The 267,460-nt window shown below is 60.2% G+C and overlaps 17 protein-coding genes and 7 long non-coding RNA genes across 70 annotated transcripts in view; 14 read left to right on the top strand and 10 right to left on the bottom strand.

The window, feature by feature from the left end:
• LOC132508372 (plectin-like) overlaps positions 1-33,429 on the top strand; it is a 34,424-nt gene extending 995 nt beyond the window's left edge. Inside the window, 31 exon segments of the mRNA XM_060128541.1 lie at positions 10,467-10,528; positions 10,954-11,043; positions 11,829-11,906; positions 11,989-12,081; positions 13,099-13,265; positions 13,881-13,996; positions 14,074-14,180; positions 14,256-14,375; positions 14,454-14,549; positions 14,763-14,890; positions 15,146-15,239; positions 15,717-15,871; positions 15,957-16,227; positions 16,303-16,380; positions 16,483-16,644; positions 16,799-16,903; positions 17,024-17,119; positions 17,371-17,496; positions 18,591-18,743; positions 18,829-18,983; positions 19,066-19,192; positions 19,279-19,462; positions 19,547-19,704; positions 19,847-20,025; positions 20,361-20,499; positions 20,601-20,957; positions 21,040-21,123; positions 21,287-21,391; positions 21,484-21,582; positions 22,563-25,943; positions 26,046-33,429. Coding sequence (XP_059984524.1) covers positions 10,467-10,528; positions 10,954-11,043; positions 11,829-11,906; positions 11,989-12,081; positions 13,099-13,265; positions 13,881-13,996; positions 14,074-14,180; positions 14,256-14,375; positions 14,454-14,549; positions 14,763-14,890; positions 15,146-15,239; positions 15,717-15,871; positions 15,957-16,227; positions 16,303-16,380; positions 16,483-16,644; positions 16,799-16,903; positions 17,024-17,119; positions 17,371-17,496; positions 18,591-18,743; positions 18,829-18,983; positions 19,066-19,192; positions 19,279-19,462; positions 19,547-19,704; positions 19,847-20,025; positions 20,361-20,499; positions 20,601-20,957; positions 21,040-21,123; positions 21,287-21,391; positions 21,484-21,582; positions 22,563-25,943; positions 26,046-32,264 — 13,484 coding nt within the window. The 3' untranslated portion in view covers positions 32,265-33,429.
• A 13,763-nt stretch (positions 33,430-47,192) lies between these two features.
• On the bottom strand, positions 47,193-51,612 carry LOC132508273 (uncharacterized). The gene is made up of 3 exons (XR_009536503.1): positions 51,414-51,612; positions 49,397-49,481; positions 47,193-47,702 (listed from the first exon to the last, which is right to left on the bottom strand). It is a non-coding gene; the product is annotated as an uncharacterized LOC132508273 (long non-coding RNA).
• A 9,131-nt stretch (positions 51,613-60,743) lies between these two features.
• NRBP2 (nuclear receptor binding protein 2) lies at positions 60,744-68,266 on the top strand. Its single transcript, XM_060128419.1, is given in 19 exon segments — positions 60,744-61,177; positions 61,673-61,795; positions 61,864-61,965; positions 62,063-62,152; positions 62,302-62,342; positions 62,437-62,531; positions 62,681-62,704; positions 62,777-62,860; positions 62,932-62,987; positions 63,084-63,179; positions 64,239-64,371; positions 64,488-64,590; positions 64,709-64,759; positions 64,842-64,977; positions 65,921-65,974; positions 66,064-66,127; positions 66,235-66,295; positions 66,381-66,477; positions 66,480-68,266. Coding segments are annotated over 19 exon segments (1,704 nt in total). The 5' UTR covers positions 60,744-61,054; the 3' UTR covers positions 66,651-68,266.
• A 3,513-nt stretch (positions 68,267-71,779) lies between these two features.
• On the top strand, positions 71,780-84,082 carry PUF60 (poly(U) binding splicing factor 60). Of its 6 annotated transcripts, none has more exons than XM_060128422.1 (12): positions 71,780-71,924; positions 76,353-76,457; positions 78,676-78,771; positions 78,886-78,975; positions 79,846-79,896; positions 81,921-82,082; positions 82,155-82,247; positions 82,394-82,607; positions 82,686-82,876; positions 83,003-83,138; positions 83,334-83,569; positions 83,656-84,082. In XM_060128422.1, exons 1-12 carry the CDS (start codon positions 71,901-71,903, stop codon positions 83,953-83,955), a joined length of 1,698 nt encoding a protein of 565 aa, XP_059984405.1. In that variant the 5' UTR covers positions 71,780-71,900; the 3' UTR covers positions 83,956-84,082. The 6 variants fall into 6 exon arrangements, with proteins under 6 accessions (XP_059984405.1, XP_059984407.1, XP_059984409.1 ...); XM_060128423.1 differs by having other exon boundaries at positions 71,886-71,924; positions 76,356-76,457; XM_060128424.1 differs by lacking the exon at positions 79,846-79,896 and having other exon boundaries at positions 71,781-71,924.
• LOC132508322 (uncharacterized) lies at positions 76,574-78,975 on the bottom strand. Its single transcript, XR_009536524.1, has 3 exons — positions 78,351-78,975; positions 77,526-77,745; positions 76,574-77,118 (listed from the first exon to the last, which is right to left on the bottom strand). It is a non-coding gene; the product is annotated as an uncharacterized LOC132508322 (long non-coding RNA).
• Positions 84,083-85,064: 982 nt separating the features above from the next.
• On the top strand, positions 85,065-106,609 carry SCRIB (scribble planar cell polarity protein). 16 transcript variants are annotated; one of them, XM_060127639.1, is made up of 38 exons: positions 85,067-85,280; positions 86,496-86,613; positions 86,722-86,800; positions 86,891-86,980; positions 87,082-87,138; positions 87,241-87,304; positions 87,396-87,470; positions 87,540-87,684; positions 88,087-88,205; positions 88,419-88,618; positions 88,725-88,891; positions 88,967-89,097; positions 89,191-89,325; positions 90,184-90,351; positions 90,843-91,244; positions 91,970-92,032; positions 92,548-92,637; positions 93,077-93,154; positions 94,022-94,345; positions 94,436-94,516; positions 94,600-94,854; positions 95,158-95,268; positions 95,368-95,661; positions 95,765-95,944; positions 102,010-102,120; positions 102,200-102,247; positions 102,409-102,483; positions 103,591-103,653; positions 104,219-104,302; positions 104,432-104,539; positions 104,627-104,786; positions 104,875-105,019; positions 105,114-105,299; positions 105,417-105,559; positions 105,637-105,674; positions 105,799-105,873; positions 106,113-106,164; positions 106,243-106,609. In XM_060127639.1, exons 1-38 carry the CDS (start codon positions 85,122-85,124, stop codon positions 106,386-106,388), a joined length of 5,019 nt encoding a protein of 1,672 aa, XP_059983622.1. In that variant the 5' UTR covers positions 85,067-85,121; the 3' UTR covers positions 106,389-106,609. The 16 variants fall into 16 exon arrangements, with proteins under 16 accessions (XP_059983631.1, XP_059983619.1, XP_059983624.1 ...); XM_060127636.1 differs by having other exon boundaries at positions 85,066-85,280; positions 94,436-94,495; positions 106,113-106,609; XM_060127641.1 differs by having other exon boundaries at positions 85,066-85,280; positions 95,464-95,661; positions 106,113-106,609.
• IQANK1 (IQ motif and ankyrin repeat containing 1) lies at positions 105,978-119,695 on the bottom strand. The gene is given in 13 exon segments (XM_060127752.1): positions 105,978-107,127; positions 107,199-107,324; positions 107,405-107,498; positions 107,590-107,698; positions 107,831-107,910; positions 108,136-108,280; positions 116,395-116,520; positions 116,592-116,661; positions 116,663-116,757; positions 116,825-116,927; positions 116,929-117,038; positions 117,593-117,726; positions 119,677-119,695. Coding segments are annotated over 13 exon segments (1,479 nt in total). The 3' UTR covers positions 105,978-106,859.
• Positions 119,696-127,867: 8,172 nt separating this feature from the next.
• On the bottom strand, positions 127,868-132,785 carry LOC132507897 (uncharacterized). 3 transcript variants are annotated; one of them, XR_009536359.1, is made up of 3 exons: positions 132,505-132,785; positions 129,199-129,840; positions 127,868-128,582 (listed from the first exon to the last, which is right to left on the bottom strand). It is a non-coding gene; the product is annotated as an uncharacterized LOC132507897 (long non-coding RNA). The 3 variants fall into 3 exon arrangements; XR_009536357.1 differs by having other exon boundaries at positions 127,869-128,567; XR_009536358.1 differs by having other exon boundaries at positions 127,870-128,505.
• A 1,654-nt stretch (positions 132,786-134,439) lies between these two features.
• On the top strand, positions 134,440-148,197 carry FAM83H (family with sequence similarity 83 member H). 6 transcript variants are annotated; one of them, XM_060127656.1, is made up of 6 exons: positions 137,955-138,074; positions 141,243-141,401; positions 141,839-142,300; positions 143,254-143,418; positions 143,504-143,628; positions 143,854-148,197. In XM_060127656.1, exons 3-6 carry the CDS (start codon positions 141,854-141,856, stop codon positions 146,597-146,599), a joined length of 3,483 nt encoding a protein of 1,160 aa, XP_059983639.1. In that variant the 5' UTR covers positions 137,955-138,074; positions 141,243-141,401; positions 141,839-141,853; the 3' UTR covers positions 146,600-148,197. The 6 variants fall into 6 exon arrangements, with proteins under 6 accessions (XP_059983634.1, XP_059983638.1, XP_059983639.1 ...); XM_060127651.1 differs by lacking the exons at positions 137,955-138,074; positions 141,243-141,401 and adding an exon at positions 134,440-134,593; XM_060127655.1 differs by lacking the exon at positions 141,243-141,401 and having other exon boundaries at positions 137,954-138,074.
• LOC132507898 (uncharacterized) lies at positions 135,045-136,456 on the bottom strand. Its single transcript, XR_009536360.1, has 3 exons — positions 136,392-136,456; positions 136,004-136,090; positions 135,045-135,300 (listed from the first exon to the last, which is right to left on the bottom strand). It is a non-coding gene; the product is annotated as an uncharacterized LOC132507898 (long non-coding RNA).
• Positions 148,198-149,837: 1,640 nt separating the features above from the next.
• Positions 149,838-165,442, bottom strand: MAPK15 (mitogen-activated protein kinase 15). The gene is given in 19 exon segments (XM_060127751.1): positions 149,838-150,100; positions 150,214-150,350; positions 150,439-150,572; positions 150,687-150,864; positions 150,989-151,094; positions 151,212-151,349; positions 151,629-151,686; positions 152,422-152,468; positions 152,470-152,559; positions 152,745-152,775; positions 152,778-152,907; positions 153,011-153,141; positions 154,031-154,121; positions 154,228-154,257; positions 154,557-154,655; positions 155,850-156,027; positions 162,933-163,095; positions 163,245-163,296; positions 165,347-165,442. Coding segments are annotated over 19 exon segments (2,064 nt in total). The 3' UTR covers positions 149,838-149,925.
• CCDC166 (coiled-coil domain containing 166) lies at positions 164,757-171,769 on the top strand. The gene is made up of 3 exons (XM_060127431.1): positions 164,757-165,881; positions 165,973-166,939; positions 167,107-171,769. The coding sequence occupies exons 1-2, from the start codon at positions 165,441-165,443 to the stop codon at positions 166,867-166,869; spliced, it is 1,338 nt and encodes a 445-aa protein (XP_059983414.1). The 5' UTR covers positions 164,757-165,440; the 3' UTR covers positions 166,870-166,939; positions 167,107-171,769.
• On the bottom strand, positions 169,538-179,234 carry LOC132507797 (uncharacterized). 7 transcript variants are annotated; one of them, XR_009536317.1, is made up of 5 exons: positions 178,947-179,234; positions 175,015-175,097; positions 173,765-174,379; positions 170,577-173,298; positions 169,538-169,871 (listed from the first exon to the last, which is right to left on the bottom strand). It is a non-coding gene; the product is annotated as an uncharacterized LOC132507797 (long non-coding RNA). The 7 variants fall into 7 exon arrangements; XR_009536315.1 differs by having other exon boundaries at positions 173,765-175,097; XR_009536320.1 differs by lacking the exon at positions 178,947-179,234 and having other exon boundaries at positions 173,765-173,839; positions 174,283-177,418.
• Positions 179,235-182,222: 2,988 nt separating this feature from the next.
• Positions 182,223-193,891, bottom strand: ZNF623 (zinc finger protein 623). 2 transcript variants are annotated; one of them, XM_060127544.1, is made up of 3 exons: positions 193,765-193,891; positions 185,051-186,364; positions 182,223-184,354 (listed from the first exon to the last, which is right to left on the bottom strand). In XM_060127544.1, exons 2-3 carry the CDS (start codon positions 186,275-186,277, stop codon positions 184,205-184,207), a joined length of 1,377 nt encoding a protein of 458 aa, XP_059983527.1. In that variant the 5' UTR covers positions 186,278-186,364; positions 193,765-193,891; the 3' UTR covers positions 182,223-184,204. The 2 variants fall into 2 exon arrangements, with proteins under 2 accessions (XP_059983527.1, XP_059983526.1); XM_060127543.1 differs by having other exon boundaries at positions 184,215-186,364.
• A 6,637-nt stretch (positions 193,892-200,528) lies between these two features.
• On the top strand, positions 200,529-211,554 carry LOC132507918 (uncharacterized). Its single transcript, XR_009536363.1, has 3 exons — positions 200,529-200,949; positions 208,227-209,244; positions 211,052-211,554. It is a non-coding gene; the product is annotated as an uncharacterized LOC132507918 (long non-coding RNA).
• An 865-nt stretch (positions 211,555-212,419) lies between these two features.
• On the top strand, positions 212,420-218,378 carry GFUS (GDP-L-fucose synthase). 10 transcript variants are annotated; one of them, XM_060127697.1, is made up of 11 exons: positions 212,545-212,933; positions 213,951-214,107; positions 214,423-214,537; positions 215,624-215,752; positions 215,826-215,899; positions 216,098-216,231; positions 216,350-216,483; positions 216,779-216,845; positions 217,004-217,083; positions 217,294-217,393; positions 217,568-217,773. In XM_060127697.1, exons 2-11 carry the CDS (start codon positions 213,962-213,964, stop codon positions 217,621-217,623), a joined length of 1,035 nt encoding a protein of 344 aa, XP_059983680.1. In that variant the 5' UTR covers positions 212,545-212,933; positions 213,951-213,961; the 3' UTR covers positions 217,624-217,773. The 10 variants fall into 10 exon arrangements, with proteins under 10 accessions (XP_059983672.1, XP_059983675.1, XP_059983673.1 ...); XM_060127699.1 differs by having other exon boundaries at positions 212,550-212,933; positions 216,350-216,414; XM_060127689.1 differs by lacking the exon at positions 216,779-216,845 and having other exon boundaries at positions 212,420-212,933; positions 216,350-216,414; positions 217,568-218,377.
• A 1,952-nt stretch (positions 218,379-220,330) lies between these two features.
• PYCR3 (pyrroline-5-carboxylate reductase 3) lies at positions 220,331-225,220 on the top strand. The gene is made up of 6 exons (XM_060128062.1): positions 220,331-220,468; positions 222,003-222,067; positions 222,528-222,707; positions 223,032-223,244; positions 223,573-223,665; positions 223,859-225,220. Exons 1-6 carry the CDS (start codon positions 220,369-220,371, stop codon positions 224,039-224,041), a joined length of 834 nt encoding a protein of 277 aa, XP_059984045.1. The 5' UTR covers positions 220,331-220,368; the 3' UTR covers positions 224,042-225,220.
• Positions 225,221-225,296: 76 nt separating this feature from the next.
• TIGD5 (tigger transposable element derived 5) lies at positions 225,297-230,281 on the bottom strand. The gene has a single exon (XM_060127866.1). The coding sequence runs from the start codon at positions 230,279-230,281 to the stop codon at positions 228,353-228,355; it is 1,929 nt and encodes a 642-aa protein (XP_059983849.1). The 3' UTR covers positions 225,297-228,352.
• Positions 230,282-230,666: 385 nt separating this feature from the next.
• On the top strand, positions 230,667-245,200 carry EEF1D (eukaryotic translation elongation factor 1 delta). 2 transcript variants are annotated; one of them, XM_060128470.1, is made up of 9 exons: positions 234,481-234,495; positions 236,925-238,005; positions 239,867-239,987; positions 240,385-240,456; positions 243,988-244,087; positions 244,166-244,266; positions 244,421-244,639; positions 244,782-244,976; positions 245,105-245,200. In XM_060128470.1, coding segments are annotated over exons 1-9 (1,929 nt in total). In that variant the 5' UTR covers positions 234,481-234,494; the 3' UTR covers positions 245,144-245,200. The 2 variants fall into 2 exon arrangements, with proteins under 2 accessions (XP_059984454.1, XP_059984453.1); XM_060128471.1 differs by lacking the exons at positions 234,481-234,495; positions 236,925-238,005 and adding an exon at positions 230,667-230,817.
• On the top strand, positions 230,844-234,495 carry LOC132508340 (uncharacterized). The gene is made up of 2 exons (XM_060128472.1): positions 230,844-234,328; positions 234,481-234,495. The coding sequence occupies exon 1, from the start codon at positions 233,242-233,244 to the stop codon at positions 234,259-234,261; it is 1,020 nt and encodes a 339-aa protein (XP_059984455.1). The 5' UTR covers positions 230,844-233,241; the 3' UTR covers positions 234,262-234,328; positions 234,481-234,495.
• A 1,116-nt stretch (positions 245,201-246,316) lies between the features above and the next one.
• On the top strand, positions 246,317-249,648 carry NAPRT (nicotinate phosphoribosyltransferase). 3 transcript variants are annotated; one of them, XM_060127949.1, is made up of 13 exons: positions 246,317-246,594; positions 246,684-246,811; positions 246,891-246,973; positions 247,228-247,358; positions 247,466-247,581; positions 247,841-248,037; positions 248,113-248,253; positions 248,547-248,631; positions 248,719-248,799; positions 248,894-248,996; positions 249,097-249,236; positions 249,339-249,446; positions 249,534-249,648. In XM_060127949.1, the coding sequence occupies exons 1-13, from the start codon at positions 246,369-246,371 to the stop codon at positions 249,618-249,620; spliced, it is 1,626 nt and encodes a 541-aa protein (XP_059983932.1). In that variant the 5' UTR covers positions 246,317-246,368; the 3' UTR covers positions 249,621-249,648. The 3 variants fall into 3 exon arrangements, with proteins under 3 accessions (XP_059983932.1, XP_059983933.1, XP_059983931.1); XM_060127948.1 differs by having other exon boundaries at positions 246,318-246,594; positions 249,082-249,236; XM_060127950.1 differs by lacking the exon at positions 248,719-248,799 and having other exon boundaries at positions 249,082-249,236.
• Positions 249,649-251,428: 1,780 nt separating this feature from the next.
• Positions 251,429-256,981, top strand: MROH6 (maestro heat like repeat family member 6). Its single transcript, XM_060127982.1, is given in 16 exon segments — positions 251,429-251,722; positions 251,876-252,028; positions 252,198-252,352; positions 252,937-253,054; positions 253,240-253,424; positions 253,513-253,606; positions 253,608-253,651; positions 253,766-253,880; positions 253,990-254,133; positions 254,205-254,378; positions 254,551-254,718; positions 254,970-255,089; positions 255,346-255,448; positions 255,560-255,625; positions 255,760-255,816; positions 255,819-256,981. Coding segments are annotated over 16 exon segments (2,130 nt in total). The 5' UTR covers positions 251,429-251,470; the 3' UTR covers positions 256,001-256,981.
• A 2,745-nt stretch (positions 256,982-259,726) lies between these two features.
• Positions 259,727-265,832, bottom strand: GSDMD (gasdermin D). Its single transcript, XM_060127981.1, has 12 exons — positions 265,682-265,832; positions 264,373-264,466; positions 263,075-263,334; positions 262,699-262,891; positions 261,865-262,033; positions 261,647-261,749; positions 261,352-261,405; positions 260,989-261,084; positions 260,689-260,864; positions 260,402-260,543; positions 260,233-260,306; positions 259,727-260,102 (listed from the first exon to the last, which is right to left on the bottom strand). The coding sequence occupies exons 1-12, from the start codon at positions 265,698-265,700 to the stop codon at positions 259,863-259,865; spliced, it is 1,620 nt and encodes a 539-aa protein (XP_059983964.1). The 5' UTR covers positions 265,701-265,832; the 3' UTR covers positions 259,727-259,862.
• LOC132508101 (uncharacterized) lies at positions 260,365-261,429 on the top strand. The gene is made up of 3 exons (XR_009536428.1): positions 260,365-260,549; positions 260,818-260,892; positions 261,337-261,429. It is a non-coding gene; the product is annotated as an uncharacterized LOC132508101 (long non-coding RNA).
• Positions 265,833-267,460: the final 1,628 nt, after the last annotated feature.

Genomic DNA, 267,460 nt, shown 5'->3' with positions numbered 1-267,460 from the left:
GACTGGCAGGACCAGCTGTTAACACAGCCCTGGCCGCACCCTCAGCCCTCTCCCCAGCGTTGCCCTTGTCCTATGCCCTGCTCGCCCCCCCCCGCATCCCCCCTCCCCCCCCCCCCCCCCCCCCCCCGCCCAGCGACTTGTCGGCCCTGAGGCCCTCTCAGCAGGAGGTGGGGGCATGCAGAGGAGGTGCTGGGATGGGACAGCGGTGTAGCTTCTCTCCAACAGTGTGGGTGACTCCCTGACCTTTCTGAGCCTTGAGTTTGTCCGGTTGGGGTGGCACCTGCCCCCATGGTTGTGTGGCACAGACGTGAAACTGTGACTGGCCGTTTGGTCGGCTTGGGGTTGGTGATGGCCTAGACGGGCAGCCCTGGGTTGGGGCGAGAAGAGCAGACCCTAGGTAGGAACATCTGCCGCGGGGCCTGAGGCCAAGGCATGGCGGGTGCAGGGCCCAGCCTGGAGTCTAGGCAGATCCTTCCCAGCGGGAGCCAGGTCTCAGAGGATGGGACAGGTCCTCTCGTCCCAGAGGTGGCCAGCAAGCCCTTGCTGTGTCCCTGCTCTGTGGCATCCCTCTGTCCCTAAGCACCTGTGCTGCAGGACCCAGATGGGCAGAGGGTCCCGTGCAGCTCGAGGCTCACACATGCGCTTCTGGAGCTCATTGGCCTTGGCGTTGAGGTGGGGCAGCCCGCACCTGCTTCCGTCTCTGTGTCTCACTACCTGGGGAGGAACTTGGTTTCTGAGGGGTTGGCAGGGGGCCTGGGGTGAGGCTAGCAGGGTGGGTAGGAGTTTGCCAGGTAAATGAGCGTGGTCTGGGGACCCAGGCGCAGGCCCAGGTGCTGAGCGGAAGCGCCGGCCCTGGCCTGGTCTGGGTTGGACCCGCAAACTCGGGCCTAGGTGTGGGAGCCCATCTGGGAGGATCAGGGAGGCTGTGGGCAGAGGGGCAGCCTCGGGCTCACCACACGGCCTCTCCAGCTCCTGTCAATGGGGTGACAGTGACACCCACAAAGAGTCAGTAGTGACCAAGCACCCGGTGGCCGGCTCTCGGCCTGAGCCTTCTCCCCCAACCTTCGCCTCGCTGCTGCCCCTACCCTGCTCAGTGGCTGGTGGACAAGCCTTCTCCCCCTTCTTGGGTCGGGGGTGTGGTGAGCGCAAGCCCCTCCCCCCTTCGCTCCTTCCTTCCTTGTCTGTGGCCTGGCTGGGCTGGGCATGGTGGCTGGGCGGGCAGTTGGCCGTGGGCCAGGAGGGGAGACTGGGTGTGGCTGCAGTGGGCAGAGCGGGGGTGGGGGGGACCCCGCAGCCCTGACGGAGGTGACTCAGTCTTCCCTTCCCGGCCGCAGTCGCCGGTGGCAGCTCAGAGTTTCCAACAGGAAATGAGCTCCAGCTCCAGGATGAGTCAGGGCCGGCGGGTGTGGGCTCCCCTTCCCCTTGGTCCCTCAGGCCTAGCACAGGATCTGAGTGCCACTCTGGGTACAGGAGGACACCTAGGGTGCCTTGGGTGCTGGGTGTGGCACAGGCTACATCCAGGTCTGCAGGGGTTGTGACGCTCCACACGCTGGCTAGGAAGGTTCTGATGACATTTAGAACCATCGACTTCCCAGGGTTTTAAAAATTATCAAGTGATGAGCCACACAGCCGCCTCCTTCCTCACAGCCTCGCCCCCCAGTCAGCTTGCAGAAGGACCAGGTCAACAGCCCCTGGGGCCAGCCGCCCTGCCTACCAGAGTGGCCTTGGTCAGGTGGGCTGCCTGTGCACGTCCAGCCCCGGCTGGGGAGTGACGGACGCTGCAGGGCAGTCAGCTGTGCCTGCCGCGCCACGGTCCCCACCGTGAGGCCACCCGCCCACCTGTGCCCTGCTGGTCTGCTCCTCCGAGTGGGAAGGTGTCCACTCGCTTGTTCAGCCACTTACCAGCCAGACCCACGCCGAGTCCCGGCCCGGGAGCCCCCAGCGTCTGGGGATGGGCTGGATGCAGAGCTAGCAGGGAGGGCCCCTGTGTGGAGTGACAAGGACCACGCTTGGCCAAGAGCCGCCTGGCAGGAGGAGGGACAGAGGGAGGCCAGGTGGCGGGAGGGCGAGGAATTTGGGGTTGCTTTGTGTGATAGAAAACTCGTGGAATGGGTTTTTATATATGAATTTCATTTATGTTTCAAGTGGTAATGCTCGGCGTGGCTTAAAATTCAGAGTGAACTGAAACTTCTGTAGAGAAGAGGTACCATCCGAACGCTCTCAGCACCTGTGCTGCTCCGACAGCGTCTTACATGGCAGACGCAGGTGGCCTTCGGGGTCTTGCTTCTCCTGACCCCGCTGTGCACCTGGCTCTCCCACGCGGCTTGTCCCCCACGCAGGGGACACAGAGTCAGCGCACAGAGCTGCCGTGCTCCTTTTCACGGCGCGTGGCGCCCCAGCCCGCCTTCCGTGAGTCTGGGCTGTCTTCAGAGAAATCTGCAGAACTCTGGCAGGTTTTCTAAGCAGGGCGCGCGGGGCACGATTAGATTCGTCTTCTACTGGGTTCTGCGGTGGCTGGGCAGGCCAGCGCCCGGGGAGGGGAGGAGCGCAGAGGCTGGGACTCAGTGAAGAGATGTCACCTTTGTCAGGGCTGGAGGCCGTGGTGGCTGCACCTGAGCTGGTCGTGGGGGATATGGCGGGGAGGGGTCCAGGAGGGGCCGGGGAGGCGCAGGCTGGTGGGGCCTGTGCAGCAAGGGGGAGGCTGCGGGGTGGGCCGGGGTGGGCCGGGCAGGCACCGGAGGGAGACCGGTCCTCTGGCCCCGCCTGAGGGCTCAGGGGCTGCAGGCAGGCTGGTCCGACCTGTTGATCCGCTGAGCTTCGGCTCTGCTGGGCTTGCTGACTAAGGGGTGGCCGTGAGGAGGAGCCACGGCTCCCAGGGCTCCAGCGAGCCTGCCCTCCGCCTCCCATCCTTTCCCTCCTTCCTGCCTCTCTTCCTTTCCTCTCTACCGGTCGGCAGCCATGGACAGGTTCAGCATGGAGGAGCTGATTCAGCTGGGCCAAGGTAGGGCAGGGCTGGGCGGGGGCTGCAGGCCTTTGGGAGGGAGGGATCCAGGCCTCTCCCCTCCAGCCTGTGGCCGGGCCCTGGAGGGGCAGGACTCGGGACTCGGGACTCGGGGATGGGCACGGCTCCCTCTCAGAGGTGCCCGGGCGTGTGTGGTGTGGGATGGAGGCTCTGGGAGCTGCAGGCCGTGCCCCAGGTCCCTGGCGGGGGGCGGGGGGTGCTGCCCGCCACCCTCGAGCGAGGGACACCCTTGCCTCTGGGAGCGGTTCTCCCCCGGCTGTTGACTCCTCTGAGGAGCCCAGTCCCGTCCCAGCCTCCAGAGCTGGCTGCTGCAGGCCAGTTTCCTTCAGAAGTGAGTTTCTGAGGCACGGGGTTGATGGGCAGGAGGCTTGGGTGGCCTGGTCCTCCACCCCTTCACCCCTCCGGTACTCTTATCGTTGCCCCTGGCCTCCCCATATGGACCAGGGGGCCTCTATCCCGGCGGCCAGAAGCCAAGTGTGGTTTGCCGTGCTTTGCTACAGGCTGACCACGCACTCCAGGCAGACCGCCGGGGCTGACATCACAGCCTTGTGTGACCGAGGGTGAGCCCCTCATCCTTTCTGTGCCTTGGTTTCCTCATCTGTACGATGCAGTAATACACGGGGCTTACTCCGTAGCTTTCTCTGAGGATTGGAATAGAATGGTGCTGGACACAGGGGAAGCGCTACAAAATGGGGTACCAACCCCAGTGCTCTGTCTGCTCGGGCCTGAGGGGTCCAGGCTGCTGGGAGGAGCGGGGAAGGACCATGACCGCCATGTCCTGTTTCCTGAGCGCACTGAGGCCTGGGTCAGTCCAGGATGTCATGTGGGCCGGTACCTCGGCCCCAAGCGTTCTGCAGACCCGCCGCTGATGGGGTCTGGGTGGGGTCAGCGTAGACACTGGGACTGTCCTGGGGTGGGGAGGCACGGCCCGAGCTGGGGGGCGGGTGCTCACGTGGCCCAGCCTGATTTGACCTGAGATGTCACCTTGGGGAGGCCGTCCCGTCCCTCTGGGCCAGGTGTTGCGTCCTGTGCAGGGGGGTGGGGGGAGCCCTTGCCTGTGTGGCCTTTCCGAGTGCTCCCCCACTGCTGTCCCTGCCCCAGGAGGCCGGCAGGGCGGGGTGTGCCCCATTCAAGGGGGACGTGAGCCCCCGAGGCCCACATGCCGCTGCTCGGCCTGTTCCAGGAGGCTTCTTATTATTAGAATCACCCGTGGGAGCCTGGGGGGAGCGTCGGGTGGTGGGGTGGTGCCGCCCAGTCAGCCTGGGCTCCAGCGAAGCTCTGGGCCCAGGTGCCCTCGCTCTGCACGTCATGTTCTAAGTCTGGACACATGACGGGCCTCGCTGGGCCTCCTTGGATATTTATATCCCCCGGGCCCCCTGCCCACCCCTCCCCTCCCCCACGGACACAGGCACTGCTGCTGTCAGCGGCACCACTGCCACTGCCGGGCTCACTGTTCCCTCCGAGGGGCCTGTGACCCTCCCCACACCCATTCCCAGTCGGACCCGTGGGCTCCCGCCACTGTCCCCAATGAAGATTGTGCCGGGTAGGTGGGGCAGCCTTCGAAAGCCCGGCTGGGGCCGCGGGTGGGAGGCTCTGTCCTTACCTCTGTGCACGGTCTGCTCTCCAGGCCGGCACCTGGGCCCCTCCCCCGCACCCTGTCTGTTGTCCTGTGGCGGGTAGGGGCGTGTGTCGGGGCTCTGGCCGCTTGTCTTTGAGGGTGGTTAGGTCAGCTGCCAGGCTGGGAGGCCAGCGAGGGCTGGGGTGCTGGCAGCTGTCACCAGAGGGTACCCTTGGAGGCAGAGTGGGGTGCTCGGGCACCACGGTCGCCCTCCTGGTGGGGGTGGGGGCAGGACTGTGCTGAGGCCGCCCAGGGCCCAGGCTGTGGGGGGGCTGCCGCTCGGCCTGGCTTCCCCGTAGGCCCCTCCTCCTGGCGGGTGTGGCCGAGGGTGGGCAGGGGTTAAGGCTCCCGCTAACCTTGAGCGTGACAGCGTGATAGCTGCGCTGGGACAGCTGAGCCGGCGCCGCCGTGGGAGGGTGGGGAGCGCGGAGCGGCCGGGAGGGGGGGAGAGGGGGGCTGGCGGGAGCACAGTTGGTGCGGCGGCAGCGGCAGCAGCGCCAGGGCCGGTCTCTGGGCGCCTGGCGGACGGTGGTAGGGCGGTCCTGCAGGGGGCGGTCCCTGGTCCCGGGCGCCCCCCGCCGTCCTGTCCGCTCGGGGAAGGGAGGGGGCTGCCCGGCCTCGAGCAGCCCTTCCGAAGGGCGATTCCGCCTGCTCTGCTCTCCAGAGCCATGGAGCCGTCGGGCAGTCTGTTCCCTTCCCTGGTGGTCGTGGGCCACGTTGTCACCCTGGCCGCTGTGTGGCACTGGCACAGGGGGCGCCGGCGGGCGCAGGATGAGCAAGGTAAGCCCGCTGGTGGCTACTGCCCGGGCTGCTGTCACCAGCCGCCACCCCGTCGGGAGGCTGAGGCGGGGCGGGCAAGGGGCCGCCTCCCCCCCGCCCCTGCGTTTCCCTACGCCCTCCCCTTCCGTCCCGGGGGAGCAGCTCTGGCGCGTGCTCAGAAGCGGTGTTGCCCCGCCTCCTACCCTGCTTCTCTGGGCAGGGCCGGGGCTCTGTGGCTTCATCAGCCTGGAGCCCCCTGCTGGGAGGGGGGGCTCCGGACATGTGGGGAGTGGGTGGCAGGAGCAGTGCAGGAGCATCCAGTCCGGAAGGGAGGTCCCTCCCTAGCAGTCAGGGACAGGGTGAGCCCAGGTGACTGTGCACAGAAACCAGCTGGCAGGTACAGGCCGGGCGTCCTGGGGCAGGTCTTGGGAGAGCTCCTGCCCAGGACTGAGGTGGGGATGGGCGTGGGCGGAGCCTCCCCGCCCCTGCGCAGAGGTGAGGCAGGGCCAGGGCCTAGGAACGCCTGGGACCGGCAGCCAGGCTGTGCTCTGCCCGCCCCCTGCTCCAGGTCACCCGCTCTGGGCTGTAGCCCTTGGCAGCAGCGGCGTGCAGCCCAGGAGGGTGGGGCCTCCACTCAAGCGAATGAGCTGGGGGGCGGGGGCATGGGGACTGGGGTTCTGGCCAGAGGGACTGCCTCCCTGGGGACCTGCCGGTCCGCACTGGGCATAGCCTGGAGTGTGGAGGCTTGCCCTCAGTGGGGGTGGCCAGAGCTGGCCCCTGACAGGGATGCTGGGCCCGCTGGGCCCTAGGTCTGAGTCCGGATGGGCCTTCTAGGCGTGGCTTTGGGGGCTGGAGAGCAGCTGGTGACTCAGCTGCAGGGACGGTCAATAAAAACCGCTCGGGCCAGGACTTCTTTGCTGCGGGTTGGTCCTCCCTCCCTCAGCCTGCTGCTGTGCCCTGTCCCCACGTGGGGAAGGGGCTCCCCTTCGGCCACTGTCCTAGCCTGCTCCCCGTCCCTGCTGCCCTTGGTGCCCCTCCTGCTCTGTTCCCGGCTGTCTCAGCCCCTGCTCCCCGCACTGCCCCCAGCCTCTCCCTCGAATCCGGCAGGGAGCGTCGTCCACGGGAGCGGTTATCTTAGGGAGTTCCCAGGCCTCTTTGTCTTCGAGGGCAGCCTCCCCCTGCCCCCAGTCCTCCAGGCCTAGCCGGGTCCTCTCCCTCCACGTAGGGGCGCGGCTTCCAGGCTCACATTGGGCGGGGCGCCCGCCGGGGGCAGGTTCTCGGCGTCTGGCCCGCCGCCGCGGCTGGGGAGGGTGTGGAGAGAAGAGCTGGCGGCCCCGGCCTCACGGGTGGGCTGGGAAGCAGACGCTGCACTGTCCTGTGTGCTGTCCCCAGGGCGCCCAAGCTCATGGCTGCGCCCGGCACACGGGGGGCGGGAGTCGCTCTTGCCACGCAGAAGGAGGTTGTGCTGGAACGGCCGTGCTGGCTGGATGGGGGCTGCGAGCAGGCCCGCAGGGGCTACCTCTACGGGCAGCTGTGCTGCGTAGGTGGGTGCATGCGGCTGGAGGGTGGTGGTGCAGGGGGGTCACCTGCCTCTGTCTCCTTGTCATCTCCGCCGGGTGCTGCCCCGCCCAAGTGCAGCCCCACCCGCAGGCTCGGTTCCGGAAACACCTGGGGAGGAAGGCGGAGTGAGGTCCCCTCTGCCCCTTTGTTCCCTCTGGAGAAGGGGGAGGGGGAGGTGGGCGGGGCGGCTTGGGCCTGGGCCTCGGCTTCTGGGCACCAGGCAGTTGGCAGTCGGCCGCGTGAGGGGAGAGGGAGGAGCTGGGGGCGGGGCTGCAGGCCCTCGGCCTCCCGCCTCTCCTGGGCCGAGGTACCCTTCTCCGTCTGCAAGCTTCCTGTCCCAGGGGCGGCTCCACTAATCGTGGCGGGCTTCCAGCCTTAGTTTCCATATCTGTAGGAGGGGGCATCGATACTCTTCAGAGGGCAGGGGCAGCTCTAGGGGACGCTGGGCTGGTGGACAGGACAGGGGTCAGGCAGATGTGCAGGCGCACCAGTGCTGGGGAATGCCCTGGGGAGGGCCGGCTGAGATGTGCTGCAGCCTGGCCTGTGGGGAGTCAGGCGGGGCAGGGCCGGCCTGGGAGGGGTTGTCTCTGGGTTTGAGGGCCCGAATAGGATGGACAGGGGAGGGAGCATCTACAGCTAGGAGCGAGGGGCTAGTAGGCAGGGCTGGAGGGAGGGGCTGTGGAGGGGGGAGAGGACGAGCTCTGAGACCCTGGGGGGAGCTCAGAGGCAAGAGGGCGTCCAGGGGGGCCGGGCGCTGGAGCCAGGCTTGGGAGGAGGAGGTGGAACCCCATCCCAGACGGTGAAACAGCATCCTTGGAGGCCCCTCGGTGGCAGAGAGAAATCTGGAGAAGGAGCTGGGGCTGGGGCCTGGGCTGGGGGCTCACCAAGTCCAGTGGGTCCTGCTTGTCCTGGATTCCCTGCTCCAGCTCCTGGCTCATTCCCAGGGGCCTCGTGTGTGTGCCCCTCCCCAGAATGACACCCCTACCCCTGCAGGCAGAGACCTCACCTCCCTGTTACAGCTGGACTAGCCCCGAGCCTGCATACAGCAGGCGCTCGGTACAGGCTTTATGAACTTCTGCTGGGATGAGCGGCTGCGTTTCTGCAGGATCCAAACCCGGGGAGGGGCAGTGGGTGTTAGACCTTCTCGGTGACCCTGTCCTGGGAGCGCTGGCCAGTGTGGGGTCAGATTTGGGACTCTGGAGCGCCTCTGGAGGGTGAAGAGCTGATGTCCGTGGGGCCTCTCCAGGCCCTGCACAGAGGCTGCGGGGTGTGTAGAGCAGATGCAGAGTCTGGGCTTGGGGCCTGAGGGGCCTCTCCGAGGTCGGGAGGGATGTGGCATTCGGCAGAGCCCCTAGGGCCGGGGTGGGGTGTAAGCAGCGCCACCTGGCTGGGGCACCCCCTCCCCCGTGGGCTTTGGGCGCCCTCCTGTGGCTGCAGAAGGGCAAGCGGGGATGGGGGGGTGAGGTTTCCCCGGAGCAGAGGCCAGAGGCCGGAGGTGCTGTGGGCATGGGCGGCAGCGCTGACGGCTGCATCACATCACATCTGACTGGAAAATTCTGTGATGGGGCGGTGCATTCTTTCCTGCGGTGGTCGGGCAGCCTGGGCAGTCCCCACGCTTCCAGGGGAAGCTGTGTGCGAGACCAGAGGGAGCAGGCCAGGCGGCACCCGGTGCCCTTTGTCCTCCCACCTTCACAGCCCAAATAGCTGTTATCTGTGCGCCCCACCCGTCCTGCCCCCACTGCCCCCAGGTGCGGCTTCCTTTCCTGTGAGTCACCGTGCGGGGGAGGGGGGCCTCCCCATCCCTGACTCACTGGCTGCCGCCCCCCCCCCCCGCCCCGTGCTCCCCTCTGGCCCCAGACCTCCCCTCCCCACCGTGGGGCAGAGTTCCTGCGGCTCAGGGCTGGGCAGTCCTGCTGGGTGAGTCAGCGCTCGGCTATGTGCCCCCTCCCGCCCTGCTGTGTGCTCTGCCTTCCTATGGGGCACTGCTCCAGGACGTGCCTGGTGGGCAGCTCGGGGAGGGCCCGCCTGGCACTGGACCATAGTGGCCCTGAAGCCAGGGGCACAGTGGAGCCTGGCTCCCACCCCACAGAGAGCATGTAGGTCTATGAGAAGGGATGATTTAGGGGGGCTGCAAGGAAAGGATGCGCGCTTGCCCCCCCCAAGCCAGGTGTCACTCAGCTTGGGGGTCCCTCCTTAGAGCCCCTCTAGCAGGTAGTGTGGGCAGGCACAGGGGTAGCCCTGGGCTCGGCAGCCCTGAGCCGGTGCTTGCCCAAGAGGTGTGACCCGTGGGCTCCCTGGGCCCAGCGGCACTCAGGTACCCTCCCTGTGGGGGGACCCTCCTTCGGAGTGGCCATGAGGAAGGCGTGTGGTTCCCTGTGGTTCCGGCGAGGTGCCAGGTCCCCTTGTACCCCCGGGTCCCGCCAGGGGCTGCAGCGGGCTGGGTGGGTGAGGAAACCCCTGGGTTTCCTGTTTCTGTCGGGCTGTGGGTGTGGCCATGGGGGAGGGGTCATCTTCCTCCTTCCCGCAGGGACACTCCCTCTCTGGGGGTTGTGCAGGGTGGGGTGGGGCTCCAGGGGCGGGGACAGCAGTTGGGGAGTACTGCGGGCCGGGCGTGGCCCCACCGACTGGGCTCTGAGCTGAGCTGAGCTGAGCCACTGAGCGAGCACCTTCGCCGCTGTGTGCCGCACACCAGAGCACAGCACCTGGGGACTGAGGGACCGAGCACCGAAGGGGTGGGCGCGGCATCATGTCTCAGAACTGGCTCCAAGTGCCCGAGCCCAAGGGCCTGGGTCACAAGAGAACCAGCTCGGAGGACAACCTCTACCTGGCTGTGCTCAGGGCTTCAGAGGGCAAGAAAGGTAGCGGGCACTCCTCGCTCGGCAGGGCAGGCGTGGGGCAGGAAGGGCCCAGTTCCTGCCGTGGGAAACGTGGCACTGGGTGGGGTGGGGCCCAGACTCTGAGGGTCTGAATTTGGGGGACAGACTGAGGTGGCTGGCGCCACGGGGAGCGTGCTGTGTCCTGGCCCAGGTGCAGAGCTGCCGGGGTCGGGGGGCCAGCCACCCGTGCCCAGCACAGAGAGGCCGGCAGTGGCCTGTGGGCCTCGGGTGTCGGGCAGTGTGGGGGGGGACAGCTCGCTGTGTGCCGGGAAAGGCCCACTGCCCCGTGGGGAGGAGAGCTTCACCCTCGCCGCATCCCTGCCCAGCCCAGGGCCCTGGGGGGCAGCCTGTGGGGGGGGGGCAGGCCGGGACCTGTGTGCCGTGGCTCCAGGCCCCCCCAGCTCCAGCGGGAGACGGTGAGGAGACCCAGCGGTGGGCCCCGTGTGCCCGGCCCTCCCCACCTGTCCAGGGCTCAGGAGGGCGGCGTCGGGCAGGGGCAGGGAGGCTGGGTTGCCTTGTGAGGCTGAGGCCCCCTTCAGGCGCCAGCCGCTGTTATCTGCGTGGTGGTCGCCTCCTGGGGGCTCGCAGGGCTCCTCCCAGGCCCCAGGTAACCTGGCCCTGTCTCTCCCAGATGAGCGGGACCGTGTGCAGAAGAAAACCTTCACCAAGTGGGTCAACAAGCACCTCATCAAGGTTGGTGGCATGCGCACACGTGGGTGTGTGCAGAAGCGCCCACGTTGCGTGCGCGTGTCGCAGGGGCTGAGGAGACTGCGGGTGGGGGTGAAGGAGCGTGCCCCTGGCCCTCCAGCCCGAACAAGGGCCCGCACGCCTCCTGCCACCCAGCCGCTCGGGGCCATCCCTCTCTGCCCTGGGAACTCACCTCCCACCTCTGAAACCTGTCCTTTTCTGTCTGCTTCCTCCCCTCGCTCGCTCCTGCCTCCTGTCTCTGTCCCCCTCCTCCTTCTCTCCGTTTCTCCTGGTCTCTCTGTGTAGCACTGGAGGGCACAGGTAGGTGCCTCCTCGGGGGTGGGTGTCTTCTGTGGGCCCCTGCCTCATGCCCTCTGGGCCTGTTGGTGGTTCTGGGGACCTGCGGCCAGCCCAGTCCTCTGTCCCTGCAGGCACAGAGGCACATCAGTGACCTGTACGAAGACCTCCGTGATGGCCACAACCTCATCTCCCTCCTGGAGGTGCTCTCAGGGGACAGCCTGGTACGTGCGCCCAACCGCCCGCCCCCTCCGAGGCCCCGCCTGCGTTCCCTCCTGGGGTCTTTCCCCGTGCCCTCTCCGTGTCCAGCCTGGCCTCACCCCCCACTGCGCCTCCTGGTCCGGAGTGTCGGGCCTGGCCCGGGAGCGGCCCGCGGCGCACAGCCCTGCTGCCCTCCGTGCTGGAGCCTTGACACCGTAACCTCACGCTCTGCTCTGCTTTGGTTTCTCTGCTGCTTGGACTCTGAACTTTGATCTCTGCCCTTTACCCTTTGCCCTGCTCTGGCCGGGCAGCCAAGAGAGCGGGACGTAATCAGGAGCTCGCGCCTGGTGAGTGGTTGTGCCCGCTGGCCACGGCGGCACGTGGGCTCCCTGAGACCAGGAGCCCAGCTCACCCAGGGCCGATGGCACTTGGGCTGGCAAACGGCCCTGCATCCAGCTGCCTGCCATCGTGCCTGCCGCACTGCCTGGGCCAGGGCTGCCACCACCCGGCAGGAGGACCCCTCCCCCAAAGCCACCGCCCTCCCCCCGTGGCTTCCTGGCTATTGTCTCCTCCCCTCCCCCTCCTTCCTTCCCGCAGCCTGGTCCCTGCTGGGCCTGGCCCCTGGGCCAGCGGCCCCCCCTTCCCAGCTGGGGCGGGTGGACCCGGGTCAGGGAAGGGCTGCTGCCCCGCTGGGGAAGACCCTCACTATAGATGCCTTGGGGGTTCTGAGGGCGGGCAGACGCCGCAGCCATAGGACGGGCTGTGACCGGGCCCTGGGGCCGCTGACCGGCCCTGCTTCCCCTCCCAGCCGCGGGAGAAGGGCAGGATGCGCTTCCACAAGCTGCAGAACGTGCAGATCGCCCTGGACTACCTCCGACACCGCCAGGTAATGCCGCCCACCTGGCCGCGGGCCCCAGCCCCCTTCTCCGGCCCGCTCGGGGGCACGACTGAGGGCAGCTTGCTCGCAGGTGAAGCTGGTGAACATCAGGAACGATGACATTGCCGACGGCAACCCCAAGCTGACCCTCGGCCTGATCTGGACCATCATCCTGCACTTCCAGGTAGCATGGCCGCCCGCTGACCCTCTGCCGCCCCCGGAGTCTCCGGCGGGGCTGGCCTGGCACCCGGCTAGGCGTGCGGCCTGGGAGCTGGGGCCCTCAGCATCCTGGCACTTGGAGCCTTCCCGCCAGCCCGTGCCGCTGCCCTGTGCTAGCTCCGTGGCCTCAAGGCCCAGGCCTCTCTCCAAGGCCTGCCTATCCCGTGCCCTCTGGCCCTGACTGGGCAGGGCCCGCAGAGCCTCCCTGCAGAGGAATGCATTCTCTACTCTTGGTGTGGCCTCCTGCCCCAGGGAAGGTTCTAGAGAAGCACCCCACTGCACGGGCTGACTCACCCACTGCCTGCCCGGCCCGCACAGGAAGCCGCAAATCTGAGAGCTGGGCAGGCAGAGCCTGGCTGGCACAGCAGCGGAGTCACACAGGCGGGCAGGCCGACAGACAGATAACTAGGGCCAGGCAGGCGGGGGAGCAGACAGGCTGGCAGACCCAGGCCTGAAGGATTGGACGAGTGCAGGGCCCGGGCATTGCAGTGGCCGCGCATGCTCAGTCCCCGGGACATAACCCTGGCCTGCAGCCAGGGAGGCCCTGCCCCGCCCCCTGCCCCGCCCCCTGCCCCTCGTGACAGCCTTTTCTTGGCCTGGGACTTCTGGGTGAGCTCCATGCGCCCACCATCCACCAACTCTGATCCATGCCTGCCTTGCGGGGTGCGGGGTGTGCCCCAGGAGGAGAGAGCCCAGGGCACCCACCCTGTGGCGATGGCAGGGGCCTTGCGGGGTGCGGGGTGTGCCCCAGGAGGAGGGAGCCCAGGGCACCCACCCTGTGGCGACGGCAGGGGCTGGGGGCCTGCCATTCTGTGGCAGCCGCTGCCTAGAGTGGCCTCGGCTTGTGACACTGAGGTGTGGCGGGTCCCTGCGGCCCCAGCCTGCCTCAGCTGGCCTGGCAGCTCCCGTGCACCCTGACCGGGCGCCGGGCAGGTCGGTGGCCGTGGCTGAGCTCCCGTCTCCTGCCCGCTGTGTGGGGCAGATCTCGGACATCCAGGTGAGCGGGCAGTCGGAGGACATGACAGCCAAGGAGAAGCTGCTGCTGTGGTCCCAGCGCATGATAGAGGGCTTCCAGGGCCTGCGCTGTGACAACTTCACCTCCAGCTGGCGAGATGGCCGCCTCTTCAACGCCATTATCCATCGGCACAAGTACGCGGCCCGGGGCAGGGAGGGCACTGTGGGTCGGGGGCATCCCTGCAGCCCCTCAGCTGGGCAACTTCAAACGAGTGGGGGCCAGGAGGCGTCTGCCGCCCACGGGGACCTGCCGCCCACAGGGACAGGCACCAGCGCCAGCCCGCCTCCCTGGGAGGGTGCAGGCGAGTAGGCCCAGCCTTACGCACGCACTTCCCGCCTCCTCCCGGGACCTTCCTGAGGCCGTGCCGGCTTCGAGGCCAGAGGACAGCAGCCTGCTGGTTTTCAGAGCCATGAGCGCTGGCCCCACGTGGACACCCCAGAAGGGGCCTGTGTGGGGTTGGCCCTGCGGGGGGCCCAGGCTGACCGGCACCCCACCCTGTGCCTGTGCCCACTGTAGGCCCCTTGAGCTCCTGGGGCCAGGGCCCAATGTGTGCAGCACCTGCAGGTGGGCTACCTGGGTGGGTGGGACTGGACGCTAGTGGGGTGGGGGTGTTTTTCAGGATGAGCGTGTGCTGGGGGTTCTGTGTCTCTGGGGGCCTGAGGAGGGCATGTCTGTGCGCTGACCTGCCCGGTGGGCCTCGCTGCCCCTGTGTTCCCGCCTGCCTGCCCCACCCGCCCCTTTGCCCACAGGCCTACGCTCATCGACATGAACAAGGTGTATCGTCAGACCAACCTGGAGAACCTGGACCAGGCCTTCTCTGTGGCAGAGCGGGACCTGGGGGTGACAAGGCTCCTGGACCCTGAGGGTACGTGCCGCGGCCCCCGCCTCACTCTCTCCTCCCCTGCCGCTCGCTGAGGCCCCTCTGACTCTCTTCCCCTGCAGATGTGGACGTCCCTCAGCCCGACGAGAAGTCCATCATCACCTACGTCTCATCCTTGTACGATGCCATGCCCCGGGTGCCCGACGTGCAGGACGGGGTGAAGGCTAATGTGAGTGCCGGCCGGCAGGCCCGGGGCGGGCAGGGGATAGGCGGGCCCCTGACGGCCCGTCGCCCCCCTCCCCAGGAGCTGCAGCTGCGCTGGCAGGAGTACCGCGAGCTGGTGCTGCTGGTGCTGCAGTGGATCCGGGCACACACGGCTAGCTTCGAGGAGCGCCGCTTCCCCTCCAGCTTTGAAGAAATCGAGGTGGGTTTCTCTGCTTAGCTGGGGTCCTGTGCCCGCTGTGGAGCCCCAGGTTTGGCTGCTGACACCTCTTGTCCCCAGATCCTGTGGTGCCAGTTCTTGAAGTTTAAGGAGACGGAGCTTCCAGCCAAGGAGGCGGACAAGAACCGGTGCAAGGGCATCTACCAGTCCTTGGAGGTGAGGGGGGTCCTGGAGGGAGGGGAGCGGGGGGCATTCTGGAGGTGAGTGAAGCTGCCCAGGAGCCCGGGGCCTGTGGGGTCCCCTCCAGCAGGCTTGGCCCGGCCTTACCACAGAGCTGGGACCAGGGCTGTTTCAGGTCGGGTGGGCCGGGGGCCCGGGTGACCCCCAAGCCTCTGCTGGCCCAGGCCTGAGCTAGGCCCCTGCCCACAGGGGGCGGTGCAAGCGGGCCAGCTCAAGATGCCCCCCGGCTACCACCCGCTGGATGTGGAGAAGGAGTGGGGCAAGCTGCACGTGGCCATCCTGGAGAGGGAGAAGCAGCTCCGCAGCGAGTTTGAGAGGTGGGCGGGCGCTGGGGTGGACGGGGCAGCTGGGCGGCGGGTGGGGCCCTGTGGTGGCAGGGAAGCCACCCCGAGGGTGAGTCACTGCCCGGGGAGGAAATGCCCCCTCCCCGAGGCTGGGAAACCCACACTGAGCTGTGGGCCGCAGGCAGGCTGGCGGGTAGGCCGGGAGCAGGAGGGGAGCTGTGCTCTGCGGCGGGGAGCCTGGTGGCCAACGCCACTTACTGGGGGTCCCGTGGCTGCTCTGGGCCGCAGACTAGAGCGTCTTCAGCGTGTCGTGAGCAAACTACAGATGGAGGCCGGGTTGTGTGAAGAGCAGCTGAACCAGGCCGACGCCCTGCTGCAGTCGGTGAGGGGCGGGCACGAGGGTGGGCCTGGGCGGGGAGGCTTGGGGGAGGGAGGCGGGCCCTGAGCGCTCCTCCCTCTGGGTGTGGAGCAGACTCTGACCGCTAGCTTCGGGCAGAGTTGGCTCCTGGGCACCAGGCCCGCCCTGAGCTGCTGCCCAGACCCGTGGGGCCCAGAGAGGCAGGACTGTGTGGGCCTGGACAGGGGCTCTCTTGGGGAGAACTTTCCAGGGGTGGGAGCTGGAGGACAAGACCACGAACCGTCCGGCTTCTGGGCCCTAGTGGAGGCCTTTGGACCCGGTCCTGGGTCCCCCAGAGAGGTGGGGGCTGCGGGTTTCACCAGAAACATCAGAAGAATGTGCCGTGGTGGACGGGGAGGAAAGGGAAAGGATGGGGGTGGGCCTGGAGGCAGCGGGGGAGCCCCATGCAGGCAGGCGGGTGGCGGGGTGGCCAGGCTGTGAGTCAGGACGACCACCTTGCAGGATGTCCGGCTGCTGGCCTCAGGCAAGGCCCCGCAGCGGGTGGGCGAGCTGGAGCGGGACCTGGACAAGGCGGACAGCATGATCCGGACGCTGTTCAACGACGTGCAGACTCTCAAGGATGGGCGGCACCCGCAGGGCGAGCAGATGTACCGCAGGTGGGCCAGGCCCCCCCCCACCCCCAGGGCCTGGGGAGGGCACCCCGCTTCCGCTGACCCCTCCTGACCCCTGCCCCGCCCACAGGGTGTACCGCCTGCATGAGCGTCTGGTGGCCGTCCGCACCGAGTACAACCTGCGTCTGCGGAGCACGCCGAGGCACCCGGAGCTCGAGGACTCCACCCTGCGCTACCTGCAGGACCTGCTGGCCTGGGTGGAGGAGAACCAGCGCCGGCTGGACAGTGCTGAGTGGGGCGTGGACCTGCCCAGCGTGGAGGCGCAGCTGGGCAGCCACCGAGGCCTGCACCAGTCGGTCGAGGAGTTCCGGACCAAGATCGAGCGGGCGCGCACTGACGAGGTGAGTGGGGGCCGGGCGGTGGGCGCGGGCCAGGTCCTGGCCGCCGCAGGCCTCACCTCTCCTCACCTCCCACAGGGCCAGCTCTCCCCGGCCACCCGGGGCGCCTACCGAGACTGCCTGGGCCGGCTGGACCTGCAGTACACCAGGCTGCTCGTGAGTGGCGGCCGGCTGGGAGCCGCGGTGGGGGGGTGGGAGGGGGCGGGGGGGTGGGAGGGGGGCGCGGGGCTGACACATTCCCCGCCTGCCTGCTCACAGAGCTCCTCCAAGGCCCGCCTCCGGTCCCTGGAGAGCCTGCATGGCTTTGTGGCCGCCGCCACCAAGGAGCTCATGTGGCTGAGTGACAGGGAGGAGGAGGAGGTGGGCTTCGACTGGAGCGACCGCAACACCAACATGGCCGCCAAGAAGGAGGGCTACTCGGTGAGGCAGGTGGCCAGCCTCCGGGCCCTCCCCTCCCACGACTGCCCTCCCCAGTGCGGGTCCGGCTCCAGACCCCGGGTGGTGCTTGGCGGGAGACGGGTGGACCCCGACGCGGCCCTGGCACCGCCCCTGAGAGCCCTTGCCTCCATGTCAGGCCCTGATGCACGAACTAGAGCTGAAGGAAAAGAAAATCAAAGAGATCCAGGGCACCGGCGACCGCCTGCTTCGGGAAGACCACCCTGCCCGGCCCACGGTGGAGGTGGGGTGGGGATGCAGGGACCCCCCCCGGGCCCCCCTGGTGTGGTGGGGCAGGGCTGGGGGGATCCCCCCGGGCCTCTGTGCGGGGCAGGGCCCGACGGGGCCACGTGCTGTGCTGCAGTCCTTCCAGGCGGCCCTGCAGACCCAGTGGAGCTGGATGCTACAGCTGTGCTGTTGTATCGAGGCGCACCTAAAGGACAACACCGCCTACTTCCAGGTGAGAACTGGGCTCCCCAACCCCTGGCTCCGCTGCAGTGACCTCGAGGAGCCCCTCGGCCACCGCTGCGGATCTGGGGCCCCTCCCCATGTCCGTGCGGACGTGGATAATCGACCCCGCCCACTGTCCCACGGACCTCGCGTCAGAATCCTCCCCGGCTGTTGGGCCCAGCCCCTCCGGCCCGTGCTGGGGCAGCTTTGGCCGGGGGCTCTCGGCTGTTGGCCTAGCGTTGCCCATTTCTGCCGCCGCAGTTCTTCTCGGACGTGCGGGAGGCTGAGGAGCAGCTGCGGAAACTGCAGGAGACGCTGCGCAGGAAGTATACCTGTGACCGTTCTATCACCGTCACTCGGCTCGAGGACCTGCTGCAGGACGCCCAGGTGAGCCGACCACCCGGGCCCCCGCCGAGCCCAGGGCCGTGCAGCCTGGCAAGAGACAGACGCTGAGGCCCGGCCTCTTGGCCTGTGGGGCTGGAGGGGCACAGGCAGTGGCAGGCGTCGAGGTGGCAGGGTCCAGGGCCAGGGGGGCACAGGGAGAGGCTGGCCCGGTGTCTGGGCTGCATCGATGCTCTGGGAAGGTCCCTCTGGAGGCGGAGCGTGGTGACTAGAGGTGCCAGCAGGGGTCAGGAGGCACGATAGGGGCTGGAGGTCAGCACAGTGGGGCGGGGGTATGGGTGAACCGAGAGCTTAGCGGCAGGGTCCTGGCCTGGGGGCAGGTGGCTGGCCAGAGCTGGTACGAGCCTCCCCCACCCACACAGCCCCTGAAGGGAGTAGAGGCCTGAGTCAGCTGCTCTGTTGCCAGCCACGTCACCACGGGCAGGTCCATCAGCATCTCGGGCCTGACAGTCTGGGGCAGGCGCAGTCGGGAGGGCTGAGGAGGACACAGAGGCAGCTGAGTGTGCTGCTCAGGTGCCCTGGGGCAGGGAGTGATGGAGGAGAGAGGAAGCTGGCAGGCCCTGCCGCCTGGAGCTCCTGTGGTCAGGAGTGGGGGGCAGCAAAGCCTGGGGTCCAGGAGGCCCCCTCAGTGGCAGCATCGGCCCAGGAGGGGGCGGGAGAGGTGCAGGCAGCTTCCGCGTGGACCCTGACCTGCAGCCTTGGACGGTCCTCCATCCCTCGGAGTGGCTGGATGGGAGGAGGTGGGCGACCTTCCACAGCAGGACAGGGGAGGGCAGAGGGGAGAGGACGCTGTGGGGCCCTCCCCTGAAGGACGCCACATGTGACGGGGGCTGGGGAAGCCCTTCGGTCCTAACTGGGAAGGAAGGAGTGTCGGTGGGACCGGGCGCCTGTCCTGGCTGAGTGCCGAGCCCCACAGCATTCTGGGGGCAGTTGGAAGGACGTGGGATCTCAGGGCGTAGCGGGGGTCCAGGGGTGCTCCTGCATTTCCCGGGGTGGGCACGTGGGTCCTCACAGACCCCCGTCTGGGTGCTCGGTGTCTGACGCCGGGTGATGGTCTCTGAGCTGCCCCTCCTCTGCAGGACGAGAAGGAACAGCTAAACGAGTACAGGGGGCACCTCTCGGGCCTGGCCAAGCGGGCCAAGGCCATCGTGCAGCTAAAGGCCCGCAACCCAGCACACCCCGTGCGGGGCCGCGTGCCGCTGCTGGCCGTGTGCGACTACAAGCAGGTGGAGGTGAGGGCTTGGCCGGGCAGGGTGGGCCGGGCAGGGTGGGCATGGGTGTGGGTGGGGCCACGCTGCGATGCTCTGACTGCCTCAGGTGACCGTGCACAAGGGTGACGAGTGCCAGATGGTAGGCCCTGCGCAGCCATTCTACTGGAAGGTGCTCAGCAGCTCCGGCAGCGAGGCCACCGTGCCCTCCGTGTGCTTTCTTGTGCCCCCGCCCAACCAGGAGGCCCAGGAGGCCGTCGCCAGGTGCGTGGCCCTGGGTGTGCAGCTGGAGAGGGTGGTGCCGGGCGGGTCCCCGGACACCCCTGACTGTGCCCCTGACTGGCAGGCTGGAGGCCCAGCACCAGGCCTCGGCTGCGTTGCGGCACCAGCTGCACGCGGAAATGAAGAGCCTTCTGGCCTGGCAGAGCCTCAGCCGCGACATGCAGCTCATCCGCTCCTGGTCCCTGGCCACGGTACGACCGCCCCGCTGGGCACTGTGGGTGGTGCCGGGCGGCAGGGGTCTTCCTGCGGCCGTGCTCAGCCCTCGTGCCGTCCGCAGTTCCGCACGCTGAAACCAGAGGAGCAGCGCCAGGCCCTGCGAAGCCTGGAGCTGCACTACCAGGCCTTCCTGCGGGACAGCCAGGACGCCGGTGGCTTCGGGCCTGAGGACCGGCTGCAGGCTGAGCGCGAGTACGGCTCCTGCAGCCGCCACTACCAGCAGCTGCTGCAGAGCCTGGAGCAGGGTAGGCGGGTGCCGCCGGGGCGGGGGTGGGGGGTGGCGGCGGAGGGCGTGGCTGGGGCAGCCTGTGAGCTGGACATGTCCGCAGGCGAGCAGGAGTCGTCCCTCTGTCAGCGCTGCATCTCAGAGCTCAAGGACATCCGGCTGCAGCTGGAGGCCTGCGAGACGCGCACCGTGCACCGCCTGCGGCTGCCGCTGGACAAGGAGCCCGCGCGGGAGTGCGCTCAGCGCATCACCGAGCAGCAGGCAGGCCCCGCCCACCCCCCCACCCCACCCCACCCCCACCCCGTGCTGCACCCCACCCCCTGCTGCACCCCACCCCAGCCTTGCACGCGTGCCGTGTGCTGGGCGTGTGGGCTCAGCTCGCCTCCTGCTCCGTCTCTCGTAGAAAGCACAGGCTGAGGTGGAGGGGCTGGGCAAGGGGGTTGCCCGGCTCTCTGCCGAGGCCGAGAAGGTTCTGGCCCTGCCCGAGCCGTCACCCGCTGCCCCCACTCTGCGTTCAGAGCTGGAGCTGACCCTGGGCAAGTTGGAGCAGGTCCGCAGCCTGTCCGCCATTTACCTGGAGAAGTGAGTGCACCTGACGGCCGCCGGGGGGCTGTGACCGAAGGGGCGTCTTGGGGAGTGTATGGACTGGCGGGGCAACGGTGCCAACGAGGTGGGGTCCGCTGCGGGGTCTGGCCACGGGATGGCCGGGTGGACCAGGGTGGGGGTCGCAGAGGTGGCTGGAGGGTTCAGTCCTGGTGTGCCTTGCAGGCAGGGCTTCCTGATGACTGGATGTGGGGTGAGAGGGGGTGAGGGGCTATTAGAGGAGGACTTAGGGCCCCCCACCCGCGGGAGGGTCACTGGTGTGGAAGGTGTGTGGGCTACACCCCAGCCCCGCTCTGAGCCCCGCTCTCCCACAGGCTCAAGACCATCAGCCTGGTGATCCGCAGCACGCAGGGGGCCGAGGAGGTGCTCAGGGCCCACGAGCAGCAGCTCAAGGAGGCCCAGGCCGTGCCCGCCACCCTCCCAGAGCTCGAGGCCACCAAGGCTGCGCTGAAGGTACCGCCACAGGCCCGCGCCCTGCCGTGAGGGCCCAGAGACGCCGGGGCCAGTGGCAGGGGCCTCGGGCTGAAACGGCACCCTCTTCTCTGACCCAACAGAAGCTTCGGGCCCAGGCGGAGGCGCAGCAGCCTGTGTTCGATGCCCTGCGGGACGAGCTGCGGGGGGCGCAGGAGGTGGGCGAGCGGCTGCAACAGCGACACGGCGAGCGGGACGTGGAGGTGGAGCGCTGGCGTGAGCGGGTCGCCCTGCTTCTGGAGCGCTGGCAGGCCGTGCTGGCCCAGACCGACGTGCGGCAGCGCGAGCTCGAGCAGCTGGGCCGCCAGCTGCGTTACTACCGCGAGAGCGCGGACCCGCTGGGCGCCTGGCTGCAGGACGCCAAGCAGAGGCAGGAGCAGATCCAGGCCATGCCACTGGCCGACAGCCAGGCCGTGCGAGAGCAGCTGCGGCAGGAGAAGGTAGGTGGGCCCCGGCCGGGCCGGCGGGAGCGGGGCGGGGGCGTGGTGCGCCCTCTGGCTGCTGACCACCCTGCTCTCCCAGGCGCTGCTGGAGGATATCGAGCGCCACGGGGAGAAGGTGGAGGAGTGCCAGAGGTTCGCGAAGCAGTACATCAATGCCATCAAGGTGAGGCCTTTGCAGCCTCGTGTCCCGGGGGAGACGTGCAGGTGGTGGGCCTGGGACCTCAGGGGGGCCCCCCAGGCCAGGCCGTGCTGGGCAAAGCCTGTGGGCACGTTCAGGGGCAGGGTGGGGAGGGCAGAGCTGGCGGCCAACCAGCGTGTCCCTGCAGGACTATGAGCTTCAGCTGGTCACGTACAAGGCACAGCTGGAGCCGGTGGCCTCACCAGCCAAGAAGCCCAAGGTCCAGTCGGGGGCCGAGAGCGTCATCCAGGAGGTGAGGCTGAGGGGCAGGGCTGGTGGGTGGGCTGAGCCTGAGTCAGCAGGGGCAGGGCTGACTCTGGGTGCCTCCTCCCTCCCGCCCCCCAGTACGTGGACCTGCGTACCCGCTACAGTGAGCTGAGCACGCTCACAAGCCAGTACATCAAGTTCATCGGTGAGACTCTGCGGCGTATGGAGGAGGAGGAGGTATGACCCGCCGGGGTGGGAAGGCCATCCTGCTGCCCACCTTGCCCCAGATGTGGCCCCTAGGAGCCCGCCTGAGCTCTCCCCACGCCCCCCCGCCCAGCTCCCCGCAGCACGGCCTGTCCCCAGGCTCGCCTGACGTGCGGCCCAGCCCACCTTGGCCCGACGCCGCACTGCCCTCCCTGTGGCGGCTGCTGTGGCGGCTGGCATCTTCTCTTTCTCTTCTGTGTTGGCGCTTGCCCCCACCAGGCGTCCCACCGGCTCTCGTGTGTGTGCCTCCTCGGGACTCTGCATCGGGCTCTTTGCTTGGCCACTTGCTCTGCAAGAACCTTGGGCTGTTGGGTCATGGGGGCTGGGGAGGGGTGCCCCGAGGTGCTTGGGTGAGGAAGGGTACCTTCCCCGCCTTGTTCCTCCTGCCTCCTGGGTGACCCCTCCGTCTGGCCTACCTGCAGCTTCCTCTCTGCTCAGAACCGCAGGCTATCGAGTCCCCCTTCCGAACTGGCTCAGATCTGCGCTGATGTCCCACGCTGGCCACCCTGCCCCGCCGGGTCAGGGAGAGGGGCCCCGTGGCCAGAGCCAGGCCGCCGGGCATTCAGCGGTGCTCAGGCAGGGCTGTATGGCGGGCGCGGCTCCCAGGCCCTGTGAGCCCCCTGCTTTGCTTGCTCTCTCTCTCTCTCTCTCTCTCTCTCCCCCCGGCCCCTGTCTGTGTGTCTCTGTCGCCTGTCTGCGGGAAGAGGGGAGAACATCTGGGTCTCCTATCCCCAGGCTGGTGAGCACTGTGGAGCCAGGTTGCGCTCGCTGCCCCAAGTGCCCTGGGTGGGTGCACGCAGCCTCCCTCGGCTGGGCCGGGACCTCTGTCCCCTCCCAACCCCTGCACCGCGCTGTCAGGGTGAGCTGTGGTGGCACCGTGTCGTGTGCTGGGAGCACCTGCTCCGTGCTCACTCCTCTCTCTGGTTTTCTCCCTCTCTCTGCTGCGGCCGCAGAGGCTGGCTGAGCAGCAGCGGGCAGAGGAGCGGGAGCGATTGGCCGAGGTGGAGGCCGCGCTGGAGAAGCAGCGGCAGCTGGCCGAGGCGCACGCACAGGCGAAAGCGCTGGCAGAGCGCGAGGCCCAGGAGCTCCAGCGGCGCATGCAGGAGGAGGTGGCACGCCGGGAGGAGGTGGCAGTGGATGCGCAGCAGCAGAAGCGCAGCATCCAGGAGGAGCTGCAGCACCTGCGGCAGAGCTCGGAGGCGGAGATCCAGGCCAAGGCCCGGCAGGTGGAGGCGGCCGAGCGCAGCCGGCTGCGGATCGAAGAGGAAATCCGCGTGGTGCGCCTCCAGCTGGAGGCCACCGAGCGCCAGCGCGGCGGGGCAGAGGGTGAGCTGCAGGCACTGCGTGCGCGGGCAGAAGAGGCCGAGGCGCAGAAGCGGCAGGCCCAGGAGGAGGCGGAGCGCCTGCGGCGGCAGGTGCAAGACGAGACCCAGCGCAAGCGGCAGGCGGAGGCCGAGCTGGCCCTGCGTGTGCAGGCGGAGGCTGAGGCGGCTCGCGAGAAGCAGCGGGCCCTGCAGGCGCTGGACGAGCTGCGGCTGCAGGCAGAGGAGGCGGAGCGGCGCCTGCGGCAGGCAGAGGCAGAGCGGGCACGCCAAGTGCAGGTGGCCCTGGAGACGGCGCAGCGCAGCGCCGAGGCAGAGCTGCAGAGCGAGCACGCCTCCTTCGCCGAGAAGACGGCGCAGCTGGAGCGCACCCTCAAGGAAGAGCACGTGGCCGTGGTGCAGCTGCGGGAGGAGGCCACGCGGCGGGCACAGCAGCAGGCCGAGGCCGAGCGCGCCCGCGCGGAGGCTGAGCGGGAGCTGGAGCGCTGGCAGCTGAAGGCCAACGAGGCGCTGCGGATGCGGCTGCAGGCGGAGGAGGTGGCGCAGCAGAAGAGCCTGGCACAGGCCGAGGCGGAGAAGCAGAAGGAGGAGGCGGAGCGGGAGGCGCGGCGGCGCGGCAAGGCAGAGGAGCAGGCCGTGCGGCAGCGCGAGCTGGCCGAGCAGGAGCTGGAGAAGCAGCGGCAGCTGGCGGAGGGCACCGCGCAGCAGCGCCTGGCGGCGGAGCAGGAGCTGATCCGGCTGCGGGCCGAGACGGAGCAGGGGGAGCAGCAGCGGCAGCTGCTAGAGGAGGAGCTGGCGCGGCTGCAGCGGGAGGCGGCCGCGGCCACGCAGAAGCGCCGGGAGCTGGAGGCCGAGCTGGCCAAAGTGCGGGCTGAGATGGAGGTGCTGCTGGCCAGCAAGGCGCGGGCCGAGGAGGAGTCACGCTCCACCAGCGAGAAGTCCAAGCAGAGGCTGGAAGCCGAGGCCGGCCGGTTCCGCGAGCTGGCGGAGGAGGCCGCCCGCCTGCGCGCCCTGGCGGAGGAGGCCAAGCGGCAGCGGCAGCTGGCGGAGGAGGATGCTGTGCGGCAGCGGGCGGAGGCAGAACGGGTGCTGGCCGAGAAGCTGGCCGCCATCAGCGAGGCCACACGGCTCAAGACGGAGGCGGAGATCGCGCTCAAGGAGAAGGAGGCGGAGAACGAGCGCCTGCGGCGGCTGGCAGAAGACGAGGCTTTCCAGCGGCGGCTTCTGGAGGAGCAGGCGGCCCAGCACAAGGCCGACATCGAGGAGCGGCTGGCGCAGCTGCGCAAGGCGTCGGAGAGCGAGCTGGAGCGGCAGAAGGGGCTGGTGGAGGACACGCTGAGGCAGCGGCGGCAGGTGGAGGAGGAGATCCTGGCGCTCAAGGGGAGCTTTGAGAAGGCGGCCGCCGGCAAGGCGGAGCTGGAGCTGGAGCTGGGGCGGATCCGTGGCAACGCCGAGGACACGCTGCGCAGCAAGGAGCAGGCGGAGCAGGAGGCGGCCCGGCAGCGGCAGCTGGCGGCAGAGGAGGAGCGGCGGCGCCGCGAGGCCGAGGAGCGTGTGCAGAAGAGCCTGGCGGCCGAGGAAGAGGCCGCGCGGCAACGGAAGGCCGCGCTGGAGGAGGTGGAGCGGCTCAAGGCCAAGGTGGAGGAGGCGCGGCGCCTGCGTGAGCGAGCAGAGCAGGAGTCGGCTCGGCAGCTGCAGCTGGCCCAGGAGGCCGCCCAGAAGCGGCTGCAGGCGGAGGAAAAGGCGCACGCGTTCGCAGTGCGGCAGAAGGAGCAGGAGCTGCAGCAGACGCTCCAGCAGGAGCAGAGCATGCTGGAGCGTCTGCGCAGTGAGGCCGAGGCGGCCCGGAGGGCGGCAGAGGAGGCGGAGGCGGCGCGGGAGCGGGCCGAGCACGAGGCGGCGCAGTCCCGGCGGCAAGTGGAGGAGGCGGAGCGGCTGAAGCAGTCGGCGGAGGCACAGGCTCAGGCGCAGGCGCAGGCGCAGGCTGCCGCGGAGAAGCTGCGCAAGGAAGCCGAGCAGGAGGCGGCGCGGCGGGCGCAGGCAGAGCAGGCGGCCCTGCGGCAGAAGCAGGCGGCCGACGCCGAGATGGAGAAGCACAAGCAGTTTGCTGAGCAGGCGCTGCGGCAGAAGGCGCAGGTAGAACAGGAGCTGACGGCTCTGCGGCTGCAGCTGGAGGAGACCGACCACCAGAAGAGCATCCTGGACGAGGAGCTGCAGCGACTGAAGGCGGAGGTGACGGAGGCGGCCCGCCAGCGCGGCCAGGTGGAGGAAGAGCTGTTCTCGCTGCGCGTGCAGATGGAGGAGCTGGGCAAGCTCAAGGCCCGCATCGAGGCGGAGAACCGCGCGCTCGTTCTGCGCGACAAGGACAACACGCAGCGCCTCCTGCAGGAGGAGGCGGAGAAGATGAAGCAGGTGGCGGAGGAGGCTGCGCGGCTGAGCGTGGCGGCCCAGGAGGCGGCGCGGCTGCGGCAGCTGGCGGAGGAGGACCTGGTTCAGCAGCGGGCCCTGGCAGAGAAGATGCTCAAGGAGAAGATGCAGGCGGTGCAGGAGGCCACGCGGCTCAAGGCGGAGGCAGAGCTGCTGCAGCAGCAGAAGGAGCTTGCCCAAGAGCAGGCCCGGCGGCTGCAGGAGGACAAGGAACAGATGGCGCAGCAGCTGGTACAGGAGACGCAGGGCTTCCAGAAGACTCTGGAGACAGAGCGGCAGCGGCAGCTGGAGATGAGTGCCGAGGCGGAGCGGCTCAGGCTGCGCGTGGCCGAGATGAGCCGGGCTCAGGCCCGTGCGGAGGAGGACGCCCAGCGCTTCCGGAAGCAGGCGGAGGAGATAGGCGACAGGCTGTACCGCACGGAGCTCGCCACGCAGGAGAAGGTGACGCTGGTGCAGACGCTCGAGACCCAGCGGCAACAAAGTGACCAGGATGCCGAGCGCCTGCGGGAGGCCATCGCGGAGCTGGAGCGCGAGAAGGACAAGCTCAAGCAGGAGGCGCAGCTGCTGCAGCTCAAGTCTGAGGAGGTATCTCCCTGCGCGTGGGCAGGGATCTGGGGCGGGGTCTGCTCTCGGGCAGGTGCTCCCGGGGGCCCGCATGGCCCTGACCGCCCCCTTCCCCCTTCGCAGATGCAGATGGTGCGGCAGGAGCAGCTGCTTCAGGAGACCCAGGCCCTGCAGCAGAGCTTCCTCTCCGAGAAGGACAGCCTGCTGCAGCGGGAGCACCTCATCGAGCAGGAGAAGGCCAAGCTGGAGCAGCTCTTCCAGGACGAGGTGGCCAAGGCGCAGCAGCTGCGTGAGGAGCAGCAGCGGCAGCAGCAGCAGCTGCAGCAGGAGAAGGAGCAGCTGGCGGCCAGCATGGAGGAGGCCCGGCGGCGGCAGCGTGAGGCCGAGGAGGAGGTGCGGCGCAAGCAAGAGGAGCTGCGGTGCCTGGAGCTGCAGCGGCACGAGCAGGAGAAGCTGCTGGCGGAGGAGAACCAGAGGCTGCGTGAGCGGCTGCAGCACCTGGAGGAGGAGCGCCGGGCTGCACTGGCCCACCCGGGGGAGGTCGCTGCCTCTCAGGCCGCGGCCGCCAGAGCCCTGCCCAATGGCCAGGACGCAGCCGACGGCCCGGCCACCGTGGCAGAGCCTGAGCACGCCTTTGACGGCCTGCGGCAGAAGGTGCCGGCCCAGCGGCTGCAGGAGGTGGGCATCCTGAGCGCAGAGGAGCTCCAGCGGCTGGCACAGGGCCGCAGCACGGTGGCTGAGCTCGCTCAGCGGGAGGATGTGCGCCACTACCTGCAGGGCCGCAGCAGCGTCGCCGGCTTGCTGCTGAAGCCTGCCGATGAGAAGCTGACCATCTACGCGGCCCTGAGGAGGCAGCTGCTGAGCCCGGGCACAGCCCTCATCCTGCTTGAGGCCCAGGCGGCCTCGGGCTTCCTACTGGACCCCGTGCGGAACAGGCGGCTGGCCGTCAACGAGGCCGTGAAGGAGGGCGTCGTGGGCCCTGAGCTGCATCACAAGCTGCTGTCGGCCGAGCGCGCCGTCACTGGCTACAAGGACCCCTACACCGGGGAGCAGATCTCCCTCTTCCAGGCCATGAAGAAGGATCTCATCGTCCGGGAGCACGGCATCCGCCTGCTGGAGGCCCAGATCGCCACGGGCGGCATCATCGACCCCGTGCACAGCCACCGCCTGCCCGTGGACGTGGCCTACCAGCGCGGCTACTTCGACGAGGAGATGAACCGCGTCCTGCAGGACCCCAGCGACGACACCAAGGGCTTCTTCGACCCCAACACGCACGAGAACCTCACTTACCTGCAGCTGCTGGAGCGCTGCGTGGAGGACCCCGAGACGGGCCTGCGGCTCCTGCCGCTCACGGACCAGGCTGCCAAGGGTGGTGAGCTGGTCTACACCGACTCGGAGGCCCGGGACGTGTTTGAGAAGGCCACCGTGTCCGCTCCGTTCGGCAAGTTCCAGGGCAGGACGGTGACCATCTGGGAGCTCATAAACTCCGAGTACTTCACGGCCGAGCAGCGACGGGACCTGCTGCGGCAGTTCCGCACGGGCAAGGTCACCGTGGAGAAGATTATCAGGATCGTCATCACCGTGGTCGAGGAGCACGAACAGAAGGGCCAGCTCTGCTTCGAGGGCCTGCGTGCCCTGGTCCCTGCTGCGGAGCTCCTCGAGAGCAGGGTCATTGACCGTGAGCTCTTCCGCCAGCTGCAGCGGGGCGAGCGCTCCGTGCAGGAGGTAGCCGAGGTGGAGGCCGTGCGGCGGGCCCTGCGGGGCTCCGGCGTCATCGCGGGTGTGTGGCTAGAGGAGGCAGGGCAGAAGCTGAGCATCTACGAGGCCCTGAGGAAAGATCTGCTGCAGCCAGAGGCAGCTGTGGCCCTGCTGGAGGCCCAGGCCGGCACCGGGCACATCATCGACCCCACCACCAGCGCACGGCTGACTGTGGACGAGGCAGTGCGCGCCGGCCTCGTGGGGCCCGAGCTACACGAGAAGCTGCTGTCGGCCGAGAAGGCTGTGACAGGCTACAAGGACCCGTACTCAGGGCAGAGCGTGTCCCTGTTCCAGGCCCTGAAGAAGGGTCTCATCCCCAGGGAGCAGGGCCTGCGTCTGCTGGACGCCCAGCTGTCCACAGGTGGCATCGTGGACCCCAGCAAGAGCCACCGTGTGCCCCTGGACGTCGCCTGTGCTCGGGGCTACCTGGATAAGGAGACCAGCACCGCCCTTTCAGCACCCGAGGACAACGCCAAGACCTACTACGAACCCCGTACGTGGCAGCCCGTCACCTACAGCCACCTCCAGCAGCAGTGCCGCCCCGACCAGCTGACGGGGCTGAGCCTGCTGCCGCTCTCGGAGGAGGCTGCCCGGGCCCGGCAGCAGGAGCTCTACTCCGAGCTCCAGGCCCATGAGGCCTTCCAGAAGGCCACTGTTGAGGTCCCCGTGGGCAGCTTCCAGGGCAGGACGGTGACAGTGTGGGAGCTCATCAACTCCGAGTACTTCACGGCCGAGCAGCGGCAGGAGCTGCTGCGCCAGTTCCGCACGGGCAAGGTCACCGTGGAGAAGGTCATCAAGATCCTCATCACCATCGTGGAGGAAGTGGAGACCGTACGGCGGGAGAGGCTCTCTTTCAGTGGCCTCCGAGCCCCTGTGCCGGCCAGCGAGCTCCTGGCCGCCGGGGTCCTCAACAGCACCCAGTATGAGCAGCTCAAGGACGGCAAGACGTCGGTCAAGGACCTCTCGGAGCTGGACTCGGTGCGGGCACTCCTCCAGGGGAGCGGCTGCCTTGCTGGCGTCTACCTGGAGGACTCCAAAGAGAAGGTGACCATCTACGAGGCCATGCGGCGCGGCCTGCTCAGGCCCAGCACCGCCACCCTCCTGCTTGAGGCCCAGGCAGCCACTGGCTTTCTGGTGGACCCTGTGCGGAACCAGCGTCTGTACGTGCACGAGGCCGTGAAGGCCGGTGTCGTGGGCCCTGAGCTGCACGAGAAGCTGCTGTCGGCTGAGAAGGCCGTGACGGGCTACAAGGATCCCTACTCAGGCAGCACCATCTCTCTCTTCCAGGCCACGAAGAAGGGCCTGGTCCTCAGGGAGCACGGCATCCGCCTGCTGGAGGCCCAGATCGCCACGGGCGGCATCATCGACCCCGTGCACAGCCACCGCCTGCCCGTGGACGTGGCCTACCAGCGCGGCTACTTCGACGAGGAGATGAACCGCGTCCTGCAGGACCCCAGTGACGACACCAAGGGCTTCTTCGACCCCAACACGCACGAGAACCTCACTTACCTGCAGCTGCTGGAGCGCTGCGTGGAGGACCCCGAGACGGGCCTGCGGCTCCTGCCGCTGAGAGGGGCAGAGAAAGCAGAGGTGGTGGAGACCACGCGGGTGTACACCGAGGAGGAGACCCGGAGGGCCTTCGAGGAGACACAGATCAACATCCCTGGGAGCGGCAGCCACAGTGGCTCCACCATGTCCCTGTGGGAGGTGATGCAGTCGGACCTGATCCCCCAGGAGCAGCGGGCCCAGCTGATGGCCGACTTCCAGGCCGGCCGCGTGACCAAGGAGCGTATGATCATCATCATCATCGAGATCATCGAGAAAACCGAGATAGTCCGCTCACAGAACCTGGCTTCCTTCGACCACGTCGGCCGCCGCATCACCGCCGAGAACCTGTACGAGGCCCGGGTCATCTCCCGCGAGTCCTACAGCCTGCTCCGGGAGGGCGCCAGGAGCCTCCGCGAGGTGCTGGAGGCCGAGTCCGCCTGGCACTACCTCTACGGCACGGGCTGTGTGGCCGGCATCTACCGGCCCAGCTCCAGGCAGACGCTGACCATCTACCAGGCCCTCAAGAAGGGGCAGCTGAGTGCCGAGGTGGCCCGCCAGCTACTAGAGGCACAAGCCGCCACGGGCTTCCTGCTGGACCCGGTGAAGGGCGAGCGGCTGGCCGTGGATGAGGCCGTGCGGAAGGGCCTGGTGGGCCCCGAGCTGCACGACCGGCTGCTGTCGGCTGAGCGGGCTGTGACCGGCTACCGTGACCCCTACACGGAGCAGACCATCTCGCTCTTCCAGGCCATGAAGAAGGACCTGATCCCCACTGAGGAGGCCCTGCGGCTGCTGGACGCTCAGCTGGCCACGGGCGGCATCATCGACCCGCGTCTAGGCTTCCACCTCCCGCTGGAGGTGGCCTACCAGCGCGGCTACCTCGACAAGGACACGCACGACCGGCTGTCAGAGCCCAGCGAGGTGCGCAGCTACGTGGACCCCTCCACGGACGAGCGCCTCAGCTACACGCAGCTGCTCCGGCGGTGCCGCCGCGACGAGGCCAGCGGCCAGCTCCTCCTGCCGCTCGCGGACGCCCGCAAGCTGACCTTCCGCGGCCTGCGCAAGCAGATCACGGTGGAGGAGCTGGTGCGCTCGCAGGTCATGGATGAGGCCACGGCGCTGCGGCTGCAGGAGGGCCTGGCCTCCGTCGAGGAGGTCTCCAAGGACCTGCAGAAGTTCCTCGAGGGTACCAGCAGCATCGCCGGCGTCCTCGTCGACGCCACCAGGGAGCGGCTGTCGGTGTACCAGGCCATGAAGAAGGGCATCATCCGCCCCGGCACGGCCTTCGAGCTCCTGGAGGCGCAGGCGGCCACCGGCTACGTCATCGACCCCATCAAGGGGCTCAAGCTAACCGTGGAGGAGGCCGTGCGCGTGGGCATCGTGGGTCCCGAGTTTAAGGACAAGCTGCTGTCGGCCGAGCGTGCCGTCACCGGCTACAAGGACCCCTACTCCGGGAAGCTCATCTCCCTCTTCCAGGCCATGAAGAAGGGTCTGATCCTGAAGGACCACGGCATCCGGCTGCTGGAGGCCCAGATCGCCACGGGCGGCATCATCGACCCCGAGGAGAGCCACCGCCTGCCCGTGGACGTGGCCTACCAGCGCGGCCTCTTTGACGAGGAGATGAATGAGATCCTGACCGACCCCTCGGACGACACCAAGGGCTTCTTTGACCCCAACACGGAGGAGAACCTCACCTACCTGCAGCTGATGGAGCGCTGCGTCACTGACCCCCAGACGGGGCTGCGGCTCCTGCCGCTGAAGGAGAAGAAGCGGGAGCGGAAGACATCCTCTAAGTCCTCGGTGCGCAAGCGGCGTGTGGTCATCGTGGACCCGGAGACGGGCAAGGAGATGTCGGTGTACGAGGCCTACCGCAAGGGCCTTATCGACCACCAGACCTACCTGGAGCTGTCCGAGCAGGAGTGCGAGTGGGAGGAGATCACCATCTCCTCATCGGACGGCGTGGTCAAGTCCATGATCATCGACCGCCGCTCGGGCCGCCAGTACGACATCGATGAGGCCATCGCCAAGAGCCTCATCGACCGCTCGGCGCTGGACCAGTACCGCGCCGGCACGCTCTCCATCGCCGAGTTCGCCGACATGCTCTCAGGCAACGCCGGCGGCTTCCGCTCACGCTCGTCCTCCGTGGGGTCCTCCTCTTCCTACCCTATCAGCCCCGCTGTCTCCAGGACCCAGCTGGCCTCCTGGTCCGACCCCACCGAGGAGACGGGCCCCGTGGCTGGCATCCTGGACACGGAGACGCTGGAGAAGGTGTCTATCACAGAGGCCATGCACCGCAACCTGGTGGACAACATCACCGGGCAGCGTTTGCTGGAAGCGCAGGCCTGCACTGGGGGCATCATCGACCCCAGCACCGGCGAGCGCTTCCCCGTCACCGACGCCGTCAACAAGGGCCTGGTGGACAAGATCATGGTGGACCGCATCAACCTGGCCCAGAAGGCCTTCTGCGGCTTCGAGGACCCACGCACCAAGACCAAGATGTCGGCCGCCCAGGCCCTGAAGAAGGGCTGGCTCTACTACGAGGCAGGCCAGCGCTTCCTGGAGGTGCAGTACCTGACGGGTGGCCTCATCGAGCCCGACACGCCAGGCCGCGTGGCCCTGGACGAGGCCCTGCAGCGCGGCACCGTGGATGCCCGCACCGCCCAGAAGCTGCGCGACGTTAGCGCCTACTCCAAGTACCTCACCTGCCCCAAGACCAAACTCAAGATCTCCTACAAGGACGCGCTGGACCGCAGCATGGTGGAGGAGGGCACGGGCCTGCGGCTGCTGGAGGCTGCCGCCCAGTCCAGCAAGGGCTACTACAGCCCCTACAGCATCAGCGGCTCCGGCTCCGCGGCCGGCTCGCGCTCCAGCTCGCGCACCGGCTCCCGGGCTGGCTCCCGTCGCGGCAGCTTTGACGCCACCGGCTCGGGCTTCTCCATGACCTTCTCTTCCTCGTCCTACTCGTCCTCGGGCTATGGCCGCCGCTACGCCTCAGGGCCCGCGCCCTCCGCGGGGGGCCCCGAGTCAGCGGCAGCCTGACCCCTTCCTGCACCCCGCCTCCCGCTCTGCATGTGGCCAGGCTCCCCGCCCAGGTGCTGGGGTCTTTAATGTTTCAAGGTGTCTTCCTCCCAAGCGGTGCCTAAAATTTAACCAAAAAGTACAGACTAACACGCTAACGTGCATCTGTTGTCCAGACAGCCTGTCTCTTGGGGGCCGGGGCCAGGCCAGCCCCACGGACCACCTCGCGCCCCCCCCACCCCCCACCCCAGGTCTCCCCGCTTCTCTCTACCTGCCACTCACCGCAGCCAGGTGCCTTGGAGGGTCCAGAGCTGGGCCCCCAACTCAGCCCTCTCATCTCCCCAGGGGGGTTCCATCTGGGCGAGGTTCCCCCAGCCCTGTAGGCCGGCCCCCCCCACCCCCAGCCACCTGCTCGGGCAGCAGGCATCGGCCCCGCCAGTAGCAGGGCCCTCAGCGCCAGCGTTTTCTCCTGTTTCCGGGACTGACCTGCTTGCTCAGTGGGCCTTGCTGGGGAGGGAGGGAGGGAGTCCTGGGTCAGCCATCTCTTCTAGGCTGCCCAGGGAAGCCCCTTCCCCATGGGAAGATGAGGGTCCAGTCTGCAGACCCAGCTGGCCCGGGCCAGGCCCCAGCCTGTTCCCGGCTCCATTCCCAGCCCCCAACCTGTGCCCGAGACCCCACGCCTCTGGCTTCAGCCTTCCAGCCTCAGCTCCCTAGTAAGTGCCTTCTGTGTCCCCCTTCGCACCCCAGGCCCCAAGGACCCAGACCTGGGGTGGGAGACAGACCCTCCTGGTGAAAGGCTCACCACTGCCCAGCTCTTGGGCGTGCCGGCCGGGAATGACTGGGCTTCTGCAGGCCTCTTGCCCTCCGTGGGCCCACTGTCCCCTGGAACCTGTGGAACCCCACCCTGGGTGCTGCCTGCCTGCCTGCCTCTCCCAGGGCTCCTCAATCCCTGTGTTGGGCCTGGGGACAAGGCAGCCCAGCCCGGTGCCACCAGTCCCGTCCCATCCAGCCCCGCGCCCTGGTGGCTTCCGCCCCCGCCTCTGCTCTCCGACTGAGCTTTGCACGTCCCACTAACCCAGGTAGGTGGCGGGTGGAGGCCCAGGCTTCGGCTGCCTCTGAGGACAGAACACTAACCTGACCACGGCGGGCCTGCGGCGCTCGCCCAAATAAAAGCAATTCCAACTTTCCCGCGGGTCCTGTCTCACTTTTTGTCCTGAGGTCAGCTTGTGTGTTGGGCTAAGGGGGTGCTGCGGCCCCAGGCTCTGAGCTTGGCCACTGTGTCCTGGCCTGGGGCAGAAGAACCGGGTCTCGTGAAGACGCTGGCCGGGGGCTGCACCCCTCAGAGAAACCCAGGCTGAGTGACCCAGAGCATAGGGCGAGGTGGAGGCCGGGCCTGCTGGGGCCTGCTCAGCCCAGGTGGTGACCTGTCCCTCGGCCCAGCCCCCCAGGCTGGGTTTGTGATTGGCGCTTACGTCTGAGACGGGGGTCTTACGTGCCCTTCGGTCGGTCGTTGATTGTGTGGAAGAGGCAGCGTGACCCCTGGGTAAGTTGGTCCGTGTCGGCCAAGGGTAACCCTCCAGAGAAGGGTGCAGTCACGAGCCTGAGCGGCGGCGGTGGAGGAGGGTGAGTGGGGCAAGCCACCCGGTGAGCCACTGGCTCTGAGGCCATGAGGCCCTGACCCATGCCATCTCCCTGCTTTGCCCCAGGGGGTGGCCCCTCATCCTTGGGGGTCTAAAGTCCTGGTTACCCAGCCCTTGTCGGGCTTTGCTCTCTTGCCCACTTGCAGTTAAACCTGGGCGTGGAAGTACCAAGATGCCCGGGGCAGCAGCCCTGCCTCCATGGGTGGTCAGGGTCCTCCTGGCCAGGACGGTGCCCACCTGGCCTGCTGGTCTACAGCAACGAGCAGCCGCCTGGCCAGGTGGTAGCCGTGGCTGTGAATTGAGTGGGACACTCCCGCCACGCCCCGGGTGGCCATGTTTTCCTTTGCCGACCAGGACCGCGAGGGTCTCACAGCCTGAAGTTGCGGGGACGAGAAGCACCTGCACCGCGGCGGGTCCCGGAGCCTGTTGGGGCTGGGCCGCTTCTGCTTCCACTCCTGGGTTCCCAGACCCGGTGGGCCGCCTTCTGGGGTCATTGACTCAAGGTCACGCCCACATCCGGAAGGACGGTGCTGCAGTCCCTCAGGGTGTCAGCTACTTCCTTACGAGGCCGTCCAACATTCTGCCAGGCCAGCAGCTTCCTGTAGGCCTGGAGCCCTGCGGTACCCCCGTGCCGGAAGAGGGGTCTGAGGTCCAAGGTGATGTTTTGCAGGAACCCGCAGGTAGGCTGAGAGGCAAAGGCAGCCGAGCTGAAGTGGTCAGTGTCCCTCTTGCTGGGTGGCCTCGGGCCAGGCTGGGAGGGGGTGTGTCGCCAGCCTGTGCTTGCTGGGCCGGCGCGGTTGTGAGCCCGGCACCCATTGGGCAAGTCCTGCGGTCCGTGGGCGGCTCAGTGGCTCCTCACGCCGCTCCCAGCAGACGTCAGCACGTGATGCAAGACCTCACTCCCGTGGCCGCCAGCACCTCGTTCCCGTCCTCCACCCCTGGTGCTCTCAGGCCCTGACCAGCCGGCCCGGCCGTTCCTCCTGGCCACCCGGGAGCCGCTGTCTTCTCCGCTCCGGGGGTCGCCCAGTGCACTGCAGAGGCTCCAGCCAGGGGTTTCCCCAGCCACTGTTGGCAGCCCCGAGTGGGGCTGTGCCTGCGTGCGGCCCGACACACCACACGTGCCATGGTGCACCCGGCCAGGCCTCCTCCTCCGTGCCCTCGTGGGGACCCTCTGCAAGGCTGTGGTCTGGCAGTAGTGGGGGAAGTGGTGGTGCGGGCCACCTGCTCATTGTAGCCCTCTGGCTCTGCGTGAGCCAGGGCCTGGCGTCCACTCCCCCTTACCCTAAGCCCTCGCCCAGCCCGCCAACTGGGTGTCGGTGGGTCTCAGGGCACCAGCTCCAGACGGGTGGTGGTCGCACCGTCACCCACGTCCTGTGGTCAGATGTGCAGCCCCCCAGCCCCAGGAGCACTCTAGGAACAGCTCTGTGGGGTCCGCACGTGCTCTGTCCTCACTTCAGAGCTGGGGCTCTCCTTTGGGGCCTCGCCGGAGACCCCACATCATGTTCTTGCTGCCAGGGCTGCCGCAACAAATACCACAGGATAGGGGCTTTTAAATGACAGAAATGTACTTCTTCTCAGTTCTGGAAGCCGAAGTCTGCGATCAGCTTGTCAGCAGGGAGGGATGGGAATTCCCTGGCGGTCCAGTGGTTAGGACTCCGCACTCTCGCTGCTGAGGGCCCGGGTTCGATCCCTGGTCGGGGAACTAAGATCCCACAAGCAGCGCAGCGCAACCAGAAAAAAAAAAAAAAACAGGCAGCAGGGCTGGTTCCTCCTGAGGCCTCTCTCCTTGGCACGTGGATGGCCGACTTCTCTCAGTCCTCATGGGGCCGTCCTCTGTGTGTGTCTATGTCTCGACCTTCTCTTCTTGTGAGGACACCTGTCGGATTGGGTTGGGGCCACCCTCATGACCTCATGTACCTTGATCACCTCTTTAAAGATGCCATCTCCAGACACAGTCCCCTCCTGAGGTCCAGGAATCAGCCCTGCAGCACGTGGATTCGGGGCACACGGTTTGGGCCACGCCCCCGCCATGGTACCTGTGCCCTCCCCCTGCCCATACGCGGCACGTTTCACCACATATGCTCTGAGCACCAGTCCTGCTCTAGGTGCTGGGACTGACAACGTCCACCGCCGCCAGAGGTGAGCCGTGGGCGTCCAACCCCAAACCCTGCTGTGGAAGATGCTTCCGGGACCACGCCCGGCACCACCTGTCTCAGATCAGTTCTCCAGAAGCAGAGCCCACGACGGCGGTCCAGGTGCACCTGGTTTACGGGGGCTGTGCTCTCGGGAGAGGGTGTGAGAAAAGCAGTGGGCGAAGGTGTGGCTTCGGCGAACCCCACCACGCGTGGCCTGATCCGTGGGTGTCACAGGACTGTGAGTTTCACCTCAGAGAGCTGTTTCTCCAGCGACAAGGGGTCTAGGCTGATATCCCCCCTCCAGCCGTGGACTACGGGCTGCCCTGGGTGGGGGCAGGCGGCTCCCAGGCACCTGTTAGCCAGGCAGCTCTGTCGTCCAAGGGCACCTCTCGCTAAGGGCGCTGGTGTGAGTCCACAGCAGCTGGGGGATGGGCACACCCACCCCCCAAGATGGGCTCTGAGTGGATCACCAAGTGCACCTGCTTAAACAACGACACCTTCACAGCGGCAGCAGCATGACAGACCCAGACACCCCGGAAAACCCTCCCACTGTAAATCTCCCACTGTAAACCAATACCTTGTCAGGTACCTGAGGTCACAAGAAAGAAAAGGAAACCCTCAGGGGTGAAAAATGAAGCAGAACTTCAGCGTGGGGGCTGACACTTCCCTGAGGGGTCTGCTGACCCTAGAAACCCCAAACCTCGGGCTGCCGCAGATCCTCAGGGGCAAGAACGAGGGCCTGGGCCGCACAGGCAGGTGCTACACGACGCCTGTGTCCCCAGTGGGCTCTGCGTAGTGAGCACGTGCGCTCGCGACACCCCAGCACGGGCAGATGCTGACGGAAGGAACCTCCCTGGGTGCAAAAAAAAGTCTCCACTGGACATTTGTCACCTCAGGTCTTCTGCCTGTACGTTCTGGGGAAGCCCACGTGGAGAAACTCAGCCCGCGTGGCCCCAGGTGGGCTGTGGCTGTGCCTGACCTGAGCGAACACAACCTTCTCTGGGGATCTTGCCCGCAAGGCCTCACGGGATTCCCAGAGATAAAACCCAGTCTTTCAAACACGATCTCACAATTCCAAATTACAAGGCAAATGAAACCAAACCATTATGAGTAAGTCAGCATAAACAAAAGCAGAATTAGAACCCAAGGGACTTAGGACATTGGATTATTCAATAAAGAATATATAGTAAGTTTGCTGAAAATGGTTATGAAGTGAAAGAATTTGCAATATGAGAAATGAGACTCCATCTAAAAAGCTCAAGAAGATTGTGAAGGAACTTAGTTGAACTTCTAGGAATAAACCATATAATAATGTTGAAACCTCAGTGGATTGATTCAGCAGTGGGTTAGACGCAGTTGAAGAAGAGTAAATTGGAAGATAGATCCGAAAAAGTTACTCAGAATTCATTCCAGAGACACAGGGAAATATGAAAGAGGTTAACAGACAGCATATAACACAATACTCTAACATCGGTCTAACTGTAGTTCTAGAAGATCCTGAAGGAAATAGGGAGATAATTTTTGAAGAAATTATAGCTGATAATTATTTTCCAAAATGATGAAAAGCATGGGTCATTATATCCAAGAAGCACAATAAAATCCAGTCGTGGCAAATGAAGTATCCATATCAAAACACACTGTAGCAAAATCATAGAAAACCAAAGACAAAGAGAAAAAATTTTATTTTATTATTATTATTTTTTTTGGCTGCACTGCTTGGCTTTCGGGATCTTAGTTCCTCGACCAGCGACTGAACTCGGGCCACAGCGGCGAAAGCACAGAGTCCTAACCACTGGACCACCAAGGAAGTCCCTGAGAAAAAATTTTAAAGCCGTCAGAGAGAAAAAACAGATTACCCACAAAAGGATGACATTTAAACTCATTAGCAAAAGTGAAATCTTCTTAAAGTGTGGGCCATGCACCCTGGATCTTTTGGAAACGCAGGATCCTGGGGCCCTGCCACAGGTCCACCAGTCACAATCTGCATTATAACAAATAAGCACATTAATGCCATTTAAAAATAAACTTTAAATTGTAGAATAGTTCAAGAGTTACAGAAAAATAGTGACGATAATACAGAAAGTTCCCATATACCCCATACTCAGTTTCTCCTATTAACATCTTATAGTAATATGGTACATATGTCACAATTAGTGAACCAATATCTTACTGTCAATTAAAATCTGTATTTTAGTCATATATTCTTCTTCTTATTTTTTACCTAATGTTCTTTTCATGTTACAGGATCTCATCCTGGACACCGTATTACATTTCGTCATCATATTACCTACCTTAGGCTCCTCTTGGCTAAGATGGTTTCTCAAAACTTTGCTTTTGCTGACCTTGACAGTTTTGAGGAGGACAGGTGAGGTATTTTCCCACATTAATGCTTGAGAAGCACTAAGCTAAATTTGTGTCAAGCTTTACCACTTAAGAAATAAGGTGAATAAAGATGTCCACTTTTCCCACATCTGTTGAGCATTGTATTTGAGATTCTAGCCAGGGCAATAAAGCAAGAAAATGAAATAAAAGTCAGCAAGATTGGTAAAGAAGAAGTAAAACTCTCTTTATTTGCAGATGACGTGATTTTCTATATAGAAAATCTTAAGGATCTACTAAAAAAACTATGAAACCCAATAAACAAGTTCAGCAAGTTTGTGGGATACAAGATCAGTATACAAAAACCAATTATATTTCTATACATTTGTAATGAACAATTTGAAAATTAAAAAAAGAATTCCATTTAAATAGTATCAGAAAGAATAAACTTGGGAATAAAGTTAGCAAAAGATATGCAAAACTTATATTCTGAAAATTACAAAGCATTGTTAAAAAAAATTAAAGAACTAAATAAATGGAAAGGCATCTCATGTTCATGGATTGGAAGACTTAATATTGTTCAGATAGCAGTACTCCTCAAATTGATCTACAAAATAAATTCCTATAAAAATTCCAGCTACATTCTTTGCAGAAGTTGACAAGTCAATCCTAAAATTCACATGGATATTAAGGAATTCAGAATAGTCGAAACAATCTTGAAAAAAAAAAAAGAACAATATTGGATGAATCACACTTCCCAATTTCAAAATTTACCTCAAAGCTACAATAATCAAAACAATGTGATGTTGGTATGACGATAGACATATAATTGGATGAAATAGAACTGAGAGTCCAAAACTAAGCCGATATATCTACGGTCAATTGATCTTTGACAAGGATACCAAGCCCATTCAACAGGGAAAAGAATAGTTTTCTCAGTAAATGGTGCTGGGAAAACTGGATACCCATATGCCAAAGAATTAAATTAGACCCCTACCTCACACTGTACACATAAATTAAATCAAAATGGATCAAACGCCTAAATGCAAGAGTTTTAGAAGAAAACATAGACGTAAATGTTCATGACCTTGGATTAGGCAATAATTTTTGTTTGTTTGGTTTTGTTTTCTTTTGTTTTCGGCCATGCCGCACGGCATGCAGGATCTTAGTTCCCCAACCAGGGATCAAAACTGTGCCCCCTGCAGTGGAAACATGGAGTCTTAACCACTGGACCACCAGGGAAGTCCCCTAGGCAATAATTTTTTGATATGACACCAAAAGCACAAATGATCCATGGAAACAATAGATAAATTTGACTCCATCAAAATTTAAAACTTTTACACATCAAAGGACACCATCAAGAAACTGAAAAAAAAACCTCAGTGTGGGAGAAAATATTTAGATATCTCATATAATCTGAGAAGGGCCTTGTATCCAGAATACATAAAGAACACCGACAACTCAATAATAAAAAGACAAAAACCCAATTTTAAAATGGGCAAAGGAGCTCAACAGATATTTCTCCAAAGAGGTTTACACATGGCCAAAAAGCATATGAAAAGATGCTTAATGTCATGAGCCATCAGGGAAATGTAAATCAAAACTACGATAAGGCACCACTTCCCAGCCAGTAGGATGGCTATGATAAAAAAAAAAAAAAAAAAGACAAATAGCAACAGGAGAGGGTGTGGGGCAGTTGGGACCCTTATACCTTGTGAAAATGGAAAATGCTGCAAGAGCTTTGAAAATCACCAGTTTCTGTCAGTTTCTCAAGAGTTAAACATAAAGTTACCATATGACTGGGCAGTCCCACTCCTAGATATCTACCCAAGATAAGTGAAACATATGTCCACACAAAAACTTGTACACAAGTGTTCACAGCAGCATTACTCATAATAGCCAAAAAGTAGACATATGTCCAATGTCCAACAAGTGATGATGGGTAAATAAAAGGTAGTACATCCATACAATGGAATGTTAGCTAACATAATAGGAGTGGACACTAATGCCTGCTACAGCAATGCTGCATCAGTAGATGAACCTTGAATGGACACTAATACATGCTACAATGCCACATCAATAGAGGAACCTTGAATGGACACTAATACATGCTACAGCAATGCCGCATCAATAGAGGAACCTTGAAAACGTTATGCTAAGTGAAAGAAGCCAGTTATAAGAGACCATCTATTGTATGAATCCATTTATGAGAAATGTCCAGAATAGGTACATCTATAAGGACAGAAAGTAGAGTAGTGGCTATCTAGGGCTGGGGAGAGGGATTGGTAGGAAGTAGGGAGTGACTGTTAATGGGTACAGGATTCCTTTGGGGGGTGATGAAAATGTTCTAAAACTGACGGTGGTTTCACAAGTCTGTGAATGTGCTAAAAACCATCGAATCATACACTTTCAAGGGGCGAGTTGTATAGTATGTGAATTGCATCTCAATAAAGCTGTCCTTTTAAAAAAGAAATCATTTCCAGTGGCTGGGGGGGAGGAAGAAGAGTGTTTATGGGTGTGGGGTTTCCGCTTGGAGGAATGAAAAAGTTCTGCAAGTAGATGGTGGGGATGGTTGCACCACGTTGTGAATGTACTTAATGCCACTGATTGTACACTTACAATAGTTAAAATGATAAATTTTATGTTAGGTGTATTTTACTACAAGTTTTTTAAAGATTTAAAAACTAATAGGTGAAATAACATTCTTTTAAAGACAAAATCTATGATGATATAAAACCAAGAGATTCTCACCAAAGAAACTCCTAAAAGTTACATCAGGAAAAAAGAAAATTACCTTAGAAAGATCGTCTGACATGGAAGAAGAGGGGGAGCAAATAAAATGGCAAATATGCGACTTTGTCTAAACCAGTTGTTTTCAAATCTTTCAAAGTTGTCTCAGGACAACTTTACAGTCTTAAAAATTACTGAGGGGCTTCCCTGGTGGTGCAGTGGTTGAGAGTCCGCCTGCCGATGCAGGGGACACGGGTTCGTGCCCCGGTCCGGGAAGATCCCACATGCCGCGGAGCGGCTGGGCCCGTGAGCCATGGCCGCTGAGCCTGCGCGTCCGGAGCCTGTGCTCCGCACCGGGAGAGGCCACAGCAGTGAGAGGCCCGCGTACCGCAAAAAAAAAAAAAAAAAAATTACTGAGAACCACAAGAGTTTTGATGATGTGGGTCCTATCTATCAATACTTACCATATTAGAAATAAAAACTGAGAAAAAGCTAAAAACAATAAGCCTGTCACCTATGAACATAAACAACATTTTAAATAAAATATAACAGTATTTTCTATGTGACCTCCTGGGATTGTTCTAATTCTTCTGAGTGTTCTTTCCCCAGCCGTTTCTCACACAAGTGCACTGATCGGGACTCAGCTGAATACTCGAGGCTGATTTTTATCATAAGAAAGCCGGAGAGGCTCTGCTACTATTAGGCAAAGTAGATTTTAGAGTAAAGGATATTGCCAGGGATAAAGAGGCTTATATCATAGTGGCAAAGCAGTCAATGCATCAGGTGGACATAACAATCCAATTTTTATGCACCTAATAACAGTGCTTCAAAATACACAACGCCAAAAGTAACAGAAATGCAACAGGAAATTGACAAATCCACTCCCTCAATAACTGATAGGACAAATAGACATAAAGTCAGTAAGATTATAGAAATCTTGAATAGCACTACAACCAACCTGACCTAATTAACATTTAGAATACTCCACCCAACAATAGCAGAATACATTCTTTTAAGTGCACACATAACATTTACTAATATAGACCATATACTGGGCCATAAAATAAATCTTAACAACTTTAAAATGATCCAGGCATTAAAAAGTGTGCTGTCTGACACAGTGGAATTAGATCAATGGCAAAAAAGTATCTGGAAAATCCCCAACTGTTTGGAAACTAGATAATAAGCTTCTAGATAGTTCATGGGTCAAAGAAGTCAAAAGGGAAATTAGGGAGTATTTCAAACTGAATAAAAATTAGAATACAGCATGTCAAAAGTTGAGAGATACAGCTAAAACAGTACTTAGAAATGTATAGCATTAAACTACAAAGCTACAGTAATTAAAACAGTATGGTACTGGCACAAAAACAGAAGTATAGACCAGTGGAACAGGATAGAAAGCCCAGAGATAAACCCACGCACCTATGGTCAATTAATATATGACAAAGGAGGTGAGAATATACAGTGAATATACAATGGAGAAAAGACAGTCTCTTCAATAAACAGTGCTGGGAAAACTGGACAGCTAATGAAACTAGAACCTCCCTAGGGACTTCCCTGGCAGTCCAGTGGTTAAGACTCCGTGCTCCCAGTGCAGGGAGCATGAGTTCAATCCCTGGTCAGGGACCTAAGATCCTGCATGCTGCATGGCCAAAAAGCAAACAAACAAAAACTCCGAGAAACAACAACAACAAAACTCCCTGACACCATACACAAAAATAAACTCAAAATGGATCAAAGACCTAAATGGAAGGCCAACACTATAAACTCTTAGAGGAAAACATAGGCAGAATGCTCTGACATAAATCACAGCAATATCTTTTTTGATCCACCTCCCAGAGAAATGAAAAATGTTTAAAAAACAAAAACAAAAGCAAATGGGACCTAATCAAACGTAAAAGCTTCTGCACAAAAGAGGAAACCATAAACAAAACAGAAAACCCACAGAATGGGAGAAAATATCTGCAAACAAAGCAGCTGACAAGGCATTCATCTCCAAAACAGCTCACGCAGCTCTGTGTCAAAACAGCGAACAGCTCAATCCAAAAAATGGGCAGAAGATCTAAACCGACGTTTCTCCAAATAAGACATACATTTGGCCAACAAATACATGAAAAGATGCTCCACGTCACTAATTATCAGACAAATGCAAATCAAAACTACAATGAGGGGGCTTCCCTGGTGGTGCGGTGGTTGAGAGTCCGCCTGCCGATGCAGGGGACACGGGTTCATGCCCCGGTCCGGGAGGATCCCACATGCCGCGGAGCGGCTGGGCCCGTGAGCCATGGCCACTGACCCTGCGCGTCCGGAGCCTGTGCTCCGCAACGGGAGAGGCCACAGCAGTGAGAGGCCCGCGTACCGCAAAAAAAAAAAAAAGAAAAAGAAAAAAAAAAAGAAAGAAAGAACCCAGACAACAAAAGAGCACACATTGTTTGATCCCATTTATATAAAGTTCTGGGCAACGCACAGTAACCTAGAGTGATGGCAAGCAGCTCATTGGATGCCTGGGGCTGAGCGGTTGGAGGGGGTCGAGGAGACTCAGGAGGGCCTGGGGAACCCATCTGCCAAAACCTACTTAAAATCAACCCTGTGATCTGGCTTTTTCACAAATAGGTCTCTACAGTGAGAAATCTCACACGTGCCCAAGGAGACGTGGCCAATTTGCGGCATTCTTGGACAGAAGGTAAAGTTGGAAGTAAACCACTATCGATGAAAAATTAATCAGTTGATCTGAGAAAGAAATGGAAAATTTTATTTGAGCCAAATTTGAGGATTATAACCCAGAAAGAACATCTCAGAAAGCTCTGAGAAACTGTTCCCTGGTTAGACGTCAAGACACAGTTTATATAAGTTTTTTGAGACAGCACATCAAATGATGTATTATTGGCAGTTTACACAATCCAGGTCTAAGCGTCATCCTGGTGGGTCATGTGCCCCCTACAGGATGGAGGAGGAATGTTACCTTTTAGGGAGCTGTCTTGTTGATGCTGGGAGAATGTTGCTTTTTACGGTTGAGCAGGTATTTCTGCCTCTGGGGAGTTCCGGTCGGTGAGTAATGCAGATACTTGATTCATGGTGGGGGGAGAGGGGGCCAAAGGGCAGAGACTTTTTGTTTAAAAGTTTCTTGTCTTGCCATAAAATATGTTTTATTTCACAGCACGTAACCCAAGTTACTTCCAACGGGTGAGATATTCATGTACTGTGACAAGTAGAGGTTAAAATGAGAAAGAAACGGTGGATTTAAAATTGTATCAGACATCAGTAGCATGTAAGGTAGAGCACACCTGGTTAAAACACTTTAATGCCTTAGCATTTTTCAGGACGAGGAGGTGGATTTTGATTGATTCCGCACTTTGTTAAATATTCATGTCAAAATTGACCCTTAAAGGAGTGGAAATGCAGTGTGTCTGTGGTCGGGAGTCCTGACATGAAGCAGGGGAGGTGAGGCGTGTGTAACAAAGGGACCTTTTACAAAGATGTGGGCGGGAAGGCCACCGGCTGGGGCCTGCGTGGCCTCAGGCCGATCTGGGCTGGGAACTGCTGAGCCTGCTGTTGACTGAAAAGAGCGCACAATGGAAAAGCTGAGAAGCATGTTTTCTCTGGCAGACAAAACCGAGGACTTGCGCCCGGAGGACAGCCTCTCAGATGGCTCTGAGGTTCTGCTCCAAAGAGGTCAGGGAGGGGCCGAGATACACGGCAGTTTCAGCAACAAAGATCAGGTAGTCGGAACATCAAAAGATTACTGTTCATTAAAGAAACCCAGACGTCTCAAGTGAAGGAATTTAGCGCTCTTCTATGTATGGGAAGATGCAGGAGTCCGGCTCACGGAAACTCCTTTGACCTGCACCTCGGCTACCTGGGGACCTGCACCTCGGCTACCTGGGGCTGTATCCTGTGCTTTCTTATCCTGAGTCTCCTCAGGACGCACCGTGGCAGGGTGTGGGTCGCTGCAACATCTGTTTACTGATGTGTGACGGGATACTCTTCACCCACACTGCTACGGCAGAACGGGTTTCTCTTTCCCCTGTTTCTAAGGGGTCTGTCTGCTGTTTACTAGCCTGGCTCTGCAAGGTCCCTGGGTGACCACGTAATACTACAGATTTTATTGTCAAAACAGCTGACCCCAGTCAGGGAGCACAGGGGTGCCCAGAAGCTCTGGAAACCCAGTGATTGTCACACTCGTGCTGCCAGCAGGCACCTCCTGGTCAGGCTGCTGGGCCCTCTCCAGTCTAGGAATGGACTGAGATGCAGCCAGACGGGGCCAGAGCCCCTGGCACATATGGGGGGGTCCATCCTTCAGGGACTGAGGCAGTGCTGCCCCCTGGCATGAAGCTGAGCCTGTGGGTCCAGGTTGAGCCCTTTGGGGACCACGCACGCTGCTGGCAGAGGGCCTGGCATGAGGCAGGGGAGGCAAAAATTAACTTAAGACCTAAAACTATAAAACACTTAGAATAAATCATCGAATAAAAGAATGCATGACTCAGCGGCCATGGCTCACGGGCCCAGCCGCTCCGCGGCACGTGGGATCTTCCCGGATCGGGGCATGAACCCGTGTCCCCTGCATCGGCAGGCGGACTCTCAACCACTGCGCCACCAGGGAAGCCCAAGAATGCATGACTTTTGATTTGGCAGTGACTTCTTAGGTATGACACCAAAGGCACAGGCAACAAAAGAAGAAAAAAGACAAATAAGACGTTATGAAAATTTGAAAATTTTGTTTATCCAAAGACACTGTCCTCAGAGTAAAAAGGCAACCCGCAGAATGGGAGAAAACATTTGCAAATCATATACCTGATTATTATTCAGAATTTATAGAGAATTCCTAAAACTCAACAACTACAAAACAAACAACCCAATTCAATAATGGGCAAAGGACTTGAATAGACATTTCTCCAAAGAAGACATTCAAATGGCCACTAAGTGCACAAAAATGTGCTCAACACCACTAATCGTTAGGGAAATGCAAATCAAAACTACAGCGAGATACCTCCTCACATCCGTCTGCACGGCTACTATGAGAAAACCAGAAAATAACAAGTGCTGGTGAGGGTGTGGAGTAATGGAACCCTTGTGCCCTGTTGGTGCGAATGTAAAATGGTACAACTGCTGCGGAAACAGTATGGAGGGTCCTCAAAAAGTTAAAAATATAATCACCACGTGATCCAGCAATTCCACTTCCAGGTGTATACACAAAACAATTGAAAGCAAGGACTCGAATAGATATTTGTACACCCATGTTCAATGCAGCATTATTCAGAATAGCTAAAACATGGGAGCAGCCCAAGTGTCCACGGATGGATGTGTCAATAAGCAAACTGTGGTCTGTACATACGATGGGACATTATTCAGCCTTAAAGAGGAAGGCAGTTATGACATGTGCTACCACCATGGATGAAACTGGACGACAAACTGCTCAGTGAGGTCAGCCAGTCTCAAAAAGACAAGACTGCAGGATTCCACTCATATGAGGCACCTGGAGTCGTCAAAATTATAGAGACAGAAAGTAGAAGGGTGGTGCCAGGGCTGGGGGCAGGGGGACAGTTGTGCTTCCATGGGTACTGTTTCTGTTTACAAGATGAAGGGTTATGGTCACGAATGCACCTAATGCCACTGAACTGTACTCTTCAAGAAATGGCTCAGGTGATAACTTTTACGGCATGTGTATTCTACCTCAATAGCAAAAAAAGGAAAGAAGGGAATAATTGTGAAAAATTGGAAGCGACTTAAGTATCCAAGATTTGGAGAATTATTAAATTGAAAAAAAAAAAGAATCAAGCATTTATCCTGCTTTTGCTACACAGACAGGGACACTGGGTAACCAAACAGTAGGAGACAGGAGTTTCTTTCTGCAGAGACGCTCCAGCCAGTGAGCACGGACGGGTAGCAGGTGGGAACGTCTGCATGGGACACAGTTGCCACCCTGAGACTCCTGACGGAAGCCAGACCACGAGCAGACCTGCCAGAATCCCAGCTGCTTTCACCCGTGTCCCACCCTGACACATTTCAGAGCCGGGGGGTTCCCAGGGGGCACCACGGGGCCGTGAGTGCTGGACAAGGGCCCTGCAAAGAGGGGAGTGGGCTGACGGGTTGGGGTCTTGAGTGCCCACTCCCCCCCCCAGGGGCAGCCACACCCTGAGCGACCACGGCCAAGGTGAAAAGGAGGGCAGAGGCTGGGAAATGCGCCTCCCCCCACCATCCTGGGGAGGACAGGGGCTTCTCCGATGGCCTGACCTGAGGCCACTGGACAGAGACGGTGCAAACACGGGTTTGCCCTGACCCTCTCTGGGCCGGCGGCGCTTGCCACCCTCGGACAGCCTTCGCGGCCCGCCAGGGAACCAGGGCGTGGCGGGGTCTACGTCTGGGTGCTCGTTTCACGCCCGCCGCCTGGTCCTCCACGGTCCGACTCTTTCTTTCTTCACGATTGGTCCAGGCCAGGCAGCAGGAGCGGGGAGACTTACGGGCTCCCTGACCGCGAGAACACCCGCTCTAAGGAGGCACCGGCACCTTCCTGATTCAGAGGAGTGCCTCTCATTTCCACTGTAACGCATCTCGGTTATGGCTTCACGGCCTCCAACAATTGGTGGCAAAAGTGGATATTTATTCTGAGAGTTCTCCAGCAGGTGGCAGCAAAGGGTCTGTTCGAACAAAAAGTCGTATTTTACTCCAGCTTCCTGTTTTTTAATCTTTCTCTTTCAGTTACCATCCTATATTACTTAAAATGTATATATATTGGGGCTTCCCTGGTGGCGCAGTGGTTGAGAGTCCGCCTGCCGATGCAGGGGACACGGGTTCGTGCCCCGGTTCGGGAAGATCCCACGTGCCGCGGAGCGGCTGGTCCCGTGAGCCATGGCCGCTGGGCCTGCAGGTCCAGAGCCTGTGCTCTGCAACGGGAGAGGCCACAGCAGTGAGAGGCCCGCGTACCACAAAAAAAAAAAAAATATATATATATATATAGACATATAGTTTAAAGTATACGGCAAAGTGTTTCAGTTATACAAATATTTACAATTTACCCCAGCTTTCTGACAGAGAAAGGGAGTGTGGTGTTTGGTCTGGGAGGCTCCACACCAACTCCTGAGGAAGAAACAGTCCAGTCGCTGAAGGGGCTGATGCTCTGACGTCGTCCAGAACAACGCGTGCTTCTCAACACGCAGGGGCTCCTCAGCTAGAGAACTGACCAGCAAGCGTCTTCAAGGAAATCCCCCACTGGGAACATCAAACACGGGACGCTGGTCCTGAAACCTGTCCGCCGCGCATACAGATTTCTAATCTCCAAACAGCAGGCACAGGTAGGACGTTTTTGGAAACTTATTAAACATGTATTCTTCCAAAAGGTGACATTTAACAAAATGTAGAGCCTGTTTTTTTTTTGGCGGTACGCGGGCCTCTCAATGTCGCGGCCTCTCCCGTTGCGGCGCACAGGCTCCGGACGCGCAGGCTCAGCGGCCATGGCTCACGGGCCCAGCCGCTCCGCGGCATGTGGGATCTTCCCAGACCGGGGCTCGAACCCGCGTCCCCTGCATCGGCAGGCGGACTCTCAACCACTGCGCCACCAGGGAAGTCCCAGAGCCTGGTTTCTTTATAATATATGACACTCAAAAGATTATGTATTTTGCTTTGATCTCAACCTCTTTTGGCATGAAAAAAATGAACTGATGAGTGAGGATGGGGACAAAGCATTTATCCACAATCCTAGTAAACGTGAAAATGTGATTTGCACATCAGTAATAATAGCGAGTGTGCAAAGTTTTTTTAGAGTTTGAAAAAGATAACCTATGCCATGGAATAGACATTATATGAAAAAAAAATTTAGGCCGTGTACTGTGATTGACTGATCACACACAGGCCTCTTCCCTTTAATGGCAAGAGAATATTCCCAAGAATTAGACATTCTCCACAAAAATAGCAGTTGGACATCTACGTGGGGTAGATGTAACTAAAAGCCACTCAGTACACATACAGATAAGTGAGTGTGAAGTGCTAAACACACTGCTTCCCAAACACGGCGATGAACACGGATGCTAACAAGTCCATCTGCAGGGACGTGGCTTCTTTTAGTCCCGCCCCATCCCACCACCCACACAGACATTTGTTGACCCCGAGCTTCGTACAACACCCTCAGGTGGTCATGGCCATCTAGCCATCCTATCTGAGGTTTCATTCAAGATTTCCCCTGCACACTGTTCGATTAAAGCTCGTTTATTGATTTAGGGTGATGTGAAGATAAAATGTTCCTGTGTAAATATCGCTAGAAAGAGAACGGAGTGATACACATGTTCTATGAAGTTCAGGTTTTAAACCCCAAGTTATCCAATGGCAGAAATGTTACCTTGTAGGTGATCTCTGGGCTGTGCCTGTAGTAGGTTCAGCTTTGGGCGAGGCGCTGTCTAGGGGTCAGAAGAGCATCCGAACAACTGCACACGTGAGATAAAGTCAATAGTTTTCACTTGGCAGAAATCATAGGAACCTGTCATAGCACGATGCCAGATCACTTATGAGGAAAGCAATCATCAGCGTCAAATTGTGGTACTCATTATTCAGAGTGGGGTCCCCAAGCCCCAGGCCGCGGACTGGTAGCAGGCAAGCGAGTGACGCTTCATCTGCCGCTCCCCACCGCTCGCATTACCTCCTGAACCATCCTTCCCCCTCCATCCCCGCATCATGGAAAAACTGTCTTCCACAAAACTGGTCCCTCGTGTGCCGTAAAGTTGGGGACCGCTGATTTAGAGGATGAACTACAAAACTGAATGACTAAAATCATGACAGGTGGGATAAGTGTGATGGTTCTGAATGAGGGGCTGTGTGGTCACGAGTACTGTTCACCAGCGCTACTCCATCCAGTGCACAGGAGGACGGCATTGCCACCCCTCGTGGTCAGGGGGACCATATGACCAGTGCTGGCCGGTGGGGTATGAGAGGAAGTGGCACGTGGCCCCTTCACACCAGAGCATTTAGCTGCCAGTATAAGACCTTCCCAAGTTCTCACTCCTTAAGCCAGGAGGACCAGTGATATTCCAGATTATGGTAATTTCATCAGCCTGGATCCTGACGTGAAGGTGGCAGAGCGGAGCCTCAGCCAGCCCCTGACGTGCAACATGAGTGAGGGTAAGCTTTCAGAAAGGAAAGACGAAGCAACGCAAGTATCCACCAGCAGATGAGCGCATAAAGCACATTGGGTAAATACACACAATGGAATACGGGGCAGCCTTTAAAAAGAACGAAATCCTGATGTCTGACACAGCCCGGATGAAGTTTAAAGCCACTACGCTATGTAAAGTAAGCTGGACACAAGAGGACAAACACGGCACGATGCCACTTATATGCGGTCCCCAGAGTGGTTATTCATAGAACAGTGGTAACCAGAGCTCCAAGGACGGCAGCAGCTCTGGCTGACCAGGGACAGCCCAAGGGCCTCGGGAGCAGGACGGGCATCGAGGCTTGCCCCCCGGGAGGGTTCCTGGAAGATCTGAGCTGGAGGCCACCACAGGGGGCTACAGCCACAGCGAGAGGAGCCGGAGGGATGAGGACCAGTGGGCACGGCTGGGGCAGGGACGGCACAGGCAGGCGTGCTACCCACCCCTGGGCACAGAGAGACCCAGGCCTGGGCAGCCTCACATCTCCTTCCCACAGCGAGGAGCTGGCCCACACCTGGGTTTCGTGGCCTGGCAGCAGTGCTGCCTGCAGTGACCCGACCCCACGGAGAAGAGGCTCCGGGCTGCACTCCCGGCCACGAGCCACAGCCAGCTCGGCACGTTGCCCAGCGGGACCTCATGGACGGCGTCCTGGCGTTTGGTGAGCAGAGACGGGGCGAAGGCAGCTGGCCTGCCATGCCTTGGGCGGGGGGGCAGGGGCCCAGGCTGGAGCTCACTACTCTGTCAGGTCAGGCCTCTCCAGTGGCCAGCAGCGGCCATATAGCATAGCCAGGGTGGGGTACGCAGACAGCGACAAGGACACAGGCGGCCAAAGGTTGGCCCAGGGTCCAGGAAGCCTTGGTGAGCAGGCGTGAGCGTGGGCCTGGGTGGGAGTGAGGACAGAGCCACGGGAGCCCACGCTGGCCCCTCTGCCCTGGAGGCCCGGCCCCCAGCCCGGTGCCCGCGCAGGTGGCGCAAGGTGCTCTCACGCTACGGTCGGAGGTGGCTGGGTGGCCCCGGATGCGTATCTGGTCGAGAACGACCCGGAAAGAAGTGAGGCCTGGGGACGGGGAAAGACTGAGTCCTCAGGGCCGGGAATGGGGACAGAGGAGGACAGGCCTTGGGTCCTGACCCTGGGGGGCAAGGGGCACCTGCTCCACCCCATCCATCTGGGATCTCTGGGCAGCAAAGGGGAGGACCAGCCAGAAGACCCACGAGTGGCTCCTGTCCTGGGCTGTGGCCCCGGCCTGCCAGGCTCTGGCCCTTCTTCCTCAGCTGCTCCAGGAGTCCCCGGCCCCGGAAGGTGGGCGCTGGGACTGGCGTCTGAGAAGGGGCCCAGGTCCTCCTGCTGGACAGAACGCCTGCTCCGATCCCAGGTGGAGGTGCTGAACCCATGGGGCAAGGCCTGGTCATCCCTTCCAGACAGACTGGAAGCCTGCTGGGGACAGAGACCCCATCTCTTCCACGGTCAAGGCAGGGAAGCCACTCGGTCATGGAGGTAGCCTCTGAGGACAGCCTGGCCCGGTAGCCCCAGGACGAAGCAGCAGCGCAAGCCGCCGGCCCCGAGGTGGGAGCGAGGCCTGGACGACGAAGGGCACTGGACAAGAGGGGCCCCTGGGTCGAGGTCAACGCCTGCACCAGCGGCCCCATGGGCCCCCTCGGGCGATAAAATCACGTTTGTAAAGCGAAACTCTGCGGCGCGGCGGGCGGGGCCGCATTTACCTTGCAAACCGTTCAGAGGCCGTCAGGGCGGCGCGGACGCACCCTGCTCCCTGCGGCCGCCCGCGTTCCTTCGCGGTGACTCCGGGGGAGCTGACGAAAGGGGCTGGGTAGGAGCGAGAGGACCCTGCTCCTCGGCAGCCGCCCTCCTCCCCGCCTAGGGGTGTTCACAGACCGTGGCGGCCGAGGGGAGCGCGCGGGGGCGTCGACCCAGCCCCGCGTGGGCTTCCCGGTCCCGCGCCCCTCCCGGCTTCAGGGCGCCCGCACACATCGGAAGCACCTCGTGCCGCCCCGGGGAGGGGCCTGAGCGGGTTTAAACCGGGAGGCGCCGGTCGCAGGCACAGCAGCGAACAGAGGGACTGCGTACGGAGTCCTGCGAGCACCGTCCGGGCAGGTGGGACAGCCAGGCCGGCCCGGGCGGGGCGGCCGCCGAGCGAAGCCGAGACACCTACGGGGGCCCTCGGCCCGGGGCCTGCAGAGGCTGGGGCGGGCGCGACGCGACCGGAGGTGGCCCGGGGTTCTGGGCTCCGCTCCTGGCAAGCGGGGCTCTGAGGCCCGGTTCCCTCCCAACTAGCCCTGGTGCGCGGGAGTCCTGGCAGTCGCCCCCGAGCCTGGTTCCCCGCACGGGCGCGGGAGACGTAGCAGGGTCCTCGCCCGCCCAGGGGTTTCCGGGCAGGACTGGTGCGCGCCTGGGTGGGGCCGTGCAGGTCTGATTCCTTCCTGCCCCGCCCCCTGCCTTGCAGCTGGAGCCGGTCCGAGCGCCCAGGGCGCGAGGCAATTAGGCTGACAAATTGAGAGGGTGGGATGGCTCCTGGCCCGTTGCTGGGGTGAGGCAGGCCAGTGCTTACCGATGGAGGCAGCTACTTGCCGTCGGGGGTGGATGGGCACCAGGGACCCCTGCGTGGGACCATCTCGAGACCCTTAGGAGGTAGAGGCGGGAGGGGCTCTGCCATGGGTTCCAGCCTCCGTGACTCTGCTCTCTCCCTGACCCGCCCATCGTGCCGAGTTTCCGCATGGCCACTGATCTCTGCAGTCTGCACCCAGTGCAGGTGGGTGGGATCTTTCTGACGCTGCTCAAAGTGGGCCAAAGGCCAACCAAGGTCACTGTCTCCATGTGTGAGCCTGAGGCAGCCTGGCCATCCGGTTCTGTTGTGATTTGGCTTAGATGGACAGCCAGAGAGGCCCCTCCGCAACCCCCAGCCCAGCCTGGCGTGTGCGCGCTGCCCTTCAGGGTACTGATAGGTGACGCCCCCTCCCAGGGATGTGGACCCACCCTCCTCAGGAATTGCCCTCCCACCTCTTGTCCCCTTGGGCCACCTGAAGTGGGGCTGCTCCCAGGAAGCCACAGGAGGGGCCTCCTGTCAGAGTCCCTTTCCAGTCCTGGGAAATCCGTTCGGCCCCTCCCCCAGCCACGAGGCCACCCTCCCCTCTAGCCACGTGCCGTTGCCACTTCTGCTGGTAACCGCCTCTCTGGGACGCCTGTCTTTTGGCTTCTGTGCGATTGGGCTCTTCTGTGTCTCCCAGCCTTGAAGCTGCTTTGTCTCCCACTCCCCAGGCCCTGGACACCCCTCACATGCCCTGGTCTGTCTCTCCCGAGCTCCAGACCTCTCTGTCCAGCTGCTTCCCCACTTCAGACTCAAGGCACCCACTCCCAGGCCCCTCTTCACGTCCTGCCTGGTCAGGGACCAGGGAGGCTCGTACCAGGCCCAAGGTCGCTGCTGACCAAACGGGCCATGGCCCAGCCACGGTTACCCAGCTGCGTCAGGCAGAGCCGCGGGCACAGGGCCTCCCCCAGCCCCTCAGGCCCTCCCCCACAATGCCCTCAGGGCCCCAGCACCCTCCCTCCCACGAATCCCTGCTGTCAGGAAACTTGAGCTTCCCGCGCAGGAGTCTGTCCTGCTCCTCTGGTTTTCCTTGCTGGGCTCCCGGCGGGACAACACAGCCTGTAGCACACCCCCCCCCCACTGGCTGCTCCTGACCCCGTGGCCCAGAAAGCCCTCCCGCCTTGGCTGGGTAGCGAAGTACCTTTTTTCTTTCCCACCCTGGTCCCCTGCCCGACTTCAGATGGTCAGCTCACTGCTCCAGCCACCCCGGGGGCCCTGTTACCTGAGGCTTCCTCTGCTCACACACCCTCTGAAGGCCGTCCTGGAACGAGGCGCACCATACAAAGGAAGCAGGCTGGTCACTGGGCAGGTGGGCAGCACAGCACGCGTCCAGGTCAGCTCGTGGAAGCAGAGCCTGACACGTTTCAGGGAGTGGCCTCGGGAAGGCTCCTGGGGAAGGAGGGGAGGAAGCAGATGGCAGGGAGACAAGCTGGCTGGTGGTGCAGAGTCTCAGCCACCCCTAGAAGGAGGTCAGGGCGGCCTCAGCCACCCCTAGAAGGAGGTCAGGGCAGCCTTGCGTCCACCACGGTCACACCGAGTCCTGGAACCCCGCTCAGGCGTCCAGCTGGTCACTCGAACAAAGCCTTTTGTGTTCTTTCCCAAGGCCTGGATCTTTTTTTTTTTTTTGCGGTACGCGGGCCTCTCACTGTCGCGGCCTCTCCCGTTGTGGAGCACAGGCTCCGGACGCGCAGGCTCAGCGGCCATGGCTCACGGGCCCAGCCGCTCCGCGGCATGTGGGATCTTCCCGGACCAGGGCACGAACCCGCGTCCCCTGCTCGGCAGGCGGACTCTCAACCACTGCGCCACCAGGGAAGCCCAAGGCCTGGATCTCAACAACGCTCCTCTCTCCCCACCCCATGTCCTCTTCCCACCTTCTCAAAGGCATGATGGTGTGCCCTGCGCGCCCACACTGCATGGCCTGCTCGCTTCGGGAGAGCTGAACAAGTGCCGTGCCTCCTGGAACCTGGCGGGGGGGCGGGGGCGGGGGCGGGGCGGGTGAGCACCAAGCCACCGCCTCCACGTCTGCCCGGGCCTGGCACGCACTCCGAGACCCAGCGGCAGACCGGCTGCAGGCGCCACCGGGGCTCTGGGCCCAACATCCGGGCAGGGAAAGGGGGCAACAGGATTTTGCCCAGGGGTCTCAGCAGACACAGAGGAGCACCTCTTGGGCCCAGCTATGGGGAGAGCGGGGCCGTGGGGGGATTTAGGGTTCAGGCTCTGCAGAGCGGGTGACGGAGAGCTGCTCACAGCCAGCACTTCTGGGGGCACCATGGAACTTGAGGCCCCTTGCGAGACCGCTGGGCATAGGTGTCCAGGAGGCAGCTGGACACGCGGTTCCGCGACCCCAGGACAGGCTGGGCTCCAGCTGCGGTCAGGGGAGCTCTCCGGCTGAACGGGGAAATGTCACCAGGGAGGAGGGCCCCCCATGTCCCGTGCCCCAGAGGTCGGGAGGTCAAATCGAAAATGCATTTGTGGGGTTTGGCAGTTTGGAGTCTGAGGTTACCTCAGCAAGAGCTGCGGAGCGGGGGCGAGGGCGCGTGGGGCTGAGCCTTCTCCCGAGACCCCGTGTGAGGCTTTGGGGAGCTGCGGGAGGCGAGGACAGTGTGGACCAGGACCGGGGACTGCAGGTGTGGTTCTGTGGAAGCAGGACGTGGACTGGCTCCTGGGGCCGGGAGGGAACAATTACCGCAGCCCGGGAGGCTTCAAACAACAGCACCTTATTCTTCCACAGTTGAGGGGCCAGGATCTGGAATCAGTGCTTCTGGCGTTTGGTGGCAATGCTGGGTTTGGGGCCTGAAGCTGCTCGCCTCCAGTCTGCTTCTGTGGGCTGGGCATCGTCCCCGTCTGTCTTCCTGTGAGGACACAGTCGTGTTGGAATAAGGACCTCTCTACACCAGTGTGACCTCACCTTAACCTTAACTTAATTACATCTGCAAAGACCCTATTTCCAGAGGCCATGGCCCGGAGGACATGGGGCCAGGGTGGGCAGAGGGGGACACAGCCGGGCTGAGGTGAGACACTTGGGACAGAGGGCAGGGACCTGGCTGAAGCCCGGTGGGGAGCCAGGAGGGAGCAGAGGCCAGGGCAGCAGTGGGTTAAGGTGGGGAAGGATTTGGAGGGGTCACTGGGAAGGGGGAGGGAGAAGCACACGAATACATGGAGACCACCCGAGGGCAGGGCAGGGACTGGTCATCGCTGGGTATTGAGGCCAACGGCGGGTGGAGGCCGAGCCTCTGCACCAGGACCCTGGGGGGAGGGGGACGAGGGTGCGGAGTTGAGATGGAGGCCAGAGGATGGCCTATAGGAGAAAACAGAGCCCGCACCCCCCAAGGCTACTGTGGGGTCCCTGTGCTCACACGGTCCCCTCCTGGGAGCCGCAGGGCAAGGGGAGGGACCGAAGCTGGATGTGACACGCCTCCCTCAGGAGGGCCGGCTGCCCTGGAGGTGGGTCCAGAGAGCAGGGTTGACCTCCTGACCGTGTCTGCCCTCCCACCCACCTGGGCTGTCTCGGGTCCCTCACAGCCTTTCCATCCCCACAGGGAGCAGACGGTGGGCCCTGGCTGAGCAAGTTCTGTGCGATGAACTGCCACGTCTCTCCTCTCAACCTCCTGGTCACCAATGGCACTGAGACGGCTGTCGTCCCTGAGACCGTGAAGGCCGTGCTGGGCACCGGCACCCCATCCGGGCCCCAGGCCAGGAGCCTCGCCGGCGTGTACGTGGAGGCCTCGGGCCAGGCCCAGCGTCTCTACGCTGTCATGAAGCAGGGTCTCCTGCCCTTTGGGCTCGAGCTGGCTCTGCTGGAGGCCCAGGCGGCCCCGGGCAGGGCCAGCTGCTCCTCGTGTCTGAGGCCCTGCAGCAGGGCCTGGTGGGCCTGGAGCGGAAGGAGAAGCCGCTGGCCGCCGAGCACGCGGTCACTGGGTACCCTGACCCTCTGGGGGTGGGGAGCTGGCCCTCTTCCAGGCCATAGGGAAGGAGGTTGCGGACAGGGCACTGGGGTGGAGCTGGCTGGAGGCCCAGGAGGCCACGGGGGGCCTGGTGGACCCCATCCAGGGCATGCGTGTGGCCCCTGAGCTGGCCTGCCAGCAAAGCCTCCTGGACCAGGAGACGTGGTGTGGGCTGTTGGAGCTTGGGCCCAGCTCAAGTGCCCCAGGCTTCCTGGACCCCGACACGCCGGAGCGGCTGCCGTACCGGGAGCTGGTAGGCAGGTGTGTGCAGGCCCCCAGCACGGGGCTGGGCCTGCTGCTCCTCAAGATCACTTTTCGTACGCTGAGTGGGGCACCGAGCTTGGCCAGGCCGCTGGAGGTGGGGGTCCTGGACGTGGAGACGGCCCAGGCCTGCGGGAGGGCAGGCTGGCGGTGCCGGATGTGGGTGCACGCACCGAGGTGCAGCGCCACCCGCAGGGCACCGGCGGTGTGGCAGGGCTCGTCCTGCTGCCTGCAGGGCACAAGAGCTTCCAGGCCTCGGCCGAGCACCTGCTCCCCACGGGCGCCACGCTTCCGGTCCGGGAGGCTCAGGACGCCACCCGCATGCTGGTGGACCCAGCCACCGGCCGGCAGCTGTGGCCAGATGAGGCGGTCAGGGCAGGCCTGTTTGGACCAGAGCTCCACAGGCAGCTCCTGGCAGCAGAGCAGGTGGTGACGGGGTATCGTGGCCCCTTCAGTGGCATCCGAATGCCCCTATTCCAGGCCATGACGAGGGAGCTGGTGGACAGGCCTCCGCTGCTGAGGCTCTTGGTTGCCCAGCTGGCTACAGGCAGGCTAGGGTGTCCTGCCCGCAGGCTCCGGCTGCCCTGGGAGGCCACCCTGCACTTAGGCTGCCTGGACAAAGAGCTCAGCAGCATCTCTCGCAGGCGGCTGGCTTCTCGGACCCCGGCATGCAGGAGAGCCTCAGCTGTGGGCAGCTGCTGGCCCACTGTGTCACCGACCCAGAGACGGGGCTGGCCTTCCTGCCCATCTCAGTGGGGAGCCCTGGAGCGGAGCCACAGGGGCCCCCGTTCACTGAGCACAGCACCTGGCAGACCTTGAGAGCTGCCGTGGCCACCGTCTCCATGGGCAAGTTCCAGGGCCGGCCCATGTCGCTCTCCGAGGCAGTCCCCGTGGAGCAGAGGGTGACGCTGACCCAGCAGCACAAGGATGGGGCCCTCTTGGTGGAGGAGCTGGTGGCTGCGCTGAGGGCCACCCACGAGCAGGCTGCAGCCACTGCCGGGACCACCTTGGCTGGGTGAGGATGCCCGTGACTCCAGGAGAGCTTCTGAGAGTGGAGATCATCAACCAGGGCATGTACGAGCAGCTGGAACGAGGCCGGACCATGGGCAGCCTGGCCTCGTGCAGAGGTACTTGCGAGGCACCGGCTGCATCGCCGGCTTGCTGTGCCCGGCTCCCAGGAGCCCCTCGGCATCCACGAGACTTGTAGGAAGGGGCTTCTCAGGCCCGGCACAGCCCTCACCCTCCTGGAGACGTGAGCAGCCAGTGGCTTCATCAGAAGAAGAAAACAAGGGGTATTCGGTGGAGGAGGCACTGAGGGCTGGCATCATGGGCCCGACGTGTTCGCGAGGCTGCTGTCGGCTGAGCGCGCTGTCACCGGCTACACCGACCCCTACACCGGGGAGCAGATCTCCCTCTTCCAGGCCATGAAGAAGGACCTCATCGTCCGGAGCACGGCATCTGCCTGCTGGAGGCCCAGATCGCCACGAGCAGCGTCATCGACCCCGTGCATAGCCGCCGCCTGCCCGTGGACGTGGCCTACCGGCGCGGCTACTTCGACGAGGGGATGAACCGCGTCCTGCAGGACCCCAGCGACGACACCAAGGGCTTCTTCGACCGCAACACGCACGAGAACTTCACCCACGTGCAGCTGCTCCAGAGGGCTACTCCTGACCCAGAAACAGGCCTCTTGTTTCTTCTCTGTCTGGAAAGTGAGTGGGTATTCTTTCTAATTGGTTGTTTTTTTCAACCCTGAAAAATATATGACATTTTAAAACATCCCTTAGCATGCCAGTACCTGTGTGCAATGTGCTCAGCTTGCGTGCGCGGCGACGTTCTACTCTCTTCCGTCCTTTTTTGCTTATGGTTCCTCATTGCATTAAAGGAAAGACATTGTCCTGTATGATTTTTTTCTCTTCACCCTTGGTGTTATCAGGTGTGAATTTTCAATTAGAATTTCACAAGTGGCCATTTCTGATAGACTCTGATGCAGTTAGAGTGAAGGACTTTCCTTTGTTTCCCTGGCCTATCACACTGAAGTGTATGCATCAATTTGTTATATTTCCATTTTAATTAAATCCGTTCCTTTCAGTTATCGATTTTTCTCCTGTTCGTTGAGTAAACCATTCCCCATCAATTTCTCGCAGTAATAAGTGCCTTTGGGTCTCAATTTGGGGTCGACCTGCTATTATTTTCCATCCTATGGCTGTGCTTTGAGGGGGCAGGGGCTGGTTCTGTCCCCTGGTGCAGCTCTCCCAGTTGGTATGACCCCCTTGGTTTGCGTCACCAGCTTTGTTCTGGAGGTATGGCCTTTACAACAACGTACAAAGAATTGTTAGTATGTCAGCAAAGCTTTTTTCTTTGAGTTCAGTTTTTTGAAGGTTCATCCACAGAACTCTATCCTTATTGTAGATATGAGGTTAATCACAGGAGAGAAGCACTGACAACCTACGGTGGCATACAGTCATATCCAGAATGGTCTCTGCTTACACTGCAGTTCAGGTGTCAGACTCGGATGAGCCTGGAACTTCAGACACTCATTGCACAGTGTCTGGTTGGGGCAGGTGACAGAGGACCAAGTCTTGCTGGTCCCTCCTTTGCGACACAGCGCGTTCTGAGCAGTGTGAGTGATGGTTTCACAGGATCACCTGAGGGGGGTGGAGTGGGGAGTGCGGGGGCTATGCTGGTCCACCAGGATGACGGCGGTGGAGTTATGTCTATGCAGAAGGTTGGGAGGAAGAGAGGTGTGCAGGGGACTCTGAGAGACCAACAGGCTGAAGGCCTTTGAGCCCGGGGGGGGGGGTCAGGGTTGTGGTTGACGTTTGGGAGAAGGCACACGCGTGTCCACTACTTCTCTCTCCAGAAGGACATAGTGAGGGAGGGGGAGGACTCAGCAGGTGTGAGCGGGAGACTATTGAAAGGTAGTGGGGGTTTGGGATAAAGGGGGTTTTAGACAAGAATTCTAAAGCACATCCCCTGTTGACATGGCCTCTGGGGTCAGGGCTCCCTTCTGATGGCTCCACTGTTCCAGAAAAGCCATCAGCAGAAAGCGGAGAGAGGGCCATCTGGGAATGTGGGAAGGTGGGTGTGGACATGAAAGGGAAACACCGAATTGCAGGCCAGTGGGAGGTCTGTGGTCACTAATTAAAGTCCACCTGCTTGCGTAGTTTTGTCTCCTTCGGGGACCCTCCCACGTGTTCCTTAGGGGATGGGGGACGTGCCGGGAGAGCTGGCCTCCCCGTCGCGCATTCCTGCCCTTCCCCCAGACCCTCGCGGTGATCCCCGGGCTGAGCGGGCTGCGCCCGGCCCGCTCCACGCTGGGTTCACCCCAAGGTGGGCGCCCGGGGACTGGGCCGGGTTTCAGGATGTGTGTGGCAGGCGTGTGATGGGGAACCGGTGCAGGAAGTACCAGCGGCTCCCAGAGCTGGGCAGGGCCGGTCGGCGCAGGCCTCCGCGCGCCCGGGGAGGCCCCGACGGACCCGGCTCCGGGCCGCCACGGAAACCCCTGCGCCCGGGCCGCTCGCCTCAAGCTGGTGCCGGGGCAGCCGAGTGCAGCGAGTCCCGGGAGGAGCCTGTTGGGGACCAGGCAGCTCCACCGGGAGGGGGCCTCGGGAGGGGGCCTCGGGAGGGGCCCTAGACGGGGCGGGCGGGGCCTCTGACGGGGCGGGGTCCGCGAGGCGGGGCCTTCGTGGATGTGGGCGGGGATAGTGGGCGGGGCCTCGGCCGGGGTGGGTCCCCACGCGCTGGGCCCCTGGGCGGGGGACAGGTGGGGTCTCCGCTGGGCGCCGCAAGGGCTCTGCCTTCCACGGGGAATCTCCGCTCGGGCTCCGGCCAGGAGAGGCGGCTCCGGTGGGGCAGGCGGGCTCCACCCCCGGGCCGGCCGCGCGCCCGCGCCTCCCAGTTCCCGGAGCCCGAGTAGGGACTCGAGGTGGTGGCGGCGGCGGCTCCGCTCCCAGCTGGGCGTCTGGGCGCGGGGCCAGGACGGGAGGGGAGCGGCGGCGGCGCTGGGCGGCGGATAGCGCGGAGGGCGGCGGCCTGGACCCGCCGAGCCATGGCGGCCCCGGAGCCGGTGCCGAGGCGGGGCCGGGAGCGGGAGCGGGAGGACGAGAGTGAGGACGAGAGCGACATCCTGGAAGAGAGCCCGTGCGGCCGCTGGCAGAAGCGGCGGGAGCAGGTGGGCACGGCAGGGAGGGGCGGGTCGCCGCCCACCTCCGGCGGAGGGGCCCTTGAGACCACGCGGGGCCGTGCGGACTCTCGGGAAGCCAGAGGCCCGAAACCTCTCCGAAGCGTCGCGCAGGCGGCCCCCTTCTTGACGGGCCCTTGCACTCCTTTAGCCTGGCGCCCACGCCCTGGTGAGGAACCCCCGATTCTCTAAGTCTCCTCCCGAGACCACCTCCCCATGCCTCTGGGACCAGCTGTTAGTGCTCTGGGGACCAGCCTCAAAAACACCCGGAACATGCCCCAGATCCCCTCAGCACAGCCCCAGGATCCCCTCAGCACAGCCCCAGGATACCAAGCTTCTGCTCCTGGGTGCTCAGCTTCCCCCCAGAGCAGGCCAGCGCCTGCCTCACATACTCGGGCTGCTGGAAGGGAGGTGAGCGGAGACCTAGCCCGCACCCTTTTCCTCCCCCACGCACCAGCTCACTCGTGCCCCCCGCCCCCCCACCAGGTGAACCAGGGGAACATGCCCGGCGTCCAGAGCACCTTCCTGGCCATGGACACGGAGGAGGGGGTGGAGGTGGTGTGGAACGAGCTGCACTTCGCTGACAGGAAGGCCTTTTCGGCCCACGAGGTAAGGCCTGCTGCCCTCACCCCCAACGCCCAGCCCCCCCCAGCCTGGTGACCGCCCCCCCTTCCCAGGAGAAGATCCAGCTCATGTTTGAGCAGCTGGCGCTGGTGGACCACCCCAACATTGTCAAGCTGCACAAGTACTGGCTGGACGCCTCGGAGGCCCGAGCACGGGTGAGCCCTGGGCACACCACGGGGAGGGGGGCACCAGTGGGTGGGGCGGCCGCGGGCACCCACCGTTGGTGGAGCCCGTGAGCCTGCCGCCTCGCAGGTCATCTTCATCACGGAGTACGTGTCATCGGGCAGCCTCAAGCAGTTCCTCAAAAAGACCAAGAAGAACCACAAGGCCATGAACGCCAGGGTACAGGGAGCGGGCTGGGTCAGCGTCAGGGCCAGGGTGGGGTCGGGGGTGCGCTGGGCGGCCCTGGGCACAGGAGCGGGGTTGGGCCGGGGCACCTCAGGCCCAGCTGCCTTTCCTGCGCTCACCCCACGGAGTCCGTCCGCCGCCAGGCCTGGAAGCGCTGGTGCACGCAGATCCTGTCGGCGCTCAGGTGAGGGCCTGGGCTTGCCCGAGCACCTGCCCCTGGCGCCCCCGCCCCCCTGGCACCCCTGACCCAGCTCCCCCTGCTCTCCCCTCCTCCCCAGCTTTCTGCACGCCTGCAGTCCCCCCATCATCCACGGGAACCTGACCAGCGACACCATCTTCATACAGCACAACGGCCTCATCAAGATCGGCTCTGGTGCTGGCGGAGCGGGGCTGGGCGGGGGCGGGGGGCGGGGCTGGGCGGGGGCGGGGGGCGGGGCTGGGGGACCTGTCTGGAACGGGGCGGACGATGCCCACTGCCCCATCACGTTGACGCCTGCTTTCTCCCCGCGGTGACCGGCGCAGTGTGGCACCGGATCTTCTCCAATGGTGCGTGGGGACCCTGGGGGGACGGAGCGTGGGGGAGAGGCCCGGTCTGCTCATCCCGCGCGCTCTCCGCAGCGCTCCCAGACGATCTTCGAAGCCCCATCCGTGTTGAGCGGGAGGAACCTCGTAACCTGCACTTCTTCCCGCCAGAGTACGGAGGTGAGTCTGAGGGGGTCCCCCCTCACCCCCGGCATCCGCCTTACCTGCCCTGATCTGCTCTCCCCTTTCAGAAGTTGCCGATGGCACTGCCGTGGACATCTTCTCTTTTGGGATGTGTGCGCTGGAGGTACTAACCCCGTGGTCTCTGGGCCCCTCCCAGCTAACTCCCCCCATCCCACCTGTGCTGTCCCTTCCCCATGCCTGACCTTGCCCTGCCCCCCAGATGGCTGTGCTGGAGATCCAGGCCAACGGGGACACCCGGGTCACAGAGGAGGCCATCGCTCGCGCCAGGCATTCTCTGAGTGACCCCAACATGCGGGTAAGCAGCTGGCCCTGCCCCTACCGGCTGGCTCTCAGTGTTCCAAGGAGGGCCGGTGCGGTGCTTCGGGCAGGCCTGGAGGTGCAGCAGGTCTGGGCCAGGCCCGCTGCGTGAGCCTCCACCCCCCCTCCCCCGCAAGGAGGGCCTTACTGGGCGTGCGTGTTGAGTTGCAGACGTGAAGGCTCTGACGGCACGCTCTAAGCACAGAGAGACCGGAGAGATACTTCCTGTGTGGGCACAATTTTTATGCCCGTTTTATAGATAAAGGAACAGGTTCAGAGAGGCTTTAGAGCGAGTGGTGGAGCCGGTGTTTGCATCCAGGTCTGCCTGGTTCCACATCCCCGCCTGTAAGCCTTCAGGAGACCAGTTAGAAAGGACGTGGTCCTAGCCTGTGTTGGGGGCAAGGTGGGTGGGGAGCCGGCAAAGGGATTGCGGACGGACAGAAGCTGCAGCCACAGCCTCTCTGGCCAGAGTCTGGCGACTGTCTGGCTTCACCGCGTGACCTCTGGGGATGGGGGAGGGAAGTGACGGGGCCTGGACAGGACTGACGAGGAGGTGGAGCCAGGATGGACCCGAGAGCCAGTGGAGGGCACGGATGTGGGGCAGGGCAGGGACACTTCAAGGTCATCTCCGGAATCAGGCCTGACCTGAGGCAACCGGAAGAGGGGCAGGCTGTAGGTAGGCGGGCTCAGGCTAGGCTGCACTGGCCTCGAGGGCCTGCGCTGATCTTTCAGCACTCTGCCCAGCCCCAGGGCTGCGAGGCGGGGCTGGGGTCCTCCCTGAGCAGCGCGGCTTCACCTGTGAATTGGGGATGACAGTGTCAACCCGGCACGATTTTTGTGAGGGGTGCTGGAAGTAGAGCACGGGCAGTTCTGGGCCCGGGGGCAGACTCGACTGTCCTGTTGGAAGAATCAGGTCCTGGCCTGGCTGCTAACGGGATTCCTCTACTCTCTGCACGTTGCTCCATGAAGGCTCCCACGGGGTTGGGAGGCTTCTCCTCACACAGTGGGGCCAGAGTGGAGGGGCTCCACCGACTGCAGCCCCTTCTCCACACCCCAGGAGTTCATCCTCTCCTGCCTGGCCCGGGACCCTGCCCGCCGGCCCTCCGCTCACAGCCTCCTCTTCCACCGTGTGCTGTTTGAGGTGCACTCGCTGAAGCTCCTGGCCGCTCACTGCTTCATCCAGCACCAGTGTGAGGGGCAGGCCAGCCTGGGGGTGGGCCAGGGCCTGGGGTCGGGATGCAGAAGGAGGCCCCGCAGGACCTCGTGCTTCAGGGCCCACTGCCCTGTGTGCTCCCACCGCCCGCAGACCTCATGCCTGAGAACGTGGTGGAGGAAAAGACCAAGGCAACGGACCCGCACACGGTCCTGGCAGAGATCCCCCGGCCGCCCCGGCCCCCGTTGCAGTGGCGGTGAGCAGCCTGCAGCCCAGAGGCCTCCCCTCTCCTCCCGGCCACGCCCCCCCAGCCCTGCCCCGCCCCCCGCCCCCGCAGGACCGCCACCCTCATGTTCTCCTCACACCCATACCAGGTACTCAGAGGTCTCCTGCTTGGAGCTTGACAAGTTCCTGGAGGATGTCAGGTGAGGGCTGGAGTGAGGCTGGGGAGTGGGTAACTGTCAGGCCTGAGCCCTCAGCTGCCACCACCCCGCACTGTGTCCCTAGAAATGGGATCTACCCACTGATGAACTTCGCTGCTGCTCGGCCCCTGGGGCTGCCCCGTGTGCTGGCCCCACCCCCCGAGGAAGTCCCAAAGGCCAAGACCCCGACGCCAGAACCCTTTGACTCAGAGACCAGAAAGGTGAGACTCCAGCCTCCACAGGCCTGCCCACCGCCCAGACGGGTGCCCGTATCAGGGGTTTCAAGTCCCCCAGCCCGGCTCTCCTCCAGGCTGCCAGGAGAGACCAGGTTCTGGCTGACCTCTTTGTGGGGTTTGGGGGGCAGTCGTACAAGCTGGGATACCCCCTTTCCCAGAGGCTCCAGGGGAAGACCCCTGCAGGCCCCTGTCCCATACACGCTGCCTCTCGGATCCCACCTCCTTGGCTTGCTGATTCGCTGACATCTGTGACCTGGTGTTTCTGCCAAGGCCCCCAGGCCCTGTGTTTCCCCCGTCCCCTCCTCCTGCTAGGCTCCCCCCTGGCCAGGGGCCTCCCCGGCCACCCTCTCCCTTTCCTTGTCCACACCCACTGGGCTCCAGAGCCTCTGGCTTTGGCCTTGGGTGTGTCTCCATGGTTACCTCCCTGATCTGGGCCCCCTCTGTTCCCCACTGGCCTGCTGCACCAACCCCCAGCCTGGCCGCCTTCCCCCGGCTTTCCAGCCAGAATTCGTGTTCTAATAGCCACAGCTGGGGGTCCTCAGCGCACGCCCCCGCCCCCGCCCCTGGCCCGGCACTCTGAGGCTTGGTGTTGCTGGCATCCTGTGCTTCTGCTGTCATATCCCTGCGCACCTCGCTCCTCCCCCACCCCCTTCCCACAGCTCGCTCTTTCTTCAGGTGTTCTCCTCACCTGTGAAAACTCCTATTCATCCTTCGGTACCCAGCTTCAATATCTACTCTGGAAGTTTCCCTCAACTCGCCAGGCTCCTAGCAGTGAGATGTGCTTCCTAGGCTCCCCTTGGAGACCCTCCTCATTTCCGGTCTTTACGACCCCTTTGTGTCTGGGCCCCTTTGACACAGCATCTGCTCTTGCTGCCCAGTTGCTGAGTTCCAGCCTTCGTGGGTGACCTTGGCCTCCCCCTTCCCCCAGGTGATCCAGATGCAGTGTAACCTGGAGAGAAGCGAGGACCAGGCGCGCTGGCATGTGAGGGGGGGGCGCCACCCACAGAGGCGCGGGAGCGCGGGAGGGGCGGGGCCGACTCCCGAGCCCACCTTGCCCTCCCGCCTCCCCAGCTCACTCTGCTCCTGGTGCTGGAGGACAGGCTGCACCGGCAGCTCACCTACGACCTGCTCCCAAGTAGGCCGCCCGGCGGGACCCTGGGCGGTGGCGGGGCGGGGGTGGGGGGGGCGGGCACGGCGGGCGGCGCTGCGGCCTCACGCCCGGTCCTCACGCCCCTGCTGCAGCCGACAGTGCCCAGGACCTGGCCGCCGAGCTGGTGCACTATGGCTTCGTCCACGAGGTGAGGTGCGCAGCCGGGTACGGCCAGCCTGGGAGGGCCGCAGGGTGGGCCGCGCCCCACCATCGCCCATGCCTCCCTCCTGCCCTGCAGGACGATCGGCCGAAGCTGGCCGCCTTCCTGGACAGCACCTTCCTCAAGTACCGCGGAGCTCAGCCGTGACCTTGATCCCACCTCAGCGCTCCAGCTCCCCAGCTCCCCAGCTCCCCAGCTCCCCGGAACCAGACCTGGTGGCTCCCGTGGGGAAGCTCGGCATTGGCCCCCGGCGTCTGGGTGGGGGACCAGGGGCCCCCTCTGCCTGTGTGCCTGCTAGTGAGGAACCTCCCCCTTCCACAGCTCCCAGCAACCCTGCAGTGGGGCTGAGGGTGGTGGGGCAGGCCCGTCAGGGGTGAGGGAGCCAGGGCTGGGGCTGGGGGGCTGGTTAGCCCCACATGTCCTTAGGATCAGGATGCCCCCATCGGCCAGCTTCCACAACTCAGCATCCCTCCCGTACCCTTCATTTCCACCCCCGACGCCGTCTGGTCACGAGAGGCTGCCCTGCAGGGAAACGCGGCACAGTGCTGGGGGGCTGAGGGGTGGGGGTCGGCCCTGGACAGATGTGTGCCCAGGGAAGCGCTCCATTCCAAGTTGCTACCGCAGAGCCACACGAGGAACCGGAATCGCCGCCTTAAGCCCATGGTAAAGCACCTGCAGGTGTCAGGCGTGGTGCTGGGCACTGGGCAGGGCCACGGCCCTGCAGCTCCATGTGGCTCTCACACCCCACCCCCCGGCCAGTGCAGACCCTCCAAAGGGCTATTTTCTGTCCTTGTTCCCTGGTCTCGAGTGGTCAGGGTCAGGCACCCCCCGTGCTCCTCCCAAGCTCACCACTCCTCCTGCTACCTCTCTTACCTCCGCCTGTGGCAGGCAGCTGCCTTCCTGGGTCCTAAGGCTACCAGCCCAGCTCCCTGTCTCCCCCACCCCTACCATCCATAACCCTAGCTTCCATTCACTTGGACCACCTCCCTTCATTTTCAGATGTAGTTGATCACTCTTAAAGATTTTAAAGTGCATGTATAAACTGAGCACATTCGGGTTTCTAAGCATTTCAAATGTCAAACAAGAAAAGCTCACCACCGTGTTAGTTCTCTGTTGCTGCTGTCAGGGTTTACCACGAACTCAGTGGCTGAAACCAGCCCACTTAGATAGTTCTGTAGCTCAGAAGTCTGGGACAGATCCCACCAGACCAAAATCAAGGTGTTAGGAAGACTGCGTGTCTTTCTGGAGGTTCTAGGGCAGAACCCATTTCCTGCTCCTTCAGGTTGCCAGGTGCGCTGGGCACAGGGCAGGGATTCATTTCCTCGCAGTGATGGGGCCGAGGTCCCCACTTCTTTGCCTGCTGTAAACTGAAGGCCACTCTTAGCTTCTAGAGGCAGCCACCTCCATTGGCTCACGGCCCCGTCCTCTGTCTTCAAAGTCGGCAACATCGGGTGGAGTCTGTCTCATGAAACTGTGTGTCTGGTTTTCTGCACCAGGAAGGTTTCGTGTGGCTAGGTTGAGTCCGCCCGGATAATCCAGGATGATCTCCTCATCTCAAGGTCCTTAATCTTAATCACATGTGCAAAATACCTTTCACCAAGTAAAGTAATATTCACAGGTTCTGGGGGTTGGGACACTGACATCTTTGCAAGGGGCAGGGGGCGGGTGTCATTATCCCACCTACCACATCACCCTAGCCAAAACCCTAAACCAAAACACCTTACCAAGATGTATCAAATGAAATAAATGCACCAATACGGTGAATCTCAAGTTATCTTAAACATTCCAATACTCCTTACAAAATTATTCAAGTTCTCACACCTTTCAATTTAAAATTACATTCTAAAATAACTTACACATCTAGTTGGAAACGCTGATGCTGTCTGATTCTGCGTCATCTTAAAACAGTTTGAGTGTCCAATGCATAACAGATTGTACCAGTGATTAAACTGAACTCAAAAGGATCAATACTATCATTGCTTCGTTCAATGCCTATGTTGATGTTTTCATTTTAACTTTTATCTTTTCGAAGTTATATACACATTATTTTAAAAGTGGAATTTTCTTAGGCCAATAATAAATAAATAATAAATACTGTCTCTAACCCTGACCCTTTCCAAATTCAACTCTCTTAGCTGTTTCTTCAGGCATTTAAAATGCATGTTTCACAAAATCGCACACATGCTTTTACTGTGTTTTTATTGGTTTTTAACATCACATGTCACCTGCCGGTGTCCTCTGGGGGGAAGGGGGTCACTGGCCTCAACCCCCTGACCCAGCGTCATCCCAGCGTGATGGGTAGTATTACCGCTTCATTCCCACAGGTCTCAGCACAGAACAAGGTGTCCTAGGATTATATTTGCTTTCTTGCACAACTTTTTGTTTCCCCTGGAGTTAATCATTGCCTTTTGGGGGGCTTAGTTTTCTACACGTCTCATTAATTGCTCCCTAGATTCTCCCGCAGAAGTGCGAACCTACTCTCAGTCTTCAGATTTGTTGCATAGCTGGCTGCTGCGTCATCTTTTCCTGGAGCCCCCAGCCTGCCCACTCTCTGCCCCAGGCTACTTGTTCTTGGGTTTGTGACCCAGCTGTCAGCATGGGCTGCGCCTTCACCAGCACCTCCCTCCTCTTGTCTCTGGAACCCATGCTTTCTTCTTCCTTCATTCACCCTCTGTTTGAGGAGGAACATCCTGAGCGAGGATGCGTGCAGGGTCACGGAGTCGTTCCTGTTTGCCCTCACTACTCTCTCATCTGCTTGTTCGTGCAGCTAGGGACAGTGTTGGGCTGGTGGAAGATTACTTCTTGCCAGGACTGTCATTTTCTTCCAGTCCCAAGAACTCCCATGCCTGTCTGAGTTCTGACCCTTTGTGATTTATTCTCTCTCTCTCTCTGGTTCTTCTCTTTACCCAAGTACTTTGGAAATTCTCAACGACGTGTCCTGATGTAGACCTGCTCTTTCTTTTATTTTAATTTTTAATTGAAGCATAGTTGATTTACAATGTTGTGTTAATTCCTGCTGTACAGCAATTTCCATTACGGTTTATCAAGTATATTGAATATAGTTCTCTGTGCTATACAGTAGGACCTTGTTGTTTTGTTTTTTAAATATTTATTCATTCATTTATTTGGTTGCACCCGGTGTTAGCTGCAGCTCGAGGGCTCCTTACTTGTGGCATGCGAACTCTTAGTTGCAGCATGCATGCGGGCTCTAGCTCCCTGACCAGGGATCGAACCTGGGCCCCCTGCATTGGGAGCGCAGAGCCTTACCCACTGTGCCACCAGGGAAGTCCCTGGACCTTGTTGTTTATGACCTCTTTCATCTATTGTCCAGAGATCCCAACCCTTCAGTTCTAGGAAGCTTTCTTTGCTTTTGTGGTGATTTCTCCCCTCTCCTTTTCTGGAATGCTTACTTAGATGTTGGACTTGTTTTTTGACAGGTACAATATGTGCTGGTTAAGGGCATAGGCTCTGGAGCCATTCTGCTGCTTCCTGCTGTGTGACAGTGGTCTGTGACTCCACTCTCTCACCAGTAAAGATGGGGATAATAATGGTCCACACTTCATGGGGTGGTTGTGAGATCGCACAAGTTAACTGTGAAAAGTAACGAGAACAGTGCCCAGCACACAAGCACTCTGAAAGCAGCAATGCCAGATTTTCACAGGGGAAGCTGCCAGCAGGGGGTGGTGCTTTTGCCCCCCACAATGGAGGTGGCAAGTCCCAGCCGATCCCCCCCTTTATCCACCCCCTCTGTTGTGGAGGCCTCTAAGGCGCCCGGCCAGCTCTAGCACTGGGGAGCGCCGACAAGTGTGACAATGGCTCCATTGTCTGCTTTCCAGCTATATGGTTTTGTTGTCATACATTCTGGAAAATTACAGCTTTATCTTTCAACCTTTCTGTTTAACTGTTCGTTTTCCTCTCATGCTTTCCATTTATAAGTGCTCTTTCTCGTTTGCTGAATGTTCTTTCTTTCCAGCCTCTTGTTCATGTTTTCAGACGCAACAGCCTCTCTAATATCTTTGAGGATACGGTTTTAGCTTTCCTTTTTTCCTCCTTCTTCTGCTCGCTTTATTGGCTGTGTTCCTTCTGAGTCCCTCTTCCTTTTGCTTTTTTGTTTTTTCCTCTCCCTCAGCTGTCTGGTGATCCTGGGTTGCCCAGTTGCATTTAATCTTAGTGGCTGGGGCCTATTGCCTGGTGAGCTTTGAGATCAAGGATGGAGCCAGGCCATTCTCCTGACCACCTCCCAACTGCCAGGCTTTTCTTCTGTGTTGGGAGCTACTGCAGAGATGAGCTCTTCTCTCTGAGGATTGTGGGTGCCACATGCTTGGGGCCGGACTCGGAGCCAGGGGTGGAGGTGGCAGAAAGGCGGGAATCTCACGTATTCCCCCACTTTCAGAACAGGACCCTGCCCCCGATGGCCAACCCAACCGAGAGCGCCTCTGCTGGAGCTCACCTCCCAGCCACTGCCGGTAGGGGCTGAGCCCTGGAGTCTCTTCCTTTTCACAGTCGCACTTGCGTGAACGATCTCCTGGACCCCGACCTCCAAGATGCGAAAGCAGCTGCCGCTGTCCACCTTTCTTCAGCTCCACAACATTCCACCCCTTTGTCTTCATGGGTTGCTTCCTTTATAAAAATCCTTTTCCTATCATTTTAGAGGGAAGGGAGATGAGGCAAATATTGTTGGGTTTAACCAGGGGTGTCTGTATTTCATGTCAAACTCTCCCAGGATGGAGAAGAGACCTGCCTAGTTGGGGAAGACACCTTGCTGCCTCAGGCAGGCTGAAGTTGCTAAGCTGACAACTTCAGGGCCTGAGCCTCACGGAATGAGGGTCTTGGGACTGGGTGGGCATGCAGCAAACGTCCAGGGCAGTTCAACACCAGGGATGGACACCTGGAGCCTTTAAAAAACAGTTCAGAACTAAGGGGACTCTGAGTGCATACCCTTCCCACGGGATTGGTTCAGAAGCCTGTCTCTTGGGTTGCACTTCTACCGACTGTATGTCAGTGACTCTACGACGCCATCAGTGCGAAAGATGCACTGTTTTATGGATCAGTAGGAAAGAGAAAATGCGACCATTAGGTGACAGCACACCATGCATTGGTAGGCGCATTCGGAGATATTATGATGCAAAGACGCATCTCGAAATCTGAGTCCGAAATACAGCGATTCTTTGTCACTGCTTTTAACCGCAGCCCTGGAGAGGATCGGGCCGTCTGTGACCTGCCTCGGGTTTTCCTGCAAAGCAGGCAGAAAACCGAGCAGAGGCCGGAGGGCGGCACGGGACGAAGCGAGGGGTGGGACTGGGACGCACGGAGGCCGGCGGAGGGCGGGGCTGGCGGCGAGCGGAGGCCGGGCGGCAGCGCGCGCGCCCCCGACACCCCCTGGCCCCGCCCCTTCTACCCGCCCCTCCCGGAGCGTTAACTGTTTCTCCCCTCACCGGAAGCGCGCTCCTTTTTCCTTCCACGTCGCCGGGGGGGAAAAGGCCTTAATCGCGAGAGTTCCGTCCTCTTGAGAGTTTCTCCGCCGGCACCCAGATCGCGCGAGACCGCGGGAGGAGCCGAAGCGTGCGGCGCGCGCGCGGCGGCCGCGACGGGCGCAAGATGGCGACGGCGACCATAGCTCTAGTAAGTGAGCACCCCGTGACCGCGGGCCGCCGCTCAGATGGCCGGGAGCGGGTTGTCGGCCCGGCCAGGGCGCCGAGGGTCCCCTGGGGATGTGGCGATCGCTCCGGGGCCCCGCGCGAGCTCCCGCGTCCTTTGGTCGCGCGAGGCGGGGGCGGGGCGGGCGCGAGGCGGGGGCCGGCCTGCGGCCGCAGCTTCCGGCCCGCAGATTGCAGCTTCCGGGGGCCGGCGCGGGAGGGCCTGGCACGGTGGGGACCCGGGACGCAGTTGGGGGCCGTGCCGCGCCCCGAGGCGGGTCCCTTCGCGGTGAGGCCGGTCGGGCCCCGGCGGCGGTCGTCCCCTTCTGTCGACGGGGTGCGCCTGTGTCCCCGACTTGAAGGCGGGGCTCCTGGGAACCGTGGCGTTTCTCCTCCCGCTAGTGTGAAAGGGGCCATTGGGCGTGCGGGGGTCTGTAGGAAGCGATCGGGCCTGGTGAGGAGGGAGGCCTTGGCTTCTTGCGTACACAGCTGTGAATTTGCTCTTCGCTGATGCTCAGCGGGGAAGAGGTTTCCAGCCAACAGGGACTCCGTCCTGCTAGCCCCACTCAGGAAGGGAAGACGTGGTCTCTCATTGCATGTTTCCTGAGCGATCACATTGTCCCAAGCGCTGTGCGAGGACTTGAGGGAACAGTGGGGAACCAGAGGCAGTCTTGCCCTTTTCCGGGGTCTGGTGGGCACTGGAGACCAGTTCCCACCCAGGGTGCGTGAAGTGCTAGGGGGGTGCGGGCACATAGAGGAAGGAACCCCTCCTGCCCTGCTTAGTGGTCTCATCCTTCAGCCACATGGAGCAGTTAGCATAGATGGACAACCCCTCCTCACACAGCACTTCCGTGGTGAAATCTCCTTTCACTCTTCTTCCTCTCAGGCTTGTGCGACTGACTCCCCTCTGGGACCCTTCACACGGTACATCCCTTTCTTTACCTGCCACTCTCCCCCGACCTGTACTCAGACTGATGTGGTGAGGTGTGTCTAAGAAGGCAGCATTTGCAGGTAGATGGAGGCTGGACTGATAGGGGAGATATCTCAGGGTCAGGGGGTGTACTTAGACTGCCTTGGCCATGCTCTCAGCTGGGGGCTGATGCCCAGAGAGGGGGCCGAACCTGTTGCACTGGGGAAGAAACTGACCCCCAGTGAGAGAGAGGCCCCAGGCTATGAGGGGGGCCCAGTGTGTGACTGTCAGGCCTAGCTAACTTCACTGTCTTCTTTCTGCCATGAGCCGCTTCCTGTTGAAGCCACGAGAGCAACTACCTTTGTGAGAGAGACGTTAGAAAAGAGGTGAAGGTGGAGGCTTGGAGGCCACCAAAACTGGGAAGGTGTAGGAGCAGGAGAGGCCAGTGAGAGTCACGTCCCCAGGTGTCCACAGACCTGCGTCAACACCATGCCTCAGCCTTGCTCGGGGGGACTGAGCTCTGCTGTGGCACAGGGCCAGACACAGGTGGTGTCATAGTAGAGGTGGATAGGGGCACTGAGTCTAAACCCTGTAAGCTGGGGTTTTCAATAAGGGTCTTCACTGACCGTCTGACTCCTTTCAAGAGGTTAATACGTGTATGCTAATAGGTGTATGTAAACTGTAGAGGCCCAGGCTTACCTCATCAGCTTGTGGGAGTGAAGTCCAGCTTGTGGTCCAACACATTCCTTTTCCTACCTTTTGAATGGATAGGTTTCTAGAAGGGTTACCTGTTTCTCTGCAGTCCTTTTGGGGCATATTGAGAGCTTGGTCTCTGTCTTCCGGTCCATGCATGCTGAGCAGTGCTGGTTTGCTGTCCAAAGCTGTGGCTTCAGCTCTTGTGGGAGGTGGAGTGGAATGGCACGTGATCTCTTGAGGAAGGACCCAGGAAGATACAGAAGCGCCTCTTCTGACGTGGGTGTGCCTTCCACCTGGCGGCTGCAGAAACGGGCCGTAGCCCCTTCCTCTGACACTTGGACTCACTCCCACTTGGGACCATCATCCTTGGGTTCCATCTGGCAGGAGCACTGGGACCCTCCCCCCTCCCCAGGGGCACAGTTGCTTTTTTGCTCTTTCTGTGGGTCCCAGCCTGCATGTCAGTTCCCAGAGAGGCCTTCCCTGCGTGCTGGGGCCCAGCGTGCCCCGTAGTCCCGCTCTTCCCACCCTGTGCTTGATGTTCTTCTTAGCACTTGTTAACTACAGAAATGATCTCACGTAGGTGCTGGTTGCCATGCCTCTTGTCTTGTTTTGCTGCATCTGCAGTGCCCTGCACAGAGCCTGGCCATGCAGTGGACAGCATGGCACCGTGTCAAGGGGACTGAACGGAAGGAAGGCAGTGTCCTGCAGTGGCCCTGCTGTGGCCACTTGACTCTGGGTGCTGTGATAGTACTAATAACCCTTGAAACCTATGGATTGCTTGCCACGTGCACATGGATTGCCTTAAGCACTTTGTGTGGAGCCACTCACTGAATCTTCCTGCCGGCCCCAGGAGACAGGCCTGATGGGCCTGAAGCCTGGAGATGTTAAGTAATTACGTAACTTTCCTTTTCTTCTAGTAGAAATAATCCTTTTGCTCTGGGCTGTTGATCATTGACAGTGCTGGGGTTTGGGGCCCAGAATCATGGGGCAGCACTGCACCCCACCCCACCATACACACACACGTGCCAGAGGGGGATTCGCACCCCTCAAGGCACTGCTGCCTGGTGGGGGGCGGGGTGGGGGGCTTTGTGACTGCAGGGCATGCTTCCTTCATTGCCAGAGGATGACAGCATAGGGCTAGCTGTAATGATAAATGACAGTTTCCTTTAAGCTCTCTTAGCATCTGCTTAGAACAGAACCCTAGGCTCAGTGGGACTGGAAACTTTGTTTCTGCCATGAATAGGTAGGAGGTAGGATGTCCTTCCTAGAGTTCTTGGTGAACTGAATTTTCCTGGGAAGTCTCTTCTGAGCTGGGTTCTGATCTCAGCACTGTCCTGGTTCCTTTGTTGGCTGTTACAGTAATTTGGGGGAGTGGTTTATAAGTGTGCCCTCAAGCTGACTCTGTTCGCAGGGGTCTAAAGGTTGGATCGTATCCCCAGACCTGAAGTGATCTCTTGCTGCGGGTCTTCTTAAGAGGCAGCCTCTGCTCTGGGTGTGTTCTGGGGGCTGCCAGGGAACTTGGGGCAAAGCCAGACTCTAACCCTGTCCCCAGATGCCATGTGCCCACTGGGTGGGACCTGTGTCAGCAGGTCCCCCCTTTCCTTTGTCTGTCTCTGGGGCACAGTTTCTAAGCAGCAGTGGTGCCGAGTTCAGAGGGGTTCCAGGGAGGCAGCAAGGCTGGGTCGGCCACAGCTTCTGTGCCCGCTGGCCACGTCTCCAGTGCAGTCAGGTTTGTGCTGCTGTCTCTCCTTTGAGGCTGGAACTCCTGAGACATGCTCTGGCCACGTTGGCCCAGCCTTTGGCTTTGTTTGTGCACGGACCCTTGAGGGTGGGCATGGCTGTCGCCTGTGTTCAAGATACCTGTGGGTCTCGTCCTTGATCTGGGAGCGGGTTCCTGCTGTGTGGCATCTGAGAAGGTGGGGAAGTCTCAGGGCGCCTCCACTAAGACCCTCTCCCCTGTGATGTTGCCCACCTCCTGCCCTTGGCCTGCCACCCTTCTAAGCCGGGTCGGCAGCTTCTCCTTCCATTGGGCTGGCTCTGCATGGCAGTGCTTCTCGGCCCCTCTAGGCATGGCCAAGCTCTCATCTGCCCTGAGTTAGACAGCCCTGGACAGTTTGCTGGGGGAGGGAGGCTTATACATGCAGACACCCTGCCCGGCCCTGCCACTCAGAGGGCAGCCCTCCTCGGAGCTGTCTTCAGGAGGGGCCTGGGACCTGCCCCAGGGGCTTTTTGGCCAGAGACTGTTGAAGGCATTGGGGCTGACGCTGAGCTGTGGGCTGGCCCAGGCATGTGGACAGGGTGCTGAAGAGGTGCCTCTGTCTGCCTCAGGAGGGAGACGGCCATCTGCGCTCCTTGTCATCTTGTCCTGCCCGGCCTGGCCCAGCCTACCAGTAGGAAAGGAAGTGATCTTTAGGACCTCAGCTGTGTGGCCAGAGGGCAGCTCTCGACCCACTCCTGCCTTCTGTTGGGCTGGGGCAGAAGCATAGCTCAGCTCTCTACCCTGTCTCTTTCTGGGGACTCGTTGCCAGCTCGGGGCTGCCACAGATTTGCTCTGGTTTCTGCCAGGCCAGCCCCTTGTGCTGGGCTCTGGGCAGCTGCAGGTGTGCTGGAGGAGTGGGCAGGGTGAGGTGCAGGGAGGCAGTGTCAGGAGTGTCCAGGGGCCATGTCACAGCTGGCTCCTTCCTGGGCCCCTGCCGGCCTCCCTTCCTGGTCCGTGCGGAGCTCAGCTCTTAACCAGGAAAGACGAGAGAGGGCCTGGGTGGCTGGGTCTTGTGGACGTCCGTCACATCATCTCCTTCCTGCCTGCAGCAGGTCAATGGCCAGCAAGGAGGGGGGTCCGAGCCGGCGGCGGCGGCGGCGGCGGCGGCGGCGGCGGCAGTGGCGGCAGCGGGAGACAAATGGAAACCTTCACAGGTACTGACCTTAAGCATCCTCGCCCTCAGGCCCGCCTGCCCGCCCGCCCGCCCGCCCGCCCGCCTGCCTTCGCGTCCCTGGGCCCAGAGAGACCTGGCAGGGGGTGGGGCGGGAGGAGCCCGAGGGACTCTTCTCTGTCCTGCCCTCTCGCTCGCCACCCAGCCTCCAGCCTGGCTGTAGCCGCCTCCTCCCTGCCTCTACTTGGCGTCCTCCCTGCTTCTGTGGTGGGTTGAAGCCTCATGTGTCTTCAGACACCAGGCAGATGGTGGCTGTGGTCAGGTGGGGTGTGAACCTCAGCCGGTGGGAGCCCTTCACGTCGGTGTCATACAGAAGGGCAAACGTGTTGTTCCCGAATGTGCAGGGTATTGCTAAGAGCCAGAGATACAGTTTCACTTCAGATCTCTGACTTAAGTAAAACGTGAAAGCAGAACCGTGTGTAAGTCAAAGTCCAAGTCTGGCGGCCTCGGGGCAGGGCTTCAGGGTAGGCGTGGGAGATCTTGGCCAGTTCTGGTCGCAGAGCCGGTGGGAGTGTGGGAGGGGGAGCCGGGTAAGAAGGTTCTTCACGCTTCTCCACGGCAGCGCCTGCGTCCAGAGTGTTGGGGGGCTGTTCGGCTGGGCCCCCAGCACGCTGGGGGGAGGGCCATGGCACGCAGCCTGGACCCTAGGAAGTTACGGGGGCTGAAGCTGGTGGGCCCCTCTAGCCAGCCCTCCCCGACCCTGGCTGGCTGTCTAGCCAGCCATTGGCTGGTAGAAGGCCTTTTTGTTTATCAAGACAAAGAGGAGATTGAAAAGTTTCTAAGGGGCTGAAAGGGGGTAGCATTGGTTACCATGGTGACAGCCTGCTCTGGAGTCATAGCCCCAGGCTCTCGGGCCTCTCTCGCACTAAGGAGAACTGGGCCTGGAGCCAGCGGGAAGGACAGCCTCGCAGGGGCCAGACTGGGTCGCCAGGGGAGGGGCTTCCAGGGCTTCCTGCCCTTTGACCCTGTGCTGGAAACCCCACACTCCAGCTGGTCAGGATGGTGGTTCTTGGGGTTTGGGTCATCCAGCCCCTTCCTGCCCCCTTTGTACCTCTGTCCTTGCTCGTCACTCCTGTGCTGGCGACCTGCCTCTCTTCTCTGCTGTCCCTCCCGAGGCTTCATGCTGGGTGCTGCAGATACCCGCTCTGGAGCGCTTGCTGGCCACCCAGTAACTGGTGGATAGGCAGGTGTGTTCTAACTCCCGACACACGTGCTCTTCTGGGTCTGGTGGCCGTGCTTCTCTTCCAGCTTACACAACTGTTTTCTTCCCCCTGCAAACAGCTTAGAAATGAGTTTTGGTAGAGGGCATGTAAACAGTCCTAGTAGCATCCACTGTGGTCTGCAGCAGGCTGGGACACCGCCACCGCCACCAAAGCGTCTCCTCCTCCCTGTGCTCGCCTAGGGTGCTGGTGGGTGTCCACTTCTGTCCCCCTGTGGCTGGCCTGCTTCTGGCCTCTCTTGCCAGGGTGCCTATGCACAGCCCAGGGAGGAGTTTGGTGGAGGTGGGTTGGAGCCCTCCTTGGGGCTGCCGTGGTCTGGGAGAACAACTCCGGGCTCTCCGGGCGGTGTGCACAGTGTGCAGGGATGGGTTACCGCCTGGAGCTGTGCTGGGAGGGAGCCCTTGCCCATACTTGCTCTTTGAGTGGCCCCTGGATCTCGTCCCGAGCAGGGAAGCCGAGTCTGTGGCCGTGGCTGGGGCCATGAGGAAGTGTGGGTGCCAGGCGGTCCGGGAGTGAGGAGTCCCAGGACCTCCAGCGAGCCCTGGCCCCCTCCCCTTGTCTTAGAGGACAGCTGAGGCTGGCTCTCTTGTGCAGCATGGGACGGGGGTTCTGGGGTCAGGCATGCCACGAGGGCTGGGCCCTCTCACTACTTGTACCTGTCTGGGTGACTCCTGCAAGCCTGGGTCCTGCAGCTGCTCTGGGTTGGCCAAGGGCCCCCAAGGTGTCTGTCTGCCTCGGTGTGTGTCCTCCCGGTGGATCCTGGAGGAGACCGGCCTGGGACAGGCATAGGGGTGTCAGGTGGGCAGACCCACGTCCAGGCTAGGTGGGAGACAGTCTGTGTGAGGACGTGTCTGCCCCTGGGAGCGGGCTGAGCTGCAGGCCACGTGCGGTTGTCGGGGAAGGAGGTGGGGTGGGCTCCTGGGGCCGTGTGAGGGAGGTCTTGAACTTGTCCTTAATGCCTTCCCTGCTCCCCATCACCAGGGGACAGACTCCATCAAGATGGAGAACGGGCAGAGCACAGCCGCAAAGCTGGGACTGCCTCCCCTGACGCCTGAGCAGCAAGAGGCCCTCCAGAAGGTGAGAGCGTGTGTCCTGCCCGGGGCGCTGCGGCAGGGGGAAGCCGCTGGCGGGGGAAGGCCCATCTCCCCGCAGGCCAGGCCCCCCAGTGCTCCTCAACACCTTCTCTCGCAGGCCAAGAAGTACGCCATGGAGCAGAGCATCAAGAGCGTGCTGGTGAAGCAGACCATCGCCCACCAGCAGCAGCAGCTCACGAACCTGCAGGTGAGCTGCCCTCCCCGCCCCTCCACCGCCTCCTCTGCCTTCTCTTCCTCCTCTTGTGCCTGCGGCTGTCCCCGCAAGGTGTCGTGCTGCTCGGTTTCTCAAGGACTCCTTGGGACGCCCGGGTTCCTCCCTGGGGCACGAGTGGCCCAGCCTGACCCACGCCCCCCCCAACCCTCCTCTGCGCCCCACCGCCCCTCCCGAATCGGCTCCTCTTCTTGGACTTCAGACTGTGGCCCTGAGCCCGTGTGCCCCCAGGCGGCATGGCTGGTGTTGCAGCCCCTAGGAATGTTCCTCCCCACCCCCATGGCCTCGGATAAGAGCAGTCGGGCCCCCCTGCAGGGAGTTCAGTCCTCGGCTTGGGGCCCAGGACTGAGAGGACAGGCTGGGGACGCCTCCACGGGGCCCTGCTCTAGGCCTGTGGCCAAAGGCTGCCTCGGCTCTGGGGAAGAGGACAGGGTGAGGCTGACAGGTGCCTGGGCCTCGAGCCCCCCCCCCACCGCCCCCTGCCCCCCTCCCCCTCAGATGTTCACGCTGCCAGGAGATGCCCTGGCTCTTCACTGTGCTCCATCCGTTCCTCCCCTCCCCCTTCCCTCCCCCTCCCTCCTCCTCCTCCCCCTCCTCCTTCTCCTCCTTCTCCTCCTTCCCCCTTCCTTCTGCCCCGCCAGCCAGGCTGCGGGGCGGGGCACCTGGGGCTCTGAGGCCCCCCTGGGCAGGTGCCGGCAGCTGGCCTCTTGGCCGGCAGTGTGGGAAGGCAGGCGGGCCTCCTGGCAGGGCGGGGACTCCGGGCCTTGCCGCTGTCTGCGTGAGGTGTGACGAGAGCGGAGACTGCTCGGCTCCAACAGACTGAACTCTGTCTTTACTGTCTTTCAGATGGCAGCAGTGACAATGGGCTTTGGAGATCCTCTCTCACCTTTGCAATCGGTCAATAGACATGCTCACTTCTTCCGGGGCTCATGTCCTTAGTCAGGGCTAGAGGGGGGCAGTGCGGCCCGCGTGCTGGGGACCTTGCTCCCCGTAGCCGGCCCTGCCCGCCAGCTCGGGACAAGCGCAACAGAGCGCCAGGCGTGGCGGGGCCAGTGGTGTGGGGGGCACCCACCCCGGGACCGCCCCTGGGGAGGCCTACATCTGCTCTGAGGGCCCGCCTTAAAACTAACCGGCCAGGTAACTGCGGAGGGCAGCCGGCCAGGAGGGTAGCCGCCCACGCCAGGCCCGCCTGCACCCATGCCGCCTGCACACACGGGGTGCACCGCCGGGCCTCCAGCTCCGCCGGTCTCCAGGCTGCTCGGGCTCCTGGCTTGGGGTCAGGCCCCCGAGGAGAGAAGGGTCTTAACTCATGGCCCCATCAAACCCTGGAGGGAGGACGGATGGATGGGGTGGGGGGCTGGGGGGACCCAAGCAAATGAGAGAGGGAAGCACGAGGACTGGGCCTCGGGCCTGGCTGTCAGCAAGGGGCGGAGGCCACGCGGCCAGGGGACAGGCAGAGGCGGCGGCCACAGCCCTGGCTGCTATCAGCAGGAGTCTGGGAAGGAGAAGCCCCTCCATCCCCCAGAGGCAGGCTGAGGAGGAGGCCAGGCCCCTCTGGGGAGTCCGAGGGGGAAACGTGGCCTTCTCTGGGGGTCGCCCCTGGGCGTGCCGCTCTCGCAGGGGAGTCGTAGTCCTGACCTCGAGGACCGGGCGGTCCCTGTGTCCTCTCTAGGAAGCGTGTGTCTGTGGGGACAGGTCGGGGGGGCTTCTGGCATGCCTGCTGTGGGGGCCACACTGAAGAGGAGACGAGCTCCTACCTTGGAGAACTTTGACCTGAGGGGCAGCTGGTCTTATGTCTGGGGCGCCTGGTGCGAGAGGGGACATAATTGTACTTTTGGGGGGGTCCTTGGTCTCAGCAGGGAGCCTGAGGCCTGTTTGTTGAGAGTATAGTTTGAGGAGGGGAGTCCCATTTGTGGGGGGAGTTCTAGTCCGGGGGAGATGTGGACCTTATTTGTAGGCCCCTTTTTGAGGGACGGGGGGCCCGGCCTGTTCTAGGCCAATTGATGTATCTAAAAGAAGCTGGCCTCTGGTTATGGGGAACCTCGTGAGGGTGTGGGGCTCCCCTGTTGAGGGGCTAGAGCCAGGGCCCCGTCTCCTTTGCCTGCCCTGGGCCTGTGGTCTCCTCCCTGGGCCCAGCTCCTCCCAGTGGCCCATGGCGTGTGGCTCTAGGACCCTCCCTACCAGGCATGTCATATGTGAGGTGGCAGGGTGGGAACTGTCTCCTTGAGGGAATGGGGAGGTCCCTCGGCACAACTGCCATGCTCGCCCCAGCATAGAGGCGGTGTGTCTGCCCAAGCAGAGCCCAGGGGCTTCTCCTTTTGGCGGCTCTGCCACCTCTTGATGTTCCCGGGGAGTAGCAGCCCTTTTTTGTGAGGGTGCAGGCTCTGGGGCCCTGCGCGAGCGGCTGCTGTTCGTCTTCTCTCCAGGGAGCCCCTGTCTGGGCTCCTCCCCTCCTCCCCGGGGTCTCTTCTGGGCGGTAGCTGCCCTGTCTTCTGTCCCCTCTCTCGCCTCCACACCAGTGGGTCCCTGCAGCCTGGCGGCTCTCCCTTCCCTCTCTGTCGGAGTGCACGGCCAGGACCCTGGGAGGACCTCTCAGCCCACCTGGGTGCCCGGCCCCAAACTGGAGGGCTTGCGGCCCTGCCTTGCGACCACCTGTCAGCTTCGCTGTCAGTCTGCCCGGGACCTGGGTGGGCCGGGGTGCGTTCGTTTCCTGCCTCCAGGCCTGCCTTTCCTTCCTGGGGGTGGGGTCCTGCCGACCCCCACCACCCTGACTGCAGGGGCTGAGCCTGTACCACGCTGCCGTGTGGGGAGCCCTCCCCAAGCGGAGCTGGGTGGGTGGGCCAGGAGGGGAATGGGCTGCCCAGCCTCCCACCACCCCCTCACAAGCCAGTGGCTCTCTCTCCCCTTGTGTCCTGCTCCAGATGGCAGCTCAGCGACAGCGGGCACTAGCCATCATGTGCCGGGTCTACGTGGGCTCCATCTACTACGAGCTGGGGGAGGACACCATTCGCCAGGCCTTTGCCCCCTTTGGACCCATCAAGAGCATTGACATGTCCTGGGACTCCGTCACCATGAAGCACAAGGTGAGGTTCCATCTTCCCTGCCTCGCCCCACCCCCGGGCTCTCCAGGCCTAACAGCGTGTTCCTGCGTCCAGGGCTTTGCATTTGTGGAGTACGAGGTCCCAGAGGCCGCCCAGCTGGCCTTGGAGCAGATGAACTCCGTGATGCTGGGAGGCAGGAACATCAAGGTGAGGCCGGGGGTGGACCTCGGGGTCAGCACGTGGCACGGGTGTGCGGTGTTCAGTCCCCCCGAGATGCAGAGCAGCCCCTCCAGGAGCCTGCAGCGACCCGGCCTAGGCTGACTGGGCACTCTTCATCCCTGCCTCTCCCCCAGGTGGGCAGACCCAGCAACATAGGGCAGGCCCAGCCCATCATAGACCAGCTGGCCGAGGAGGCGCGAGCCTTCAACCGCATCTACGTGGCTTCTGTGCACCAGGACCTCTCGGACGACGACATCAAGAGTGTGTTTGAGGCCTTCGGCAAGATCAAATCTTGCACACTGGCTCGGGACCCCACGACTGGCAAGCACAAGGGCTATGGCTTCATCGGTGAGCTTGGGGAGGCGGGGTGGCGGTGAAGCCCACCCGACACGGTGGCCGGCGCTCACTGCCACTCCTGCTCTGCAGAATATGAGAAGGCCCAGTCGTCCCAGGATGCCGTGTCTTCCATGAACCTTTTTGACCTGGGTGGCCAGTACTTGCGGGTGGGCAAGGCTGTCACCCCCCCTATGCCCCTGCTTACACCTGCCACACCTGGAGGCCTCCCGCCTGCTGCTGCTGTGGCCGCAGCTGCAGCCACAGCCAAGATTACGGCTCAGGTAAGGGCAGGTGGGATTGTGTGGGCTTGGTGGTGGGCACCAGGCCCCGATCCTGTGCGGACTGGCTCTTTGGTCTTGAGTGGAGGCGGCCAGACCGGGGACTAAGCACAGTGGCCTTGGTTGCAGGAAGCAGTGGCTGGAGCAGCGGTACTGGGTACTCTAGCCACACCTGGACTGGTGTCCCCTGCCCTGACCCTGGCCCAGCCCCTGGGGGCTCTACCCCAGGCTGTCATGGCTGCCCAGGCCCCGGGAGTTATCACAGGTGAGCCTGGGTGGGTCGAGGTTTCCCTCCTTCCCCTGCCCCCTCCTCTGGGCTTGATGCCTTCAGCTGCCCTTAATGAGCTTCCTTAGTCCCCTGTGCCCCGGGCAGTTCAGCCATGCTCAGCGGTGCTGTGCTCCTTCCTGGGAATGGTGGAGGCGGGGGGAGTGACTGCTGGACCTGGTGGGTTTGCTGCAGGTGTGACCCCGGCCCGGCCTCCCATTCCGGTCACCATCCCCTCTGTGGGAGTGGTGAACCCCATCCTGGCCAGCCCTCCGACACTCGGTCTCCTGGAGCCCAAGAAAGAGAAGGAGGAGGAGGAGCTGTTCCCTGAGTCCGAGAGACCAGAGATGCTGAGTGAGCAGGAGCACATGAGCATCTCTGGCAGCAGCGCCCGCCACATGGTGATGCAGAAGCTCCTCCGCAAGCAGGAGGTGGGCAGCCGGGGCCGGTGGGGCGGGGTGGGGTGGGGCGGGGTGGTGCCGCCAGCCACAGCTCTCAGCTGTCCCCCCCCCCACAGTCCACAGTGATGGTTCTGCGCAACATGGTGGACCCCAAGGACATCGATGACGACCTGGAGGGGGAGGTGACCGAGGAGTGTGGCAAGTTTGGTGCTGTCAACCGTGTGATCATCTACCAGGAGAAGCAGGGCGAGGAGGAGGATGCAGAGATCATTGTCAAGATTTTTGTGGAGTTTTCCGTAGCCTCTGAGACTCACAAGGCCATCCAGGCCCTCAACGGGCGCTGGTTTGCTGGCCGCAAGGTGGTGGCTGAAGTGTATGACCAGGAGCGTTTTGATAACAGTGACCTCTCCGCGTGACCTTAGACCCATTCCCTGGACTTGCACTTTCTCCTTGTTTCCTCCGGGTTTTATAGAGAGATTCGGTGGTATCTCGGGCCCAGCCGCCCAGCCTGTGGATAAAGGTGCAGATGCTGCTGGCCCTGAACGTTCCTGTCTGACAGTGGTCTTGTGCTTATTGGGTCCCGTTGGGGCGCGGGCGCGGCTCAGGGCAAGCACCCGGGCCGTGCGGAGGCACTGGGCCTTGGCGGCCGAGACCTCAGCGCCGGGAGGAGGGCATTCGCCGGGGTCAGCGGGGGCTGCTTGGTTACTTGGTACCCGCATGGGGCCGCGGAGGAACGTGGGGGTGGCTTTCCTGCTCTGTGGGGCTCCACTGTCACCTGCGCAGGAAGTGCTGCGAGAAGGCTGGCCCAGAGCCCCTGAAGTCCCGGGACACGTTTAGTCTGTCAGGCAAATGAGCGCCGCCTTGGCCCGGCGCCCTACCCTCCGGGAGCCCACGTCCCTGTAAGAGGGGCGGCGGGCAGGATCGTGGGGTCTTGAGGCCAAGCCCGGGGAGGGGGCCCAGCGGGCGGGAGGGGCGGCAGGAAGCCTCGGTCCCGGGAACGGTTGGGGCGCTGGCGTGCGGGAGCTCAGGCTTTGAACGGACTTCAGTTCCCACCATGCCTTGCGCCAGGGGGAGGGAACCGAGCTTCCCGACAGGCCGTGCGCGGTGCCGCTACGGGTCTTCGGACGCACCGGCGCCGCGAGGCCTTGTGGGGGTTGCAGTTCGGGGCGGCGAGGGGCGGCGAGGGCGGGCCTCGGCTTCCCGGCGGGCTGCGCGGCTGCCGGCGGTTGTCGGCGGGGCAGTCCGGCGGGTAGTGGCGGCGGTTCCGGCTGCGGCACAGCGGCGGGCGAGCGGACGGGCCGGGTCAAGTGGGCCTGGCGGGATGCGGGGCCGCCGCCGCCTCCTGAGAGTCTGAGCGTCGGCCGGGCCGCGCCCCCCGCCCAGGCCGCCGTGGTCCGAGCGTCCCGAGCGCGGGCCGGGCCCAGCGCCGCCGCCGCCGCCGCCCTGCTGCCGCCGCCGCCGCCGCCGCCGCCGCCGCCGCCCCGGGCCGCCCCCGGCACCTCCCCCGCCCGGGCCGGCCCGGCGCTCATGCGGGCCGAGCCCCGCCCCCCGCCCCCCGCCTGAGCCCGCGCCCGCCCGCACCATGCTCAAGTGCATCCCGCTGTGGCGCTGCAACCGGCACGTGGAGTCGGTGGACAAGCGGCACTGCTCGCTGCAGGCCGTGCCCGAGGAGATCTACCGCTACAGCCGCAGCCTGGAGGAGCTGCTCCTCGACGCCAACCAGCTGCGTGAGCTGCCCAAGGTGAGCGGCCGCTGGACCTGCCGCCGGCCCAGCCCTCGCACCGGGTCGGCGGGCTCGGCCTGGCTGCGACAGCCCGCTCCTCTGAGCCCTCAGCAGGCGCTGGCCCGGGCGGGACGCCGCAGTTTCCAGTCGGCCCTGATGGTTCTTACTGGCCGGAGCCCCACCCCGGCCAGCCCCACCCTCCTCACCCACCGCCGGCGCTGGCACCAGGTGGCAGCGGTCATCGGGTGCCTGCCTGGGGGCGGGGATGGTCACAGCCTAGAGGAGGAGCTGCAGATTGAAAGCCGTGGGGGAAGGTGGATGGGGTTGGAGTGCATCAGGGTGGAAGGTGAACCCGGCGTGACTGACTGATAGGAACTTGCTGGACTGCTCTGGAGGTTGGGAGGCCACGCTTCTGTCCGGACTGCTCTTCTCTTCCTCCTGGGTGCTGGGGTGGGGTCGGGGGTAGCCGTCTTAAGGTGCTTGTCCTTGGCAGGTCTGTGGTCCGTCTACTTCTCGCTGCCTTGTTTCTTTTGGACAACGTATTTTCCTTCTTTTAAGGCCACTTGGGAGAGGAGGTTAAAGGAAGCAGGTCACAAAAGGATTTCCTTTTTGGAGAAGGGGTGCAAAGTGGCCTAATGCTTGGGGGCTGTGTGCCACAAAGGGTGTGGCTCCGTTCTGGGCCTGGACCGGGCCTCCTCACGGTCACCTCCAGGTCCCACCACACGTTCCCTGCAGCCCCTGCGCGCGTGCAGCCCGTATTTGTGGCCCTCTCCTGTCTTCTTTATACTTTTTTTTGGTAGTTGTTAAATTCTTGTCATGGGCTCCCCCATGATAGGCTGGGGTGGCTGCTGGGGTGCAGTAGCAGAAACCACCACAGGCCTTGGAGGGCCCACTTGCTGGGTGGGTGGAAGAGGTGATTCAGGGGGTGGGTGGAGCCTTGAGGGAACACAGAGAGCAAGGAACAGGGACTCATCAGGTCAGAAAAAATAAGTGACTTTCCAGCTGAGACTTGAGCGCATAGAGCAAGTCACGTGGCAGCGTTGTATGGGGCGGATGATTCTGAGGTGACGCAAGTCAGAAGTGCGGGAAGATGTGTATCTGTTTTTGTCTCCTTGCATTTCTCACTGCAGACCAGGGTGATGGGACAGGACCCGGGGTTCCTGTGTGGCCTGGAGCAGGGAGGGGCCTTCTGCTACAGGGCCCGTCACCCCTGACCCTACCCCCTGCCCACAGCCCTTCTTTCGGCTGCTGAACCTGCGCAAGCTGGGCCTGAGTGACAACGAGATCCAGCGGTTGCCCCCTGAGGTGGCCAACTTCATGCAACTGGTGGAGCTGGACGTGTCTCGGAATGGTGTGGAGCCTGGGGCGGGTCTGGGGTGGAATCTGAGGGTGGCAGGAAGGGCTTTGAGCTCCTGGAGGCTGTGGGCATGTTTCCGTGGTGATCCCTCTCTCCTCACAGACATCCCTGAGATCCCCGAGAGCATCAAGTTTTGCAAAGCCCTGGAGATTGCAGACTTCAGTGGGAATCCTTTGTCCAGGTGGGTGGTGGCCATGGCAGGGGTGGTAGTGGGGCTTGGGAGGTCCCGCAGCCTCTGCCTGGGCATCTGAGGACCCCTTGCTCCCCTTAGGCTCCCCGAAGGTTTCACTCAGCTGCGCAGCCTGGCTCATCTGGCCCTGAATGATGTGTCCTTGCAGGCGCTGCCTGGGGACGTGGGCAAGTGAGTGCACTCTTGGGTGGTGGGGGCGCTCAGGAGAGCCCTGTTCCTACACCTCTCTCCACCGTCCTACCTTTCTCACACTCCGCCCTGATCTTTTTCAGTCTCGCCAACCTGGTGACCTTGGAGCTCCGGGAGAATCTGCTCAAGTCCTTGCCTGCGTGAGTGGGCTTGGCCCTGCCAGCAGCCGCCCTAGGCCTCTCAGCCCCCCAAGGACCACGGGCCGTGTGGCCACGACAGAACTTGCTCTGTTTCCTTTGCAGGTCCTTGTCTTTCCTGGTCAAGCTGGAACAGCTGGATCTGGGAGGCAACGATCTGGAAGTGCTGGTGTGGAGAGGGCGGGGCTGTCGTGGGTGGGGCGGGGCCAGGCAGGGTTAGTGAGCCTCGTCCGTCACTCTGTCCCTGTCTTTTCTTGCAGCCCGACACCCTGGGGGCCCTGCCCAACTTGCGTGAGCTGTGGCTGGACCGGAACCAGCTGTCGGCCCTGCCCCCGGTGAGTGAGGGTGTGGCTGCCCCCCGCTTCGTGCTTGTCCGTCCCCTGACTCTCTGCACCTGCCTCCAGGAACTCGGGAATCTGCGGCGCCTGGTGTGCCTGGATGTGTCGGAGAACCGGCTGGAGGAGCTGCCTGCGGAACTCGGGGGGCTGGTGCTGCTCACCGACCTGCTGCTTTCGCAGAACTGGCTGCAGCGGCTTCCTGACGGCATTGGTTAGTGCTGGGAGGGTGTGGCTGGGGGTGAAACCAGGTCTAGAGAGGGCTTCTGGGGTAAGGATCCTGATTTTGCTGGGTCCTGGGACACAGCCCCAAGGAGGGGGAGACCGGCCTGAGGCCAGAGTGGGATGGCTGGGGCTGCTCCTGAGGAACCGAGGCAGCTTGTGGTGGTGGGCGGGGATGGTGAGCTCGTGAGGGCACGATGGCAGGTCGCGGGCAGCGGGTGCATGGGAGCTGGTGGGCCTGGTCAGGTTGGCAGCAGGATGGCAAGGGTGGGGGGGTGAGCTCTCAGCGTTCTCGAGGTGCAGGAGGCAGGGTGAGGGGCAGGCTGTTTCAGTCGTGTGGTTGACTGGGCTCCCTGCCTCACTGAGTCCCGTCACCGTGTCTTCCTGATGCCAGGTCAGCTGAAGCAGCTGTCCATCTTGAAGGTAGACCAGAATCGCCTCTGCGAGGTGACGGAGGCCATTGGGGACTGTGAGAACTTGTCAGAGCTGATCCTCACGGAGAACCTGCTGACGGTGGGGCCCAGCCCCACTGGTGGCTGGTTTCAGAGTTAGCATGGGATGCAGACGGGGGGACGTCTGGAGGCGTGCAGAGTGGCAAGAGACCAGTGGCTGGAGGGGTCGGGGCCCTGGAGCAGGGGCAGAGGCCGCCCTCCGAAAGCACTCAGCTCCCTCCTCACGCTACCCGGGGGCTTCTGCTGATCTCCGATCCTCCCTCCTCCCGGCCAGGCCCTGCCCCGCTCCTTGGGGAAGCTGAGCAAGCTGACCAACCTCAACGTGGACCGGAACCGCCTGGAGGCACTGCCGCCTGAGATTGGGGGCTGCATGGCACTCAGCGTCCTCTCTTTGAGGGACAACCGCCTGGCTGTCTTGCCGCCGGAGCTCGCCCACACGGCCGAGCTGCATGTGCTGGATGTGGCCGGGAACCGGTGAGTAGCCCCCGTGCCCTCCTGGCCTGGCGCCCACTGAGCTGACCGTGCCCGCTGTGCCCCTCCACCTCCCCCACCCTGAGCTAACCGTGCCCCCGGCCCCCAGTCTGCAGAGTCTGCCGTTCGCCCTCACGCACCTCAACCTAAAGGCCCTGTGGCTGGCGGAGAACCAGGCGCAGCCCATGCTTCGGTTCCAGACTGAGGACGACGCCCAGACCGGCGAGAAGGTGCTCACCTGCTACCTGCTGCCCCAGCAGCCCCCGTCCAGCCTCGGTAGGTTGCTGGGGGGGCGGGATGGGGCGTGGCCTCGGGGGGGGAGGGGCTTCCCCTTGACACGCGCTTCCGCAGAGGACCCGGGGCCGCGGAGCAGCCCTTCGGAGAGCTGGGGTGATGCCCCGCTCGGCCGCGTCAGCGTCATCCAGTTCCTAGAGGCCCCCGCGGGCGACGAGGACGCAGAGGAGGCTGCTGCCGAGAAACGGGTATGGGGGGGTGGGGTCCCTGGGGGGCTCCCTCCTCCCCACCCCTGCCTGACCCCGGCCCCGCCCCGCCCCTCACCCCTGTGCCCACTGCAGGGCCTGCAGCGTCGGGCTACGCCTCACCCCAGCGAGCTCAAGGTGATGAAGAGGGGTGTAGAGCGTCGAAGCGAAGCCGCCTCCTGCAGGCCCGACTCTGCACAGCACTCACCCTCACCCCCGCCCTCGGAGGAGGTGCCTGGGGGGACCCGCGGGGCGTGGGAGGGATGCCCGCCTTACGGGCTCTCCTGCTTGGGAGCCCCAGGCTGGGTGCAGGGTTCCGGGGCCCTGTGTGGGCATGGGGAACCGGCCAGGAGAGGCGCCAGGTTGCAGTGGGGGGGCTCAGGGCCAAGCGCCCACACCCTCCCTCAGAGCAGGCTGCCCCCACCGATGGCTGCCAGGCAGACACGGGGGTCGTGTGGCGTGGACGTGCGGGCAGCTGCAAAAGAGGAGCCAGAAGCAGCTGGGTCCTCGGCAGAGGGAACTGAGTAGTGGACCCATTCCCTGTGGTGTTTTTCTTGGGCGCCTACGTTGTCAGCCTTTGTGAAGGGGGTTGGGGCAAGAACCAGGCAGGCCTGACTCTACTCATTCAGGAGCTTTGACAGCAGGACTAGGGGAAGCTTTAGGGCCCCTGGGGTACAGCAGGACGTCTGATGCCTGGGGGACAAGTGGCAGGGCCTCTGTCTGTGACACAGAGCCTTCCACCCTGGGAAGCTGCCACAGCTTGTCTGCAGAGACGAGCTCACTCTGGGGTGCCTGTCCTTCCCCGTGCTGGTGTCATCTTGGGTACTCAGAAGACCTTTTAGGGTCTGCAACACAGAGCAGTGGCTTTGTGTGCCCGTAGCTGTTTGGTGGAGCGTGGCTTCCCTGGGGGTGGGACAGTGGGCACCCCAGAGGGCTGAGCACAGATTCCACTCCCTGCAGGGAAGGGGCAGCTGGGAGGGGGGAGCCCACGAGGTGCTGTGGTCAGGAAGCAGGGAGCCCCAGGGTGGGTGGCCTGCGATGTGGGGTCCCCCAATAGGTGGCCTGACCCACCACCTGACCCCGCCACAGGAGAAGAGGCTGAGCACCGAGTCTGGCCTGAGTGCGGACTCGCACCTGTCTGCCAGCACAGCCTCCCAGGGTGAGCCCGAGGGCCCGCTGGCCGAGGTGGAGGAGCCGAGCCAGCAGGAATCCACGCCGACCTCCCAGGAGGAGGTCACAGAGGAGATCTATGAGGAGGTGAGACTGGCCTTGAAGGCTGCTTGCCCAGGGGTGGGTCTGCCTCCCCCTGCCCCTCCTCCTTCCCAAGCAGGTTGCTGTCAGGACCCGTCAAGGTGCAGGAGGGCCCCGCAGGTGTGCTCTTTCCTATGTGGAGCCCAGCAGGAGCCTTGCTGCCCCAGGCAGGGGCGAGGGCCTGGGGATGAGGGCCTCCACCCCATGGCCAGGTTTGGCATGGGCCCTGCCCTCCCACATCCATCACCGCCTCACATCCCCCTTTTGGGTTGCTCCCGGACCCCCCAGGGACCTTTATCGTGGCCCTGATGGGCACCCCGGCGTCAGGCTGCTGCGAGTACAGCGCACGGGGTGGGCAGAGCCTCCTGGCCCACCAATCCCCATCCTTCTCTGATCCGAGCAGCGGGGAGCCTCTCAGAGCCCCTGTCTGCTGCCACCTTCCCTGGGCCCGCGTGGGGGTGGGCCAGACTGACGTCCTCCCACTCGGCCTCTCGCAGCCCACGGTGCGCTTCGCGGAGGACACGCTGCTCCTGCCCGGGGAGGATGGCGAGAGCGAGGCGGGGCAGCTGGAGGCCCCCTGGCCCGTGCCGGGTGAGAGGCAGCGGCTCATCCGCAAGGACACGCCCCACTACAAGAAGCACTTCAAGATCTCCAAGCTGCCCCAGCCTGAGGCCGTGGTGGCCCTGCTGCAAGGAGCACAGCCGGACAGTGAGGGCCCAGTAGGGTCTGGGGGCTGGCACAACGGCCCCCACGTGCCCTGGGCTCCTCGAGCCGAGGAGGCGGAGGAGGAGGAGGCGGCGGAGGCCGAGGAGGCGGCAGCGGCGGTGGCGTTGGGAGCCGTGGAGGCGGGCGAGGAGGAGGAGAGCGAGGGGGCTGTGGCTTCTGCGCCCTCTGTCAAGGTGGGTCTGACCCCACGCGCCAGCCCAGGCCAGGCCGGCCAGGCCCCTCGGTCCGCACTGGCGGGACCTCAGATGACACTCGAGGCCCGTGTCTTGAAACCAGCTGCGGAGGGAGGTGCCTGTCCCCACCCGCCCGCCCTCCTCTCCCGGCTGGCTGCTGACTCCACCCAGAGCTCCCATCCCAGGGCTCGGGCGGCCACTCTTCTCTGCCCGGGCTCCTCTGCCTTCCCTGGCTCTCCTGAGGGCTGGCTTCCAGGCAGGCCGTGGGACCCTCACCCGCCTCCTTGCCCTGGTCCTCAGGTGCCTCTCACGGGGCCCCTGGGGTCCGGTCTTCTCCGTGGGCTGCCCCGCTGCCGCAGCGCCCCTGTGTTTGCGTCGTCGGTGATTCTGCCCTGAGCACGGCGGCATGACGCCGTGACAGCTGAGAGGGCCTTGGACAGTCAAAACCGGGACAGCCAGGCCTAGGCTCAGCCCGTGGTGGGGCCCCCCTGGGACCCCGTTTGGCAGGTTGGCAGAAGCAGCCAGGCCTCCAGACTGGAGGGGACCTCGCGCCTGGGGGCGGCACCAGGCACAGGCTCGGGCACAGGCAGGAAGGGCCCGGTACTCAGGCTGTGGGAGCTTGGTGTGGTCTTTTCTCTCCTTCCTGCTCGAGGTGGGGCCGGGCAAGGCGGTGGCGGGGCTGGGCGTAGCTGACCTGCATGCCCTTGCTGGTCCTGTCCTGACAGGGAGTGTCGTTTGACCAGGCCAATAACCTGCTGATAGAGCCCGCTCGCATTGAGGAGGAAGAGGTCTGTACTCGCTTGCCGCCCTGTGCTCTGTACCCCGGGCTGCCGCCGCTCGCTTGCCGCCCTGTGCTCTGTACCCCGGGCTGCCGCTGGCCTCGCTTCTGGGCTGCGGGCGCTGCGCCTCCTTCCCCCGCTCCGCGCAGGCCTCCTCCTGCCGCCTCAGAGCCGGGGCCTGGGGCGCCTGACGGGGGCACAGATGGGGGGGACAGGGCGCTGGCCTCCAGGTGAGGGTGGCCAATCTCGGGGGGGTGCTGGGCATCCTCCACCTCCCTGCCTGCGGCACCTCGGCCCAGGCACCGTAGGGCAGCCTCGTCATCCTCGGACGAGGGCTCTCTCCAGGTTGTACTCCCTCAACCCCGGCATTACCCGCCCTGTCCAGCTCCTCTGTGGCCCGAGCCAGCCCTGGGAGAGGTGGTCAGTGGCCGGGGGGCCTGGGCCCTCCCCGCTTCCTGCTGAGTCCACCGGCAGCCCCGCTCCCTCGGCTGTCCTTGGACACCGTATGTCTGTTCTGCTTCCAGCTGACGCTCACCATCGTGCGGCAGACGGGGGGCCTGGGCATCAGCATTGCGGGCGGCAAGGGCTCCACCCCCTACAAGGGCGACGATGAGGTGAGCAGCCGCTGCTGCCCTGCCCACTCCGTCCTGCTTGCGCCGCTTGGTGGCCTTGAGGACTGTGGGGTCCCCGTCCCCCAGGGGATGAACGGGGACCTGGAGGTCGGGGCTGCCCCGCCTGCCTGCAGTCTTCAGCCTCGCCTGCCTTCGCTAGTGGCCGCTGTACTAGGCATGGGGTCAAAATTCTCTGGAAGCTTTTGACCGGCACCTTCTCGCTCCCTGACACCCGGGACCTCGCGGCGGCCCGCGCCCAGCCCCACTGACCACCCCAGGCCCACTTCTGCTTTTCCCGCACCTTTGGGCGTCTCTGCAGCCCCAACTTGGGGGCCTCTGGGCCTCGCAAAGCTGCCGAGGGCCCCTCCCCCAGAAGGGCAGGGTGAGGCCCTTCCGTGGCCTCTGCCTACGCTCTCGGTCTCAGTTCCTGTCTATCCTCCAGGGCATATTCATCTCGCGGGTATCTGAGGAGGGCCCTGCGGCTCAGGCTGGGGTCCGAGTAGGCGACAAGCTTCTCGAGGTGAGTCGGCAGCCCCCGGCCCCTGTCTGAGTGAAATACTGGGCCCTCGGGGCCTCACATCCTGGCTGTCAGGTGCTCGGCTGCCTCCCCTGCAGCCAGTTCTCCTGAGAGCCCCAAGCACAGGGCCACTGGTGAGGCGTGCAGCTCATAAGCCAGAGCTTCAGGGGGCTCAGATGCGAGCCCCTGAGGCAGAGACCCCCGTCTGGGCGGGAGGCCTGGTGGGGTGGGGCCCTGGCCGTGCTAGGAGCAGCGATCTCAAGGAGAGATCTGCTCCTGAGGGTTGGTCTAGGAGGGGTTCGGACTTCTAACACGTTTGGGTGGCGGGTTGGTTTCTGCCCTGGAGCCCCTGCCCGTGCACCTGGCCACCCAGCCCTGGCAGGTGAGCTCATCGTGGGAGGCCACGTGCCGGTGCTCACAGCTGTCGCAATAGGGCAGGTCTGAGGGCAGTGTGCCCGGCCCACGGGGCAGGGGGGCCAGTGGACAGAAGGCTGCGGGGCTAGGTGGGGCTGGTCCTACATCCGAATTTTATGGAGGAACTGCTGTACCCCGATGGCTGGGGGAGCCTGAGTCAGGGACGGGGTGGAGGCAGGGCTGGAGGCCCAGAAACTACAGGCACGCTGGGCTGCGGGTTTGCTCAGATGAGAACGTGGCAGGGGTTTCCAGACGTGGGAACCCAGGTGCGGACCCGCAGGAGGGGCCTCCGCCTGCTGTTCTCGGCCTGCGGGCGTCCTGGCCCCGGGCTTGCACAGGCGGTGGGCACGTAGATAGCAGGGGTGCTGACGACCCACCACTTTCCCTGGCGCCTGTCCCCTGCGCTGCCTGCCCACCTGTAGAGGGGCCTGCCCTGACGAGCGCTGTGGCCTGCAGGTGAACGGCGTGGCCTTGCAGGACGCCGAGCATCAACAGGCCGTGGAGGCACTGCGTGGCGCGGGCACCACTGTGCACGTGCGGCTGTGGCGGGAGCGTATGGTGGAGCCCGAGAACGCGGTCACCGTCACGCCTCTGAGGCCTGAGGACGACTACAGCCCCCGGGAGCGGTGGGGAGGCGGCCTGCGCCCGCGCCCACGCCAGCCCGAGCCGCCAGGGCCCCTCCGCCAGCGTCGCGTGGCCTGCCTCGTGCGCAGCGACAAGGGCTTGGGCTTCAGCATCGCTGGGGGGAAAGGCTCCACGCCCTACCGGGCCGGAGACCCGGTGAGGCGGGTGGGCAGGGCCAGGGAGGGCTGCTGGGGGCAGGGCCAGGCCAACCTGTAGTAAAGGGCTCTCCTTCCCTCTTCCCTGCAGGGTATCTTCATCTCCCGCATTGCTGAGGGGGGCGCCGCCCACCGGGCGGGCACCCTACAGGTCGGCGATCGCGTCCTCTCCGTGAGTGGGGGCAGTGGGGCCCTCCCAGTACCCAGCCGCCTCACTCGCCCCATGGGGCCCCCTGACGGGCCACGCTTTTGCAGATCGACGGGGTGGATGTGACGGAGGCCAGGCACGACCACGCCGTCTCCCTGCTGACCGCTGCCTCTCCCACCATCGCCCTGCTGCTGGAACGGGAGGCCGGGGGGCCGCTTGCCCCTGGTACTCCGCCACACTCACCCCCACCCCCTGCTGCTACCACCACCACCATGGCCACTGCCAACCCTGGGGAGCCTGGGCCGCTAAGGCTGGCCCCCAGTCTGCTGGCCGCTGCCCTGGAGGGGCCGTACCCAGTGGAGGTGAGACCCCAGTCCCCACCCTTAACCACTCCCCGGCCCCCTCCTCCACGTCCACACGGCTTTAGGGATGGGGCGCTAGCCGCACCGGTGGGGAAGCAAGTACTTAACGCCCTCTGCGGCTCCAGGACACCAGGGCGTCATTCAGTGGCGGGTCTCCTCCTCCTGTGATCTCCTGTGCAACACAAAACGGCCTCCCTGCAGTGGAGCGCCCTGATCCCACACACTCTCTGGGCTTGGAAAGCGCCCCTTTGGTACTTTGCCAGGCCTATTCCAGCCACCCCTCCCACCCCTCCACGTCCCCAGGAGATCTGTCTGCCGAGGGCTGGGGGCCCCTTGGGGCTCAGCATCGTCGGGGGCTCCGACCACTCCAGCCACCCATTTGGCGTCCAGGAGCCCGGCGTGTTCATCTCTAAGGTAGGGCGGACCCCGCAAGCATCCTTGTGCATAGAGGGCCCGGCCCAAGCACAGGGCAGTCAGAGCCCCCGCCCACTGCGCACCACCGTCCCCCAACAGGTGCTCCCCCGGGGCCTGGCTGCACGCAGTGGCCTGCGGGTTGGGGACCGCATCCTGGGAGTGAATGGGCAGGATGTGCGGGACGCCACCCACCAGGAAGCGGTCAGCGCCCTGCTGCGGCCCTGCCTGGAGCTGGTCCTGCTCGTGCGGAGGGACCCGCCGCCCCCGGGCATGCGGGAGCTCTGTATCCAGAAGGCCCCTGGGGAGAAGCTGGGCATCAGCATCCGTGGGGGCGCCAAGGGCCACGCAGGGAACCCCTGTGACCCCACGGACGAGGGCATCTTCATCTCCAAGGTGAGCGTCCCGCCTCGTCGGCCCTGCTCCACTGCACTCCTCGGGGCAGAAGGGGGCTCGGGCACGGGCTGGTCCTGAGCTCTGGGGCCGGGTCTCCCCGCAGGTGAGCCCCACAGGAGCGGCCGGGCGAGATGGTCGCCTGCGGGTGGGGCTGCGGCTGCTGGAGGTGAACCAGCAGAGCTTGCTGGGCTTGACGCACGGCGAAGCCGTGCAGCTGCTACGCAGCGTGGGCGACACCCTGACTGTGCTTGTCTGTGACGGCTTCGACACCAGCACCCCCGAGGTCAGTGCCCCCGCCCGGCCGGTGCTCTGCCACGGGGACTGGGTCCTTCCCTGGAGGGGTCCCGGTGACCTGACCCTGTGCGGGCCGGGACAACTGACCCTTTCCGCCTCCAAGCCTGGGAAGCGCTCGGCCGTCGTGAGTCAGCCTCAGGGGTGACCAGGGCGGTGCTGGGCCCTGGTCTTGGCCACCGCTCATGGCCTGTGGAGGCTCTGGCCCGGGTTGGACGAAGCATGTGCACAGACGGCCTGGTCGCGTCTTGAAAGAAAAGGCTGAGTTACCTGCTTCCAGGTGAGCAGTACCTGTACCGTGTGGCCGCTGGGCCAGGGCAGGATGGCGCAGAGCCGGGCACACGGCCTCCCTGCAGACGCGCACAGGACCCCACCCTGCTGGCCCAGGCGCCATCCTGCTCTTCTGGCAGCGCCTCAGCAGGGAGCTCGGCACCCAGGATCCCCCCATCCCAGGTGGGCCTGTGGCAGAACCCAGCTGTCTTCCCTCCTAGCCCCCTGGAGAGCGTCTGGGCTCTGGAGGCCTGGTGCCTGGCCCAGTCTGTGTCCTGGACAGGCCTGGCTTCCAAGCCTCAGCGTCCCCTCTGCTCGGGAGGGTCCCGCTGTCCTGCTCTTCTCCGTTCTGTTTTCTCCACGGCTGTCCCCGGGCGCCTGGCATAAGCTGATGCCCACCCAGGCCTCCGAAGGCTCCTCACCCGCGGTGGCTGCCAGCCCCACCCTGAGGGCGCCCTTGCTGGTGCAGCCTCTGGGGTGGGGCCGTCCCCTGTTCGGCTGCAGTGGGTCTTTGGGATGGCGACTTACTGCCCCGCCTGCCCTGCGCTGCCAGGGAGGGATCAGCCTCATTCTGTGTGTCGTCTCCTGAACGGGGAAGGACTCTGCATTCGTGTTCTTTGCTCCAGGGCTGGATGCTGGGCTGGGGGCCCCACTCCCTGGGTTCTGGGGCCGCCCTCTGCTGGCTTCCGTGCCCACATCTCTGTGTAGTCACTGGAACCCTGTCGTTTCTGGGGAGCAGTCTCTCAGGTTTCCAGAGAAGGCTTTGCCTTCCATTTACTTAATTAAAACGTGTATTTAAGTGTTTTAGTCCATACATTTACTTACTTAAAGCTTTTTGTACAAAGAAAGAGAGTGGATACAGCTTCCGGGTAAAGGGTGGGGGCTGGTGTGTTCCAGACTTTACGGGGGGCCCTCGCTGTGTTCTGTTGGTGGTTCTTTGACTTCCTGCGTCTGGCCTTCTCTCCAGCGTTGCTGGATCTGTGCTGCGTTACCAGCCAGAGCGCTCGGGAGCCCGTCTTTCTGCTTTGCGGGGAGTTTCTGCAGGAAGGAGTCCTGGAAGAGTGGGTGCTGGGCCAGAGGCCACAGGCTTGCCCCGTCTCCCACCCCCTCCCAGCCTCGGGCAGCACCAGCTTCTGTTCCCGTGGGATCTGGCAGGCAGTGCCATCTAGTTTCCTCGTCCTTTTCCTTTTGGGAGTTTGTGTTTAGTCACTAATTCACTTAACTCCTGTAACTTGCAGTTGCTCCTCTGTGTTGTAAGTTTCAGTCTTTTATTGCATAGGGCATGAGTGGTTTTGTCTTTTGCTGTTTAGGAGCGGTCTCTCTGGGGTTACAGAAATGGAGACTTCTGTGAATTAAGTCTTCTAAACTTCTTCATGATCCCTGGGTTTGGTTTTTGCTTAGGAAAATCTCCGTTGCAAGATTGTCAAAGAACTTTTTTAGAAAACATATAGCTCTGTAATCCACCTGGAATTGCTTTTCAAGCAAATGGATCTTTGGTCCCAATGGTATGCACTAAAACGTCTGTCATTCTCCCACTGATTTGGGGAAATATGACTTCCTTGTGGGTCAGATCCACATTCCTGTGGCCCAGGATGTGGCCCTGGGGAGCCGGATGCGCCCTTGGGCCAATGCTGCTGTCCTCAGTATAGCCACTTTAGACTGTGTTGTGAAGTCACCCACTTCTTTTTCTTCTTTTGAAAAGTTTAGTCTATTTTCATGTGTTTCCTAGGAATGGACCTGCCAAGTTCCCTAACAAAAGTTGGTTGGGACTCAGGGATTAGCTTTGATCTCTGTGTAAGTTTTCCCCAAGCACATTCATAGATTGATCTTGTTTCCTTATTAATTCTCGTCGGTGGCTTTTTTTCATCCCCTAGTGGAAGCCCTGCGTGTGGCCCGATTGGTGGCTGCGGGTCCCCTTTTCCTGGGAGGTCAGGCCCCTCCGTACCCCCGGGACCCGGTGGTGGTGGTGGTGGCCAGTGGCCTTCCCTTGTGCCGACTTCCAGGCTGAAGTTTATATAGCATTTTTTTTTAAATTTGGAGGGCTGTTTCCATTTATAACCCGTAAGAGTTATTCTCTGAAGTGGGTGTTGAGTTTTCTGAAGTCCCTTCATTGATGGTTTTTACAGCCCTGTGCCAGGTGGGGTTGAGGCTCAGCGCACAGGTTTCCTCTGGCTGGCTTGGTGCTTGAAAGGAAAAGGGGTAACACCGTTCGTCCCCCCACCCCCATTTCTCTGAACCTCGGCCCACCTGACTCACCTGCATTGACCCATGTGACCCGTATAGGAATCCGAGTTTGCAGCCATTTCCCCGAACTTTGATTGGATTCTGCAAACCCGCCTTTGTGTCAGCCCGCGCCCTGTCCCTCCTCCCCGGTGCTCGGCACGGTGGTGGGGCGGACTGTCGTTAGTACCTGCCTGTCTTGCTCCTGGGCCACAGCCCCTGGGGGCTCCTGTACAGTCGGACAGCCCTGGTGGCCAGTCTTCGGCTGCAGGGCCTCGGGGGCCGCTGTGCACTTTCCAAGAAGCCTCCTCGCTGTAGTTCTCAGCATGCTGGTGCGAGGTTGGGAATATTCTCTCTCCTCCGCCTCTTCTCCTCTTCTGTGGTTCTGTCATCTTTTTGATCTGATTTCTGCTGCCTCTTCCTCCTCATCATACTCACCAAAGTCTTGTGTATTTGAACGGACTTTTCAGCTAACCAGCTTTAGGATTTGATCAAGACTGCCTTTCTTTTTTAGTATTTCCTTGATTACTGCTCTAAAGAAGAAGCCTTCAGTTACTCCTTCTGCATCTGTTGCTTTTATTCTACTGACCTTTCTGTAAGGAAGAAATTTTCTTTATCAGCTATTTTTTTAATCCTAAGATAAGATTTTATGCAGGAGAGGTGTGATAAATACTTTGATTCTTTCCTTTCATTTGTTGATTTTTTAAATAACAAGCTGGTGCCTTGGAAACCCCCAAAGATGGCTACAGAGGTGTTTTTCTGTCTTTGTTTTTAGGGTCTGTATATTCTCGGTGTGCCGTCCTCGTTGGGCAGTGTGGCTCCCGTGTCCTTTGAGTGTGACACGTGTCGTTCGTTAGCGTCCTGCTCTCTGGTGTGACCAGGTGTCCATGTATTTCCTGCCCCAGCCCTGGGCGTGGCGTTCAGAGCTGTCACTGGCCGGGTGCTTGTGGCTCTGAGCTGTGGTTGCTCCTGGGCCTCTGTAGCACATGAATCCTGGGAAGTGAATATTTTTGGAAGGAGAAAAATCATGAATTTGTGCTGTTACTTTCAATTCATATTTAAGGTTACAGGGTTTTGGCTTTTTTGATTTTATATTTCTTTTTCTCATCTTAAAAACTGTTTCAGTAAATTAAGTAACATTACCATAATTATAATTTCAAAAAGCAATATCAATATTATTGCTAATAATGAAACCATTAATAGCGTCTTTTCTTTTTTAATTTATTTGGCTACACCGGGTCTTAGTTGCAGCATGTGGGATCTTCGTTGTGGAACGCAGTCTCTTAGTTGCAGCATGTGGGATGTAGTTCCCTGACCAGGGATGGAACCTGGGCCCCCTGCATTAGGAGCATGGAGTCCCAACCACTGGACCACCAGGGAAGTCCCCATTAATAGCATCTTAAATTTCTTCATGTCCTTAGGGTTTATCCACTGAGGAGGCACAGTCAAAATACTGTGATTTTAAGTCACTTGAAATAATTCTCTGAATTGTTCTATTGCCAACTTGACATACAGTTAGGCTTACTCGTTTTCTGTTTTTAGAGATGACTTTAAAAGATCACTTTTTTTTGTATTTTTTTTTCTTTTTTTGCGGTACGCGGGCCTCTCACTGTTGTGGCCTCTCCCGTTGCGGAGCACAAGCTCCGGACGCGCAGGCTCAGCGGCCATGGCTCACGGGCCCAGCCGTTCCACGGCATGTGGGATCTTCCCGGACCGGGGCACGAACCCGTGTCCCCTGCATTGGCAGGCGGACTCTCAACCACTGCGCCACCAGGGAAGCCCGATCACTTTCTTATTATAAGTCTTACGTGGCCCCAAAGCCAAAACTACGGACTCGCACCTTGAGGAGTCAGTCCCGTCTCCGCCCCACAGGCCGTCATCTGCCTTAGTGTTGCTTTCTCCTGCCATTATTTCTTTCTGAAAGATATAAGCAAATATATAAAATAATTTTAAAGTTGGAGGAAAGGGGCTTCCCTGGTGGCGCAGTGGTTGAGAGTCCGCCTGCCGATGCAGGGGACACGGGTTCGTGCTCTGGTCCGGTAAGATCCTACATGCCGCGGAGCAGCTAGGTCCGTGAGCCATGGCCACTGAGCCTGCGCGTCCGGAGCCTGTGCTCCACAACGGGAGAGGCCACAACAGTGAGAGGCCCGCGTACCGCAAAAAAAAAAAAAAAAAAGTTGGAGGAAAGCGTCAAGAACACTCACTCAGAGGCCCCATGTGCGTCCCACCAGCGGTCTCGGGGCTACGCCAAAGGCCACGGTCCGGGGCATGCGGGTGTCTGGTTGCCACACCTGCTCAAGTCTCCCTCTGACTCTGGCCTTGAACTTCGAATGAGCACAGGCCATCATCACTGTGTGGAACAGCCCTCGCTGTGGGTCTGTCCGGTGTTTCCTCAGGACGGGCTTCAGTGGATGCCCTTTTGGCAGGGTTAATACAGAGGTGACACTGTCTTCAAGGGCCTCCCACCAGGACGCATGGATGGTGGTGTCCTGTCAGTGACCCTCTCCACGGGGGCGTCTCCGGGTTGCTCCACTGCAAAGTGACGCTTTTCCCTTGAAATTAACAGGTGCTTTGTGGGGAGGTGCTGTGAGGCCGTGTAACTGTCCTGCTCTTTGTCGGGCTCCCCCCAAGCATCAGCCCCGCCGCTGTCCATGCCTCAGTCCCTGGTGGCAGCTCGTGTGCCGTCCCTGTCCCTTCCACACGTGTTGAGCGGCTTCCTGCCCTGAGGAGGAGTTTTCCCTTCTTCCTTAGCGTAGATTTGCCAGTTTCCATTTTATTTCACAGGTGATAGTTTGTCACTACTGCTGTTGATTTTGGTGCTCAAGCCATCCCAGACTCGGCTGATGAGAGGGGCTTCTGGCTGGCCCTGGCCCTGTTAGCACGACCCACCTTCCTTTAAGCGGCTTACTTTCCGCCACAAGATGTCTGGGGTCATTTCATACTTTCCCACCCAGGAGCACTGGTTCCTTTAGTCAAAGTGATACTTAGAAGTCAAAGTCTGGGCCCTGGGCATGCTCACGGCTGTCGGGGTGTCATGGTCTCAGGACCTCTCAGTGGCTGGAATCACACCTGTGAACGTAGGCACGTTTGCATCCGCGATTATCTCTGTGATTCTGGAAGAGCATGTGTTCACATCATGCCTTTATCACTCATTCCAGTCGGCACCACGGGTCAGCTCTTCCAAATTCGAACAGACTTTTCTGATGTGAGAACCAGTGTTGTCCTCCTTGCCACTTGGACTTCCGCCTCAGTCCCTCTCTGTGCTGTCAGGCACGTTGCGGCTCCACCCCCCACCCCCGCCATCTTGTTGTCAGTTCTTTGCTCCCCGGGGTGATGGTTACGTGGCCAGCCTTTTCTGCCCCATGGCCCAGCGTCACTGCCTGGGAATCCTGCCCCACATCAGGACATCCTCTGGTGCATGCAGTGTACAGATGTGACCTGTGGGTGCCCCAAGTCACAGACAGGATGATGGCATGGTGTCCCGAGTGGGCGGCGGCGCTGCTCACAGAGCCCGCCCCCAGAGGCCACCTCAGGTATGTGTGGTCACTCAGCCCGCTCCTCCCGCAGGTGTCCCCAGGCATCATCGCCAACCCCTTTGCAGCAGGCATGGGCCGCCGGAACAGCCTGGAAAGCATCTCCTCCGTCGACCGGGAGCTGAGCCCCGAGGGCCCCGGCAAGGTCAGAGCCGCCCGCAGCCAGCAGCCCCAGGGCTCGGGAGCCTAAGGCCGTCAGTCCTGACCACTGTCTCTGCTCACAGGAGAAGGAGCTGCCTGGACAGACCCCACAGTGGGGGCCGGAGGCCGTGGTGAGTGTCCGGGTTGTCCGTGCCCTGCACGGTGGGCTTCTCCGCACACGGGCCCATGGCTCCGAGCTCTGGCTGCCCGCCCCGCCCCCCTAGCAGCTGCCTGCCCCACACTCGGTGGCAGGCACGGCCCCTGGTAGCCCTGTGTCCACTCTGCCCCCCAGTGTCGGAGCCTGGAGAGCCTGAAGCTGGACTGCCGCGCCCTGGCTGCCACATCCAGCACCGGCAGTGTGCAGAGGGTCAGTCCCTGATCGTCACACCCCTGTCCTGTCCTCTGTCTGCTTACCTGTCCGTCAGTCCTGCCCCTGCCTTAACCTCCTTCCCTCCGCCTGAGACCCTTGCAGGGCAGGGCTTTCAGGCGGCTGCCCCCAGGGGGAGGGCTGAGGCCTGTGGGGGCCCTCACGTGGCACAGGGGCTGGAGGAGGGGACTGGCCAGCGTGCCCAAGCTGGAGCGCCACCTCCCAGCCTGGCACGTGTCTCGTCCTCCTGAATCCGTGAACCAAGCCGTGAAGCAGATGCTTCTGCCCCCTCCTTAGAGCCCAGGACGTGAGGTGCGGCGCGGCAGGGCCAGCTTCTGAGAAGGCCCTTGGCCTCCGCCCCAACCCTTCTCTTGCCGTCAGACTCACCAGGCAGGCTGGGCAGAGGGGCTGTGTGGGCCCAGAGGGCTTGGGACAGGGCCAGAGGCAGGGACAGCTTGAGGCCACCAGAGGGGTCAGGGTGGGATCGGGCACCAGCCACGGTGGGGAGGACGGGCTGGAGCAGCTGCGGGAGCCCCAGAGACCATGGTTGGCGAGGAGGCCCAGCACTCCCAGCTGGGGGTGGGGACGCCGGGAGGGAGGCGTGTGCTTCTCATTCCTCTCCCCAAAGCTTGATGTAACCCCTCCCGGAGGGTGTGCCCCACCAGCTGCTGCTGGGAGACCCCGCAGGACCGACCATAAGTGGTCGGGAGGAGGCTGCGCTGGGTGAGAGGCCGAGTGGGGCCTGGGGGCTAAGGGAGCCTGCTCAGGGCCTCTGTGAAGACCCTCCCTCCCTTGACCACAGACAGGCAAGAGCAGGAAGTCCCCAGGATGGGAGCCCAGTGTCCTCTGAGCAGAAGGGGCACAGCTGCAGGGTGGCTGGCAGGAGTCGGGGCTTCCCCAGCTCATGGATCTCTGAAGCTCACGGGGAGGGTGGGTGGCATCGCTGTGGGGAAAGCCCGCCTATCTCGGGATATTCCCTGGGCTGGTCAGGTCAGGGAGCTGAGGACCAGCCTGTGCGACCAAAGCAAGCACCCCAGCCCCCAGGTCCTCCTTGTGGGGCCCCAGCCCTGCCCAGCCCTCATCCCACCCACCACTCGGCTCTTCCAGGTGCCGTCTGGGGCAAGTGGCGGGAAGATGACTGAGGCCCCCTGTTCCCCTGGCCACCAGCAGGTGAGTGCACACGGGGCTGGGGGGTGGAGGACTCCAGGGAGGTGCTGCCTGCAGAGCCCCCTCCTCTGGGAAGGGGGTTGCCAGGGGACAGCACCTCCCCCCAGCTGCCATCTGTCACTCTTGAGGACACAACCTGTGGGCCCCTTCCTGGCAGAGCTGGGTGGCATGGGGCTGGGGAGCTCCTGTGGCTTCCTTGGGCAGATGGGCTGTGGGTGGTCAGGGCGGCCCCACCCCCATCCGTCCTCCCGTCTGGGAGCCCCTAGGGGCCAGCTTGGCCCTGCCCCCACCCCCACCTGCTTGCAGAGGCTCCCCGGTTCTGCTGCGTGGGGAGGGCCAGGCGTGGGCACCTCCTCTCGCCTGGTGGCAGGGTAGGGGTGGGCACTAGAAGTACCTGCTTGGAGCCCGGCTCCCAGCCTCTGCCCCTTCCCAGCACGGCCTCACACCCTGGACACCCGCCCAGCCGCCCACCTGGGCCCCATCTCTCTTTTTTCCCCGTCCTCCCCCCAATCCTCACATCCCCTCACCTGAACCGATTCCTCCTGGCCCCTGCACCTGCCCTTTGCAGACAAAGCCTGGGGTGATCCAGCCAGTGGCTCAGGCCTGGCCAAGGGGCTCCCCGGCCCTCAGGGGCAGAGGTGATCCCCAGTCCGTGAGTGCCCTGACCCGGGGGGGGCGGGAGGGCGGGGAGGCAGTCAGCAAGGACAGCTGGTGGTGGGACGGGCGGTGGCTGCAGCCGGGACAGCTGTCACCACACAGCTCGCTGTGCCCCGTCCGCCAGCCCCCCTCCCCGCCCTCCCCTGACGAGCTGCCCGCCAACGTGAAGCAGGCGTATAGGACCTTCGCTGCCGTGCCCGGCCTGCACCCACCCCTGGAGGCCCCTGCTCAGGTAGGTGGTGGGCCCCGGTCCCCTGCTGCGTGTTCCTGCCAGGGTGCGAGACGCGAGGGCCCGGCTCTCAGGGTGTGCTCTCCCCAGCCCCCCAAGCCTGGGCCCACGGCCTCCCCGGAGCAGCTGTCCTTCCGCGAGCGGCAGAAGTACTTCGAGCTTGAGGTGCGGGTGCCCCAGACCGGGGGCCCCCCTAAGCGCGTGTCGCTGGTGGGTGCCGACGACCTGCGGAAGATGCAGGAGGAGGAAGGTAAGCAGCCCACTGGGTTGGGCGAGGGTGGTCGGGGAGGGGAGCACCGGCTCCCAACCTGACCCGCCCCTCCCCTCCCCTCCCCCAGCCCGAAAGCTGCAACAGAAGAGGACGCAGATGCTGCGCGAGGCGGCGGGGGACGCGGCGGACGCGGGGCGCCCGGAAGGCGAGGCCCCGGAGGACGAGGAGCCCGAGGAGGAGCCGCCCTGGGCCGGCCGGGGCCCCGCCGCAGGGTGAGCTGGGGGAGGGCCCCCCCCAGCGTCTCCCCCTCCCCCCTCTCCGCCCGCGCGGCGCCCCTCCACCCGGCTCTCCTGTCGCCCGGCCCAGGCTTGGCCCCGCGTCCCCCCCGCCGCAGGGAGGCGGCGCTCCGGTGCGGACGGCCAAGGCCGAGCGGCGCCACCAGGAGCGGCTGCGCGTGCAGAGCCCGGAGCTGCCGGCTCCTGAGCGGACCCTGTCCCCGGCGGAGCGCCGCGCCCTGGAGGCCGAGAAGCGTGCGCTGTGGAGGGCGGCCAGGTGAGGCCCCGCCCCGCGCGCTGCTCCCACCCCCTCCCCTCCCCTCCCCTCCCCGCCTCCGCCCCCGCCCTCGCCCTCCGACCCTGCCCAGCCCGCCCGCCGCTCCCCTGCCCGCAGGATGAAGTCTCTGGAACAGGACGCTCTCCGCGCACAGATGGTCCTCAGCAAGTCTCAGGAGGGTCGAAGCAAGCGGGGGCCTCTGGAGCGCCTGGCCGAGGCCCCCTCGCCCGCGCCCACCCCGTCACCCACCCCCTTGGAAGGTCTGTGCGTCGTGGGGAGGCGGGGGGCTCAGCCTGCGGCGCGGACCTCTCCCGACGTCCACTTCTTGTCCCTCCAGACCTCGGCCTCCAGACCGGCACCTCCCCGGGACGCTTGGTGAGGAACCAACGGCTGTCACCCTTCCCTGCACTCCTCTCCTGGTGGGGGGCAGGGATCCAGACACCCCCAGCCCTCTTTCTTCTCACGCTCTTTACCTCTCTCCTCACGCTGTCCTTTCAAGGCCTTGTCTGGGAGGAAGTTTGACTACAGGGTGTTTGCAGCCCTCCCCTCTTCCAGACCTGTCTATGACATGCAGGTACCGGGCCCTCCTGGCCCTTCTGCAAGACAGCCCGACCAGCTCCTGCCACCTTTCTGCTGTGCCTGTCACCCAGCCCTGTCCCCTCCTCTGGTACCCTCCCCGTCTCTCTGTGGCCAGTCCTGTCCACCCACCTCCCATCCTCCAGCCAGGGCTCAGCAGGGACCCACCCAGGCTCAGGTGGGTGGTTTCAGGCAGGTCTGGGGCGGAGCCCTGAGCAGCCCTTCTCCCCATCACAGTCCCCAGATTTTGCTGAGGAGCTGAGGTCCTTGGAACCATCTCCGAGCCCTGGTGAGTTGGCAGGCGCGGCCCCGGGTGCTCCCAGGGGGCCTGGGGCCCATCAGCTCACTCCCTGCCCCCGTCGGCCAGGTCTGCCAGAGGAGGATGGAGAGGTGGCCATGGTGTTTCTGGGCAGGCCTTCGCCAGGCGCCGCGGGCCCCGAGGAGGTGGCCCTATGCAGCAGCCGCCGCGCCGTGCGGCCGGGGCGCCGGGGCCTGGGCCCGGTGCCCTCCTAGAGGGTCAAGGTACCTCCCCCGACTTGGGGTGGGGGCCCTGCCAGCTCCAGCACCACCCTTGCCTCGAGTCTTTTAACCCGGCCGTTAGCATTTTCAAGAGTTCTGGCCGCTAACTGCCCCCTCCCCAGCCGGGACCTCCTGGCGAGACTGTAACTAGTGATGTTTGTACAACCAAAGACTCTATTTTGTGGTTTAAGGAGAATAAAATTGACTACGTTTTACCTCTAGTCTGTCTGTCTGTCCGCCCGCCGGCATACCAACGCCCACCCCTTCTGCTCCTCCAAATCTGGGGCCGGTGCGGGGACCACGAACTCCCCCGTCGTCCCAACTGTGCACTGCTCCACAGCGGGAGGAACTGATTGGGCCCGCCTACTCTGCCCCCAAGGGCCCGCCAGCCGGGGTCCCCCAGCTGGGGCTCCCGGCCGGCCCCCTCCCCTGCACAGCGCACGCCCACATTCCTGATGCGCACGTTCACGGACCCGGCGCCCTGGGGCGCAGCGGCCACCGAACCTTGGTGACATAGAAGAGGTGGAAGTGCCCCAGGCGCGCCTCCTGGCACTGGCTGGGGCTGTACTCGGGCTCATCGGTCGGCCGCAGCAGCGACAGGAACCTCTCCCGCTCCAGCAGCCCGCGGCCCAGCAGCTCCTGCGCCAGGCCCGGCTGCACCGCCTCCAGCTGCCGCTGCGCCGCCAGGAACAGGTCCACTTCACGCAGGTCGGACACCCGCGGCTTCCCGAAGCTGCGGGGAGGGCGAGGGGTGGGGCGGGGAGGGCCGGGGCCTCCCGCCTTCCGCCAGCCTCACCCGAGCGCCCCAGCAGCGCCAGCCTGATCCTCTCCGGCCTCAGGTGGTCTGGGTTCACGGCGTCCACATAGTTGGTGTCCTGGTAGCGCAGGAAGGTGGCCGCCTGGCCCGAAGGGTCGATGACAAGAGGCCACCTGGGAGTGGCCGCCAGGTCACCGCCGTCCGCCCGAAGCCTCGGCTCATCCTTCGCCCCTCGCCGGCCGGGACCAGTGACCTGCCATCAGTGCGGATGCGATCACCCACGTCCTTCAACAGCACGTCGTGGAGCTCAGTGACCTGACACTTCAGCCCGGGCGCCTCCTCCTCCCCTGTGGGGATGTAAGTGGGGGGCCAACCGGCGGGCTTGGCGCCCGATCCCCTCCCCCCGCCCCTCTGGCCCCCAGCCCGAGCCCCGCCCACCCTCCTGGGCCCGCCCCCCGCACTCCAGCCTGGCCAGGGCCAGCATCTCCTCCGCCTTTTGGGCCTCCAACCGGAGCCTGTCTACTTGGGCCTCCGCGTCCTTGACGGCCTGGAGGAGGGGCCCTACGCTCCGCTCAGGGCAAGGCCGGACCCCCACCCCTGCCTGCCGGGCTTAGCCGGGACCCCTAAGGAAGGGGCTGGGAGGGGGGCCGCCCCGCCCCGCCGAGGGGGAGTAGCCAACCTGCCGAGTGAGCTCAGCCATGCCCGCGCCCTCCGTTAACGCTTGTGCTCGTCGATCCTCGGGTTGAGCTCGCGCTAGGCCTGCGGGGGGGCGGGGCCCGCTGAAGCCCTCCGGACCAGGTGGGGGGCTCGCGGGGCGCCTCTCAGCACCCAGCTCTCTCTCCTCCCACCGGCTCCTTCCGGGGGCTGGCTGCACACCTGTTGGTGACACTGGCTGCTCCTTGGGTAGCTGTTGCACTCTGAGGTTCATGCTGGGGTCGGGGGAGGCGGGTCAGAGAAGCTCCTGGCCGCCTCCCCCACCCCAACCCCCCTCTTCGGCGCCACTTGAGCTCCGCCTCCCTGTGCTGCTTGGTTCCCTGGCCCAGCGCTGCCGCTGGGCCTCCATGTTCTGGAGAATATGGCTCAGGTCCCAGGACTGCAGCACGCTGACCACCACGTCCAGCGAGGCCACCTAGCGCCAGTGGTCAAAAGCTCAGGGTGTGTTCTGTGTTCTGCCCGACCTGGAGAGATGCTGTTAGACTCCCACTTCAGAGAAAAAGGCACCGACTCACAGAAATGTGGCCCTCCCAGCTGGCCAGGGATGAGCCCCGAAGTGCTGACCATGATGCCGCCGAGGTCCTTGCAGTCCCCCTGCCAAGACCACACGGGCCTCCACCTTCCCCTCCTGCCCTCCTCCCTCCACACCCCTGCCACCGGCCCCCCAGGCTCCCTGCTTGTGTCCACTGTATGCAGGTCCCTGGCTGCAGTTCCCCGCCGTCGCGGCCTCCCTACAGACCTCAGTCTGCAGGACACAGCCCTTGGGGCCACACATCCCAAGTCTCACCACTCCTGTTCCTCTGAAGTCCCCCCCGCCACCCCCCCCCACCCCGGAGTGATAAAGGGGCCACAGAAAGCAGGGTTCTCAGAAGGGAGGGGTAGGGTTCTCCAATGTTTCACATCTTGACTCAGGAGGTTAATCCAGGAGTATTTCCTTTATCATTTAATCAAGCCACACAATTATTTGTACAATGTTCAGTATGTGGTTTGTATTTTAGAAGGGAAAGTTCAAAGGTGTGTAAAATCAGGGATGAGAGAGGAAGGGATGGATGGAGCAGATAAATGAATGGAAGCGTGAACACAGGAATGGGCCCATGAACTATTAACAAGGAACTGTGAATACCTACTTCAAAGAGTACCAGCTGCCACTTATTGAGCACTGTGCGCCAGGAATTGTGCTGAAGAATTCCGCTCATTGTCTCATTCGTCTTTGAAATATAGGACCTGTTAGCCCCATTTATGAACATATGGAAGCTGATACTTAAATAAGTTTAAAAACTTGCCAAAGGTTAGTTTGCAAGCAGAAGAAATGGAAAACTAAATGAGTGAACAGATAAAATAATAATGGGTGAATTTATGAGTGAGTTAATGAATGGACAAATAATGAGTAGATGAATAAGTTAATGAATGAATTAAATGATAAAAGAATGAAGGATTCCTGGATTGAATGAATGGATGAAATACAAATTGATACATGAAAAATTAATAGATGAAGGGATTTAATGGATGAATAACTTAGATAAGTAGATGGTTGGTTGAGCAAATGGATAGATGAATTGATGGGTGAGTTCAATCATTGAACACAACGAGTGCCTTTCATGTGACAAGCAAAATGTATGACATTGGAGAATACAGCTGTGGAGTGCACTAACATAGTCCCTGCTTTCTCGAAATTTTCTCTCAAGTAAACAGCACGAATGTGTGTATGAATGCACGGATGAAGAGATGTGTGAATTAACAGTAGTTAAATAAATGAATACGTGAGGATGACTTAAGATGGTAGTAAGGCTAAAGTGGATACAGTAATGAGGGGATAGACTGGCAAGTTTATCAATAAATCATTCATAAATTAATGAGAAAATGTGTGAGTTGATGAAACAGTAAGTCAAGTCCTGGGAAAAGAGATGGTATTCAATGGATAAACATGAAAACAATGATAGATGGGTAGATGAACGATAAAGGGATGATGGATGGAGGGACAGATAATGATTGATAGTTATTTAATTCTTCTACATCATTACTGATTTTTCTGTCTACTTGTTTCACCAATTATTGAGATAGGGATGTTGAAATCTGCTACTATGATTGTTGAGTTAGTTCTCCTTGTAGTTCTGTCAGTTTTTGCTTCATGTATTTGGAAGCTCTGTTAGTACCTGCAAAAACATTTAGGATTCTTATGTCCTCTTGATGAAATTGATCCCTTTGTCCTTATGAAATGATTCTTTTATTCTCAGTAATATTCTCTGTTCTGAAGTCTACTTTTTCAGATGTTAATATAGTCACTTCAGCTTCCTTATATTTAGTGTTATACTGGCATATTCGTTCTATCCTTTTAATTTTCACTTATCTGTATCTATTTTATGTTATTTTATTTTATTTTACTTTTTGGCCACACTGCACGGCATGTGGGATCTTAGTTCTCTGACCAGGGATCGAACCCGTGCCCCCTGAAGTGGAAGTGCGGAGTCTTAACAGCTGGACCGCCAGGGAAGTCCCATATTTTAAGTTTGTTTCTTATAGGCAGAATATAGTTGGATTTTAAAAAAAATTATCTTTATTTCTTTTGGCTGCGTTGGGTCTTAGTTGCAGCACGCAGGATCTTTCATTGAGGCATGTGGGATCTTTTTCGTTGTGGTGCATGGGCTCTTTGCTGCAGCACTCGGGCTTCCCTCTAGTTGTGGCCTGCAGGTTTTCTCTCTAGTGGTGGCACGCAAGCTCCAAGGTACATGGGTTCTGTAGTTTGCAGCACTGTGGGCTCTCTTGTTGAGGCGTGCGGGCCTAGTTGCCCTGCAGCCTGTGGGATCTTAGTTCCCCAACCAGGGATGGAACCTGCGTCCCCTGCATTGGAAGGTGGATTCTTTACCACTGGACCACCGAGGAAGTCCCTATAGTTGGATTTTTTAAATCTGAATGACAATCTCTGCCTTTTAATTGGGGTGTTTAGACCATCTACATTTAATGAGATTATTGATATAGTTGAGTTAAAAATTACCCTTTGCTATTGTTTTCTACTGGTTCCATCTGTTCTTTTATTTATTTATTTATTTATTTATTTATTGGGCGGTGCCGGGTCTTAGTTGCAGCACGTGGGATCTTCGTTGCCACATCCGGGATCTCTGTTGTGGCATGCAGGATCTTTAGTTGCAGCACGTGGGATCTTTAGTTGTAGCATGCAGGATCTTTAGTTGTGGTATGTGGGATCTCTTAGCTGTGGCATGCAGGATCTAGTTCCCTGACCACAGATCAAACTGGGGCCCCCTGCACTGGGAGCGTGGAATCTTAACCACTGGACCACCAGGGAAGTCCCTGTTCTTTATTTTCCTTTTCTTCTTTTCTTGCCTCCTTTCTGATTGCATATTTTTTAGAATTCCATTGTATCTCCTTTATTATTAACTATAACTTGATATTTAGTGCTTACTTCAGGGTTTACAGCATATATACACCTACAACTTATTACAATCTACTTTCAGATGATACTGTACCACTTCACATATAGTATAAGAACCTTCCACAGTATATTTCCATTTCCCCCTGCCAACCTTTATTTTTGTCACACATTTGAGCCAAACAACCATAATTTGTACAGTTTTTAGTATGTGTATCTACATGTGTTATAAAATCCCATGACATATTGCCATTATTTTTGTTTCTTCAATTACCTTTTCAATAAATTTAAGTACTAAGGCCCTATCTCGTACATTTACCTAGGTAGTTGCCCTTTCTAGTGGTCCTCACGTCTTTGAGTGGATCCATATTCACAGCTGGCATCCCTTCCCTTCTCTTGGTAGGGCTTCCATTAACATTTCTCATAGTGTGAGTCTGCTGGTGATTGATTCTTTCAGCTTTTGTATGTCTGGGTCTCTATTTTGCCTTCAGTTATGAATGATATATGCACTGGGTATAGAACTCAAGGTTGACAAGATTTCTTTCCCCCTTCAGTACCATTAAAGATGCTCTCCACTGTCTCCTCACTTGCATTGTTTCCAGCAGGAAATCTGCCATAGTCCTTATCTTTGTTCTTCTGTCTGTAACATGTCTTTTTTTCCTCTGGCTGCTCTTATGATTTTCTCTTTATCACTGGCTCGGAGAAATTTTATCAAATTGTGCTTTAGCCTGATTTTTCTTCCTGCTTCTTGTTGAAATTTGGTGTTTGTTGAGTTTTAGGAATGTGGTTTATACTTTTCATCAAATTTGGAAACCTTAAGGTTATTATTTCTTCAAATATATATATTTTTCTGTTTCCTTTTTTTAAAAAATAAATTTATCTATTTTCAGCTGCATTGGGTCTTCATTGTGGTGCGCGGGCTTCTCATTGCGGTGGCTTCTCTTGCTGCGGAGCACGGGCTCTATGCGCACAGGCTTCAGGAGTTGTGGTGCACGGGCTCAGTAGTTGTGGTTCACAGGCTGTAGGGCGCAGGCTCAGTAGTTGTGGCGCACAGGCTTGGTTGTTCCATGGCATGTGGGATCTTCCCGGACCAGAGCTTGAACCCATATCCCCTGCATTGGCAGGCAGATTCTTAACCACAGCACCACCAGGGAATTCTGTCCTTTCTTTCTTCTCTCCTTTGGAGACTCCAATTACATATATTATGAGGCCTCTTGAAACTGTCCCACAGCTCGTTGATCCTCTTTTCGTTTGGAGGAATTCCTTTTTCTCTGTGTGGTTTTATTTGGAGTAGTTTCTATTGTTAAGTCTTCAAATTCACTAATCTTTACCTCTGTTGTGTCTAATCTGACATTAATCCCATCCATAGTTTTTTGTTTGTTTTTCATCTCAGACACTGTCATTTTTACCTCTAGAATTTGTTTGTTATAACTTCCGTGTCTCTATTCAATTTTTCAAGCATCTGGAATATAGTTATAACAGCTGTTTAAATGTCTTTTATGCTAATTCTAATATCCCCATCCGTTCTGGGTTGGTCTTGATTAGTTGAGTTTCTCATTATGGTCATATCTCTATGCATCTTTGTATGTCTGGTAATATTTAATTGGATGCCAGACAGTGTACATTTTGCCTTGTTAGGAGCTGTATATTTTGTATCTCTATATGTACTCTTGAAATTTGTTTTGGGATACAGTTATATTACTTGGAAAGTTTTATCCTTTGGGTCTTGCTTTAAGATTGGTGAGGCTGTACCAGAGCAGCATTTACTCTAGGACTAATTATTCCTCTGAGGCAAGATCCTTCTAAGTGCCCTACCCAGTGCCACATGGATTGTGAGGTCTCCTGCTTGGGCTGGTGGGAAAAGGCTAGGCACTGCTTCCTTCCCTCCTGACAGATGGCTCTGTCCCCAACCTTGAGACATTCCGTCACACACATGAGCCATTGAGTACTCACCTGAATCCCCAAAGGGGTCCCTACACACCTCTGGAATGCTCTTTATCTTTTCATTTTATTTTATTTTATTGAAGTATAGTTGATTTACAATGTTGTGTTAGTTTCAGGTGTATAGCAAAGTACATCAGTTATACATATAACCACTCTTCTAGACATTTTTTCCATATAGTCCAGTGATGGTATCTTATACAACTATAGTGCAATATACAAAGCAGGATATGGACACAGTACAATCCACAGACCCCACCTACTTTGTTTCAACAGTTTCACGTGTATCCCTTTGTACGTCTACAGTTACATGCAGTTTTATCATACGTGTAGATTTGTGTACCCACCACCACAGTCAGGATGCGACCTGTCCCATCACCACAACGCTCCTCTGTGTCACCACTTCTAGTCACATCACCTCTCTCCCCTTTCCTTCCCTGCCCCTATTCCCACCCCGCAAAGCACTGATCTGGCCTCCGTCTCCATAATTTCGTCATTTTGAAAATGTTATGTGAATGGAATGACAGTATGTAACCCTGTGAGATGCACTCTTTTTTCACTTGGCAAAAGGCCCTTGAGACCCGTCCAGGTGTTGCTCTATCACTAGTTCCTTCCTTCTCACAGCTGAGGAGTGTTCTGAGGTGTGGACTGGCCTGAGTTGGCTTAACCTTTCACCTACTGAAGAACATCTAGGTTGCGTCCAGTTTGGGGCTGTTACAAGTAAAGCTGCTGTGAACATGCATGTGCACACTTTTGTGCGGACACAGTCCTCATTTTACTGGAATAGAATACCCAGCAGCGTGTGCTGAGTCCCACGGGAAATGTATGTTCAGTTTCTTAAGACACAGCCCCACTGTGTTCCAGGGCAGCTGCCCCCTTTACGTCCCCACGAGCACTGGGTGAGATCCGGCTTCTCTGCGCCCTGTGCCCCCGCTGGTTCCCGTTTCAGCCCTTTTGCGTTCCCACGAGCACTGGGTGAGATCCGGCTTCTCTGCGCCCTGTGCCCCCGCTGGTTCCCGTTTCAGCCCCTTTGCGTTCCCACGAGCACTGGGTGAGATCCGGCTTCTCTGCGCCCTGTGCCCTCGCTGGTCCCGTTTCAGCCCCTTTGCGTTCCCACGAGCACTGGGTGAGATCCGGCTTCTCTGCGCCCTGTGCCCCCGCTGGTTCCCGTTTCAGCCCCTTTGCGTTCCCACGAGCACTGGGTGAGATCCGGCTTCTCCGTGCCCTGTGCCCCCGCTGGTTCCCGTTTCAGCATTTCTTCCAGGTGCGATGGAGTTGGACAGCTTGTGTTTATTGGCATCATTATATCCTCTTCAGTGAAATTTCTCTCCATGCCCTCTGCTCACTTTATAACTGGATCGTACCACTTACCATTGAGGTGTTGTGTTTTTTTTTGCGGTACGCGGGCCTCTCACTGCTGTGGCCTCTCCCGTTGCGGAGCACAGGCTCCGGACGCGCAGGCTCAGCGGCCATGGCTCACGGGCCCAGCCGCTCGGTGGCATGTGGGATCTTCCTGGACCAGGGCACGAACCCGTGTCCCCTGCATCGGCAGGCGGACTCTCAACCACTGCGCCACCAGTGAAGCCCACCATTGAGCTTTGAGAGTTGTTTGTATGTTACAAATATGGGTCCTCTGTCAGATATGTGGTCTGCAAGGATTTTCTCCCTCTCTGTGGCTTGTCTTTTCATCCTGTTAACAGGGGCTTCAGCAGAGCAAAATTTTTACATTTTTAGGAAGTTCAATTTGTTGGTTTTTTTTTTCTTTTATCGATTGATTGTGCTTTTTGTCTAAGAACCCTTTACCAAGCCATAGGTCCCAAAGATTTTCTCCTGTGTTCTTCTAAAGGTTTTACAGTTTACATTTAAATACTAATCCATTTTGAGTTCATTTTATATAGGGTGTGAGGTTTAGGTGAAGGTTCATTCCTTCGCTTGTGGACGTCCAATTGCTCCAGCACCAGACTGTCCCTCCTGCAGCCAGTGGCCTCCCCCCCCCAGGGTACTGCTCGTCTCAGTGCCCCATGCCCCACCCTCAGGCACCGGCGGGCTGGACATCCTCCTCAGCACCCCTCAGAAGGCCGCCTGCATGCTTCTCCAGCCTTCATGCCCTGTGCCCACCGCCCGGGCCTGCCCCAACACGACCCGCGGAGAGGTGGGCCTCCCTGTGCCCCTCCTCGCTCCAGCCCCTCTGAGGCCATGGCCAGGCCCCTTCGGTCCTCCTAGCCTCACATTTTGCTCCTTTGAGGAGGAAGCAGGAGGAGTTTGAAGCCAGAGGCTCTGCTGGTTTTTCAAGCTTGGCTTGTTGCTTATTAAAAAGGAGAAGCCAAGCAGAGCAGAGGGGTGCCTTCCAGGACAAGGGGGAGCCTGGAGCAGCACCCTGAGGAGGCAGCTGGGGGTGAAGGTGGCGCCCAGGACACGGGGTCCCCAGGTGGCAAAGGCCCTGGCACCCCACAGGTGGAAGCAGGGGCTCAGCAGCAGACCCGGGCCAGTCCCACATTTTCCAGCCAACACCTTGGCTCTACAGACTGGGGTGGAAGGACACACGGCTGAGATGGGCGAGGGCCTGAGATTCCAGTCAGACTCATTTGAAGAAATTAAGGCCGTGGCATTAGGTGATCTGGCTTCACGGCTGCTCCCACAGGCCCTGGGTCAGCCTCATCTGACCTGGCCTCCTGGGCCGGGGAGAAGTCCAGGCGCCCGTGTCTCCAGCCTGGCCCAGGGCCTGTGCAAAGGCCCCTTGACATCGTTCCCGGGCCACGAAGGAGCTGCCAGGCTGAGCTGCCTTGGGCAGGGTCATGGCTCCAAGCCCTAGAGCTCAATTTTCTCAGAGACGTGGAAATTCTGAGTGAGGGGCCAGGTGGGCGGTCCTAGCGCTGCCCTCAGTGCCCCAGAGCTCCCGCGCTGGCTCCCGAGGAGCCAGTCTGTTTCTCCACCTCCCATGGTAACACTGCTTCCAAGGTGGGCTGAGGGTCCAGGGACGTGAGTAGAACCCCGGCCACAGGAGGCCCCAAGAAACCGGGAGCTGTGGTCTTGATCGCGTGTGCCCAGTAAGGCTCATAGCGAGTACTTTGGGAGGGGAAGGGCCTGCAAAGGCTCTGGGTCCTGGAAGGTTCGGGACCAGCCGGGGCAGGGCCCCCAGGCTTCTGACAGCTTTGCGGGTGGGGGAGCAAGCGCACCGGGGCCTTCTGCCCACGCCCGCGCACCTGCTCGGGGGTGCGTCCGTCGTCCGCATACACCCGGGGGTCAGCTACGAGCTTCACAAGCACCTCCACGGCTTCCAGGTGGCCCCCGAAGGCCGCTCGGTACAGCGGCGTCCGGCCGAAGGCGCCCTGCTGGACGCGCTCACTGAGCACGGCCCGCCCGGACGAGGCGCGGCCCCCAGTCCTCGCCCGGCGCCCACCTTGCTGTTGCGACTGGCGCCCTGCTCGGTTAGCAGCTGGATGGCCAGGGACTGCCCGCCCGCCGTCGCTGTCCTCGAAGTCCACGAGGGCCAGGCGCCGCTGCAGCCGCCGCGCCGCCCGCGCCACGTCGCAGCTCACGCCCTCGCGGTTCAGCAGCGCGTCCACCTGCGCCGGGCGGCGGTCAGCGGCGCTGCGAGCTCAGGGCCCGCCGCCCCGCCGCCCCGCCGCCCACCTCCCGCAGGACCGCCTGGATTTCGCCCAGGTTCCCGTCGAAGGCCGCCTCCAGCAGGCGCGCCTCCAACAGGCGCGCCCCGCGCTGCCGCTCCTCCTGCCGCCGCCGCTTCTTCCCACTGCCGCCGGGCCGCCTCTGGCTCCCGCCGCAACAGGGCCACGAAGGCCGGCGGGCGGCCCAGTGCGGTCACCGCCCCAGCCCTGGGCCCCCAACCCTGGGTCCGGGCCCCGGAGCCCAGCAGTTCCCGCCCCCGAGCCCTCCTTCCCCGCCGCCAGCCCTGCGTCCCCCCGCCCTAACCCTGCGTCCCCGCCCCCAGCCCTGCGTCCCCGCCCCCAAACCTGCAGTTTCCGCCCCCAAGCCCTGCGTCCCCGCCCCCAGCCCTGCGTCCCCGCCCCCAGCCCTGCGTCCCCAACAGCGCTGCGTTTCCCCGCCCTAGCCCTGCGTCCCCCACAGCCCTGCGTCCCCCCGCCCTAACCCTGCGTCCCCCCCCCCAGCCCTGCGTCCCCGCCCCCAAACCTGCAGTTTCCGCCCCCGAGCCCTCCTTCCCCGCCCCCAGCCCTGAGTCCCCCACAGCGCTGCGTCCCCCCCCCCCGCCCTAGCCCTGCGTTCCCGCCCCCAGCTCTGCGTCCCCGCCCAAAGCCCTGCAGTTCCCGCCCCCGAGCCCTGCAGTTTCCGCCCCGAGCCCTCCTTCCTCGCCCCCAGCCCCGCGTCCCCGCCTCCAGCCCTGCAGTCATGCCCCACTCCGACACCCAACCCCGTAGACCTCACCTGCCTCTGCAGCTTCTCCATCAGCTCCAGGTAGTCCTGGTGGTCCTGCTCACGGCAGGCCTGCTCCTTTCTCGCCAGGAGCTTCCGGAAGGCTCACTGGATGGTGGTGGCTGCTTGGTCCGCCGCGGTTGGCCCTGCTAGTGGGGAGAGGGCTACGGATCACAGTGCTCCGCTCCTCGCTGCGGTCCACGCGGCTGCAGGACCAACACCAGGTGTGCCCGAGCTCCAGGTTAACAAGGCGAGCGGAGCAAGCGCACTCCCTCCTGACCTGACGAAAGGATCAAAAATGTTCTAAAATCCACAAACACAACTAAACCAGAGTAATCCACCGGCTGGGCTGAAGTGGGGGTGTCTCAACCCACAAGCCCACTGGAACTCAGAATAGGGAGCCCAAGGCCCCTGAGAGCTGTGATCCGCTGGCGGCACACTCTGCCTCGCCCCAGCAGCGCCCTTGGCTACAGGGAGGGTCTGAACGCCTGCCCTAGGAGAGACGTCCACACCCACCTGCCACTCTCTGCCCATGTGATGAGGCGACCAGTTAGCCTCTCTGGGCCTCAGTGTCCCTTCCTCTAAAATGGGGTGATGGTAGCTACACCCCACAGGGCTTTCCAACAGTCCAATAATAGAACACTGTGAGTCCTGAAAGTAACTGCTCAACCTATGTTTCCATAATTGAGACTCCAAGCAGAGGAGAGCCAGACCCAGGGGCCATGCTCACTGTGAAAGAACTGGCAGGTGAGAAGGTGCGGACATGCCACAGGGAAGGGATGACACGGCTTTCAGAAGACGCTGGAAGAAAACACGCAGAAAAGCCAGCTCTCCAAAAGCACCGCAAGCTAGGGAGGAACTTAATAAAAACAGAAATCCAATAAAACAAGGGATCAAAGACAAGATGGGAAAAACAGAATGAGGAGGTAAAAGAGTCATCGCAGAAGAGAAGACAAATGGAAAACAATAGTCAGCTCTGCAGACCAACAGCTCACACAGGACCAGATGGAAACAGAGCCGATGTGGTGCAGAGCGGAGCTCGGGGCAGGAGAGAAGGGTTTGGGAGGGTCACGGTGAATGCTAGCAAGGGGGCGGAAACCGGAAGGAGGAGACACAGAAGATGACAATAATTAGTGTCTCTAGAATGCGGATACTAGTGATGGGGAAAGTATTTAGAGATAAAATACAAAAAAATTTTCCTGAAATGAATCTTAAGACAAAAGGGACAAAGAATATACCAGGAAACAAAACAACTGGCAGGTTGTTTTTAAGGTTGCTGACTCTTAAAAAAAATAAAAATGTCATCGGGATTTCCCTGGTGGTCCAGTAGTTAAGACTCCGTGCTCCCGATGCAGGGGGCCCGGGTTCGATCCCTGGTCGTGGGACTATATCCGGCATGCCACAACTAAGAAGCCGCTTGCCACAACTAAAAAAGATCCCACATGCGGAAACGAAGATCTCACTTGCAGCAATGAAGATCCCGCGTGCTGCAGCTAAGACCCGGCACAGCCAAATAAATAAATAAATATTTTATATATATATATAAAGTTACTCGAGGACCCAAGCAGAAAAGAAATCAAACTACGCTCTCCTAGGACTTATTATTTTTTTTAAATAAATAAATTTATTTATTTATTTATTTGCTGTGTGGGGTCTTCCTCCCTGCGCGCGGGCTTTCTCTAGTTGTGGTGCGTGGGGGCTACTCTTCATTGTGGCGCGTGGGCTTCTCATTGTGGTGGCTTCTCTTATTGTGGAGCACAGACTGTAGGCATGCGGCACAGTAGTTGTGGCACACAGGCTCAGTAGTTGTGGCTCACGGGCTCTAGAGCGCAGGCTCAGTAGTTGTGGCTCACGGGCTCTAGAGCGCAGGCCCAGTAGTTGTGGTGCACAGGCTTAGTTGCTCCGTGGCATGTGGGATCTTCCTGGACCAGGGCTGGAACCTGTGTCCCCTGCATTGGCAGGTGGATTCTTAACAACTGCACCACCAGGGAAGTCCCTCTCCTAGGACTTTTTATAGCAGCATCAAATGTAGAAGTCAATGAATCAGTATTCACAGAATTCCAAAGGGAAAAGGGTAGCCCCAGAAGCCCCTGCACGTGGCTCTGCTTCTGCCATGTCCGTGAAGGAGGTTCGGACCAGTCTTCCCAATGACAGCAACAGAAGAGACGGACAGAATGAACATGCTGTGAAACGTGTCTGAAGGCACTGCAAAGACGAAGGAGGTGAGCTCAGGGCAGGAGAGCGCAGGAGTGGCCCCAGACCAGCAGGCAGGCTTCCCCTGGCAGCAGCCACCAGCACCAGAAGCACAGCACCAGGGGGAGGGCAGGGGCACAATGTGAGCAGGGCTTCCGCAGGTCTCAGCAACACGGGGACAAAATCTGTATTCCAGAGCACCGGGTAAGGGCTTAGGTTGCCAGGTTTAGCTAATAAAAATACAGAACATAGGGCTTCCCTGGTGGCGCAGTGGTTGAGAGTCTGCCTGCCGATGCGGGGGACACGGGTTCGAGCCCTGGTCTGGGAGGATCCCACATGCTGCAGAGCAACTAGCCCCGTGAGCCACAATTACTGGGCCTGCGCGTCTGGAGCCTGTGCTCCGCAACAAGAGAGGCCGCGATAGTGAGAGGCCCGCGCACCGTGATGAGGAGTGGCCCCCGCTTGCCGCAATTAGAGAAAGCCCACGCGCATAAAAGAAGACCCAACACAGCAAAAATAAATAAATAAATATTTTTAAAAATTAAAAAAAAATACAGAACATAATCCTGAGGACATACAGTAAGAAAGGATTTATTGTTTATCTGAAATTCAAATTTAAATGAGTGTCCTGTATTTTATCTGGCAATTCTATTGAGTAAGAATCCTGAAGAACTCCATCGTTTGGGAAATAAAGCAATGCGTGTGGGAACAGAATCCTCAGCTTCAAATCACTCAACCCCCGAACTAGATTAAGGTAATCTGAGTTGCCTCTAGCCTTGGTGCCTACCAGAAACTAAATAAGTCTCCTCTGGAGGAAGATGTCATTGTCCAGCACATTTTTAATAGGCAATGTACAGCAACCAAAACATATCAGGCTAATGAGGAACCAAGATATGAGTGAAAAACAAGAAAAATGATGAACAATAAAAACAGACCCAGATGCAGCCAATGATGGAGTTCTTGGACATAGACTTTAAAATAATTATGAGTGATATATTCAAGGAATTAAAAGATAAGACTGAAAAGTTTGGGCAGAGAACTGGAAACAATAATAAAGAACCAAATGGAAATTCTAGAATGTAAAAATACAAAACATAAATTGAGAGCTCAATGGCTAAGTTTAACAGCATAATAGACATAGCTGGAAATAGAATTAGTAACCTGGAATACAGTACAAATGAAAATATTCGGATTAAAGACAGAGAGACAAAAGGAAAGGTCTGACGCTGATGTCATGGGAGTTGCAGGCATGAGGGAAGGAGAGGATGGTAGCAGCGTTCAAAGAGAATTTTTCAAAACAAACAAGAGATCAAGTCAGAGCTTTGATACGCATGAAGAATCCCAAGCAGGATGAGTACAAAAACAAGCAAGTGCACACAAACACCAGAGCACACCGTAGTATAATTGCCAAAACCTAATGAAATGAGAACAATCTTCTTTACCCCTTCAAAGGGGTAAAAAAAAACAGTTTTTAATGCAAAATAAACACCCTTTGGACAAACAGAACTTTAGGAGGGTTCAGTAGCAGCAGACCAACAATGAAGAGAAAGACAAAAGAGAAAGAAAAAAGGCAGAAGAGACAAAACCAAATGGGACATGGAGGTGCAGGTAGGGAGGGTGCATTGGAAAGAATACACATAAGAGCTGTGCAAGGGCTTCCCTGGTGGCACAGTGGTTGAGAGTCCACCTGCCGATGCAGGGGACGCGGGTTCGTGCCCCGGTCCGGGAAGATCCCACATGCCGCAGAGCAGCTAGGCCTCTGAGCCATGGCTGCTGAGCCTGCATGTCCGGAGCCTGTGCTCCACAACGGGAGAGGCCACAACAGTGAGAGGCCCGCGTACCGCAAAAAAAAAAAAAAAAAAAAAAAAGAGTTGTGCAAAACAGTAGCACCAACATCACAGATATATAAGAGCTAAAACACACACAAAATAATAGCATATGTATTGGAAGAGGATAAGTGTAGTTAAAAGGGCTAAGATTCTTGCATTGTCAGAAAAGTAGAGTGTTATAGTAGACTTGAGAATTCGAAGATATATTGTAAACTCTAGGGTAACTACTAAAGATTAGTAAGAGAACGTTGTGGCAGACACACACTAAGATGATGCCCTGTGGCTTATGCCTGTGTGAGCCCTCTCCTTGAGTGTGGGTAGAATCTGTGAAGTAGCTTTAATCAGGCAAAGGTGATAGGCTGTCACTCCCATGGTTACGTTACATTCTGGAAGATTCCATCTTAGCAGACTGACTCTCCTGCTGGCCTTAAAGAAGCAAATGGCTGTGTTGAGAGCTGGCTGCAGAGGGGCCATGTTATGGGGAGCTGTGGGCGGCCTCCAGGACTGGAGAGCACCTCCAGCCAATGGCCAGAGAGAAGCCAGGACTCAGTCCTCCAAGGAGACAGATACTGCCAACAACCCAAATGAACCTGGAGGTGGAGTCTTCCCCACTCAAGCCTCCAGTGAGACCACAGACCCAGCTGACACCTCAGCTGCAGCCTGTGAGGTCCTGAGGGGCATCAGGTGGGTCACCCTTAGAGGCCCGACCCACGGAAACAGTGAGATAGTAAATATGGGTTGTTTTAAGGTGTTAAGTTTGTGGTAATTTGTTATGCAGCACAGAAAATACAAATTTATACCTAACTGCTAAGAGTAGAAAAAATTGGAATAATAAAACATTTTAACAGATTAAAAGAAGGCCAAGAAGGAGAGTAAAAAGGGACACCAAGTAAACTGAAAATTATGAAGTAAACACTAAGATGAGATTTAAACACACATATGTGATTGATTACATTACATGTATTGGGTTGGCCAAAAAGTTCGTTCTGGTTAAATATTTGCAAAGCAATCCGTATGCTGCACCACATCAACAGATTGAAGAATAAAGGTCATATGCTCATCTCAATAATGCAGAAAAAGCTTTTGACTAAATTCAACATACATTTATGACAAAAACTCTCCACAAAGTGGGTATAGAGGGAAGACACCTCGACATAATAAAGGCCATATATGATAAGCCCACATCATACTCAATGGTGAAAAATTGAAAGTGTTTCCCCTAAGATCAGGATGAAGACAAGGATGCCCACTGTCACCACTTCTATTCAACACAGTTTTGGAAGTCCTAGCCACAGTAATCAGATAAGAAAAAGAAACAAACGGAATCTCAATTGGAAAGGAAGAACTGTCACTATTTGCAGATGACATGGTAATGTATGACTTTAGGATAGAAAATCCTAAAGATGCCACTAGAAAACTACTAGAGCTCATCATTGAATTTGGTAAAGTTGCAGGATATGAAATCAATATACAGAAATCCGTTGCATTTCTATACACTAACAATGAACTACTGGAAAAAGAAATTAAGGAAACAATCCCATTTACCATTGCATCAAAAATAATAAAATACCTAGGAATAAACCTACTAAGGAATTAAAAGAACTGTACTAGGAAAACTATAAGACACTGATAAAAAAAAATTGAAGATGACACAAACAGATGGAAAGATATACTGTGTTCCTGAACTGGAAGAACTGATATTCTTAAAATGACCATACTACCCAAAGCAATCTGTAGGTTCAATGTAATGCCTATCAAAATACCATGGACATTTTTCACCAAACTAGAACAAATAATTTTAAAATTTGTGTGGAAGCACAAAAGACCCCAGATAGCCAAAGCAATCTTGAGAAAGAAGAACAAAATTGGAGGAATCACACTCCCTGACTTCAGACTATACTACAAAGCTACAGTAATCAAAACAGTATGGTACTGACACAAAAACAGAAGTGGAGATCAATGGAACAGGATAGGAAGCCCAGAAATAAACCCATGCACCTGCAGTTAATTAATCTATGACAAAGGAGGCAAGACTATACAATGGAGACAAGACAGTTTCTTTAATAAGTGGTGTGGGAAAACTGGGCAGCTACATGTAAAACAATGAAATTAGAACATTCTCTAACACCATCTACAAAAATAAACTCAAATGGATTAAAGACCTAAATGTAAGACTGGATACCATAAAACTCCTAGAGGAAAACATAAGCAGAACACTCTTTGACATAAATCACAGCAATATCTTTTTTGAATCGGTCTCCTAAAGCAAAGGAAATAAAAGCAAAAATAAATAAATGGGACCTAATTAGACTTAGAAGCTTTTGCACAGCAAAGGAAATCATCAACAAAACGAAAAGACAGCTTACAGAATGGGAGAAAGTATTTGCTAATGATATGACCAATAAGGGGTTAATAACCAAAATATAATAAACAGGTCATACAACGTCAAAAAAAAATTTTTTAATGGGCAGAGAACCTGAATAGACATTTTTCCAAAGAAGATATACAGATAGCCAAGAGGCACATGAAAAGATGCACAACATTGTTAATCATCCGAGAAATGCAAATTAAAACCACAATGAGATATCACCTCACACCTGTCAGAATGTCTATCATCAAAAAGACCACAAATAGGGGCTTCCCTGGTGGCGCAGTGGTTGAGAGTCCGCCTGCCGATGCAGGGGACACGGGTTCGTGTCCCGGTCCGGGAAGATCCCACATGCCGCGGAGCGGCTGGGCTCGTGAGCCATGGCCGCTGAGCCTGCGCGTCCGGAGCCTGTGCTCCGCAACGGGAGAGGCCACAGCAGTGAGAGGCCCGCATACAGCAAAAAAAAAAAAAAAAAAAAAAAAACCACAAAAAATAAAAGAAATGAATATAGCAAAACAGAAACAGATGAACTGATATAGAGAACTAGCAGTTACCAGTGGGGAGAGGGAAGGGGGAGGAACAAGATAGGAATAGGGAATTAAGAGGTACAAACTACTGTGTATAAAATAAATAAGCTACAAGGCTATATTGTACAACACAGGGAATACGGTCAATATTTTATTACTATAAATGTTTTATGGGACTTCCCTGGTGGTGCAGAGGTTAAGAATCCGCCTGTTAATGCAGGGGACACGGGTTCCAGCCCTGGTCCAGGAAGATCCCACATGCCGCGGACCAACTAAGCCCGTGCGCCCTCTGGAGAGGCCCACATAACAAGACCGAAAGCCAGCAAGAAACTGAGTCCCTCATCCAAGGTCCCCAAGGGAGCGAACCCTTCCCCAGTCGAGCCCCGAGGTGAGACCACAGCCACAGCCAACGCCTGGTAGCAGCCTGTGAGACACTGAACAGAGGGCCCCACTGAGCTGTACCTGGATTCCTGACCCACAGAGACCACGCGGTAACACAACAGCCACTAAATCTGTGATCTGTGAAGCAGCGCTAGGTAACTGACACTGGTGCTCCCCCAGCCGAAGGACTCGCCAGGAGCCAGCAGGCAGAGCGGAAGCGGCTTCTCTCGCTGTTACGTCCAATGACCCACCAAAGGTATTTTTGTTTCCTCTCTGCATGACTCTGAGGTCTGCTGGTTGAGAAGTCTTAGTTCCCAGGATAGGAACACTTCCACCAGGTGACATGAGGATGGTTTGAATTGAACACTGAGACCTCTGCCTGACCACTAAATTAGCGGACAAAGAAGGGAGTCACTGCGCTGACTGGGGTAATAGGTTATGACTACGCAGGAAGGTCAGTTCACTGCCCCTCACGCGGGTAAGGAGGACTGTCTGGAACCCAAAGTATTCCCTGGGGAGCCTGTTACTCACACATCTGATAGGAGACGTCAATGCAAAACTAAAGCAACTGAAAACAAACGACAAACAAATAAGCACCGATAACCATTCAAATCCTTCAGGTAAAGAACCCAGACCAGCAGGTGTCCTAGCTGAGGGCAAAGGGCACGTGGAATGGGCAGTGGAGGGAGGGAGCCCATGGTCAGTTACGGAGATGAGAACAGCAGTGGCTGTGTCTGTTTCTTCCTTGTTTGTTCCATGTATTTGTATATATTGACTAATTTCCTTTTCCACTCTGTTTTATTCTCCTATATTTTATGTCAGGTTTGTTGGTGTTGGTAAGCTTTACAATTCTGTATTTAAGTTTCAGGAAATCCAGGTTCCAGGTGAGACGTGAATGAATTTAAGGCGCAGTTAATATCACCCAGGGATGTAGAGGCCCCCGGGACATGGTCTCACTGTCTTTCCAAAAAGTGAAAACAATCTTCATCCACACCCAGGACCGTTGCACCGTCAGGCAGAAGCACACGCTGCCGTGTGGAAGCTCCCACGCGTGGGAAGGGCGTGTGTGCGGGTCACAGCCCAGGCCGAGAGCGCCGGTCAGCGCGCCTTCCCGCTGAGCATCAAGCCCACCCTTCCATGGTCCGCTGTGTGCTGCGGGGGCCGCAGCAAACCACGCAGCTCCTGTGCCAGCAGGGGGCACGCGAGGGGACCTGCAGGCAGGAGGCAGCAGGGGGGCTCCGCTCGCCTGTGTGCTTGACGCTCTCGTGCTGCCCCGGCAGCGGCCACACTCGCCAGCACGAGCTGCGGGTTCCGCACCAGAAAACGTCTCCCGCCCCTTCGCCAGAGGAGAGCGGTCTTTCTGAGCCACGAGGACCTCGCCTGAAGTCCCTAGGTCCCCCTTTGCTGCACCCAGGCCAGCAGTCAGAGTCAGGGCTCACAGCAGATGGAGCGGGGAACTGCAGGTCGGCTCCAGGAAGAGGCGGACTACTTCCGAACAACGTTGGTTTCTTTGTTCTCACAGGAAATGGCTAATGTTAGCCTTGAAGCCTCCACCTGACTAGGACCCCTGGGAAGGCTCAGAGGGCACCCCTTCATCAAAACAATGAAAAAACACACCCGTGAGCTCAGTGGTGGCTCTCCTCTGGGGGCTGGGCTGGTACTGGGGAGGCCAGATTCATTGCCCTAACATCAACGCGGTGAGGGGATACCAGCACAGAAGACGCTAAGCAGCAGCACTTAACTCTCGGAGGTGAGATGGTATCGCGATAGGCAGCAGGCAGGGCGGCGGTCAGGAGGCCGTGACCCGGGGCGAGATGCAGGGCAGTCTACGGGATATTGCTCAGTTTGTGTAGTCAGAGAAACACCAGGCTCTGCCACCAGAAATCTGACATCAGCCACTAGTGTCTAGTTCCCAGACATAAGTCAAGGTCAAAGATTCACAGCTCCTAGACTGAAGAAGATGCCAGATGCCCCTGGAGAAGAACCGTGCGATGCCTCTGCAAGTGCTCTCCCAATGATGACTATTCTCCCAACCTTCCCTGGAGGGGTCAGTGGCCTCTGCCAGCGTTCACTGTGCACTGGGAGGTTGGGATTGACATCTATACACTATTGATACTATGTATAAAATAAATAACTAATGGGGCTTCCCTGGTGGCGCAGTGCTTGGGAGTCCACCTGCCGATGCAGGGGACGCGGGTTCGTGCCCCGGTCCGGGAAGATCCCACATGCCGCGGAGCGGCTGGGCCCGTGAGCCATGGCCGCCGGGCCTGTGCGTCCGGAGCCTGTGCTCCGCAACGGGAGAGGCCACAGCAGTGAGAGGCCCGCGTACCGCAAAAAAAAAAAAAAAAAAAAAAAAAAGACAACTAATGAAAACCTGCTGTATGGCACAGCGAACTCTACTCGGTGCTCTGTGGTGACCTAAATGGGAAGGAAAGCCAAAAAAGAGGGGACGTATGTACTCGTAGAGCCGATTCACTTTGCTGTACAGTAGGAACTAACACAACGGTGTAAAGCAACTGCACGCCCATAAAAATTTAAAAAATGTCCATTAAAAGTATTAAAGAACAAATAAAAATAGTAAGGAATTCCTGGGACAACATCTAGGATAAGGCAGAACCCAAAGAGATAAGCCCAACATTCAAAGTTGCTTAATCCTAAGGGCACTTGCCAAGTATCAAGCAAAAGCTATAAATCCAAAAAAAAGAAAAAGAAACAATTGATAAGTGGGACTTCATTAAAATTAAAAATTTCGGGACTTCCCTGGTGGAGCAATGGTTAAGAATCCACCTGCCAATGCAGGGGACAAGGGTTCAAGCCCTGGTCTGGGAAGATCCCACATGCCAAGGAGCAACTAAGCCTGTGCACCACAGCTACTGAGCCTGTGCTCTAGAGCCCGCGAGCCACAACTACTGAAGCCCACGTGCTGCAACTACTGAACCCACGCGCCTAGAGCCCGTCCTCTGCAACAAGAGAAGCCACCGCAATGAGAAACCCGCACACCACAGCGAAGAGTAGCCCCCACTTGCTGCAACTAGAGAAAGCCCACGTGCAGCAACGAAGACCCAACGCAGCCAATAAATATTTTTAAAAAATTAAAAATTTCTGCTCTGCGAAAGACAGACTGGGAGAAAACATTTGCAAAAGATACAAATGATAAAGGACTGTTATTTGAAATATACAAAGAACTCTTAAAGCCCAACAGGAAGAAACCTGATTTTAAAATGGGGCCAAGCACCTGAACAGACGCCTCACCAGAGAACATATACCGACGGCACGTAAGCATATGACAGCTGCTCTGTGTCATCTGTCATCAGGGAAATGCAAATTAAAACAACAGCGAGGCGCCACTCCGCACCTACTGCAGACACTTACGACGCCAGACGCGGGCGAGGGTGCGGAGCAGCAGGAACTGCCTCCGCTGCTGGTGGGGACACAGGACGGCGCAGCCACCTTGGGAGACAGGCGGTTTCTTATAAAACTGAATATACTCTAAAGATTCGGCAGTTGTGCTCCTTGGTATTTACCGAAAGGAGTGGAAATTTTATGTTCACATCAAATCCTGTCCGCAGACATTTACAGCAGCTTTATTCACAGTTGGAGGCAAAATTTGGAGGCAACCAAGATGTCCTTCAGTAGGTGAACAGAGAAATAAACCGTGGTCCATCCAGGCAGTGGAATGTTATTTAGCACTAAAAAGAAATGAGCTATCAAGACACAAAAAGACATGGAGGAACCTTAAATGCAGATTACTAAGTGAAAGAAGCCAATTTGAGAAGGCTACAATACTGTATGATTCCAACAATTTCACATTCTGGAAAAGGCAAAACTATGGAGACAATAAAAAGATTGGTGGCTGTGAGGGACTGAAGGGGGTAGGAGGAACAGACAGAACACGGGGGGATTTTAGGGCAGTGAAAATACTCTGTACGATACCACAGTGATGGACACGTCATTATACATTTGTGCAAATCCATAAAATGCGCGACACCGAGATCCCTAATGCAGACTGTGGACTTCGGGCGATTACGGTGTGTCTGTGTAGGCTCACCACTTGTCACCAGTGTCCCACTCTGGTGAGGGATGCTGATAATGGGGGAGGCTATGCGTGTGTGGGGACTGGGCATCTATGGGAAAGCTCTGTGCCTTCCCCTCAATTTTGCTCTAAAAAAATAAAGCCTAAATTTAAAAAAACGAACAACAAAAAAAAAGATTTGAGGAAAACAGGTGTGGTGGGGCCCATCACATCTCCATTAAACTCACCTGTCTGGCCTTTGCGAGAAACAAATAACCGTGGAAGATGGTGGATGACAGGAAACTTACGCAGGCAGCAGAAGCAATCAGGGCTGCCAGGCTGGAGGTGGCGTCTCCACTGCAGCAGATCCACACAGCCTCTGGCACTGTGGCGTGTAACGGCTGACTGGCCGTAGCTTTCTCCTCCTGTCCGTGCCTGCAGAGCGTCCACGCAGCAGGCCTTCCCTGTCCTGTCTCAGGACCACGGTTACTCTCTGGCTTCCTGTCACAATATAGCTCATAGGGACTGCAGTGGGCAGAATGACAGCCCCCTAACGACGTCCTTGTCCTGTCCCCGGGAGCTGGTAAATACACTGTGTTACATGGCAAAAGGCAATCAAGATTGGAGATGGAACTAAGGTTGCCAATCGGCTGACCTTAAGATAGCGAAACCCCCCGGGATTATCTGAGTAGGTGCAACGTGATCACAAGGGACCTTACAAGTGGAAGAGGGGGACAGCGGAGAAGCAGAGGGAGCTGTGACTTTGGAAGAAGGTTGCTGATTTTGAAGCTGGAGGAAGAAGCCACCAGCCAAGGAATGTGGGCGCCTCTAGGAGCTTGAAGAGGATAAAGACACAGATGGTCCTCCAGAGCCTGCAGGAAGCGTGGCCGGCTTGCCGAGACCTTGATTTTAGCCCACTGAAGCCCAGGTCGGACTTCTAACCCACAGACCTGCAAGATAATAAATTCGTGCTGTTATAAGACACTAAATGTGCGTTAATTGTTCTTTTAGCAGCTACAGGGAACTAATACAGGAACCTGGGTCATCCCGACAGTTCACTGATCCAGGAAGTTCCAGAGGGTGGGAGATAAAACCACGCTAATGAAGTTTTTAGGGTTCATAGATCTGGGACATGCCAGGGCACCTTAAAGGAAAGAGTAAATTGCTACTCCTTGGACCTCCTTCCGCCAAGAAAGAGGCCCAGCGCTTGGCAGGCCTCTCAAGGCTCCGGAGCAAGTGCCGTATCCGGGAACAGCACCCGCCCATGTCCTGGGAGACCCGGGCTAACGGCCAAGCCCAGAGGCCATGGCAGAGGCGTGAGCTGCCAGGCTGCCGGGCCAGGTGGCCAGCAGGTCTGATAAGCTGCAGGTATTTGTGGGGAGAAGGATGCTGTGTGGGACCCCCGGCCAACCCGGTGGGAGGGCCGCGGCACAGACTTCAGGCTCCAGAGCAAGGCTGCGCCTTCCCTGCTAGAACACAGTTCTAGGTCTGGAGAACAGCTCCCGGGATGCTGTCGGCCCCAGTGGAGTCTGGAAGTCCAACTGGGGCACCGGAGGACAAGCAGCCTGAATTCCCCACCCTGAGCCGGGGTCCTCGCTCCCCGGACTTGAGGCGTCGGGCACACACAGAGCGATCCTTTACGACAGAAAGGACACATCCAGCGGGAGGAAGATGTCCACACCCCTCTCTCTGCTGAGGGTCAGTGCCGCTTCCCAGGACCCCAGCCCACGCCAATGGCATTCCTGGGGGAGGTGGTGGAGGAGGGACTCGGGCTTGATTCACAGAGCTCAGTCCACACGGTGGCACTAGTCAAACTGACCACTGCCACATCACAGCTCCTCTCTTGGGAGGTCCCAAAGGACAGCGGAGGAGGGAAATCTCCCGGGGTGCCTGGTTCTCAGCTTCCCGTGGATGGGAAGGAGAGTGGCGTGCGGTGCGCAGGACAACGGCGAAGGGCTTGGCCGGTGCATTGGGAGCCTGAAATGAACAAGCCTGGAGCAACAGCGACACGCAGGCCCAGGGAAAGGCACGCGGATGCACCAGCAGTGGGGGCCAGGTTTGCGGGCACCGAGCATGCGGGGCTGGCTCTGCGTCTCACGGTGATGCCCCCAGAGAGGGTCCACTGCAGAGGAGGCATCAGACACCCAGGTAGACATCACAACTGCCCTATGGACATTGGCCAGCCTTTCTCCTCGGCCACCCAGTGCTTAGGCAAAGGCCCACGAACAGAGTGGCCGTGGTGGCAGGGATGCTAGTGACACGTGGGCCCAACAGCACAAGGCCCTCTAATCAAGGCTGATCTAGACCAGATACCGTCCTACCAAATAACCTTCTTTATATCAACTCATACACTCTGGCTGACAGTTTGGACAGATCATCAAGAACGGGGGTGGTGACGGGAGGCTGGGGAAGATGCTCTCTGGATGGACTTCTTGGAGCAGACCCAGAGCGGGAAAGCAGCTCCTCCACGTGACGCTGGCCTGTTGAAGACTCGGAACCCCTACCTTGTAAGGCTGGGTTCTGTTCTAGAAAATTCAGTGGGAGCCCACTTCCCACTACAGAAACCAAAATGGGGGAAGGGGGACAGACATCCGTCCCTCCTTTGCCTGACAATGGGAGCATGACCTAAGGGCAGACTGGACTTCTCACCAGGCGCCTGGGCCTTGAGAAAGAGACGCCAGGACATGGACAATTAGAGACAATCCTCAGCGGAGCTGCAAAGTCGAGAGCACAGCAGCGGCCGCCGCCTCTGGACATCCTAACGGACATCTTCCGGGGCTGACCTGCCCGTGTCCTCCACTCCCTCATTCCTGCCTCTTGCCGAGCCCAGATCTCCTGCTACTGGACGTCCTTCTGATACATACGTTGGGCACATACAACTTCTATAAAATTGACAGTCAGGGCTCTGCAAACCTCCTGTGGTCCGGCTCTGTCCTCAGGACAAGGTCAGGCTCCTTACCCTGGCCCTTGGGGGGGTCGGAGGTACAACGGTGACCGGTGGTGCTGGGAGTTTATCTGGGGGTAAGGCCAGCACCACCCTGGGAAGGATCACACTTGCACGCGACACTGGCTGCTGGTGGCCACCAGACCGAGCAGAATGGAGAGGCCAGCTCGGAGCCGGGGTGAGCGGCCAGCAAGGTGGGAGGGAGTGAAGGAAGCCGGAGCACAGAGAGCCGTCCTTGGGGGTGGGGGCTCGGGCACAGGCTCAGCAGGGAGCAGTCGCGGCAGACCAGACGCGCGAGAGGAAGGCCGTGACGGGTGTGCGCTTTGGATGCGCTGTGGAGCTCGAGGACACCCAGGGGAGGGCTGGGATGCGCCTGGATGTGGGTCTGGGCTGCAGGAGGCAAGACCTGGGTAAAGATTTTTGGGTAAAGATTCGGCTCTGGAGGCCACTGCCGAGAGGCCACAGCGGAGGCTGCGCGCTGAGAAGACAGGGCCTGGGGCGGAGGGTGGCCACCGCCGTCCCCGGGTTGCCCACGCCCCGAGGTTGGCGGCCGGCGGGGCGGACCGGGCCATCACCTGGAGCTGGAGGCGTCGGGGAGGGGGGCTCCGCACGCACGGTCCGGGCGCCCCTTCCCGCCGGCCGGAGAGCGCCGGGGCCCGCGGGCTCTCACCTGTCGGGGCCTCGGGGCGCTCCGGGGTGCGGGCCCCGTCGCCGGCTGGCTCCTCTCTCCTGGCTTCCCGGGGGCAGGGGGGCGGTCAGCGCGGCGGAGCTGCGGACATGTACGGGCCACCGGAAGAGGGGCCGCGCCCCGGCTGTGCAGGAGCAGCTGCCTGCAGCCGCGTCGCGAAGCCACCACGACGGGGCCACGGCCTTCGCAGCAAACACGGCCTCCGCTGGGCGCCGCAGGGCGAGCGCCCGCGGGCAGGACCGCCCTGCACCTGGGGCCCGAAGCCCAGGTGTGGAGAGGCCTCCGGTGGGCGGACCCTCTGCCCGCCCTACCCAACCCCTAACACTGCTCCCCCCACCCCCCACCCCCGGTGCCACTCCCTTGCGGGGCGCCCACCCTGCTCCCCGGCGGTGCTGGCTGTCGACCTCCCCGCCAAGCCTCTGGGGAAAGGGCTGAGCGGGAGGGGGTGCAGCAGGCAGGGCTGGGCCAGGCAAACCAGTAGAGCCAGTGTGACAGAGCTGGCTGGGATGGGGCCCTGGGCGTGGGTGTGAGTCAGCGGCCCCGGGCTGGGGAAATGCTGGGGAGGAGTTGGTCCCAAGCCTCCCTCCCACCGGCACTCAGGCTGCCCCTGCACCTCCTCCCCCAGTTGCGTCCCCAGGGCTCCAAAGGCTGGCCACGTGGGGTCTCCTTGGGCCCCTGCGGGCTGAGCAGCCGGACCCCCCAACCAGGGCATCCCCAAGAGCCCTGCCCCACCTCAGGGCAGGCCGGCTCTTCCTACCACCCCATCTCAGTCCACAAAATGCCACCTGGACCTTTCAAGGTCCAGTTTCTTCCCCCGGCGCAGCCCGGCCCCCAGCAGGAGTCCACACGAGGGAGCGCCACAGACAAGCTTGGGCGCCCCAGGCTCCTCCGAGCACGCTGGCTGGGGGCTGAGGTGCTGAGCGCGGGCTGAGCCAGGGGCTCCCGTGGTAGTTGGGTTAGGATTGTCTGTGGCTGGGGAGCGTCTTGTCTGGATGGCCAGGGAGTCTGGGGAGGCGGCTCCTAGCCCTGTGGGCTGCAGCTGGAGTTTCCTGAGACCGGGGGTGGACAGGGTGGGACAGGGGTGGTGGGGCACCGGTGCCCGCCCAGGGCAAGACCAGACTCATCGCTACACACACCCGGCGGTCTGGCTGCCAGGCGTCACCTCCTCCAGTTTCTCTCAGTCTCCCTCCCAGTCTGGCCAAAGAGGCCCGTGCCCATACAATCCTGTGCTGTGTCAGCCCGTCAGTCAGCCTTCACGCCGGGTGAGCCACCGCGCTGCCAAGTCCCTGTAAACTCTCTGGCGTGGCCCAGCCTGCGTGCAGAGTGGGGCTGTGAGGCCCACAGCTAGAGCCCAGGCCAGAGCCTCGGTGCTGTGGGCACCAGCCAAGGGAAAGGGCAGACACGAGGGGCTGCAGGAGCAGAGGGCCCACTGCCGTGGCCTCCCAGGGATGCCCTCTGAGCCCGCCTGATTGAGGCCGGCCAGCCGATGAGCCTGGGCCCCCGGGGAGCAGACACCTGGTAACACAGGCGCCAGGTCAGGGCCATGTCTGGCAGACGAAGTCGAGCTCGCAAACCCCGGGCCAGGAGGACGGGCAGGGCACAGAAGACCACGGGCCAGCAGGGCCCCGAGGCCGAGCCGCCGCCCCCTGCCCCTAGGGACCCTCGGGACGAGGCAGGGGTGGCCCCTGCGGGGCACGTGACCAGCAGCAAGCTGGCTGCCCGGGGACACCCCAGAGTGGCCAGACCAGAGCAGCCTCAGGTAGCCAATAAGCCGGAGAAGGCCATCGCTCTGGGGTCCGAGCCGGTGCCGGTCCCCGCTGCGGACGTGGAAGGCTGCAGGGTGGACGGCCTCACGCCGGGCTGGGGCCCCGAGCCGCTGAGGCTCCGCGAGGTCCAGCTGTGCCTGGCCCAGGAGCAGCTGCTGCTGGAGGAGCAGCGGCGGCAGGTCCAGCTGCAGATGCAGCTGTGTCAGGAGGAGCAGGCCTGGGTGCAAGTGGAGGGGCTGGAGCTGGCCATGGCCTTGGAGCAACTGCGGTGCGAGGGCCTTGAGGCGCTTCGGACCCAGGACCCGGTAAGGCCTGGAGGGGGTGTGGAGGTGCGGGAGGGTCCGGACAAGCCCCGGGGGCGTGCTGACCCCGCGAGCCACCTACAGGTCCCGCAGGGCTCCAGGAGGCCGGAGCCCGGTGGATGTGCGCCGCGGCACACCTGTGGGCCCACTTTCATGTCTGCACAGTGAGGCTGGTGCCCACCACACAGGGCACGGCAAAGACCGCTGCACGGGAAGCCCTCTCGGGCTGGCCCAATGCTTGACAGGTAGAGGGAGCCCAAGGAGGGAGCTTGTCTAGGGAAACTGAGGCAGAGGTGTCTCTGCAGAGAACCCAGGCATCCTGGCCAGGTGGGCGGGGCGGGAGCTGCCCAGCACAGTGCTCGGAATGTGTGGGGTGAGGGCTGGGTCCAGGGCCCAGGGGGACAGTCAGCAGGTAGCAGAACTGAGGTCCGTCATCCCCCCTCCCTCCCCGACATTTTCCTGGCCCACCGGCCCAGCCTCCTGTCTACTGCAGAGCCTGTTCCTAGGGCTTGAGATGGCGGAAGCCACACGTGGCACCTGATTCCTGGACAGGTCCTCATTCCTGGACAGCTGCCGCCTCAGATGAGGCTGGGGCTGGTTTGGGGAGCTAGGGGCTAACCTGGCTTGGCGTGGAGAGCAGTCGCCACCCTCCCTCCAGGTCTTGGGATCTGGGAGGCCTCTGGGGTCCAGGCCCACTCCAAGCAGAGGGGCTGCAGCAGAGCAACAGGGTGTGGGGCTCTCTTAGCAAGCACAGATCCCAGTACTGGGAGGACCCGGAGCCGCAGCCTGGAAGGTGCTGGCAGCTTAGCAAAGAACTCAGATGAGTGTCATGACGGAGAAGAAATGGGACTCAGAGAAGAAGAGTAACAATGGGTAGGGGTGGACATGGGAAGAGATGCCCTTCCTGGCCCATAGCAGGACCAGGAGGCCAAGGACAAGCTGTCACCTTTCAGCCTGGAAGTGGCTAAAGAGAGGATGGCCTGAGGGAGAAGCAGCAGACAAGAAAAAGCACAGGATAGCCTAGGTGGAGCAGAGGGTCAGAGTGGACCACATGCTTAGTCTGAGAATCCCCAACATGAACTCAAGCCCTGCCCTGTTTCAGAACCTATATTCAGTCCACACGGGCCTGCTTCCCATCTCCATGTGTCCTAAAGCCACGTTCCTCTGAACACTGTCCCCGGGACCCCAACCCCAGTCCCAGCCCCAGGGGTAGAAGACTCAGGGTCAGGGTCTGGAATGGACATCTGAGCTCTGAGTTCTCAGTCCACCACACTCAAGCCTGACTCGGAGATCCCCTGAAGGCCATTCTCAGAGAGAAAGGTCTTCCCAGAAGTACTGTCCCTGGGTGGCTGCATAGCATGTATCACACGTCAGAGTCTGAGCAGGGTTGGAGGTCAGAGGGCTCACACTCACCAGCAGCGGCTCGGGTTGGCTCTGTGGAAGGACGTCTGCCACTTCCCTGGGGCAGCTTCGGGTCCCCCCTTCTTACTGCTCATCCTCCTGGGGGTGAGTAGGAAAGGTCAGGGAGGGTGTGGTCAGAGTGGCAGCGGCCGTAGGGGCAGCATCACACACTGGCTTGGACCTGTGTGGACGGACAGCAGGTGCCGAACTGGGGAACACAGGATCACCCCGACAGCACAGATTCCTGCCGGCTTCCTGGCCCACCCGCCTGCCCCTGGTTCTTGGGGGGGGTGTGTGCCCAGCAGCCTGAGTGGGAATGTTTGGCAAGAACATCTGGCCACAGCTTGTCCCCCTTGCCCTCATTCCCTTGGCCCCTCCACCCTGGCTCACCCATCCTCACCCCAGGGTCGATGTCGGGTACCCATCTCCCTGCTCCAAACCACTGGGCTGCCAGCTGGACCAGCTTCATCCTAAACACAAGCCTGAGCCAACCCTGCCTTGCTGAAGCCTCCCCAGCACCGCCACCAGACACTGACAAACACCCCCCCCACCCCGCCCACACCGGGCATGCCCAACCCTCTCTCGTCCAGGCCTCAGGGCCTGGAAGCAACACCCCTCTCCCTAGTCCACTCAGCTGACCCCAGAATTCATTTCCTTGGGAGGCCAGCCCCAGGCGGTGGGTTCTGAGTAGGGATCTGAAGCGTTTGCGGGGGACGCTGGGGGCACCGAGGCACCTAGGGGCAGCTGAGGGCTTCCGTGTGTGTCTGTGCATGTGTGTGCACACACGCACACGGAAGGAGCATGTAGGGCTCAGAGTGCTTGCAGGGTCCCATGTCTGTGTGGGAGTCGGCAATGCAGGGTCCCCAGTTCGTGAGGGACTCTCAGTGCTCATGCAGTGTCCTGTATGTTGCAGGGTTCTGTGGGGCCAGTGCACGCGGGACCCACCATGCCTGCAGAGCGTCCTGTATGCGTGTAAACTGGCATGTGTCCCAGTGTGGCAGGCGCAGGACCTGGTGTGCTTGCAGGGTCCTGCGTGGAGGCAGGGTTCTATGTGCACGGGGGGTCCTGTGTATGTGGGCGCTCAGTGTACACGTGGCATCCCTTGTGTGTGCAGGTCACTGTGTGCCTGTAGAGTCCCCTGTCCACAGGTGTGTGCAGAGGACCCCATGCAGTCAGGGTCTGTTACGCGTGAGCGTGGGCATGCCAGTGGGGTCCAATTATGTGGAGGGGGCTCGGTGCCGGGATCGGTCTGGGAGGGGACTGGTGTGGGGTGGTGTCCACACGTGTGGGAATGAAGGTCCCTTGGGTGCAGTGCTTTTCCTATACGTGTGTGGGGTCGGCGTGTGTCGGGGATCTGCGGTCAGGGTCCCTGTGTGCCCGGGGGGGTCCCAGGTACTTATGGGCGTCCGAGTATGCGGGCGTCTCTGTGCGGGCGTCGGGGTGGGGGACGTCCGGGTGTGGTGCGGGGCCCCTGTGCTCACAGGTCCCCAGGTCCTGCCCTGCCGGGGGCTCGGCACCGCCCCCACTGTCTCACCTGCTCCACCTGCCTTCCGCAGCCAGTAGGCGAGGCCAGAAGCGCCGCCCCCCGCGTGGGGCTGGCCCGTTTCCTAGCGACTGAGCCGGAACTTCGAGTCACCCTGACTTCCGGGGCGAGGGTTCAGGGGTCAGGCTCAGGGACTTTAAGCCTTCGGCGAACAGATGGGCGCCTGGGGGCGCGGGGCCCTGGAAGTCGGGGCCTCAGCGGTCTCCGGGGGTAGCGGGCCAGGGTCCCGGGTTGCGCCGCCGGGGGGCACGCCCGGGTCCGGGGGAGCCGGGGCACGGGCGGGGGTCCCGGGGGCGGCGGCGGGCGGGCGGCTGGCGGAGGAATGCGGGCGCGCCGCGGGTGGGGCCGCTCCGCCCCCAGGTGCTGCCCGGACAGGCAGGCGGCGGGGACTGCGGGCGGGGCGAGGGCGGGAGCGTGAATCAGGCAGCGCGGCGGGCGGGCCGCGGCAGGGAGTGGCTGCCGGACCGACCGGACCGCGAGGCCGCTGGGCGGCGGTCGGCTCCTGCTGCCCTTGTCCCGAGACCCCGCGCACCTGGCCAGGTAGGGCCCCCTCCCCGGGCTTCAGTTGGGCGGGGCGCGCGGGAGGGGGAGGCCGCGGCCGGGCCGGCGGGGTGGGGCGGGGTCGGCACCACCGGCGACCCCCCGCCGCGCGGCCTCACCTGGGCGGCCCGCCGGCCCGCACCTGGGCTGGGTCCTCGCAACCCAGAGCGGGGCGGTGGGAGCGCAAGCGCGGCCGCGTGCACGGGGGTCGGGCGGGTCTGCCCGAGCTGGGGGCGAGGGGGCGCCGCGGCCGCGTGTGCAGGTGTGGACGCGGGCGCCCTCGCTCGACGCCGGCCCAGGAGGAGCCGAGCGGGAATAGGCGCCGGGCCCGGGTCGAGCCAGCCCAGGCTGGCCCGACTTGCTCCCGCCCTCGCGGCCTAGCTGGAGTCCGGAGAGGGTGCCGGGCCGGGCCTGGCCTGGACCCTTCCCTGGGGCGCCCCTTCTAGGCCGTCATGGCCTGGCCTGTGGGTGGCCCGAGTGGCCAGGGCTCGGTCCGGTTCCCTCCGTAGGGTGCAGGGAGAGCAGAAGGCCCCGATTCCCTGGCGCCCAAGTCCCTGGACTTGGGTGGGTGGATGGGACACCCGGCCCAGTCAGCCTAACTCCCTGGGGTTCAGTAACCCCATCCGGCCCTGCAGTACGCACCGGAAAACTGCAGCTCACCCACTTCCAGACCATGAGCCTCCCCTGCCGGGATCTCACCCTCATGCTCTTCCACTCAGCCTAATGCCTCTGTCTGCCTGGCGCAGGGTCCGTCCACCGCGTGCACTCGCCCCAGATCCTTCCCTCCGGATAAAACCCCAGGCCTGCCCTGTGGGAAAGACTTACGGTGGAGGCCCCTGGTATGGGAGCCCACTAGAGCCCTGAGGGCCGTGCCTGGAGGCTTTGTCGCTGTGTCAGAGGTCAGAGGTCAGCTGCCAAAGAGCGTGATTCCTTCTGAGTCATCGGCCTGGGTGGGATAAGCGCCCCTCCCTCCCTTAGGGCCGGCATTTGGTAGGCAAATGTGAGAGGAGGCACGCTGCTGGCTTCTCCACAGCTGGCTGGGAGTGGCCACTGCCCAGTCCACAGTTCAGGGGTGTGCAGACCCATGAAAGGAAACAGGCAAAGGAATAAGGTCTTCGGGACCGTGGGTATAGCCGTGTGGGCCAGGGTAGGGCCACCTGGTGGGCTCACTGGACGGGTGCCCCTTCCTGACCAGTCCTGTCGGATGAGAAGTTTCCTTGCCCACCTGGGATCCCCTGTGCCCCAACTGCATGCAACCTGGACAGTTCGTGTTGATTCCCTTCCCCAGTGACGTAGGAGGGGATGACCTAACTTCTAGCAGGTCTCCCCGGCTTGGGAAGCGACACCTTCAAAGGCTGTCAGCGGGATAGCGCCCCCCACCCGTCACATACAGTTCGAGATCACACACACACCCTGCTTCCAGATACGGGGGTCCCCCGCAGTGTGAGGGGGGGTGGGAGGAATTGGGAAATTGGGATTGACACATAGACACTACTGATGCTACGTATAAAATAGACAACTGATGGGAACATATCGATAGCACAGGGAGCTCTACCTAACGCACTGTAGTGTCCTAACGCTACCTAACGCACTGTAGTGTAGTGGAAAGGATATATTTATATGTGTGGCTGATTCATTTTGCTGTGCAGTAGAAGCTAACACAATATAGTAAAACAACTATACTCCAATAAAAATTAAATTAAAAAAAAGAGATACAGTGTGACCCCCCCCCCCCCACACACACAAAAACGGTGTCATCAGGTACAGGGTGAAAACCTAGTACAGGCAGGCCCACACCTCGTACCCGCGTGTGCTCAGCCTCGGTCTGGTCCTGGTACAACGAGGCCGTATGTAACCGGATACAGTCAGGGGACGGTGCCCCCTTTAAGGCATGGCAGAGTAGCTTTTCCTCAGACAATCAGACAAGTAGCATCTCCGCCAGGTGTGACTGAATGACACGCGGGTATGCCCCATCCCCACCTCCATGTCACATTCAGTAGCCTGTCACCTCCCAGGGAAGGTAGGCAGGAGAGGTTCCCCAGGTCATCCTGACCCCCTAACTTTCTCAGGCAACAGTCTCCAGCGGGCATGGATCCCATCCAGTCAGCAGCGTCCAGCTGCACCTGCAGGGGGTGGGGGTGGGGGGGCAGTCTGGCAGAACCACCTCCCCAGCCAGGACCGATGTTCAGGAAGCCACAGGCTAGGCAGGATTGGCTTCCAGCGGACCCTCCTTCCAGGCTAGGGGATGAGCATCCAGGCAGTTCAGGGGTCCTGGGGCGATGGGCCCTGGGAGCCAAATAAAGCCCCCACCTGGCCTTCCAGGACCAATGACCGCTTTTACCCAGGCCAGGCCCCCATGCAGCCCTTTGGAGGCAGGTGGGCTGGAGTGGAGCCCGTGGGCGTGGTTGATGTGAAGTTGGGGTGAGCAGTGAAGGTGGAGAGGCACCACCTTTAGCGCAGGACGAGCCCAGTGGCCACCGCAAAGGGCTCTGACTTCCTCCGGGGCGCGGCAGGGAGCCAGGCAGCGACCAGAAACTTGGAAAGGTTGCTGCTGCCACACAGGGCCGGGCTTGGCAGGGACAGGCCTCTAAGCTCCTGCCAGGATTACAGGCCTCGGGGAGGGCTGGTGCCCGGGGTGTGGCCCAGGCAGGTGTCTGAGATGGGATGGTGGACAGGGGTCGGGGTTCGGAGGGCTGAGAGGTCAGCGAGTGGATTGTGTGCTCAGTGTGTGACCCTGTAGGGCAGGTGCAGGAGCGGCCAGGGTCTGTGGATGGGGCTTAACGCTGCATCCCAGGACAAGCTCTGTGTCCTGGGCCAGGTGTGCTATCAGCTCAACCCTGACAGCTGCATTTAAAAAAAAATGTTTTAATACAATTTTTAGAGGTTACACTCCATTTACAATTACTACAAACTATTGGCTCTATTCCCCCTGTTGTACAAGGCATCCTTGGGCCCATCTTACACCCGATACTTTGTACCTCCCCCTCCCCCATATCTGAGTCTGCTTCTTTATTACATTCACTAGATTGTTGTGTTTCTTTTAGGTTCTACATACAAGTGATATCATACAGTATTTGTTTTTCTGTGATGTTTCACTTAGCATAATACCCTTCAAGTTCATCCACGTTGCTGCAAATGACAAAATTTCCTTCTTTATGGCTGAGACAGGTGCATTTTACAGTGGAGGTAACAGGCCAGAGGCACAGGGAGCAGCCCAGGTTCCCCCGGCACTGGGGGCAGAGAGACAGGCAGCGGCCCAGCTTGTCCAGCATGCACAGTGCCAGGGGCCACGAAAATGCATTCATGTCATAAAATCAGAAGAAAAAAGTAAATATAACAGTAAAGGCTGGATTATATTTTCTTTCTTCCAACTATCATATCATTAGTGTTTTCTTGTTTTTAATGGAGGAAGGGGTCCACAAGGCCATAAAGTAACCTGAGTGGGTTTTGTGTGGAGCCAGAGGCCCTGGCAGGAAGCTGGGGCACCAGATGCTCCCTGGCTCCTGGTGAAAGCAGGGGCCTGGCCGGTACGGCCAGAGCGGCGAGAGACAGCTGGGGTGCCTGTGTCGGGGCGTTCTTCTGATGTTCCCCCAGCTAGGGGGCATGCTAGGTTCTGGGGCTGCCCTGGAAGACCTCCAGGCACGGGCTGAACTCCACAGCCCACGCAAGGTCACTGACAGCCCCTTCTATGATGTGTGTCCGCATGTGTGTGGGGGGGCCCAGAGCCCCTGCCTCTGTAACGTGTCTTCCTGCCCTTCCCCCAGGTCCCTGGCCCCGCCATGGCCCGTCGCTCCCAGAGCTCCTCGCAGGGGGATAACCCACTGGCACCCGGGTACCTGCCACCCCACTACAAAGAATATTACCGCCTGGCAGTGGATGCACTGGCTGAGGGCGGGCCGGAGGCCTATAGCAGCTTCCTAGCGTCCGAGGGGGCACCTGCCTTCCTGTGCCCTGAGGAGCTGGAGCACGTGAGCCGCCACCTGCGGGCCCCACAGCACGTTGCCCTCGAGCCCCCCGAAAGCAGCCCTCCCAACATGGACTTCGATGGCTCCTCGGGCACCTACTGGCCTGTGAACTCGGACCAGGCAGTGCCTGAACTCGACCTGGGCTGGCCCCTGACCTTCGGCTTCCAGGGCACTGAGGTTACCACACTGGTGCAGCCGCCGCCACCTGACAGCCCCTGCATCAAGGATGAGGCTCGAAGGATGATCCGCTCTGCCCAGCAGGTGTGCTGCCACAGGCTCAGCAGGCAGTGGGGAAGGGCAGCCTGAGCTGGACCGTGAAGCATGAATAGGAGTGTGAGGGTGAAGGAGAAATACCAGCATGCCCAGCTTAGGGGGCAAGGGCGGGGCCAGGGCTGGCTGGCTAGGCGTCTCCAGGCTTCGAGCTGTGATGAGGATTCCCTGGCAGACTTTTTCCCGGGTCAGCAGGGGTTTGGTTATTTCAAGCTGCAGACTGCACAGGTTTGCTTGCCCAGGGTCATGGCCAGTGCCCAGAAACTCAGGGGCTCTGGGATGGTTGGGGTCCCTCCTTGCCTGGCTTTACTGTTGAGAGAATTCTCTCTAGTCCTGCCCTTGACCTAGCTGACAGCTTCTTACCCCTGTGCCTTCAGCACCCCAAACAGTTGGCAAATAGCAAAGGGAGGCTGTTAAACCATGGACCCTAAGGCAGCAGGTTCAGACACTAAGAACCCCTGCCTCTGCCTCTGCCCCCCGCCCCCCCCGCCCCGTGGCAACCCTCTCCCAGGGGCAGAAATGGAGCCTCGGGCTCAGCCCTGATACCTGCCCTGGGGTCCTGGGAGCTCAGCGTCTGTAAGGCAGGGGTGTTTTGGGGGCTTCATCTGCCTTGCCCCCTGCGCCATCAGGGCTCTCTGCCCTGGGCTGAACACCCGCCCCGAGCTGGAGGACAGCCCGCCCCCAGTAGGCTGCAGGCCCTGTGCCTGCCTCAGGCTCCATCATAGGCCGCCTAGCAGACCAGCAGCCCATATCCCCTCTGACAGCCCCCTCCCTTCTGACCCCCATTCCATGACAGGGCCCCACTCTCCCCTGGGATGAGCTAGTGGCCATTGTTGGCATCCAGAGACAACCTGCCCTGGGGGCGGGGGCGTGGAGGTATGGCTAGAGAATGGTGGGGACCGTGGAGGGGTCTGTCCTCCGTCCCTGATTCAACCCCCCCGCAGGTGGTGGCCGTGGTGATGGACATGTTCACCGACGTGGACCTTCTCAGTGAAGTGCTGGAGGCCGCTGCGCGCCGCGTGCCGGTCTACATCCTCCTAGATGAGGTGAACGCGCAGCACTTCCTGGACATGGCTGACAAGTGCCACATCAACCTGCACCACGTGGACGTGAGTGACCGGAGGGGGGGAGGGGATGGCTGGGAGGGAAGGGGTAAGATCCCTCTTCAGAGACATGACGCCTCTCCTGCCCCAGTTCCTACGCGTGCGCACTGTGGCGGGCCCCACCTACTACTGCCGTACCGGGAAGTCCTTCAAGGGCCACGTGAAGGAGAAGTTCCTCCTAGTGGATTGTGCCGTGGTGATGAGCGGGAGCTACAGGTGCGCGCAGCCCCGTTGCCCACCCCCCCAGCCCCAGCCCCTCCCCATTAAAGGGCCTCCTCTCCAGAAGCCCTCCTCCTGGAGCCCCTGACACAGCTCCAGCCGGTCCTGCCCCAGCCTGGCCTGGGTCATTACTCGGCCCCGCCCCTTCCCTCTAACCCTGGCCCCGCCCTTCCCCCGAGTGGTCCCGCCCCCTCCCTCTGACTGGCCCCGCCCTACTCCCAGCTTTATGTGGTCCTTCGAGAAGATCCACCGGAGTCTGGCACACGTGTTCCAGGGCGAGCTGGTCTCCAGCTTCGATGAGGAATTCCGCATCCTCTTCGCACAGTCCGAGCCGCTGGTACCCTCCGCCGGGGCGCTAGCTCGCATGGACGCCTACGCCCTGGCTCCATACGCGGGGGCTGGGCCCCTCATGGGTGGCCAGGTGACCGGGGCGTTGACCCCTTTCTCCTTACCCAAACGAGCCCACCTCCTGTTCCCACCGCCTCGGGAAGAAGGCCTGGGCTTCCCCTCATTCCTTGACCCCGACCGCCACTTCCTGTCGGCCCTCCGTCGAGAGGAGTCACCGCGGATGCCGGGGGGCGCCCTGGAGCCGCACACGGGGCTGTGGCCACTGTCGCGGCATCTGGACACCGAGGCCGGACCAGGCGGGGAGCTCTTGGGCCCGCGGGGCTTCTTTCAGGCACGGCACCAAGAGATGGACGCCTTCAAAAGGCACAGCTACGCGGCCGCCGACGGCACGGGAGCCGTGGAGAATTTCGCTGCCGCGCGACAGGTGTCACGGCAGACATTCCTCGGCTACGGTGATGACTTACGCTTCCAGACCAGCCACTTCCACCGCGACCAGCTCTACCAGCAGCACTACCAGTGGGATCCGCAGCTTGCGCCAGCGCGCCCACAGGGCCCGTTCGAGAAGCTGCGCGCTGGCCGCCCTGGCTTCGCGGACCATGACGACTTCACGCTGGGCGCCGGCCAGCGCTTTCCGGAGCTCGGCCCGGACGGACACCAGCGGCTGGACTACGTGCCATCCAGTGCCTCACGGGAGGTGCGCCATGGCTCTGACCCTGCCTTCGGGCCCAGGCTCCGCGGTCTGGAACCGGCCGGGGCCCCATCTCCCAACCTGGGACAGCGCTTCCCTTGCCAAGCGGTGACGAGGCTAGGCCCAGAGACTGTGCCCAAGCCAGAGCCAGAGCGCAGAGGCCGGCCCGAGGGGCGGGCGGGACTGCGGCACTGGCGCCTCGCCTCCTACCTGAGCGGCTGTCACGGTGAGGATGCTGGCGACGAGGGCCTGCCCGCACCCATGGAGGCCGAGGCCTATGAAGACGACGTGTTGGTTTCTGGGGGCCGGGTGGCCGCCGGGGACCTGCTGACCTCGAGCTTCCGTGTGCCCACGTCCTTCCCGGGCTCCGGCAGCGGTGGTGGCGACAGCTCCGAGCCCGAGGGCCTGGAGGCCGGCCTGGCCAAGCAGGACACTTTCCGCTTGCGCCCGAACCCGCTGATCCAGCGCAGCTCGCGGCTGCGCTCCTCGCTCATCTTCAGCGCGTCACAGGCGGAGGGCACAGGCGGAGCTGCTGCGGCCACCGCGGAGAAGGAGCAGGTGGGGAGCGAGATGCCGGCGTCCGGTGGCAAGGCCATGCGCTCTGCTGTCTCCACCAAGGTGGCCGAGCTCCTGGAGAAATACAAGGGCCCGACTCGAGACGCCGGCGGCATGGGGGCAGCAGTCACGGTCGCCAGCCACAGCAAGGCTATCCTGTCCCAGGCGTGGCGGGAGGAGGTGTCGGCACCTGGGGGCGGTGGGAGCGAGCACCGCAGCCTCGAAAGCTGCCTGCTAGACCTGCGCGACTCCTTCACGCAGCAGCTGCACCAGGAGGCCAAGCGGCAGCCGGGAGCCGCCGCTCTCACCGCCACGCAGCTGCTGGACACACTGGGCGGGAGCAGCGGCGGCACTGACCGGCTGCCTTCCTGCTTCCTCTCCACCCAGGGCCGCTCCACCTCCCCGCAAGGGCGGGACAGCCCCCCACCAGAGGGGCCTGGGGCGCACCAGCCGCCCCACTCTGAGCCAAAAGGGATCCCCACCTCAGCTTACCCCGAGCAGAAGGGAAGTCCCACTGCAGGGTTTCCCAGCTGCAGAGACAGGCCCACCACGGGATTTACCGAGCAGAAGGGGAGTCCCGCTTCTGCCTACCCTGAGCACAAGGGAAGCCCGGTGCCCCCGGTGCCCCCTGTGCCGGAGCACAGGGGCAGCCTCCCCCTCCCCTTCTCCGGGGAGTCTCCAAAGACCGGGCCCACAGAGGAGGCGCCTGGCGGCCCCATGGAGATCCTGCGCAGGGGATCTGCGCGGCTGCGGCAGCTGCTGAACCCCAAGGGTGAGCGGCGCATGGAGGATGAGGGTAGCTTCCCGGTGCCACAGGAGAATGGGCAACCTGAGAGCCCCCGGCGGCCATCGCCAAGCCGGGCTGACAGCACCGAGGCTGCCACAGGAGATGAGCGGGGCCCGCGGGGGTGCGTGGCCTCGGCCACGGCCAATGCCTTGTACAGTAGCAACCTGCGGGATGATACGAAAGCCATCCTGGAGCAGATCAGCGCCCACGGCCAGAAGCACCGCGGAGGCCCCGCGCCAACCCCGGCCCAGAGCAGCCCTGAGCTGGGCCACCCTCCAGCTGCCGGCGGCCGGGCCCCTGACATGTCCGACAAGGACAAATGTTCTGCCATCTTCCTCGCAGACAGCCTGGGGACCCAAGGCCGGCTGAACCGCACGCTGCCAGCCAGCGCAGCGGAGCGCGACCGACTGCTGCACCGCATGGAGAGCATGCGCAAAGAGAAGCGCGTCTACAGCCGCTTCGAGGTCTTCTGCAAAAAGGAGGAGCCCGGGGGCCCGGGGGCCGGGGAGGGCCCGGCGGAGGACACCAGGGACAGCAAGGTGGGCAAGTTCATGCCCAAGCTCCTGGGTACGTTCAAAAGCAAGAAGTGAGTCTCCTGGCCCACCAGCCCAGGTCGGGGTGCCGGCATCACGGTCAGGCAGAACACCTGGTCCTCAGCCAAAGCCTTCGGAACCGGGCTGAGCACAGCCAGAGCTTGGCTCCGCTTGAGGCGCACCCGGTGGTCCTCCCTGCCTCTTGCCCCTTGGCCTCTCCTCCCTGGGGGCTCCAGCCCCTAGCTGCCCCCCGCCCTACTTCCCCAGTTCCCGCTCTTCTCACACCTCAGTCTCTGGACCCTCAGCGCCACCTGACCTGCGTCTGACTGCACCATTTCTTTGGGCTTCAGGTCCCCTTTGGATCACCTCAGGGACCCATCTCTCTGTGCCTCAGTCCCCCATCTTTCAGGGGGCCCGCCTCTGTGCCTCAGTCCCCCATTCTCTGGGGTCCTTGTGTCTCAGGGTGTCTGTGTCTCAGGGGTCCCCTCTGCTCGTGGCCTTCTGGCTGTGCTGCGGCCTCTCCTCTGTGCCTGGCAGCCCCGTCCTCTCTCAAGGCCTCCCCCCTTCTCAGGACCTGTCCTCCCCACCTGTATCCGTGGTCGCCGGGTTCACTTCCTGCCCTGCCCCTTTCCACCCTCCTGGCAGCTCTCCTGGCGGCCCATCCCTTCAGCGTGGGGAGGTGGCCCCCGAGGGGCTGCCCTGTGCAGGACTGTGGGTGCTGCCCTCACAAAGGTCCCTGGCAGACACATGTTCACAGGTGCCATCCCCAGCCATGCCGCAGAAAGGGGCTGGATGCGGAGCTCTTGTTCCGTGAGGGCAGAGGACAAGGTGCAGTGGCACCTGAGCCCCAGCCCACTGCTCTGAGGGGTCTCCATGCCCCGTGAGGTGGGAGTGGTCCTTGCCCTGCAGGTGCCCAGCAGACCCCAACTCCACCCTGTTCTGCATTCCTTCCACCTTTGTCACCAAGCCCCCCAAAATCTGTCCAAGGCTCCCCCCTCAGCTTTCTTGTATCTTTTCTTTTACCTCCGGACAGTAGATCTGGAGTGGCACATTTGGGCACCAGATGCTTAAAATCCCCCCACAGTAGGTGCTAGTACTGGTAAATTAGTGTTTGCGCTATTTCTTTTTAAATAGGTTGTTTTTCTTTTTCTTTCTTTTTTTTTTTTTTCAAGTATAAGGAACCCCAATTGCTCTGGCTGGGAAAGGATGTAAGGAACCGGACTGCTGAGTGAGGCAGCACTTCTGACCGAGTAGCTGGTAAACGGAGGGGAGGTGGGGTAGGGGGACACCTGCTCCCTGGCGGCTCGCAGTCTGTTTACCAAAGCCACCACCCAGGTAGGGGTAACAGCAGAGACTTTGGTTCGAATGGGAAAGGTCACTGGGGAACCGGACAAGCTGGGGCATTTCTGGGCTTTCACGTGCTTGTTGAGGAGTTTGGTTTCACCTGGCCTGGTGCACAGTTGTTCTTAGCAGACCTGGCCGGGCCTATCGCTGAGGGAGGCCCTCGCAGGAAAGGGAGGTTCTGCCCAGGGAGAGGCCAGAGGCCCTCAGCGCCTGCCACCTGCGTCCTCCACGTCGTGCTCAATAAGACATCTCCTCAAATGTGATGCTGCGCATTTTGGTGTTAATAAAACAAGGCACAAAATATTCCAGCATGTTCCCAAATGTGTGTGTGTGTGTGTGTGTGTATAATTATATGTGTACAATCACCCAGCTTTGTGTTGCAACCTTTAGCCTTATGACCTTCTCCGATTCCCTCTGGATGCGACCACCCATCCCTGTTGCGTGTACTAAAGGCCCCTCCCCCTCTCTACTGCCATACCGCTACCCGCACCTTCTAACCAACACAGCCCCTTTCCACCTCTCGGCCCCTTCCTGTGCAGGCCTCCCTTCACTGCCACACTTAGCTGCCTGCTGCCCATCCTCGCCGCCGCCTGGCCCTCTGTGTCGGCACAGCCCCTGGTTGCCTAGCCCAGCAGACACTTCCCAGCCTCGTCTTGAAGCTCCCATCGGCCTGGGGCTTCCCCTGGCCTGGGTGCCAGTTGTTTGGGCCTCCCTGGCCCTCCAGTCCCAGCAGCACTGCCTCTGCACTCAGGGCTGGACTTCTTGGGCGCCCTGCCCCTTTCTGGGCAGTGGCACTCATCCTAGTCTCATTTGTCCCCCTGTTTATCACTTGGGGCTATGCCTCAGGCTCTAGAAATGCAAACAGCTGCCCCTCGGGCAGTCCCCATCTCGTGAATAGCTCACCTCCAAGCCAGAACTGTGGTGGCCCCACGCTTAGCCTTCCCCCAAGCCCTGTTCTCTCTGCCTTTGAATCTCTCTTGTAGCTGCCAGGTCTGGGTCCACCCTCCGTGCAGCTCTCCTTGCCCAAGCCTCGCCCTTCCCCCGCAGCAGCCCGTGTCTTTTACAGTAGGGCAGAGCTTCCTGCTCCTGGCAGCACCGCACAGGCCGAAACCCTTAGGCTGTGAGCTCCTCCGGCCAGGCAGCCGGGAAGTGGCCTCCCTGTGTCCTGACCGCTGCCCAGGGTCAGACGCGGTGTGAGGCGTGCCTGGGACCAGGAGACACCTCAGCGCCCGCTGGGCCCCTCCCACCTCCTTGGCCCCCACACCACCTGGGCTCACACCAGGCCCTTTGCCTGGTGATGACCAGAGGAGGGAGCCTTGAGCCCCACAAGACATTTCCAGCTGTTCTCCCCCTCCCCCAACCAAGGCCTGGCGACAAACTGGGTGTCAGTCACTGTGTTGGTGGGGCATGGGCTGGGGTGACTGACAATGGCTACAGTCAGGGGCGCTGCCCCATCTTGTCCCTTTTCCCGCTCTGGCTCAAGGCCACAAATGTGGTCACATGGTAGCTTGCACCCAGGCAACAGATGCACTACACAAGACCCTCTCCTGCCAGGACCACCCTGGGGACAGCCTGCAGCAGCCCCAGCTGGGATCTGATGTGCTCAAGCGCCAGGCAGGCCTGCTGTGGACAAAGGTGACCAGACAGGAGCCCAGGGTGACAGCATATGGCGCCCACGAGGCTTCTCAAGGGCTGTGTCCTCGAAAAGGGGTGGGCTGCAGGAAGCCGAGGAGGAAGGTTGGGTCGGCAGGCTGGGACACACAGACCACACTTTACTGGAGAAGGTGATTGAGGCTGGAGTGTGAACCTCATCTACTCCCCCAGAGAGGCCTGGACAAGCTGCAGAACTCAAATGTGCCCAGGAGAGGGCGGGTTGGGGAAAAGGTGGGTGGAGAGCGCTAGGGTCTGGGGCGGGGGGGGGGGGGGGGGGGGGGGGGCGGGCGGGGGGGGGGAGGCCTGGAGGAGGGGCAATCCAGGGACTAGGGGAGGGGCGCGGGGCTGGGTGCCGGGGATGGCCGGTTGAAGACCCATAGGGCGGCTCAGGCGCGGGGTCCGGGGAGCAGGGGCAGGCAGCCCGGCGCCGAGTGGCAGACGGTCCCGTAGGCTTGGGAGCAGCCCCCGAGCACGGCCCGCGCGGCCCCCTGGGCCTCCTGCGAGGCCGAGGCGCTGAACATCCTCCGGCCGGGCCGGCCTCCGGGGAGGCCGGGGAAGGACCTGCAAGCAGACGAGGACCGTCGTAGAAGGCGTGGAGGGAGCGACCTGAGGCGAGGGAAGCGGACGGGGGACGGGGAAGGAAGGTGGAAGGGAGGGGAGGGCGGGAGGGGCGCGGGCTCACCGGTCACGCGCCGGCCGCGTTGCCACCACGGCCCGGGTTCCGGTCACTCCGGATCAAGGCCTGGACGGCCACCTGGGCGGCGGCCTGCGAGGTCAAGGAGGGCGCCGCCCCCCTCCCGATGGGCTTCACCTAGGAAGGGGTGTGTCGCAGGATCACTGGCACCGTCGCGAAGGATCTGCGGGAGGGGTCCTCCCGTGCCCCCCTTCCCACGACCTACCCAGCAGGATGCCGAGGGGAGCCCTGCCGTCGCCCAGCGGGGCCCTTTCCCTCTCCCAAGACCTCCTGGGGGCGGAGGCTGGTGCAGGGGGGCCGAGCTCTGCCTGGGAGGGTCCTTGGCTCCGCCGGGGACATCTGTGGGGTCGGAAGCTCAAGTCCCGAGTCAGGGGTCCCGCGCTGCTGGCGGTTGGTGGCCCCACACAGCAGGGACCCCAGCAGCTCTGCGCGGGCGGCCGCCAGACCACACACCGTGCGCGGGGCCGTGACCGGGGTTACTTCGAGGCCGGCGTCCGGGCTTCCGTGCAGGCGAGCCCGAGGGCAGCTTGGCCGCGGCTCTGGGTTTGAGTGGGGGCGCCGGGGGCGTGGGGACGCCGCCCAGGCCCGTCTCCCTCGGGACGCGGCCGTTACCCCTGCGCTCCAGGATCATCTGCGAGAGGCGAGGGGCGCTCGGAGGTGCGCGGGATGGGCGTCAGGGGGTTGGGGGTCGCTGGGGCGGGGGAGGCCTCGAGGATGCGTGCACGTGGGATGATGGGGGTCGCGGGCCGGAGCACCTGATAGAGGCGGCTGCGATATTCGGTGGCCGAGAGCTGGGCTCCTTCGTGCACCGGGAGCCGCACGTCCGCCTCCAGGGTGCACTCCCGGGCCGGGCAGTGGAACCTGCGGGGCGCCGGCGAGGCGGGTGCTGGAGAGGCGAGACCTGGGCTGCCGGCGGGCGAGCCCCTGCGACCTCTCCGACCCACAGCAACCGCTGCCCGGCCGCCGGGCCTCCCCTACCTCTGCACGTAGGGGTGCTGCAGGGCCTGGGCCGCGCTGAGCCGCTTGTCGGGGGCAAACACCAGGGGTCACTCGCGGTGGTCCAGGACCTCTGGGGGGGTGTCGGGCGGCAGGAGGGCGTCCAGTGTCGGGCCCGGCCTGTGGGCAGCCGGCCTATCAGCCGCTCCAGGGTCCGCCCCCCACTTCCTGCTCCCTGCTCCCTCCCTAGCACCACCCTCGGGCAGCGCGCAGGCGCGTCAGAGCCCTGCTTCCCTTCAGGTCGCCTCTCCAAGGTCTGGTGCAGCTCCTGCCGCCGGCCAGGGCGAGCTGCGCCCACACTGGGGCTTCCTCGTCTTTAGCCTGGGCAACAGTTTCTGGGCTGGGCACCCTGAAGGTGCGGTAAGGGCGCTGGGCTGGCTCCGAAGCCCCCGCACTCACCGGGACCCCAGGCGCTGCACAACCGAGGCGCCGGAGCCAGCGCCGAGAGCCAGGAGGTCTGGGAGCGGGCGCCGAAGGCGCTGTAATCAGGAGTCCCGAAGGTGGTCGGGCGGGCAGCTCAGGGGGGTCGCCGGCCACCCCTTCTGACCCGTTGAGCGACCTCCTCTCTGCAGGGCCTTGGCTCTCTGGCAGGGCTCAAACCCCGAATACCGGGTCGGGCGCCGCCACTCGTGCATAAGCACACCCACACGTGCGCCAGTCCTTGCACAGTCCTGCACCCTCCGTAGGCTGCACGCTCACACGTGCACACGCGTCCCCCATACCCTGTGCTCCCACCTCCACAGGGGAGCCCCTTGCCTTCTCCACCAGAGCAGAAACCCGGGGAGAGGACAGGGCTCCTCCAACGCTGTCCTTCATCCCTCTCCCCCAGGGAGAAGGAAGGACCCCTGCTTCACCCCTCCGCAGAGCTAGTGCCCTTGTCCTGACCCAGATGGACCCTTCATGAGCACTCTTTGACCCTCGTGGACCCTGTGGCCCCGGTGGACTCTGTCCAGTTGCTCCCCGAAACCCCCAGCAGCTCCTCTCTGGGTCCACCCTCGGCAAGGCCTGCCCTTTCCACTCTTCCCAAGGCTTCCGGACCCTCCCCGTCCCTCCACCTTCACGTCCCCACCCCCATCCCCTCCCGGGCTGTCCTCCGTTCTCAGTCCTGGTCCGGCAGGTGCTGCCCCTCCCACAGCTGTGTGCTCTGACCCTCAGTGTCCCTGGTGCCCAGTGTGCCCGCACACACACTCGCCGTCCTCGGAGGGTGGTGGGATGCCCTCCAGGATCAGCCCCAGCTGGTAAGCGTGGACGTGCCGGGGACAGGGACCGCCCCGCTAGCATCTCCCCCAGGATGCGGCCCAGACTCCACATGTCCACCCCGGGGGTGTACCTGGGGCAGGGAGGGCTGGTGTTGTTGGGGGAGCCCCAGAGGCGGAGGTGGGGGTGGGAGGAGGTACTTCTGGGGGGTCTCGGACACTGGGGGCATAAGAAGGCCCAAGTGCCCTGGCGGGGCAGGAGAGCACAGGGGGACCTGTAGGGGGAGGTGGCGGCAGGATGGGGGTAGGTCACCGTTACCAGCTCGAGGACAGGAACACCTCCGGAGCCCGTACCATCGCGTGGCCACGTGCTCCGTCAGGGCATGGCCCTCGGGCCCCTCAGGGAGGCTGCTGAGGGAGTGGGCGAGGCCAAAGTCGCAGAGCTTCACCAAACAGCTGGTGTCCAGGAGAACGTTGGATGGCTCGGGAAAAGAGGTGGGCTGAGGGCTAACATGGGTGGCGGCTTGAGGACCCTGGGGTGGGGGTGTGGGCCGTGGAGCTCAGTGGACAGGGCTTGGGCGGCACCTTCTGGTCCTGGTGGATAACTCATCCTGAATGAATGAACTTGGTGGCCCGCAGGAGCTGGTGGAAGACGTAGCGCTTGTGGCTGTCCTTTAGCAGTGTGCCCTTGCAGATGACGGCATTCGGGTCGGTGTCTGGGGGGTGTGCAGGTCAGTCTGGTGGGCCTGGGGAGAGCGGGCCAGTCTGGCCCACTTTGAGCCCTCATGGCGGCACCTCAGCCTGCCCAATGCCCACAGACCTCAGGTCCCACTGCAGCCTCAGAGCCGTGTCCTGGACGTGTGCACTGCCCAGGAGCCCCTGCTGGCTTCTCAAGCTTGTCCACTGGCTTTGTTGGCACAGCAATAAAAGTTTGTGGAATTATTTTTATACTTTATTTCATGTTGCCTTTGTTTTATCAAATGAGTAGAAAAAAGAAAATGCAGGGCTTCCCTGGTGGCGCAGTGGTTAAGAATCCGCCTGCCAATGCAGGGGACACGGGTTCGAGCCCTGGTCCGGGAAGATCCCACGTGCCGCGGAGCAACTAAGCCCGTGCGCCACAACTGCTGAGCCTGCGCTCTAGAACCCGCGAGCCACAACTACTGAGCCCGTGTACCACAACAACTGAAGCCCACAGGCCTAGAGCCCGTGCTCTCCAACAAGAGAAGCCACCGTGATGAGAAGCCTGCGCACTGCAACAAAGAGTAGCCCCCGCTCGCCACAACTAGAGAAAGCCCGCGTGCAGCAGCGAAGACCAGAAGTTAAATAAATGAATAAAAATTTTAAAAATTAAAAAACAACAAATGCAGCTGCAAGCAGTGGACAAAGCAGAAACCTCACAGAGAGGGTTCAAGATACCTGCCACCAGGCCTGGGGGGCTGACACTCTCCAGCTCCACAGGGACACTGCCCAAGCTGAGTGCACTGGCTACTGCGGGGACCAAGCAGCAAAGGAACATACAGAGGGAGCCAGACCACTGGGATGTGGGTGGGAGGATCCTGGGCCGGGACAAAGGTGGGGCTGGGGTCTGAGGGAGGCCTCACTCACCCATAGACTCAAACACCAGGTAAATGTCCCTGTCATTCTCTGCCCGGATCACACCCGGGAGGCGGACGATGTTGGGACGGTCCCCAAACTCCTGGGGAGAGAGCGGGGGCTGTGTCCTGGGGGTCAAGGGGCCACACTTCCCCCTTATTTGGCGAGACTGCACCTGGAGAAGCAGGCAGACGGCCTTGGCCACTCACTTGGAGAGGCATGATTTCCCGGAACGTCCTCTGGAAGGAGACAGAAACGTGAGTGTGGCCGCAGAGCGAGAAGGAAGCCCGTGTCTGGAGAGGATGCGAAGGGACTGACGCCGCCACCTGCACACCCGCTGGCCCACGAGGTCGCAGGGGGCGGTGCTCCGAGAAATGCCACAAACCTGCTGTGACTGGGCTTCAAGCTGCGCCTTCCAGGCACAAGGCAGCGGGGGGGCCGCCCCACAGCCCTGCCTCATCCTTTCCCACAAGGCAGCGGGGGGGCCGCCCCACAGCCCTGCCTCATCCTTTCCCACACCGCTTTCCTACTCACTTACTTGGGCATCCGTCTTGTCCTTGAAGGCATCAAAGGTTTTCTTGATGGCCACGACCTCGCCAGTCCTCTGATCCACCGCCTTCCACACGATGCTGTAGGCCTGGGGAGGAGGGCGGTCAGCCTGCTTGGCATAGGGCCATCCTCTGCCCGGCCAGACCGCCCCCTGCAGACATGAGCCTCCTCCTTCCTGCTCTGGTTCCGGGGGAGGGATGCTGTGTGGTGAGGGGCGAGGCCCCCGACGGGCCTCCACTGGAGGCTGATAGGAACAAAGGGGGATTGGAGACCAGAGAGTATCTGGGGAGGCCCCAGGAGGATATGAGGTCACAGATGGGAGGGAGCTCCTGGGCAGGATCTGAAGCCTGCCCCTTCTCCGACAGTCACCCTGATCCCTCTCTCGTATACCTCATCCAGCCTGTCAGCAAATCCTGTTGGTTCCACATTCAGGATTCATCAGAATCCGAAGACTTTCTACCATCTCTGCTGCCCCCGCCCTGGTCTGAGCCTCTGGCACCTCCAGCCTGTATCACTACACTGATCTCTTAACTACTCTCTCTCACCCACTCCCACTGTTCATCCTCAACAGAGTGGGCGGGGCGAGCCTTGTAAGGTGGTACCAATGGCTGCTGCCCTCCCCGTGTCACTCACAGTAGCAGCCAAAGTCCTTGCAGTTCCCCAAAGCCCCACATGATAAGCCCATCCCCCTAGAACTCCTATCCTGTTACCTCAACCCTGCTGTTTCCCAACAGCCCAGCAGGTCCTGGCCTCAGGGCCTTTGCACTGCTGCTTGCACTGTCTGAAACTTTCTTTTCTCCCCTCCCTCATCACACACTTGCACACACCCAGTGACCCACCTTCACACATACACTCTCACACAGTCCCACATGCTCACACAATCACAATCACAAATGCACATGGGCTCACACAAGGTTCTGGCCTCCACTCTGCCCACTCAGTTTACTGGCTCAGGCCCTTCCCCCTCAGCGACTGGATCACGTGTGCCCGGTCTCCCTAGAGCATTCTGTGGGCACGGGAGGGGCAGCCCGGGAGCCGGGAGTGGTGGGTGGGGACGGTGGGTGGATGGTGCACCAGGGTCCGAACTGAGGTCTTGGGGGTCCTGGCTGTCACCTGTCTCCCAGAGCCAGATGACAAGTTCCCTGGGAACAGGCCACACCTCCAACTCCTGGAGGAGGCAGGACCCAAGGCCAGGAGTCCCTGGCAGAGTGGAAGGCCACAGTCCTCCGACTGGCCCTGCCCACGCCCTGCAGGTGGCCTGGTCCGGCGGACGCCCGGGCGCCTCCGAGCTCATCCCCTTTCCGAACCGCAGCCTGAGCAGGTATCGCTGGGCAACGTGACGGTCCATCTCGGCGGCGCATATGCCGGCTGGTGGGCGCCAGGAGGCCTCCAGACACGAGCTGGGCTCGAACTGTTGAAAGCCGTTGCCTTGGGAACCGACGGCGGAGCCCTCCCTGCGCCTGCGCCGGGGCGGGGCAGAGCGGGGTCTGCAGCCCAAGCCCCGCCCAATCCGGGGCTGCCGTGGAGCCCCACCCCGCAGTCCCGCCCCCTCGGCACCGCCCCCGGACCCTCGCCGCCTTGCCGACCGCCCTTCCGCGTGGCCCAGGCCAGAGCCCAGAAGGTGCCCCTCTCCGCCTTCCGCCCCCCGCCCCACCTGCGGCCAAGGAGCCTGCTGCAGCCTCCAGAACCTCTCCACCAATCCGGGCCTTTGCACGTGCAGTGCCCACCGCCCGGGACGCTCTTTCCTCCCTCCGCCTTGCTTCTCCGGTCTCTGCTAAGGGGGTGCCGACGGTTAGGGTGTCATTCGCAGACAGCCCCTCCACTCCTTGGGCATTTGGCGGCAGGGGCCGGGCCATCCCCAGCGGGTGCGAGCGCTTGAACTGGGCAGGCGCTGAGGCACCGCCAGGAAACTAGGGGTTAGTTCCAGGACGGGGGTCCCGGCAAGCGGCTGGGAGAGCAAACCTGGAGGCGGTGGGAGTCTATGAGACTGGCTGAGAGGGGGCTGCCGTGCGCAGAGGTCAAGCGCTCGCAGAAAAAGGAAGCCAGGTAAGGGGGCCGACGGGCGGGGGTAGCCAGGGAAGGAAGTGGGAGCACCGAGGGGACAGCCAGGCAAAGGCCCCGAGTGGGAGTGTGCCTGGCGCGTTGGAGCCACAAGGAGGCCCCGTGTGGCTGGAGCCCAGGGATGGAGACCAAGGTATCAGCAGGGGGCGGTGGGCAAAGCTGGAGGGATCTTCCCCGACCAGGGCTCGAACCTGTGTCCCCTGCACTGGCAGGTGGATTCTTGACCGCTGTGCCACCAGCCCAATAAGCATTTGTTAAGTTAATGAATATTATGTGCAGAACTAAATTCGCAAGTACTTTGAAGGAAAAAACTACTTCCTGTGTCTTTCAGCGTCTCCTATAGCATTCATAGAGTGCCCTATTCTTAGGCCCCAATAAATATTTTTGGTAGATACAGTGAAGAAGATGCTTCGTCATATGATTTTATATAGCATGCTGAATGATCTTTCTAGAGGATATAATTTTTTACAAGAATAATTTCCCAGTGATATGTAATAGAGCACTGAGTCAACTAGTAGTCAAGAAATGGAGCCTCTAATCCCAATTCTGGAACGGACTCACTGTGTGACAATGGACAAGTGACATAACTTTGCAACTCTGCAGCATCCTCATCTGTAAACAGGAATATGGAAAAAATCAGAGCTAGAAGGACCTGAAAGCTTTTAGTCACATAGAAATACTAGCACATTGTACAAAATATACAAGAAAGTTCATGGCAGTATTGCTTGCAATTGTGGAAAACTGGAAACAACCTATCAGTACCTCAAGAGGAGACTACATAAATGAGGTCATGAAAAGCAAAGGAAGACAGAAATTGTCACACACCAGAGAACACTAAGGAGATATGATAACTAAAGGCACCGTGGATTGGATTCTGGAACTGAAAAAGGACAGCAGTGGGAAAACTGGTGAAATTTGAATCAAGTCTGGAGTTTAGTTTATACACAGGCTATACAATGTCCCGAGAGGACTTATGATGAGAAAAATGTCAATCACAGCTTTAAGCCCTTGGTTTGGAAGGAGCCAATGAGAAAGCGCATTGGAAGGGGATGTATGTACCATTTCATTCACAGGAAATCGGTAACGGATGATCCTTTCCTTGCACTTTCCACCCAACAATAACTTTGTGCTCCTGGTGCTTGAAGAGCCTCCATATCCTGGTGAAGAGAATTCCCGAGCTTGGGCAGCTGACCCCCTTTCCAGCCACCTGGGTGACCTGGACGTCCCAGCTCAGGCTGAAGCGGGGGAGGAAGATGTGCTGAAGCCTACACCTCTGCTCTGCCGCTCCTGCGCTGACTGCTGGCCAGCTTCCTAGGAACCAGAGGGAGGCGAAAGCCCAGGCCTCCCTGCCACACGCGTGGCCCCGACGCTGCCTCTGGGGCACCTTCTGGCTTGCGGACGTTGCTTCCATGTTATCTGCCATGAGCCTCACGGACCACTGTCCTCCTCTAGCCCAAGTGACTTGGCTTGAAATTCAGTCATTCATTTTTCTGATTGATCGAGCCTGCTGGTGAAGTTCTCCACTGGGTGTTTAATTCTTCGTTTCTGTTGGATTCTTCAGCACCACAATTTCTGTTTGGTTCTTTTTTATGATTTCTGTCTCGTTGAAATTCTTGTTTTGTTCACGTGTTGTTTTCTTGGTATTGTTATCTATCTTCGTTCTCTTGTAGCTCACTAACAATTTGGCGATCTCTATAAAAAAAGGTATAATGCATGTATCATTTGATTCAAAAGGAATTTGTCATACAAAAATCTCACAAGCGGGCAAAAATAGTTTTCGGTAGCATTGTCTTAGTAGGGAAAAGTTGGTGGCAATGTAAGTGTTCGTCAGTATCAGACTGGTTAAATTAATCATACTTCAATTATGCTATACAGCTATTATTATATATAGAATACCACATAGCTAGTAATGTGTTTTACAATATTATATCTATATATACTGCCCTGAAAAAGTTACTGAAGATATATTGTTAAGCAAATAAAACATTTACAACAAAAAAAAAATAAATAAAAATAAATAAAATTAGGGACAAAGGCTTTGAATAGACATATCTCCAAAGAAGATATACAAATGGTCAGCGCCACAGGAGAAGATGCTCAGCGCCACAGGAGAAGATGCTCAACGTCGTTAGCAATCGGGGAAATGCAATCAAGACACGTGAGGCCACGCTCAATCACTAGGATGACTTTCAGAAAAAAGTCTTGGCAAGGATGGCGAGAAGTCAGAACTCATACAGTGCTGGAGGGATGTCAATGGTGCAGCTGCTGTGCAAAAGTGTTTGGCAAGTCCTCGAAAAGTTAAAGATAGAATTACCATACGATCCAGCAATTCCACTTCTGGGTATATATCCAAAATAACTGAAAACAGGTATTCAAACAAATGCTTGTACACACGTGTTCACAACAGCCTCTTCACAAAAGCCAAAAGGTGAAAACAACACAAATGCCCATCAACCGATGAATGGATAAAGAAGATATTATCTATACAGACAATAGAATATAATTCAGCCGTAGAAAGGAATGAAGTACTGATGTGTGCTACAATGTGGACGAGCCTTGGAAACATTACGCTAAGTGAAATAAGTCAGATACAGGAAGTCGCATATTATGTGATCCACTTAAATGAAATATTCAGAATAAGTACCTCCATAGACAGGGAAAGCAGGTTGGTGGCTCCCAGGGGTTGAGGGGAGGGGAGACGGGTAGTGACTGCTTAATGGGTACAGGGTTCCTTCTGGGGGTGATGAAAATGTTTTGTAACCACAAAGCAGTGGTGGTTACACAACATTGTGAGAGTACCAAGTGCCACTAACGTGTATACTTCAATATGGTTAATTTTATGTTATGTGATTTCACCTAAAAAAAAAAAAGAAGTTACAAGGCTGGGAGGAAGCAGCAAAAAGGAAGCCGTATCCAGGAGAGAAATAAGCTGATAGAGCCAGCCCCATGAATGACAGAGATGGTGGAATTGCCAGTGACTCTAAAAACAGCTACCATAAGTATGCTTGTGGGCATAAAGAAAGCGTGAATACAGTGAGATCAGAAAGGACAGAGATGATGGAATTGGCAACGACTCTAAAAACAGCTACCATAAGTATGCTCGTGGATATAAAGAAAGCATGAATACAGTGAAATAAGAAAGGAAAATTATTAAAAAGAACCAAATGGAATTTCTAGAGCTGAAAAATAAATATCTGAAATGAAAAACTCAGTGGATGGACACAGCAGAAAAAATGATCAGTGAACTCAAATACACAGCAATATAAACTATCCAAATTGAAACCCACAGGAAAAAAAAAAAACCTCACTGACCTGTGGGACAGTGTCAGCAAAAGGGGGGTGCAGAAAGCATGTTTGAGAAAGTAATGGCTGAAATTTTTGCCAATTTAAAGAAAAAATTAGATATTCACAGATCCAGGAATTTAAATGAAGCCCAGGTAGGAAAAACACAAAGGAACTCGTAACTAAATTGCTGAAAACAATAAAGATAAAGAAAAAATACTAAAAGATAAAGAAAAAATACTAAAAGTAACCAAAGAAATTTACATGCAGAGGAACAAAAATAAGCATAACTGCAGAGTTTTTATCAGAAAAAAACAATTCAAAGCAGAAGGAAAAGCAATGACATCATTAATGTACTCAGAGGGAAAAAATGTGAATCTAGAGTTCTCGAACCAATCCCTAAAAATGTAGTGTATAGAAAGCATACAGAAGAGATTACAAATGAGAAGCTGGGTACGGTTAAAGTGGAACCCAGCGTTAAAAAATTAGAAGAGTGGCCAAACAGGAGAGGGGATTCTTCAGGCTGGAAGTGAACTAAATCTGGTGAGAAACATGGTACCATGGAAACCGCTGGAGCCTTTAGTGGAAAGCCTCCTGCCAGCGGAAATGGCTGATATAATCATTAAATGACTCGTGCATTGATGGAAAGAGGACGTAATTAAATGTTCTGTTATATTAAAAATGTTTTCATATTATTGACATCTTGTAATCAAGAAGACTGATACAGAACATAAAAATAAACATAAAATTAGAAAACTAACAGAGGAATTACGAGTGTCAGGAATGAAAGACTACATTCCTACCAGATCCTTCAAACATTGAAAATAAGGGTTTATTGTCAACAACCTCCCACCAATACATTTGATAACTTAGATGAGATGGCAAGTCCATTGAATGAGTGGGAGTATTACCCAAATATAATCAATAATAAACATAAAGGGCTTCCCTGGTGGCGCAGTGGTTGAGAGTCCGCCTGCCGATGCAGGGGACGCGGGTTCGTGCCCCGGTCCGGGAAGATCCCACATGCCGCGGAGCGGCTGGGCCCGTGAGCCATGGCCACTGAGCCTGCGCGTCCAGAGCCTGTGCTCCACAACGGGAGAGGCCACAACAGTGAGAGGCCCGCGTACCACAAAAAAAAAAAACAAAAAAACATAAAGATAAACTGAAAAACTCTACGGCCACAAGGAGGGAGAGAACAGAAGGCCCATCGATGGAAATGGAGGAAGGACTGATCACCACTTGGACAGGCTGAAAGGGATGACAGCTGGACTCACTACGGAGGGTCCGAGGTGAAGAGCGGGCCGAGAGGCCAGGAAGGTCGGCATGCTTGACTCGGAAGGCACAGCTGGGCGTTCCCCCAGCTGCGGGCAGCAGGAAAGGCAAGTGGGAGCCTTAGTAAACTCAGTCGACAAGAGCGGGGCCTGGTGGGGGGGGGCGCGGAGCAGTCCAACGCAGCTGCTGGGGGCAGTGGGACCTCTGGCCCCTGGAGCAGCAGGGACATGTGCCAGCTAGCAGGCCAGCCCCTCTTCTCCCTGCCTTCCCCCAGGAACCCGCAGCCAAAGGAGGCCTCAGCCCTGCCATTCTGCCGCCAAGAACGTGGCCCTAAGCAGAATTATCCCCAAATCAGTGAATTTCAGCAAAAAAGGAATTCTGCAGCATGAACTTCATTACATTTACTTAATTATTAAATCAGATTTTCAGTGGACATTTGATTCATCCATTAGTAATTTTTTAATCTGATATTATGTGTTTTCTCTTGGGGCCATTATTTCTACCCAGTCCAGCTTTCCCTTGTCCAAATATCCTGGCAGATGTAAAGGTCAAGTTTTTATTTTCTCATCGGTTGTCAGCTGACAGTTTGATTGCGTGCAGTTGTACCTTCACCTTAGTTTTGAGTGCGTTGTTGACTCGGGGTATTTACTATGCATTGAGAAGTGTGGGGGCTGTGCCTTTAATTTTTAGCTGACCCACGGGGAGATCATGCGCAGTTTGGGGGGCCTCATCCAGGAGGCCCAGAGTTAGGGGGACCGGGCGTGTGGCAGGTCAAACCCCCCAGGTTGAAACGATCTGGCCTAAACCTCCTGCTTCATCCATCACCAGCCTCCTTATGACCCTGGAGACCAGCTCACAGGGATCGCACCTCCCACACTGCAGAGTGTCACAGTCTGAGTATGGGCCCCACCCCTTCCTTCCCCTCAGCGTCCAAGTCTGAGTAGATATCAGCTGTGTCCCCATGTGTGTCACAGTGTAGCCCACCGCTCACCCTGTTTCCGGTGTAGCCCCCGACCCTGTGGGGTGGACCTGCTGTGCTCCCCTGCACCTGGGTCTCTGAAGTTGGGCTCCCCTCTCTCCTGCTCCCAGTGTGGGCTATGGACCCAGGTACCCCAGGTCACTCCGGGCACCTGCCTGGGCCCCTCCCAGGAGAGCACCTTGGGGTTGTAGCTGTGGTTGTCTCTAGATCATGTGGCCAGACTTGGAAACGGGGGTCCCCCGAGGGGGTGCGCCCCCCAGCCGGGCGCCTCCTCGTGGCTGTCTCTCAGGGGCATCTGAGCCAGCCCGTGGAGGTGGGTGCTGGCATCGCCATCGGGGCCTCCACAGGGCTCTGGGCATCCTTCTGTGTGTCATCCTCTTCCTCACAAACAGGTAGGGGAGCACCCCTGGGAGGGGGGGCATGCAGACCAACCCGGACCACACCCCGAGGCCCAGCCGCCCCGGTCTGGCCGCTCAGGGAGGACCAGGGAGCCAAGCCCACAGGCCCTGGGCTCCAGCGAAGCCTCTCCCCGAAGCTGTGAGCCCGCTGACCCTGAGGAGGCCAGGGCCCGGATCACCGCAGCAGCGTCACCGCAGAGCCCCAGCCGGCCCGCACGTGCTCTGCACATACACGCACCCCGGGGCTCCCGCTGGCTCCCGCCTGCCTTGGCTCATGGGACTCGGGTGGCGGTGCCGCCGTGTCCCTCACTGCACCGCGCGTCTGGACAGGGTACTTCCTCCAGCGGCGCCATGGCTGTGGGAGCTGACGCACCTCGTGGCCTGGATCTGGTCCTTCCACCTGGGGCTGACCGTGAGCCTCGTGTGGGTCTGGCACCGCTTCCAAGGTACTTGGCTGTGGAGGGGCCGCCACTGGAGGAAGGGTGCCTGGCCCAGGGCCAGCTTAGGTTGGGGTGAGGGGAGGGGGTGGGGCAGGTCTGCAGGCAGCACACAAGCTGGGATATAGGGGAGGGGACAGACTTGGGTCCTGCCCAGGGCACAGAGAACAGCTGGGTCTGGGCTCTCCAGGGCTTGACCTCAGCCAGAGGACGCACTGGATAGACAGGCTCTCCTGGACCGCACTCACATTCCTGCCCATCCTCCCCTTTGCCATGGTGATCGCCATCAGCGCTGCGCTTCTGATCAAGGGACAAGGTACCGGGGTGGGGCTGAGGCAGCCCTACTGCCAGGCCCCCAGGGTCCCTTTGTCTGACCTCTGCTCAGCATCTGGCCGCCTCTGTGGTGTCAGACTCCCACCGGGGCTGAGCTCCAAGGACAGGGTCTCTGGCATCACCTGAACCCACCCCCACCTCCACAGGTCCACTTGGCCTTGGCAGGTGGAAGGGTCATAGGCACTGGCCATGTGGCCTCAGGCTGCCGTGGAGTGGGATTCAATTAAAAGCAGCTGGCTCCTCCCTTTGCCCCAGGGCACAGGGCAGGGACAGGAGAGGACTCAGCCAGAGAGGCAGTGCACACAGTGGGAAGAGCCCACCAAGGTCCAAGTCACAGACCCAGTGCTTTCAGGAGTCCGTGGGCAGCTCACTCACTCTGCCTGTTTCTCCATCTGTGAAATGGGAGCAGAGGCCGCTGGAAGTGCTCACCCCCCGGGTCAGACACACAGCCCAACCCCACTGGGACTCCTGAGAAGGGGCGCAAACCCCAAGTCTCCGGAGCTCAGTAGGGAGGGCTCCGAGGCAGAAGGAACAGTAAGTGAGGGCAGGAAGGTGTGCCCTCCGGCGGCCTGTCCAGGCTTGCGGGCAGGGGCTGAGTGGTGAGGGCAGCATCCCGGGAACAAGCCGGTGGGACGTTCTGCCGCAGCCTTCAAGGTCCTTGCAGGCCCCTAGCAGAGCCCGCTGGGGGGAAGGGGCCGGGGTGGGAGGAGAAGGGGGACGGGAGGGGGCAGCCTTGCCAGAAGCTGAGCACACTGCTGGCCCTCTCCCTCCCGGTGTCCTTCCAGCTCGGTGTCCCTGCCAAGAGATGAGTGACCCTCCAGACGCCTCCCGGCCGGAGTCCGAGGGTACTGCAGCCTTGGCCCCGGCAGGGACAGAGACCCCCACGCCATTCACGAAGGGAGGGGGGAAGGACCCCAAGGGTGCGGAGAAGTATCAAGAGTGACACTTGGCTTTGAATCTGGGCCCTTGGAGGTGAGTTCCGTCTCCCGTGGGCGGTGGTGGGACCTGGTGGACACCAGGCACCGCTTTCCCAACACAGTGAGAGAAAGCCACCGGACGTCCGGAGTGGCGGGCATCTCAGCCCGCTTGCAGGCCGGGCGCCCCCCTCTTCCCTGGGAGAGGGGCTGCTCCCGGAAACACCCACGCGCCCCGTGGCTGTCGGCGGGGATCGAGCCCGAGGAAACGGAGGGGACAAGGTCCCCTTCTGCCTCTAATCGCCGCGGGGCAGAGGCAAAGCGCAGCCTCTGCGGCCGGGCTGGGCTGGGAGCGCAGAGGTGGACGCTTGCGGCTGGTGGCGGGGGGCGGACCGGGCGGGGTGCGAGGGGCCGGGAAGGAGCCGAGCCCGGGTTGGGCGTGGTTTGGAGGTCTTCCGGGCGGGACCGGGGCTGGGGGCGTGGCGGGGCGTGGCTTCCCTCAGGACTCCACCTTCGATTGCATCCGGATTGCGTAATCGGGAATTGCCCCGCCGGGAAGAGCCCGGTCTCGAGGAATCCGGAGACAGAGGAGAACGAAACGCTCGCCACACCTCTTCTGGGAGGAGGCGTTTATGAGCTTTAACGCGAGGACACCTCGCCGGGGAATCGGGAGGCCCGGACGACTTAAAATTTAAAAACCTCTGCCCATCGGTTGCCTTGCTTCGAAACAGAAATTAAAAGACCCAGGTCGACCTAGACACTCCCGCGACAGATGTGTGCGGCGCAGGAGCCCGGGAGGGGCAGGGGCGGCCCACGGTGCGGTGTGCTCTGGGAAGGAACAGGGTCCGAGACTGCGGAGGACCGGCCCGGCCTTGAGAGCAGGCCCCGACCCCTCGCAGTCTGTTGCGCAAGCAACGGGGCGGGAGTTGGGGAGGGCGGCTAAGTTCTGTTTCCAGGGAGACCATTCGGCTGGCCGCCAACAGAGCTAAAGGTGGACAAACCCCGACGGGCGGCCAAGGTCCTGAAGGAGCCCCCTAGTAAAGGTTGGCGACGATGTCCTGACCCTTGATTGACCCCAAACTCCTGATTCTGCCTCTCCCAACCTCGTGACCCTGAGACGCGTCGAGCCCCGCCAGAATCTTCGGGCTGGTCGAGGGGAAGGGCTGAGCTGGAGGAGCGGGCTGGAGGCCTCGACCCATGGTGCCCAAGAGGAAGCGCGGGCCGAGCGCCTGGGGCCGGTCTGGCGCGGCGGGAGAGGGCACCGAGCCGCCGCTATCGGAGAGCGCTCAGTACTTGCAGCGAGAATACAAACTGCTCTCGGAGCAGCTGGACGCCTGCGAGGAGCGCGTCGACCAGGAGCTGCAGGAGAACGCCTTCCTGGACTGCGAGGCGCAGCGCCTGCGCGAGGAGAACCGGCTCTACGCCAGCTACGTGAGCACGCGCGCGCAGCGCTGCGCCAACGCTATCGTCCGGCTGGAGGAGCAGAACCGCGTGGACCTGACGGAGATCCACCGGCAGCGCGCAGAGCTGGCGTCGCTCTACCGCCGGCGTGAGGAGGGGGTGTGCGCGCAGCTGCTGGAGATGGAGACGCGCGCGGCGCAGATGGCGCGACAGGTGCAGGAGCTGCAGCCCTACAAGGCCAGTACGCGCCCCCGCGGGAGGGCCGGGCGCGGGCAGGGCGAGGTGGGTGCACGCCGCGGACCGGAGCTGACCCGCGGCCCCGCCGCAGGAGCTGCAGCTGGAGCAGCTGGCCCGGATCCGGGCGCTGGAGCGCGAGCTGCTGCATATGCGCGTGGAGCACATGCAGCTGCTCCATCGCATGAAGCGGTGTTTCCAGGAGGACAAAGCAGCCTTCGAGCGCGAGGCGCGCCAGCGCGTGCAGTCCCTGGCGTGGCGCGCGGAGCGGGAGGCGGCGCGCGCGCTCATCGCGCACACACAGGCCATCAGAGAGGACAACGGGCGCCTGCGGCAGGAGCTGCTGCGGCTGCAACGCCGGGCCCAGGTGCTGCACGACACGCGGCGCCAGTTGCTGGAGCAGCGTGAACAGCTGCGGCGCGAGCACGAGGACATGCGGAACCTGGCCCACGTGCACAGCTGGCTGCGCCGGGGCCCCGAGGGCCCGCCGCTTTGGCAACCGCCGCTGGCCAACTCGCACCCCGAGCACTTCGCCTCCACCACGATCCAGTCGCGCGCGACCTCCTGGGCCCCATCAGTCTCGGCCTCCCGGAAGCCGTCTCAGGTCTCGTGGCGCGCGGCCTCTTGGGCCCCATCGTTGCTGTCGAAGCTCGCGGTTCCCTGGGTCCCGTCATTGGTCCCGTCACGTGTTGGCTCCAGGGTCCTGTCGCTGGCCCCTTCGAAGGCGGAATCACGGGTCCCATGCCAGGACCCATCGCATGCGAGCTCCAGGGTCCCGTCCTTGACCTTGTCGCGCCCAGGCTCCCGAGTCCCGTCCCTGACCCCGCCACGCCTGGATTCCTGGGCCCCTTCGCGGTCCTCATTGCGTGCCGCCTCACAGAACACCACCCTCTTTGGGAAGTCCGTCGCCGGGTCGGGCTCTTCCCGTCCCCCAGTCGAAGGAGACCGTGAATGTGACGCTGCAGGCGAAGGCGCCTTGGGGAGATCCTGAACTTACCCGGAGGAAGGCCAATGAGGCCAGACGGTGCGGGGGAGACGGGGGTGCGCAGGACGCGGATTTGGTGAGTGGATTATCAATAAAGGTGCGACCCCTCCCCACCCCTCTCCGCTCTGGCACCGCCTGCTTCGCTGTCCCGCATTTCTGGCCGGCGCAGGGACCACTCATTATGGCTCCCAGTTTCCCAGCTGCAAGGTAGCTTGATCGTCCTGTGCCCTGTGTGTCCGCCAGGATTGAGCATCCCTCAACCCCACAGCTGACCTCTGGCAGGGGCAGAGGGAGCCGGCCACGCCATCGTCCTGCCCATGAGGGCTGAAGTCTGGTGGCAGAGATGGACATCACGGGCATGGACAGGTAGTATGAGAGCAGGAAGGGAGTCTGGCGGGCCAGGGAGGAGCTGGTCCACTGCGTGTGGCGCCGGGAGGGCCAGCGTGGTTTGAGCTGCTCAAGAGAGCCATGGGGGGGGGGCGTGGGCTCTGTTCTGGCGCCACGGGGAGCCACAGGCACTTTTATGTTTAACCTATTGTTTTTTTGTTTGTTTTTGCCGCGCCCTGCGGCTTGTGGGATCCTAGATCCCTGACCAGGGATTGAACCCGGGCCCTGGCAGTGAAAGTCCTAACCACTGGACCTCCAGGGAGTTCCGGGGGGGAGGGTAATTTTAAATTTTGATTTAGCTGTCAGTCCAAGTGCACGGAGGCCAGTTAGTACGCTCTCCCTCACCTGTGGTTTGCATTCATCAACGGCTGCATTGGGGAGGTGGAGCGTGGGGGAGACCAGGGCGGATGCGCCACCGTGGCCCATGGACCTGGACCCTGTGGAGGGAGGAGTTCAGACCGCAGCTTTCAAACAGAGCCCCCCCAGCCCCCGCCAACCTTGCCGTGGAAATTTAGTTAAATGTTCTGGTTCTGGGTTGGAAGTGCTGGTGGGGGGCTGGCAGCATCAAACACAAATTCTCTGAGAAGAGTTCACTTGAGGGACTTCGCTGGTGGCGCAGTGGTTAAGAATCCGTCTGCCAATGGAGGGGACACCGGTTGGAGCCCTGGTCTGGGAAGATCCCACATGCCACGGAGCAACTAAGCCCGTGCGCCACAACTACTGAGCCCGTATGCCACAACTACTGAAGCCCGCACGCCTAGAGCCCGTGCTCCGCAACAAGAGAAGCCACCGTAACGAGAAGCCCACGCACTGCAATGAAGAGTAGCCCTGCTCGCCCCAACTAGAGAAAGCCCGTGCGCATCAGCGAAGACCTAACGCAGCCAAAAAAAAAATAAATAAATCTATTCAAAAAAATGAAATCTTGTTATCAATAGGTTCTTTTTTTTTTTCCCCTCCATTGCGGTGTGTGGGCTTTTCATTGCGGTGGCTTCTCTTTGCAGAGCACAGGCTGTAGGCGCTTGGGCTTCAGTAGTTGTGGCACGTGGGCTCAGTAGTTGTGGCTTGCGGGCTCTAGAGCGCACGCTCAGTAGTTGTGGTGCACGGGCTTAGTTGCTCCGTGGCATATGGGATCTTCCCAGACCAGGGCTCAAACCCGTGTCCCCTGCATTGGCAGGTGGATTCTTAACCACTGCGCCACCAGGGAAGGCTTATAACAACATTTTAGTTTTGCCTGGACTTTTGTTAAGCCACAAATTAGACATTGTTACTCTTTGTGAAAATTCATCCGCTTGCATCCTTAGCATTTGGGACACATCTGTATGTACGTTATGCTTTGATAAAAAGTTCACATTCAGAACCCTGTTGGGCTGGTTCTGGTAGTTCCTTCTTCCTTGCACAGCTTTCCAGCATCTCCCTCTTAACAAGCTGCTCAAACTCAGCCCTGGTCTGCCCGGCAGGCTGCCAGCTGACGGTGCCTGTGGGGATGGAGGAGAGCCACCCCATAGGCCCCGAGGAAGTGGAGCAACAGGAACTCCCCATGCCTTGCTGGAGGGGATGCAGACTGCTGCAGCCACTCAAAGAGACAATGTGGTGGTTTCTCACAAAATTAACATACTTGTATAATATGATCCAGCAATGACACTCCAACCCAAAGGAACTGAGAACTTACGTCCGCACAAAAACCTGCACATGTACGTTTATAGCAGCTTTGTTCATAACTGACAAAACTTGGGAGCAACCCAGATGTCCTCCAGTAGGTGAGTAGATAAATACATGGTGGTCCATCCAGAAAATGAAATATTAATCAGCACTAAAAAGAAATGAGCTATCAGCCATGGAAAGACATGGAGGAACCTTAAATGCAAATCACTAAATGAAAGAAGCCAACCTAAAGAGGCTGCACGTTGCATGATTCCGACTCTGTGACATTCTGGGAAAGTCAGAACCATGGCGACAGTTAAAAGATTAGTGGTTGGGCTTCCCTGGTGGCGCAGTGGTTAAGAATCCGCCTGCCAATGCAGGGGACACGGGTTCCAGCCTTGGTCTGGGAAGATCTCACATGGCGTGGAGCAACTAACCCTGTGCGCTGCAACTACTGAGCCTGCGCTCTAGAGCCTGCGTGCCACAACTACTGAAGCCCACGGGCCTAGAGCCCATGCTCCACAACAAGACAAGCCACTGCAATGAGAAGCCCACACACCGCAACAAAGAGTAGCCCCCGCTCTCCACAACTAGAGAAAGCCCGCACGCAGCAACGGAGACCCAATGCAGCCCAAAATAATTTTTTTTAATTATTAAAAAAAAAAAAAAAGAAGACAGAGACACAGAGGACCACACCTGTGTCAGCAGAGCCGAGGCTGGAGCCCTGTGGCCCCAAGCCAAGGGGTGCCAAGGATGGCCGGCGCCATGAGAAGCTGGAGAGAGGGAGGCTTCAGAGGCAGCACGGCCCGGCTGGTGCCTTGACCTCACACTCTGGCCTGTAGAGCTGAGACAGTAAGTTCTGTTGTCTTCAGCCACCCAGATTGTGGCACTTTGTCACGGCCGTCCCAGGAGACCGATACAGCCCGTGCATGCAGACATCAGCTCAGGAGGTGGCCTCCCGGGGGACACGTGTCACGACGCTGTTAGAAGAATGGGGACGCGGAAGGGCCACAAGAGATGGACAAAAGCACCCGTAGAAGGACGTGGAGAGAACGAGTCCATTATTTTGAGGACAAGAAACCAAAACCACGTGCTTATTTCCACAGCACAGGACGGGCGCCTGAGGACACACTCCGCCATCAGCAGACCATCCCTCGGGCCGGGGGAGGGGGTCTTCCGCTCTTTGCCGTTTCCCAGAGGGAGATACTTCATTTACTGTGAGGCTCATTTGACCCCTAACCTGGAATAAATCTCACTAAAACAATACGACTGGCTCCCTTTTCTAGACAAAAGTTGCCTGATTTATCGGCCAAGGGAGCCAGGACCTCACCCCTCTCCCTGGGGTGAACGTCCACAGGAACTCCTGGGGAGGGGCGTCCAGCGGGTCACGAAGGACAGGGACGAAGCAGCAACGACCCACCAGCTTGGGTTTTCTGGGCCCCAAATGGGAGGTGTGGGATGCTCTGCTCTGCGGGCCAGGTCCCGCGGCAGCTGCTCAGGGACAGATCGCACGTGGTGGGCGCATCCGGGGAGAAGGTGTGCGGAGGGGTGGACGCCTTGGGCACCAGGGGCACACCCGTCCCTTTCCACCAGCCATGGGACAGCCCGCTGCTGAGAAGGCTGGTGCTTCCTAAGGACACCTGCCCCTGGGGACGTGCGGACAGGGAGCTGAGGTGCAGACCTACCTTACTGCGCCTTCACCACCACGCTTCTCCCCCCAGGGTGCCGCATCCAGCAGAGGGTTCGCAGGGAGCCGTGCACAGGACACAAGGAGGCAGCTGCGTCCCTGCCGTCTGCCCGCTGCCACTCCCTCAAAGCGTTCGCCAGCAGGGCCTGCCCAGCCGGGCACAGAGGAAACTGCAGGCTGGGACAAGCCAGCCAGCCAGGGGAGCCGGACGTGCCCCCTGTTGGGCAGCCACTGGTATCACTCGATAATCGTCATCAGATGGAGCGTAGCTAATGGCACAGTTCTGTGTTGTCCACACTTAATTCCACACGATGGCGGCACGAGGTGAAGCATCACAAAGGAGGAAAAGCCAGAAACAGGCGACCTGGACGCACGGCCAGCTGGGCTGCAGGACGAGCCCAAAGACCCAAGACAGGCCATCCCGGCTTGCACTCCAAGGCCACCTGAAGGCCTCCACCACTCCACACGTGGGGTGGGAGCAAACCAGGCACTTCCCTGCCCACAGCTCTGAGCTGGAAGGAAAATATAAGCACTGGCACAAAAGTTTGGATTTTATAAATAAGAAAAGCCACTCGGATGTTCCAAAGGGCACATTTCTATCTATTCCAGAGGGCCATGGGCCCCGCGCCCTTAAGGCCTCACTGGCCATGATGGGGCCACCCTGAAGCAGCAAGGCCCTTCCCCAGCTGGGCTGTGGGCAGGACTGACCCAGAGAAGCTTCTGCTATAAACTGAATTGTATCCCCTGTCCCGAATCCCGTGTTGAAACCCTAACCCCAGTGTGGTCCCGTTTAGAGGTGGGGCCTCTGGGAGGTGATGAGGTGAGATGAGGTTGTCGGGTGGGGCCCCGTCATGGGATTAGAGCCCTTATAAAAGGAAGAGACACCAGCGCGCGCTCTCCCTTCCCAACGTGAGCACACAGTGCGGAGGCGCCGTCTGCAAGCCGGGAGGTGGGTCCTTGTCAGAACCGGCCACCTGATCTCCGACTTCCAGCCTCCAGAACTGTGAGAAATAAACTTCCACTGTGTCAGCCTCCTGGTCTGTGGTGTGTTGCTATGGCAGCCCGAGCAGACTGACACAGCTTCGTAACTTGATAACTTAATGGCTATTTTCAGTATGTATTAATGAACTTAGAATATAAATATCCCGTAAAATGAGAAAAAAAATGTAGGGAAGTTCCAAACATACTCATCACTTAGCTTCAACAACTCATTTTGCCAATACTGTTTTGTCTTTCTTCTTTTTATTAGAATTTTAAAGCAAATCCCATACATTATGCCATTTCACCCATAAATTTGTCAGAATGCATCCTTCTTAAGGACTTTTAAAAACAGAACCACACTGTCATTATCACAGCAAACTCCTTAATACCACCTAATACCCAATCCATGTTCAAATTTCCAGGATTGTCTCAAAAAAGCCTTTTTACAACTGGTTTGCTCAAATCGGGGTCAGGTGGTCCCTCAGTGCAATGCCTCTGGGGCTCTGCTAGCTCCTCACGGCCCCCCATGTTTTTCTCTCTGGAATTCAGACAAAAATTAAAATCCTTCACCAAGCCTTTGGATAACCTGAAATAGCGTTCCCACGAGCAAGAGGGACAGGTGTCCTGCCCAGTGACCAAGTCTCCAAGTGCGAGCCGGTGCCCTAGAGAAGCCCACTCTGCAGGTTTTTACTTCGGGGCTGGGCAAGCAAAGACGCCTGGAGTCTGGAACAAAGAGTCGCCTCTCCCCGCAAGTCTCCCCGATGTGAACATGGCCAGAGGACCCCCACGCACACCTCCACTTCCCCGCGCCTGTGGGTCCCCTGATGCCTCGTCAGGAAGCCCAGATGGTGGACGCCCTTCCCGCAGCGGCTCCGGCGGGTGCTGAGGCCCTCGGGCCCGCAGAGCCTTGCCGCACAGGGAGGCCTTCCCGCCGTCGCCACGCGGTGAGGCTCGCGCTCCAAGCAGACCTGGCGATGCGGGCCCAGGCGGCCTCTCAGGCTGAAGGCCTGTCCGCACACCTCGCAGCCGAAGGGCTGCTCTTTTCTGTAGTTCCTCTGGTGTCGCAGAAGGTCCGGGACCCGCCTGAAGGTCCGGCCACACTGGAAATGCTCAAAGGCAAAGCCACTGCCCACCCCACCCCTGGCTCGAGGGCTGCCAGAAGCGATTACAGTGTCTCCACTGGTAAAGGGCCTCCCTTGCCCGGTGGAGGAAACAGGCACTTACACAGGCTGGCAGCGAGACAGGAGAAAATCCACACAACTGTCTTATCAGCTCACTCCCACCTAATTAAGGATTCACTCCAAGAAAGTGGCCCAGCAGTGAGAAAGGAGCACACAGACGAGCTGAAACTATAAATGGTGGAAAGCTGAAAATGAACTCAAACGCTCACCCGGATGAGGCCAGTTAGGTCAACGCTGGTGTCACCCGTAGGAGGGAGGGCTGTAACGCTGGGCGGTCACCTAAAGAGCCGGGTAGCACCTTACATACTTGTGTTTACACAGGAACAAAGACACCAGTCAGGATAGAGACTGTGCTCTCGGTTCCCCTAACCAGCCCCCCGCTCCTGGGTTGGGGGAGGGTGCCGGGGACAGGGACCCACATCCTTCTGAACCACTCACCCTCGGCTTCCCTCCAACCTGGCACCCGAGACCCTCTCTGTCTTGGGGCTCCACACAGCCCAGTGTCTGCCCGGCTGGTCTCATTCCCACACGTCTGCTCGATCTCACTTCTGAGGGAATCTGAAATGAAAAACAAAAGACCACCACAGTCACCACCTCCCGTAAGGGCAGGAGGCGCCCTCACCATCCCTGGGACGAGCACAAGGAATAAGTCACCTGCCCGCGGCCACACACGAAGCCCCTCAGAGCAGGGCTGTCAGGCCCGAGACCTCATGCCGGGCGTGCGCCTGCTGGGGCGGCCGCGAGGTTGGAGCACCCACACCCTCTCAGGCCCCCCGCCGTGCACACCCACGGCGCCCGCCGGCTCGGCACGCAGCAGAGCAGCGCTCCGTGCAGGGGCGGGGCGCCAGCCTGGGTTTCCAGGGTCCGGTCAGACAGCATCTCCTGCCCACGGTCCCAGTGGGAGGGGAGAACGTCATCGGTGGGTGCTGGGCGCTGATCTCCCCTGGGAGCAGAGGGAGACCCTGGGGACCCCTCCGCACTTCCTGAAATGCGGGTCTCTCCCTCCCCACAACCCGCGGCTCACCCCAGTGTTCCAGGCGAGAGATGCGGCCAGGTATGGGGCCTCGAAATCCTCCAAGGAGAGAAAAGGTGTGGTTTTCTGTATAGAAGACAAAGCGAGGCTGCAGGCCAGCCCTTGGGGCAACGTCCAGGAAGCCACCCCAAAGCAGAGAGGACAGACAGGGAGGAGGGAGCCAGGGCCAAACCGTGACAGGCTCTCCCCACCCTCCTTGGCGGCGGGGCCAGGTCTAACAGTGGACGGGGCTGAGGAAGGAAGAGTGGGCTGCCTCCAGGGCAGCACGAAGAATGCCCTTGGCCAGACTTGGTGCAGGACGGCCCCTCCACAGACACAGGACAAGAGCTCGAGCTCCCACACCCCCTTAGCCTGAACTCGAGGCCCTGGCGCCATCGAGGGACTGGATGGGCTCTGCAGGCTGAATTCAGCCGAGCCCCTGAAACTGCCGGCATCACACCCCGGCCCAGCACCCTCTGGCCAGGGTCCGCACACCGCCACCACTCTTCCCTTGAGGAGTGCATGGCCACCTGCAACACAAACAGCTCCCGCCAGGAGCAGGACGTCAGACATGGCCGCTCCTGAGGCTGCAGGACAGTAAATGGAGAGAAGCTGAAATGCACGTGTCTGGAAGAAAAGGCGGGGGGCCAGGGGGTCTCAAAGGAGAAGAAACCTCAAGAGGCCTGAAGCTGAGGCTCAAGGGAAGGCTCCTGTCATGGACTGAATGTCTGTGTCCCTCAGATTCATCTGCGGAAGCCCTAACTCCTAGTACGGCTGCATTTGAAGGTGGGGCCTCTAGGGAAGTATTTAAGGTTAAAAAAGGTCATCGGGTGGGGCCCTGATCCGATAGGACTAGGGTCCTCGTAAGAAGAGACACCAGAGCACTCTTGCACCCTCTTCCTCTCTCTCTCCTTCTACAAGCCAGGAAGCGGGCCCTCACCAGAACCAACCATGCCAGCACCCTGATCTGGGACTTCCAGCCTCCAGACTGTGAGAAATCAACCAATAAATGCGTGTGTGCTGAGTTACGGCAGCTTCAGCAGACTAAGCACCTAGAGAAGCAAGTGCATTTCCATGTTTTCTGTAACACCCACTATGGTCTTAATGTAACTGAATCACATCTCCCCCCACTCCGTAAGACAGAGCTGGCAGGCAGGCAGGCAGGCACAGACCTCTGGAGCCCCCATGGTGGACCACTCCCACGGGTGGGCTGGGGGCTGGGGTCCTGGTCAGCCTGCAGGGCCCAGGGAGGTGGTGCTCACCGGGGACACATCCGTGGGAACAGCAGAGGCCTTTGGGGAGACGTGTGGGCCCCTCTGGGGAAAGGCAGGTGCTGAGGGCTGATCTGTGAGACAAAGAAAGTGAGAGCTGCAGCCCTGAAGCCCCCACCTGACCCCAAGAGCCCTGAACCTTCTCAGTGCACCAAGGGAGATTCAGGAAAACCAGTGACACAAGCCCATGCACGCTCCATAATGGAAGGGGAATTTGGGGGTCAGGTGGGGGCCAGTATCACTGTAAGTGCCCTGGGTCCCCCACCCCCATACACATGGACCCTGACATTCCAGAGAGCAAGCCACAGGCTGTCACCAAATGGTGGCGAGACCATCATTTATGGCTGAAACCCAGCAGCTTAGCCGCAGACAAGTGATTGGACAGTTGGGGGCTAAACCCCACCCTGTGTGCTTCCCCAGGAGACAGGAGCAGGCTGGCCCATGCCCGCAGCAGTGCACACATGAACGTTCTCGGGCACTTTCCCCCAAATCAAATTCTTCCACCAGAGCTTCATTATTCTTCACCAAGTCCTGGGAATAAGAGCAAGCTCCCCTAAACCGTGCCGACGTGGTCTGCTCAGACCCTACTTCTGCCCCCAGGTTTGTTCAGAACCACCCTCCTCAGGATCCCAAAGTCTCCGGCCACAGTGAGTGCCTGTGTCTTTCCTGGGTGAAGTGCGGAGCCCCGAGATGCAGAAGAGGACAGTTCCCAAGACGCCCAGAGAAAGGGGCCAGCTGGATGAAGATGCCTAGTTCCCCACATCAGGGATGAAAGAACAAGGTCACACTATAGATCCTACAGATGTGAAAAGTACCGTTACTTCCACTATGACCAACTCTATGCCAACAAGTTCTGCAACTGAGATGAAATGGACAAATTCCCTTATAAACACAAAGTTATGAAACTTAGAAAAAACAGAAAAAAACCCTGTCACAGAGAAAACACCAGACCCAGCTGATTCACTGGTCAACCCTACCAAATCCTTAAAGAAGCCTATACCAACCTCAGAAGTCTGTAGAATGACAAAGAGCAAACCTTTTCCAGCCTGTGTCATGAAGCCAGCAAAGCCTCGACACAAAAACCTGAGAAAGACATCATAAGACAAGAAGCTTACAGGCCAGTGTCTCTCATAAGCAGACACAGAAATGCTTAACAAAACATTAGGAAGCCCAGTACAGCAATTTACTGAAAGAGCTCTGTGTCATGACCAAGTTTATGCCCAAAACACAAGGTTGGTTTGCTCTCCATTCCCGGGAGTGAGGGACTCCAGGGCTGGAAAGATTCAGAGAGCTTCCAGGTTGGTGAACACGTGGAGATGTGAGAAGAGAGCAGTGTTTAGAGAGGCCTTGGAAGCTCCGGGCCCTTTCCCCATACTTTTCCTAAGCAACTTCCCCCTGCTGTTCCTGAGCCTTATTCTTTTATCATGAACCAGTGATCCAGTAAGTAAGATGTTTCTCTGAGTTCTGTGAACTGCTCTAGCAAACAGGTCAAACCCAAGGCAGAGGCTGTGGGAACCTGCAGATCTATAGCCAGTCAGTCAGAATCACTGGTGGCAGCCTGGACTTGAGACTGGTGTCTGAAGTGTGGGGAGAGGGGCAGTCCTGTTGGACTGAGCCCTTAACTTGTGGGATCTGATATTACCTCCAGGTAGAGACGGTCATAATTCAGTTAGCTGCTTGGTGGTGTGGGAAAAAACCACACATCCGACCTAGGAATATATTTAACAAAGGATGTACAAGTCTTCTACTCTCAGAATTACAAAACAATGCTGAGCAAATTAAGTTGGAAATAAATTGAGCGATATCCCCTGTTTATGGGTATTAAGTTGTCAATTCTCCCTAAACTGATCTAGAAATTCAACACCACTCCAAGCAAAATCACAGCAGTTGTTTTGGGGTTTTGTTTGTAGAAACAGACAGGGTGATAATAAAAGTTATATGGAAAAGCAAATGACCTCAAATAACCCACCTTGAAGAACAAAGTTGGAAGACTTACACTCCTTGATTCTAAGACTAACTACAGTAATTAAGGCAGTGTAGTACCGGCACAAGCATAGATATAGATCGGTGGAACAGCAGAGACTGCAGAAACAGACCCACACACGCAGTTAAGTGTTTTATGACAAGGGCATCAATGTAATTCAAAGGGTAAAAGTTGTTATTTTTTTCAATTAATGGTGCCAGAACAATAAGGGGAAAAATTAACCTTAACACACCCTCCCTAACACCATACCCCAAACTAATTCAAGGTCGATCTTGGGCCTAAATGTGAACGCTGAAACTATAAAGCTTCTAGAAGAAAAAAATTGAAGAATATTTTCATAACCTTGGGGTAGGCAGAGATTTCATTGGTGGGACCCCAAAAGCACTCACCTTAAAATTTTTTAATTCATAAATTGGACTTTTTCAAAATTAAAAGTCTCTGCTTATCAAAAGACAGTTAAGAAGTAAAAAGGCAAGCCACGGACTGGGAGAAAATATTTCCAATATATATATCTGACAAAAGACTCGTATCCAGAACTAGAACTCTCACAAACCAGTAAGAAAAAGAAAAATGAAACTCAAAATAGGAAAGAATATTTGGACTCTTCCACCGAAAGATATACATGGCCGGGCTTCCCTGGTGGCGCAGTGGTTGAGAGTCCACCTGCCGATACAGGGGACGCGGGTTCGTGCCCCGGTCCGGGAAGATCCCACATGCCGCGGAGCGGCTGGGCCCGTGAGCCATGGCCGCTGAGCCTGCGCGTCCGGAGCCTGTGCTCAGCAACAGGAGAGGCCCGCGTACCGCAAAAAAAAAAAGATATACATGGCCTATAAACACATGAACAGGTGCACTGGGCACAGGTGTCATGGGCAGTGCTTAGCATGAGAGCCTGAGCTCCTCCACCCACTAATAATGATCACAGCGATAAATAAGAAGAGCTCCCTGCACTGGGCATCCACTATGGACTATAAATGGGCTGGAGTTGGCCGGCTGGAAAGCAGACAGTAAGGGGGAGAACTGTATGAGATACTGCTACCGAACCAGACTTGGGTCTGTTCGCCTGTGCACAGTAAAGCCAATCTACTGACACTGGGCTGTGGGGAAGGAAAGTACAGCACTTACTGCAGGCACCAAGCAATGAGAATGGGCAGCTCATGCTCAAAAGACCTGAACTCTCTGATGGTTCTCAGGGAAGGGGTCTTAAGAGCAGTGTGAGAGAGAGGGGCTGCAGGGTGTGTGATCAGCTCGTGCATAATTCTTGGATTGGTTGGCATCAAGGTGAAGTTTCAAGCATCATCAACCTTCTGGTTTCAAGCAGTCTAGGGTCTGTTCTTGCAATCAGCAGTTTTCATCTGGTGGGTTGGCTTCCTGTAAATACAACTTAGGAACGCGTGTCAGGCCTTTATCGCTATCTTTCAGGGAACTGGGAGTTCGGTGATTCTGCTATGTGGCAGATTTATAGTCTAAATTGTTACCAGCGCCCCAGCCCAACAGCTATTCTTTGTTTCTACATCTTCACATTTCCCAATCATTAACTCTTGAGCCAGCCTTTTACTTCAAAAGAGAAGGACACAGAGGCTTGTATAACGTTTCAATACGGCCAGAGAAGCGGGCAAGGGCTGGAGTACCCAAGGCATCCTGGGCCATGGCTATACATGAAAGGGCAGGGACGGTCTAATACCACACCTCTGTGATCCGTGCACTTCAGAAAGACCCCCCCCACACACACTGCGGTGAGCCAATCAGAAGGCGGCAGGACAAGACCGGGTCGGGGAGACAGGGAGACGACCACCGACCACTTAGGAGGTCGAGGGGAGAGATGAAAGGGGCCGGGAGGTAGACGTGGAGGGTGGGAACGGAGACAGGCTCAAGGTCACCACGGAGCTAGAACGCCAGTCACTTTGCGTGATGGTCTGGGGCTGGAGGACGCGGCTCCCACCTGCGGAGGAGCCCCGAGCGGGGTGTTTTTCATACTAAGCCGGCAGCTGGGCACAGTGTCTGGCTCCCACCGGAGCGGTCCAGGCTGGACTCGCAAACGTGGAGGGCGCCCACGACCACGGACGGGGCCGCCCGGGGAGGGCGCAGCTGGAAGAGGAAACGGGCCCGAGGCGGAGGACGCGCCGGGAGGGACCTGAGGCGGGCGGGCGCGCGCACGCTGACCGACAGGTGGGCCCCTACAGGTAAGCCTAACCGGACCTCCGCGAGGACGGGATCTGGAAGGGCCGCGGCGCGCGACCGAGAAGGAAAATTCCCAGCGGAAGTGCTTCTCCCGCCGCCGGAAGCTGGGCTTCCGCCCCTCTAGGAGTTCGTCTCGGTGGTGGAGGGCCACGGGGCCGCACCCAGCACGGCCCGACCCGGCCCACACTCCCGGGCCGCAGGAATAATAATGAAAACACAATACGTCAGTCTGTGGAATGCAGCTAAAGCAATGTTTAGAGGAAAATTACTGGCTTTAAATGTTTACATCAGAAAAGAAGTAAGGTCTAAAACTAAGAACCAAACTTCCACTTTAATAAACTAGAAAAGGGAAGGGAATCTAGCTCAAAGTAGAAGGAAAGAAATAAAATGGTTCTATTTCAGTGAAATAGAAAACAAACTATAGAGAAAATCAAGGAAAACGAAAGCTGCTTCTTTGAAAGGACTAATAACCTTGGTAAATCTGTAGCTAGACTGATCAGAAAAGCAGAAGGAAGACACAAATCACCAATACCAAGAAGAAAAGCGGAGATATTTTAAATATAACTCATTAAGATAGAATGTAAAGTACAGTGCACAAAAGCTATGAAATGTTTCAACAACCTTATGCCAACGCCTCGGTTATATTAGATGAAATAAGTAATTCCTTGAAAGATACAAGTTACCAAATTGACACAAGAAGAAATAGAAAAATCTGAGTAGTGCTTTATCTATTACAGAAATTGAAGTTGTAATTTTCCCACAAAGAACTCCCCAGGGTTACACTGGTGAAATGTATCAAAGGTCTAAGGAAGAAATAATGTCGTTACACAAACAACTTCAGAAAATAGATGTGGGGAGACTAATTCACAACTCTTTGAGAGCAATGCTACCATGATATCAAAACAAGACAAGACGTCCTCTCACTTCTAAAGAAAATTGTATAAGATGCCCAGCAATAAAGCAAGAAAAAGGAGCGAAGTCTATACAAACTAGAAAGGCAGAAGTAAAATTCTTTGATTATCTACATAGAAAATGCTGAAGAATCTAGAAAAAAGCTACTGGAACCAATAAGTGAATTCATCTAGGTTGCTGGATACAAGGTCAATTAACAAAAATCAAATGTATTTCTACACACTGGCAGTGACAACTGGAAAAGGCCTTTAAAAAACCAAGACGGAAATCAAAAAGCGTAAAATCTAAAAATTTTTGGTAAATTAGACTTAATCAAAAAAACTTTAATCTGATCTTCAAAAGACATCATTAAGAAAATTAAAAGGTAAGCCAGGAATTCGCTGCCGGCCTTCGGCTGCTTCATCACCGCTGCCTTCAAAGACCAGAGCAAGTCTCGCGCATCACGCTGAAAAACGTAGAAGACGTCACGTTTTTGAAAGATATGAAAAAAAATATTTTTTCTTTGACGATGGAAATGGTCTCAAGGGAAACAGGAATGTCACTTTAACCCTATCTTGGAACGTTGTACCGAATGCTGGCTGGAACTCTACCTCATGTGACAGGATCAGGACATGTATCTGTCCCATTTCTAGACACATATGAAGTAACAAAGTTATTAAATTATTCTGAATTTGAAACAACATATTTTTACACCTAAGGAATTGTAACTCATTTATCTCTTCCCTTGCAGCATCTTCATCTGTTATTTGGTTGTTAATTTTTTTCTTTTTGGTGTAATAATGAACATCAAAAGGCATATTTGAGGGGAAAGGTTAATGTGCTACTTAAACTTAATTTTGCAAGCAAAAACAAAGGCCACCAGAGTGGAGTATTACAAGAATAAGACGACCACATAGTAAGGATTTGTAAAATATTTATATTTGAAGTGTTCCCCGTATTTCCATTATTCTTCATGTAATATGAAGTGAGCACAAAGGGTGGTTAAAACTTTCAGGTGCCTGTGGAGTTATAAGAACTCTATTTATGCTTTGCATTTATGCAAGTTCACACTGGATGTGATTTAGAAGAAGACATCCTCTTTTATATTTTAGGGTATGTCTGAATACTGGAAAAATTAATACAGTTATTGGTGAGAAGCCTGGTTATAGCCAAAATTGATGAGATTTTATTTCATTTGTCTTAGGAATGCCCACAATGCTTGTTTTTCTTACAGGTGACTAGCAACTTTCTCCACTAAAGACTAAATACCACTTTATATGCTATAAATCACTCCAAATCATTTTAAGTCTCTTAAGTCAAAAAAAAAAAAATAGGTAAGCCCAAGACTAAAAGGAAGTATTTATGGGATTCCCTGGTGGCGCAGTGGTTGAGAGTCCGCCTGCCGATGCAGGGGACACGGATTCGTGCCCCGGTCTGGGAAGATCCCACGTGCCGCGGAGTGGCTGGGCCCGTGAGCCATGGCCGCTGAGCCTGTGCGTCCGGAGCCTGTGCTCCGCAACGGGAGAGGCCACGACGGTGAGAGGCCCGCGTACCGCAAAAAAAAAAAAAAAAAAAAAAAAAAAAAGTAAGTATTCATAATAAATATATGTTTGGGGGAATTCCCTGGCGGTCCAGTGGTTAGGACTCAGCGCTTTCACTGCTGAGGGCCCGGGTTCAATCCCTGGTCGGGGAACTAAGATCCCACAAGCTGTGTGGTGCGGCCATAGCTAAATAAATAAATACATGTTTGGGAAGAGACTTTGACCTAGAATATAAAAAAGACTCTCATAAGTAAATAAGACAAACCACCCAATTTTAAAATGGGCAAAAGATGTGAACAGACACATCACAAAAAATGATACAGATGTTCAGCATCATCATTCAGCAGGCGAATATAAATTAGAAGCATAAAAGACATCGCTATGTGCCACTGGAGCGGATGAGGGTTTGGAACCGTGACAACACCACATGTTGGTAAGGATGTGGACCAGTGGAACCCTGGCAGGGCAGGAGTGTAAAAGTCTACAATCACGATGAAGAACTTTTCGGCAATTTCTCATGAAGTGAAAATTCACGTATCTTATAATCCAGCAATTAAATTCCTAGGCATTTACCCAAGTGAAATAAAGAGGCACGTCCAAATAAATACTTTTACGGAAATGCTCATAGCAGTTTTATTCATAACAGCCAAAGCTGGAAACCCAAATTTCCATCAACAGATGAATGAATAATAAATGATGCTTAACGCATACAATGGGACACTACTCACAAAGAAAAAGAGCTATGGAAACACAGAACTACTCAGCTGAGTCTTTAAAACATGCCGAAGTGAAAGACGTTTGGATTACACAGGATTATATGCCATATGAATCCATTTACATGAAGTCCTGGAACAGGCATAACGAATCCACACTAACAGGAAGTCCTGGAACAGGCATAACGAATCCACACTAACAGGAAGTGGTTACTTGGGCCTGAGGTGGGATTAACTGGGAAAGGACAAAAGGGAACATTTTGGGGTGACAGAAATGTTATCCTTGATCATGATGATGGTTATACAGGCGTATGGATTTGTCAGAATTCTGTACACTTAAAATAGGTGTTTTACTGTATGGCAACTGGACCTCAACCAAACAAAGTTGGTTAAAATGGGCTGGTAATATCTGCTTCTATATCATTTGAAACATCTCCAGTCATGGTGAGTTTTCCAAAAGATGGAGCACTGTATGCTCTTTTTGAATTATTTACCCCCTCAAGGCTTCTAGGGTTGCTGGAGTTTAAGAACTCAAGATATACCCTCATGGGCAATCCATTAGCACAGCATTTCAAAACTGGTTTTGTTAATGTTCAGATAAAAGCAATTCAGAGGGAACAACTAACAGTTCTGCTGTGTAATAAAACTGGCCTGCTTTCGAACAGCCGTACCCAGAGAGGGATCCACCAGTCCTGCCGTTTCCCCAGATTCCCTCCCAGATCATCCTCTGCTCTAGCTGACAAAATGTCTACTTATCTCTGTGGACCAGTTTGCTGTCACCTCCACTGTGAAGCCGTCCCAGTTGCCCCATGCCAAATTAGTCACCTCCTTACCTATGCTCCTGCACAACCGGGAACACACTTCTCTTTCAACACTTAACTCAGCATACCGTGACCTTCCTGCCTCCCCCATCAGACTCTGGACGACTTCAGGACAGATAGTGTCTCATTCTTCTTGGTTTCCCAGTATTTAGCACTGGTCCTTTTAGATAATTACATTTTCAAATCAATGACAAAGTGAGTCAGAGAGCAGGGAAAGGGGAAGACGTTGGCTCAATCATGGAATGGCTGAGACGGGAAAAGTCATGTAGCGCACCAGGACTGTGTGCCCTTTGAATGAATCAGAAAGATACACGGATGACTGACTGAGGACAAGCCTCCCCCAGAGCAAGTGGACAGTCATGGACAAGCCGTGAAGGCAAAAACACAAGGGGCGCCATCTCACTCTGGCTCCTGCCTGCAAGTGCTGAACGCAGTATGAGCCGAAGACGCCAGCAGGGCCGAGAGGAGGTATTTCCGACAGACCAGCAGATTACACAAAACAGCAACAGCAAAAAGAGCATCCGAAAACGTATTTTAAAGAGCAGTATAGAGAGGACAAGCCAAGTACGCAAGGACGGGGGTGTGCTTTGTACTGCCTCGCTCTAGACGCCAGGGACACAAATCTATCAGATACACTCACTGTGCTCCACGAGTTAACACTGTAACAAGGAAAGAGAGAGGATCTGAAACACGATTTTGACATATCAGAGTAAGCGCAGCAACAGAGGTGAAGGACCACCGAGGAACGGAAGCAGAGGGGTAGCGGGCTGAGCCGAGTCAGCCGGGTGAGGAGAGGGGGCATTCCAACCAGGACAGAGGCAAGGAGGCAGGAGCGGCCTGGGTAAGTGGGGACGTCCAGCAGTTAGTGCTGCCGCAGTGCCAACGGTGCGGCAGGGAGTTAACCGGCGGGAGAAGAGGCCCCAGGAAGCAAAAGGCCTTCGGATGCAGGATGGGGAGATTGGAACTTATCCTAAGGACGACAGGGAACCAATTTGTGGTTTTAGATAAGAAAGGATGTTTCTCCAACTTGCCTTTCTGACAGATCAAAATATGCTAAGGAGGGGCTTCCCTGGTGGCGCAGTGGTTGAGAGTCCGCCTGCCGATGCAGGGGACGCGGCCTCGTGCCCCGGTCCGGGAGGATCCCATATGCCACGGTGTGGCTGGGCCCGTGAACCATGGCCGCCGAGCCTGCGTGTCCGGAGCCTGTGCTCCGCAACAGGGAGAGGCCACAACAGTGAGAGGCCCGCATAACGCAAAAAAAGAAAAGAAAAGAAAAAAATGCTAAGGAATACTCTTTTAAAGTGATACGATTAGGTACATAATTCTACTTTAGAAGGGATTTAACTCTGGGGTGAATTGTAATTGTGCAATGAAACAGAAGAACCTTCTCCCGAGGCCGAGCTCCTCCCCCCAGGCTGGTCCAGCTCCAAGTCAGCTGTCCAGTCACGTGGCTCTCCCGCGGGCACGTGCTCCCAACGGAGGAGGAAGACAGCGGGCCGGCTGGGCAGCCAAGTGGGAGGTGGCAGCCCACTCCAGAGGCAGCCCTGCCGGTGACTCTGGGAAACGGTGACACGTCCAAAGCCGTATGACTTAGGGCTCACACCACTCGCTTCGACTATCGCTCAGTGAGTTGGAGAATAGTTACAAGTCTGTGTGCTCCCCCTGACCTACATACTTCTCACCCAAATGTATGGGGGTCTGACTCAAGGGGAGTCCCTCTTGGTGAACCTCTTGGCTGCCTTTAAAGTTTGGAGTTGAGGTGAACTCTGTCCTATACTGACTACATTCATAGAGTTTGTCTTCAGCATGAATTTTCTGGTGCTGAAGGAAGTTTGACCTCTGAATAAAGCCTTTCCCACAGTAACTACATACATAGGGCTTCTCTCCAGTGTGAATAACCTGGTGTAGGAGGAGCTTGGAGCTCTGAATGAAGGCTTTCCCACAGTCCTTACACGCAAAGGGCCTGTCCCCAGTGTGGATCTTCTGATGCTCAGTGAGATGGGCTTTCTGGAGAAAAGCTTTCCCACATTCCTTACACTCATACACCCTCTCTCCAGTGTGGATCTTCTGGTGTCGAATAAGGTACGAACTCAGAAAGAACGCTTTCCCGCACTCGTTACATTCGTAGAGCTTCTCTCCAGTGTGGATCCTCTGATGCTGAGTGAAGTTCGACGTCTGGCTGAAACGCTTCCCGCACTCGTTGCACACGTAAGGCCTCTCTCCAGTGTGGATCCTCTGGTGCTGGATGAGCTTCGAGCTCCGGATGAAGGCCTTGCCGCACTCGTTGCACTCGTAGGGCCTCTCCCCGGTGTGGATCCTCTGGTGCTCGATGAGGTCCGAGCGGTGGCGGAAGGCCTTCCTGCACTCCTCACACTCGTACTGCCTCACCTCCGTGTGGACCTGGTAATGCCGGATGAGGCTGGAGCTCCGGATGAAGGCCTTGCCGCACTCGTTGCACTCGTAGGGCCTCTCCCCAGTGTGGATCCTCTGGTGCCGGATGAGCAGCGAGCTCTGACTGAAGCCTTTCCCGCATTCCTTGCACTCGAAAGGTCGCTCCCGGGTGTGGACGCGCTGGTGGCGGATCAGGTCTGAGCTGTGACAGAACGCCTTCCCACACTGAGCGCACTTGAAGGGCCTTTCTCCCGCGTGCACTTTCTGATGCTCCACAAGATCCGCGTAGAGAACGAAGTCTTTCCCACACGCGTTACACACGTAGAGTCTGTCTCCGCCGTGAGCGCGCGGATGCTCCACGAGGTGGGAGCTCTGGCCGAAGCCCCTCCCACACTCGTCACGTCTGTGAGACTTCTCCCCAGCCTGAGAAACCTGATGTCTGACCAGGTCCGAATTAAATGGGAAGCTTCCGCAAGCCTCGCGCTGGTGGGCCTCCCCTTCGATCAGCTCTCTCTGAAGCAGGAGGAGGTTTGAGCTCAGGACGGGGCTTCCTCCTGACTTACTGCCCACCTGCGCTGCCTCTCCTGTTTGGATCTTCCAGTGGGTAACTGTCACCTGCTTGAAACCTCCCTCCTGGGAGGGGCAGCTCCGCAGGCTCTGCCCGTCCAGGTTTCCCAACAGCCCCCCTAATCTGGGTTCAGGGCCCCCGCCAGGCGCAGGGGCAGCGACCTCCATCACTGTGAGGGCTTCGGACACTGTCTTCTGCAGATTTCCATGCTCAGAAATTCAGGCTCTGGAGTCACCTTCTAGTCACCCGTCAGTCTGCAATCAAAGAGAGTACGGTTATCTTTCCCCTTTCTTAACAGACGGGAATCTGCTGGAGCGGGCGGGCGCGTAGCAAAACGCATATCCAAGGAGTGGGAGAGAGGAAAACGTTCCCTCTGCCCACACTCCCGGCCCAGCACCGTGCTCGGCTCACCCCGCCGGCCTCTCCGCTGGCGAAGGCCTCTTTGGGCTCCACCGCTAACACCAACTCCAGGGGACAGACTGGCCGATGGCAGATGGGCAGGGATGTGGCTTGGACTCCACTCAAAAATCAAGACATATTCCAAAGAAACACAGATGGATTGCTCTTAACCACCTCTGCGCTGCCCCTCCTTCCCCAGCCTAGATGGTCGATGGGATTATATTCATTTGGGGTATATATTACACTCATTCTCTTGCATATTAATCCTAACTCCCCTGCCCTTCCCCTCCTCTATCATACTTGTGCGGGAAAACCCCAACTTGAGTAAAATTCAGCTTCCTTCCTGATCGGTGTCTGCACCCCTGCCGACTCAGTTCTCTCTACATTTATAACCAGTTGCCTAACGGACCCTGAGAGCTGCCGGCAATTTCTACACTTGGCCAACTCCCCTGTAAGATCATCTCCTGGTTTCTCCTCTCCTCTCAAATGTCCAACACGCCGTCCTTCCTCTCAGGGACGATGACCTTGCATCTTCCTTCAGTGAGCAAACAGAAGCAATGAGACGAGAATGCCCACTTTCTCCCACATTTACCAACCTACCTGTGTTTGCGCCCACCACACCCTCCCTCCTTACAGGGTTAAATGTCCTTGATCGAATCCAAGGTAAAGACGTCCACCTGTGCACCCCCGGCCCCGCCCTGCAGAAGTCTGGGGTTGGAATGTTCACCACAGCCCTCTTCATATCACCAAAATATCCATCAACAGAAGAAAGGGTAAACTGAGGAGTCCTCCAACAAGGGAGGAATGCATAGCAATGAAAAGACCTGCCCCACACAAAAGCGCAGGTGAACCTCACAGATGTAACGGTGAGCCAGAGTTCATAGCGTATGATCCTATTCACACAAAGTTCAGAACCACACAAAACCAACCATGGTGGGAGACTCGAGTCAACGATGGTCTCTAGGGAGAAGACCGTGGTTGGCAGGGGGTGCAGGGAGGCCTCAGGGTTCTGGTGACCTGCACGTGGGCCTCGCTCCACAGGTGTGTTTGCTTTGGAAAAGCCTGTGCTTATTTAACCTCCCGCGGTCTCTGGGACGCTGTGCCCAGCTCCCTTCTCCAGCTCTGGAATTCTCGCACCCGGAGCTGAGCTCCGTTGCAGTCACGCCCTCTCCGTGGCGAGCCATCCATCGCTATGTAACAGTTCACCTCAGACTTCCAACAGAAAAGGGACCCAGCTCCCATCTCACAGGGCCGTAGGTCGGAAGCCCAGCCTGGTACGACTGGGGCCCCTGAGAAGGGTCGCACAAGGTGTCAGCCAGGCTGAGATCTCTTCTGGAAGCTATGGGAAAACGTATTTCCACACGCTCAGGTTGTTGGCAGAAGGTGGTCCCCTGCGCTTGTGGAACTGTCCCCGATCACCAGCTGGTGGGCCCTCGGGAGCACCCGCACCTTCCAGGCAGGAGCAGCTCAGACGCCCTCTCTGATTCTCTTCCGTGACCAGCTGCAGAAAGCCTGCTTTCTGAGGGCTCCCCGACTACCTTATGTCAACTGACCGCCAGAGCCCTCCCTGGCAGCCGGGAGGGGTGCACAGTCGGGGCCATCTCAGGACCCTGCCTGCCACACCCCAGCTGGGGCCCAGCCCACGACAGAGCGCAGAGCACCCCAGTCTCCACCTGGGGCAACTCGGAAGGGTCATCCAGCCCCAAAGCTCCACTGGGATGTGCCTGGGCCTGTTTCAAACCCACTACCCGATCCCTCCTTCCTCACAGGTGCATCCCCGAGCGTGCCCCCCAGCTGCGCCCACTTCCCAGGAGCTCCGTCCAGGACGACCCTGCATGATCACCTCTCACCCCAAATCTGCACCAGTGGGAAGCAGACCAGTTGCTATGCAGCCCCACAAAGCGATGCCCTCCAGAACCCATTTCCAACGTGGCTGCCAAGGACAAGGATGTGCCCCTGAGGGCACAGGCAAGCAGAGGGGAGCAGCCCGGGGGCAGGAAAGTGGTGTAACCAGGTAACACGAGCTCTAGGGCCGTAGGGCTTCTTCCCAACAGGCTGTTCTTTTTTCTTCGCGAGGGGCAGCTCGCATCAAGTGCACACATCTCGATGAACTCCTGGCGTACACCTGCCTAACCACCAACACTTCCATAGCCCAGAGGCTCCCCCTCCAAGGGGAACCATCTCTATTATTATAGATGAATTCTGCATGTTTTCTATTTCAATTAAATGGAATCATACAGTTATGTTTTGTGTCTGCTTTTTATTCAACATGTACCCACTTTTTATGGAGATAGAATTCACACACCATAAAATTCACCATTTTAAAGTGCACAATTCAGTGCTTTTTAGAATACCCCTAAGGTTGTAGAACGTTCCACACTATCTAATTACCTCCCGGGCGCTGTCATGCCCCCACCACGTGTCTGCTGACGCTGAGCGCCGCACTGGGGAGGCCACTTGTGTGGCACAGACCTCACGGTGTGCGGCCTCCACTGCGTGAACACACCGCCGCGCGCCTTCCCCTCTCCTATCCACCAACACCGAGGGGCTGGCAGCTCGGGCTTGGGGACAGAGCTGCCATAACTGGTCCTGTGCTTGTCTTCTGGTCGACAGAGGTGCTCATTTCCGCTGGGTCCTGGGACTCCTTCGCTTCAGTGGCCACCAGTTCAGGCCGTCCTTGCAGACTCCACTGGGAACTGCAGCCGCTGTGGACCAGCGACTGCCGTGGGTTTGGGGTTCTTCCCCTTCCTGAGTGGGGGCATCTATGTGGTGGGTGAGGAGACAGCATTTGGGGAGGCCGGGACTTGTCTGAGTTTAGACTGTGACCACGTGAAGAGGCCCTGGTGCCGGGAGAAGGCCACACACAGAGATCCTGGCTCTGGGCAGGAAGCAGTAACTGAGCATGACCTGGTGTGGGACCCAGGGTGGCCGATGGGGTAAACTGTGGCAGAGACACACTGCCCGGTGTCCCTGCTTCCTCTGAGTGATTGAAACCCCTCCAGAAATTTTAGTGGACACACAGCAGTGAATGACTTCATTTCCTGAAGTTCCCTGAAGTGAGGTGTGACCCTGTGACTGATTCCAGCTGTGAGACAGGAATGGAAGGGATGTGCGCATGCCACCCGTCTCCCACCCTCTCGCCCACCTGAAGTGACGTATGGTAGGCTCCAGGGCGCTGGAGGGGCAGAGCCACCCACCTGCCTGTGAGATGGAACACGAGAAACCAAGTTTCCTGTTGGAAACACTATTTTTGAATCTCTGTTACAGCAAAATGAACCCATGCTTAAATACGGCTATTAGACAACGTGACTATTCAGATGCAACGTTCCCTGTGATGATAAAGAAACTGAACCCGCACACCAAGAGCTGACAGTGAGGATGAGAAGCTGAGCACAAGTCTACGCGAGGCATTTCTCTCTGTGTGAGATTTGCAACACAGCTTCTGGGAGCAGCAGCCCTCTCGGGGTGCCCTGCGACACAGCATTTACGACCACTGCCTGGTGACGTTCGCTGAGAATGTTCTTCCGAGTTAAAGGCCCACTAACTTGGTTTAAAATCTTTTCTGCTTATAAAAATTACTTTTAACTAGTTATTTTTTCAAGGTATAAAGGTAAACTATGCTATTCAAGAAAAACTTAAAAAATAACAATAAAATTACCCTTAACCCCACCACTCAGATTACACAGGGACATTTTTCCTCTAGTGCTTTTCTGCACCAATGTATTATGAAATCAGGACCACACTCCTCAGTCTCATATCCTGTTTTACTTCACTTTTATATCTTGTTAATTCTTAGTGATTAAAAACATAAGATACACATTGTAAAAATATTTCAAGGGGTAAACATAAAATATAGACTATGATAACCCCCAGCAATCCAACAGAGAACCACTGTTAGCTGTTCAGTTTATACACATTCATCCAGACCTCTGATTAAACAAAAACAATGATACATTTACTTAGGTACACACGACTTTCAGATATAAACATGGGATCACACTCTACCCATCCACCTGCAACACCTTCTGGCACTCTTCAAGTTCATTCACACAGAGGCACCTGGCGTTCTGAGCAGCAGCGTCGCCAGCACAGGCGCTCAGAGGCCCTAGTACACATCAGGCGCCGCAGGCAGACCATCCCTGGGCCTCTGGTATCACGAGGAAGGATGCTCCCTGACATATTCTGCCCGCTTCTCTTCCCCAGACAGGTGGAAGGAGTTAGCCAAATGAAAGGTTTGAGAGAATAACTAGGCATGCAGCACCCAACCTCTTGGACAAGGCGTCCAGCAGGCAGGACAGTGTCTAACCAGCACTCGCCTGAGAAGTCCAATGTCACTCCAACCTAGGCTTTGACCAATAGTGAGGTGACCTCTCGCTCTTCATGGGCCTCACTGGCGCAGACCTGGGAGGGCAGGAGGGGTGCTACTGACGAGGGCCCCTCAAACCCCAACCAGGCAGTGCTGAACGGGCCTGCATGGTCTCAGGGACACCTCCAAACCTCGTGAGGCAGCTGTTACCTCTATTCTTTACTCTACTTCACAGAGGCTGAGAAAGTCAGTTACCCAAGGCTGTGAAGTGGCAGAGCTCAGGTTCAGAGCCAGGCCTGTCTACCTCCACTGCCCATTTCCCGCTGTTGAAGATTTTTTTCCCTTCCCAACTATGATGTCACTTTTACAGGATATTTTGCTTAGATCAGCTGGGATTAGTATTATAAAAGTAAGCTTAGGGCTTCCCTGGAGGCTCAGTGGTTGAGAGTCCGCCTGCCGATGTAGGGGACACGGGTTCGTGCCCCGGTCCGGGAAGATCCCACATGTCGCGGAGCGGCTGGGCCCGTGAGCCATGGCCGCTGAGCCTGTGCATCCGGAGCCTGTGCTCCGCAACGGGAGAGGCCACAACAGTGAGAGGCCCGTGTACTGCAAAAAAAAAAAAAAAAAAGGTGGGGGGGAAGACTTGGTTTTTTGTTTTGGAGGTGATATTTTCTGATTTTTTTGTTCAAAATGACTGTTATACCATCTGAAAACAGGCTTGCATATACTTACAAGAATATAGCTTTAAAAATGTATGCCTTTTCATGATTTTCATAACTTTTTTTAACTTTAGAGGAAGTTTTAAAAATTAAATATACCTTGCTTTGAATAAACATTTATCTTAAATTCAGCAATCTTTCAGTTTCTGCTTAGCTCCTTTTTCTTCTGTGAATTCAAGCAAAATTAAATTGATAGTCTTTCATTTAAAGAAACCTGAATGAAATGAACAAAGGAAGTAAAAATACGCCAGACATCGGTTCCATAACATCCAAGGCTAACGTGGCCCACTCATCTGTTATAACATATAGAATTTGCTGGACAAAATATAACATGAAACTGTCTAAATACACAGTTGATGCTGAGAGATGGGGCAAGCCTCAGTGCTGCGAATGAAGTGGAAGCTTAGCCTGGGAGTGGAGCCTGTGAGCAGCCCAGAGGGGCTCAGAGATGGTGAGGGGGCAGTGCCCGCTGCAGGCACTAGAAGCTGCCTGCACTGGTGGAAGGGCGTTACAGCCTTGGCTTACAAGCTGGCCAAGGTCGCTGTCTGCTGCTTACAGCCTAAAGAAAGGAAGCAGGAAGGTTTGCAAAGCTTCACCCTTGGGAATAATGGGAAAAAGAGTAAAAAGACACACGAGGAAGACACGGACTAGAGCTCCAGGAGAATCTGCACCTCTGTGCTGCCCTGCAGCCGCCACTGTCATCAACCCGAGCTTCTGCCACTGCAGCCGTGTTGGGGACCGAGTGCCTGGCGTGTGCTTTTCTTCTTTCCTCACAACCATCCATGAGGTTTAGGGAGGTGACTCGTTTAAGGCTGAGCCAGCTGCTAGCTGCTATCTCCTCCTCCCACCCCACCCCATGGCCATTTGGTTTTTGCTCCCAAGGCTCTGCCCAACGATGCCAATGGTCTCCTTTCCTGACAAGTTCAGTGCCCTTTCAACAGTCATCTTCCACAACCCGAGGCAGCACTGGACATGCCTGACAGCTCCTTGACCTGGTTCAAGGCCTCGCCCTGTTTCTGGGTCAGCTGCTTCCCTGAGCACCCCTTCCATCACTGGCTTGTGCATGTGGTCTGGGCCTTCTCAGCTCAGCCTTGCATCGTCCCCAGGACCTTTCCAGGAGAGTCAGGAATCCATCACCATCACTCCAGGAAGGGCTGGAGCCACCAAGTTGGCTTGTGAAAGTACAGAGACCCCCTCCCCACTCATTTCTCTCTGTATTCCCCGAAAGAGGGATGCTGCAGTTATCACCGTTATTAAGATACCATTACAATGTTACATCTACAAAAAGTCCCACCTCTGTGGACAGGAGCAAGGTATCGCCTGAAGACTCGGTTAGATTGGCATCTCTCAGACCCTAGGTGGGCAAAAGACATTTCTGTCATTCATTGGGGCTGGAGCTCGGGGAAAGGATATGCTGCAGAGAAGCTACTGCAGCGTGATGAGCTCTACAGACAAACTGCCTGAGTTCAAACTGGCCTCCAGCTAACATTCCTGGGAAACCACAGGCATGCTACTCAGGCCCTGAAGATCCCATGACCACCATGCAGCCACTGCATGAGGGGGTAAGACGTCCAGGACATCAGCAGACACGGCCACCGGGTTCAGATACGACTCTAGAAAGGGAGCCTTCAGGGGAGAGCTGGGACAGCGCAGCCCATCACCTCTCCCCACCTGGGAGTTCTCCTTCGGGACCAGGGCTGGAGGGGATCCTGTTCATCACTTCTACCCCCGCCAGGGCAGAGGTGCCGGCTCTGCATCTCCTCCAGCACAAAGAGGCTCGAGGCCCCGGCCACTTCCCCAGCATCATTTGGAGAGCTCCCTTGGACTCCTGGGAGAGGAGGCAGGCTTAGAGCAGAACAGTAGTACTAGCCGCACCTGTGCCCCCCACCCCGCGCCAGGCCACCTCGGAAGGGCTGGTGGGCTTGAGAACTGCGACACAGACGCTGAAGCTGGAGGCTCTACGGCTTGGGTGTGTGACCCCTGGAGCCAGAGAAAGGAACCAAGAGAGTGGAACCGGGTATTCACCCACACGACGTTCCTTAGGGAGAGAAGCTGCGGGCCCCGGGCCGGACTGCAGCCCAGCGGGGGCGGCCGTGACGGCTGCCAGGAGCCGGGCTCACCGTGGCCCAGGCTCCGGGACCCCCGTGCGGGCCGACCGCGCTCAGCCCGCCCGTCCGCCCGATCGGAGGACCCTGCCGCCCCCGCCCGCGGCCCGGAACGCGCCACTCACCCGGCGCCCAGCGGCGAGAGGACGGCGCGCGCGCCCCGCACGCGGACCGCTGGCCGCCCGCCCCGCTGGCCTGCTGACAAAGCCCGCACGGCCGCCCGCACGGTGCGGCCGGAAATCGGCCCGAGGCCCCGCCCGGGGAGCTTCCGGTGCCGCTCTAGCCGCGCAGAGACCAGCCGGTCTCTCGGTGGTACGGACCTCTGGCCGGCCGCGGGCTGCAGGGAGCCCGGCAGGGAGCCGGGCAGGGGCAGAGCAGGACGGCATCTCCCGCGGCCCCGCAGCCTTGAGCGCCGCCTGCCCGCCAAGTGTGAATGGCTGACAGGGGTTGTGTCTCCCGGGAGCTGTAAATGCTGGCGTTGAGAACCAGGCGGAGCTCCCGGCGCCCAGCGGTCCCGGGCCCCAGGGCGTGCGTCCCCCCTCCACCTTCGGGCACGAGCCGGGGGCCGCTCCTCACAGAGGCGAGGCCTGGTGTGGCGCGGGCCGCCGAGGGCTTCCGCCTCCTTTCCGTGGCGGGCAGCGCTTCCCGAGCCTTCCCGCAGAGGCTCACTCCAAGCCCACGAGGAATGTCCTCCAACATCTTCCTTCTACGGACCAGGGACTGAAGCTGGAGAAGCCAGGTCACTTCCTCGAGGTCACACAGCTAGTGAGTGGCCAGGCCGACCGCCTCGAGGGCCACGCTCCTGCCCCGGCCGTGCGTTTGGTCCTGCGGGAGCAGGAATGGCCGCTGGGGACAGTCGCGGGAAATCCCGCTGATTCCCGCCCCCCACCCCCGGGTGGAAGAGCATGCCTCCAATTTCCAAACCCAAAGCCGAGCAAAACACAATCCAGCTGGACCTGGGGAAGGGCAGTATTCACAAGCACCAGCTCTGTCAGGGGGTGAGATGCAAGGAGCAAGCAAGGGGGTCATTACAATAAGCAGTGCCAAAGAGGGGCCCTGGGCCCTGAGGAAGTGCTCCTGCCCGCCACCGGGAGCACACACACACCTCTCTGCACAGCAGGGAAAGCTTCTTGGAGGAGGAGGCCTGAGAGGGAGAGGGATGTCTCCTAACAAAACATGGACAAGATCTGTATGCTGCAAATTAAAAGATGATGATGAGGGCTTCCCTGGTGGCTCAGTGGTTGAGAGTCCGCCTGCCGATGCAGGGGACGCGGGTTCATGCCCCGGTCCGGGAGGATCCCACGTGCCGCGGAGTGGCTGGGCCCGTGAGCCATGGCCGCTGAGCCTGGGCGTCCGGAGCCTGTGCTCCGCAACGGAAGAGGCCACAACAGTGAGGCCCGCGTACTGCAAAAAAGAAAAAAAAAAAAGAAAAAAGATGCTGATGAAAGAGATCAAAGAAGAACTAAATAAATGGAGATATTATCGTATTCATGGACTGGAAGACTCAACATAGTAAAAATGTTAATTTTCCCCGAATTAATCTAAAGGTTTAATGCAATTCCTATCGAAATTCCAGAAAGAATTTTAGTAGACACAGATAAGCTTATTCTAAAATGTATATGGACAGGACAGGCCCTAGAACAGCTTAAAAATTCTTGAAAAAGAAGAATAAAATGGAAGGACCACCACCTGATATTAAGACCTACAGTATTGCTGCTGTAATCAGGACAGTGTGGCATTGGTGGGGGGATAGACACCTAGGTCTATGGATCAGAATAAAGAACCAGGCACATATCCCACACAGATATGCCCAGAGGACTTTTGACAAAGGTACAAAAGCAATTCAATGGAAACTTCAATTAATAATAACGTATCAATGTCGGTTCATCAACTGTTTAAAAAAAGAAAACAGCCAAACTTGTATTTTTTTGTTGTTAAACTTTTGTCAGTATTATTAATAAGCAGCAGTCCCTCTCAAATACCTGTGGGTGGCGCAAAGTCAAGAGAAATTTCATTTTCTACTCAAGACCAAGATTTGCTCTTTGAGAACGTTACGTTGTTTTGCTTAACATTTTAGGTTCTTCTAGAATCTAAATTAAATCTACTTTCTTTAAAGCACTTAGCATTCCCATCACATGTCCAAGGGCAGCTACAAGGTCATATGTGACATGTTTTTTCCAAGATGTTTCATCTTTGGGCGAATCCAGAAAATCTTGCATATAATCTTTTGATTGTTCCAGAGAATGTTATCATGATCAGCACAATTGAGGTCAGGTCTCCCAGGGACATGACACATAACACAAAAAAGTGCTTCTAGATTTTTTGCCAAAAGTCTGACTTCTACACAGCTTTACCGTCTCTAACCACGTCAGTGCCAGTAGCACCTACTTGCCCTCGGTAATTTTTTAAATCAATGCCTAAAATGGTAAGTTTCTTTTTTTCAGTCCTTTCCTTAAGTTAAATGAGTGTTTCATCTAGACCAACCTATATGCGAATTCAAGAGAAGTGTGAATTAATATTACAAAATATTTCTCAGCCACTATTGCAAGTACTGCACTAATTCCTGAGTACTGCTGGAATCATAGATTGGAACGGGAAGAACAGCAAGAAAGATCTGACCCATTAGTTAATTTATCTTTTTTCATACCTAAGTGCCTCCACTGCTCAACTTCCCCTGCACAACCCACAGATCTTTGTGGTCTTCAAAAAATTCTCTTAAGAGGGGACTTCCTTGGTGGTCCAGTGGGTAAGACTCCACGCTCCTAACGCAGGGGGCCCAGGTTCAATCCTGCATTGCCACAACTAAGAAGTCCACATGCCGCAACTAAAGATCACACATGCCGCAGCTAAGACCCGGCACAGCCAAAATAAATAAATAAATATATTTTAAAAAAATTCTCTTAAGGGGATGAAAAGGCAAGCTGCAGACTGGGAGAAAATATTTGCAAATCACATATCTGACAACGTATCTGTATCTGGAATATATGAAGAATTCTCTAAATAGTAAGAAAACAAATAATTCAATCAGAAAATGGATAAAAGATTTGAACACACAGTTCACCAAAATATATATATATACAGATGGCAAATAAGCACATTAAAAGATACTCAACATCATTAGCCATAAAGGGAAATGCAAGTTAAACTCATAATGAAATATCTATCAGAACACATCTCTCAGAATGGCTAAAATTAAATACAAATAGTGACAACTAAATGCTGGTGACAATTAATAGTGACACTAAATGCTGGTAAGGGAGTGGATCACTCCTACGTTGCTGGTGGGAACATAAAAAAGAATTCTAGAAAAGAGTTAGACAGTTTATTGTAAAGTTAATCATATACTTGCCACATGACCCAGCAATTGCATTTATTGGGTATTTATCCTACAAAAATAAAAAAAGGTATGTTTACACAAAAGCCTGCACCTGAATGTTCATAGCAGCTTTATTCACAGCTGCCAACTGTCCTTCAACAGGTGAATGAACAAACAAACCCAGGTCCATCCACACCGTGGGAAAAAACTCTGCAACCAAAAGGAACAAACTTTTGATGCAACGTGGGCGGATTACAGGGCATTATACTGAGTGCAAAAGCCAGTCTCAAAACGCTGCATACTGTATGGTTCCAGTTATACGACACTCTTGCGGTGATGACATCGTAGAACCAGGCTGGTTCCCAGGAGTTCGAGTTGTGGGGAGGTGTGACTATGCAGAAGCACCGTAAGGGCGTTTCTTTGTGGTGATGGAGCAGGGCTGTGTCCTGATTATGGTGGTGGTTACAAGAAACCATACATGTGACAAAATTTCAAAAAATTTTGAAATTTTGAAAATAAAATAAAATAATAATTATTTTAAAATAAAGAGTGCGTGCAAAACTGATGAAATCGGTTAAGGTCTGTACATGAGTTAATACCATCCTCAATTTCCTGGTTTTGACTGTGTAAGATGGGTTTTTTTTGGAAAAGCTGAATGAAAAGAACATGGGACCTCTCTGTAGTACTTTGCAAATTCTTGTGAGTCTAAAATTATTTCAAAATAAAAAGTTGAAGTTAAAAAAACAAAACATAGGGCTTCACTGGTGGCGCAGTGGTTGACAGCACCTGCCGATGCAGGGGACACGGGTTCGTGCCCCGGTCTGGGAAGATCCCACACGCTGCGGAGCGGCTGGGCCCGTGAGCCATGGCCGCTGAGCCTGCGCATCCGGAGCCTGTGCTCCGCAACGGGAGAGGCCACAACAGTGAGAGGTCCGCGTACCGCAAACAAAAACAAAAACAAACAAAAAAACCCAAAACAAACAAAAAACCCATAAGTTATACTTAATGAGTATAAAGATGTACAATAAAAAATTATATAGGGTTTCCCTGGTGGTGCAGTGGTTAAGTATCCACCTGCCAATGCAGGGGACACAGGTTCGATCCCTGGTCCGCGAAGATCCCACATGCCATGGAGCAACTAAGCCCATGTGCCACAACTACTGAGCCTGTGCACCACAACCTCTGAAGCCCGCGTGCCTACTAGAGCCCATGCTCTGCAACAAGAGAAGCCACTGCAATGAGAAGCCCACGCACTGCAACGAAGAGTAGCCCCCGCTCACCGCAACTAGAGAAAGCCCGCACGCAGCAACAAAGACCCAACTCAGCCAAAAATAAAATAAATAAATTGTAAAAATTATATAAGTGAAAAATGTCCATATTTAATTATAACTATTTTAAAAAATACATTTCAAAAAATTGTACAGTGACCACTCATGTACCCAGCATCCCGTTTCTACTGTTACTGCCTTGCTATATTTCTTTATCATGCATTTATTCTATTCATCTGCATACCTATTCTGTCTACCCATTCATCTTATTTTTTGGTGCATTTCAAAGTAAGTTGCAGACATTAGTAAAATTCACTCCTAAATAGTTCAGCATGCAAATCACTAACTAACTAGAGTTCAATATAGTTAGAGGAGACATTTTTAGGTAAAATTTATACAGTGAAATGCACGTCTTACGTGTACCCTTGCGTGAACTTTGACATACGCAGACCCTTGTGTCACTCAAACCCCGATGTACGTAAGGAGCATCACCATCGCCCCAGAAAATTCCCTCCAGGCTCTGCCCAGCCGATGCCCCCGAATCCTAAAGACACACACACTGCTCTCATTATCTTCACCAGAGATCGGTTCTCCCTGCTCTTGAGATTTAAAGCTGAAATGTTGAAATTTAATTTTTTGAAAATTTAATTTTCATTAAATATGTTTATAAACATAAAACATTTGCAATTCAAGGGTTCAGTGTCCGTCTAGTTGCCAAGGTAAAAAATCGGTATCAGGCTGAGTGCATGCAATGTCTAGACCTACAAATGTACATGCTTATGAGGAACATGAATTCCTTGATAATGCAAAATGTACAAATATTGTGACTACTACAGGAATTTGTGAGGACCTCTGAAGCCACGAGCTGCAGCATGAAGATGTAACAGTCTGCATTCTTAGACCTTTGAGTGCTGGTAGCTTTTAAGCCTCACCTCTCCCTCTTCCCTTTGCCCCACATCTGGGCAAGTGGATGGGAAAGGCTGGGTGCCCCCTCCAAGTCCCTGCCTGCAAGTGGGAACCGTCAACCTGGCCCACCCCCTAACCATGATCAAACCCCAATCTAGTCTTCTTTGCTTGCTTTCTCAAGCCATTTTCGGAGGGCTGCCCTGCTGTCCCCAGAAAAGCCTCCTTATGTAAGTAGTAAATCTTTTCATACCTTCTTGGTGTGTGTGTGGCATCATAAGTCCACATCACAACCAATTTTTTTGTGGGGTCTATTCTGTCCCCGCAGCGTGATTGCTACAGAAGAGAAGCAAGAGTAGGGATGGTCCTCACTACTACCAACTGTCGCTTCCTTATGCTGGATCAGTTGCGCGCCAAGGATCTAAGTAACTCATTTGTATTTCCTCTCACCTAAGCAGCACCTCCACTGCTCCAATCCTCCTTGTAGCTGGAAGCAGTACTTTTCCAACACCAGTTGGTCACAACCACAAACCTTCCTGGTATCTGGACCAATCGCTTTTTTTTTTTTTTTTTTTTAAAGACAGAGTTGTGGGACTTCCCTGGTGGCGCAGTGGTTAAGAATCCGCCTACCAATGCAGGGGACACGGGTTCACATGCTGCAGAACAACTAAGCCCGTGCGCTACAACTTACTGAGCCTGTGCTCTATAGCCCGCAAGCCACAACTACTGAGCCCGCTAGCCACAATAACTGAAGCCCGCGCACCTAGAGCCCATGCTGGGCAGCAAAGAGAAGCCACCGCCATGAGAAGTCCCCGCACCGAAACGAAGAGTAGCCCCCGCTCTCCGCAACTAGAGAAAGCCCGTGTGCAGCAACGAAGACCCAATGCAGCCAAAAATAAATAAATTAATTAATTAAAAAAAAAAAACAACACAGAGCTGTGTCAATGCCAAGCCCAGATCCTGGGAGACAGAGGTGCCTGTGTTTGACTATCAGGCCCTCCGAGGTCGCAGCCCAGGGCGGCACCCGCCAGGCGGTGGAGGGGATGCGGACTGTCCTAGGAACAGGAGGGTCCGGAACAGGTTCCTAAGTCTGCCTTAGAAAGAGTCTCAAGTTGATTCCCAAGTTCATTCAGATCCACGGAACCAGAACTCCCTCGGCAAAGGCCCGAAACCTGTGCATTCTGCAAGCGTCCCAGGTGATCCAGCGCAAGTAACCGAAGGAGGCGGGGCCTGGGCGCGCAAGCGCGGAGGGGCTGCAGGGAATGGTGCCTGTGGAGCAACCCGGGAGGAGGAAAGGGGCCTGAAGGAGGCGGGGCCTGAGAACCTGTCCGAGCGCGGGGCGGGGCGGGCCTGCAGAGACAAAGAGGGGGAGGAGCCGGGCGGGAGCCGGCCCGCTCACCGTGCGCGGGCTGGGGCGGCCCGATTCGGGCTCTGGGCTTCGGCGGTGAGTCCGGCGCGGCGCCGCTCCGACCCCGCTGAACCGCGGAGCCCGGGAGCTGTAGCCTCGCCCCAGGCAGGCCGGGCGGAGTGGTGGTGGGTGGGCTTATCCCGCTTGCCCGCGCGGCGCCCACCCAGCTCCCCTGCTTTATTATGGATTGACCCGCGCGCCCGGGTCCTCACGTCAACGCAGAGCGTCGGCGTCCCCGGGAGGCATCTGTCCCGGCCAGCCTCGTAGCTGACGCCGCGGAAGGGCCGGGGCTCGGTCCGGACCCCCCGGGCCCGCCGCCCTCCCCTGCCGGCTCTCCTCTCCGCAGCCCTCTGCCCTCGCCTCGGAGGGACCGGGGGCCGGCTTGGTGGGCAGCTCCCCGGCCGCCGGGCCCCAGGTGAGCGCGCCTGCCCCCCGGACCTGGGCTCCTTGCGACCCGGAAGATCTTTCCGCGGAGCCCGCCGCACCTGGGAACCTGAGTCCCAGGTCCTCTCCAGGACGAGGGAACTCACTGGGGCGTCCCTCGTCCCTCCCCTTTTTTCTCCCGGGGCCTCCCTGAGGCTGGGGAGGGACACTCACCAAGGAAGACTGTAGGGAGCAGGTTGGGGGATGGAGGGTGGAGAGAAGTAGGGCCAGCTGGACATGTTGGGTTGAGGGTTGTCATTAGGGGTCCCCTGGCAGGCAGGGTACCTGGGACGGGATCCAGGGGTCCCACACGCCTGCTAGTGAGCCTTCTGCCTCCCCCACCTTGAATTCCCCCACCCCGTCCTGAGGTGGTGACCCCACGGGCAGCACCAGTGTTGTTTCAGGGCCTGCTGACCTTTGGGGACATGGCTGTGCACTTCACGCAGGAAAAAGGGGCACGTCTGGACCCGGGGCAGAGGACCCTGTATAGAGACGTGATGCTGGAGACTTAGAGGAACCTGGCCTCCCTGGGTGAGGGGTCTCAGCCCCACGCCTTCCCTCTTCCCCACCCCCAGCCCACACTCAGAGCACAGGTGGGATCCCAGAGGGGCCAGGCTGGCTGTGACTCCAGGACCAGAGCCAGGACATTCTGCTCCCAGGCCCAGGGGACAGGTGGGGTTTCTGGACCCATCCCCGGGGCAGGGCCTTTCCCAGCACTTTGCTGCTGGGTGACTAGAGTGCCCGCTTCTCCCACAGCTGTGGACCTTGGCTGTGCCCACATCCCTGCCCTGCTTGCTGTCCCCCTCAGCCTCCTGGGGAGACCCCCTGTTTCTAAGCCTGCATCCTGGGTCCAGCTAAACCCCAGTCCCAGGCTACCCCGGGGCGGGAAGCCAAGGGTGTCGTAGCGCTTCAGTTCACCCATTTCCCCTCGGGCAGGAGTTCCAGGATCCAAACCAGATCTGATCTCCCAGGAAAGGAGCTCTGGGGCTCGAACCTGCTGGGGGCCCAGGAAGGAGAGACCGCGGGAGACCCCAGCACAGGTGAATGAGGGGTGCCGCGGGCCTCAGATTGTTCAGTAAATATGCTTAGTACACACAGCCAGTGTCGTGAACAGTCAGACAGGACAGTCACACAGTCGTCCCCGTGGGACGAGCTATCAGTCAGAACCCTCAATTGCAAGGAACCGAAAACCCAACCCAACCGGCCAAAGTTGCGGGGAGGCTCTTGGCTCAAGTCCTGAAAGTTGGGGGTGGGGTTGGTTCTCTGCGCTGTGGGTCTCAGGCTCCGAATGATGCCGTTGGCACAGGGGTGAAAGCCAGAATATTTAACGTTGGTTGGGTCAGACATCCAGCCTCCAAGAACGGCTGCTGGCCATATGTGGTAGTGGCCCGCTGGTGACCATCGCACCATCAGGACATGTCTGTCCACCTGCTGTTAAACAGAAACTTCTGTTCTCTATTTCTCACAGCAACACTTCCAACACCAAATGTAGGGCGGTTCCTCACACCAACCAGTCTCCACCTCTCTGCACATCAACTGGGTGTCCTACAACTTAGTTCTGACACTGACCACCCGGAGTTAGCACAGACCCTGCCCGTGAAGGGCTCAGTCCCATGAGACCGCCCCCACCTCAGGTGCCAATCACAAGGCCAGGCTGGCACCTGTGCTGCTCGACCAGCTGTGGATTGGAGGTTCCCACGACCCCACCCTTGGGCTTGAGTAATACGCTAGAACAGCGCAGAACTCAAGGAAACACTGTACTTAACAGTTACTGCTGAGTTACCGGTTTAGTATAAAGGACACAACTCAGGAACAGCCCAGTGGAAGAGCGGCACAGGGCAAGGTCTGGGGAAGGGGTGCAGAGCTCCCACACCCTCTCGAGGCGCGCTCACTCCCCAGCACCTCCACGTGGTCACCAAGCCAGAAGCTCTCCGAACCCCTTTGCGTGGTTGTGGAGGCTCCACTGCATGTGTGTGATTGATCAAATCATTGGCCACTGGGGACTGAACCCGGTCACTGGCCCTTCTCCCCTCCTTGGAGGTCTGGGGCTAGGACAGAAAGTGTTTCAGGTTTTGCAGGCCACGCAGTCTCTGTCGCAGAGCCAAAGGTTCTAGTAAGCGGAAGCAAAAATGCTGCATGTGTGTCCCAGGGCGGATGGCCCTGGCTCCTCGTACACCTGCCGTTGGTTGAGTGCCTGTGCACCCCAGGGAGGGCCACAGCTTGTTCCTCAGCAGAACCTTGCCAGGTTGCGTCAGGCTGCTGCCTCTACTGATGCATATATGGGAGGACCAGTGTTTTTGGAGGCCCTGTACCTCCTGTTTTATCTCCTTTGCCACAAAATGGATCCCTTGATCTAAAGCTGTGACCTGTGGCTTCGACGTTCAGAAACCCGGGGTGGGCCCTAAAAGCAGGGTGCTGGCAAAGGTGCTTCAGGCAGACCTGTGTCTGGAGTAGGTGTCAGTGTTGGTCAGGACCAGCCACTGTCTCCTCCAGGATGGAAGGTCCTGTGTGATTAACTTGCCCACAAGCACGGGTCAGTCTCCTGCAGGCTTCACACTGAGGAGTCAGCCTTTGCTGACAGGTCATCCGTTCAGTGGGGACAGCAGCTAGAGGGGTTTCCACAAGAGGGAGCTATGTACGTCCCCTCCCTGCACTGGGGTTCCTCTTCCCATGGGCTCACCTGTTCAAGCTCTGGTGACCAAGGACAGAGGCTAGCTGATGTGCACAGGACAGGCCGTCCTGTCCCCTGGTCCCTGAGTGCCTTCCCCACAATGGATCTGTACACCGTCCATCGCACGCCTCTCCCCAGGTGTGACCTTGCCCTGGGATTCACCTGCATCCTCACCTCGGAGCTGGCGAGCAGGCACCCTGCCCTGAGCTCTGCCCCTGGGAGATTGCCCCATCCCTGGCCAGGTTTGGAGCCCACCCAGGCAGGTAGTGGGCCCTGGACCACCTGGTTGTTGGGGTCCCAGGGAGGCCCCGGGGACAAGCTGGGGCAGCTGCTAGTGTCAAAGAGATGAGTGACGTGAGGACCTGGGCCCTCACTCCCACGACTAATCGTGTCTTCTGGACCTGCCAGGCCTGTTTAGATGCATGTGCCTGTAACCTGTCTGCTGGTGGCCGCTCTGACCACATGGTCATTTTCTGTCCCTTGTCCGGTCTCTGCAGAGCCCAGCGGCACATCACACACCACTTTTGAAATGGCAAGTGTGTCCTTGCCCAGAATCTAAGGGCTCTGCGTGGCACAGCTGGCCAGGGACTCCACGCAGGGTCCCGTGGCTCCTGTCCCCTCGCAGCCGGGACCTGAGGTAGAGCCCTGGCTTTCTTCCAGGCCCTGCTCGACACTGGCAGCCTCTGGGTCACTCAGTGACAGGTGGGAGCAGTCTCCCCCGTGTGGCGTGTCTCCCGGAGCGAGGAGGGCGAGGTCACCTGGGCCTCTCGCCATAGACTCGACGTGGCCCTGGCCCTTTGTAGGTTCTGCCCCACCCTCTGCCGTGCAGGCATCTCTCTAGGGTATCTGGAGCATGTAACACTTCAGTGCGTTCACTGCATCCAGTTGGCATGAGGTCATCAACACAGTGACAGCCGGCCCGCTGTGGATGAACACATTTGCCAAATTGAGCGTCCCTGCCCGAGTGCAAGGGGCTGCTGCTCTGCCCATCACAGGCGCCGCGTCTGGCCCAGCAGCTGAAGCCAAGCCTACACTTGGGCAAGCTCCCAGTGGTTCCCAGCAGCAGGCGTGAGCCATCCGGTGGTTCATGGGCCACACAGGTGGACCGAACGGGGCTGTGGTGGAGCCGCCGTCCCTGCATCCCTCTGCTCTGAGGTGGCCGTGTGCGCACAGCACTGCTGCTGGTCGAGGACCTTGGCCGGGGCTGGGGGCAGTTTCTGGGGTGTTGTAGTTTATCTTACGACAGGGCCGAAAGCAAGCTCATCCCACGAGATGAACTGTGCCGAAGCCCAGCAGTAGAGGGCTGCCGCCCGCTCAGGCAGAACAGCGCCGTCTGTCCTGCCGTGGTAGCTTTTATTTAAGCATTATCTAGGTTTACATTTTAAGACTTGTTTTCTTAACATTCCAGAAATGCCAGAGCAGCAACATATGCTTTTATTGATTATACAGGCAACAATGGGCTTCCCTGAAGACATGCCGTGCTTCGTCCTTGAGCGCGAAAGCAGCACAAGGACATTGCCTTGTGTTCCCATCATTCTGATTATACTAAAGCAGCACAAGGACATTGCCTTGTGTTTCCATTATTCTGATTATACTAAAGCAGCACAAGGACATTTCCTTGCGTTCCCATCTTTCTGATTATACTGAAGCAGCACAAGGACATTGCCTTGCGTTTCCATTATTCTGATTATACTGAAGCAGCACAAGGACATTTCCTTGCGTTCCCATCTTTCTGATTATACTGCAGTAGCACAAGGACATTGCCTTGCGTTCCCACCATTCTGATTATACTGAAGTAGCTCAAGGACATTTCCTTGCGTTCCCATCTTTCTGATTATACTGAAGTAGCACAAGGACATTTCCTTGCGTTCCCATCTTTCTGATTATACTGAAGTAGCACAAGGACATTTCCTTGCGTTCCCATCTTTCTGATTATACTGAAGTAGCACAAGGACATTTCCTTGCGTTCCCACCATTCTGATTATACTGAAGTAGCTCAAGGACATTTCCTTGCGTTCCCATCTTTCTGATTATACTGCAGTAGCACAAGGACATTGCCTTGCGTTCCCACCATTCTGATTATACTGAAGCAGCACAAGGACATTGCCTTGCGTTCCCACCATTCTGATTATACTGAAGTAGCTCAAGGACATTTCCTTGCGTTCCCATCTTTCTGATTATACTGCAGTAGCACAAGGACATTGCCTTGCGTTCCCACCATTCTGATTATACTGAAGCAGCACAAGGACATTGCCTTGCGTTCCCACCATTCTGATTATACTGAAGTAGCTCAAGGACATTTCCTTGCGTTCCCATCTTTCTGATTATACTGCAGTAGCACAAGGACATTGCCTTGCGTTCCCACCATTCTGATTATACTGAAGCAGCACAAGGACATTGCCTTGCGTTCCCACCATTCTGATTATACTGAAGTAGCTCAAGGACATTTCCTTGCGTTCCCACCATTCTGATTATACTGAAGTAGCTCAAGGACATTTCCTTGCGTTCCCATCTTTCTGATTATACTGCAGTAGCACAAGGACATTGCCTTGCATTCCCACCACTCTGATTACACTGAGGACGTCTCATGGATCAGTGCCCAAAGCACTCAGTGCTTATTCGCAGGCCCTCGGTTTGCCGGGGGGGGGGGGAGCGGGGGGGGCTCAAAGCAACCAGGACTGTTTGCAGTTTTGGCTTATTCGCCAGCCCCCAGTTTGCTGGGGGGGGGGTGGTCTCATGGGTCACGTCTCCTTTCCATGTCCTCAGTTACTCCACTACACTGGGGCTTCCACTTGGCCCTTCCCAACGTAATGGCTCTTACCCCTCGGGTCCGGAGACTGATGAGAGGGTTCTCCCCGCTGCCAAGTGCATCCATCCCGACGAGGCCCTGCAAGTGGGTCCGTGACTTGGTTCCCCAGCCCTTTTGTCACCCAGCCTCCATATGCCCAACTCTAACGGCATTTTGGGGCCCTATTTTCAGTGTCGGCTCAAACGCTGCATCCAGCAGCCTGCCAGGTGTGGGCATCCCTCTTTTCCCAGCGTTCAGCTCTTTGGGAAGGAGAGTATCTGTTGTGCTAACTTGCAGGAGGTTTGTCTCAAGGGGACCCAGCTTTCCCTTCGGCCCCAGTCTGAGAACTGCCCAGATCTGGGTGAGGGATTGGGCTCTCCAGCATGGCGGCTCATCTTAGCCTTCCCCTCCCCATCTCTTGGCCTCACCTGGTTCTACAAGTCAAGCAGCAGCCTGGCCAGCTGCTCACTGTCTGGCGCACCGAGATCGATTACCCATCGCCAAGCATCCCCACCCCGCGCCCCAGGGCCCTGCTCCTCCCCTCTCCGGGCCTTAATCTCCACCAAGGCGATGGGCCAGCCTGTGTCTTCAGAAGCCTTGGTGTTTGGCTTTATGGCTAAGCGTGTGCCCCACAGTCGGCACAGCCACAGTGGGGAGCTGAGGCTCTAGAACAGCTACGGAGGCCTCTGGCTCTTGGCCTCCCCTGGGGGTGGCTGCCCTGAGCCTGTCCTTCTCCTCAGTGCCGTCCAGGACATTTACAAAGGACAGGCGACCCCACGGGCCTCCCGAAGACCACTGCCCCCCATGGCTAGAGGGCAAGAACGACCATGTAACCCTGGCTCCCCTCCTGCTGCCCCGTCTCCAGCTACCGCCGCAAAGGCCCTGCCTCCTGATGCTGCGCCAGCTCTCTCACCCCAGCCCTGCACTAGAGGCTTGTGGGCCTGGTCGCAGTCCCCCCGTCCAGTACCAGTCACCGCAGTTTGGGCCCCCCTGAGCACAGAGCCTGAGAGTTTGGGGTATAGACGGTGTATCTGGAAGGCAGCAATTTTGGAAGCAGGCGAGAGGGAGCAGGGAGACAGGAGAGCAAAGTCAGTATAGAGTTGCCACTGCAAGTGTGCGGGGCACGACAGCTCCAGGACCTGGGATTGTCCATCAGAGCGAGGGAGATGGGACACTTGTCCTCTATTCCCAACCCCGGGGCAGTACCTGTCACGCAGCATGGGCTGGCAGCATGGAGCTCTGGAGGGGTTGAGGTGCACCTGTACCCCAGAGGATGCGGGCAGTCAGAGCTCTGCAGAGCTGTCTGCTGCAGCGAGGAGGCCGGAATCCGAGAGAGGCAGGGGGCCTGGCATAGTGTGCTGGCAGCGTCAGCTATGAGCTTCCACTCAGAAAAGGTGGGGAGGGCTTCCCTGGTGGCATGGTGGTTGAGAGTCCGCCTGCCGATGCGGGGGACACGGGTTCGTGCCCCGGTCCGGGAAGATCCCACATGCCGCGGAGCGGCTGGGCCCGTGAGCCATGGCCGCTGAGCCTGCGCGTCTGGAGCCTGTGCTCCGCAAAGGGAGAGGCCACAGCAGTGAGAGGCCCGCGTACCGCAAAAAAAAAAAAAAAAAGGTGGGGAGGAAACGAGACATAGGAGGGGAAGGTCCGTGGAGGAGGTGAGCACATGAGCACAGCCAGTGAACCTGGTGTCACCTGTGAGACACCCCACGGAGAGGGCTGGCGCGTGGAGTCCGTGCTCCCGGGCACGGAGGGGGCCCCAGGTGGACCTTCTCAAACAGAGTAACACACAGGCCCTTTCTCTTCGTTGCAGATTCCAGCCGGGGGTCTTTGCGTAAGCAGGTGATGGCGAGGGTGAAAATGACTCAAGCCTCAGAGCCTCCAGAAGCATCTGGAAGGTTCTTAGCGGGTGGGCCTCCAACACTGGTCTGCAGAGAAGCCGCCGGGCACGAGGGCAGGCTAGGGAGCCTTGAGAACTTCCTTTTCCGGGAGAGACAACCACACAGAACCTACTGGACCATCTCCAAAGCAGAAGGTGCCCAGAAAGGCGGTAAATGGGGACCCGAACTTCTCCGCAGCCCGCGCCCCGGGGCCCGTGAGAGAAACATGAAACGGCAGCGAGCCCGCACGTGCGAAACGTGCGCCAAGAGCTTCCGGTACCTCTCGCGCCTGTGAGACACCGGGCCACGCACAGCGGCGAGAAGCCGCTCGCGTGCGGGGGTGCGGCCGCGCGTTCAGCCAGCGCTCGCACCTGGCGCAGCGCCGCAGCGCGCACGTGGGCCAGAAGCCGCACACCTGCGGACAGTGCGGCCACGCGTCCACAGCGGCGAGAAGCCCTTCGGGTGCCGGTGGTGCGGGAAGCCCTTCAGTTACAGCACCCTCCTCGCCCAGCACCAGCGGATCCACACCCGAGAGAGGCCGTTCCGGTGCGCGAGGTGCGGGAAGAGCTTCATCTGGAAGTCCAGCTTTCGGAACCACCAGAAATCACACCGAGGCAGCGTGGACCTCTGTAAGCTAAGCTCTGGAAGCAGCCGCTGGATGGGAGAGCTTGGGACTCGCTGCTACTCCAAGGAGCGCCCCGGAAGGATGTCCCCGGGCACGTGGAGCAGTGCCAGAGCGAGAGCAGCACGAGGGACCGGATTGTTCTCCACCCGCGATCAGCCTGTGCATTTCGGGTCCTTCCCACGACGGGGGTGGCCCAGGCCTGCCCGCCCCGGCGGGCGCCGCCCGGCAGCTGGATTCCGCGTGGCTGTGGTACTTCTTGGGCAAGTTGATGGTTTGAAAGTCGCTATTTTCAAGTGCATCCAGATTTTATTTTTGAAACTTAAAACGTAGGTCTTTGTCTCCATTTGCATCATAGGTGGGTTCTAAATGCCTTTGAAATCCAGATGGGCTACAGAGCTTTTGGATAATCAACCTTTCATCGCACAGCAGCCCTGAGCACCTGGCGGAGGGCATGGGGAGGTCACGTAACTCTAGTCATCATTCGGTTCGGGCTTGTTATTTTCGGATGCTGATTTGCTGCAGGAGGATGTGATTGTTCCACCTGGGGCAGCTCAGCCCTTGCGCTGTTGGCACTGTGACTTTACTCATTCAGCTTCGCTTTCCTGTATGCGCACTCTTTGCTTGTGTCACATTGAGTGTGCATGGCATTTGAAATGTTCTTTTTTTCCAGCCAGTTCTTCTATACAGAATAGGTTTGCATAGAATGAATGTTTTCTAGACAACAGTAACATTAAAAACTATTAAAACACATGGTAGAAATATGAGACAACAGATATAAAAGAAGCCACTGGTCATGAAACACAGAAGATCCATAAGAAAGTTAGTCTGCAAATGCTGCCCAAGCATGGGGGGCAGGGGGGAGGCTGTGCCTTTGTGTCCTGTGACCACCCACTGAATTCTTGTCATTCCCGGATACACCATACCACCACTTACAGGCTGAGTGTCACCATGTCTAATGAAACTCCAGCCTTTTTCCTACAGACTTAGTCAATAACTTAATTACAGAAGCAATACATGATCATTTGAGGAAATATACAAATATATAGATATAAAATAAAGTAAAATGGGGGACTTCCCTGGCGGTCCAGTGGTTAAGACTCCGCGCTTCCACTGCAGGGGAATCTCCAGTCCCTGGTTGGGGAACCCAGACCCCACATGCCATGCAGTGTGGCCTAAATAAATAAATAAATAAATAAGATTAAGTAAAATATAACAGGAAGTTTTATTTTGACTCATATTGGTGCTGTAGGAACCCGGTAAACTGACAATGAAACGGGGGGATTTGGGTGTTGCCCACAGTGTTTCACCCAAACTATGTAGATTCAAAGCTGTAACAGAAGAAAACTTTCCTGAACTAAAGGCATATCTGATTTCAATGCTGAAAGACCTGATTGTGCACTAAGAAAAAAATAGAGAACACAAAGTCTAATGAAATTACTGAACCACAAAGATAAAATACTATACAAACATCCAGGAAAAAGAAGTAGATCACCAACAGAGGAAAAAAATCAGTTTGCCCCAGACTTTAATTAACAAAGGCTGTAACTCTTTCCGTATTTATTTCCTTAATGTGTCGTAGTCATATTTTATTTAATTAATTATTTTATTCATTTATTTTGGCCGCGTATGGGGCATGCAGGATCTTAGTTCCTGGTGCCCCCTGCAGTGGAAACTTTGAGTCTTAACCACTGGACCACCAGGGAAGTCCTACAGTCATATTTTAAAGCTTATTGCCTTTCTCTTCCCTTTACCTCTTTCCTACTAGTGTGTGATCGCAATAGTTAAATTCAAATTAAGTTCATAAGATGCAAAAAATATGATGGAATCTTGCCATAAATAAAGGAGACAACATGGCTCCGAAACACTACGTGAAACAGGATGCAATTAATGAACCAGACACTGGATTATCTTCCTTTGGGGAGGGGGAGGGAGTAGTTTTAGAGCTATGTAATAATTGCATTATGTTGGAATGGTTTGAGAGGAAGTTTTGAAATTGCTTTTTGAGAAAATGTGCTTATGTGGATATCAGGTTTTCAAGGAGTGGATTGTAATGAACAGCTCTTGTTTCAGCCCATCCCACATCTATCCCCTCCTTCTTTCTTTTTGTAAGAGCACCTCACCTTTGGTTTGCAGCACTTCCTAGGATCTGTTGTAGGAAGTCACAGTGGTGGTCTCAGTCTGGGTGCACCTCCTCCTGTGGCCACTGGTCAACCCGGGAGGAAGCTAAGGCAATCAGACCCTCCCCTCCAGTCCATCACTGAAGGAAAAGGTGTGTATATATCTCATGTCATCTGTGAATAGTGATAGATTTACTTCTTTCCAATTTGGATGCCTTTTCTTTTTCTTGCCCAGTTACTCTGGCTAGAAATTCCAGTACAATGTTTAACAGGAGTGGCAAAAATGGATATCCTTGTCTAATTTCTTACCTTAGAGGGAAAGCTTTCAGTCTTTCATTCATAGAGTATGATGTTAGCTGTGGGTTTTTCATAAATGCCCTTTATTAAGTTGAGGAAGTCCTCTTCTGTTCCTGGTTTGTTGCGTGTTCTTATCATGAAAGGGTGTGATTTTGTCAAATGCTTTATCTGCATCAGCTGAGATGATCATGTAGTTTTTTTCTTTGTCTTTTTTTAAAACAATTACAGGCGTTTTATTTTATTTTTTTATTATTATTTATTTTAAATTTTTTGGCTGCATTGGGCCTTTGTTGCTGCACACGGGCTTTTCTCTGGTTGCGGCGAGCGTTGTGGTGCGCGGGCTTCTCATTGCGGTGGCTTCTCCTGTTGCAGAGCATGGGCTCAGCAGTTGTGGCTCACGGGCTCTAGAGTGCAGGCTCAGTAGTTGTGGCTCACGGGCCTAGCTGCTCCGCGGCACGTGGGATCCTCCCAGACCAGGGCTCGAACCCGTGTCCCCTGCATTAGCAGGAAGATTGTCAACCACTGCGCCACCAGGGAAGCCTGAAAGTCTCGTTTTCTTAAAGTCACCTGATTGAAGATGTTACCATCTACAAAATCTCTTCACTGGCAACATCTAGATTTGTGTTTGATTGAATCACTGGGTGCTACAGCCTGGCCAAGTTGACACCTAACACCAGCCATCACACCAGGCATCGTTCCTAACTTGCTCCCCATGACTTGCGTGGCTGATGAAGCATGAGTCCCGTCAATCCTACCACCTCGATGTTGCTTAAGGCAGTAAACTTCTTTTGATCCTCATTACCTGAACTACAGCAGTGGCCGCTAAGTGGTCTCCTGCTTTTAATAATCTCCTGAGGGGCTTCCCTGGTGGCACAGTGGTTGAGAGTCCGCCTGCCGATGCAGGGGACACGGGTTCGTGCCCCAGTCCGGGAAGATTCCACATGCCGCGGAGCGGCTATGCCCGTGAGCCATGGCCTCGGAGCCTGTGCTCCACAACGGGAGAGGACACAACAGTGAGAGGCCCACGTACCGCAAAAAAAAAAAAAAAGAAAAAAGAAAAAAAAATCTCCTGAAACGTGTTTGTCTTTTTAATGTATTTATTAAAGTATATTTTATATACTGCCCCCTCAGTGTCCCGAATATAGTAACAGAGTTGCAGTTGTTTCTCACAAATGCAGTGTTTGCCCTAGGAAAGCACTGAGGAGTTGCAGCTTCTCCATTTTTAGAACGGTGTTTGGTTCTGCCGCCTCTCCTCGGTCCACAGCTTGCGGGCTTTCGGAGAAGCGCAGCCTCTCCTCCTCTCCCACGCCCCCACGCTCTTCAGCAGGGGCTCGCGTCCAGCGCCAGGCTGGGTTAAGGGCGGGTCGGGGTCCGCCCAGAGGAGGAGGAGGAGGAGCCGGAAGAACTACATTTCCCAGGCTGCTGCGCGGTTCCGGACTCCATTTCCCAGCAACGCCCGGGGCGCCCCGCCAGGACTCCATTTCCCAGAGTTCCGCGGGAGGGCCCGACCTGGTCCCGCTCCCTCCACCTAACCCCAACGCGTGGCAGGACTCTCAGCCGGCGCCTGAAGCCGCTCTCCGGGCAGGTCAGGTAAGACGCAGGTGAGACAGCGCGGGGCACGAGGGGACCCTGGGACGGGGGGCGTGGTGTGGCGAGCCGGGGCCTGGGCCTTGGGTGCCCCGTGACAGCTAGAGGAGCCTGAGGGGTACCAGGAACTGGGGGCGCAGGAGGGGCCTGGAAGCGTGGGAGGGGGCCCAGCTGCAAGATGCGGTGGGTTCGGAGGTGGGGCCAGGAAGGGGACCCGGGGTCGTGGGAAGCGCCTGAGGGACGTGGAGGGGCCCGGCCGTGGTGGGGTCTACCCCAAGGCCTGCTGCCGCGCTGCGCGCGCTCTCGAGAGCAGCGGAATTTCTGGGCAGCGTCCCCTCCTGTCCGGGCTGCCCGTGGGGCCCTGCAGCGGGGTCAGAGCCGTCCTGTAGCGGCCCGAGCAGATTTCCAGCTCCCAGGAAGGGGCCTCAGAGGTGGTGGCGCCCCGAGGCCTGTCCATTTCTTAGCCAGAAGCGCAACCTGCCCAGAAGGAGCCAGGCTCTCGAAGGCTAGCTGGGACCAGCTGGCCGCTGGTGGGCACCGGGTTGCATACACAGGCGCCGCCCCTTCCCCGTCTGTAGCATATGGACTTTGGCTGGGAGCAGCCCAAACGACCTGGGCCAGGAGCCCCCAGCCCCAAGGTTGGCTGCCTCCCCTCTTGTCAGACAGAGGGGAGCCGAATGTTCCCTTTCTTGGCCCAGTGGGGGTCAGGGTTGGGCCTGCAGGGCAGAGCCTGGCTCTCCCAGCTGGGTGGTAGTCCTAGGGCCCCTGTGCAGCTCTAGACAGAGGGCTTCCTGGGGAGCAGGGCTGAGAGGAGGGGATGACTCAGGCTAGATGGGTCTTTCTGGTCCCCAGTGGGCAGTCTCCTTGCGCTGCTGACCTTATACTGTGCCCGTTGCCCCAGGCCAGCCCTTGGAAATCACAGTGGGGCTCAGTGCTAAGGGCAGTGACCCTAGGCTGGGGCATCTCAGGGGAGTGGGGTTCTGTTGCCTGGGAGCGGGATGGCCTCAGCCTCACACCATTTGGCCCTGCAGGTGCAGCCAACATGGGTGAGCCCCAGGGGTCCATGCGGATCCTAGTGACTGGGGGCTCTGGGCTGGTGGGCAGAGCCATCCAGAAGGTGGTAGCAGATGGGGCCAGGCTGCCCGGAGAGGACTGGGTGTTTGTTTCTTCCAAGGATGCTGATCTTACGTGAGTGGGCTCATCCCTGGAGCAGCCCCACCATGCCCTCTCCAGACTGAGAGCTCCGGGCCAGGCCTGTTCCTGGGCCTGGTAGCCTCAGGTCAGGCCCATCCCTGCCAGGTGGCTGGCCTGGCCTGGGTGTGTGCAGTTTTGCTCCTGGGCAAACTTCCTCCCATCTCTTCCTGGAAGCCCACACCCTCATGCCAGCCAGGGCCTGACCCTCCCACCTTCGGCCCCGCCTGCCTCCTGCCCCCAGTGCTTTCAGCCAGGGTGCTAGTTCCCTTGGGCCTCCAAGCAGCCCCTGATGGCCCGGCCTCCCCTCAGGGACGCTGCACAGACCCGAGCGCTGTTTGAAAAAGTCCGGCCCACACATGTCATCCATCTTGCTGCAATGGTGGGGGGCCTGTTCCGGAATATCAAATACAATTTGGACTTCTGGGTAAGTGAGGGGGCCCCAGTGAGCACTGGGAGCCAGGACCCCGGATTCTGGGAACTTCCTGGCCTACTTCCCAAGCTCCTGTTCCGGCCCCGGGAAGTCCCTGAGGGGCCCCCAGTGACCCACACTTGATTTGTAGGTAGAGGGGCACGCAGGTGGGCCTGGGGGCATTTGGCCGAATAGGAAAAGCCTCAGAGCTAACCTGGGGGTTGGAGGAGCTGAAGCAAGCCAATGTTTGCCTTGTGACCCCCGGCTGGTTCCTGCCCCCTGGGCCTTCAGACCCTCCTGGTTCCAGGAGGTCCAGCTGCACTGAGCCAGGCCCACAGTGTGCTCAGGGGTGCAGAGGTGCGTGAGCTGGGCTCTGGGCCTGCAGCATGTGCCCTGAGGGGTTGCACGTGTGGGGCAGGGGCAGGAGGAGAGCTGGGCTCGCCCACAGCCCTGCCCCTGCCTGGCTGGGCCTCTGAGGGCTGGCCCATCGTCTCTAAAATTGGCCTTGGCCTGGTTTGGCCCTGCATCGGGCCTGGGATAGCATAAGCTTAGACCAGATTTTCCCTGGGGGCCCCTGTCGCCACAGGGCCCTCCTCGTCTCAGTGACAGCCTTTGCAGCAGGCTGCCCGGCCACCACCTCTCCCCAGACCACCCAAATGCCCTGGCCAGCTGAAGTCCCCGGAAGGGGCTGGAGGAGGGGTGTGGCCAGCCAAGGCTTCACTGCTGCTGAGCAGTAGAGCAGGGTGAGCTCCTGGGGGTGCGGGAGTGGAGCCCCCTGGGCTCCTGGCTCGCACCTCACCTGCCTAGCCCACAGCAGCCCCTGTGGGCAGGCTCAGCCCTGAGCTTACGGGTGTGGCCCTCTCCTCAGGGCCCTCCCCCAGCCTCAGAGTAGGAAGGCCTGGACCGTCCTACAGCCCTGGGGGTGGGACTAACAGGCTGGGAGGGGGCCATGGTTTCTGGACAGTGGGTCCTGGGAGCTGGTAGAACCGCTGGCTCAGGTACTGCCTGCCAGGGTGTGTCCGCACTTCTGTCCCTGGAGGGGCAGGTAAGGGCTGGCATCCTGCCTGGGGCCTGAACCCTGCCCTGCCCCTGCCCCCTCAGCGGAAAAACATACACATCAACGACAACGTGCTGCACTCGGCCTTCGAGGTGGGGGCGCAAAAGGTGGTCTCCTGCCTGTCTACCTGCATCTTCCCCGACAAGACCAGCTACCCTATCGATGAGACCATGGTGAGGGGCGGGGCTGGGGCGGGGCCTGGCCTGGGGGCAGGGCTGAGAAGCAGCGGCTCCTCTGCTCCCCCAGATTCACAACGGACCCCCGCACAGCAGCAATTTTGGCTACTCTTACGCCAAGAGGATGATCGACGTGCAGAACAGGTCCTCTTCCCGCGCGTGCCAGGCTGAAGCCAGCCAAGAGCGGGGAAGGGGGCCCCAGACGCCCTGTGGTGGGTGGGCCCAGGGGGCCGCCCTGGCAGGGCGCTCAGATCTCGGCTCCCCTCCTCGCTAGCCTCGGCTGGGGCGGGGCTCGCCCGTGATCCGAGGATGAGGGCCAGAGGGGATGCTGTGCCCCCGCAGGGCCTACTTCCAGCAGCACGGCTGCACCTTCACCGCTGTCATCCCCACCAATGTCTTCGGGCCCCATGACAACTTCAGCATCGAGGACGGCCACGTGCTGCCTGGCCTCATCCACAAGGTGCATCTGGCCAAGAGTGAGTGACCGCCACCCATGGCACAGCTGTGCTTGCTTGATGGGGCCCCTGGGGCCCAGCGGGGAGGAGGGGCGCTGCCGGCACGTCCCCTCTGACACCCGCCCTCCCCACCCTGCAGGTCGCAGCTCAGCCTTGACAGTGTGGGGCACAGGGAGGCCTCGGAGGCAGTTCATCTACTCACTGGTTGGTGCCGCGAGGGGCACAGCTGTTCCCCAGAACGTCTCCTGGAGCTGCCGTGCTGGCTGTGGGGAGGCATGAGGGAGCCTAGGAAGGGCCGGGTGTCCAGGCTGAGCCCCCAGGGGAGCAGCCACTGGTCCTTGCTGGGTCTGTGTACGTTCCATTCCCCAGGGACGTTGCTGGGTACAGCTCTGAGCTCATCAGGAGAAAGGACTTGGGGCTGAGCTGGCCAAGCACTGCCCAAAGGGGGGTACCCCGGGCCCCAGCCAAGCCTGGGCTGCACCCCGCCAAGCAGGAGCACTTGGGAGAGGTGACCTGGGCCCGTTTGGCCGTAATTTGTGGCCTTTGACCCTGGCTGTCTGACCTCCAGGACCTGGCCCGGCTCTTTATCTGGGTCCTGCGGGAGTACAATGAGGTGGAGCCCATCATCCTGTCAGGTGGGTGCCCTGCAGTCCCACCCCCATCGCAGTGGCGCAGGACACCCGTCTGTCCTGAGAGCCGCTGAGCAGGGCTGCGGGAACGTCTGTGGGGCTGGGCGGCAGCGGGTCCAGGCAGAGGAGGCCTGACCTGGCCACTGGCTCCTCGGTCCCCACAGTGGGTGAGGAGGATGAGGTGTCCATCCAGGAGGTGGCTGAGGCTGTGGTGGAGGCCATGGACTTCCACGGGGAGGTCACCGTATCCTTTGGTTCTAGGCGGGAGACCGTGGGCCTCCCTGCAGGAGGCCGTGGGTGTGACGCACCCATGGCACTCACCCTGGCAGCGGGGGGTGAGGGTGTCTGCTGCTTTCTCCTGGAGGCTCCCCCTGGGAAGGCTAGACAAGCTTCAAGGACAGGCTGGTGGAAGGGTGGGCTGCCCCTTCTGCCGTGCCCTTAACCAGGTGCCTAGTTTGATACAACCAAGTCGGATGGGCAGTTTAAGAAGACGGCCAGTAATGGCAAGCTGCGGGCCTACCTGCCCGACTTCCGGTTCACGCCCTTCAAGCAGGGTGAGCCCTCCCACCCCATCCCTCAGGACCGCCCGGCCCCTCCCCAGGCCTCAGCTTCCCTACTGCCAGTTGGGGGTGGACGCCCTGCAGCTTTGGCCTCCACGCCCTCACCGTGGAGGCAGGACACGGGGTGACTGCCCTACGTCCCTGGGCCTCACCCGCCCGCCTCTGCAGCCGTGCAGGAGACCTGTGCCTGGTTCACTGACAACTACGAGCAGGCCCGGAAGTGAAGTGTGCGGCGGGAGCGGGTGCTGCCCTCTCCCCGGCGCTCAGCCAGCAGAGCCCAGCGGCGGCCACTCAGAACCTGCCGGGGCTGAGGGCACTGCCCTCGTGGCGGCCGGCCCCTGCCCCATGCCCTCTGCCGGGGCAGACCTGGCTGACTCTCCGGTGAGGCCACCGTTCACACCGTCCTCAGGGAAGCCAAGGCCTGGCCAGGCCCAGCACCCTGCTCCCCGACGCCAGTCGCAGAGCATGTACACTTCTGATCCCTGGGAGCCAATAAAGTGCGTTTCCACAGGCCTGGCCCCGGCAGCTCTGTATCAGCCCCCCATCTCCCCCGCCCCAGCACTGCCTCCTGAGCCTGGCCAGCCCCCAAGAGCTGCTGGGCCACGGTGGCCAACTGTCCCTGGGGTAGAAAGGCAGCAGTGGCCGGAGACACGGAGAGGTGGGTGTGTGGGCACGTGGCAGGAGAGGCTGGACTGTCAGCCGGCGGGGACAAAGGGCAGGCACCTGCGGCAGTCCCCACCGGCTGCGGCGAGAGCCGAGCCTCTCCACGCACAGCCAGGTGCAGGCCTGGGTAACCTGCACTCCCCGGGCTTCCCCCCCATCCCCAGGACTTTGGGGAAAGAGGCTGGGTCTGGGTTTGGACAGGCTGAGCAGGTACACAGATGGATCTGAGGAGAGCAGTGGAGAGCAGTTCAGGCCTGGCCCCTCATCTCCCTAGCCTTCAGGTAGCAGCTTGGGTGCTGGGGCTTGGCCTGCCCTTCTCCCATGGGCAGCAACAGGTGTCACGCAAGAGTGGGCCTGGCGGGCACCGAGGTGAGCGGCACAGGCCTCCCATCCTCAACAGGAAGGTCTGGACCGGTTGACCCCCCGGCCCCCGCCTAGCCAGTCAGTGCCGGGTGTGCTTCCCCCAGGACCCAGGCACCTTCCCTGGCTCCGGGGCCCACCTCCCCTGGGGCACCCTTTGCTGTCTTCACACCAGTGACTCCCAGCTCTCTTCTGGCCCCAGGTGTGCCTGCCGCGTCCCTTGCTTCCTTTGCTCATTCAGGCGCTATGGGCTGCCTTCCCTGTGCCGGCCACGCAAGCCCCACCCTCCGTCCCGTGTCCAGCTGATGCCTCCCTGCGTTTGTTACCACCACCCCGGCCCACGGGCCTCTCCAGGGGCCAGTCCTGCCCCTCTCACATCAGTGCCTCCCCACCTCTTAGGTCTCTGCTGACTGAGGCCCACCCCACCTGCTTGCTTCTCTGGAAACACCTCCCCTCCCCCACCCCCCAGGGCTTGGAGCTCCAGGACCTGGTCGGCCCTTCATGCTGTATCCCCTGGGTGCCAGCCCTTTGTGAACCTGAAGGGTCTGCCCCTGTGGGCGTTCAGGGAGAGGGGGAGGGGTGGTCCCTGAGTTGGAGCTTGGATCAGCCAAGTGAGAATGGGGGAAGGAGGCCCTGCGCGGGGCAGAGAGGCCTGGACGTGCCTGGCCGGACACAAGTAGTGGTTGTGTGTCCTGACTTGTCCCTTGGGTTATGGGGTGTGTGTGTTTATCGTAGAGGGGCTGTCTCTCCAGCCAGAATGCAAGTCTGCGGGGTGGGGGTTTGTGCACTCCACTGCCGTGTGCCCTTCGTTCCCAGCCCAGAGCAGGGCCCCCACGCTGAAGGGGCAGCGTTGAAGGAATGAAGGGATCTCATTGTTGAAGAGCTCTGAACGTGTCAAAGTAGAGTTTAAAGAAAATAACATCTTTAGGGCTTCCCTGGTGGCGCAGTGGTTGAGAGTCCGCCTGCCGATGCAGGGGACACGGGTTCGTGCCCTGATCTGGGAAGATCCCACATGCCACGCAGCAGCTGGGCCCGTGAGCCATGGCCGCTGAGCCTGCGCGTCCGGTGCCTGTGCTCCGCAACGGGAGAGGCCACAACAGTGAGAGGCCCGCGTACCGCAAAAAAAAAAAAAAAAAAAAAAAAAAATAACATCTTTAAAATTCAGTCTTAAAAACTGCAATCTTAGTTCTTCAACCTTGTTTTTCCCATGTCAATCAAAAATTACAAGCACAGCGCACACCCACACCCACCCTCCCCCTCTCAGTCTCTAAGGTGGGCCCTGGCCCTGGCGAAGCACTCCATCTCCCACAGAACCAGCAAGAGGGGCCAGGTCTCCGCTGGGGACCTAGGCCTCATGAAGGTCTCCCCTGCAGCTCCCTGAGAGGCCCTCAGAAACCAGAATCCAGGCTGGCCTGAGGACCTCCTTTAACAGAAAAGCAGACCCCTGCTCCCACGTTTCACTGGCTGTGCCAATTTTATGCTGTCACCCAGACCCACTGCAGCTCGGGGAAGAGCTGACCACAGGCCCTGACCAGGCAACCCTGTCCGCCACACCTAGGTCCACTGGCAGGCTCCGAGCGGCCTGAGGCGCCCACCTCTGGGACAAGACCAGAGGAGCCCCCACCCTTTCCTGCCCTTCGCCTTTAAGTGACCAGCTCAAGTTGCCCTTTGGGAAATTTCACACATCGGGACAGAAGCCAATACAGTATCCTGGCCGCCCGCCCGGCGCCCCGCGCCGCGGCCCACCCCTCCTCGCCCTAGATCTCTCCGGCCAATGAGCTGCGAAGGGGTGAGCCCAATTGGTAGCGATCGATAGAGCGTGGAGCCCGCGGGAGGGGGCGGAGCGTGAGGTCTCGGCAGCCAATGGACGAGGGCAGGTGCTGGGCGGTGTAGCCCATTGGCGGCGCTGAGGGCGCGGGCGGGGCGCGGCGCGGGGCGGTGGCGAGATGGCGGCGGCGGTTGCGGCGGACTCTGGCCCGAGGCGCGTGGGCTTCGTGGGCGCCGGCCGCATGGCGGAGGCCATCGCGCAGGGCCTCATCCAAGCAGGTGGGGCGCGTGGGGTCCCGGGCCCGCGGGCTAGCGGGCGTCCGACACCGGCCTGTGTGGGAGGGACGGGCTTACTTCTCCGTAGCTCACCTGCCCCACGGAGCCCCGGGCAGCACGGGGCCCTCCGCGCAGGGGCCCCAGGGTGGGGCTGGCCGGCGGGCGTGGGCCAGGGCGGCACGCGGACCCTGTGCCTCCGGTCTCTGCTTCCTCTGGGAGCGCGGCTGGAGGGGTTGTGGTGGAGAGGCTCAGCGCCGGCCGTCCCCACGTCCGAGTTGAGATGTGCTGTGAGTGCACAGAATAAAATATACGCCGAATTTGGAAGATTTATCATCCAAACAAAAAATAACGTATCTTAGTAACTTTTAATATTGATTAGGTGTTGGAAGGGTGACATTTTGGCTACCTTGAGTTAAATAAAATGTACTACAATTCACCCGTTTCTTCCTACTTGTTTAATAAGACTACTAGAAAATGTGAAGTTACGTGTGTGGCTCGAGCGATACTTCCCTTGGACAGCCCTAGCTTAGAGCGCGGGATCTCCTGCCGACGTCCTAACCTCGTGCCTCGGTCGAGCTGCCTGACCGCTCTGAGCCTCCGACTCTTTCTGTTTGTTCGCCGGCTGCAGCCCTAGTGTCCGGCACTGTGCACATTTGGGGCCACATCATTCTCCGTTCTTCACATTGTAGGCTGTTTAGCCCCTTGCCTGGCTGCTCCCCACTAGGTGTCAGTGACACCCCCAGTTGTGACAGCCAAAATGTCTCCAGACACTGTCAGTGTCCCCGGTGGGGGGGGCAAAATCATCCTCGGTCGAGCACCACTTATAGCAGGGATGGAGGTTCCACAGTCTTTAGAAACCTTTATATGTAGATATGGACTGGTTTTCTGCCTTCAGCCATATGTCAAGGTCTAGAAAGGTCAAAATCATCAGAAAACAGTTTACTGCAAGTCTCAGGTGTTTTACCTGTAAAACCTGGAGTATCACCTGCCTCCCCTGCTGCACGGAGTCTCACAGTGCTGCCACCGTCTCTTGAGGCCGTGGGGTGCACTTCTGCCTTCCTGCTAGACTTTACAGAAATCTGATCTGTAGAGGATTTCTACCAAACGGGCACTGAGCCTCTGCTTGGATGTCCCCGTACAGATGCACCCCCCTCCGGAGGAAGCTCATCCCCCACCCCAGCCTCCCTACCCACCATGCCCCCTCCCCAGCCTAACTGTTCCCGGAGGCAGGGGTCCCTGGGATCTGGGTCCTCATGAGACAAGGCAAGCTCCCGGCCCCTGTGTCCGGCAGGGCGTCTGGCCTCAGCAGCAGCAGCAGGTGGGCAGCGATGACTGCTGAGTAGAATCAAGTGAGGCTGGTTGCCTGGTCCCAGCCGAGTGGAGCGGCCCCGCCAAGCACCTGGCTTCTTGGAGAGGCTCCGCGTGGCCCAGGTGTGGCTGAGCCTCAGAGACCTGCTGTAAGGGGCCTGCCAGGCTGGCTTCTCCCCGCGCCACATCCTCACTGACACCCCCTACCTGCCTTTGCCTTTCCTTCCAGGAAAAGTGGAAGCTCAGCACGTGCTGGCCAGCGCACCGACGGACAGGAACCTCTGCCGCTTCCGGGTGAGCCGGGCAGCTCCTCTGAGTGGAGGCTTCCCAGGGCTCAGATGGCTCTTGGCTCCTTGGGGCCAGGGAAGTGCTGCTTACTTAGCTAAAGTTTTGAGACGGGCTGGGCTGGGCTGGGGAAGGGGAGGTCCAAGGCCAGAAGGAAAGTCAAGGTTGTGGGGGGCCCGGGTGGGGTAAAGGGGTGTGTGTGTGCGTGTGCGTGTGCGTGTGCATGCTGGACGGGCGGGAATGTCACGGGCACTCACTGGGATCAGAGGGCTCGAGGAGGTGCTGACACCAGGGCCATCTGAGGTTGGATCCTGAGCGAGAACGGGTGGTCTGGGCGCGTCATGGGCATTAGTTTAGGGCCGTTTGCAATGGGGGGCCCGTGGGATTGCAGGGTGGGCTCCGGCAGGGAGGGCCGTGGTCTGGGAGGATGCCCGCTGACGTGGGCCTGGTCCCGGCAACCCTGCTGCAGGCCCTGGGCTGCCAGACCAGCCACTCCAACCGGGAGGTGCTGCAGAGCTGCTCGCTCGTCTTCTTTGCCACCAAGCCCCACATCCTGCCGGCTGTCCTGGTGGAGGTGGCTCCTGTGGTCACCGCTGAGCACATCTTGGTGTCTGTGGCTGCTGGGGTCTCCCTGAGCACCCTGGAGGAGGTGAGTGGCCTGTCGGGGTGCAGTGGGGGCTGAGGCTCTGACCCCAGGGTGGGCTCTGCTGGCCTCCCACCCCTGCCATCCCAGCCCGGCTGCAGCCTGGGTCCAGCCCTTCCAGAAACCAGGATGGATGGGTTGGGGGGCAGACAGCCTCTCAGCCGGCCTGCACAGGCGGCCAGGTGGCTAGGGGGCTGGGGTTAGGGCTCCTCCCACCTGGGGTTAGGGCGCCACGCCCGGGAAGTAGCGGGGAGCCTGCTCTGGCCCGGCGTGTGCCTGCCCGGCAGCCTGATCCCACAGCCGCCCTGATCGCAGCCTCTCTCCCGCCAGCTGCTGCCCCCGATGGCACGAGTGCTGCGAGTCTCGCCCAACCTGCCCTGCGTGGTCCAGGAGGGGGCCATGGTGATGGCACGGGGCCGCCATGCTGGCAGTGGCGAGGCCGGGCTCCTGCGGACCCTGCTGGAGGCCTGCGGGCAGTGCGAGGAGGTGCCCGAGGCCCAGGTGGACGTCCACACTGGCCTCAGCGGCAGCGGTGTGGCCTTTGTGAGTGTCGTCTGGTCCCCGCACCCCAACCCCTGCCCTCACAGGCCGGCCCTCCCTCGGCAAAGTGGGGCCTTGTGGAGCCCCCCCGACAGCCCCTGGCCCCATGGCTCCCCGGCTGGGTCCGCAGCTCCCCGTGTGCGCCACCCACCCCCTGTTATCTGTGCCTTCCTGGGCCTTTGAGGCCGGCCCCTTGGCAGACCCCTGGGCTCTGGCCTCGGCTCTGGTGGCTGGTGTGCAGGACCTTGTTCCTGAGGGTCCCCAGCCTTTTCCAGGCTGGGTTCTGTGTCCAAGGGAGTGCTGGCTTTGTCCCCGCCCCCCGCTGCTACAGGTGTGTGCCTTCTCGGAGGCCTTGGCCGAAGGAGCCATCAAGATGGGCATGCCCAGTAGCCTGGCCCACCGCATTGCCGCTCAGACCCTGCTGGTGAGACCCTGCTGCCCGGTCCTGGGGGAGCGTGTGGAAGGGGAGGGGGCAGCACGCCTCCTGGGAGCTGTGGGAAGGGAGAGGGCAGGCCTGAGCAGCCTGGGCTGAGACGGGGCGGCGGGGGTGGGGGTGGGGCTGAGCCGAGGAGGGGCTGCTGGCCTCCCCCGAGTCACCCCAATGCCACTTTCCCCAGGGCACGGCCAAGATGCTTCTGCAGAAGGGGCAGCACCCGGCTCAGCTGCGGACTGACGTGTGCACGCCCGGCGGCACCACTATCTATGGGCTCCACGCGCTGGAGCAGGGCGCGCTGCGGGCGGCGGCCATGAGCGCCGTGGAGGCTGCCACCTGCCGGGCCCGGGAACTCAGCAGGAAGTAGGGCGCAGGCACTGGGTGCAGGCCGTGGCCACCCCCCAGCCCCTTCCCGAGGACTCGGGTTCTCTCCAGCCTGCAGGCCAGTGGGGGAGCTGCTTGAGGTGTGGGAGGCTGGGTGGAGAACAGGTCCTGGCCAGCGGGGATCACAGCGGGCTGTGGGCCCCCCTCCAGACCCTGAGCTCGCGGCCAGCGGCAGGTGGAGCTGGTCCTGATGACCCTTCCTTGGGTCAAGGGTCCTGGAGGGTCCCACGGCCTGGCCTCTGACTGCAGGATTTGGTTCTTAGCATGTCTGTGAAAGGACCAACAGGCCAGGAAAGCCAGCAACTTAGGGCCCTAAGCAAGGACGAGGCGCCTCTGGGTGCGGGGCAGACTACCTGCAGCCCAAGGCTCACAGGGGCCTCCCCACCCCACACGGGCCCTAGTGCTGGAGCCCCTTCCTTCCACCCGCCAGCTGTGAGGCTCACGGCAAAGTGATCCCCGGGCTGTGAACAGGGCTTACACGGCAGCCTGCCCCTCACGGCCCGCACAGCGCTGAGCCCCCACCACTCCAGCCTTCATGGGCGGCTGGCCCTCAGCCAGCGACTGTCCGTCTGACCCTGGCCCTTCCACCTGCTAGAAGGCTCAGCCTGAGTCCATTTCGGCGCCTTTTCTTTCACTTTTGAACCGCGGCTGTCCTCTAGCACGGAGCAAGCAATATTTAACTGGAGGCTGGTCAAACCCAATGCCAAGTGCCTGGAAGCACGTCTCAGGCAAGGCCCAGGATACTGGCCCAGACTCGGAGCTGTGGGTGTAGGTGGTCTGGGCACAGGGCTTCCCATCACCCGAGAGCTCTGCAAGGGTAGGCTCCCCCTGCCCCCGCCCAGCCCTCCAACCTCACCCTCAGCTGTACGTCCATGGGTCCCCGCCACGTATCTTCCAACAGAATCCCTGAGGACCAGGCAGGGCTCGGCTTGGGGAGTGGAAGATGCACCTCTGCCCAGCCCTGCCCTTAGGCGGTCACCTCCTGAATGTGAGGTGCCCGGTGAGCCCAGCTGGTGATGGCCCGTGACAGGAAATGCCAGTTGAAGAGGGCCTGACCCAAGAACGGCAGCTTGGGGCGGGGGCGGGCAGGGTTGCAGCCCAGTCACTGGCCGGCCAAGTCCCTTCACCTTATACTGCGAAGCTAAAATTACTTTTCTCAGAAGCTGGCGGATGTGAACTTTTTCCATCAACGTTGTCCCTTTCCTGTACCCTCCCCACAAATAAGACTAGAACAGGGATCACGTGACGCTGGCGCATCCAGCCTTTATTAGAAAGCGTGCTGGGCCTATCTGGCCGGCGACCTCTGCTGTCAGTGAGGTTGGCTGTGAAAGGGTCCCTCGACAGGGCAAGCACCCTTGCCCCCGGGGCTCTTGGGCCAGCAGGCTGGGGGTCCCAGGAGGCCCGAGCCCCTGCTGGAGGGCGCCCCCTTCCTCTCACCCCGCGCTTCGGTCCAGCTGTCACCTGGGGGCTCATTCCCAAGCGTGAGGCCCCTCGGGCAAGCTTGGCCTCACACGGGTTCCCTCTGATGCTGCAGCCTGGTCTTGCCCTCCCAGCCCCCAGCTGGGCTGGCTTCAGCAGAAGCCACAAGCTCCCCTTTCCACCTGCAGTGCTTTCCCGCTGTGCCTACCACCAAGCCCACGGGGCCAGCCCTGACGGTGACTGACCAGGGGCTGCTTTTTCGAATCAGTGATCTTTACCGCCTTGAGGATTTGTCAGAGGGCTGTGAACAGGATGGGGAGAGCATGGTGGCTGTGTCCCTGAGCACCTCCCAGGCCACAGGGGTCCCACACCCTCACAAGAGACGTGTAATCCTTGAGGGCAAGAAACCCAGTCTCCAGCATGGTGCCCAGCACTCTGCAGGTAGGGCTGCTGAAGGAGTTCAGGCAGCAACTAAGACCCCTCCCTCTGCCATCAACCGCCTTACCCTCAGCACAAACCGGGGAGCGGCTTAGATGCCCCGGGCCCAGCAGGTGTCGGCAGTGAGGCCATTTCACCCATTCTGCAGAGAAAAGCTGGCGTCTCCCACAGGAAGACCCTGCCCTGTGGTTCACAGTGAGGTGAGCCCAGGGAGGTGGGTGGCCTCGTGCCAGAGCTGCGATGGGGCCCGGGGTCACAAGGACCGTTGCTGGGGCTGCGTTCGGGGCCAGAGCCACCCTCTTCATGTGCAGGGCCCGGTGGCACCAGTGCCCCCATTCTAGAGGGGACAGCTTCGGAGGTCCTTGGGCGAGGTAGTCCCCAGCCCAGCAAAGCGAAGCGGCTCCCAGACCCACCCTTGACGGGCCCCCTAACTCTTCAAGGCCCCAGGCCAGCCCGCGCTGTGCCTCGTTTCCACTCTGCCCATCCAGGGCCTTGGAGACCGGGCAGAGCCACCTCCTGGGGCGCAGCCTTGGTTCTCCAGGGGGGACGAGGCTGGAGCCACGTGAGAGGAGGTGGGAGGCCCTGTCCTGCTGGCCGGTTCTCAATACCAACTGCAGTCGCCCTGCCCAGGCTCCGGGGTGCAAGAGGATTAAAGGCTGAGACAGGATACTTGGCAAGAGGGGCAGTGCTGCTGATGCTACCAGAGGCCACCCTCGCCCGGTGCCCACCTGGGCTCTGAGGTCTGTCTCTCCACAGGACCCTATAGGCGGGCAGGGCAGAGGACCTGCTGGCCATCGTGACCAGGAGCTCCCGGCCTGGGTCCCCGGGTCGCCACCAGCTGGAGAGGCAGGTGGTGTAACATGCGAGACATCCTGAAGCCCCGTGCAGCTGCTTGGTTAGACCCAGGGCCAGCGTAGACCGCCAGAGGCTCCTGCAGGTGTGCAGGCTTGACACAGATGGAAGTGGAGGTGCCAGGTGGGCCCCAGCAGTTGCGGCTGGAGGCTGCTGCCTGGGCCTGGCTAGCCAAGCCTCCCTTCTCTTGTTTCCAAATCCTACATACTGTCCCTCAGCTTTCAGATTTGACATACACATACATATGTGGTTTTTTTTGGGGGGGGTGGTTCCAAGGAACAGTTTATGTCCTTGCTCTGGGGGTGCCCAGCCGTCCTACCGCCGTGCACAGCCCTCCCGTCCCACAAACACAGCACCTGTCTGTGGCCTCTGCAGTCTCAGACCACCAGGAGGATGGGGCAGGTGAGGATGAGGGCAGAGCGCTGAGGCAGGCAGCACCTCAAATCCGGCCCCACTGCCCCTCACAAGAGCTCTGGGTATCTGTGCAGGGCAGCCTCTGGGAGGCCGGGTGGGTATCTCTCGGCCTCAGGCCACCAGCAGGATCCTGAATCCAGAGCTGGACAGTTACAGAGCCCTTACCTTCTCCTTACAAACGGTGCCATCTAGGAGCCCAGTTGATGGGGCCATGGGAAGCAGCCCCTCAGCCACGCCTTGGGCAGCGCCAGGCGTGGGAGAGAAACCTGAGGGCAGGCTGGGCAGGGGAGCCTTGGAGGGAAGCTAAGGCACTGAGGGTTGTCCTGGCATGGCCGTCAGTGCCCCAGGGCTGCTCCGGGGAAACGGGATGGCTCTGGGCTCTGGGGCTGGACAAAGTGGCCTGTGGCTGGTGGGGGCACAGGGCGCTGGCCCGGCCACTGGTCTGTCATCAGGACCCAGGTCTAGTGCTCGCCAACCCCACGGAACAAGAGAGCTGTTCAGAATGTTTTCTTAAGGAAAGTTAAAAATCCGAGTGGAACAGAAACCTACAGCCCTCGCTGCACCCAGAACCTTGGGAGGCCCCGCGTGCCGGGCACCATCCTCCCTTCCAGCCCACGGAGCCCTCCACCCCGGGTCCCTGAAGCGTATCTGTTAAAGACAGACTTAACGCGCTAAAAACAAAACGAGTGGTGTGCTTCCCATTGAGACGACCGACCGCATGGCTGTGGTCGGGAGGGATGGGAGCGCCGGGCCCTCGTCCGGTACAAGTGCTGGGCGGTGTGGACAGGAACATGGCTGGAGGCCTCAGCCCCACAGGGGCCAGGGTGGGAGCACAGCCACCTGCTCTCTGATAAGTGCTGTGGTGTGTGTGCCAGGCCTGCAGGAGAGGGCACCTGGCTAAGACCGCAGACCCCACGTGCGCGCCTGCCCAGGGAGGGGAAGCAGGCGCCCGCGGCCTCTGTTCTGTCCCCACATGAAACGCGGGCACCAGTGGAGGGGACGGCCCTTCACCAACAGAGCTCCTCTGAGCCAGGCTGGGCTGGGATCCCTGCAACCCCGAGCGAGGGGGGGAGGCCACCCCAGGGGAGGGGAGGAGAGATGGGGAGGCTGTGTGTATCCCCTCCAAGTGCCGCAGGAGAAAGGCCACTGGGGGCTGCTCGGACTGGCCTGGTCACACCCCATCATCAGGGACTGCAGGAGAGGGCCCGATGCCCCCCAGCCTCCGGGCCATGCTGATCAGGGAGCGAAGCTGCACCAGCTTCAGCGGCCCTACCTCCCGGGGGTCCCGGCTCTCCAGCCATCGCAGAGCTGTCTCCAGGCCCCGCACGGCCTCCCCAGCGGAGGGCACGGCGGCCTCCTCCTCCTCCTCTCCTCCCGCCGCGACAGAGGGCAAGCTGGCTGGGGGCGGAGGGGCCCCAGGGACCAGCACGGGAGGCCGGCTGGGGCCTGGGTCCTCTCTGCAGCCGTCGGGCAGCCCCCCGTCATCGTCCAGGTGCAGCCACTCGGCCACCTCCTCGGGCGCCAGCCGCTTGTAGGCCAGGGCTGCCAGGTGCGTGAGGTCGCTAAGCACCCTGCTGCGCTCCGCGGCCTCCTCGGCCTGGCCAGCTGGCTGCCCAGCGCACTCCTCCGCCGGCCGGGGCTCGAAGGCAGCCCGCAAGCCCAGCAGCCAGCAGCGCTCGATGCTGCCTGCCTGCACCAGGTCCCAGGAGAGGCCGGCCAGGTAGAGCATGTCCTTGAGCATGAAGCTGCGCATGAAGTCCAGCGGGGACCCCCCGGCGCAGGACACGGCCAGCCGCAGCAGCTCCCGCTTGTACAGCTGCTTGAAGGCGGCCACCACCCCCTGCTCCAGTGGGGCCGGGATGTGTGCCCGGCTGCTGCCCTTGGACAGGAACAGCACCCGCACCGCCCCGTCGGGGGTCTGCAGCTCCTCCGGAGGGCCCAGGGGCTCAGGCCGGCACCTCCTGGGGGTCTCCTCGCTCTCCTCCAGCGTGGGCATCCTGGCCGCAGGGCTGGGGCAGGGCGGGTGGGCGACCAGCAGCACAGCCTTCTGCTGCAGGCAGCTGCGGCGCAGGTAGCGCCTGACGCCCGGGACGAACTCCTCGAAGAACCAGCCGCGCAGCAGCGGGCGGCTGAGCCAGGCGTCGGGGCTGTAGCGGTAGGAGGCGGGAAACTTGTCCTGGTTGTGGTGGCGCAGGCTGGGTGGGTCCGGCAACTGCCCGATGACCAGCGGCTTCAGCTTGTGGCTGCCGGTCAGGTTGGCGGCCAGCAGCACCGTCACCCGGTCGCCCCGCCAGCGACGGCCACAGCCCCCCGCGCCCAGGGGCGCGGCCTGCTCCGGAAGCAGCTTCCAGTAGAGGCCGGTGACGTTGGCGTTGTAGATCTGCTCGTCGCCGTAGCCGCCCTCGGCGGGGGCAGGGGAATTCAGGGCGCGGTCGGGCAGGGGGCCGGTGCGGGTGAGCTGCGCGGGCTCCTGCTTGACCGGCAGGCCGGGCGCGGGGCCGGCGGCTGGGGGCTCGGCCTCGCCGTAGATGCGCTGGCTGGAGATGCCGTGGCGCTTCTGCCAGCGCCAGAACCAGCCGTGGCTGGCCTTGAAGGTGCACTCGGGCCCGTAGATCTGGCGCGCGAAGGCCTCGGCCTGCGCTTGGATGAGCGGCCCCGACAGCGGCACGCCGTGCTGGCGCAGCGCCAGGAACCACGAGTAGACGGCGCGGTCGATCTCCTCCTCGTTGGCTAGCCGCATCTTCTTGCGCTGCGTGCCCACCTCGCCGCCCAGCTGCTCCAGGAACCAGCGCAGCTTGGGCTCGTCCTTGAGCCAGCCGCGCAGCGTGCCGCCGGGCACGCCGAAGTCGCGGCACACGCTGGCCTGCCGCTCGCCGCCCTTGACGCGCTCGATGGCCTGCAGCTTGTCCTTGATGGAGTAGGCCTTGCGGAAGGCCATCTTCACGGCCACGCGGGGCCGCGGCCCGGGCGCGGGGGGCGGCGGCCGCGCGGCGGCGACCGGGGCGGGCGCGGGGGGCCGCGGCGACTGCGCGGGGCGCCCGGGCGGGGGGCGGCGGCCGCGGCGCGGGGCCGGGCCGGCCGGGAGTCCCGCGGGGTACATGGTTGCTGCTGCGGCTGCGGCGGCAGCGGCAGCGGGGGCGCGGGAACCGGGGCCATACGCCCGCCCGGCCGGCCGCGCTGGGCGGGCGCTGGGGGCGGGACCGGCCGGGCCCTCCCCTTTGTCTCGCCCGCTCGGCGCGCGCAGGCGCGTTGGTCCCGCGCGGCCCCACCCCGCGCTGCACGTCACCCCGCACGTGCCGGCCGGTCTGCTCCGCCCGGGCCCGCCAAGTCCACCGGAGCTGCAGCGGAGGGGGGCGGGAGCCGGCGGCGCTGTGCCCGGCGGGTTGCTCCAGCTCCTCCGGGAAAGGGCGAGCCCCGCGGGGGTCTCCCACTGTCTTCTGTCTACCCGCGGGGAAAGTCGCGCGGAAGGCCCAGGCAGCGCAGCGGGCCGTGCGCGCGGGCCGCGTCCCCCGCGTCCCGGCGCGTGGTAGAGCCCGCTGCTTCACTTCCCGTGCGCGGCCAGCGCGGCCCTCCCTTTTCTTTGCCGTCGCGCGCCGCCGATCCCTCAACGTTGGTCGCCGCGTCTTTGGCTGGCGTGTGAGTACCTAGGGTTGCGCCGCCAGGCCCTGGGGCCCGGGGAAGGGACGGCCCGCGCTGCGCCGGCAGGGACTTGGTTGGAGAGCCGCCGGCAGGCCGGCTCCGGGGCGCGGGGCCGGGTGCGGGCTCGCGGCCGCGCAGAGGGGCGGAGCCCGCGGACCACGTGCCGGCCGGACCCCTGCGGCTGCCCCGGCGGGAGGGCGGCTGCGGGAATGTCGGGGCCGCGCTGGTCTCCGCCCCGGTGGATGACAAGGATGTCTGCCCACCTGTGACCCGGGCCTGTAGTCCCCCCGTTTCTTTGTCGACGTTTGTGGAGCACTTACTTAATGTCGGCTCTGGGCTTGAGGGACAGGCACGGACCCAGTCTTCGTGGAACCCGGAGAGCTCATGAACTCGGGGAAGAATAAGGATGTGATTGCTGGGTGACTGAAATACGCGTTCTCTGAGAGGGATGGAGGGTCTGGATTTGGATAAGGTGATCCGGGCAGGAGGCGATGTCGAAGCCACTCTCTGAAGGGGAGGAGGATACCTTCCTGAAAAGTGGGCACTTTCAGTGGAACGAAGAAGGGAAAGCCTTGTCCTGGAGCCAGGGGGGTGGCATGGGGCGGGGACCAGCACGACAGGGTTTTCAGAGTGAAGGGCCACTCTGGAGCAAGAGAGCTGTTTGTGTGGCTGGACTTTGGGGTGGTCCCTGCTTGTCGCGAGAGCAGATTGACCCTGGTAAGTAACTGGTGAGGGAGCAGGCCTGGCCTGGGTCGGGGAAGGACCCGGTGTTGCCTCAGAAGCAGCTCTGACACCCCTAGCTTCTAGGGAGCCCTCAACCATAAGTGGGTTGAGCCCCACCGCCGTGCTCAGCTCCAGACGTAGGGGTTCCCTGAGAAAGCTTGGCACGCAGACTCCGAGGAGCAGGTGGCCTGTGCCGCCTCTGCGGGGCAGTCAGGCCTGGGCCCTGTGCCAGTGCCGGGGTGCCCTGCAGCTCCCCATCGCCTCACCTTGGAGCGCGGCTGCTGTGCCTTCCCCTGGAGGAGCCTGGGGGGCAAACACGCTTGACCAGTGTTTCTGTGGATGAAGGGTTCTTGAAGGTGATCCTAAACAGGCGGCCGCAAAGAACGTCCCCAGTTCGTCGCGCTCTGGTGTCAGCTTCTCAAGGGCTGCAGGCAGGAAATGCCGGCATGAGCCCTGGCCCTGTGGCCCTGTTTGAAGATGGCACGTGTGACTTTGAAGTGGGGGGCAGTGTGACATTTGTGTGAAGGACAGGCGTCAGAATGAGACACGGAGTCCCAGATTCTCACCTCACCGACCCGGAGCCTCAGTTTACCCCACTCCCGTCTCCCAGCCGTGTGAGGTGTCAAGTGTACTCAGAATGGTTGAGGAGGCGCGTGCAGTGCTGGAGCCGCCCGAGGAAAGGGGGCGCAGGCACCTGGCGGTCCGGGTAGATAGACCAGGGCACCACAGACTGGGATAGAAAAAGAACCGACGGCCATGGCATTGTAGCACAAATGTCATGCAGCTGGCTGGGCCTCAGGTGAGGTAACTTGGGCAGCCGCAGTGTGAGTGCTGAGTCTTGGGGTGCAGGGGCCCCCCTCCACGCCAGCAGGACAGGTTGGCATTTTTGAGTGGGGCTGGACTGTCCAGGAGTCAGAGGTGGGGAAGCTTCTGAGTAGGAATTGGGGGCTGTGGAGTTTGCCTCTAAAGAAAATCAGAGGGCAGCCCTCTCGTGCAGTTGCCCCACTGCTGGCTCGTTCTCATCGGCTGAAGCGTGCTGAGTGCTCGCCGCGTTCTCTTGGACACTGCACGCGTGGAAGCTCTGTTGTGCAGCACTGGTCCAGGCTGCGCCAGCCAGGGGCCCCATCTCCCCACACCGCACACCGATTCCCACTTGCTGTGGAAGGGGGGCAGAGAGCTGTGACCTCTGGGTGGATGACCTGGGAGCCCCTGCCTGTGTGTGACTGCGATGGGGTCACATGGGCACCTGGTTACCTGAGACCGTTTGGAGGATGAGAATGAGGTGTGGAGGATGAAGCCGGGGGAGGGGGCAACCCTCACCCCTCCCAGAAACCTTCCCCGTTCACCCAGCCTCACGGGGACCTCTTGGCGGATTGGTGGGCACGGCTCTGCCAGGCCACGTCCTCGCCGTCAGGAGCCTCCAGCCAGGAGTATCCTGGTCAGGGAGTGCTGCCAGGTTCCCTGTACGGGCACTGCACGAACTGCCCTCCCAGCTGGGCAGAGGCTGAGAAGGACTCCGCAGCCCCCAGAGTCCCTCAGCACAGCCAGGAGCGCTGATTCGCACTGGCGCTGGGCTGGGGGAGTTGCAGAGGAAGAGCTGCTCGCTGCCTTCGCCCCAGATCCTGGTGGCTGGGTGGGCCGTGATCCCTCCAGGGCCTCCCACGCCTCAGTGCCCCCTCTTTTGGGAGTGGTCTTGACATGCTTTATGCCCCAGGGCTGGTTCTTAGTGGCAGGCGGCTTGCTCTTGGCCCTGCAGGTGAGGAGTACAGGGTGGGACCGCTTCCTCTGGTCCTGGCTCTGCCCCCTGTGTGCTCCAGTGTTGCGGGGGGCGGGGGGGGCGGAGGCCCGACTGCTCCTGTAGGACGCCCGGCCCCTAGCCGAGAGTTCTGTGCTTCCCTGGTGGCGTCCTCGCGGGAAAGTGGTTCTTCTACTGGGAGAGGTGGGCCCCTGCCTCTGACGTCGGGGGCTGTGCCGGCTGTCCTGGGGCCTCATCCTCCAGCAGCCCTGGGGGTGCTCTTGGCCCCATCCTGGCACTGGCTTTACCAGGCAGCCCTCAGCTGTCTGTGGTCGCCTCCCCAGGTGACAGCGCTCCTGTGTGGTGTCTCTGGGGAGTCCTCCTCCCGCCAGAGCCTTGCCACACGAAGCCCCTATGGTGGGTGTCTGCGGAGAGCCTGCCTGGGACCTCCGTGCACGCCTGCCTCCTGCCTGCTAGCCTCTCTGTTAGCCCCGCAGGACGCCTCGCGCACCCTGTCCCGGGGTGCCTTGATGCTGGCGCGCTGGCCGCGGTGTGGGGGAGACGGGAGGCCAGGGGCCTGGGTGGCAGGGCTGACTGGGTCCTCAGCCCCTTGGTGGCACCTCTTGTGGATTCAGGGCCGGGCACCCCGTCTGTCCTCTCGTGCACCCTCCGGTGCCGGCCTGCGGGGACGGCACACCCTGCCCACCTGGCCTCTCGCCCCCATAGTGGCCCTGCTGAGGGAGAGGCCTGTCCGGCGTGGGCACTGGGGCTGGGTGGCCGCCAAGACCTTCTGCCAGGTCCTTGTCGTCCTCCACCTGGTCCAGCGGTCTGGACCCAGTGGCGGTGCGGGGCTGGGGAGAGCCCACCCAGCACTGATCCACATGGGCAGCGGGGCACTCGAGGTGCTGGCTCACCTCCCCAGGTTGGCTCAGCTCAGCGAGGAGCTCAGATGGGGCCTCCCAGGGCTGCCTGGCTCCGGCTAACAGGAACCCCAGCATCTGCGCATTTCGAGTGATGAAGGAGCAGCGGCCGCCCCCTGGGATTTTGGTGGTGGGTCTTGGCTCCGGTGCTCGCCTTTGTTCCCCAGCAAACTCGCCTCCACGCCGCCTCACCGAGCAGCTTCTGAGAAGGCCCCCCAGCCTGCTCGGGCCGCCCTGTCTGACTGCCTCTAACTCTGCTGCTTTCTCTTCATGCTGTCCTAGGAGATCAAAGCGAAAGTAAGTACTCGCCCGTCCCAGGCTCCTGTGTCCCCTTCACCCGAGCCAGGGGACCCCCAGCCCAGCCCTCACCACGCCCGGCGAGCCCTGACACCTCTGGGGCCAGGCTGCCGGCCTCGGTTCCCTTGTCTGGGCCTGTTGGGTGTGGCCTCAGCACCTTCCTGGGCTGAGCCAGTTCCTGCCCCGGCAGTAGGGTGGGCACCCCATGAGCAGGTCAGGATTGGCGTGCACCCTCCACACCTCTGGGCAGGGCAGGGTGCCGCCGCCCCAGCCAGCCCCAGGTCTCAGGCCCTGTCCCTTGCTCACGGGCATCTTGAGAGGGGGCCTCCCCTCCCCCGAACTGTGACCCTTAGAGCTCTGAGCAGAGCCTGGTTTGATGTCAGGAGCCGAGGACAGCGTTTAGGCCGCTAGGTTCACGTAGGGCTTCCGCACTGGGGGGTCAGCCTGGTGGGCGGGGCTGAAGGGGCCAGACCAGCCCTGACCCGCTCTGCGCTGCTTTGGTGAGGGTCCGCCAGAGAGGTCAGAGGGCAGACAAGCCCAGCCTGGTAGGCCTGCAGCCCTCGGTTACAGTGAGTGATGTCACAGTGCCCCGCCTCCTGGGCATGGGCTCCCGCCCCCCAGCACTGCCTCTGCAGTCAGCCTGGCCTTGGTAAGTGCTGCTGGCCCCGGGGAGGGAGGCTCGAGGGGGTGGCCAGGGACCTCTCTGAGCCTGGGCCTCCGCCCCTGCATCGGGTGCTGTGAGAGACCCCGGCGAGCCCCTCAGAGCACAAAGGGCAGTCTCCCTGAAGTCCCAGGTCGGTCGGGACTTGGCCCACACGTCCCGGGGTGATTGGAATTGGGTTTTGGTTTTGGTCGGGGGGCTGTAGACCCTGCGGTGAGTGGCAGGAAGGGTTTGCTGTCCCGGGGTGAAAGTCTGCCCCTCGGGGGGCCTCCTCCCTGGGGTGAGGGCCCAGAAGGCCTGCCCTCGGGGGGCCTCCTCCCTGGGGTGAGGGCCCAGCAGGCCTGCCCTCGCTTAGGCTTCACCAGGTGACCTCGCGGCAGCAGGAGACACTGGGGCCATCCTGAGAGCGCGCTGCTTAGCCCCAGGCAGTCGGCCTGGTGCTTCTGCTTCTGGGCGGGCACAGGGCCCAGAGTAGGGTCTCGGGAGGAGTCCCTGTGCTAGTCAAGGCCGTCCTCTAGAACAGGCCAGCCAGGTGTGAGCTCGGGGACCCCTAGGTGCACCCTAAGAGCAGACTGGCCTCCAGGGCTTTCTGGGCTTGAGCTGCTTCTAGCCGGAGGCTGCGGTGGCCCAGGCCCCTTGGTTCTGCTGAATAGGGTCTGCTGTAGAATTCTGGGCTGCCCAGCAATGGGGCTAGCCTTTACGGGGCACCATGCCCGGGAGCAGAATGGGGGGCCCTGTGGCCCAGCAGCCCTCAGTCTTGCACGGGGGCAGCAGGTGACGAGGGCTACTCTGAGCTCAGGCTTCTGGACAGAGGCTTATCCAGTAGCCACAGTGGCAGGTGTGCGGAGCCCCTTACACCAAAAGGCGCTGGAGTGCAGGGAGGATCTCGCGTCCTAGGACAGGACTCAGAGGTTCCCACGGGGTTCCTTTAGTTTAGGTGCACCCACGGGTGTGAGTTGATTGTCTCCTGGTCAGGAGGCATCGGCCGCTGACCAAGGAACCTGATTCTTAACTGCCAGAGCCACTGGCTTCCTTCCCTTTTAGACACACTCCCTGGCATCTCCCCTGATGTGGCCTCGCAGGGGTGGGTGCTCCACCCTCTGTTCCCAGGTGCCCCTTGGCTAAGATCTTCTAGCTTCCCTTGGAACATGCACTGCTCAGGATGGCGGTGTGGCCGTGCAGGTGGGGGACTCAGATCAGGCAGAATGTGCCAGGAGCGGGGCCGTCCTCTGAGACCACCAAGTGCATTTCTATAAAACAGAAGCCCGAGTGCCTCAGGGAGGTGGCCAGGCTTAGCAAAAACACAGGACATCCAGTTAAAGTTTCAGATGAACAGCGGCTAACTTTTCAGAATAAGTGAGTCTCTGATGTTTCACGGGACACACTTGTTCTAAAACTCATTTGCTGTTGACGTAAAAGTTGAATTAGCTGAGCGCATCCTGTGTTTATTTGGCCGCTGTTCTTGGGGTTCACCGAAGAGGTTTCTGTAGCCAAAGAGGTTTGGAAAGTGTTCTCTGGGCCCCCTTGGAGAGCCTGGGTGCATGTTGGATGAGAAAAGGCAAGTTTTGCGGTTAGGAGGATACACACGTGCAACCACACCACGCATTACGTGCTCGTGCGTGTTTACTGCTTCCCCAGCTCCCCGTGCATGCTGCCCCGGGGCACCCCATCCGGGCGGCCGAGCAGGGAGGGGCGGGGGTGCCGTCTGCCCACGGCCCGCGGTGTTGCAACTGCCCTTTGTGCTTGCTTTTTAACGCTGCGTGGAAGATGAGCGGGAAGGCCTCCTGTGCCCTGGAGACGGTCTGGGAAGACAAGCAGAAGTACGGGGAAGCCGAGCGGCGCTTCTACGAGCACGAGGCCATGAGAGCCGCCGCCCAGCAGCTCCCGGCCGAGGCACTGGCAGTGAACGGGCCGGGCCGGGAGGATGAGGCCGAGGAGGCGGGCGCCCCCAACGGCAACGGCAGCAGCGAGCCCGGGAAGAGCCACAATGGGAAGAAGCCGTTGCAGAAGCCGAGGAAGCGCTCCCCGAGGGGCTGGCTCAGCCAGGGGGACCTGGCCCTCGTGGGCCTCTCAGCCGACCACGTCTGGCTGGACAAGCCGCTGTTCGACCAGGCGGAGAGCTCGTACCACCAGAGGCTGGCAGATGCGGCCGCCCAGGCAGCCCGGCCTCCCGCCCTGGCCCCTGGGGCCCTCTGCGCCCTCGGAAGCCAGGTGGCCTGCCACCACGTGACCTGGGGCGTCTGGGTCAACAAGTCTTCCTTTGACCAGGCTGAGCGGGCGTTCGTGGAGTGGTCTCAGGCCTTGCTGCTGGCTGCGGAGGGGAGCGGCGGGCAGGGGGCTCCCGACACGGGCCAGTGGGCGGCCGCCCCCGACCTGCACCTCATCCGCCAGCCCAGCCCGCCAGCCAACGGCCAGCCCCCACTGGGCAGCCTGCAGGCGCTGGTGCGGGAGGTGTGGCTGGAGAAGCCCCGCTACGACGCGGCCGAGAGGGTCTTCTACGAGGCCCTGTTTGACGGCCACCCCCCTGGGAAGGTGCGCTTGCAGGAGCGAGCCGGTCAGGCTGAGGGCGCCCGGCGCGGCCGCAGAGACCGGCGCGGCCGCAACGCCGTGGGAAGCCGGCGGCTCGGGCCGCGGCGGGTGGACGGGGAGGCCTCCTCTGCCCTGCCCTACCGGTACTTCCTGCACAAGGATGCAGAGGCCCCCTGGCTCAGCAAGCCGGCCTACGACAGCGCAGAGTGCCGCCACCACGCCGCCGAGGCCCTGCGCATGGCCTGGCGCCTTGAAGCTCCGTCCCTGGTTCACCGACCCAGCGCCCGGTCTGGCCCTTCCATGTCCAGCCTGAGACCCAAGTAGGGAAAACGTGCCGGGCGGGTGCCTGGGCTTCCCCGGGCCGGGCTGGGTGGCCGGCGTGCTCCCTTCCCTGCCCCCCCCCCCCGGCGGGGCTCCTCCCAAGACTCCTGGACTGGGTCGGGCAGGGATAGCTATCTGCCCCTGGGGCATTGCAGCCTCTGGGGTCACCCCCACCAAGTAGGTGGAGGGAAGGGGTCCACGTGGGCCTGAATCTGTCTTACGCAGGGTTTCCCCTTTGGCCAGGCAACTTCCAGCTTCTCCCCTGACTCATGGGACAGGGGAGCGATGAAGGCTCCCGGCCCCCAAGCCCCACTGGGCCACTTGCCGACCCACCCTGCTGTCTCCCCCATCTCCTTGTCCAGAACCACCTGAGGTGAGGTGGGCGTCTCAGGTGCTCTAGCACGCGGCCGGTCCAGCGGCCTGCGTCTGGAAGACACCCGCTGGCTGAGGCCAACTTGCCTTCAGCCTGTGGACCCAGGGGTCTGGCCCCCGAGCGGCTCATGCAGTGCCAGCTGGTCGCTGGAGGCCAGAGCCTGGCCATGGAAGGGATCCCTTAGCCCACTGGGCTCAGGCAGGAGGGCAGAGACCGTTGGACTCAGGGCAGACTGGGGGCCCCCCAGTGGGGAGAGGCCCTGGGCCGCAGGCCGGGCCAGGGGGGGTGTGGAGGGGCCTCCCTGGACCCCAGACTCCCGGCAGGAGCCCCTCGGCTCCTCGGTGGGGTTGGATGTGCTGCTTTGACGGGATCCTGGCCTTGGTGCGAGGGGCAGGGTGTGGGGCCCACCGCCGGGGGGAGGGGGGCGTTCCCCATCAGGCAGTACGTGTGCGTGCGGGGTGGCGTGGAACTGAAACTTCAGTGATGCCTCTTCGAGCTGGGGTGGAGGAGAGTCACAGGGCTCAACCTCCCTTGTCACGGGGGTACACTTGGTGAGGTCCAGTGATGGCCTGGGATCCTCAGCAAAGAGAATTGGTGAGGTTGGGTCCTTTTCTGTTGCACTTGGTGAGGGACGGGGCGGTTCTGAGTCAGCAGACTTTGTCGTCTGTGAGAATTCGGGCTCTGGGCCCAGGTCCGTGGCAGCTCCCCCGCCTTGCCGAGTGGTGGGAAAGTAGCAGACTGCAGACGTGCCAATACAGCGATTTGCAAAAACTGGACAGTGGCGGGATCTGGCTCACAGGCCGGCGTTTGCCAGGCCCTGGTCTACAGCAGCAGTTCTCAAACTTGCTGGTCTTGTGATGCTAAGAGAGCTTTTGTTTTGTTTATTAGTTTTTCCTATATTAGTAATTAAATGTAGAAGCACTTATTTGTTGAAAAATAATAACAAGCTTGTTACACGTTAACGACGTTTACGCAAGAAATAAGTTTTCTGTAACAAAAAAGGTCAGTGAACTAAGTGGCCTTGTTTTACATTTTTGCGAGTCTTGTGTCTGGCTTAATAGGAGGCAGCTGGATTCTTAAACCTGCTTGTGCATTATCTGTTGGTGTATATTGTCCGACAAATCCAGCCTTGAGCAGTTGTGTGATTGGAAAGGGGAGGACCTTGGGGACCCCCAGAGGTTCCTGGCCATGCTTTGAGAGCCACTGGTCTTGGGGACTGGCCTGGGGGCCACCCGCCTTAGCACTGAAGGAAGCCCACGTGGTGTGGGGGAGGGGCTCGCAGGCTTGCTGTGGTCAGTGCTGAGACCCTCTGGTGCTCTGCCCTGGGCCCTGGAGCCCTTGTTACCCAAGGACCGGGACGGCCTGCCCTGTACCCTCGGGGTCCGGGCTGTTGGAAGGGGCGCTTGTGCAAGCCAGCCCTGGGGTCTGCGAGGAGGTGCCCCCTCCTCCCGGCCAGGCTGTCTTAGTCTCTCCTCCCCTCTCAACAGGAAAATGGCCACAAACTTTCTGGTGCACGAGAAGATCTGGTTTGACAAGTTCAAATATGACGATGCAGAAAGGAAATTCTACGAGCAGAGGAACGGGCCCGCGGCCGGCTCCTCACGCCAGGTAGGGGCCGCGCTTGGGGCCTCGGGGTGTCTGCACCAGCACAGCGGGCGCGCACGTTGGCCCAGGCGGCCCTGCTGCAGGTGCTGGGGTTGGTTCTTTGGGGGGCGGCTGGCGGGCCCCCGAGGAGCTGGAGCTGCTCTCGTGTCACATGCGGGCAGGGCGCTCCCAGCGTCTGTAGGTGCCCATCAGGACCTGCAACACGTGGCCCGGCTGGGCTTACAGGCCACGTGGGCCTCAGGCCCTGTCGTCAGGGCCACAGGACTCCATCCTCTTCCGTCCTCAGGCCCGTGAGCTTTTGTTTTGTGCAGGGCTTTCCTGCTCCCTCCACAGGAGGCTGCCTTTTTAATTTTTTTTTTTTTTTTAAATGAAAGCGTTGTTCTTTCTGCACCATCTGCAGGAGAACGGCGCCAGCGTGATCCTCCGTGACATCGCGAGAGCCAGAGAAAACATCCAGAAGTCCCTGGCCGGGGTGAGTACCGCCCTCGTGGCAAACGGCGTGCCCGGCGCTTCCCCCGGTGCTGCTGATGACGTCGCCCTTTGGAGCAAAGTCAGGGTGCGGCGTGCAGCGCTGTGTTCCCACACGGCCAGAGGAGACGTCCTTCCTCTCGCTCCTTGCTGGGATTGCTGGCGGTCACCCGGGACTCCCCGCCTTGCCACGGCTGCTCCTGTGGTACCAGGCCTGAGGCCTTCTCCTTCCTGCTCGCTCCCTGCTCCGAGAGTGTGAGGGGCTGGCGCGTGCTGCACTTCCTCCCTTCCCTCTTAGGCGTGGCCCTCCTCTGTGAGATGGGTTCACAGGGTGTGCCGAGTCCCAAGGCATAGAGTCACCACCATCTTGAATTTGAGGCCCAGGAGGGGCCCTGCAGCCCAGCTCGGGCTCAAGGTCCCACGTGAGATCAGGAGAGGGAAACGGTCATGTCCAGTGTGTCCCTGGCCTGGCCGGGGAGTGTGTCCCTCGGAGTGGCAGCCCTGCTGCTCCACCTTCCTTCTCAGAGGATTGTCTGGGCTGCAGAGTGGTGTCCCAGCCTCGAGGACCAAGTGTCAGCAGAGCTGTGTTCCTTCTGGAGACTCCAGGAGAGAATCCATTTTCTTGCTTTTTCTACCTTTCAGAAAGCTGCCCACATCCCTCGGCCTATGGCTTCTAGCCAGCAGCGTCACGAGCTTTGACATCTATTTCTGTCACGTTTCTTTCTCTCTCCTGCTTCTCTCTTATGTGGACCTTTGCAATGACACTGGGCCCACCTGGGTCATCCAGGGTAACCTCCCCACGTCCAGATCCTCAACCTCGTCACATCTGCAAAGTCCCTTTGGCCACGTGAGGTCATCTTTTTACAGGGTTGGGGGCATATTTGGGAACTTTCTGCCTGCCACAGCTGGCTCGGATATACTGGCTCCTGGCCATCAGCTGGGCGACCCTGGGTGGGTGTCCCCCAGGAAGCGTTGCCACCACTGTCTGCCCAGCAGGCCCTGCTTTATACTTGGCCCCCACATGCTCCTGCCTTGCCTTCTGCCCATTAGCCCCAAATCCCACCTGCCACCCTCTGCTGGCCGGAGCAAGTTCAGGCCAGGCAGCCGCGGGATCGAGGTGGCGCAAGGTCTTCGCACCCAGGCCGGGCACGTCGGGCTCCAGTGCTCAGAAGGCCGCAGCCAGGGGCTCAGCAGCTCTGGGGCTGCGGCCCTGGAGATTCTTAGGCTGTGAGAACTCTTCCCCCACCGGGCCTCAGGGCCCTGGCTGTTGGGGTCAGCTTCGGGGTCCCGGTCTTCAGGGAATTCACCTGAGCAGCTGTTAGGGCTTGGGGACTGGTCTGCTTAGGCTGCTGTAATGATGGAGCAGCGCAGACCAGGTGACCGAAACAACAGAAATTTATCTTCTGATGATCAGGAGGTTCAAAGTCCAGGATCAGGGTGTGGGTGGGGTTGGTTTCTCTTTGGTAGATGGCTGTTTTCTTCCTGTGTTTTCTCTGTGTCCAGATTTTTTCACACGAGGACACCAGTCATTGGATTAGGACCACCCTAATAATGTCATTGTGACTGATTACCAGTGTGAAGACCCCATTTTCAAATAATCTCCCACTCTGAGGCCCTGGCGGCAGGGGCTTCCACGTGAACTTCAGAGGAACATCATTCAGCTGCCGGCGGCCCTGGGAAGGGTGCTGTGGCCCAGCCCCATGCTTGGGTTTGGGTAGAGTGGGGCTCAGCAGACACTGGGGTTCCAGAGGTTCCTGGGGACTGCGCGTGGTGCCAGGCACAGGGCTGGAGGCCAGGATGGAGGCTTCTGGATTCGGAACCTTGGTACGGCACCGCCCCCGAGGCCACCAGGTGGCTGCCTGCGGCCTGCTGTTGGGAGCTCAGACTGGACTGGGTGGCCTGGGCCTGCCTCACTGAGCGCCCTGGCTTCCTTCTCAGTCCGGGCCCAGGGCCTAGACGCCGTGGAGTGGCCTGGTGCTTTCTGGGCCGAGCGGTGGTGACCCCATGGCCCCCAAGAGCCTGGTCTCTCCCCTGCCACTTTGTCTTGGCCTTGCAGCAGGTGGGGCCTTGCCTGCCCGGAGCCTGCAGCCTCGGGACCTGTCCACAGTTGGTCCTCACTTGGTGGTGGTGCCGGGCCTGTGTCGGGAGGTCCCCGGGGCCAGGCAGCAGGCACAGCAGGGCAAAGGCTTGAGGCTCCAGCCCGCCTTGAGGCACCGGGACCTGGTTCATTTGCTTAGCGGGCACAGATCAACGGGGAGAGACGGCCTTGGGGAAGCCTGCTGAGAGGGGGTGGGGCCTGAGAGTGCAGGTTGGCGGGGGCTGGCGGGGCTTCGTGGGGAACAGCTGGTCCTGGATTTCATCCCTGTGCCACGGAAGCCGTGGGACCTTCTTGGTGGGAATGGTCCGGGAGCTGAGCCGTGGGAAGTAGGCTGGAGAGGAGGTCGCGTGCCGGTGGTGGTGGCTGGGACTCGGCGGGGTGGCCAGCTGTGGGCGGAGGGCTGCCACTTACTAGCCGGAGTAGGAGGTGGGGCGGACACTTGGGTTGGTCTGAGGAGGGCGGTGGCGTGCGCAGAGCCCATCTGGTCCTGGGGGCGGGTCAGTGCTCCTCCTGCAGCCACGCAGTGCCACTAGGCCAGCTCTGCTGGGAGTTCTGTGTAGTGCGAGCTGGTGGGTCTAGGAGACGGTGTCAGCTTAGCACTGCCCATGGGTCCCAGGGCAGGGAGCCAGGCACGTGTCAGCCTGTCCTCCCTGGAGACCTTCACCTTGGTAGTGCCCTGGGGGTGTGCAGACCAGGGGAGGAGGCCACCCCTGTGGCTTCCCTGTGGCTGCTTGGTGGGTGGGCCCCAGGCCTTTATCTTGACTGGACGTTGGAGGGGGCCGGCAGCCCTCTGGCAAGGGCAAGGTGCACTGAACCCCACCCTTGGAGCCACTGCAGTGGGGGGTAGGGGTGCTGAACGGCCTGCGTGCAGGCTCCTGGGGTGTAACTCGGGCCTGAGCTCCCTGGGCAGTGCCGCCTGGGTCAGATGACGGGGGCTCCCGGTCAGGGAGGAGCCAGAGGAGGCTGGTGGCCAGGCCAGGGTCCCTGGATCACCCAGAGCTTTCAAAGGCAGGCAGGTGTGTGGCCCTGGCTGCTGCGGGGTGGCTGCCCCCAGTGCTGTCCCCTCCTGTGTCCAGCTCAAGGCTGTGTTGCCCGGTCCTCCCGAGCTGCTGGGCCTGGCTGCCCCTGGAGCTGAGTCCTTTGCTTCCTCCCACCCACCAGGCAGTGGCAGCCATGGCTCAGCTCTGCGCCGCCCCCACGTTAGGGCCACCCTGGGCTCCTGTTTCGTGTCACGTGCCGGGCTGAGGATGCCACTGTGGCCTCAGGCTTGCAGGGCTTCCTCTCCCCTTGCCTGGGTGGAGCATGGCCAGCGGGCCCCGTGGGGCTTGATGGGCTTCTCATCCAGCTTAGGGCTCTGCTTCAGAATGGCTGTGAATGGGGGGGACCCCAAGGAGCAGAGGCTAGGGTATGAGCCCTTCCTCTCCCCCTGCCTTGCAGAGCTCAGGCCCCGGGGCCCCCAGCGGGCCCGGCGGAGACCACAGTGAGCTGGTCATCCGGATTGCCAGCCTGGAAGTGGAGAACCAGAGCCTGCGAGGGGGTGAGGCCCTGGGCCTGATGGGTGGGGGGCCCCACCCCAGCACTTGCTGCCTGACCAGCATCCCCTTTGCCCCCGCAGTGGTGCAGGATCTGCAGCAGGCTGTCTCCCAGCTGGAGGCCCGGCTGAGCGCGCTAGAGAAGAGCTCGCCCGCCCACCGGGCCACAGCTCCGCAGACCCAGGTGAGGGCCCTTCCCCGCCAGGGACCCACACCTGGCGCTGAAGAGCGGGAGGCCGCGGGCGGCCCCCATGTGGGCTGTGGCCCAGGCAGCGGTGGAGGGCTGGAGGCCTGGCGTCCTGGCTGCACGGGCCCCAGTCTCCCCTCCTGTGTGGCAGCACGTGTCTCCCATGCGCCAAGTGGAGCCCCCCGCCAGGAAGGTGGCCACCGCCACAGAGGACGACGAGGACGACGACATTGACCTGTTCGGCAGCGACGAGGAGGAGGACCGGGAGGCGGCCCGGCTGCGGGAGGAGAGGCTGCGGCAGTACGCCGAGAAGAAGGCTGCAAAGCCTGCCCTGGTGGCCAAGTCCTCCATCCTCCTGGACGTCAAGCCTGTGAGTGGCTCGCCTCTGACCCTCCCCTCGCGGTGCCCTGTGGTCCTGGAGGGATCAGCGCCGGGCAGGGCAGGAGTAGACTCAGACTGTGTTGACGGCGGGAGCGGGCTCTGACCCAGCCCTCCTCCCCTCTCCTCCCCAGTGGGATGACGAGACGGACATGGCCCAGCTGGAGGCCCGCGTGCGCTCCATCCAGCTGGATGGGCTGACCTGGGGGGGCTCCAAGCTGGTGCCCGTGGGCTACGGCATCCACAAGCTACAGATCCAGTGTGTGGTGGAGGACGACAAGGTGGGCACGGACCTCCTGGAAGAGGAGATCACCAAGTTTGAGGAGCACGTGAGTGAGGGGCCCACACAGGCAGGGTAGGGGCCTGGGGTGTCCAAATGAGCCTCTGGCCAGGCACATGGGCGCTTGGGCCTTTGGGAAACAGGGCCCCGTGTGACCACCAGCCTCCCTCTCCACAGGTGCAGAGCGTTGACATTGCTGCTTTCAACAAGATCTGAGCCCCGGCACTGGCCTGAGCGTGTGAAGCCTTGCAGCCAATAAAGACTGAGATTCCAGCCCTCTGGCTCCTGTCCTGGTTTGGGCCCTGCGGGTGGGCGCATTCAGCGAGCCGCACTCTGCCAGGCCCCCAGCCTCACACTGGGCGGGCATCTCACGCTCTGCTCCCGCACCTCCTGTTCCCCTGACTCACTCACGTCTCAGTTGCAAGTGGGACGTCCAGGTCTACCTCTAACTGTGTACATTGTTTCCCTCACTGTGGGAGGCGTCCCAGCCTTCCACCGTCTCCATTCTGCTTCCTTTCGCTGAGCCGTCCCCATGGGTACAGAAGTGACAGTCCGGAACTATCCAGGGAAGAGGCCCCAGCGGCCGTCCTGGCCCTGCTGTTGTGACTACAGTCACGTGCCCCATCGGGGCTGGCCTGTTCAAAACCCTGCCGGGTAGCCGACCGTTTCTAGGAAGGAGGCTGGACTTCCTCCCTTAGCCCTGAGGCCCCTGCTGCCTGCTGGAGACCTGGGCCCTTGACAGATCCCATGACACACTGCCCTGTGGAATTGTGCCCACTGTCCTGCCTGGGCCCCCACCCCCCTCCCCAGTCTGGGCAGGACTTGTGTCACTAGTGGTTCTTGCCCTGGACCCAGCGTGGCTGGTGAGAGAGTGGGTTGTGGTTACTCTGGTCAGAGCTGGTGGCCTCGGAGGGCCCGCAGGAGTCATGGCTTTAGCGTGTGAGACCCGAGAGCCTTCGGTGCCAGCCGGCGGTGGATGAGCCGCCCCCTCGTTCTGTCGGCACCGCGCTGCTACCCGAACAGCGTCGCGTGGGCCTTGCCCTGGTGTGGTGCCGGCCGCGAGCTGCCCTGCCCAGGCCTGGGGTGGCTTCTGGGCGGGCGAGGATGGAGTCCAGCTGGACGTGGAGTTCGAATTGCCCTCTTCCACCCTCTCCCCGCGCTCCCCGGACTTGGCCGCGCGGCCTGGGGCAGGACAGACCATGCTCCAAGGGGCCAGGGGGAGCTGGGCTGACCAGCGAGAGCACAAGTCCCCACCTCGAGCCACGGTCCGGCTGTCAGAGAGCGTCCGGAGGCCAGCGGCCCGCCCTGACGGTTCTGGTTGCCAGGAAAGGCAGTGGCTCCACGGTGTCCCAACCCGCTGGCGGGGCGGGCCCTGGCCAGCGCGGCGTCACGCGGGCGGGGCGGCCAGAGTCCGGGGCGCCAGGGCAGCGGCCGGAGTCCGATGGCGGCGGAGCAGGACCCCGAGGGGCGCGCGGCGGCGCGGCCGCTGCTCACCGACCTGTACCAGGCCACCATGGCGCTGGGCTACTGGCGCGCCGGCCGGGCGCAGGAGGCGGCCGAGTTCGAACTCTTCTTCCGCCGCTGCCCGTTCGGCGGATCCTTCGCCCTGGCCGCGGGGCTGCGCGACTGCGTGCGTTTCGTGCGCGACTTCCGCCTGACGGACGCAGGTAGCCGCCCCCCGGCCCCTCACCCCGCCAGCCCCCCGCCCCCGGCAGCCCCGGCGAGCCCTCGCCACCACGGCCTCTGTCGCCCCCAGACGTGCAGTTCCTGGCCTCGGTGCTGCCCCCAGACACAGACCCCGCGTTCTTCCAGCATCTTCGTGCCCTCGACTGCTCCGGGGTGACGGTGCGGGCCCTGCCCGAGGGCTCCCTCGCCTTCCCCAGCGTGAGTGCCGGGGGAGCGGGGCACGGGGGGTGGGCCAGAGCAGGGCCGGGTGGCGACGAGCTGACAGCCCGCCCCGCAGGTGCCGCTGCTGCAGGTGTCCGGGCCGCTCCTGGTGGTGCAGCTGCTGGAGACGCCGCTCCTCTGCCTGGTCAGCTACGCCAGGTGGGGCCCGGGGCGCCAGGTGGGGCCTGGGGCGGGAGACCCGCCTCCCGCCCGAGGCCGGAAGCCTGGGCTCTCCGTGAAGGAGCGCTGACTTCCGGGCCCGGACCCGTGGGGCGTGGCCCCTGGGGGCGGAGCGCTGAGCCGGGGTCCTGGCAGGGGCCTCCGGCTCCCGCTGCTCGGGTCCTCGGGAGAGGCAGCGCTCTGGGTGGCTTCCCGGCCGTCACTGCGGGTCCCCTGCCCCCTTGCTCCCGCAGCCTCGTCGCCACGAACGCCGCGCGGCTTCGCCTGATCGCAGGGCCGGAGAAGCGGCTGCTGGAGCTGGGGCTTCGGCGGGCTCAGGGCCCCGACGGGGGTCTTACCGCCTCTACCTACAGCTACCTGGGCGGTGAGGGCCAGGAGACGGAGGCCTGGTTTGGGGGAGGAGGAGGCCAGCCCTGAGAACCCCCTTCAGTGCCTGAAGTCCCCCAACTTTGCCTGATGCCCTGACCCCAGGCTTCGATGGCAGCAGCAACGTGCTCGCAGGACAGCTGCGGGGCGTGCCGGTGGCCGGGACCCTGGCGCACTCCTTCATCACCTCCTTTTCAGGCACCGAGGTGCCCCCTGACCCGGTCAGTACCCCTGTCCCCCCAGCTGGACTCCAGAGGGCAGACCCCCCAAGCCGAGCCCTTCCCGGGGAGCAGGAGAGGCCAGTCCCTGCTCTGTGCACAGGCAGATACCACGCCTGGCCCACCCAAGCCACGCCGGGCAGGTGGTCTCAGTGCGGCACTGGGAAGCTGGCAGGCAGGTGGCTCAGACTCCCTGCTGGGGTTGAACCGGTCCGCACCCTGCGCTCTGGGTCCTCCATCCTTCACCAACTCTTCTCCATAGATGTTGGCTCCAGCGGCTGGCCAGGGCCCCAGGGTGGACCTGGCCGCCTGCGTGGAGGCGTGGCTGGAGCGTGTGTGTGGCCACCTGGGGCTGGGGCTGCAGGAGCCGCACCGGGCTGAGCGGGCGGCCTTTGTGGCCCATGCCCTGGCCTTTCCCCGGGCCTTCCAGGGCCTGCTGGACACCTACAGTGTGCGGAGGTGAGGCCCGGGCACCCCCAGGGTGGGCTCAGCAGAGCAGCAGCAGACCCCCTACTCCCATGTCCCCACCTGCAGGAGTGGTCTCCCCAACTTCCTGGCTGTAGCCCTGGCACTGGAGGAGCTGGGCTACCAGGCAGTGGGAGTGAGGCTGGACAGTGGCGACCTGCTTCAGCAGGCTCAGGAGACGCGTGGCGTCTTCCGAACAGTGGCGGCCCAGTGAGTCCCCCTGGGAGGGGCTTTGCCTTCTGAGAGATCCCCTCCGGTTCAGGAATATTGGGATGGGACGGAGGGAGGGAGGGACCGTGCCTCTCCCACCGTGAGGCTCTCTGATACGCTGCTACCTCAGTAGAGGTACTGCAGCCTTGGCAAGGAAGCTGGGGTGGGCTGGCTCAGGGGCCCATAGAGCCAGTGTGGCTGAGGGCAGATTATCAGGTGGCGGGGAGACGGCATGACTGGGTTGGGAGGGGGCCGGGTGAGTCAGGGGCGTCTGAGGGCTGCCCCCGTCACAGGTTCCGGGTGCCCTGGCTGGAGTCCATCCCCATTGCTGTCAGCAACAACATTGATGAGCAGGAGCTGGCCAGGCTGTCCCAGAAGGTAGGCGGGGCAGGGGCAGCCCAGAGGGTGGCTCGGCGGGCCCTGGGCCTGCAGATGCTGGCCGAGCTCATTTCCCCTCCCCCCCAGGGCAGTGAGGTGAACGTCATCGGCATCGGTACTAGCGTGGTCACCTGCCCTCGCCAGCCTTCCCTGGGCTGTGTCTACAAGGTGGAGAGAGTCCGGGGCCCAGTGGGGATGGGCTGGGGATGGACCATGGGTCTGGGGAGAAGGGTCCAGCTAGCTCAGCACCCTGTCCCTGTAGCTGGTGTCCGTGGGAGGCCAGCCGCGGATGAAGCTGACCGAGGACCCCGAGAAGCAGACATTGCCTGGAAGCAAGGCTGCCTTCCGGCTCCTGGGCTCCGATGGTGAGGCCCCGCCCCCCCTCCGCAGTTGAGCTCAAGGCCCCAGGCCCCGTGCATGCTTGGCGCCCTCACATGCGCACCCACGCAGGGGCTCTGCTGTTAGACGTGCTGCAGTTAGCAGAGGAGCCACCTCCCCAGGCTGGCCAGGAGCTCAGAGTCTGGCCTCGAGGGACCCAGGAGTCCTGTACCGTGAGGCCGGTGCACGTGGAGCCGCTGCTGCGACTCTGGGTCCAGCAGGGACAGGTGACCGCCCCTAGCCACCCACCCCCTTAGCCTGCACCTTCAACTCAAATCAAGCTTGGACACCTGACCTCGAGCCAGCCCCTTCCTCCCTCTTCCCCCCAGCTGTGTGAACCCCTCCCATCTCTGGCCGAATCTAGAGCCTTCGCCCAGCAGTCCCTGAGCCGTCTGAGTCCTGCCCACAGGTGGCTCGAGCAGCCTGCGCTGTACCAGGTGGGTGTAGGGCCCACATCATCAACCCGCCCTGTGCCCTCTCCCCCCCCCACGGCCACCCATCGTCCCCCCCTCTCCTCCCTGCAGGTGGCGCTGTCTGAGAAGCTCCGGGCCCTGGTGGACAGACTGAGTGCAGAGGTGCCCTCTGAGAATCCCCTGCTGGGAGCTGCCTGAAATGAACATGAGTCACTCACTATCCCCACAGCTTGTCATGTGTCATTTCTTCACCCAGCCTGCCACTCACTGGACCCCCAGGGCTTCCCAGGGTGGGCTGGAGTCAGGAATCAGCATGAGGGTTCATCCTCCCAGGGAAGACCCCCGCCCAGCCAGGGCAGGTAGGCAGCCCCGTGCTGAGGCCTGAGGTCGGCTAAGGCCGGTGGGGTGGGGGTCGGTATCTGAGGCCTGGGGAGCTGGACTGTAGGAGCAGATCCGGGGCAGGACAGGGCAGGGCTGTGGGGAAAGGGAGGGGGCTTTGGTGCCCAACTAGGAGCTGGGGGGGTTGGTTACTGGAAGACCGCTCCATGCTGGAGGCCCGAGGCGGGCTGGGGATCCAGCCCAGACGGAGGGGCTCCGGGATGCCCCCCGGGCGGGGCAGGCTCGGTGGACACCTCAAGCTTCCCCAGCCAAGGAGAGGCCTGGGTGTCCCCTGCCACTGCTGCTGCCAGCTCTGTGGGACCCTGTACCCCTGGGCTCCACCCATCTGGCTCCCTGTCGGCCCTGGCATCTGTCACGGCACGGACTAGGCCTGGGCCTTGGGGACCCAGCTCCCGCCCCTGCAGTCCTGGGAAAGGAGAGGAGGGCTTGGGGCCTGCCTGCACTAGAGCTGGTGGAGGTGAGGGAGCAGGGACTGGCTCAGCTCTGGGCACCTGGCCAGGGTCCTGGGCTGGCCCTGCCCCTGTGCGAGCAGGCTCGTCGGGTCTCCACCGGCTTTGCCTCCGGAGGAGCCACTCAGGAGAGGTTGGAGGCCCTGCGGGACAGAGGGCGGGGCCTGGGCTTCTCCCGCCTGGGCGGGGGACACAAGCAGGCCAGGACGAGGGGGAGCGCCGACTGTCCAGGGTGCTTCCCGGAGCACTTCTGCCTGCCCAGGTATTTGGCCAGACCAGCTCTTCTGGCTCCCCTGGACCAGGCTGGGCAGTGGCCGCTGCGCTGCTGGGTGAGGGCGGCAGCGGGGATTTGGGGCAGAGGCGCGGTCAGGCCAGCCCTGGGGAGCAGGAGGCTCGGAGAGAGACACAGACTCCGCCCGCCGCCGCCACACACACATCAGGACACGCACCAGGCCCCAGGTACCCACAGCTCACCACTTCTGAGCTTTACACTTCCTCAGTGCCGGGACCCAGACACTCCCCCCCGCCCACCGTGATCCATCCAGTGATGTCAGTCACCTGCAAGGGCACCTGGGAGGCACAGGGCAGCTCCTCTTGCTTCCGGCTCCCCCCCAGGGCTGCTCCGAATCATCCCCATGTCCGGGATGTCCGGCCGGGTCAGGATGCAGAGAGGAGAGCCCAGCCCCCGGCCGCAAGCGCAGCCTGGACCTGACTGCTTCTTTAGGGCTGAATCAGGCGAGGCCTCAGCTCAGGGCTGGGCCCAGACTTTTAAGACGTGCTGGGGCCTCCTCAGAGCTGTCTACACCTGCGCAGGATTCCCTGCCCAGACGGGTCGGAAGTCAGGGTCACGGACCCTCCCCCCCCACCCTTGCAGATCCACTGTCTCCCAGGGACCTTGCCCTTTTCCCAGGTCCTGGTGGGCAGAGCCTAGGCTGGCCACTCACCAACAACAGTCTGGGCGGAAAGACCCTTCAAAAGCCCCCGCGGGCACCACACCTGGGGACACCCCCGTGTGGCTCCCCGACCTCCCGCCCCCACAGAGCATGCACACGCACATGCACCCACACGCTGCCACGCCTGTCCCTGGGCCCGCCTGCCTGGGGCCTGCTTCTAGGTCAGGCCTGGGCACGGCTTCTGGGAGGACCAGTGCCAGGTGCTGCAGGCTGAGCCCGGCTGAGCAGCTCAGTGTGTGCAGCGGCCATGGCTGGGGGCGCGTGGGACTGGGCCCAGGGGGCTCCCGTGGGAGCCCTAACCCTGACGGCTCTGGCTGAAGGGATCCGGGCCAGCCAGGGGCAGCCCCCGGGACCCCCTTCCACCGGCCCTCAGCCCGAACCTGAGCTTGAACGCAGGGTAGAGCCTGGGCGGGCAGCCGCCATTTCCCCAGCTGGCAGTGAGCCCTTCTCCCAGCCTCCTGCCCAGGAGCCAGACCCTGAGGGACCCGGTCTTTGTCTGGTGAGCAGGAGGGATGCCTGAGGGGTAAAGGGGGACGGAGCTGGGAAAAAACAGAAAGGCACGGGGGTTTTGTCAAGAGCTGGGACGGGGTGGGGAGGAAGAGAGTGGGAGAGACAAGGGGGTCTCATAGTCTCCCCTCGCCCCCACTCCCAGACTCCCCAGAGTTCCTTGGAAGAGGGGGCCCTCGCAGACCTGGCGTCGTACACGGCTGCCTGTCTGGACGAGGCTGGCTTTGCGGGAACGCAGGCGACAGCACTCACCCTGTCCTCAGCCCTGGAGGCCCGGGGGGAGCGGCTGGAGGACCAGGTTAGCCCCCGTCCCCTCCCTGCCCTTGGAGTCTCCCGCCTGGTCCCCTCCAGGGTTGGGGGCGAGAGGGAGCAGCTCCCTGCAGGCCGCAACTGCTTGGTCGGGGTACTGAGGGTAGCGTGCAGGGGTCACGGAGACTGGACCACCGACGTCCGCCCCTCCACGCCAGGTGCACGGCCTTGTGCGAGGGCCGCTGGTACAGGTGCCCAGCCTGGCGGAGTGGAGGCCCCAGCGGGCGGCCCTGCAGGTGCTGGGCACACTGGCCCTGGAGCACTGTCGGGCCGTGGTGTGTGCACTGCTGCCGCGCTCACTGCCCCCGGACCGGTAACCCGCCCCGCCCCGCCAGACGCCGCATCCCCCCGCGGCCCGGCGCAGCTTCCCTCCCCTTTCCGGCTTGTTGTGGAGACTGGCCCGGGGTGGGGTGGGTCACGGCGGGGCAGGGCCTTCCCTGCCTTCCGCTCCTGTCTCTCACCCACTGAGGGTCCTCAGGGCTGGCTTCCAGGCTTGGGGCCTGCCTTCTCGCTCCAGGCCTCTCCTGCAGCCCAGCCCGGCGGGGTGTGCTTCCGAGCAAGCCAGGTGGCTGCGCCCCGGCGCCCATGGCGGGGGGGGGGGGGTGAGTCTGCCCCAGGAGAGCTACCTGTGGCTTTACTCTCCACGGATTGTTCGTGATGCCAGGCCTGTCTCACCGCTACTGGCCAAACAGGGTCTGCGTGGTCCCGCCGGGCAGCTGATCCTGCAGACTTGGCTCCGTGTGGTCTCTGCACAGATGCCACTTATTTTGTTTCTCTGGGACTGCGGGGTTGATTACCTGCCCCTCCTCCTGCTGGAGTCCCAGTGGCCGCCTCCCTGACCTGGAGACGCCCCTCATCCCAGCGCCAGGCCCTGGCTCACACGCCCTGTGCCCCCAGGGCGGCAGCCGAGCTTTGGCGTGGCCTGAGCCAGAACCAGCGCGTGAATGGGCAGGTGCTGGTGCAGCTGCTGTGGGTGCTAAAGGGCTCGGCCAGATGCCAGCCGGAGGCACTGGCGGTAGGTGGCATTGCCAGGGACTCCCCTGGCCCTGGCCCAAGGGGACAGGAGAGTCTGGGCTCAGGGGTTTGGGGGCAGCAGGCTCTCACCTGAGTCACACCCATCCATAACGTCTCTCAAGCATAGAGGCTTTGTCCTCGCCCTGTCTGCAGTGTCTGAGCCTGAATGAGCCCCTTGTTCCATAGGCCACTCGTGCCCTTGGGGAGATGCTGGCTGTGTCTGGCTGCGTGGGTGCCACGCGGGGCTTCTACCCGCATCTTCTCCTCGTGCTGGTCACACAGCTACATGAGCTGGCCCGGGACCCATGCCCCACTGACATCCCCAAGGTTTGGGCCCCATCCCACCAAGGGCTACCGTACAGCCACGCCAGGTGAGGGGTGCACACCGGGGGGAGTGAGGGCTGGACCAGTGCCCTCCTGGCCCTCACTGCCCATTCGTCTGCTGCCCCCCCCCCACAGCTGCACAGTGGAGGCCTTGAAGGTCCTGTTCACTAGGAATGGCTGCTGCATGGTGGTCACGTGCATGGAGCAGGCTGGAGGCTGGAGAAGACTGGGGGGGGGCCCACACCCACCTGGAGGGTGTCCTGCTGCTGGCCAGGTGCAGGGCAGGGGTGTGGGATAAGAGGCAGGGGCATGGGGGCTGTTGGGTAGAGGCTTCGTGAGGGGCGAGGCCGGACGTGGAGGGAGAGCTCCCATTTCCGCCTCATCACAGTGCCATGGTGGCGCACGCCGACCACCACCTGCGAGGCCTGTTCGCGGACTTGCTGCCCCAGCTGTGCAGCGCGGAAGGCGCACAGCGCCTCACGGCTATGGCCTTCTTCAGCAGAGTGAGCCCGCTTCCAGGATGGGTGGTGAGGGGTGACCATGGACTTGGCCCCTAAGCGGCCGGGCCGGCACGGGAACGCGAGCGTGCTGACCCTGTGTCCCCCCGCCCAGCTGTTGCAGAGCCGGCCCACCACACGGCTTCTGCGGGAGGAGGTCATCCTGGAGCGGCTCTGCGCTTGGCAGGGCGACCCCGAGCCCACCGTGCACTGGCTGGGCCTGCTGGGCCTCGGCCACCTGGCGCTGAACCGCAGGAAGGTGAGGGGCAGGACTGGGCGTGGTCTGGGCGGGGTCTGCGAGGGGTCTCCCACGAGTCCCCGTCCCTGCAGGTGCGTCACGTGAGCACGCTGCTGCCCGCGCTCCTGGGCGCCCTGGGCGAGGGTGGCGCGCGGCTCGTGGGCGCCGCACTGGGGACGCTGCGGAGGGTCCTGATGCGGCCGCGGGCGCCGGTGCGGCTCCTGGGCGCGGAGCTGGGACCGCTCCTCCCACCGCTTCTGGAAGACGTGAGCCCGCCCCTCCGGCCCCGCCCCTCCCGCCGTCACCACCCCCTCCCCAGGCTCTCCCAGGGTTCCCCAACCAGGCCCCGCTCCTGGCCCCCAGATCACGCCCCCAGACGGCAGCCCTCCGGACACCCTCTCCCTGCTGGCTCCGCCCTGACCGCGCCCTGCTATGCAGGCCCGGGACTCGGTCCGCGCCTCGGCGGTCGGGCTCCTCGGGACGCTGGTGCGGCGCGGCTGGGGCGGGCTCCGGGTGGGGCTCCGCGGCCCCCTGCGGAAGCTGGTGCTGCAGAGTCTCGTGCCGCTGCTGTTGCGACTGTATGACCCCAGCCGGGACACCAATGAGGTCAGTCCCCCCAAGACTGTCCCATGGCTGTCTCCATCCAGCCCCACCCATTCCCACGACAGCTGCCTCTCCAAAGATTACAGGTCGGGGACTTCCCCCAGGACCTCAGGTGCAGGTGACATGCGCAGCCAGGTTCCTGGTCTTTCCTGGGCCGCCTGCGCCTCCACCCCTCATCCTGGCCACCTCCCCCCTCCCAGGCCATTTCTTGCCACTTTCTGGACTCCTAACCTTGCTCCCTTCCCCTGTTCCAGAGCTCAGAGTGGACCCTGACCCTCTGTGACCAGGCCCTGCACTGGGGCCTACTGGAGGAGATGGGCACCGTGGCCCACTGCAACAGCCCTGAGGCCCTAAGCCGCATCTGCCACCGCCTGGTCAGTTGGGGGAGGACAGTGACAATGATGGGGTATATAGTCAGCTGCCCGCTTGGTCCAATATACACCAGGGCCACTCCCCCCAAACTGAGCCTTCCCACCCTTGCAGTCAAGGTGGTGGCAGGTCTAAAGCCTCAGGTCCTGATGCCATGTCCCGGGGGATCCCCAGGGCCCTCAGCCCCTGGACTCACCTCTGCGGCCTCCTTTCCATGCAGAATTGGCCCTCCTGTCCTGCCGTGAGCCCTTCTGTCCCCAGGTTCAGGGGTACCCAAGTCACGTGCCCCGCTTCCTGAGCCAGACCCAGGGCTACCTGCGGAGCCCACAGGACTCCCTGCGCTGGGCAGCTGTGGTGCTCGTGGGTAAGGCAGTCCTGGTGTCACACTGTCCCTTGCACCTAGGGCTCTGGGAGCTGGGCCAGCCCCTCCCTGCTGTGGACAGGGGGCCAGCACTCAGGGTTTGCTTTGGTCCAGGCTTCCTGGTCCATCACTCAAGCCCCCGCCGCATCAACCAGGACCTGCTAGACAATCTGTTCCAGGGTGAGGACCCGACTCACCGGGGCATGGGGTTCCGGAAAGGTGGTGGGCGCTAGGGCGGAGCGGATGGGAATGGGTGGATGGAGAGCTGGGGCCCTGGGGCCCTCCCGCGCCATGAACTGCCCTGTCCCCCACAGACCTGGGGCAGCTGCAGAGTGACCCTGAGCCCACTGTGGAGGCAGCGGCACAAGCGTCCACCAGCAGGTGGTGCTGCGGGCTCAGGCGCAGCACCCTCCCTGCTGTGGGGGCCTCCTGCGCCTTCCCTGCCCGGGCCGGCGCCGCGCCCACCCTGCCCGGCCCCCGCCAGTCTACAGAGACAGCCCGTTCCAGCACCACCGGAGCCGCGCTGGCCCCTGGGGCTGCTTAGGACCAGGCTGAGCCTGCCTGGCCCGCCCCCCACCGCTCTGCGGCCAGTCTTGGCAGGGGCACATCTGCAGAAGAGGCCCCCCCCTTGAGGGGCACCCTGGGCTCGGTGCTGGGCACCAATGCCTGCCCCGCGGAGCCACGCAAGGCCTGTTGCACACAGAGACCCCTCTCCGGGAGCTCACCCCCCCAGACAGCCCTGCGACCTAGAGGGGGCACGCACCTTCTGACGGAGCACCATTTCGCCCTCAGCCTCTTGCCTCGTACACCCCTGGGTCCATCTGTCCCCCCTCAGCCCCCTGCCTGGATGACACCTGACCTCCCGGGCCGAGGCCTGGTGGGGGCCACTGTGAAGCTGACACAGCCCTGGGAGCCGGCGCCGTGATAGGCCGCCCTCTGCCTGGGCCCTCCCGGCCGCCCCAGCAGCCCATCACCCCTCGTCACGTGCTCCACTCCTGGCTGGCCATGTCCTGGCCTGAGGTTCTGAGGTTCCTGGCCAAGAAGCACTGATCTGTCCTCCTGTCCACACCCGCTGCCCCACAGCCTGGCCCCGTTCCTGCCCCTCCCCTGCATTTACCGTGTCAGACCCCACCTGGGCCTTCTCCGGAAGCTGTCCCCGACCTCCCCACTGGACAGCACGGACCCGAGGTGACACCTGCGGGCTCAGGTGTGGGCTGCCAGCATTCGCACCCCACTAGGCTGAGCTGTCGCGCCGGCACCCCAGCACCCTGCTCAGGGGTGAATGGAGGCGTGACTGGACGTGTGGGGAAGAGGGCCCTCAGGACGGCTCCGAGGCCGTGACCCAATCCATCCAGACCCTGGACGGGCGGCTTCCTCCACCTGGAGTGCCCACCTTGAGGTGTCCTCTTGCCCTTTCAGGGCCCCCCCAATGCTGCCTCCTCCTCAGAGGAGGCCTCAACTCACACAGCCTCTTGGAGGCTGGGGTCCTGCCCATCCCTGTGGAAAGCGTTTAAAATAAACACACGGATCCCAGGGGTTCAGCGTCTGTCTGGGGCCTGGGTCCGGGCCAAGGCTGGGTTCTGATGCGCTGGGCCTGGTCCGAGATCGGGCTCGGGCTAAGATTACAAGGAAGACAGCACGTAGCCAGGAGTTCGGGTCAGCTCCGGGGTGGGCGGACGGCCAGGCAGGTTCCACCCTGAGCTGAGAAGCTGTGCTTTGGGCCTACGCATGCCGAGCCAATGGGGCCGGGGCTCAGCAGGAAGGGGTTGGGGTCTCCTCGTAGGTCATTCCCAGGGCAGCGGAGGCTCGGGCCGAGGGCACTGGTCTGTGTGAAGCCAGGGGCATGGTTTGGGGTATTGGTTCGGCTTCTCCAAAGCAGATGCCCAAACTGGATTAAACTACAAGAAATATATCGGGGTACACGCTGGAGAGGCCAGGAGGCTGTCAGACGCCCGTGAAGGAGAGGAGGACGGAAGGAAGGGAGGTTGGTGGGAATGTCCTCGGGGGTTCTTCAGCCTGTCACCCATCAAGGAGGCTCCAGCTCCCAGGCCTGGGGGTCCCTCCTCAGCTTCCATGGCTGCAGGTGGGGCCCACGAGGAGCACCCTCACAGCCGCCCGACTTGGTCTGGGTCTGGGCCTGGGCTCAGCAGGAGCCTGGCGGACCTCAGTGGCAGCCCCCATGGGCAGAAGCAAGCCTGGCCCCCACTGCTTGCAGCCGAGGAGCCAGAAGCTGGGTGAGCATTCGATGCCCATTTCCCCCACCAGGCACACGCTTGTCCCACTGCAGAACACAGCTGGGCAGGCTAGTGGCAACCCCCACAGTGATGCCCACTGGAAAGGAGAGCACAGCCTCAGATGAGGGCTCGGGCAGGCAGCACCCCCCCCTCTTCTCGTGACACCTCCGTGATGCCTGGGCTTCTTAGGCCTGGGAGCCCGTACTCCTCCCTGTAGCAGGCCAGTTGGAGTGCAGGCTTCTCTTGCATGATCAGTCTTGTGTGCAAGACTGCCTTGCCATGGTCCCCTGCCCCATCGCTGGAAGCCCTGCTAGACTCCCTGCTTGCCAGGTGTTAGGTTCACTCAGAGCCTGTTGCTTTGTCCTGGGAGTGTAACCCTTCTCGGGGATTTCTCTGCTGGGATCCTCAGGGAGGCTCCAGGTGGATCAGTGCTGCCGTAGCCCTGCTCCCAGGCGAGCATCGCTGGTCTGTGAGTGTCCAGGCTGTCCAGGCTCTTCCAGTCCCGTCCCCCTTGGTTTTGCCTTTCAAGTCCCCCTAATGCGGTTCCCAAAGGAGGGGCGTGGGCCCTGGTGAACACAAACAGGCTTGACAGGCGTCCAGCTTCTCCTCTCCCTGTGTGAGGGGTAGATTTCCAGGGTTTCTTTCTTGCTTTTTTAAACATTTATTTATCGATTTAGGCTGCACCAGGTCTTAGTCCGGCGCTCGTGATCTTTGTCGCGGCACGTAGGACCTTTTAGCTGCGGCACGCACGCAGGATCTGGTTTCCCGACCAGGGATCGAACCCGGGCCCCCTGCCTTGGGAGCACAGAGTCTCACCCACTGGGCCACCAGGGAGGTCCCTTCTAGCAGTTTCTGTACCAGGATCTGGGATGTTTGGGGAACCCTCTGGTTTTTTTTTTTTTTTTTATTATAAATTTATTTATTTATTTATTTTTGGCTGCATTGGGTCTTCGTTGCAGTGCGCGGGCTTCTCATGTGGTGGCTTCTCATTGTTGTGGAGCACGGGCTCTAGGCACGCGGGCTTCAGTAGTTGTGGCACGCGGGCTTCAGTAGTTGTGGCTCGCGGGCTCTAGAGCGCAGGCTCAGTAGTTGTGGCGCACGGGTTTCATTGCTCCGCGGCACGTGGGATCTTCCCAGACCAGGGCTCGAACCCGCGTCGCCTGCATTGGCAGGCGGATTCTTAACCACTGTGCCACCAGGGAAGACCCAAACGCTCTGTTTTAATATTAATTTTACTGTTGGCCTTGACCCTGAGTTTTCTCGGGGGTTAATGTCCCAACCACAGCAGGGCCGATCATCCCTTCTCTTTAGCCAGTCCTGAGGCTGCAGGGCAGCGTGAGCCTGACAGGAGGGGAGTGCGGCTTCCCCCGCCTTCCGCCAAGCGGAGGATGGCAGACTGGCTCCCACGGGGAGAGGCAAATTTCTCCTGGCTGTTCAAGCTCCAAGATGAGAATAACTCCTTGGCTGAATCAGTTACTATCTCTCCTTGCACGTGGGGCCATTCCACCCCCGCCCCCACGCCCCAGGGAGGCTCAGGCACCCTGGTCCAGGGAGGCTCTGAGCCCTGCCGAAGGCCCAGGGACTGCGACTCAGGGGCCCAGAGGCCTCCTCTCGAGAGACTCTTACCTTTGAGCGAATTAATTTGGATGAGACACACCCCAAAGGCCAGTTGCTCTGGTTCGGGTCACTTCCCTGGGGCCCCAGTGCAGCCCCAGGAGTGCAGATCTGTGTGCCTGTCCGTACACCTTTTCTCTGTCCTCTCTGCAGCCCCGGAGGGCAAGGACAGCCCCCGCTCCCTGCATCAGTACGTTCTCAAGTTCCCTGAGGCAGACAGAACCATCTTGAGGGCTGGAATCGCCCTGTCCCGTGGGGAGGGCGCCAGGAGCCCGGCCATGGGGCTGCTCACTCTGGAGTGATCCGGTGCAGCCCCACGGGAGAGATGCCTGCTCTCAGTCCCCAGGTCCCTCCCCATATGAGGCACCATCCCCATCGCTGCCCGACCCCTGACATAGGGCCCCTCAAAAGCTCAGTGAGCATTTTCCCTTTGTTCATCACATTTATTGTCTTTCCTCAACTCCCAGGCCTTGTGGGGAGCTGCCCACATGGCTGGGTGTGGCTCCTGGCAGCTGGGTGGGCATGAGCTCTGCCCCGACTAGAGAGCTGCCCTGCGGGCAGGCTGCAGGCTAGCAGAGCCGGCTCAGCCTGAATAGCAGTGCGAGGCAGGCGTAAAGCGCATTCGCACAGCCCTGGGCCTCCGGTTTCCAGCACACCTGGGGGGCGCCCACCTGTGGCTCAAGGCCACACTCCTCCAGCAGGACCCAGGTGGGTGCCTCTGAGCCCCAGCTGCTCCCCAGGAGCTCGTGCGGCAGGGACACGGCCCTGTGCTCCTGCCATGGGGTGCTCTGCTCCAAAAGGCTCTCCACCTGGCAGAACAGGGTGGGAGGTTGTCAGAGGGGCCCCCAGGCTTCTGGCACCATCCACACCACCCCAGCCCAGATGCACTGGGTCCGCACCTCCGGCACAGCCCCTCCCCTACAAGCTGGGCCCACTCACCAGTTTGAACGCCCCCGACAGGGCCCCCATCTCCAGCACCTCAGCCAGCAGCACGTGCTGGGTTGCACTCAGCACTGGGGAGAGACCTTGGGTGAGAGGGGTTCTGGAAGGCCAGCTAGGGAAGCCCACATTCCTGCTCCCTGCCTGTCCCACCCCCGGAGCCCCTCACCAGCTAGAGCTTGCAGCAGGTAGAAGACGGGGCCGGCAAGTCTCTTTTCCAGCCTTCTGGAGGAGAACACCAGGCACTCGAGGACAGCACCCACCGGACCATCCCGAGGCTCCAAAAACCCGCCACGCAGGCCGTGCTCCAGCTGGGGGTGAGGGCGTGGGGCGGGCGGGTGAGCGCGGGGGCGGGGCGCAGGCACCAGCTCTGCCCGCCCCACCCCGCCCCAGCTTGCCCCCCCCCCCCCACCCACCACCCCTGCACGCCCCCCACGCCCCACCCAGCTCTCTCACCGACTCATCCAGGGCTTGCAGGGCGGCCTCGTCCCGCAGCACCTGCCCGAGGGCCCCCAGCAGCTGCCCACAAGGCTCCCTGGACAAGCCCTCCAGGCCCATGGCCCAAGCCTCCACTTCTGCCTGCAGGCCCTGGAAGTCTTCGGTGGTCGCCACCCGGTCCTCCACGGGCCCATCTGTGGGGACAGGGCTGCTATTGCCCAGGTACCCACGTGGCCCCGGGGAGCCCTGGTTATGGAGGGCAGACCACAGGGGGGCAGAAGGGGAGCCCACCAGGGGGGTGGCCAAGAAGGTACTGACCCGACAGGAACTTGAAGCGGAGAGAGAGGAATTCTGTGGAGGCGAGGCGGGAGGACCGCTGCGGCTGGCCACTTGCAATGTAGGAGGGCCTGTAGTCTGGACGAGGCAGGGCTGGTCGGCGCAGGGCTGGGTCCCCGAGCCAGAGAGGCCTGAGGCCTCCCCTCGGCCCTCACAGCCTGTCACCACCACTCCAGTACTGGCAGCCCGGGACAGGGAGCAAGGTCGAACCAGGCTGGTGTCAGCCTGTCACCGTGTCACCCGTGTGTGTGTGTGTGCGCGCGTGTGTGCGTCCCCCGGCTGTGCTGTGCTGGGCAGGAGAATGCCTCATCAGCTCATCCCATTGCCCAGGTCCACAGGCCTCACCTTTCTGCTGTGGCCTGAAGGTCGTCTTCTTCTTGTCCGGGAAGAAGAGGATGTCTGGCAGCCAGACAGGAGCAGAGGTGGGAAAGCAGGTTGGCGGGGCACTTGGCATCTCCCTCCCAAGCTGGGACCCCCTGTGCAGTACCCCCATTGTGCCCCAACCTCCCAAATGCCAGAGCAAGGGACCCTCGGCCACCCCGACCCAGATGCCCCCAGTGACCCCTGGGGGCTCTTCCAGGCCTCTCTGCCTCTCTGCCATGGAGTCTGGGCCCCAGAAGTCACCGTGATCCTGGCTCACCCCAGTCAGAGCCAATAACCAGCTGGGCCACCCGAAATGCGAGGATGCTGCCCGCGGGGATGGTGACCATCTTGTTCTGGCTCAGGTGGCCCTCGCCTCTGCCCTGATGGATGGATACGGGCTCAGGACTGGGCTCTGGGTCATGGGCCCAGACGTAACAGGGTGCTGGTGGAAGGGGTCTGCCCCACTCTGCCTCCCCAGCCCGAGCCCCCGCACACCTGCAAGCCCATGGCTCCCGGAAGTGCAAACTGGCCGGAGCCCTCCTGCTTTTGGGTCTGGGTGACTTCCACCTCCTGCTGTGTCTGCAGCACCTCGGTCACGACGAACACGTCATCCCCACGATTCCGCAGCTGCTGCAGGACTTTGTGCTCAGGCCGCCGCAAGCGCCTGTGGTGAGCGGACCAATGGGAAGCTCGCAGTGGTGCACCCTGCGCTCCCCTCCCCCTGCCACGGGGCGGGCTTCCGTTCCCTGGACCTCAGCCTTTGGGGCCATAGGGGTTGGGGGCGGTGACACGGCCGAGGAGACCGAGAGCTCTGTGGATGCCCAGGCACGGGATACCCATCATTCCCTCCCTGGTGCTCCCGACAATGTTTGTGAGTGGGTGGGGTGCAGGAAGAAGAGACAAGGTCCAGTGGGGACGGGTGGACACCTGAAGACCTCTGGAGGGGCCCACCCTGTTGGCCGGTTGCTCACCTGGCTGCTCTCTCCCTCCACTCCCTGCCGCTCCCAGGGTTCAAATCTCATGTCTCCGCTCTGAGCTAATGGTCCTTCTCCCCAGGGTCCCTGTGTCTGCTCCACCCCAGCAGCCCAGCCCCCTCACAGTGGGACTTGGTCTGACCCCTGACCCTAGGGCCCTGCCTGGCCGCCCTGGCCCGCAGGATGCAGGCCCCCAGGACCTCTGCAGCCTCCTTCCCTGCCCACTGGTCCCAGCACGCCCCTGCCTCTGCGACTTCCCTCAGCCTGGCAGAGACCCCCTGTGACTCCTGCTGCCCCGAGGTCCTGACCCAGAGGCTGCCCAGTTTCGGCAGGGCCCCGCCACCCCAGGGCTCACCTCTCTCGATGCATGGCTTCCCAGGTGTTGGGCGCCACTCGCAGCGTGCACACGATCATCGAGGCGCTGGAGCTGCCGGACACCGCGGCCCCGCCTGACAGCTTCCCCTGTCCTGGGGCCGCCAGCTCCACGCTGCCCTGCATCTTCCCATCCATAGCATCGTGGAAATGGAAGGTGTTGCCACACTCCACAGCTGGAGCAAGACCAGAGCTGAGGCCCATCCCACCATCCGCCGCCTTTCCCCCCGGGCGGAGGGGCCTCTGAAAAGTGCCTGCCCTCTGGAAGCAGGAGCCCAGAGGCCCAGAGCAGGTGGCAGCGGGCCTGCCCCCTCCTCCCCCGACCCGACCCATGGCTCTGACAGTGCCAAGTGGGGTACCTGGCTCTGGGGCGTCGGGCTCCAGGATGTCCCTGATGGACAGGTTGACACGTGTGTAGCGGTGTTTCCAGAACCGTGAACTCGAGGACTTCCTGCCCAAAAGGCAGTAGAGCTGGAAGCTGGTGGAGCTCTGCAGGCTGTCCACAGGGGTGAGCTCCCCACCGTGGTCCAGCTCCTGGACCACGCTCCTGACCACCCTTGCAAAGGCCGATGCCATGCTCCTGAGGAGGGCAGCTGGGTCAGGCCTTGCACCCGCAGGGCTGGAAGAGGGCGGGCGGCAGAGGGGGAAGGTAGGTGCCTGGATGTCTCCAGTGATGGGGAGCTCTTTCCCTCCAGAGCGGTCCTGCTTGGCTAGTCCTGGGATGCTCTGACTGGCAGAAGGCGCTTGCTGACTATCACCCAACACAAAGACAAGCAGAAGCACACCCGGGCATCCACTAGTCTATCCTTCCAAGGGGCCATGAGCACCTCCAGGGTGGGGCGTCATTCACAGCCCTCAGTGGGACTCAGGCCACGCACACCAGCTGTTCTGTGATCAGAGTGCCCACATGGAGCCCGAGAAAGCCCTGGGACTCAGCGCTTGGGGCGGGGGGGCAGCCCTGGCCACCCACCAAGGCCTCTTGTCCCTTTGTCACTTCAACAAGGCTTAGGGCTGCTCACGAAAAGCAGCCACTGAGGAAGGGCAGGGCAAGGCTGGGGCCTTGGAGTGACCCCGAGCCACTGCTCTGTCTGCTGTAGCAGCTCCCCCCGCTGGCTGAGGTGTTCAGAGGGCGGGGGAGGAATCAGAAGCCATCACTTCCTGGGCAGTTGGTGCAAAGGCCCACAGCAAGGCCCAGCCAAAGTGTCCCCAGCTCCTAGACGTGTCCTCCAGGGCTTTCTCTGCGCCCAAAGCTCCGTGAGCCACTAGTCTGTCTTCAGGGGTCAGAAGCCAATGTGGGCCTGACTCAGGACCCAGGACATCTGGGCTCCAGGCACGGGGGCCAGCCCTTAGGAAGCCTCTGAGCTTCAGGGATGGTCTGAAGTCTGAGAGTGGCCCAAGGAGCACCTAGAGGGCCTACCTGGAGTTAAGCCCAAACCAGCCGGGCTGGGGAGGGCACCCCCTTCCCAGAGGCCTGGGGCTTCCCCAAACCTGTCTGGGATTGCGAGTCCTTGGGGGGCTTGGGGAGGCCGCAGAAGGGTGCCCGGACCAGGTCTCCACCCAGAGGAGCTGGCCTCCCCCCACCCAGCACTAGGGAGAGCCCCCCCCGGAACCAGGGCAGGCAGTGGGGTGCGGCGCGCAGGGGCGGGGAGCAGCTCACCGTGACCGTGACTGTTGCGTGCCTGTGCCCACAGAGCTGAAGCCAGGCCGCTCTGCTGGCTGGGGTCGGAGGGCTCTGCCCCGGAGCTGCCGAGCTAGCACACAACCCAAAGTTTCCCGGATCCAAAAGTGAAACCTCGGCCGGCCTGCAGCAGCCGCAGCCCGGAAACCCCCGTGAGCCCGCCCCGCAGCCCGGCCCGGCGAGGGTGGGGGAGGGCCAGGGTGCGCCAGCTCGTGCCCCACCCGCTGCTGCCTCCAACTGCTGGGCGCTTCTTCAGTCCTTCTCTCTGGAAACTCTGGGCCACGGCAAAGGGTCTGAAGAGACATTTCCTCAAAGAAAATGAATTATTGCTACAAATGGCCAACAAGCGCACAAAAAGATGCTCACGCCATTTGCTGTCAGGGAACTGCAGATCAAACTGCAGAAGATGCTGCTTCACACCCCATAGATAACTGTATAGAAGAGAAGTAACGAGTGTTGGGGAAGATGGGGGAAATTGGAGCCTCACACACTACTGGGAATGTAAATGGATGCAAAAGAGTCTGGCAGTTCCTCAAAAAGTTAAACAGAGAATTACCATTAGATCTCATTCATTCCACTGCTAGGTGTGTATTCAAGAGAAGTGAAAACATATGTTCACACAAAAACCGGCACATGGATGTTCCCACAACATTATTGTTAACAGCCCAAACTCAGAAGCACCGCAAAATGTCCGTCTGTGGAAGCACAGACAATGTGGTCAGTGCATACGATGGAAGACACAGGATGGTGTGGTGCTCAGTCATACAAAGGAATGAAGTTGTGACTCACGGCACAACGTAGATGGACCTCAAAACATTATGCCAAGTGAAAGAAGGCAGACGTGAAAGACAATATCTCACGGGATTCATGTATGCAAATTGTTTAGAGCAGGCGAACCGAACAGTAGGGACAGAAAGCAGCTTAGTAGTTGCCAGGTGCTGCGGGGAGGGGGATGGGGAGTGACACAGCCTCTTTTGGGGAGTGGAAATGTTCTCAACTCTGAATACGCTAAAAGCCCCAGAGTTTCACACTTTTAATGGGTGAATTGTATGGTATGTGAATTGTATCTCAATAAAGCTGTTACTTTGAAAAGCTGAAGCCAGGCCTGTCTCAGGTTCTCAACGCCCTTACTCTCTTGGGCTGCTTGCGGATCATGTCCAGTGCAAGGCAGCCAGGAGCCCCATGCCCCCTTTTCTCCACCGCTCCACCGCCACATCCTGCCTCTGGGCCCTGTGACCCTCTGGAGCCCGCACCAGGGCCCCTGCCAGTTGGCTGGCCTGAGACTCACCCCGAAGCCTCCGCCACATGCACTAATTCGAGCCATGAGTGTTTATCAGCACCTGGCGCCACGTGCTCCTGCAGATGAGGGCTCTGGCCGTGAACGGGACAAGGGCCCCTCCAGGTAGAGCCGCTGGCAGCGGCCCCGATGCCAGTGCAGGGAAAGTGACTTCCTGGGGGGGTGTTTTGGAATGTTGCAATGACCCGGGGCTGAATGAAGCATGGACAGGGCATCGCTGCAGCAACTCCTCCTTCACATGTTCAGTGCTCCGGCAATAACCTAAACAAGAGGCACTGGGCTTGGTGAGTGGTTGTGTCCCTAGGCTCCTGAGGGCAGAGTCAGCCTGAGATGACAGGAAGTGAGTCCACTGGGGAGAAAAAGCAGAAGGAAGGTGGCTGGGGCTGGCCCTGCACCCCCTCCCCCTCCCCATTTGGAGGCCTGGGGAGCACCCGGACATTTCCAGGGCCAGGAAGTCTGGGGCAACCTCCCGTCTTCCTCACAGCCACTCTGTGATATGGGGGTGGGTGAGGCCTCCCTGCGCAACGTCTGGGCAGACCCTGGGGGTCCAGAGCCAGCTAGGACACCGCGCCCTGGGGGGAGAACCGTGACCAGGGATGGGAGCCTGGGAGGGGGCTTCTGGCTGTGTGCGGGGAAGGGTTAGCACCTCTGGGAGAGTTCTAAGGAAGAGGAAGCCCACCGCAACCCGATGCCTCCACCCACCCGGTGAGGGGCAGGGCTGGCCAGGCACTGCTGGGAACTGGGCAGTGGAGGCCACAGCCTCTACCCTGGAAGGGCCGAGCCCCTGGGAGGAACAAGGACAGAAGATAACCAGGACAGCCCTTTGGAGGCAGCGGTTGGGATACCTCAGAGGACATGGCAGAGTGGGCTTAGGGAGAGGAGGCCTGAGGGTGTCCACTGTCCTCCAGGCAGGGACAGTGGAGGCCAGGACCGCATGAGACGGGGCTAGGGGGTAGTCGGCCCTAGGAACCCACCCAGCCCCGGCCATCGGGCATCAGGGACGGCCAGGGTCCAGGGAGGGGTAGGGGGAGCTGTGGGCCTCGGGCTCATCTGGGTCCGCGATGTGGGTGGTGCAGCTCAGGGGGCTGGCTCCACCCTGTGCCCGCCTCCCAGTGACACTTTGGGGGTTCCCAGGGTGCCGGAAGTCGGCGCCCAGGATGTCGGCAGCCGCGGCCCGCGCTGCCGCGCCCCCAGGAGCCCGCGCGGGCAAGAGGCGCCCCGGAGGGCCCCGTGTGCCCGAGAGCCGCTTGGCCGGGAGTGAACGAACGCGGAGCGAGGGGCCGAGAGGCTGCCAGACGCACTGAAGTCCCAGGAGTCCTTTCCTTTGGGAGTTGAGTCCCCCCGGGGCTTCCCTCCCGCTCGCCGCCCCCGTCCCCCCTTGCTGGCCCGGACCCTCGGCGGCGGCTCGGACCGCCGGTCAGCAGGGCCTGTCCAGCAGGCGCTCAATCAACGCTCGGCGGATCGCTGGGCGACGGGGCGGCCCCAGAGCAGGGCGGTCTCGGATCCAGGGGCGCCCCGGGAGTCAGGAGGGGCATAGGCCTCAGGAAGGGGCGGCAGAACTGGGTGGGGGGGAGGCAGGCGAGGAAACTACTCCCCGCAGGTCAGGATCAGCGGAGGCTCACGGTGCGTCCTGGGGGCCGGCGCGGGTGACTAGCGGTTCCCTTCGCCCACGCCCCGCCTCCAGCCGCCCCTCCCCCGCGCGGCCCTCCTGTCTTGTTTCCTTTTGGTCCTCGGTCCGGAGGCCTGCGGCATCCTGCCTGGCTCGGCACT

The sequence above is a fragment of the Lagenorhynchus albirostris genome, chromosome 17 (genome assembly GCF_949774975.1).
Source record: "Lagenorhynchus albirostris chromosome 17, mLagAlb1.1, whole genome shotgun sequence".
NCBI lineage: Eukaryota > Metazoa > Chordata > Mammalia > Artiodactyla > Delphinidae > Lagenorhynchus > Lagenorhynchus albirostris.
This window is presented reverse-complemented; position numbering and strand designations above follow the sequence as displayed.

What these genes read in the sequence shown, in the direction of transcription:
- PYCR3 (XM_060128062.1), top strand. Translation starts at nt 220,369, where the DNA reads ATGGCGGCGGCGGTTGCGGCGGACTCTGGCCCGAGGCGCGTGGGCTTC. An exon ending in GGAACCTCTGCCGCTTCCGG is followed by an intron (nt 222,068 to 222,527) that starts GTGAGCCGGGCA and finishes ACCCTGCTGCAG; the next exon opens with GCCCTGGGCTGCCAGACCAG. An exon ending in CCCTGAGCACCCTGGAGGAG is followed by an intron (nt 222,708 to 223,031) that starts GTGAGTGGCCTG and finishes CTCTCCCGCCAG; the next exon opens with CTGCTGCCCCCGATGGCACG.
- FAM83H (XM_060127651.1), top strand. Translation starts at nt 134,480, where the DNA reads ATGCAGCTGTGTCAGGAGGAGCAGGCCTGGGTGCAAGTGGAGGGGCTG. An exon ending in TGATCCGCTCTGCCCAGCAG is followed by an intron (nt 142,301 to 143,253) that starts GTGTGCTGCCAC and finishes ACCCCCCCGCAG; the next exon opens with GTGGTGGCCGTGGTGATGGA. An exon ending in GTGATGAGCGGGAGCTACAG is followed by an intron (nt 143,629 to 143,853) that starts GTGCGCGCAGCC and finishes CCCTACTCCCAG; the next exon opens with CTTTATGTGGTCCTTCGAGA.
- GSDMD (XM_060127981.1), bottom strand. An exon ending in GGTTATTGGCTCTGACTGGG is followed by an intron (nt 261,406 to 261,646) that starts GTGAGCCAGGAT and finishes TCTGGCTGCCAG; the next exon opens with ACATCCTCTTCTTCCCGGAC. An exon ending in TGCAAGCCCTGGATGAGTCG is followed by an intron (nt 260,544 to 260,688) that starts GTGAGAGAGCTG and finishes CCTCACCCCCAG; the next exon opens with CTGGAGCACGGCCTGCGTGG.
- LOC132508340 (XM_060128472.1), top strand. Translation starts at nt 233,242, where the DNA reads ATGCTTTATGCCCCAGGGCTGGTTCTTAGTGGCAGGCGGCTTGCTCTT.
- GFUS (XM_060127690.1), top strand. Translation starts at nt 213,962, where the DNA reads ATGGGTGAGCCCCAGGGGTCCATGCGGATCCTAGTGACTGGGGGCTCT. An exon ending in ATGATCGACGTGCAGAACAG is followed by an intron (nt 215,900 to 216,097) that starts GTCCTCTTCCCG and finishes GTGCCCCCGCAG; the next exon opens with GGCCTACTTCCAGCAGCACG. An exon ending in ACTTCCACGGGGAGGTCACC is followed by an intron (nt 217,084 to 217,293) that starts GTATCCTTTGGT and finishes CCAGGTGCCTAG; the next exon opens with TTTGATACAACCAAGTCGGA.
- NAPRT (XM_060127948.1), top strand. Translation starts at nt 246,369, where the DNA reads ATGGCGGCGGAGCAGGACCCCGAGGGGCGCGCGGCGGCGCGGCCGCTG. An exon ending in CTTCCGCCTGACGGACGCAG is followed by an intron (nt 246,595 to 246,683) that starts GTAGCCGCCCCC and finishes TGTCGCCCCCAG; the next exon opens with ACGTGCAGTTCCTGGCCTCG. An exon ending in GCTCCCTCGCCTTCCCCAGC is followed by an intron (nt 246,812 to 246,890) that starts GTGAGTGCCGGG and finishes CCCGCCCCGCAG; the next exon opens with GTGCCGCTGCTGCAGGTGTC.
- EEF1D (XM_060128470.1), top strand. An exon ending in TCCAGAAGTCCCTGGCCGGG is followed by an intron (nt 240,457 to 243,987) that starts GTGAGTACCGCC and finishes CCTGCCTTGCAG; the next exon opens with AGCTCAGGCCCCGGGGCCCC. An exon ending in TCCTCCTGGACGTCAAGCCT is followed by an intron (nt 244,640 to 244,781) that starts GTGAGTGGCTCG and finishes TCTCCTCCCCAG; the next exon opens with TGGGATGACGAGACGGACAT.
- CCDC166 (XM_060127431.1), top strand. Translation starts at nt 165,441, where the DNA reads ATGGTGCCCAAGAGGAAGCGCGGGCCGAGCGCCTGGGGCCGGTCTGGC. An exon ending in AGGAGCTGCAGCCCTACAAG is followed by an intron (nt 165,882 to 165,972) that starts GCCAGTACGCGC and finishes GCCCCGCCGCAG; the next exon opens with GAGCTGCAGCTGGAGCAGCT.
- SCRIB (XM_060127634.1), top strand. Translation starts at nt 85,122, where the DNA reads ATGCTCAAGTGCATCCCGCTGTGGCGCTGCAACCGGCACGTGGAGTCG. An exon ending in AGCTGTCGGCCCTGCCCCCG is followed by an intron (nt 87,471 to 87,539) that starts GTGAGTGAGGGT and finishes ACCTGCCTCCAG; the next exon opens with GAACTCGGGAATCTGCGGCG. An exon ending in GCACCTCCCCGGGACGCTTG is followed by an intron (nt 105,675 to 105,798) that starts GTGAGGAACCAA and finishes TGTCCTTTCAAG; the next exon opens with GCCTTGTCTGGGAGGAAGTT.
- TIGD5 (XM_060127866.1), bottom strand. Translation starts at nt 230,281, where the DNA reads ATGTACCCCGCGGGACTCCCGGCCGGCCCGGCCCCGCGCCGCGGCCGC.
- ZNF623 (XM_060127543.1), bottom strand. Translation starts at nt 186,277, where the DNA reads ATGGAGGTCGCTGCCCCTGCGCCTGGCGGGGGCCCTGAACCCAGATTA.
- PUF60 (XM_060128422.1), top strand. Translation starts at nt 71,901, where the DNA reads ATGGCGACGGCGACCATAGCTCTA. An exon ending in CCGTCACCATGAAGCACAAG is followed by an intron (nt 82,083 to 82,154) that starts GTGAGGTTCCAT and finishes TCCTGCGTCCAG; the next exon opens with GGCTTTGCATTTGTGGAGTA. An exon ending in CAGCCAAGATTACGGCTCAG is followed by an intron (nt 82,877 to 83,002) that starts GTAAGGGCAGGT and finishes CCTTGGTTGCAG; the next exon opens with GAAGCAGTGGCTGGAGCAGC.